Genomic DNA, 288,358 nt, shown 5'->3' with positions numbered 1-288,358 from the left:
CTTCCTTTAGTCCTGGTGGCATTAAGGGCAACCCCGAATACCGTCACAAAAATGTCACCCTTCGAATTTATGACCGGAAGGCAGATGGTCCTGCCCCAACATCTCCTGTACCGCACCACTGATCATAACTTAATCAATGACATCACAACTCACCAATACATTGAAGATTTATGGAAGCATTTACAATATGCGTTCTCATTTGCCCAAAGGAATATTGAAAGAGCCACAACTAGCGCCAAAACATATTATGACCTTAAAACCACAAAGAAGGGGTATGAGATTGGAGACAAGGTATATCGCTACAATTTCATGAGAAACCAGGTAAAGCAATGGAAATTCCTGCCATCCTGGAGAGGTCCATTCAATATAGTGGACAAAATCTCCCCCGTAGCATATAAACTGCATATTCCACGGAATGGTGAAATCAGTGGGAGATGGGTGCACATCAATCAATTACAAGCTTGCCAGCCAAAGTCCCAATTACAGTTGCTGGAGGACTGACCCTCGGAAACATATGCTTTTAAGGTCAATTAAAAGGGTTAATTCACCTGGACATATTTTTTTTTTTGTATATCGACATGATACTCAAACTGTCTATTTTTCTTTAACAGCATATACGTAAAAGCAACATGATATCCCTGTCGCCATCGAAACTCACGATCAGAGGTAAAAGTGACCGGATGATCAAAGGAAGACCCATCAAGTTTCCAGGGTTCCAAAACAGAGACCCGATACCGAGACCTCCCCAGGAAACGACCGAGACCTTCCTCGGGAATACTAATCCCGGAAGCCCCAGACCCATTTTGACAGTCCTGAGGCTCATCAGCGGTAGTTACCAACAACCTTAAATCTTCAATACACTGTACACCAAGTTATCACCCATCAGGAAAAACTACAAACCAACATGTGACTCTCGCCATGTTATGAAGTGAATCCCCGACACGTTTCCATGACATACCCAGAATTCAAAAGGGGGAATTTGTCATGACGGATACACCTCAAAATATCATATTTTAATTTAAACTGCTAAGATCTGAGTCAGCACTCCCAAAGTGCTCCCCTCCCAACAGAATTAGTTGACTAAACTATACGAACCATTGTAAACCTAAGAGGCAAGAAACAGAACTCGTGTCGATGTAGAATAAACAGAAACCTGAAAGAAATCAGTTAACACATAGTCAGAATGGGTGGTCTGACCGAAGTTACAAAACTTTTAAGTCAAGGAAGGCTTGGGTAAATATGCCCTATTGTTTCAGAGGATGATATTGCCTTCCTAGTCAAACCCTGATGTTGACTCAGGATTTCTCCCCAGACAATGGCTGAGAGGCAACGTTAATATTACACCAAATGACACGCACAGACTTAAATCTCTGAACCGTATGTGACTAAATTGTCTAACAGGAGAGATGGTTTGAACATTTAAAACATATGTGATATAATATATACATATATATGATCATAAGTGACGCAAATGCTATATCGCAAATGTTTTAAGAAAACACTGATAACCTGTATACATGTTGCATTATAAATACATGTGATATTAAAAGTAAGAATCTGATATTTTAATATAGAATGAAGGTGGAACTGTTTTTAGATAACAGCATGGTTGTAAAGGCATAGAAACCGTAATTGCATCCATATAAAATTACATATACGTTTTCATAGGATTGTCAGGAGTCATGCCTCTGTCCGTATAAGTATCCATTGTGTGTATATTAATCAAATTCTTACTACATGATTATATTTTATACCAATTGCTGGGGTTCATAAACAATTTATGCATATATTCATAACCCAAATATATAGATAATACCCTTTATGAAAGAAAAAATATTTTTCTTTCAACAAATAAGTAGAACACATTTTTGTCCTCAGACACACCCGGTGGCTGAAGATAATATCACCTAATTGTACCTGGCAAATCATTAGAATTCCCCAATCAATGGAGAGTAAGCCAAACCTTCTGGGCTGAGCTTATGATAATTTTATGAACTTACTGTCCCAAAATGGTATAAAGGTTGTGAGGGCAATAAGGAGGAGTGCACAGACTCAGACACCAGATGCACCCCTAGATATCAAGAAATCTGCTGATATTTGACCACTCCCCATCTTGCTGGACCTCGTGACTGGAACCACTCGATGTGCTTAGATATTGGCAGACATCTTCCTCTTTTAAGCTAAATGGGAAGATACAGATCATACAGCTTCTATTTCATCTTCTCTCTCAAAATTGTAAGGATTATATTTTATAGGTTATGTATTGACATTGATTGACTGTCTAGGCTGTGCATTATTGTAACCGTGTTTAAGGGAATTCAGACAAACATATTTACAACAATTTATAATTCTGTGGTCCCAGGGAGAGTTTTATTGCTCCATTTAATTTTAGTAACTCTGTTGGTTTAACATTTATTTCAAATTGGCAATATTGTTCTGTTGACTTTGTGAGACATACTTTGGATTCCTTCCGGCCGGAGAAATTCAGACAACTGTTTCCCTGAGCGACAAGGGATATTGTGTTCTTGAATATAAAGTGTAAATTACCACACATATTTTCCAACAGGCCAATTTGGACTCCCCTGAGCAAATATATATTCAGATATCGCTTCATTGCTGTGTTGATGATATATGTGTGAAATATCAATCACCAGAAAATCTAGTTCTGTATGGCATTGTATAATTATACTCATTAATTATTAAAGTCAAATTATTTACTTATTAATTTTGGTATTCTGAACAAAGTTCACAAAATTACCATAAGTTTGGAGGCACTGCATAACAAAACACTGAGATCTTAATTAAGATTCCATACCACACTCCCAGCAACTTATAGGGCCAGGAATTGTTGGCCACAGATGCAAATTAGTGGGGATTGTAGGGTTAAATCTTTGCCTAAATATGGCCATAAAAGTACCCAAATATGTCCATGAAACATCAGGATTAGTTGTGTGCACCAGGATGAGGCGAGTCATCAGAATTTTTTTGGCAAGTCATTAGGTGTCAGATATGTTTGACAATGGATTTACATCAAGTGACTTTTTAAGGATTTTTATTTTTTAATAACAGACTTGTCAAATATTTGGGTGTCTTTATAACTAGGCTACAATTTTTTTCTGAATGGGTAGGGCTGCTATATACCATTTTCAACAGGACCCCCAGTATACTTAAGAAAATCTAGAAATCAACATTTGCCACCCAAAAAAAGTTGTATTTTTAGAGCAGTAATAAATTATTTGTACCAGGCCCCAAATTGAACAGGACCCCCAACAGTCATTTTGAAATCTAGAAATCAACATTAGATTAATTAGTCACTTAATCACAGGACCCCCCCCCCCCCAAATTATTGTACTTATGTGCCTAGTATTAAAATATTTGCACTAGGCCCAAACTTGTGCTGTAACCCCAACGTTCATGTTAAGTACTAGAAGTGACTGGATTCGGCACCCTATGGGATAGACACGTTTTCCAGAACTCCATCCCACCACCACTCCGAGGACAGCTTGCTACTTCACTGGACCCGCCATCAGGAGGAAAAGACACCCGCACCTCTACAACACAAGGGCACCCAGCTGCAGTTGGTGAGATGAGCATTACACCCCTTCAAGAACCCCACCAAGATGGCGGAAACTGAGGAATCACAGCTTGCTGCATTATTATCATTATCATCTCCTTTTCCACTGCAAAAAGGGACATGCCAGGGGGTGCCTTAATCTGTAAATTAAAATTGCTTATCAAGTTATATATTGGGGTGGTTGATATTTTTGTATAAATTGCTTTAAAAGTAAGGTCCACCTGGAAGGGCTTTGCACAGCACAAACAAGCATACATTTTACCAGCACACTAACAAGCTAGCCTGCAAAAAAATGTACACTGTCTAGTAATTTACATTGAAAACAGAGGTTTCAGTTGCACAATATTTGCAGATTTTTACAAATATACAGTGCCTTGCAAAAGTATTCACTCCCCTTAACTTTTTACCTATTTTGTTACATTACAGCCGTTAGTTCAATGTTTTTTTAATCTGAATTATATGTGATGTATCAGAACACAATAGTCTAAGTTGGTGAAGTAAAATTAGAAAAATATATACATGAAACTATATTTCAGGAATAAAAAACTGATAATTGGCATGTGCGTATGTATTCACCCCCTTTGTTATGAAGCCCATAAAAAGCTCTGGTGCAACAATTACTTTCAGAAGTCACGTAATTAGTGAAATGATGTCCACCTGTGTGCAATCTAAGTGTCACATGATCCGTCATTACATATACACACCTTTTTGAAAGGCCCCAGAGGCTGCAACACCTAAGAAAGAGGCACCACTAACCAAACACTGTCATGAGGACCAAGGAACTCTCCAAACAAGTAAGGGACAATGTTGTTGAGAAGCACAAGTCAGGGTTAGGTTATAAAAAATTATCCAAATCTTTGATGATTCCTAGGAGCACCATCAAATCTATCATAACCAAATGGAAAGAACATGGCACAACAGCAAACCTGCCAAGAGACGGCCACACACCAAAACTCACGGACCGGGCAAGGAGGGCATTAATCAGAGAGGCAGCACAGAGATCTAAGGTAACCCTGGAGGAGCTGCAGAGTTCCACAGCAGAGACTGGAGTATCTGTACATAGGACAACAAAAGGCTGTACGCTCCATAGAGTTGGGCTTTATGGCAGAGTGGCCAGAAGAAAGCCATTTCTTTCAGCAAAAAACAAAATGGCACGTTTTGAGTTTACAAAAAGGCATGTGGGAGACTCCCAAAATGTATGGAGGAAGGTGCTCTGGTCTGATGAGACTAAAATTTAACTTTTTGGCCATCAAAGAAAACGCTATGTCTGGCGCAAACCCAACACATCACATCTCCCAAAGAACACCATCCCCACTGTGAAACATGGTGGTGGCAGCATCATGCTGTGGGGATGTTTTTCAGCAGTCGGGACTGGGAAACTGGCCAGAGTTCAGGGAAAGATGGATGGTGCTAAATACAGGGATATTCTTGAGCAAAACCTGTACCACTCTGTGTATGATTTGAGGCTAGGACGGAGGTTCACCTTCCAGCAGGACAATGACTCCAAACACACTGCTAAAGCAACACTTGAGTGGTTTAAGGGGAAACATGTAAATGTGTTTGAATAGCCTAGTCAAAGCCCAGACGTCAATCCAATAGAAAATCTGTGGTCAGACTTAAAGATTGTTGTTCACAAGCACAAACCATCCAACTCGAAGGAGCTGGAGCAGTTTTGCAAGGAGGAATGGGCAAAAATCCCAGTGGTAAGATGTGGTAAGCTCATAGAGACTTATCCAAAGCGACTTGGAGCTGTGATAGTCGCAAAAGGTGGCTCTACAAAGTATTGACTTTAGGGGGGTGAATAGTTATGCACATTGACTTTTTCTGTTATTTTGTCATATTTGTTGTTTTCTTCGCAATAAAAAAAAATCTTCAAAGTGTTCTGTAAATTAAATTATGCAAATCCTTAAACAATCCATGTTAATTCCAGGTTGTGAGGCAACAAAACAGGAAAAATGCCAAGGGGGGTGAATACTTTTGCAAGGCACTGTATGTGGAAGCTGCACTACCTCATCAAGGCCCCTCTGCAAAGTGCAGTCCTTACTCTGATATTTGAGAGTCTCCCTATTGGAGCATATATAGCAATACATAAAGTAAAATTTTAAACTGACCATCTCTCCTACCTAGGTGTTCCTATATCTAGACAGATACAGAACATACAAAGACTGAATTACAAGTTGATAACTAAAATAGTTACAGAATGGCCATCATGGAAAGATTTTCCTATACTGTCCCTGGGAAAATGTCATCTCATTAAGATGGTCAGCTTTGCTAGGCTCTTGTATCCGATGCAAACTATTCCACTCCTAATCTTACACAAAGACATAGAAAGATTAAAACCCACCTCATGTTTGGCTGTAGAACTTTGCTAGTTTATTGTGTCATGCTCAAGATTGGGTGAACAACACCTACTATACTAACACCCTTAGTGAACATATGTAAAGCCGTGGACACTGCTTAGAGTATTTACATACCCCCTGAAGACAGCTACTTACCCATACTGAACACAACACTTTCCTACAAGACACACTCATTACATGATGAGAAATGGTAAGGATTCTGCAGTTCCCAGGCCCTATATCTCCGTTATGCCCCTCACATGTTCCCTTGCTTTTCCCCAGTATTTAGGCAGTGCCAACTGAAAGGAATCAAATGTATTCAACAAATTCTAGACATCCAAGGCCACTTCATAACGTTATCATCTATGCAACAGGAATGTAGGGTGACCCCTACATAATTCCCACAATATGCCCAGATCTAATGTTTTCTTTCTATTAAGATTTTACATCAACAGGGTCTCACTGTCCCCCAAGGACTTTCCCAGGTCTTAAAGGAACCCTTGGAAAAAAGGAACATATCATGGTTCTACATGACCTTCAGAACTGCCCAGTGCCTAATCCCCCATTACCATGGGAACTCCTAACCAAGTGGACTACATTTTTAAATCTCTCTGAGGAGGTCTGGTTAACCCTTCAGCAGAGCTTGCTGCACACAAAACAATCCACTATAATTGCATTTCCCTCCATGATCGAAAAACATACTCAGGACATACCAAGCCTTTAATATACCTTTAAAGATCCCACTGATGGCCTTGACTGTTGTCCCAAATGCAAACTAGACCACCCCAACTTTACCAATCTGATGTGGCAATGTCCAACCATTGCAGGTTACTGGGGACTGGTCATCTCATCTATATAGGTCCTCGGACAGACAGCTCCCTTCTACATATATCCGCTGTAAGCACATGGATAGAGGATGTAGACATAACCACTTGAAGACAAGGCCTTTTCTGGTACTTTTTGTTTACAAGTTTAATTTAGAAAATGACTTATATTCCAAGAACATTATACATACATTTTTTAACAGAGACCCTGGGGAATAAAATGGTGATTTTTGCAAATTTCTGTTACATGGTACTTGCACAGCAGGTTTTCTAACTCAATTCTTTTGGAAAAAATACACTTTAATAGATTTAAAAAAAAAACACAATATATGCCCCAATTACTGTAGATACCTAACATATCATGCTTTAAAATTGTGCATGCTCGTGGAATGACGACAAACTATGGTACTTAGAAATCTCCATAGGGGACCCTTTCAATGCCTTTTACGGGTTACCTGTTCAGAGTTACAGAGGAGGTCTTGCACTAGAATTATTGCTCTCACTCTAACATTCGCGACGATGCCTCACATGTGTGGTGCGAACACCATTTACATATGCATGTGCGACTTATGTATGCATTTGCTTCTGCGCGCGAGCACGGAGGGATAAGGGTGCATTAAAAAAAATATTATTTATTATTTTTACACGACCGCTTCAATTTTTTTTATCACTTTGATTCCTATTACAATGAATGTAAGAATCCCTTGTGGTAGAAATAAGGATTGCAGGTACTCTATATGGAGAGATCTGGGGTTCTGGGATCTCTCTTTTACCTTTAAGCAAAAGTGCAAAAGAAAAATGTTTTTTAATCTTTTGCTTAAAAAAAAAATGTGTTTACTTCTGCTATAGACCGGAAGTAATGTCATGACGTCGCTCCGGTCCTCCAAGACCATAGGGGCAATCAGAGAAGATCTAGTCTATCACCACCTCTGTGACCAGCCAGCCGCAAAGTCAGATCGTTTCTAAGGCGCGAGCCTGTGATTCTTAGGTAAGCCTGAGAAGCACAGGCAAGCGGCGGCAGGGGGTGGGGACGTCCCCTCCTGCCGCTTCGGAAAGCGGTCAAGTGGCTAATGATCACTTTCTTGAGAAAGCCAGCCACCGACTGAGAAAAAAATAGCTTCAGCCACAACCCCAGTAAACCAATTGCAAACTGCAACGTATAAATACTGTACGTATTGCAGTTGGCAAGTGGATATCTGAAGCATTTTGTACTGCTAATGCATGTATACTTGTACTATTCACTAGCCAATTAATGATAAACACTCATATACTGTAATTGTTGCCTTTTTATGACAGCAGTGTTTGATAGTTCTGTGCCCTATTCGCCCTCATCCTATAGTCTATATACACAACATCAAAAACAATGTGTAGCCATTAGACTTTTTAGGGGCATATAGAAAAAGACACTACATCAATTATTACTACTAATAAAAAATGGAATTTATTATACACTAAGATTCTTTAAAATACATGTCCATTATGGAGTTCACAAATTTGCATCCAGCAATCTACATGCCGGCTCAATGCATTTCAGATGATTTTCTTCAGGAGAATATATGAATAATATCAATATAATGGAACCCAATGTCTTAAAATCAAGGATATACATGGTCTGCTGGGATCAACTTAGTGTGAAGCATCTTTTCCACAGAGGGGCCAACATGGGGTGAAGAACAGTCAAAGAACATCAGATCCCTGCCCAGGGATGTCAACATTTATACACAGCCCTGTATTATTTAGATCCCCAAAAAGTTGCCTCTCTTATTTTCTGTGGTAGACTAGTAATGCAACAATACCCATACAATGTCCATTTGGTGATTTGGGTGAATAATCAATTAAGAAGTATCATGGATAATCCAGCATACCCCAGTAAAATCCCATAATTGTATTACCTTGATTTTAAGACATTGGGTTCCTTTATACTGATATTATTCACATGTGATCCTGAAGAAGATCATTTGAAATGCGTTGAGTCCACATGTGGATTGTTGGATGAAAATGTGTGAAATGTGTGAATCCCGCAATTGGCATGTATTTTAAAGAATCTTTGTGTATAATACATGTTGTGCTTTTATATAATTATTGATGTGGTGTATTAATCTATATGCCTCTAAAAAAGTCTAATGGCTACACATTGTTTTTTAGGTTGAGCAGTTGCGTGTACAGGATTTTTAATGACATGTCATTTTACAATTTTGCTGCACAGAAAGGTGATCACATTCTTTTATTTCTTTATTTTTAATTGAATTCATCTTAAGTAAAATGCTGATCTGCTTTATGTACTGCACTTTATAGGGAAAAAAGCATAACAGCAGCAATAGTTGGATGTTCAACACCAATAGCAAACTAAGGTTACACATGCACACATTGAAAATCACTTTACAATTCAAATATTTGCATTATACTAGTTATAAAATACTAATAATAATAATAATAATAATAATAACAATATTACAGTAATAATATTGATATTTGTATTATTATAATTTTATTAATGTATTTATTTGTATGTATCTTATTGCTATTCACCTAAACTGGATTGTTCAAGGAATAGTTAAAGTGAAGAGACATAATAAGACTTGTATGATGAGAGTTTGTATTGGAAAGCAGATGGTGATCAGTAAATTCAGCGTATGTTTCCTGGGGGAATCTGGCAGAAACTTTTATCTAATAAAATCTCAGGTTTGTTCTTTGGTGACTTAGTTGTTCTATTCTGAATGGAGCGGTCCCACCACTGTAATTATGTGTCGTCTTGTGGACGTCTCTAGTGATCGCTCAGCTCAGGTGTCAGTAGTCCCGGGAGAACCGCACACAGAAGGTTTAGAATCCTCTAAAAATGAAGAATGATGTCACCGGCTTTACTATTCTCTACAATCTGATGCAATGTGTGAGATATTGTTTTCTCTCAGTCCGCATATGGTGATCAGCCTCCAGAATAGGACCTATCAGGGGAATCCAACACAACAGTCATAGTAAAAGATTTTACTGTATAAGACACAAGAAATACAAAATTCTAAATGTGTCTCTAAACTTTCATCCAATAGAATAAACTCCGGCTGTTCTCTGAAGTAGATGTTTAATAATGTTTTACTAAAGAACTATTTTCCTGTATGAGCAATGCTGAGAGAAATAAAAGTTATACAATTTAGTAAATTCTTTTACTAAATATTCAGAATATATATTACATTTAAAATTCAGATGCAAGAATACAAATTAATGTAATTCTTATTAGCATGTAAATTATTAAGGAAATGTATATGATAATTAAAGATAAAATGTACTGTTCACAAAATATCAATAATAATAACAATACAAACTACAATAAAGGCTTTAAATAATGGACTTATGATTTGTGAAGAAAGGTGTGTAATACATTTAGATTTTTTTTTTCCATGAAATACACCTACAGGGCCAAATTCAATGCTTTTATCTTTGTCACCACTTCAGCTCGTACACCTGTACACCACCTATGAACCATTTACATTTCACTATGAGCCTAGTGATTCAGCAATTACTTTTGTAATAGCAAAGTAATACATATATCCTTTTTCTTAGGACAAAAAAAAATATATAATTGCTGATACTGCCTTCTTTTTATTTTTTATGTAATCCATACACAAAAAACAACAACAGCAAACTTAAAGCCCAACTCCAGGATAAACCAGGTGGTAGAAATACCACTTCTATATATGATGCTCGGCTCCCAACAAAGAGGTGGCTAAATTAATAAAAGTTTGGACATTTAGATGAACACCTGAACAGCCAAATTTTGGTCTGAATTTCAGTTTGGACCAAAACATTGGCTCATTCGTATTCTTCACCCATAAGCCCATCCCTGTCTTCCACCATCATGTGGAAGGTAAGACGTTTCACCATGCATTAAACAGGAAGGTCAACCTGACCCAAGACACATGGTACAACAATTAATGGCAGGGATATTATATATTGTTCATTGCGACTTTTCCTGGTACAAGATGGAGTGGCAACTCTTGGCTCGCCCCTGCAGAGCTTACAGAATTCCTGCCCCAGTTTGGCTCCTGTTCCCTGGACAGCTGTGACACTGCATGGCATCATTTTACCTAAAGCCGTTGCATAGTCTCCTTATTACACCTTATAACACTTGTCCTCTGAAACACCATCCCCCTACAACGCACAGGATGCAATCTGCTTGTTCCATGGCCAACATATAGTAGCTTGTCCAAACAGGCTTAAAATCTGTGGTGAAAATCTACCACAACCTTAATTCATTCTTGCAAACAAAATGAATAAAAATTTCATAGCTATAGTCTACTTGCTCTCTCTCAGAAAAAATGGCCAAAAAAGGATTGCAAGCTTAGCAGCAGATCTGTCAAATGTATCTTTTTTTTAAATGTGTGAAAAAGGAAGCCAATTTTTTTTAGGTGCAGATGCCATCAGTATACTTTTTGCCTCATAATTTGTGGCCTATCCAATGAAGGCTTGAAAAGTGTGGTGCAATTGTCTGTTAAATGTTTATGTTTAACCACTTTAAGACCGGGCTTCTTTTTTAGATGTGGTGTTTACAAGTTAAAAACTGTTTTTTTTGCTGGAAAATTACTTAGAACCCCCATTATACATTTTTTTCTAACATCCTAGAGAATAAAATGGCGTTTGTTGCAATACTTTCTGTCACACCGTATTTGCGCAACGGTCTTACAAGCGCACTTTTTTTTAAAAAGATACATTTTTTAAAGGAAAAAATAAGACAAAAGTAAAGGTAGCCCAAATTTTTTTTTTATATTGTGAAAGATAATGTTACTCCGAGTAAATTGATACCCAACATGTCACGCTTCAAAATTGCGCCCGCTCGTGGAATGGCGACAAACTTTTATCCTAAAAAATCTCCATAGGCGACATTTTAAAAAATTCTAAGGGTTGCATGTTTTGCGCTACAGAGGAGGTCTAGGGCTAGAATTATTGCTCTTGCTCTACTGATCACGGCGATACCTCACATGTGTGGTTTGAACACCGTTTTTATATGCAGGCGGTACTCACATATGCATTCGCTTCTGCAAGCGAGCTCAGCGGGACGGGGCACGTTTAAAAAATGTTTTTCTTATTTATTTTACATTTTACTTTTTATTTTTACACTGTTTTTTAAAAAAAAAAATCTGTCACTTTTATTCCTATTGCAAGGAATGTAAACATCCCTTGTAATAGAAAAAAAAAGCATGACAGGACCTCTTAAATATGAGATCTGGGGTCAAAAAGACCTCAGATCTCATATTTACACTAAAATGCAATAAAAAAAAAAATTGTCATTTAAAAAAATAAAATGCCCCTTTAAGAGCTATGGGTGGAAGCGACGTTATGACGTCACTTCCGCCCTGCAGTGTCATGGAGACAGGTGGGGGCCATCTTCCCCTCACTCGTCTCCATGTCAGCCCAAGGGACAGACGCGATCGCTTCCGCTGCTGCTGATGGCTCTGGTAAGCATCGGAGGGCACCGGATCGCGGCAGGAGGGGGGCCCCTCTCCCGCCATAAATAAAAGTGATCTTGCGGCGAATCTGCCCCAGAGACCACTTTTATCTTGTACTGGACCGCCGGCTGAACACGGGGATACCAGGGTTATGGCAGCTAGCTGCTGCCATAACAACAATATCCATCCCCAAATTAGGGATTTACATCGGCGTGCAGAGGTCCGGAAGTGGTTAAAAAAAAACATAGTTCCAGGTGGAAAATGCCCACGCAATCATTCTGAAATTGAATCCTCCCCATACACGCTTAATGTCAGTGGAGCAAATCTTTAACCTTTTCCCATCTTCAGTATCCAAAGAAAGACACTCATTTTTTTAATTCTACATATAAATTGCTTGTCCTCTCCCTCAGAAATTGTGGCCTATCCAATTAAAAGCTTCAGTTTGTGCAAACTGACATCGGGCTCATCAGGCGGGATCTTGATTACTTCTGGAAACGCATTGCTTCAGTGGAGCTCCAGGTCTTGGGTGTAGAGCAGTGGTCATCAACCCTGTCCTCTGGGCCCACTAACAGGCCAGGTTTGCAAGATAACTGAAATACATCACAGGTGATATAATTTGCTGCTCAGTGATTGCAGTATTCTAGTCTGCATCTCCCCAAGGTAATACATAAAACCTGGCCTATTAGTGGGCCCTGAGGACAGGGTTGATGACCACTGGTGTAGAGGACCGCCAGAGGGACCACACTGCTGATCTCCATATCCTTAATATCAAGGTGCACCACTTCAAAGCCTGTGCTGAAGACATGGAAAATTGGAACTGACAGAACAATCTTTGTATCCTGGGCCTCCCTGAGGGAGCAGAAGGTACTGAGCTCACCAAGTTTACTGAGCAGCTGCTCACTAAGCTCTTGCCTAATGCCCAGTTCTTTTATCTTAATTTTATTGAAAAATTATTATACAAATAGACAATGCATACATTAATGGCATAATCATACCATCAGTCAAATTACAAATATTATACAAGCTTACATAACAAAAAAAAAATAAACACAACAACAAAACAAAACAAAACATGGGGGAAAATAATGGCAACACATAAAGATCATATTTTGAAAGATGATTATGTCTTATTTAGATTCTGCTTAAATTCCCATAAATCATTCTAATTTTCTGATGACTCCCTATAAGTCCTCCAGGGGGCCCATACCTGACGGCATTTTTAATATGTATCCAATTTGTGTGCCAGGAGGGTCTCCATCCTCTCAATGTAATCCATTTCCATTATCCATTGCTTCACTGATGGCAAGTGTATTGATCGCCAATGTCGCGGGATAACCAATCTTGCCACTGTTAACCAGTGTCTAAGTAGACCCTTTGTAATATTTTTATAGTAGCCTGGGAGAATTAATAGCAGAGTAATTTGTGGTGTATTGGGGACTAGCTCTCCTGTAACTGTAGTGTGCAGCTGCATGATCGTGTCCCAAAAATTATGAATTTGGGGGCATTCCCATCAAATGTGTTTCAACAAACCCTTAGCAGAATGTAGAAAGCTGTTTTCTTCCTTTTTCTCAGTGGCATGGGCCCACTGCATAACACCTGCCCAGGGCCCCTCTGGGGCTCCTCTGCACATATTTATCTTCAAGCTGTTGCACTTTAAACATCATGACCTGGTTCTGCGGGCGGCCCAAGTCTAAGGTGACCTTCTCTACGGCAATACTAAGCTCGTGATCTTCCCTGACTATTCAGTTGAAAATGCAACACCTCCACAAGTCCTTTTGGTGCTGGAGGAATCCTCTCTCCCAGGCCTATACTTGTCACTCTGCTACATACAAGTCCTTCTCCCAGATTGATTTGATCCTGGCAGAAGCTGATGCTCTTGCTTGGATTCATGATGTTTCTATTCTTCCCCGAGGCATATCGGACCATGCTCTCCTTTTACTCTAACTGACTACTGACCCCTTCAGAAGGCCTTTGGAGGCTCTCACAATTTTGGGTCTTGCAGTAGATGCAGCCTACTGCCCCCATTTGGTGGAGTATTGGCTTCACAATGCTGGCTCTGCACATCTGGGCTGCACCTGGGATGCTTTTAAGGCTGTTACTAGGGGTACCTATCAAACTATCGTTAGGCAGGTCTGTCGAGCTTCCCAGGATGCCCTTGACCAAGCAGAATGTAGAGCTGCGCTCCTGGAATGGGCTTATACCCACTCCTAGGATACTTTGGCCTACCTCCCTTGGCAGAAAACCCTTAGTGAAGTTTTACTCTTACGCACCTCCATCACCAAGAAAGCAATGCTACGTCAATATCAATATATCTTTTAGCACAGATAAAATAATTGTAAATTGCTTGCCTGGCTGGCCAGAGAACAGTCCACTCCCACTACTATTTCTAGGATTCTGTCCCCAACAGGTTTTCTTGTCACAGATCCGGTTATGAGTGTTTGGTGTCCTATCATTCCCTTTACAGTTCTAAGGTGAAGTATATGGACGCTGACCTAGCTGCTTATCTAGCTGCAGTAAATTCCTCCTGCCTCACCTCTACCTACTATAGTGCAAGGTTGGATAGTCCAATTATGGTTGAGGCAGTACAAAAGGTTCTTGTGTCCCTTCTGGCTAACAAAACACTTGGACCTAACCCCCCCTCCTCTGCATAGGTTTACAAGACCTATGCAGAGGAGCTGGTACAACATATCCATGTCTTCTATGTCTGAAGCAGTAGTGGTGGTGCTTCCCAAGCCAGGGAGGAACCCGGACCTATGTTCCTCATACTGTCCGTTTTCCTTATTGAATGTTGATGTCAAGTCTTAGCTAAAATCTTTGCGACTCCTTTGAACATGGTTATCTGGGCTTTAGTTAAAGGGATCAGTCTGGCTTCATTCCCGGCAAGAGAACTTACATAAATATTCACAGGTTGCATACTCACATTTCCCTGGCCACTCCAGACAGCCAGGGAGTAGTGGCTTACCTTGATGCTGAGAAAGTGTTTGATTCCAAGGAATGGGCCTACCTCTGGTCTGTACTTGAAAGATTTGGGTTTGAGCCTCACGTCATCTCCTGGATACATAGGTGAGATCGAAAAAAGACACAAGTCCATCAAGTCCAACCTATGTGTGTGATTATATGTCAGTATTACATTTTATATCCTTGTATATTGCGGTCGTTCAGGTGCTTATCTAATAGTTTCTTGAAACTATCGATGCCCCCCGCTGAGACCACTGACTGTGGAAGGGGATTCCACATCCTTGCTGCTCTTACAGTAAAGAACCCTCTACGTAGTTTGAGGTTAAGACTCTTTTCTTATAATTTTATTGAGTGGCCACGAGTCTTGTTAATCTCCCTTCCACGAAAAAGTTTTATCCCTATTGTGGGGTCACCAGTATGGTATTTGTATATTGAAATCATATCCCCTCTCAAGCATCTCTTCTCCAAAGAGAATAAGTTCAGTACTCGAAACCTTTCCTCATAACCAATATCCTCCCTTCCCTTTATTAGCTTTGTTGCCCTTCTTTGTAGTCACTCCATTTCCAGTACATCATTCCTGAGGACTGGTGCCCAGAATTGGACAGCATACTCCAGGTGTGGCCAGACCAGAGTTTTGTAGAGTGGGAGAATTATCGTTTTATCTCTGGAATGAATCCCCTTTTTAATGCATTCCAATATTCTGTTTGCTTTATTAGCAGCAGCTTGACATTGCATGCCATTGCTGAACTTATCATCTGCTAGGACCCCCAGGTCCTTTTCCATCCTAGAGGTGCTTCCCCAGTGTATAGATTGCGTTCATATTTTTGCCACCCAAATGCATTATTTTACATTTTTCTACATTGAACCTCATTTGCCATGTAGTTGCCCACCCCATTAATTTGGTCAGATCTTTTTGCAAGGTTTCCACATGCTGCGGAGAAGTTATTGCCCTGCTTAGCTTAGTATCATCCGCAAATACAGAGATCAAACTCTTTACCCCATCCTCCAGGTTGTTTATGAACAAATTAAACAGGATTGGTCCCAGCACTGAACCCTGTGGGACCCCACTACCCATCCCTGACCATTCTGAGTACTCCCCATTTATCACCACCCTCTGAACTTTCCCTTGTAGCCAGTTTTCAATCCATGTACTCACCCTATGGTCCATGCCAACGGACCCTATTTTGTACAGTAATCGTTTATGAGGAACTGTGTCAAATGCTTTTGCAAAATCCAGATACACCACATCTATGGGCATTCCTTTATCTAGATGGCAACCCACCTCCTCATAGAAGGTTATTAGATTGGTTTGGCAAGAATGATTTTTCATGAATCCATGCTGATTACTGCTAATGATACCATTTTAATTATTAAAATCTTGTATCTAGTCCCTTATCATGGTATGATGTGATCCCTCGCGCTAAATTGAGTGGATAGGTTGTGTAGATATTTCTATACTAGACTAAACATATATATGTGCAAGATAATGCAAATAAGCGGTGATGATGTCTCTATGGATTGCAGCAAAATCTAAAGTGTTCACTTTCACTCAGTATAAATATAGTAAAAAATGATTTCGCGCTATAAATATCTATCACCTCAAAGTGAAGTGCATACAATGATTCAAAATTCCTAAACGTGCAGTGTCTAAAAGTGCTCCATAGTGCAATAATTCATCAAAGTGCTATGTGCATCAAAATGAAAAATCAATGAAAGTTAATAAAAAGTTCATATTGTGCATCAATGTTCAAAGTCTATGTTGTGCTGTTCCACTGGGGTCATTTGATAAAGGTGAAAAGTGAAAATAATCTTGAGTTTTATGATCCGGTGGCACCGGGCTCTCTAGACTCTCACCTTGGATAAAGTTATTAAGGGCATCAAAACCAGGTTCTTTGTTCTTTGCAATATAATGGTGTAGAGGTGGAACTTCTCTGGTGCTGTAGCGATCCCTCTGCTTAACAGTACCTGCGAGATGTAGGAACAAAGGGGGTTGCCCACCTGGGCTCCACCAGTCCGGTGGTATGAACAGGAAGGGGAGAGAGAAAAGATGCCTCCAATGGTGTAGTAAGTTTAAAACGAATGGCTATTTATTAAAAAATCAAGTGGTCTCTTACATGTAAACAAGTTAAAAACAGCATTTAAGGTAAAAGAGTTGAGGAGCGGCGTTTGAGACGCCTCCTTACTAGTTTCCGGTTTCGTCTATGCTCGGCCACGCCCTACGCGTTACGTCACCGCCCGTGGCTTCAACTGGGTCATTTTTTACTATAGTCCCTTATCATCCCCTCCAAGAGTTTACATACCATTGATGTTAGGCTAACTGGTCTGTAATTCCCGGGGATGTATGTTGGGCCCTTTTTAAATATTGGTGCCTCATTGGCTTTTCTCCAATTAGCTGGTACCATTCCAGTCAGTAGACTGTCAGTAAAAATTAGGAACAATAGTCTGGCAATTACTTGACTGAGTTCCCTATGTACCCTCGGGTGCAAGCCATCTGGTCCCGGTGATTTATTAATGTTGAGTTTCCCAAGTCGAATTTTAATTCTGTCCTCTGTTAACATTGGGGGTGCTTCCTGTGATGTGTCATGAGGATAAACACTGCAGTTTTGGTTACAGAAGCCCCTCGATTCCCTCGTGAAGACTGAGGAGAAGAATAAATTCAATACCTTTGCCATTTCCCCATCCTTTGTAACCAGATGTCCTTCCTCATTCTTTATGGGGCCAATATGGTCTGTCCTCCTTTTTTTACTGTTTACATACCTAAAGAATTTCTTGGGATTTTTTTTTACTCTCCTCCGCTATGTGTCTTTCATGTTCTATCTTAGCCGTCCTTATTGCACCCTTATATTTTTTGTTGCATTCTTTATAAACGTAAAAAGTGAAAATGCTGCGCTAAACCCAAAATGTGAAAAACAAAAAACAAAAGCTGCTGACACATAAACAAACCAGGTCTGCTGAGAAAAAAAAATATATAAAATGCAGCGCTAGAAATATCTAACATGTACTAATAAACATGTAAATAAAAAATAAACGCACATTTAAATGCGAAAAAGTAACAAATTACGATCAAATGTCTTTGTGTGAAATATGGACCAGCAAATCCTGAAAGTCCATGTAAGAAGAAATAGTGAAGGGATGTCTCCTCAGTTTAGAAGGCAACAGTAAACACCAGAAGGCGTGTAGATATTCAATGAAATTAAATGGGTACAATAAATAAATGGTGTCCCCGCCCCCTTATGACGTCACAGTCCCAGCATGCGCAGGGACTGTGGCGTCATAAGGGGATGGGGTCACCGGGCCCCATGCCTATATAAATGGTTGCGCAGCTCGCACACAGCATTACAGTGGGAGAGAGCGTCATGTCAACATTGGAAGAAGAGGAGAGGGGAGAAGATGGCACAGAAGACCGGGCCACCGCTAGCAAAAGAGCGGCAGAAGATAGCGAAGGAGCCCGGCAGAAGAACCGGACACCGGGAGAAGAGGCCGAACACCCGCAGAAGAACCGGGCATCGGGAGAAGAGGCCAAACACCGGGAGAAGAACCGGACGCCGGGAGAAGAGGTCGGAGAGAGCGGAGAAGTCGGAAGAAGACCCCCAAAGTCAGAAGAAGACCCCCGAAGTCGGAAGAAGACCCCCAGAGCTGCTTAATAAATTACTTTAAAAACCTGTGTAGTGTGTTTTTATTTATTGACAGTTTTGTCCCTAGGTGAATGGGTAGGGGTACGATGTACCCCATACTCATTCACATAGGGTGGGGGGCCAGGATCTGGGGGCCCCCTTATTAAAGGGGGCTCCTGAATTCCGATAAGCTCCGCGCCCCCAGACCCTGGCAATTGGTTGTCGGGAAGAGGCCCTTGTCCTCATCAACATGGGGACAAGGTGCTTTGGGGTGGGAGGGGCTGCAGGGCGCCCCCCTCCCCCAAAGCACCTATCCCCCATGTTGAGGGCATGCGGCCTGGTATGGTTCAGGAGGGGGGGGGGGGGCGCTCGCTCCTCCCCACCCCCTTTCCTGACCGGCCGGGCTGCGTGCTCGGATAAGGGTCTGGTATGGATTTTGGGGGGACCCCTCATGATTCATATCAGACAGCTGTCAGCACTGCCTGTCGCTCATCGGGAAATGAAAAAACACATTTTTCCTTTCCTGATGAGCGAGCCAGCTCGGCGCTGGCTCCCGCGACGGGGCTCGCAGGTGTCAAATCTCGCCGATAACAATGGCACGATTGACACAATATCGCGGTCACCTACTGTACATTCTAGAGAAATTGGATGATTTGGAAAATAGGTCCAGAAGGAGTAATCTGTGATTCGTGGGCATCCCAGAATCATTACAGCCTTCAGCCCTCATGGACCTTTGCGTGAGGTGCATTCCCAAAGCGCTAGGTCTCCCAGGCCCTTGCACCATAGAGCGTGCCCACCGCATGGGAACCTTTAACTACTATCACAAATCGCCTCGACCTATAATCGCCAAATACCTCAATTACTCAGACAAAGCTTTCATTCTACAGAAATTCAGGCAATCCAGATCTCTCCACATCGACGGAATAAAGATCCTGATTTTCACAGACTACTCCATAGAAGTAACCAAGAAAAGGAAAGCATTCCAACAAATCTGCTCGGAGCTACACCGGCAACAAATCAAAGTTACCTTAGCCTTCCCAGCTACCCTCTGGCTCAAAGCCCCTAATGGCGACTAAGCTCGCCCTTCATGATTCATCCAAGGCGATGACCTTACTAAGATCATTTTGCACCTCAGCCCCTCTTCCAGAACAGCTCCTATCAACCGTGCTCTAGACCAAAGGAGCCCACTCAAAGGCTCTCCAAAATGGTTCAGAGCCTCTGGCCCAGACCAACGTCGTTCCACACCTCATTGAGAGTGCTCTTATAGCACCATTTTGGTCTCAGTCACAATTGCTCTTCAACGGGCCATGCTGGCTCAACCCCAGCCAGGGCTGGACTGGGACAAAAATGTGGCCCTGGACTTCATCCAGACCGGCCCAGGGCACAACACATCAGGGTACAGTGCACATCAGGGCACGGTACAGAGCCCAGCACATCAGGGCACAACACATCAGGGTATAGGGCACAGCACATCAGGGTATAGCACATCAGGACAGAGCACATCAGGGTATAGCACATCAGGACACAGCACATCAGGGTACAGCACATCAGGGTACAGGGAGGGCACAGCACATCAGGGTATAGCACATCAGGACATAGCACATCAGGGTACAGGACATCAGGGCACAGGTCACAGTACATCAGGGCACAGCACATCAGGGCACAGCACACCGGGGCACAGGACATGGGGGCACAGGACATCGGGGCACAGCACATCAGGGCACGGGGCACATCAGGGCACAGGGCACAGGACATCGGGGCACAAGGCACATCGGGGCACGGGACACATCAGGGCATAGGACATCGGGGCACAACACATCAGGGCACATCGGGGCACATCAGGGCACATAGCACATCAGGGCATATAGCACATTAGGGCACGGGGCACATGAGGGCACATAGCACATCAGGGCACATCGGGGCACATCAGGGCACATAGCACATTAGGGCTCATTGGGGCACATCAGGGCACATAGCACATCAGGGCACGGGGCACATCAGGACACGGGGCACATCGGGGCACATGGCACATCAGGGCAAATAGCACATCAGGGCACATAGAACATCGGGGCACATCAGGGCACGGGGCACATCAGGGCACATAGCACATCAAGGCACATAGCACATCAGGGAACGGGACACATCAGGGAACGGGACACATCAGGGCAAATAGCACTTCAGGGAACGGGGCACATGAGGGCACAGGGCACATCAGGGCACATAGCACATCAGGGCACATAGCACATCAGCGCATGGGGCACATCAGGGCACAGGGCACATCAAGGCACATAGCACATCAGGGAACGGACACATCAGGGCACATAGCACATCAGCGCACGGGGCACATCAGGACACGGGGCACATCAGGGCACATGGCACATCAGGGCACATAGCACATCAAAGGAAAATAGAACATCAGGGCACATCAGGGCACGGGGCACATCAGGGCACAGGGCACATAGCACATCAGGGCACGGGGCACATCAGGGAATGGGGCACATAGCACATCAGGGCACATAGCACATCAGGGCACATCAGGGCACATCGGGGCACATCAGGGCACATAGCACATCAGGGCACATCAGGGCACATAAAAAAAGCTGGGAAACACATATGCGGGAGTACCCGGAGCTGCACAACCCAAAAGTAGGATACACAAAAAAATCGAAAATTTCCGCAGGGGGTTTTTAAAGCAGCAAAACATTAATTAATAATTGAAAATAAAGCAGATTAAATATTCAAAATAAATTCAAATTTGCGATAAGTTTATTGTAAAATACAAACTCTGGTTCATGTTCAACAAACAACAGCATAAAACATCACTCATGGCCAAAGGGCCCCCAGGTGAACATATTGTAGCGTAGAACAATAGCATAACAAAATTGATATCCACATGAATACCCCAATGCATTTCGACCCATTCTGGTCTTCTTCAGGGGGATTTAGATTCTAGGAAGATATATCAAAATTAAAATTGGACGTTAGGACTTTGAGCAATATGCAAAACATTTGTACAACATTTGAATTATTCAGAACAATGTCTCATCGTATTTGTAAAGGCATATTTACCATTGGGTGGATGATAAAATGAAGGTGCATCGCACAAACCAGGTTGTTTAAAAACATGAAAGTTCAAGGATCCCAAGGACCACACATACCCCATCCGTGCCCTCCAGGCGCATCCACAGTCCATCTGACTTACAAGGGGCCACACACTTGGACCTGGAGGAGAGGACATCAGGACATCAGGGCACATAGCACATCAGGGCATGGGGCACATAGCACATCAGCGCACGGGGCACATCAGGGCACCGGGCACAAAGCACATCAGGGCATGGGGCACATCAGGGCACATAGCACATCAGGGCATGGGGCACATCAGGGCACGGGGCACATGGCACATCAGGGCACATAGCACATCAGGACACATAGCACATCAGGGCACATCGGGGCACATCAGGGCACATCGGGGCACATCAGGGCACATAGCACATCAGGGCACATCGCGGCACATCAGGGCACATAGGGGCACATCAGGGCACATAGCACATCAGGGCATGGGGCACATAGCACATGGGACATCAGGGCACATCAGGGGGCACATTATGGGGCACATTATGTGATCGTTTACTAGCCTGGTCAGCATGCAGGAAGCATCTGTCTGTAGTAAGTTCTCTCTCTCATGTCATGCAGCGCTGCTCGCTCCCCAGCGGCCCCTCCTTTCTTCTCGTCTATCCCCATTGGCTTGTGACATCATATGGGATAGACGAGAAGAGAGGAGGGGCCGCCGGGGAGCCAGCAGCGCTGCATGACATGAGAGAGAGAACTTACTACAGACAGACGCTTCCTGTGCTACTCTGCATTCTGGCTCTTGATCTACCCGTCAGGCGCCAGCTGTCGGCGATTGACGGTAGATCGCCCTGGACCTCCAAAGAAATAGGAGGCCGCTGAAACTGGCCCACTGAGCCATCGGCCCACCAGGAAACTCCGGGTAGTCCCGATGGCCAGTCCATTCCTGACCCCAGCCGAGATGACTCTCACCAATTTTTTCATCTTTCGCTCAGTTTTGTTCTCTCCTCCTCACCAGGTACTCCACTTACTGGTAGGCCGAACTTTTATACTGTTTTACATATTACTAAAATGTTATAACTTGTTTATTGAGTTATCTTATGACACAATTTTCTCCCCTGGCATCCCGGTGTAGATCGGACCACTCTCCCCATGCACAATCCAAGCTGCCAGTATACACCACCCTCTAAAATGTGGGTTTAAATACTGCAGTCAATGGGTCTTGTAATGGGAGCTTACCTACTCAGTGACTCCATGTGGAAAAAAGTGAAGTTTCTCAAATATGTTTTATTGTTTCTACATTTTACCTCCCTTCTTCTGAACCCCCCCTCCCTCATGCACTCTCATCCTGTGGTACACCAGCACCAAATGACCTTAAATCCATACTCTCAGACAGCCTAGGCTCCTTCATATACCCAAACGCACTTGCAGCTCACCACCAAATGCTATTTCACACAACTCATGTAACACCAGCCAGTGACTTCAACTGGGTCCCCAGTTGAAGTCACGGGCGGTGACATAACGCGTAGGGCGTGGCCGAGCACAGACGAAACCGGAAACTAGTAAGGAGGCGTCTCAAACGCCGCTCCTCAACTCTTTTACCTTAAATGCTGTTTTTAACTTGTTTACATGTAAGAGACCACTTGATTTTTTAATAAATAGCCATTCGTTTTAAACTTACTACACCATTGGAGGCATCTTTTCTCTCTCCCCTTCCTGTTCATACCACCGGACTGGTGGAGCCCAGGTGGGCAACCCCCTTTGTTCCTACATCTCGCAGGTAATGTTAAGCAGAGGGATCGCTACAGCACCAGAGAAGTTCCACCTCTACACCATTATATTACAAAGAACAAAGAACCTGGTTTTGATGCCCTTAATAACTTTATCCAAGGTGAGAGTCTAGAGAGCCCGGTGCCACCGGATCATAAAACTCAAGATTATTTTCACTTTTCACCTTTATCAAATGACCCCAGTGGAACAGCACAACATAGACTTTGAACATTGATGCACAATATGAACTTTTTATTAACTTTCATTGATTTTTCATTTTGATGCACATAGCACTTTGATGAATTATTGCACTATGGAGCACTTTTAGACACTGCACGTTTAGGAATTTTGAATCATTGTATGCATTGCACTTTGAGGTGATAGATATTTATAGCGCGAAATCATTTTTTACTATAGTCCCTTATCATCCCCTCCAAGAGTTTACATACCATTGATGTTAGGCTAACTGGTCTGTAATTCCCGGGGATGTATGTTGGGCCCTTTTTAAATATTGGTGCCTCATTGGCTTTTCTCCAATCAGCTGGTACCATTCCAGTCAGTAGACTGTCAGTAAAAATTAGGAACAATAGTCTGGCAATTACTTGACTGAGTTCCCTATGTACCCTCGGGTGCAAGCCATCTGGTCCCGGTGATTTATTAATGTTGAGTTTCCCAAGTCGAATTTTAATTCTGTCCTCTGTTAACATTGGGGGTGCTTCCTGTGATGTGTCATGAGGATAAACACTGCAGTTTTGGTTACAGAAGCCCCTCGATTCCCTCGTGAAGACTGAGGAGAAGAATAAATTCAATACCTTTGCCATTTCCCCATCCTTTGTAACCAGATGTCCTTCCTCATTCTTTATGGGGCCAATATGGTCTGTCCTCCTTTTTTTACTGTTTACATACCTAAAGAATTTCTTGGGATTTTTTTTTACTCTCCTCCGCTATGTGTCTTTCATGTTCTATCTTAGCCGTCCTTATTGCACCCTTACATTTTTTGTTGCATTCTTTATAAACGTAAAAAGTGAAAATGCTGCGCTAAACCCAAAATGTGAAAAACAAAAAACAAAAGCTGCTGACACATAAACAAACCAGGTCTGCTGAGAAAAAAAAATATATAAAATGCAGCGCTAGAAATATCTAACATGTACTAATAAACATGTAAATAAAAAATAAACGCACATTTAAATGCGAAAAAGTAACAAATTACGATCAAATGTCTTTGTGTGAAATATGGACCAGCAAATCCTGAAAGTCCATGTAAGAAGAAATAGTGAAGGGATGTCTCCTCAGTTTAGAAGGCAACAGTAAACACCAGAAGGCGTGTAGATATTCAATGAAATTAAATGGGTACAATAAATAAATGGTGTCCCCGCCCCCTTATGACGTCACAGTCCCAGCATGCGCAGGGACTGTGGCGTCATAAGGGGATGGGGTCACCGGGCCCCATGCCTATATAAATGGTTGCGAAGCTCGCACACAGCATTACAGTGGGAGAGAGCGTCATGTCAACATTGGAAGAAGAGGAGAGGGGAGAAGATGGCACAGAAGACCGGGCCACCGCTAGCAAAAGAGCGGCAGAAGATAGCGTAGGAGCCCGGCAGAAGAACCGGACACCGGGAGAAGAGGCCGAACACCCGCAGAAGAACCGGGCATCGGGAGAAGAGGCCGAACACCGGGAGAAGAACCGGACGCCGGGAGAAGAGGTCGGAGAGAGCGGAGAAGTCGGAAGAAGACCCCCAAAGTCAGAAGAAGACCCCCGAAGTCGGAAGAAGACCCCCAGAGCTGCTTAATAAATTACTTTAAAAACCTGTGTAGTGTGTTTTTATTTATTGACAGTTTTGTCCCTAGGTGAATGGGTAGGGGTACGATGTACCCCATACTCATTCACATAGGGTGGGGGGCCAGGATCTGGGGGCCCCCTTATTAAAGGGGGCTCCTGAATTCCGATAAGCTCCGCGCCCCCAGACCCTGGCAATTGGTTGTCGGGAAGAGGCCCTTGTCCTCATCAACATGGGGACAAGGTGCTTTGGGGTGGGAGGGGCCGCAGGGCGCCCCCCTCCCCCAAAGCACCTACCCCCCATGTTGAGGGCATGCGGCCTGGTATGGTTCAGGAGGGGGGGGGGGCGCTCGCTCCTCCCCACCCCCTTTCCTGACCGGCCGGGCTGCGTGCTCGGATAAGGGTCTGGTATGGATTTTGGGGGGACCCCTCATGATTCATATCAGACAGCTGTCAGCACTGCCTGTCGCTCATCGGGAAATGAAAAAACACATTTTTCCTTTCCTGATGAGCGAGCCAGCTCGGCGCTGGCTCCCGCGACGGGGCTCGCAGGTGTCAAATCTCGCCGATAACAATGGCACGATTGACACAATATCGCGGTCACCTACTGTACATTCTAGAGAAATTGGATGATTTGGAAAATAGGTCCAGAAGGAGTAATCTGTGATTCGTGGGCATCCCAGAATCATTACAGCCTTCAGCCCTCATGGACCTTTGCGTGAGGTGCATTCCCAAAGCGCTAGGTCTCCCAGGCCCTTGCACCATAGAGCGTGCCCACCGCATGGGAACCTTTAACTACTATCACAAATCGCCTCGACCTATAATCGCCAAATACCTCAATTACTCAGACAAAGCTTTCATTCTACAGAAATTCAGGCAATCCAGATCTCTCCACATCGACGGAATAAAGATCCTGATTTTCACAGACTACTCCATAGAAGTAACCAAGAAAAGGAAAGCATTCCAACAAATCTGCTCGGAGCTACACCGGCAACAAATCAAAGTTACCTCAGCCTTCCCAGCTACCCTCTGGCTCAAAGCCCCTAATGGCGACTAAGCTCGCCCTTCATGATTCATCCAAGGCGATGACCTTACTAAGATCATTTTGCACCTCAGCCCCTCTTCCAGAACAGCTCCTATCAACCGTGCTCTAGACCAAAGGAGCCCACTCAAAGGCTCTCCAAAATGGTTCAGAGCCTCTGGCCCAGACCAACGTCGTTCCACACCTCATTGAGAGTGCTCTTATAGCACCATTTTGGTCTCAGTCACAATTGCTCTTCAACGGGCCATGCTGGCTCAACCCCAGCCAGGGCTGGACTGGGACAAAAATGTGGCCCTGGACTTCATCCAGACCGGCCCAGGGCACAACACATCAGGGTACAGTGCACATCAGGGCACGGTACAGAGCCCAGCACATCAGGGCACAACACATCAGGGTATAGGGCACAGCACATCAGGGTATAGCACATCAGGACAGAGCACATCAGGGTATAGCACATCAGGACACAGCACATCAGGGTACAGCACATCAGGGTACAGGGAGGGCACAGCACATCAGGGTATAGCACATCAGGACATAGCACATCAGGGTACAGGACATCAGGGCACAGGTCACAGTACATCAGGGCACAGCACATCAGGGCACAGCACACCGGGGCACAGGACATGGGGGCACAGGACATCGGGGCACAGCACATCAGGGCACGGGGCACATCAGGGCACAGGGCACAGGACATCGGGGCACAAGGCACATCGGGGCACGGGACACATCAGGGCATAGGACATCGGGGCACAACACTTCAGGGCACGGGGCACATCGGGGCACATCAGGGCACATAGCACATCAGGGCATATAGCACATTAGGGCACGGGGCACATGAGGGCACATAGCACATCAGGGCACATAGCACATCAGGGCACATCGGGGCACATCAGGGCACATAGCACATTAGGGCTCATTGGGGCACATCAGGGCACATAGCACATCAGGGCACGGGGCACATCAGGACACGGGGCACATCGGGGCACATGGCACATCAGGGCAAATAGCACATCAGGGCACATAGAACATCGGGGCACATCAGGGCACGGGGCACATCAGGGCACATAGCACATCAAGGCACATAGCACATCAGGGAACGGGACACATCAGGGAACGGGACACATCAGGGCAAATAGCACTTCAGGGAACGGGGCACATGAGGGCACAGGGCACATCAGGGCACATAGCACATCAGGGCACATAGCACATCAGCGCATGGGGCACATCAGGGCACAGGGCACATCAAGGCACATAGCACATCAGGGAACGGACACATCAGGGCACATAGCACATCAGCGCACGGGGCACATCAGGACACGGGGCACATCAGGGCACATGGCACATCAGGGCACATAGCACATCAAAGGAAAATAGAACATCAGGGCACATCAGGGCACGGGGCACATCAGGGCACAGGGCACATAGCACATCAGGGCACGGGGCACATCAGGGAATGGGGCACATAGCACATCAGGGCACATAGCACATCAGGGCACATCGGGGCACATCAGGGCACATAGCACATCAGGGCACATCAGGGCACATAAAAAAAGCTGGGAAACACATATGTGGGAGTACCCGGAGCTGCACAACCCAAAAGTAGGATACACAAAAAAATCGAAAATTTCCGCAGGGGGTTTTTAAAGCAGCAAAACATTAATTAATAATTGAAAATAAAGCAGATTAAATATTCAAAATAAATTCAAATTTGCGATAAGTTTATTGTAAAATACAAACTCTGGTTCATGTTCAACAAACAACAGCATAAAACATCACTCATGGCCAAAGGGCCCCCAGGTGAACATATTGTAGCGTAGAACAATAGCATAACAAAATTGATATCCACATGAATACCCCAATGCATTTCGACCCATTCTGGTCTTCTTCAGGGGGATTTAGATTCTAGGAAGATATATCAAAATTAAAATTGGACGTTAGGACTTTGAGCAATATGCAAAACATTTGTACAACATTTGAATTATTCAGAACAATGTCTCATCGTATTTGTAAAGGCATATTTACCATTGGGTGGATGATAAAATGAAGGTGCATCGCACAAACCAGGTTGTTTAAAAACATGAAAGTTCAAGGATCCCAAGGACCACACATACCCCATCCGTGCCCTCCAGGCGCATCCACAGTCCATCTGACTTACAAGGGGCCACACACTTGGACCTGGAGGAGAGGACATCAGGACATCAGGGCACATAGCACATCAGGGCATGGGGCACATAGCACATCAGCGCACGGGGCACATCAGGGCACCGGGCACAAAGCACATCAGGGCATGGGGCACATCAGGGCACATAGCACATCAGGGCACGGGGCACATCAGGGCACGGGGCACATGGCACATCAGGGCACATAGCACATCAGGACACATAGCACATCAGGGCACATCGGGGCACATCAGGGCACATCGGGGCACATCAGGGCACATAGCACATCAGGGCACATCGCGGCACATCAGGGCACATAGGGGCACATCAGGGCACATAGCACATCAGGGCATGGGGCACATAGCACATGGGACATCAGGGCACATCAGGGGGCACATTATGGGGCACATTATGTGATCGTTTACTAGCCTGGTCAGCATGCAGGAAGCATCTGTCTGTAGTAAGTTCTCTCTCTCATGTCATGCAGCGCTGCTCGCTCCCCAGCGGCCCCTCCTTTCTTCTCGTCTATCCCCATTGGCTTGTGACATCATATGGGATAGACGAGAAGAGAGGAGGGGCCGCCGGGGAGCCAGCAGCGCTGCATGACATGAGAGAGAGAACTTACTACAGACAGACGCTTCCTGTGCTACTCTGCATTCTGGCTCTTGATCTACCCGTCAGGCGCCAGCTGTCGGCGATTGACGGTAGATCGCCCTGGACCTCCAAAGAAATAGGAGGCCGCTGAAACTGGCCCACTGAGCCATCGGCCCACCAGGAAACTCCGGGTAGTCCCGATGGCCAGTCCATTCCTGACCCCAGCCGAGATGACTCTCACCAATTTTTTCATCTTTCGCTCAGTTTTGTTCTCTCCTCCTCACCAGGTACTCCACTTACTGGTAGGCCGAACTTTTATACTGTTTTACATATTACTAAAATGTTATAACTTGTTTATTGAGTTATCTTATGCCACAATTTTCTCCCCTGGCATCCCGGTGTAGATCGGACCACTCTCCCCATGCACAATCCAAGCTGCCAGCATACACCACCCTCTAAAATGTGGGTTTAAATACTGCAGTCAATGGGTCTTGTAATGGGAGCTTACCTACTCAGTGACTCCATGTGGAAAAAAGTGAAGTTTCTCAAATATGTTTTATTGTTTCTACATTTTACCTCCCTCCTTCTGAACCCCCCCTCCCTCATGCACTCTCATCCTGTGGTACACCTGCACCAAATGACCTTAAATCCATACTCTCAGACAGCCTAGGCTCCTTCATATCCCCAAACGCACTTGCAGCTCACCACCAAATGCTATTTCACACAACTCATGTAACACCAGCCCATATCCCCCTTATGGCCCCCCCCAATATGAAAATAGTCTCCTGGAATGTGAAAGGGCTTCATTCCCCCAATAAGAGAATGAAAATTCTTTGTCATTTTAAAAGACTAAAGACCGACATTATTCTACTCCAGGAAACCTCCACCTTTTCACCCCTGACTTCCAACGTATGAAAAAACTATGGGTAGGCACGGTCCTAGGATCTGACTCAAATGGACGCAAAGCAGGAGTTCTATAACTCATACATAAAAACCTGCCCTGCACAGTCCTATCTGTTGACTCAGATTCCCAAGGATGCCTTTTATCAGCTCATGTTAAAATAGGCACCAGATATTTGATAATCTCCCACACATAATCAGCGGGGACTTCAATTCCACGATACACCTAATTGATGATAGATCTTCTCCCAAGCAGTTATGTTCCCTCCCGGACCCCAATACTTAGACACTTCTGGCCTCTATGATGGACTCCCTCCATCTCCACGACATCTGGCTCCTCTGGCACCCAACTGACAGAGAATTCACATTCTACTCTAACCCCCATAATGTTTTCACCAGAATTGACTACCTCTTCTGCTCAGACGACCTTGTCCCACTGATATCTGATGCTATCTGATGCATCCATGCCATTGTTTTATCAGACCATGCACCTATCTCGACAACGCTTGACAATCCTGATCTACACCCAAGTCCCAAATTATGGTGCTTCCCATCCTACCTTCAAAATAACTCTGACTTCTGACAGTACATGGAAAATGCATGGTCTAAATACAGACCATTCTGCATTCTGACAACCCTAATCTATTCTGGGAAGCAGGCAAAGCCTTCCTCAGAGGATGTATAATTTCTTATGCAGCCTCTTTCAAAAGAAACACTCTCAAAAATTACAAAATGGCCAGCTTCTGACTGCACCAAGCTCAACGATCCCTGCACATGGACGACTCTCCTGATAATAGGAAGACATGGCTGTCAGCTAAGCAATCCTTTGACACTTGGGCTAAAACTCTTGAACTAACCAAAAAAGCGCACATGGTTGCCACCCTTCACAAATTCGGCAATTACGCAGGCAAATTACTTTCAAGACTCTGTAAGGGCCAAAACCGCCCGACCTATATTACTTTCCTCCGCGACGCATCGGGTACCATTAACACCACTCAAAAAGGCATAAACGAAGCCATGATACACTACTATTACTCCCTATATGCGGCTGACCCCCTAGATACCCGACAGCACTTTCCTTTCTTGAGAAAACAACCCTCACCCAAATCTCTCCCTCTCAATTAGATGCTCTAAATGCACCCATCTCCCTTCCTGAAATTTCCAATGGCATTCGGAACCTAGCCCCATCTAAAGCCCCAGGCCCAGACGGCTTCATGGGTGAATTCTACAAATCCCTACAAGCACTCCTGTAACCCACCCTCCACGAAGTCTACCATCACATATGGTCAGCCGGCTCCTATCTACCCACGGGCAACCAAGCCATCATTAAATTATTAGCAAAAAAAGGTAAAGACTCACAAGAACTAGGCTCATATAGACCTATTTCACTCTTAAACCTTGATGTCAAGATCCTGTCCTAAATTGTTGCCACCACATTATCCGCCATCATACCCTCTCTGATACACCCTGCCCAATCAGGGTTTGTGAAGGGCAGGACAGCCACCATGAACATCAAAAAGGTGATAATGGCCCTGGAACATGCCAAATGTAACCCAGAGGGAGATCAAGCCATCATCACCCTAAATGCAGAGAAAGCTTTCGATGACGTAAGTTTTGAATGGCTTTCCATGATCATGACTAAAATGGGATTCTGCGGCCCTTTCGTCCACCTTATAAATACCATGTATACCGCCTCGGCAGCTAGGCTGGTAGCGGCAGGCCTCCTATCAGACTAATCCCGTCTCCACAAAGGCACAAGACAGGGCTGTCCCTTATCCCCTTTTGCATTGAAACCCCTGTCTAGGTATCTGTCTCACTTAGCCCCATTGCATGGCATCAATATTGGTAAACACGATCGGGTACGTCCTTATATTCTCAGCAAAACCCTCCACTGACATGCTTACGATCAAATCAATCTTTGACCAATTTAGACTATGCTCAGGCCTTCGCATTAATTACAACAAAAGTGAAATCCTCCCAATAGGTACCCTGTCCAACCCTCCCTGGACTCAAAAATCCATCTTCTCAGTCGCGAAATCCCACAATACTTAATAAAAATAGGGAAACTACCCTCCTCTCTCTATCACCTCAACTATCCCCCCTGCTCACAAAAATTTCTCAGGAACTAGATAACTGGATGGATCTGCCCCTTTCACTCCTGGGAAGATGCCAACTAGTGAAAACAGTCAGTTTCGCCTGCCTACTCTACCCACTTCAAACCATTCCCTTGCTTCTACACTATAAAGGCACAACATTTCTCAACGCTACCATCTCTAAATTCCTTTGGCTAAACAAATGACCACGTATAGCCTTCGCAAATTTATATCTTCCCAGACACGAAGGGGTTATTAGTCTCCCAAACGTCAGAATCTACAACTTGGCCTGCCTTTATCCCTTTCCTCTCAAACAAACAAGCTCAAACTGACACTATCTGCCCTCTCTGTCAACACCCCAGGCCTTCACTGACACATGCTTCTGGTTGTCCACCTACATCTCCACCTTCTGGGACCAAGTCCTATCATACATCTTTGAAGTGACCCTGCTGAAACTGCCCAAAGACCCCCTACTTCTCATCTTTGGGCACTGGGACCCCCAGCTACTACCCTGGTCACTCAGCTCTACCCCCTCTGGCAAAGACTGGACCCTGATATGCCTCCTACTCTCCAGAAGATCCATCCTGAAAAACTGGATCTCCAACATTCACCCAAACACCTCACAAGTTACAACTACTCTACAAGGACAAGCTCAACACGGATTTAACACATGAAAAGACCAAAACACGTTTCTACCACAAATGGCAAGCTTTTATGGTCTCAACACTCACTCCTATGGATATGGCGAATTTCAAGAAACTTTCATTCTCATATCATGGGTCTCCCCCTACACCATAGGCGAAGCTGCTCTCCAAACTGAAAGAACCTCAACATAAGAAACCCAACTCCTGTAAAGTCATAATTCATCGTGCAAGACCACCTCTCGCCCACCAACCCCTTCTATTCCTTCAAACATAACGACGGAGAACACTACCCTTGGAACTGTAGCCACAAGCTCACTGTGTACCCCCATTCCACATCCATAGCATGAACTTGGTGCTCTCTCTCCCCCCCCTCCTCACCTCTCCCTGCCTCATACCTCTTCATGGAATCAACCAACAGTATCCTCTCAGTAACTTTAGGGACCCTCCTCCTCCTTAGATCCATCCAGTTACCTTTTTTCAATCAGAAGGTTAATACCCTTGAACTGTTATTACATGCATGTTGTTACCCCCACATTTGGGGCCCAATTTCGCCACCCCTAGGTTACAAGTCTCTTCGTTTTTGTTTTGTACTTTGCTACTTTCGTCATAATTGCCGCTTTGTACAAAAAAATTATAATACTATGGATGTTATATTCTGTATGATGCATCTTTCAATAAAATCTATTGATTGGCTATGATACGCACTAATAATAATCTCTCTTCTGCTTTCTCTCTCCACTGTGGGCTGCCCCCTTTCCCCGGGGCTTTTTGCCATTTGCCTTGGAACCACTGGTGGTTGTCCTACATGCTGATCCCAGGGTTCTGAGTATATGGGTGCGCTTGATCATTGAGAAAGTGGTACTATATGCGGATGATGCCCTTTTATTTCTAAATTATCCTTATTCTTCCTTACAGGCTGCACTTCAGCTGATAAATGCATTTGGTGCTTTCTCTAGGATACAGATCAATTGGGACAAGTCTATCTTGCTTCCTCTTGGTTGTTGGCCTTCTATGCCTGTCACTAATACTCCACTGCAGAGGGTTAGAGAGTTTAAATATTTGGGGATTCGTGTTAGCAGTCCTCTTAAACATTATGTGGATCTTAATTTTTTTACCCCTGCTTCAGATAGTTTGTATGCAAACATTTTGAAAGAGATCTCTGTGGGAAGTGGGGTGTACTCTGGATTTGGATAGGCCTCTGGTGACACTGCATAGAAGTCCAGCACTGCCTTTTTATATCCTCATAGTTCCTCTTCTTTTCTTAATCCAGCATTAGATATGCCTCCGCGAGCCCCCTGTCTAGCAGCCCTACCACTTGGTGGGATTACTCTGTGGCTGAGACTTCCAGGGGCTCACACTGGTGTTCAAAGTCATAAAATAACTATTCCACATTTCCTGTATGCTACATGGAAGGTTTAAAGGCCTTCCTAGAGACTGTAGGGATCTCCCTTACTACCGGGCTGGCACTGGAGCAGCCATGTGTTTTTTTGCAGCCTCCCACTTTGCCTCTTTTGTGCCTTTTTTTAATGGCTGCACGTTTCTTTTCTGTTGTAGCCTCCTCTACCAGAACTGCCATCTCTTCCTCATACCAGAGAACCCATGGCTCTTACTGACTTGACCTGGGGGCTCTGGTATATCCTCCCTGGGTACTGCATGACCCAAGTCAGTGCCTAACTCTTGCTGCTGGCTGGCTTCCACCAGCATCCTGACCAGCTGTTCTATATTAAGTTCCCTGTAATTGAGGCCCAACCCTCTGGCCTTTCTTGTTGGCTGGTTGCCATACAATGTCATTATTCTGGCAACTCTGTGTCATGGTAGGCTCTCATCACTCATAGGGCAATAGGCAATAGGGCACAACCCAGAGAAATTGTCCACAGGGCTGCAGTGGAGCACAGCGGGGGTACCCTGTCCATGGAGTAGTGATATGACACAGCAAGGGAAAATGATTCTCAGGGCAATAATATGACATAGCAAGTGTTAATAGTCCATGGAGTGGCAATATGGCACAGGAAGGAGGAATAGTCCACAGAGCAGCTATATTGCACAGCAGGGTGAGATGCTCCTCCAGGTGGTAATATGGTATAGCAAGGGGAAATGATCCTCAGGGAAGTAATATGACATGGCAAGGGTTAACTTGGAGTGGTGATATGGCACAGCAAAGGGAGATAGGCCATATAGGGCAATTTGGCACAGCCAAAGGGGAAAATTATCATAAGGGCAGTGATATGACAAAGTAAGGGTTAACAGTCCATGGAGTGGCAATATGGCACAACAAAGGACTAATGCGGAGTAAGCCAGATATTCCAAGGCAACTGGTGATGTGGTCTGGGCAATGGAAAACTGGTCCAGGTTGGTCCATGGAGGCAGGCCCTGGGCAGGTATACGTTGGAACCAGAGAGAGAGAGAGAAGAGCAGAAGAGGCGGTTTTTCAAGGAGAGGCACAGGGAGGCTCCTGGAGGCCCAACCTTAGTCTTGGGTCCTCACAGACACAGGGGGGCTTAGCATCAGATTACCCAGGCAACAGATTCCACCTCTTTCCCATTGCAGCTGCATCAGAAGCATTGCTAGAGGTGAGCTCTTTGTCTCTTGCAGGGCACAGCGCACTCTTCTTCCTGTGCTGTGCCCCACCGGAGACAAATAGCTCGTCCCAGCTATGTTCCTGATGTGACTGCATGGGAGGGGGGTAGAATCTGTTGCCTGGGCATTCCATTGCTAATCCTTGGGTTGCCGGGGCCATGGAGTCACGCCCTAACTCAGGTATATTTATCTGAGCTGGGGGCGCTAGTAATCAGACGCTTATTGTCAGTCCCCATGAAGGCTACCTGTGCCTGTAAGTATCTCAAGAAGCCACCCTGTGCCTCTCCTTGTACAGCTGCCTCTCTGCCTGCATATTTCGCTGCTCTCTTTCTCTGGACCCAGTGTATGCCTGCCAGGGGACCATCTTGGACCAGTCTAATGTCACCCAGATCACCTCACCAGCTGCATGGGACTGTCGGGCTTCCTCAGCATGAGTGCGTGAACTTTCCTGTATTACCAGACCCTGGTGCCTAGGGGAAGATAATCTATGGCTGTATGAGGGAATCCACACCCCGGCTAACACACACAGCACACACAGGAGGGGTAGAGAGGCAGGAACTGTGTGCGAGGTGCCAGCTGTTGGCTGCATGTCTCCTCCCATGTATGTGGTGCAGGTGGTGGGGGACTTGTGGGGAGTGGAGGGCAAGCTGAACAAATATAAATGCTTAATTTGCAAACTCTTTTAACACCATAGTAACTCATTTTATTGATTTGCCGATTTTTTGTTGAGCATTTTCCCTAGCAGAGTGAGTTTGGGGGTCAAAACAAACCCACAATGAAGAGTGAATGTTGAATGACTCATTCACTCCTATTTGACATTCACTTTCCATCCTGTGATGTATAAATATAATTGTACCACGAAAAAACATAACTATATATTTTGGGAATAATATCCTGAAAATTAATTCATAAAATTCTGAAATACTGAAAGTGTACTGAATATGAAATAAAATAATAAACCAACTTTATTCGATCAGTTGCACTGTCTGATATAGAATTCATATTTTTAAATAGAAGTTACTATTATTCCGTTCTTTGTTCTGTAGTGTAAGTCGGTCTCAGTCGATGTGTATAAAGTTGCGGTGATTGTGTCTACTTCTGAGCAGAGCTGCCGGTGACTGAGAGGATCTCCTGTGTGACATGAAATGTTCTCCGGTCTTCTGTGTCTGTTTACTGCCGATACTCCTCATTCCCATCACATCCTATGGAGAAGTATTGACCCGGAGCTCAGCATCTGCTTGTAGACTTGATAGGATAAAGCCAAAGTTTGAGAGTGAATATTACCAGGAGGGAGATTTCATCATTGGAGGATTAATCTCTGCTCATGCGCGCAGCCATTTTGATACAAAATTAAATGATTTTGGAACTAGTGTGGATGGTTCTATAAGCTTTTCCACGTGTTTCGAGTAAGTTTCTATTTCTAATCTTTGCTCTCTCTGTATAACTCAGCAAAGAGAAAATATAATGGTTTGTCTTCATTTTCACTGTATCGGTTCATGAAAATATACAAATTTTACAATTTACAAATGTATCTCCTTATTAGAATCCAGTCTGTGTTTTTCCAATATACATTTAAAACATGGGGCTTCCATAATATTGTATCTTCAGGCCATGCTGGGATTTCTGATAAATATTCATGTCATGTCCTTATAGACGGATCCTGCAGATGGTTCCATCTCTTTCAGGAGGGAGGGAGGGAGGTGTGCTGACTTTCTATAACTTGTTTGTATGATCTCTTACCACTCAGGGATGTTCACAATAAAGGCTACGCACGGCATAGCAGTAAGTCAGCCTGATGAAAATGTAGGGGTATATGTAGAAATCAGTGAATAGAGTATGATATTCAACAAATATTCACTGTAGGCGATGCTCCCAGTATGGCTCTTGGAACGCTGGTGGCCTAGAGGGAGTTGACAAGGTACCAAGGCTTCTCTTCCTACTCTTACTGCTGGTGTTGCATCTAAATGGTTTACTTCACATAACTATATAGTCTGTTAAACATTGCTAATCGATAGTTACTGTGGTACTAGTGTTTCTGCTTTCATGCTTTAATTGGAGTTATGCATACTAATCCCAGTATTTCTTTAGTCTACCCTTTTAAGCAAATGCTAATACAGAGGTGTTACTAAAGAGTTGTGTCTTTTGCATTATTACCCTCTATGGCTGATATATATCTGAACCCAGAGTGTAAGAGGAGTTGGGAGGCTTGCAAGGTCAAGGCAACCACTGGGGACAAGCATTATCAAGCATCCCCTACGGGGGTAGCACCACATATATATATATATAAATTAATATACAATATACTGTAGAGAAAGTGATGATAGATGATGGAATCCAGAAGTGTTTCATGAACCAAAAGACACAGAAGAATAATCTATAAGGAATAATAATTAGAGGAATAATCTATAAGAATGAAAATATATTGTTATATCAACCACCTAACCATTTTTAGATTTTGATATAACCCTTACATATTGTGGCAGGGCGAGCCCCTGCCACTGTTGAAAATGGCGGTCTGGGCCAGGTTTTCTAGGAAGCAGGAAAAAACAAATTCGGAGCTGCACTCTATGAATTAAATGCAAAACGTACATATGGAAAACATTAGTTAATTGCAGGAACTTGTTTATTGCACTGTGGGCCAAACAAACAAAGACTATGGAATTCTTTAAAGGTTTGATAAAACTGCAATGATTGGTATCGCAGGTATATATAGAATAGAGTATATTAAAAAGCAAACTGTGGTGACATCCGTGTGGAGAAAGGCTAAAACCATCCCATTGGCATGCTGGTCAAACATGGAAAAGGGGCGCCATGGACCATGTTGGGACTGATGGAAGCCCGGTAGAAAGGGTTTCAGCCCATTGCCTGTGGATGGATGGTCAGGCTGGTCCTATATCCATTGATGGTAAGATCACAGAGTGCAGGAGGACACTGTACCAATCCAGAGCTGGTGACAGGAAGAAGCCGGACTATGCTGCGGGCGGTGAAAGATGTAACAGCCGCCGTTAGATGTTGTAGAATGCTGCAAAATCCAGAGCTGGTGACAGGAGGGAGCCCAACTATGCTGCGGGCGGTGAGAGATATGACAACCGCCATGTGGTGTAGTAGAAGCCGGGAGAGCCGAGCAAAGCCAAAAGGACCAGGCGTGCCGAGTGATGTCAGCACCGCACCAGAGACGAGGGGAACAGGAAACCCGTGGTGCACTGTGGACCGCAAGCTGCTGAGTTGCCGTGACTACATGTTTCTAACTTTCCTGCGCTTTGTCAAAAGGTGGAGCAACCTGAACATCCATCCACAGGCAATGGGCTGCAACCCTTTCTACCGGGCTTCCATAAGTCCCAACATGGTCCATGGCGCCCCTTTTCCATGTTTGACCAGCAAGCCAATGGGATGGTTTTAACCCTTCTCCACCCAGATGTCACCAGTGGTACTGTTTGCTTTTTAATATCATCTTTTCTATATATACTTTCAATAACAATTATTGCAGTTTTATCAAACCTTTAAAGCATTCCGTAGTCTTTGTTTATTTGGCCCGCAGTGCAATAAAAAAATTCCTTCAATTAACTAATGTTTTCCATATGTACTTTTTGGATTTAACTCATAGAGTGCTGCTTCGAATTTGTTTTTTCTTTTATACCCATTGTTCCAGTGGTTGGCGGCTGCACTGGGTTTCAGTCCATCAAACCTTGTAGGTTTATGACACCTCTCTACATGACTCACCGCTTTTAGCACTTAAGGACTTGGCTGTTGTTTCTGTATTTTCTAGGAAGCAGGCATATTAAAGCGGGGGTCCACCTATCTATCGTTTTTTTTTTTTTGAGTTCATTCACAAACTTTTCTTCTCAGCATTACATACTCACATATTGTGTGTAATATGTCCGCCTGTGTCAGATTTCGTCGGAAAGAATAACTTATATTATTCACTGCAGGCGGTTTCCATCTTCATTGTGGGCATTTGAAGCCCACAAGCATTTATTTCCTGGATGTGGTGAATGCTGTGCTCCCAGCATTCACCGCTCATTCCCGCACATGCTCAGTGGCATCCTGGGAAGCCTGAGACTAGCTCCCAGGAGTCTGGGAGAGGCTAGAAACACGCCTACTCCCATGGGAGGAGAACCAGGAAGTGCAAAGAAGAATAGAAAAAAAAAAGGTAATTACGGCGATTTAAATTTTTTTAAACGGCATGTCAGCATCTAGGCAAGGAAGAGAATACATACAGATATTGTTCAAAATTTGGGTGGAACCCCGCTTTAATGATGCAGGTGTGTGCTGCGTTCATCTTAGAGCTAGGGTTAGCATTCAGGGCCCTCCGAGGGGGTCAGTGTGTGAAGGGAGCCATGAGAGGTGCTGAAATGCACCATATTATCCAGGACAGGACAGATTGAGGCATGAGGCTGAGAGAGAGACAGTCTGGGACAGATGCAGCAGCTGGGACACTGCACAAAAGACACAGAGCTGAGGTACAGCGGGTGTGCACTGGATGTGTTTGATGGTCAGGAAGATCAAAACTAATGAGTTGAGCAGTAATGCTGCATAAAGAGTCGTTAGGCTGAATGTTGTTTTTCCTTATAATATTGATGGTGAGAACCCTCTGCATGGCAAGACATCTTTGTGAACTTTGGTGTTACTTTTAAATAAAAGTGTTCAGAAAAGGCCCTAAAACCCCATTTATGTTGGACCACGCAGCCTGCACTCTTCTCCCCTTGACAGACACTGTCAGCAGCTCTGGCCCACACACCCCTGGCACTGCTCTGAACTGTTGTAAGTGCACAGGTCTGGTGAGATTTCCCATCAGGCTTGGAGTTCTGCAATACATCGTTTTTGAAATTAACCCTTGTGTGCTTTATGCCACTGCCTGCACCTTCCCAAACAAACACAGGAGCTTAGTGGTGGGCAGCACAGTGGCTTAGCGTTAGCACTCCTGTCTTGCATCATTAAAATTCTTGGTTTGATTTTTAAAAAATGGGAAAATCCTGCGCTTATCCTCCCACCTGGGTGGGGCAAACTGAATATAAATTGTGACTTTTAAATAAATTATTATAAATAAATATAAATTGTGACTATCAAATGAGACCTAGCTGTGTCACTCTTTTTTCTTTTCACTGCTAACCACTAGCGCCCCCTACCTACCAACATATCAAATAAATGAATAAAAAATTGTGTGTGAACAAAAAAAAATTATATATATATATATATATATATATATATATATATATATATATATATATATATATATATATATATATATATATATATATATATATATATATATATATATATATATATATATTATATTATATATATATATATGTGTGAAGAAATATTGTGAAAAAATAATAATAAAGTTCAATCCAAATATTGACTGAATGTCCAACTAGAAGACCCTTCTAAGAAAGGGATTGAAGTGAACCTGGTGAATAATTCAGTGTCCTTCAGATTTCAAATAACATTAATCGTGAATATCCCATTACCATATATATGCGGCTCTTACCGAAGTGAGTGGATCTCAGATTATAGAGATCTCAAACGCTGGATAACAATCCCTTCAGGCTCAGGTAGGCTGGGCTGTAACAGCAGATCCAATTTTCCAGCAATCACAGGAACCTCCATATCGATGGATATACCGACATCCAAAGGAAGGGCTCAAAGATAGGCTCAAAACATGTATGGAAAGAAGAGGGAAGCTTCGTGGTGCAGTAAGTTTCAACAAGCTGAAGCCTATTACGGGGAAACGCATTGGATGGAGCCCATTGTGAGACGTCTATCTGTTGGAGCAGGCTGGTGTAAACTGCCGCTCTGTTTGTTGCTGTTTTTTAGCTGGTTTTTAGTTGCCTTGATGGAAATGTGTAGTGTGCTGTTTTAAATAAATCTCTTGTTGAAACTTACTGCACTACAAGGCTTCCCTCTTCTTCCCATACATGTTTTGAGCCTATCTTTGAGCCCTTCCTTTGGATGTCAGTATATCCATCGATACGGAGGTTCTTGTGATTGCTAGAAAATTGGATCTGCTGTTACAGCCCAGCTTGCCGGAGCTTAAAAGGATTGTTATCCAGCGTTTGAGATCTCTATAATCTGAGATCCACTCACTTCGGTAAGAGGCACATATACAGTATATGGTAATGGGATATTCACGATTTATGTTTTTTGAAGTCTTAAGGACACTGAATTATCAATTCACCAGGTTCACTTCAATCCCTTTCTTATAAGGGTCTTCTAGTTGGACATTCACTCAATATTTGGATTGGACTTTATTATTATTTTTTCACAATATTTTTTCATATATATATATTTTTTTTGTTCACACACAGTTTTTTATTTATATGATTTTTTTTCACTAGTATTTACACCTTCATTCAGGTTTGAGGACTGTACTATATATATTATTTGCACTGTTCCAAATATTATTGATTAGCACACCTATTTTAACATTATTTATGCTTGGTTTTATTACCACCAAGGGCACTACCGGCATTGGGTTTGCAAGTTCTCTTAGTGCAAATAAAAGAAATTTAAAGGGAACAGATGAAAACCTGTCCCTTTATAATAATTGGGACTTTTAAAGATGCATATGTCTGTCATGAGGTAAGCACAACCATAAAGGATATTTGAAAAATTAATTTACTTATTATGAGAAGATTGAACAGATGCTTGGGTGTACTGAGTAGCCGACGCGTTTCACAGTTAGAATTACTGCTTCTTCAGGGTTGTTTCCCATGCATCTGTATAGTTCAAGTTACAAAAACATTTGACATTAGTATCAACAAACAATTATTATAAAAAGAATATAGCAATATATATATATATATATATATATATATATATATATATATATATATATATATATATATAGAGCTCACCCAAATAGTCTGACATTGATCGTGTCACAACATCGAGGAGAGCGAACAGCATTTCGTGACAAAAAGGCGATGTCAGAGTTGCCTAGATGGTCTTGTGGATGTTGAACCATGTGTGCGAGTAAGAAAGAGCTAAAATATAGTATTATTATTATTATTATTAGGTATTATGATGCACTAGCATTCCAAATTAGAACATATAAATAATTGAGTGTATATCTCCTAAGTGTAGCCATGTATATAGTATGTTATTTGGGCATCCTATAAAGAGGTTTACACAATGATATGCTTCACATATATGAAGTAAAGACTAAAAGTGGGCTCGGGGTGAAAGAGATATGGCATAATCATAAAGGGAGAGGTGAAACTCACTCTTATGGAAGGTAGTGATAATTATTGTATAAACCTAATGGCCAGAACCCACCTATACTTTAATTTTAAATGTAAAAAGAATACTGCGCTAACACTCAAAAATATAATAAAATAAAAATAGCTGCAACTAAAAAAGTGTTATATGACACCAATCAAGGTAATAAAAATAAATGAAGTCGCGCTGATAAAAGTGTAGTGAAAACTGCAGAATTGAGTGCCTCAAATGATGATGACATAAAATATCTCAATATTGAATACAAAAATTTAAATCAAAAACGTGCAAACATAAATTAGTTGAAAATATATCCATACAATGAACACACAAAGAAGTGAAGTGGTGATGATTTTAAATAAAAAAAGTCCATAAAGTGAAAAAATGAATTCCAGAGTGATGAGTGATATAATTCTTAGAAAACACTGCCGCTTACCAGAGAACGATGGTCCCTTGTTACAGGGGACCACGCTGAGCAGATGGCTGTAACCCCAGCCCGAGATCTCACAGGCAGGCACTAGATAACGCAGCGTCCGTGGGGATCCTCACCATCAATCACAGCAAGATGATGTAGTTACCAAGAAATAAAACACATAGAGTGCTCCACATAACGTAAATCCTTTTTAAATTTACTAAAATTGATAAAAGTCAAATGGACACTTACATGTTGAAGAAATAAAAACAGCAAAACAGAATAGAAAACCTGGCCAGCTCCGAATCAGCCCGTAGCTTCCGGGACTGGACGTGCAGTGGTGATGTCAGGACGTGGCTCCTCCTCCCTATGCCGTTTCATCACTAGCGGACGTGGTCACGGGGTCCTGGCTGATTCTGAGCCGGCCAGCTTTTCTATTCTGTTTTGCTGTTTTTATTTCTTCAACATGTAAGTGTCCATTTGACTTTTATCAATGTAATAAATTTAAAAAGGATTTACGCTATGTAGAGCACTCTATGCATTTTATTTCTTAGACTGGTCCCAAAAGATAACCAAATACTACTGGGCTCGGAGTTACAAGCAATTATAAGAATATGTATTAAGAGGAAGAAAAGGCAGCTGACGGAATGATTATAAGTGTATCTACTTACCTCAGATTTTTTAGCTTCAAAAGAGCAGGTGGCCAGTACAACAAAGCTACTGGCAATGGGAAAAATAGAATTGTCCGATGCCTGGATCGATTGATGTCCTTCCAGGATGTCCCAGCTCAGAAGTGGAGGTAAAGCCTCCATTGATCTGTCTTGTGCATCTTCCCCAGCTGCTGCGATGAAGTTAGTGCTCTCGTCAACACAGCATATACACATATAACAATGGCAGAGTATTTTTAGAAAAAATCTTGTACGGCAATATCCATCAATAATAATTATAAAACAAACATTATTAAATATTAAAAAAGCAATGAGAAAATAATAATAATAATAATGATAGACAGTGGTGTGAGAAATGTTAGTGGAAATAATTAGGTAACCAGCTATATGGTATGTCTATAAATCATGGTATATTTACCTAGAAATACAATCCACAGTGATCAAGCGAACAAATATATAATAATCTATGAATAGACATTATAAAAAAGATTTGAAGGATAATGCGGTATTCATACCGGGTGGACTGGTGGCTCTCTGATTGAAAATCCATCTAGTTCCTTGTTGGAGGATTTTCTTATTAAAATCACCCCCTCTTTCCTGTTGTGGTATAACCTCAAGTGCAAAAAATGAGGTAAGGGACGGGTCATAGCCATGGTTGAGGCCTACATGTTTACATATAGGTGTATAGAGAAGCCCTGCGCCGAGGTAGTATAAGTGGTCATGTATACGTCTAGCAAAGGTGCATTTTGTTTTTCCGATATAAAATGCACCATATAGGCAGGTGGCCAATAATACTACTCTAATCGTACCACAGTCAGCATAAGACCTAGATTTCATAAAGCCCCCCCTAGGCAAAGGGCAGCCGTCCCCCCTCCCTTATCCAGGGGCACTGGTCACATTTGCCACATTTGAAAGTGCCATTACCTCTCACAGCTCCCTCCATCATGGATGGAGATGAAAGGTGGCTATTTACGAGGTTATCTCTAACAGATCGTGATCTTTTATAAACAATTTCTGGATGGTCTGAAACATATTTAGAGATAATTGGGTCTTCAGAAAGGAAGTGCCAGTTTTGGGCTACTAGTGCACAAAAAAGATCCTGGTGTGCACTGAATGTAGTAATAAGTTTTGTGGTGACATTTGTGTTCTGAGGTTTCGATCTGAAAATGAATTGCTCTCGTTTGATAGATCTCGCTCTATTAAAGGCCCCTTTCAATACCTTTTTTGCTGTATCCTTTATTTTTTTTTAGTCTTTCAAAGAGGGCTTTTGCTTCCTTTTCGAAGTCTTCCTCTTTGGCTTTATCTCATTTTTTGCACTAAAGGTTATACAGTGGGGCAAAAAAATATTTAGTCAACAATGGAACCAGGAACCATGCATAAATAGGAAGCCAGGACCACTCAGCTGCCGTAACTCGCATCGTGGCAGATGGGGAGGATGCACCAGACAGATCAGTGGAGGCTATACTTCCTATTCTGAGCCGGGACATCCGGGAAGGACATCAATTGATCCAGGCATCGGACAATTCTATTTTTCCCATTGCCAGTACTTTTGTTGTACTGGCCACCTGCTCTTTTGAAGCTAAAAAATCTGAGGTAAATAGATACACTTATCATTCCTTTGGCTGCCTTTTCTTCCTCTTAATACATATTCTATATAATGCTTGTAACTTATCTTTTGAGACCAGTCTAAGGATTTAACATTCGCTATATTATATATGGCCTTTTTCTAATCAATGCGTATTGTTGCCTATATGTGCCTTATGTCTTCACTAATATATGGACCTAACCAGTCTTTAAAATTAAAGTATAGGTGGGCTCTGGTCATTAGGTTTATACAATGATTTTCACTACCTTCCGTAAGAGTGAGTTTCACCTCTCCCTTTATGATTATGCCTATCTCTTTCATCCTGAGCCCACTTTTATGCCGTGTACACACCGTCTGACTTTCCGACGGCAAATGTGCAATCAGAGCATGTTGTCAGAAATTCTGCCCGTGTGTAGGCTCCATCGGACAGTTTCCATCGGAATTTCTGTCGCACAAAATTTTAGATCTGGTTCTCAAATTTTCCGACAACAAAATCCGTTCACGTAAATTCCGATCGTGTGTACACAATTCCGATGCACAAAGTTCCACGCATGCTCGGATTCAAGCAGAAGAGCCACACCGGCTATTGAACTTCATTTTTCTCGGCTCGTCGTACGTGTTGTTTGTCACCGCGTTCTTGACGTTCGGAAATTCCGACAACTTTGTGCGACCGTGTGTATGCAAGACAAGTTTCAGCCAACATCCGTCGGAAAAAATCCCATGGATTTTGTTGTCGGAATGTATGATCGTGTGTATGCGGCATACGTCTTTACGTTATTTATGTGAAGCTTATCATTGTGTAAACCTCCTTATAAGATGCCCAAATAACCTACTATATACATAGCTGCACTTAGGAGATATACACTCAATTATTTATGTTCTAATTTGGGATGATAGTGCATGTTAATACACATGCATTACTATATTTTAGATCTTTCTTACTCGCACACATGGTTCAACATCCACAAGACTATCTAGGCGACTCTGACATCGCTTTTTTGTCACGAAATGCTGTACGCTCTCCTCAATGCTGTGATGCGATCAATGTCAGACTATTTGGGTGAGCTGTATATATATTGCTATATTGTTTGTATAATAATTGTTTGTTGATACTATTGTCAAATGTTTTTGTAACTTGAACTATACAGGCACGTGGGAAACAGCCCTGAAGAAGCAGTAATTCTAACTGTGAAACGCGTTGGCTGCTCAATACACCCAAGCATCTGTTCAATCTTCTCATAATGATTATCAATCTCGGTTATTTGTTCCATGACTAATATTGTTTTAACTTGTATAATTTTTGTAATAAATTAATTTTTCAAATATCCTTTATGGTTGTGCTTACCTCATGACAGACATATGTATCTTTAAAAGTCCCAATTATTATTAAGGGACAGGTTTTCATCTGTTCCCTTAAAATTTATTTTATTTGCTACTGACTAGGGATGTGGATGCAATACTCTGTCTCTAGATTCTGTCCATAATTTTTTCTTTATTTATTCTCTTAGTGCGTCAATTTCCCCTGGATACTCCACTTCAAAACATGCTAGTAGGTTAATTGGCTCCTGCCTAAATTGATCCTAGTATGTATGTATTATAGGGCCCTTAGATTTAATGAGATCTGATACCAAGAGGAGCTTTTTATGTTCTAACTGGAACACGCTCTAGCGTGTGCTAAAAGTAGAGTAGGTACTGTAAATTATAATTTAACTCAAGGCTAAACCTGAGCTATGGTATTTGGGTCAGGGTTCAGTGAAGTTTAGGCCTGGATGACACATTCTGGCAGCTCTCTGGTGCCTCCCCCATATCTAGAAAGTTGGATAATCTTCTAGATTTAGGGAGTGGAGGTTAGGAGGCCCTGCCTAGAATATTTATGGAGCCTCAGCCAATCCCCAGAGGAAGGCTGGCAGGGGGCTGAGACCACTCCATAAATAGACATGGACTAAGCCAGCAGGGCAGTTGGGTGGAAGATGGAGATGCAGTTTTGAGGAGGCAGTGGTCAGTGGCCCTCAGATGTTGCCTCTAGTCTGAGAGGGTGTCCTGCATTGGACCAGGGCTCGAGTGCTGGAAGGATCCTGCTAAAAAATACAGGAGGAGGCTTTCCTGGAAGCACGGGAGCAAGAGAAACAGTGAGTAGGGAGCAACACTGTTGGGGATTAACAAGGAGGGGACTGCCACATGTAGCCAGTCTCCCTGAAGTCAGGGGTGTGCCTAAGTCTTCATCCTTCCCTGAGAGATCTCCTGAGAGTCAGCCAGGTGGGCTGGTGAAGACTCGGATGTACTGGTGTGGGGAGTTAGCAAGGAGGGCTAGTGAAAGGCTGCAGCTGCAGCCAGGTGGGTTGGCAGTGCCCAAAGAGGTGGTGCTGGTATCAGTAGCCACAGGGGAGAAATTAGAAACTGTTTCACTACATTTTTTGCGCAACAACAAGGGGCTATGAGTTCCTGCCTGTAAAGGGATATTCCTAAATCTGACTAGGAGCCTGTCAGATTATCTACATTGATTCAGTTGGAACATGCAAGTGTGTGCAGAAGGAAAGTAAAGGAGACTATATATAGACTGTAAATAGGAAAAATGTCCCTCATGCACATGGGGCCCCTGGGCAATGCTCAGGGGTGCCTGTGCATTAAGATGGCCCTGGAAAACACTGCTCACCCCTGCACCCTCAGAGACTTTATTCCAACACGTCTCCCATCTGCACATATTGCAATGCTTTTCCAGCACTGTTCAACCCTGCACCCTCTTCCAAAACTGTTCATCCCCATGTAGCACAGTCGGGGACTGCTTGGATTTACCTGCTCATCTGCATCGTCATGATCCTGCAAACATTCCAACCCACCTGACACTCTGGATTCAGACATCATTGCAACACCTTTAAGTAATAAGACAACATTCAGCATTTATATTCTATTAACGTTTACTGGAATACTTCAGTTACGAGATTGTTGGAAGAGAGGCAACAGTTCTACTGAGCTTTGAGTAACAGCACAAGCTCAGAAAAATTGCCTCCAAAAGAAAGGCCAGATAAAACAATTGGCAAACAAAGAATGCTATATATACATACTGTATGTACAATGGAGCACCACTTAGACATAACCTGAAAAGGATATATATAATGTTAAGGATTAATTCTGACAATACTTTTAGAAAGAGAAACCCAGGCCGGCCTGTTTAACTGTGTTCCTAACCAGACATTAAGCTAAGCAACGATGGTAAGAGATTCCCTTAAGCAACAATGACAGAATGTCCCCGTTGCAGATCTGATGGTCTTCACCGGCAGTCGGAGCTCATTAACTATATCCAATAAAGTCTAGTAGCAGAGTGGTGGCGTATCTTGTAATGACTGTGGCTACAGATGCCCATGCACAGTGTTCAGATAGGAGTACAGTGAAGTGTTCCCAAAGTAAAGCTGTCTGTATACAGTGTCCCAGTAAACAACCAAGGAAAGGCTTGCAAAGGCGGGCAATTGCCCTCTCACCATGACCAGGCCAATTCAGATAACGATTCCCGGATAAATGTCCTGGCTGCAGACCCGCTAGTGATGATTACCCAATATGGAGCCCATAGCGTGGGTTACTACACTGTCAAGAAGGTGCTGTTCAGATGTCTGACAAACTGCAGGCAGCACTGGACTCCTTCTCAATCAGGCAAGAATTCTGGATACCTCGTGGTAGGCCACGACATCATTCTCCCTACACAGAGAGGTCTATCCACACACAAGGCCCACAAGGAAGAGACCATGGGGAGGGCCTCTGGTTTCTTTTATAGGTCTTAATAGCAATCTCCTTGATGGTAGAAAAGATCCCTGGGATATGTGGTCCAAGTGTATAGTCATGCAAGGGAACAGCCATCTCACAAATATGATGTCAGTTTAGTAACGCTGGGCACTAGAGGAATAAACGATATACAGATAGGATACAGAATAAATGTTTGTTGCAATTGTGGTCCACATTGCTCCACATGCAACTTCTGAAACCCTCTTCCAGCACTTTTAATCCAGCACTGCACCCCTCTTCCAGCACTGCTCACCTCTGCACCTCCTGTACCCCTCTTCCAGCACTGCTCATCTCTGCACCTCCTGCATTCTCTTCCAGAACTGCTAATCTCTTTACTTCCAGCACCCCTCTTTCAGCACTGCTCCCCACTGCACCTCCAGCACCCCTCTTCCAGCACTGATCACCTCTGCACCTCCTGCACCCCTCTTCCAGCACTGAAAACCTCTGTACCTCCTGCACCCCACTTCCAGCATGTCAGAAACCATGAAATCAGGCCGATCGGGGCGGCCACAGTGGGAGATTCTAGGTGTGCTGTGCGACTCAGGAGCATTTGCAACTCCATGGAGTTTGCAACACACAGAACAGGCAGCTACGAAGGTGGTTACATCAGCACGTAGACTAGGCCACCAGAATTGTTGGGAAATGGCCCAAAAGAGTTGATTCTTCCCAGGGTGGCCAGCAGCCTTGGGAAAATGGTAAGTCTGGAGCATGGCAGTACGGAGACTCTCTGGGACAAAGCAGCAATAACAAGGTTTCTCAGGAGGAGCATGGACCTGAGCAGCAAAAATGTTGTCACCCAAAGAAGAAGTGAGACTGGTACGAACCGTAGCCAGAATACGATCAGGAGGAATCACAGGAACCAGAACCGACTCCATCTTTGAAGTGCAGGAAAATTGTCCTGACAAGGCATCAGCCCTTACATTCTTAGTACCAGGTAAGAAGGAGACAATGTAATTGAAACTTGACAAGAATAGAGCCCATCGCACCCTTCTGGTAGAGAGGCGTTTAGCCTCAGACAAGAATGTAAGATTCTTATGGTCAGTAAGAATGAGAACCGGCACAGTGGTACCTTCAAGGAGATGTCTCCATTCTTTCAGTGCTAAAATGATCTCCAACAGCTCTCTGTCATCAATCTCGTAATTGCACTCTGCCGGTGACAAATTCTTGGAAAAGTAGCCACACAGATGCATAGCGCACTCAGAGTTAGGACGTTGAGACAGAAGGGCGCCAACTCCAGTCTCAGAAGCATCAACTTCTAGGGTAAAAGGCAACGTAGGATCAGGGTGTGCCAACACAGGAGCAGAAACAAAGAGCAGCCTTGAGACTCTCAAAGGCCTTAATGGACTCCGGAGACCAACTCTGTGGGTTGCCGTCTTTCCTGGTCATATCAGTCAGGGGCTTGTGGTACTTTCGAAGAGATGTCTCCATTCTTTCAGGGCTAAAATGATCGCCAACAGCTCTTTGTCACATAGCTAATGGATATAGGAACAGGGGATTATAACGGTGCTAAGGTCAAAGAATACAAAGAGGAAAGAGAAGGTTTTAAAAAGCAAAAAGTTACAAAATTTATTAGTAATAATACATACATAGGAAAACACACTTAGATCAATTTACACTTAAAATGAATATGTATACTGCATGTGACCCAGGGTATGGTAGAGTAGGCCAGATGGAGAAGGCCGTCGAGATGGGGGCTCGATTTCCTACATGTTTCGCCAAGACATTGGCTTCCTCAGGGAACAAGAGCTCAAAAATGAATATGTAAAAAGGTCTGTATGTGGGGATACAGAAAACATCATATGAGCAAAATTATTTAACAATGCAGTATTTAGTACAAACTCAGGAAAATCAATATTGTGGCTGGACAATCATGCAACTAGGTGGCCCCACTGGTTCCAGTAACGCAAACGTACCTGAAACGCCGACACCCAAGGGGGGGCGCGGAAGGCGTCACCACAGGGGAATATTGGGCAGGCCGCACCGTGTAATGTGCCTGCAGGGGGCACACAGTAAACCTGGCAAAGGAATGTATTGAAAATATGTGAATAGATGTCAAACTTTTGCATGTAAGGGACTAGAAATGATGCAGTTATGCATCGGTTACGTAAAGCGAAAATATATATATCTGTATCTATTTAAAAAAAGTATAAAAAACTCACACTTTCCTTTAAAAACAGTAGTTTGCAATGGGCACAGGGTGCCTGTGGATGGATGCACACACACACAGCAGAGCAATTAACGGAATCAGCACTCAATTGGAAAAAGGCCTAAATGGGAGAATGAGTTGCTTTAAGGGTAGAACTGATGATCGTTATACACTTAGCAAAGGAAAGAGTCATCAAAGGGGAACTTACTTAGTAAGGTACACTGCCAGATAGAAGTCTCATATTGGTGCAATCAAATGCATGAGATGGAGTATTTTTAGAATTTTATTGGAAAGGCAGCAATTGCAATAAGTCCTAGGGAAAGATGGGTATAAGGGGAAAAGTTAGGACAGCACAGATTATATTAAGAGGAATAATGGGACTACTAAGGAGACAGGGAGCGCATTACCTGATCAACCATATAGCAGAGAATGTGACTCATAGGAAATCAATGTTGAGGATTACCGAGGGAATGGAAGGTAAGTCCAAAGTAACTCCTATAAGGAATGGTTAGGGGCTGAGTAAGTAATGAAATGGGAACGAAATAGTGCTAAATGTCGTAAGGAAAAAAGAATTACCTTGTTGCTGTGTGTGGAGCATGTACAGGTACGTCCCTCATCCAGCATAAGGGCTGAGGGACTGGCCAGTTACTAATGTACCCCCCACACCTGATCAAATGATGATCTGGTGTGTGGTCGCCGGTGAGGGGCGCCCGCGCCTGCGCACAATGCGGTGCCACGGAACTGCAAGTTCCGACATGCACCGCGTGCGCATGCTCAGAACAGGCGGGCCGCGTGGCGAATGAGAGGGTGAGACGCCATGGAATGGGAGGTACCAGGGCGTCATCACCTCCCATCAGCCGATGGAAAAAAGGGGACCAGAGAGTCTGAGTACGACGCGGACACCCAGGGCAGACATGGAATGATCTGCCCCGGGCGTCCGTACAGGCACGAACAGCGCTGGCAATGCACCTCCCGAGGGGGGAGCCAACACCACGCCTCCCCGCCGAGGCGCCGGGGGGTCAGGAAAACGATGCGATCCTGGTGGTGGGACACACAAAGTGCAAGATTGGAAGTGGGCGGAGACACAGGGTGGGGGGGCTAGCCTCCACTAACCCGGCAGTCCACAAGGGTCCGTGGGGACAGCGGGAAGTACCTGTGTGTCGGCACACAATGTCCAGCCACAAAGTGTATGCCGTACATAGAGAACCACAGGGTCCTAGTTGCACAAAAAAACATATAATAAAAGCAATTCTTGTATGGCACGGACTGAAATCAAGAAAACATAAGGGTCAAAAGAGTATGTTGATACAAATATCAAAAACTTCGCATATCTAAGAGTACAAATAGAAATTAGAAATTAAACAAAAATACAGGCATCAAATAGGAGTTATTAATATGGAGGGAAATACAATAGTGACAAATAACAAAGGTCATGGTGGTATAAAATACCATGAGGGAACTGTAAAAAGAACCGCAAGTGGAGCCATGGCAGGGGAGTGAAAAGCCAGAAAAGCTGAAGAACAAGAGACAATGGAAGAAAGAGAGAGTGGAGCAGTAGGAAAGAGAAAGGGGTACAGGAAAATTGGGAACGGGGAGAAGGAAAGAAAAGAGAAAGCAGATGAAAACTATAAGCGACGCAGACTGAAGGGTAGGCATAAAAGGTAAAGATGCGCAATCTATTTGCAGGTATGGCTCGTAAGAGTATAAATATTAGAGAAAAGGTTTGAAACTAATATGTTCGTTAAGTCCCGGAAAATTGGTGGCATTTAATGTGTGAATCCATTTAGTTTCAAGTCGTAGTAGTTTGTTATCTATGCTTCCGCCTCTGACATGTGAAGGAACATGTTCAAGTGCGGAAAACAAAATGACATGGGGATCAAAATTGTGCTGAGCTCTTTGTCACCAATCTCATAATTGCACTCCGCAGGTGACAATTTCTTGGAAAAGTAGCCACAAGAATGCTGTCACAGAACGTCCCACACTCCGCATGAGTGTTTCCGTCAGTATATCACTTCCTCCCAGTCTGGACTCAGATATCCGATATTCCAACCACTCATAAGCACAAAACAAGGCGACACTTGTTTCACTGCTAACATGGACTATATATTTTTATTAGAACCAGAATACAGTCTTATATACAGTAGAAGATGAGGTTCCCCCCTCCTGCTCATATTACTCTAACAATACACCTGTAACCTAATTAACTTAAATAACATGAGCTAGTTTACTAAATCATTTACCCAGACCAGATGACTCAGAGACATGACCTGTAGGACACAGACTTGTGGGCACCGAGCATCACACAGTAGTATAAACACAATAGCAGGAGCTAATTACAATTAACAATACAAACAACAATCTCCCCCCTCCTCAGCCTAGTCATCAACAAACTATAGTAGGAGTAGACTGTTCATCTCCTAGCCAGTCCTGGAGGCCAATGTGATCAGCTCACACAATTAACATGTTGAGTTCAGAATCAAACAAACAAAATAGTCTCTACATACATCCTGGGAGATATTGTGGACAAATATTACTGTCCCATTTTAAGTAGTCCAAGATATATTTTCTCACTCATCCTGTGCCAGGATAGCACAGGGTGACTTAGACATAAGAGGTGTATGGGGAGCTGAAACAAGGGCATCCCCTACTTTCCAAGGGATTCTGAGTTCCACGGGCCCTCCCGTCACAAATGCATAGTGCTTTCAGAGATAGGACGTTGAGACAGAAGGGCGCAAACACCAGTCTCAGAAACATCAACCTCAAGGATAAAAGATAACGTAGGATCAGGATGTGCCAACACAGGAGCAGAAACAAAGGCAGCCTTGAGACTCTTAAAGGCCTTAATGGACCCTGGAGACCAACTCTGTGGGTTACCGTCCTTTCTGGTCATATCAGTCAGGGGCTTGACCAGAGATGAGAAGTTACGAATAAACTTCCGATAATAGTTGGCAAAGCCCAGGAAACGCTGCAGAGGACATAAACCCATGAGTTGGGGCCACTGTAGAACTGCCAAAAGTTTCTCTGGGTCCATCAAAAAACCAGTAGTGGAAATGACAACCCAGGAATTTAACCTGTTCTCGATGGAACTCACACTTCTCCAGTTTACAATAGAGATTGTTCTCTCTTAGTTTCTGAAGCACACGACAGACATCTGTGTGGTGGCTCTCCAGAGACTTGGAAAATATGAGGATATCATTGAGATAAACCACCACGATTGATTGAGACCCCTACAATCAACACAAGGTCTCACTTCTTCACAAAATAGAAACCACCATCAGCAGGAGATGAGGATTCGCGGATGAAACCTCAAGAAAGTGCGTCTGCAACATACTCCTCCATGGCATTATCCTCCAAGACCGACAAAGGGTAAACCCGGCCATGAGGGGGTATGGCACCAAGTTGAAGGTCCATTGCACAATCATACGGCTGGTGTGGAGGCAAACTACCGGTTTGACCTTTGTCAAAGACATCGCTAAAATTGCTGTACTCCTCCAGCAGGGAGGAGAGTGAAGAGATGCACAGGACCTTGGCTACCTTCTGGAAGCATGTCTCACTGCATTTTGGTGACCAGGAGAGAACCTCAGCACGGAGCCAATCAAAAGAAGGGTTGTGCCTCTGTAACTAAGGATAACCAATAACCAGCAGAAACTTAGGTGAGGAAATAACTTGGAATTGGATTATCTTGTGGTGGAGAGCCCCTATGGCCATTGACAATGGAACCGTCTCATGAGTCACATGGGCAGGCTGTAGAGGTCTCCTGTCAAGAACCTCAATGGCAAATAGAGTGTCACACAGCTACAGCGGAATCGAGTGCTTCGATACAAAGGCAGCATCAATGAATAGGCCTGCAGCCCCAGAGTCGATTAGAGCCTGTATCTCGATGGATGACTCAGCCCAAGAAAGGTAACTGAAACCAGGGGCTTATCCTTATGGATAACTGGGGATGAAACAATGCCACCTAAGGTATCTCTGTGACAGGACCTCAAGGTTCAGGCGTTCCCTGGACGGGTAGGACAAGACTTCAAAAAGTGACCTGCCTGGCCACAATGAAGGCACAATCTCTTCCTCCTCCTAAAGGTTCTCTCATCCGCAGAGAGACGCATGAAACCCAGATGCATGGGTTCACCTTCACTGACCGACTCGGTACCAGGTGGCATAGGAGGTGAGGGAGGCACAGGTGGGACTGCAAAGCTCGGAGACAAACGTACAGGAGGCTTCTGCACGCGTTCCTTAAAAGAGAGTCTTTCTCTGGAGTCAATGAGGATGGCAAACGTGATCAACTTCTCCAGTTCAGTGGGTATATCTCAGGCTGCTATCTCATCCTTGATGATATCTGAGAGACCATGAGAAAAAGCAGCCACGAGGGCCTCATTGTTCCACACAACCTCTGCTGCCAGAGTACGGAATTCAATAGCGTAGTCAGCAACAGTTCTCATACTTTGATGGACATGAGGCACTTGGCAGCAGAAGCGGAGCATGCGGGAACGTCAAATACCCTTTTAAACAAAGCCACAAACTCAGGGTAGCTCAAGACAACAGGTTTTTGCGTCTCCCATAGAAGGTTTGCCCAGACCAAAACTCTCTCAGAAAGATATCACAAAACCTACTTTGCTTCTGTCAGTGGGAAATGCCTGGGGTAGCATCTGAAAGTATATCTCAACCTGGTTGAGAAATCCTCTGCATTGGACTGGATCGCCCCCAAATCGCTGGGGAAGCGGAGCGGAACCAGACATACCTCTTATAGAGGTAAAACTCGAGGCAGGTGCCTGCACAGAGACTGGAACAGCAGAAGGGTCGGCCTGCAACACAGGTTGTACCGGGGCGGCCACAGTGGGAGATTCCAGGTGAGCCGTGCAACTCAGGAGCATTTGTAACGCCATGGCAAACTGATCCATGCGGTGATCCAGTTCATCCAATCTGGAAAAAATATTACCAACAAGTGGGTTGACTGCATCTTCTGAAATTAGTGCCTTCGCCTACTGTCAAAAACTATGAAATCAGGCCGAGACAGAAGTACAGTTAAATCACACTTGTTTAATAATAAAAGTAAAAAGAACAAACGTAGTCAAAACATAGCCAAAGTTCAGTAACCGGAACGGATAGTCAGCCTAGCCAGAAGTCAGGGATCAATGTAGTGGAACAGCAAGCAGGCTCTGGAGCCAGAAGAGATGTAAGCAAAGCAAGTCTTTGAACAGGATCACAGGAGATAGTTTCTGTGATGTTGATCAAGGCGAAGGCAGAGATCCACTGCGCTGAACGGCTTAAGTAGGCAGGACTGACAAGCAGGATATCATCATCAGCTGAGTAACTGTGGAGAGATAGGAGCTGGCAATTAGCCGACAGCTGAGCGGCCAGCTCTAAGAAGGAAAGGCAGAGCGAGCCCTGACACAGCACTACTCACCTCTGCAACTCCTGCACTCCTCTTCCAGCACTGTTCACCACTGCACCGCCTGCACCCCTCTTCCAGCACTGCTTACCACTGCACCTCCTGCACCCCTCTTCCAGCACTGCTCACCTCTGCACCGCAGGGCACTGACCAATGGAGTTTTCCAAATATAGAAACGTTATCATGTTTACCAGATATCATTAGCAGTTTACTGTTTGTAATTTATGTTGTCTGCAATGGCCTTTTAACTTTTAGTCATTATTGATTTCAATGAATTTGTTAGTTTTGTGGGATGTGGCTAAATTGTGATTTTAGATGTAACTATTATGTGTAGTTTGAAAACCTCTCAATATCCTGCAGTCCTGACATTGAAGAGTACAGAAGTGTCTTGGCGATGATCATTTCTGTCAATGAGTTAAACAAGCACCCGATTTATCTGCCCAATGTTACCCTGGGCTATCATATATTTAGTACATGTAATGATCCAAAGAAAACTTTGGGATATGCCATAAAGATATTGTCTGGAAAAAAGGAAGCTCCTAACTATTACTGCAGAGGACGTGGAGAAGTGGCTGGTTTTATTGGTGACAGCACTTTCAATTCAAATCAGGCATTGGCCCAGTTACTTAGTCTGTATCGGTATACACAGGTAAGTAATCACTTCAGTTTATTATGTATGTAACATGGAGGGTCCAATAGATGGCTTAGTACATTCTAGGTGGATATTTTGTTGCTTTCCTTTTCCATAATGAGTGCAGGTCAGAATTAACAGAAATCTGAATATTTCAGGTCAGAATATTAAAACTTGGGGAATTATTCAGTGACATTATCCACAAATCCCCTGTGTCCCAGAACTTTAATTAATCATTTTATTTGCTTGAATGAGAAAGCAATCCTGACGGCTTGAACTCACCATGTCTCTTTGGTAGGTTCTTAGAAATATCTTCTGGTGTTTTGGATATAGTGCTCAGAATATTAGCCCAACAATCAGGAGCTGTAAGAAAACATGCTGTGCCATTTGTTTAAGTCTCCTTTAACCCCCTCATTTGCCCCCTTCCTGACCAAACCACTTTTTACAATTTGGCACTGCACTGCTTTAACTGGTAATTGCGCGGTCTTGCAATGCTGTACCAAAACAAAATTTGCGTCCTTTTTTTTCCCACATATAGAGCTTTCTTTTGGTCATATTTGATTACCTCTGCGGTTTTTATAAAGTTAAAAGGACCGAAAATTTAGAAAAAAAATTACATTTTCCACTTTTTGTTATAAAAAAAATACAATAAACTGAATTGTAGTCATACATTTAGGCCAAAATGCATTCAGCCACATGTCTCAGTTAAAAAAATTCAATAAGCGTATATTTATTGGTTTGTGCAAAAGATATAGCGTCTACAAACTAGGGTACATTTTCTGGAATTTACGCAACTCTCATTTCTTGAGGTGCTATAATGGCGGGGCAGTACAGACCCCCCCCCAAAAAAAACATTTTGGAAAGTAGACACCCAAGCAATTTGCTGAGAGGCTTGTTGAGGCCATTGAATATTTTAGTTTTTTTGGCACAACTGATTGAAAAATGACAAAAAAAAAAAAAAATTAAGCATAGTTGTCACTGAAATGATATATTGCTCAAACATGCCATGGGTAAATGTGAAATTACACCCCAAAATACATTCTGCTGCTTCTCCTGAGTAGGGGGATACCACATGTGTGGGACTTTTTGGCAGCCTAGCCGCGTACGGGACCCCGAAAACCAATCACTGCCTTCAGGATTTCTAAGGGCGTAAAATGGTGATTTTGAATTCCGTTCTTGCTTGTTCTCCCTTTTTCAATGTAAAACATTTTTTGATGTTCAGTTTTCTGATGAATTTTTGCAAATCTATATAAACCTTGAATTTATGCAGTGTCTTACTTGGTGCATATTTTAATCCTAGGTCCACTTAAATTAAAGATTCCCTTTCCTATTGTTCTCGTCTTCTTTTTCTTTGCCCTCCCCCATATCCTCTTGCGTGTTTCCCCTTTCCCATCTTTGGGGTCTCAGGTGTTTTCTTCTGCCCTCTTCCCATTGGTTCCTTCTCTGTTCCCAATTGACCTCTCTGTAATTTTGGTAAGCGGGTCTTGGAGGTTGCCACGTATTGTGCCACCCTCTGTTCCTTTGGGGGCCCCAACTCTGGTTTCTTGGGGGACCCCAGCCTCCTAGTGGTCTTGGTGGTCCTCGGGGCTGTGTCTCTTTTCTCATACTTTGGTCCTGAGTGTTTATCATGGTTCATGATTACACATATATGTGAATATTGAGGAAATTGTTCAGCTTGTTGTAGGGGCTGTTTACGGATGTATACAGAGTTTGCTGTTTCATATTTTTGTTACACATGTCTTAAACGATATAAGACATTTTTATGTATTTAATACAATTTTTTTATTTTTATACATCACTGTGTCAGATATTATTCCAATAGGAGGTTTCAGCATCTAAAGGTCCCATTACTCTATTTCTCTTTGTTCTATTTAATCCAGGATGTGGTGCTGTATTTTGGCTGATATACACTATTATAACCTATATGCAAAGAAAGATGACATTCTGTAGTACAATAATGTTTTAACTCATTTATTCCTGTAAAAACGCACATGAATGCACTTACATTTGTTTAAAAATCAGTAGACAATAAAAACCAGGAAGTCCAGGACTCTCGTGTGTTCCACGACCTAACAGGAAGTGACGCAATGACGCTGAAGCTCTTACCTACGTGTTTCATAAGAATGACATAATCAGGAGTGGTGCCATCTTGCTACACTTCCTGGAATATATATTGTGTGGTAAAGGCGCATGCGCGGCGTGTAGGATGGCGGACATGTGAGAGAAGAGCGCCGGTCCCCGTCTCTCTGTTCGCAGCTTCTGCTCAGCTTACACTGCACCACTAGCCCCAGGAGTGACACCGCCGACTGACAGTAGTCCCCGGGCACCATATGGGAAAGATCGACTTTCAAAAAGCAACCTATAGAGGTTTTATCTTACCGCCACCATCGTGGCCTATTCACAATATGGAGCGCTTCCTGTATAGGCCGAAATCCCCGGCCTCAAGTGACCCGCCCCGCCTGCTGGACACCGCCGAACTCTGCCTGACTTCTGGAAATGCAATTTCGGGGGATCACATGCCCCAGTAATCCCAATCATCCGATACTACTACAGCTGCTGTGACCGTGGCTGTACTGGATCTAAAACTTCAATCATTACTTCAGGACTTGACCCACAATATTGCTAAGGAGGTGGGTAAAATAGCACATGAGCTGCGGGGAGAGATAGATCAACTGGGAGAACTCACTGACACTTTGGAGAATATATTTGATGAATTAACCCAATATGTGCATGCTCTTGAGGAAGACAATGCCACCATGAAGCATATAGTCTCCCAGCTACAGCAAGAAGACTTGGAGAACTGGGAAAGATGCCAGAATTTGAGAATCTGAGGAATCCCAAAAACCGTCAGTGACAAGGAGCTGCGCCCTTATCTTTTAGGCCTGCTTATCACCTTAGCTACCCATATCCCGACATAGATTGGTGCCTTGATAGGGCCCACAGATCCCTGGCTCCAAAACCCCCTCCTAACCCCAGAGATGTTATCATATGTTTCCACTCCAACGAGAGTAAAGAAGCCCTTAGAGTTGCAACCCTCAACAAGTCATGCATTGACGTTAAACAAACCAAGATTCAGATCTTCAGTAATCTTTGCCCGATTACTTTGGCCAAAAGGCGCAGCTTTTTCCCTGTTACCACCCATCTACAAAACCATCAGATGCCTTACCGCTGGGGGTTCCCATTCCGCCTGTCCGCTTCCAAAGATGGAGTCCAATACTCACTGAGAGATCTCTACGAAAGTGAAGTCTTTGTCCGTAACCTAGGTCTCCCACCCATCCCTAAGGAAGAACTTCAACTCCAGGCTCCGAATCCTAAGCCTCTCACGACCCCGGCCAAGATCTGGACCCCAGTTCAACGAAGATTGCAGAAAGCCTTTTCCACTCCTCAACGAGCTAATCCTCACAGATTTCGACTTGAAGAGACCCTTCCTCCATCACTCTTTAATTTTTCATACTATGACCAGACAATGTTTAGTCAGGCTATGCCAGTGACCCTTTCGTGACCCTGGAAGACGTTTCCTCCCCCTTCTTTGATTAACCAGTTTCTTACCACTGATCAATTTTGTCTGCTACTTTAGAAGAGACGGGGACCCTCCGTCAGTTCCTGCAGGCTGCTATGCCCCTCACCACTACCCCTGGCTTCTGTTTGGGTATCCTGAATTTTTTTTTACTTTCAGGTTTTAAAAAAAAAAAATTGTGTTTTTTTTTTTTTCAAATTTTTGCTTTTTTTATTATTTTTTACTGTTTCAATTTACAGGTCTTTTTTTTTACCTTTATACGGTTGCAAATGCTAATTCTATAACACCGTTTCAACTTTGGTATCTATGTGCCCTTATGTGTTTTACTTCATGGATGTTCATATACTTGTTTACAGTCTATAATATGCTACCAAATATACACCTGCTTAGATATGGCTCTTAAGATATATTCATGTAATGTCAAGGGCCTGAACTCCATCGGGAAGTGATGACAAGTTCTGAAGGAGTTTAGGTCCTCCAATGCAGAGGTTATTATGATTCAGGAGACCCACTTTAAATCCGGTGGCTCATTCAAATTTGCTTCCAAACATTTTCCCATAGCCTACATGGCCTCAGACCCATCTGGAAAGGCAGGAGTAGCAATTCTCATTAAACGATCCTGCCCGATCCGGGTTCTCTCATCTTATCTAGACCCTAACAGTCGGTTCATACTCCTGAATAGGGATGGGCGAACGGTTTGGCCCGAGCATAAGTTCGGGCCGAACTTTGCTTGTTCGGGTGTTCTGCAGAACTCTGAACAATATGCAGTGTTCGGGGCAGATTCAAAAGCCGCCGGAACACCGTTAAATTCTATGGGACATTAACATGAAAAATCAAAAGTGTTCATTTTAAAGGCTTATATGCAAGTTATTGTCATAAAAAGTGTTTGGGGACCTGGGTCCTGCCCCAGGGGACATGGATCAATGCAAAAAAAAGTTTTAAAAACGGCCGTTTTTTCGGGGAGCAGTGATTTTAATCATTCTTAAAGTGAAACAATAAAATTGAAATATTCCTTTAAATTTCATACCTTGGGGGTGTCTATAGTATGCCTGTAAAGTGGCACATGTTTCCCATGTTTAGAACAGTCCCTGCATAAAATGACATTTCTAAAGGAAAAAACTACTCGCGGCTATAATGAATTGTCGGTCCCGGCAATACAGATAAAAGTCATTGAAAAAAAGCAGCATGGGATTCCCCCAGTCCATTACCAGGCCCTTTGGGTCTGGTATGAATATTAGGAAGAACCCCGAACCAAAAAATAAAAAAAATTGTGTGGGGGGTCCCCCCAAATTCCATACCAGGCCCTTCAGGTCTGGTATGGATTTTAAGGGGATCCCTGCGCCAAAATTTTTTTAAAAATGGCGTAGGGTCCCCTCAAAAATCCATACCAAACCCTATCCAAGCACGCAGCCTGAGAGCGCCCCCCCTCCTTAACCGTACCAGGCCACATGCCCTCAACATGGGGAGGGTGCTTTGGGGTGGCCACCCAAAGCACCTTAGTCCCATGTTGATGGGAACAAGGGTCTCATTCCTACAACCCTTGCCCGGTGGTTGTGGGGTCTGTGGGCGGGGGGCTTATTGAAATCTGGAAGCCCCCTTTAACAAGAGGACCCCCAGATCCCGGCCTCCCCCCTGTGTTAAATGGTAACGGGGTACATACCCCTACCATTTCACAAAAAAAGTGTCAAAATGGTAGAAATGACAAGACACAACTTGGGACAAGTCCTTTATTAAAAAAATAAAAAAATAAAAATGTCTCACGAAGTCCATTCATCTTCTTCTCTTTCTCCGCTGACGGACCAAAAAAAAAAAAACCCACACGCCGCCACCGATCTGCCTCCATGGGAGTTTACCGCCGTAATGACCATCCTCTCAGGTGACAGTTCTTTTATAACTGAGGGCAGGGCCACAGGGTGATGTTCCCGGGTGACCCCACCCCCCTCTGATGCACGGGGACTTTCCCATGGCTTTCCCAGGGTGTCATAGGGGGTGGGGCCACCCGGTTACGTAAATGGGTGGCCCCGCCCCCCTCTGATGCCACGTGGAAGCCATTGGGAAGTTTTATTTTTATTTTTTTACTTTTTAATAAAGGACTTGTCCCAAGTTGTGTCTTGTTGTTTGTACCATTTTGACACTTTTTTTGTGAAATGGTAGGGGTACATTTGTACCCCGTTACCATTTCACACAGGGGGGGAGGCCGGGATCTGGGGGTCCCCTTGTTAAAAGGGGCTTCCAGATTCTGATAAGCCCCCCCGCCCGCAGACCCACACAACCACCGACTAAGGGTTGTGGGAATGAGGCCCTTGTCCCCATCAACATGGGGACAAGGTGCTTTGGGGGTCTACGTGTGGCCTGGTATGGTTCAGGAGGGGGGCGCTCTCTCTCCCCCCCTTTTCCTGCGGCCTGCCAGGTTGCGTGCTCGGATAAGGGTCTGGTATGGTTTTTTTGGGGGATCCCTACGCCATTTTTTAAAAATTTTCCCATGGGGTTCTCCTTAATATCCATACCAGACTTGAAGGCCCTGGTATGGAATTTGGGGGGACCCCACTCAATTTTTTTTATTTTGGTTCGGGGTTCCCCTTAATATTCATACCGGACCCAAAGGGCCTGGTAATGAACTGGGGGAATCCCATGGCGTTTTTTTCAATGACTTCTATCTCCATTGCCAGGACCGACAATTCATTATTCCGTGAGTAGTTTTAAATGACTTTTTTTCCTTTACAAATGTAATTTTGTGCAGGGACTGTTCTAAACACGGGAAACATGTGCCACTTTACAGGCATACCTATAGACACCCCCCAGGTATGAAATTTAAAGGAATATTTCACTTTTATTGTTTCACTTTAAGCATTATTAAAATGACTGCTCCTGAAAAAACGGCTGTTTTTAAAACTTTTTTTCATTGATACATGTCTCCTGGGGCAGGACCCAGGTCTCCAAACACTTTTTATGACAATAACTTGCATATAAGCCTTTAAAATCAGCACTTTTGATTATTTATGTTCGTGTCCCATAGACTTTAACGGTGTTCGTGTGTTCTGCCAAATTTTTTGCCTGTTCGGTATGTTCTGGTGAGAACCGAACCGGGGGGGTGTTCGGCCCATCCCTACTCCTGAATTGTAGTCACTTGAACACTCATTTCACTTTGGCTAACATATATGCTCCAAATGTAGGACAAATCAGTTTCCTCACAACAGTTTTTGAGAAGTTACAATCCTTTTCTCAGCCTTTTATGATTATGGGACATGATTTCAATGTGTGCATGTCCCCGGCCAAGGATAGACGAGACCTATTCCAAGATACCCCACGGATCGCTACCCTGAAACTATCTGCCACTTTTCGTAAATTAACTAGATCACATAACCTTTTTGACACCTGAAGAGTAAAGCACCCCACTCAAGAAGAGTTACTCCCCCCATGAGCTATATTCTAGATTAGACCATTTTTTCGTTACGGCCCCTCTCCTTCCATATGTAGTCTCCTCGGAGATAAACCCTATCACTTGGTCGGACCATGCACCCATTGAACTCAACATTGTTTTGACGGCTTCAAATCCCAAGGCGTGCCACTGGCGTCTTAACGAGTCCCTGATCAAAAATCCAGTATCCCAAATTCACCTGCAACAGAAGCTGACCAAATTCTTTTAATTAAATGATGCGTCGGTTGCGGAAATTTCCACCCTGTGGGAAGCCCACAAGGCCTTTTTCAGAGGTGAGTGCATATCTACTGGTTCTCGCCTGAAACAAGACTCTGCCAAATTAAAAGTTGACCTCCTTGCTTAACTACAAATTGCAGAGATGCACTTACTGGAATCCCCCATGGTGGAAAGATTGAGAGCTGTTACCTCAATCCGGAATTTAATCAAATCATTTGATATGAATAACATTTCCAAATCTTTTTAATGGACCAGACAAAAATTCTATGAATTTGCAAATAAACCACATAGGATGCTAGTTAACAGGCTAAAACCACGGCCCTTGCTATCAATACCTGACTACCTGATGCAGCCAGATGGCACCCCTACATATTGTCCTAAAGCTATGTCTAAGGTTTTTGGTGACTTTTATAATCGGTTATATAACTGTTTAAGCTCTGACTCGAATTCCCAATTCTCACAGTCGAAGTTTGATGAATTCATATCCTCCCTAACATTACCCAAACTGTTCACTGAACAAATTTCCACACTTAACGCACCAATCACCACAGAGGAAATAGCAGAAGTGATCAAAAATGTGCCGGCTCACAAGTCCACAGGTCCGGATGGCCTCCCCCACATTTATTACAAAACCTTCTCACAAACTCTAAACCCCTACTTACAGTCCCTATATTCCTTTCTCCTTAAGGGTTTCATCCCACACTCACAATTTCCACATACATATATAACAGTCATTCCTAAGCCGGGTAAAGATCCCGCACTACCGGACAACTACCGCCCCATTGCTTTATTAAATTCGGACTATAAGATCTTTACTTAAATATTAGCTAATAGACTTTCCCCCCTACTGACGACTGTGATTCAAAAAGATCAAATGGGATTCGTCCCAACAAGACATGCAGGGGACAACACGAGAAGATCCATAGACCTGATTAATTTACTAATTAAAACTAAACAACCCACTATCGTTTTAAGCTTAGATGCACAAAAAGCTTTCGATCGTTTAAGCTGGCCATTTATGTTCGCAGTCCTGGCTAGATATGGATTCTTGGGATCCTTCGTACAGGCCCTACAAGCCATGTACTGTCAACCCACCTCTCATGTTCAGATGTCCTCCTATATGTCGCAGCAGTTCACCCTTAGTAATGGCACCAGACAGGGGTGTCCTTTATCACTCCTGTTGTTTATATTGAGTCTTGAACCTCTTGCAACGGCCATTAGATTTTACCCTGATTTTCGGGGGGTCCTGCTGCAACAACAGGACTATAAGCTGTCACCTTTTGCAGACGACATCTTACTGACTCTCACTCATCCCGACGTCTCCTTACCTTCCTTACACGACACTCTATCCACCTTTGGATCTCTGTCAGGTTTTAAGATTAACCAGTTCAAAACAGAAGCCCTACCCATTAACATACCCCCAGACACTCCTTACAAGGCAGATTTAAATACCGATGGTGCTCGACTACGCTTAAGTACCTAGGCATTCATCTCACCCCCACATAGTCCTCCCTCTATATAGCCAACTTCCCCCCTATGTTTGCAGAAATAACCAGACTTCTGCACCTCCCCTATCCCTATCTCTCTCCTTGGCAGAATCAACATTCTCAAAATGTGGACCCTGCCTAAATTACTGTACTTATTTGAAACACTGCCAAGGTCCCAATGTTGCAGCTGAAAAACCTCCAGAGAAAATGCCTCAATTTTATATGGAATAACGCCTCTCATAGAATAGCTCAATCAGTAGTTTTTGCTCTCAGAACTAAAGGAGGGCTGGCTGCACCAGATACCATTAAATATTATATGCCTCTCACCTCAGGGCATTGACTTCCTTGACTTCTAGGAAAGCTCCAAATAGATGGGCTGAGATCAAAATGGGGATCACTGTTCCAGTACATCCTTGTTATATGTTATGGCCTTCCTAAAATAAATTCATGCCCCAACTGCGATGCCTTTGTTTGGCCCCGATGCTTTTCACCCTATCCATTTGGAGAAAATGTGCAGACCGGTTCTCTCTCTCCTCCTCTTGTTCTCCACTCCTGAATGTTCTTTTTTACCCGGATATTCCAGATGGAAAGTCCTATATACGAACACTCCCATGGACCCAGGCGGGCATTTTTCAGTTGCGACATCTGGTACACCCGGTTACACGTAAACTCCTGTCCTTCCCAGATCTACAAAAGAAACAGGAACTCCCTGCCTCCTCGTCGTACTCGTACATGCAATTTAAACATTTTTTCCTTGCTAACACGCCTTCGCTATCCTTGGAGAAACCCACAGACTTTGAAATACTATGTGCCTATGGCCCTTATGAAACAAAACTGATTTCATTCATACATAAAATGCTACACGAGATGCCGCTTCTAACAGACTCCTCACACAATTACATGAAAAAATGGTCCCGAATATTGCACCAGCCAATCTCAAAAATCTCACGATGTGTAGCACAAAAAGAAACTGCTTTTAACCACTTGTCGACCGCCTCACGCCTATATACGTGAGCAGAGCGGCACGGGCAGGCAAAATCACGTACCTGAAACGTGATTGCCTTCCCGCGGGTGGGGGGTCCGATCGGACCCCCCCCGGTGCCAACTGCGGTCGGCATTTGGCTGGGAGAGTTGAGAGACGAGGGGGAGGCCATCCGATCGTGGCCCCCCCCTCGCGATCGCTCCCAGCCAATGAGAAACATCCCCTGCCTCTGTATAGTACACAGAGGCAAAGGATGTGATGTCATCTCTCCTCGGCTCGGGAGTTTCCGTTCCAGCGCCGAGGGGAGATGACATGTAAGTAAGTGCACAACATAAACACAACACAGTAGAACATGCCAGGCACACTAAACACCCCGATCCCCCCCCCCGATCGCCCCCCGATCCCCCCCGATCACCCCCCCCTGTCACAAACTGACACCAAGCAGGTTTTTTTTTTTTTTTCTGATTACTGCATAGTGTCAGTTTGTGACAGTTAGCAGTGGTAGGACAGTGAATATTAGCCCCCTGTAGGTCTAGGGTACCCCCTAACCCCCCCTAATAAAGTTTTAACCCCTTGATCACCCCCCCCCTCACCAGTGTCACTAAGCGATCATTTTTCTGATCGCTGTATTAGTGTCGCTGGTGACGCTAGTTAGTGAGGTAAATATTTAGGTTCGCCGTCAGCGTTTTATAGCTTCAGGGACCCCCATATACTACCTAATAAATGTTTTAACCCCTTGATTGCCCCCTAGTTAACCCTTTCACCACTGATCACCGTATAACTGTTACGGGTGACGCTGGTTAGTTCGTTTATTTTTTATAGTGTCAGGGCACCCGCCGTTTATTACCGAATAAAGGTTTAGCCCCCTGATCGCCCGGCGGTGATATGCGTCGCCCCAGGCAGCGTCAGATTAGCGCCAGTACTGCTAACACCCACGCACGCAGCATACGCCTCCCTTAGTGGTATAGTATCTGATCGCATCAATATCTGATCCGATCAGATCTATACTAGCGTCCCCAGCAGTTTAGGGTTCCCAAAAACGCAGTGTTAGTGGGATCAGCCCAGATACCTGCTAGCACCTGCGTTTTGCCCCTCCGCCCAGCCTAGCCCAGCCCACCCAAGTGCAGTATCGATCGATCACTGACACTTACAAAACACTAAACGCATAACTGCAGCGTTCGCAGAGTCAGGCCTGATCCCTGCGATCGCTAACAGTTTTTTTGGTAGCGTTTTGGTGAACTGGTAAGCACCAGCCCCAGGCAGCGTCAGGTTAGCGCCAGTACCGCTAACCCCCACGCACGCACCGTACACCTCCCTTAGTGGTATAGTATCTGAACGGATCAATATCTGATCCAATCAGATCTATACTAGCGTCCCCAGCAGTTTAGGGTTCCCAAAAACGCAGTGTTAGCGGGATCAGCCCAGATACCTGCTAGCGCCTGCGTTTTGCCCAGCCCACCCAAGTGCAGTATCGATCGATCACTGTCACTTACAAAACACTAACCGCATAACTGCAGCGTTCGCAGAGTCAGGCCTGATCCCTGTGATCGCTAACAGTTTTTTTGGTAGCGTTTTGGTGAACTGGCAAGCACCAGCGGCCTAGTACACCCCGGTCGTAGTCAAACCAGCACTGCAGTAACACTTGGTGACGTGGCGAGTCCCATAAGTGCAGTTCAAGCTGGTGAGGTGGCAAGCCCAAGTAGTGTCCCGCTGCCACCAAAAAGACAAACACAGGCCCGTCGTGCCCATAATGCCCTTCCTGCTGCATTCGCCAATCCTAATTGGGAACCCACCGCTTCTGCAGCGCCCGTACTTCCCCCATTCACATCCCCAACCAAATGCAGTCGGCTGCATGAGAGGCATTTTTATGTCCTCCCGAGTACCCCTACCCAACTAACCCCCCCAAAATAGATGTCGTGTCTGCAGCAAGCGCGGATATAGGCGTGACACCCGCTATTATTGTCCCTCCTGTCCTGACAATCCTGGTCTTTGCATTGGTGAATGTTTTGAACGCTACCATTCACTAGCTGAGTATTAGCATAGGGTACAGCATTCCACAGACTAGGCACACTTTCACAGGGTCTCCCAAGATGCCATCGCATTTTGAGAGACCCGAAACTGGAACCGGTTACCGTTATAAAAGTTATAAGTTTGCAAAAAAAACACAAACAAAAATAAAAAAAAATAGTTGTTGTTTTATTGTTTTCTCTCTCTCTCTATTCTCTCTCTATTGTTCTGCTCTTTTTTACTGTATTCTATTCTGCAATGTTTTATTGTTATTATGTTTTATCATGTTTGCTTTTCAGATATGCAATTTTTTATACTTTACCGTTTACTGTGCTTTATTGTTAACCATTTTTTTGTCTTCAGGTACGCCATTCACGACTTTGAGTGGTTATACCAGAATGATGCCTGCAGGTTTAGGTATCATCTTGGTATCATTCTTTTCAGCCAGTGGTCGGCTTTCATGTAAAAGCAATCCTAGCGGCTAATTAGCCTCTAGACTGCTTTTACAAGCAGTGGGAGGGAATGCCCCCCCCCCCCACCGTCTTCCGTGTTTTTCTCTGGCTCTCCTGTCTCAACAGGGAACCTGAGAAAGCAGCCGGTGATTCAGCCAGCTGACCATAGAGCTGATCAGAGACCAGAGTGGCTCCAATCATCTCTATGGCCCAAGAAACCGGAAGCTACAAGCATTTTATGACTTAGATTTCGCCGGATGTAAACAGCGCCATCGGGAAATTGGGAAAGCATTTTATCACACCGATCTTGGTGTGGTCAGATGCTTTGAGGGCAGAGGAGAGATCTAGGGTCTAATAGACCCCAATTTTTTCAAAAAAGAGTACCTGTCACTACCTATTGCTATCATAGGGGATATTTACATTCCCTGAGATAACAATAAAAATGATTTAAAAAAAAAATGAAAGGAACAGTTTAAAAATAAGATAAAAAAGCAAAAAAATAATAAAGAAAAAAAAAAAAAAAAAAAAGCACCCCTGTCCCCCCTGCTCTCGCGCTAAGGCGAACGCAAGCGGCGGTCTGTCGTCAAATGTAAACAGCAATTGCACCATGCATGTGAGGTATCACCGCAAAGGTCAGATCGAGGGCAGTATTTTTAGCAGTAGACCTCCTCTGTAAATCTAAAGTGGTAACCTGTAAAGGCTTTTAAAGGCTTTTAAAAATGTATTAATTTTGTTGCCACTGCACGTTTGTGCGCAATTTTAAAGCATGTCATGTTTGGTATCCATGTACTCGGCTTAAGATCATCTTTTTTATTCCATCAAACATTTGGGCAATATAGTGTGTTTTAGTGCATTAAAATTTAAAAAAGTGTGTTTTTACCACAAAAAATGCGTTTGAAAAATTGCTGCGCAAATACTGTGTGAAAAAAAAAAATGAAACACTCACTATTTTAATCTGTAGGGCATTTGCTTTAAAAAAATATATAATGTTTGGGGGTTCAAAGTAATTTTCTTGCAAAAAAAAATAATTTTTTCACGTAATCAAAAAGTGTCAGAAAGGGCTTTGTCTTCAAGTGGTTAGAAGAGTGGGTGATGTGTGACATAAGCTTCTAGATGTTGTGCATAAAATGCCAGGACAGTTCAACCCCCCCAAATGACCCCATTTTGGAAAGTAGACACCCCAAGCTATTTGCTGAGAGTCATGTCGAGTCCATGGAATATTTTATATTGTGACACAAGTTGCGGGAAAGAGACAAATTTTTTTTTTTTTTTTTGCACAAAGTTGTCACTAAATGATATATTGCTTAAACATGCCATGGGAATATGTGCAATTACACCCCAAAATACATTCTGTTGCTTCTCCTGAGTATGGGGATACCACATGTGTGAGACTTTTTGGGAGCCTAGCCACGTACGGGACCCCGAAAACCAAGCACCGCCTTCAGGCTTTCTAAGGGCGTAAATTTTTGATTTCACTCTTCACTGCCTATCACAGTTTCGGAGGCCATGGAATGCCCAGGGGGCACAACCCCCCCCCCAAATGACCCCATTTTGGAAAGTAGACACCCCAAGCTATTTGCTGAGAGGTATAGTGAGTATTTTGCAGACCTCACTTTTTGTCACAAAGTTTTGAAAATTGAAAAAAGAAAAAAAAATATTTTTTTTCTGGTCTTTCTTCATTTTCAAAAACAAATGAGAGCTGCAAAATACTCACCATGCCTCTCAGCAAATATCTTGGGGTGTCTACTTTCCAAAATGGGGTCATTTGGGGGGGTTTTGTGCCATCTTGGCATTTTATGGCCTTCAAAACTGTGATAGGCAGTGAAGAGTGAAATCAAAAATTTATGCCCTTAGAAATCCTGAAGGCGGTGCTTGGTTTTCGGGGCCCCGTACGCGGCTAGGCTCCCAAAAAGTCCCACACATGTGGTATCCTCATACTCAGGAGAAGCAGCTAAATGTATTTTGGGGTGCAATTCCACATATGCCCATGGCCTGTGTGAGCAATATATCATTTAGTGACAACTTTTTGTAAATTTTTTTTTTTTTTTGTCATTATTCAATCACTTGGGACAAAAAAAATAAATATTCAATGGGTTCAACATGCCTCTCAGCAATTTCCTTGGGGTGTCTACTTTCCAAAATGGGTTAATTTGTGGGGGTTTTGTACTGCCCTGCCATTTTAGCACCTCAAGAAATGACATAGGCAGTCATAAACTAAAAGCTGTGTAAATTACAGAAAATGTACCCTAGTTTGTAGACGCTATAACTTTTGCGCAAACCAATAAATATACGCTTATTGACATTTTTTTTACCAAAGACATGTGGCCGAATACATTTTGGCCTAAATGTATGACTAAAATTTAGTTTATTGGATTTTTTTTATAACAAAAAGTAGAAAATATCATTTTTTTTCAAAATTTTCGGTCTTTTTCAGTTTATAGCGCAAAAAATAAAACCGGCAGAGGTGATCAAATACCATCAAAAGAAAGCTCTATTTGTGAGAAGAAAAGGACGCAAATTTTGTTTGGGTACAGCATTGCATGACCGCGCAATTGGCAGTTAAAGCGACGCAGTGCCGAATTGTAAAAAGTGCTCTGGTCAGGAAGGGGGTAAATCCTTCCGGGGCTGAAGTGGTTAAGATATTGTTCTTTTGGCATAGAACCCCTGATTTGTTACATGCCCGTAATCCCTCCATCTCTAACCTATGCTGGAGATGTGGTGAGTCTGTAGGCTCTCATTTTCATATCTTTTGGGAATGCCCTGTCGTTGGCCCATATTGGACCGAGGTTCAAAAACTTTTACAAATATTACTTTTCACAACCATTCAATTGAATCCTATACATTTACTCCTGGACCTCCCGATCCCGGGTATCTCCAAAGCATTACAGAAACTTGGGTTCTTTATACTTTTGACAGCAAAAAGAGCCATTCCTAGGCACTGGCTCTCTACTTCTCCTCCCACCTTCCACCACTTTCTTTCTATAGTAGCAGATATACGTAGGATGGAACATTTGACTGCAAAGATTGATGGTAACTTACCCTTATTTGATAAGATATGGAAAGCCTGGGATGATTTAGTATATCCTCTTGAATTTGATAATCACACAACTTTATGAGCCCCACTAGAAATACCCTTTGAATATCCTCTATCTTTATATTATAATATAACACTTACTTATCCAACAAGTTTTGAAGTGAGATACTGTATGGAATTTTTGCCTAGCTGATCCATTGCTTTTATTCGCCCATACGTGTATCCCTGTTAAGCTCTACTTGCTCGTTTTCTATATTGTTTTATACTTTCCGAAGTTGAAATGTCTTACTTTCTGTATCTTATTATGTGATTTTTATAATTGTTATAAATAAACAGTTTTAAAAAAAATATTGTGTGGTAACCTAGCAACCCTATGTTGTGTGGTTTCTAATCAAACAGTTATTTCTAAGCTTAACATAGACCATTAAAATATGGGCGATGAATGACTTTGGTCTATACCAAAATGGCCACTAATTACATAACATGTAACATGTAATATATGTGGCTCAAACCTTTTAAATCAAGAAAATAAATGTTATTTAACCACATGGCGACCGGGCCATAGCCGAAAAATGGCTGCAGCGTGGTCGGCTTATTCTGGGTGGGCATCCATGGACGTCCTCCCAGAATCCTACTCTCACGCCCCCTGGGGCGCGGACTCGAGAACATCTGTGACCGCCGGGTCCAGAGGCATCACGTAAAACGGCCGCTGATTGCGGCTGTTTGCCATGTGATCACTCCGTCAAATGACGAAGCGATCACATGTAAACAAACCGGCATCATTCATGACGCCAGTTCCTCCCTCCCCTCTGTCTACCGATCGGTACAGTGTGGGAGGAGAGGGGGAGAGATCGGATGGCAGCAGCGCTGTGGGCTGCATGTGTAGTGCCCACAGCGCTGCTCAGTGACAATTGCAGTCACATCCATGGATCCATCCATCCATGCTCAGCCATCCCTCCATACTCTAATACCATGCAATGCCCTGCAATACTCTGCAATACCCTGCAATACCCTGCACTACTCTGCAATACCCTGCAATACTCTGCAATACCCTGCAATACCCTGCACTACTCTGCAATAGCCTGCAATACCCTGCACTACTCTGCAATACCCTGCAATACTCTGAAATACCCTGCAATACCCTGCACTACTCTGCAATACCCAGCAATACTCTGCAATACCCTGCAATACCATGCACTACTCTGCAATACCCTGCACTACTCTGCAATAGCCTGCAATACCCTGCACTGCTCTGCAATACCCTGCAATACTCTGCAATACCCTGCAATACCCTGCACTACTCTGCAATACCCTGCAATACCCTGCAATACCACGCACTACTCTGCAATACCCTGCAATACTCTGCAATACCCTGCAATACCCTGCACTACTCTGCAATACCCTGCAATACTCTGCAATACCCTGCAATACCCTGCAATACTCTGCAATACCCTGCAATACCCTGCACTACTCTGCAATAGCCTGCAATACCCTGCACTACTCTGCAATACCCTGCAATACTCTGAAATACCCTGCAATACCCTGCACTACTCTGCAATACCCTGCAATACTCTGCAATACCCTGCAATACCACGCACTACTCTGCAATACCCTGCAATACCCTGCACTACTCTGCAATAGCCTGCAATACCCTGCACTGCTCTGCAATACCCTGCAATACTCTGCAATACCCTGCAATACCCTGCACTACTCTGCAATACCCTGCAATACCCTGCAATACCACGCACTACTCTGCAATACCCTGCAATACTCTGCAATACCCTGCAATACCCTGCACTACTCTGCAATACCCTGCAATACCCTGCAATACTCTGCAATACCCTGCAATACCACGCACTACTCTGCAATACCCTGCAATACTCTACACTACTCTGCAATACCCTGCAATACCCTGCACTACTCTGCAATACCCTGCAATATTCTGCAATACCCTGCAATACCACGCACTACTCTGCAATACCCTGCAATACTCTGCACTACTCTGCAATACTCTGCACTATTTTGCAATACCCTGCAATACTCTGCAATACCCTGCAATACCCTGCACTACTCTGCAATACCCTGCACTACTCTGCAATACCCTGCAATACTCTGCAATACCCTGCAATACCACGCACTACTCTGCAATACCCTGCAATACTCTGCACTACACTGCAATAAATCAAATGTAAATATCTGCGCTATTCAATACAAAAGCAGCCAGCAGAGTTTGTTGATCACCAAACATAAAGTCCAAAAAAATCTATAAGAGCGGCGCTTAAAATTGATGATGTTAAAATAGTGAGTCCGAGGTAAAGGGAGGAAGGTTCCAGTCACCGGTAGAAGTGCATGGATGTGGAAGCACACAACACCACATGGTAAAGTGGTCTGATCCCAGATTGCGCACCCCCTCCCTTCCATTCGGACACCCCCTGACCACTAGGAGCTTCCGCGTTCTGAAGTTATATCGGGTGTGAATGTCATCTGGACATTGCTGTTCCAATCCTAGAGGTTGTATTGTGGAGGCCGACATGCTGGATGAGCCGTGGATTAAATTATTCGCCTAGCTTGTTTTGCTTTCTGGTAAGCAGATCACTTTACCACGTGGTGTTGTGTGCTTCCACATCCATGCACTTCTACCGGTGACTGGAACCTTCCTCCCTTTACCTCGGACTCACTATTTTAACATCATCAATTTTAAGCGCCGCTCTTATAGATTTTTTTACTACTCTGCTATACCCTGCAATACTCTGCAATACCCTGCAATACCACGCACTACTCTGCAATACCCTGCAATACCACGCACTACTCTGCAATACCCTGCAATACTCTGCAATACCCTGCAATACTCTGCAATACACAGCCTAGAGGTGAGATGTGGTTATCTTATTGACCCCATATCTCACTGTAAAGAGGTCCTGTCATGCCATATTCCTATTACAAGGGATGTTTACATTCCTTGTAATAGGAATAAAAGTGATCAAAAATTTATTTTTTGGGGAAAAAAGTGTCAAACTAAAATAAATAGCCTGCAATACCCTGCACTACTCTGCAATACCCTGCAATACCCTGCAATAATCTGCAATACCTATATCTCACTTTCTTTTTTTGGGAAAAAAGTGTCAAACTAAAATAAATAAAGTAAAATGAACAATAAAAAAAAAATTTGAAAGCGCGCCTGTCCGTGTGCTCGCATGCAGAAGCGTACGCATACGTAAGTCCCGCCCACATATGAAAACGGTGTTCAAACCACACATGTGAGGTATCGCTGCGAACGATAGAATGAGAGCAATAATTTTGGCCCTAGACCTGCTCTGTAACTCAAAACATGTAACCAGTAAAAAATTTTAAAGCGTCGCCTATGGAGATTTTTAAGTAGCGAAGTTTGGCACCATTCCACGAGGGTGTGCAATTTTGAAGGGTGACATGTTAGGTATCTATTTACTTGGCGCAACTTTATCTTTCACATTATGCAAAAACATTGGGCTAACTTTACTGTTTTGATTTTTTTTTTAAGCACAAAACTGTTTTTTTCCCAAAAAAATGCGTTCAAAAAACCGCCATTGTATTCTTCAGGGTCTTTGCTAAAAAAACATATATAATGTTTTGGGGTTCTATGTAATTTTCTAGAAAATAAATGATGATTTTTACATGTAGGAGAGAAATGTCAGAATTGGCCTGGGTGCTCCAGAACGCCTGAAGGTGCTCCCTGCATGTTGGGCCTCTGTATGTGGCCACGCTGTGTAAAAGTCTCTCACATGTGGTATCGTCGTACTCGGGAGTAATAGCAGAAAGTGTTTTGGGGTGTAATTTGTGGTATGCATATGCTGCGTGTGAGAAAAAACTTGCTAATATGACAATTTTGTGAAAAAAAAAATGTAAAAAAATCTTGATTTTCCAAAGAATTGTGGGAAAAAATTACAACTTCAAAAAAACTCGCCATCTTTCTAAATACCTTGGAATGTCTTCTTTCCAAAAAGGGGTCATTTGGGGGGTATTTGTACTTTTATGGCATGTTAGGGTCTCAAGAAATAAGATAAGCCGTCAGTACTTCAGGTGTGATCAATTTTCAGATATTGGCACCATAGCTTTTGGACTCTATAAGATTCACAAAGACCAAATAATATACACCAAGTTGTACTTATTTTTACCAAAGATATGTAGCAGTATAAATTTTGGCCAAAATTTACAAAGAAAAATTACTAATTTGCTAAATTTTACAACAGAAACAAAGAAAAATTCATTTTTTTACCGAATTTTCATTCTTTTTTCTTTTATAGCGCAAAAAATAAAAAAGCAACGGTGATTAAATACCAGAGATACAAAATGATACCCCAGCTCCACTGCCAATATGATGATCTATGAACTGTGATCCGGTGCTCTAGCCAGGACGTTCAGGCCCCAAAATGCAGTACTTGAATCAGAAAAGGGCTGGCGACTCGGATGCTCTTGAATAAAAGTCCTTTATTGGGTTACATGGGTACACGGGTACAGGCCATCTGACGCGTTTCAGCTAAGAAGCCTTCATCAAAGCATTGATGAAGGCTTCTTAGCCAAAACAAGTCAGCGTAGCCTGTACCCGTGTACCCATGTAACCCAATAAAGGACTTTTATTCAAGAGCATCCGAGTCGCCAGCCCTTTTCTGATTCAAGTACTGATTAAATACCACCAAAAGAAAGCTCTATTTGTGTGAAAAAAAGGACAGAAATTTCATATGGGTACAGTGGTGTATGACTGAGTAATTGTCACTCAAAATGTGAGAGCACCAAAAGCTGAAAATTGGTCTGGTTAGGAAGGGGGTTTAAGTGCCCAGTGGTCAAGTGGTTAAATCTTATTTTTTGGTTAGAAGTTGCCTTCAAAGTCCTATAAAGAGCAGTTATGGTTTTTCATGTTTTTATTTATTTTTTTGAATAATGTCAAAAACTGTGTTTGTGTTTTTATTTACTTTTGACACTTTTTTAGTGAATGAGTAGGGGTACTCTCTACCATTACTCATTCATATGGGGAGGCAGGATCAGGGGCAACCCTATTAAAGGGGGTTTCCAGATTCTGATAAGTTACCTCTGCATTCCCACAACCACAGGGCCAGGGTTGTGGGGACGAGGTCATTATCCTTATTAACATGGGGACATGGTGCTTTGGGAGGGAGACCCCTCCAAGGTGCTTTTGGTTGGAGCCCCCCTCCCCCAAAGCACCCCCCATGTTGAGGGTATGAGGCCTGGTATGGTTCAGGAGGGGGGGCACTCGCTCATCCTAGCCTACCAGGCTGCACGCTCGGATAAGGGTCTGGTATAGATTTGAGGGGGGGCCCATGCAATTTTTTTTAAGTGCTGCGAGGTTGCCCCTAAAGTCTTGAAGGGCCAGGTATGGATTTGGGGGGAGCCACTCGTTTTTTTGTTTTTTGGGGGGTTTTTTTAAGTGCAGGCACTTGTTTGGTTACATTCTGCTGTCAGTGAGAAATCCTGGTGATAGCAGATGAGTCATGGCTGTTAAGGACAAGGTGGCTGCCCACTATTTAACAGCCAGTTATTCTGAATGAAATGAAACAAAATGAATGCTGAAGATTTGAAACAAATTCTGAAAACAAATTGGGTCCATTGGTTAACCTCTTAAGGTCCACCCTATAACAGTTTTACTGCTACAGGGTGGCACCTCTGAGCCAGATCATGTGTGTGTGTATATATATATATAAACCGGCTCTTCTGGGTGGGGGGTGCACACACACAGCAGGACTCCAGCGGTGAGTATTGCAGACTCAATGTTATCCATCACAGAGGTAGAACAGTGGTCTGCCTATGTAACCAAAGCAGACAGGAGGGAAGGAATGAATCCTGTGTCTCTGCAAAGCAGGAACTAGGATCCATGTCTTTCCCTAGCAAAAGCACCTCACACACTGTACTAAAACACTGGCTAGGCACACAGTTAACCCTTTGATCAGCCCAGATGTTAACCCCTTCCCAGCCAGTGTCATTAGTGCAGTGGCAGTGCATATTTGTTAGCACTGATCACTGTATTAGTGTCACTGGTCCCCAAAAAGTGTCCATAGCGTCAGTTATGCCCCGTACACACGGTCGGATTTTCCGACGGAAAATGTGTGATAGGACGTTGTTGTCGGAAATTCCGACCATGTGTGGGCTCCATCACACATTTTTCATCGGATTTTCCGACACACAAAGTTTGAGAGCAGGCTATAAAATTTTCCGACAACAAAATCCGTTGTCGGAATTTCCGATCGTGTGTACACAAATCCGACGCACAAAGTGCCACGCATGCTCAGAATAAATAAAGAGATGAAAGCTATTGGCTACTGCCCCGTTTATAGTCCCAACATACGTGTTTTACGTCACCGCGTTCAGAATGATCGGATTTTCCGACAACTTTGTGTGACCATGTGTATTCAAGGCAAGTTTGAGCCAACATCCGTTTGAAAAAAATCCATGGATTTTGTTGTCGGAATGTTCGATCAATGTCCGATCGCGTGTACGTGGCATTAGTGTCAGAATGGCCCCCGCTATAAGTCACTGATCTCCGCCATTACTAGTAATAAATAAATAAAAATCAATTAAAATATCCCATAGTTTGTAGACAATATAATGTTTGTGCAAACCAATCAAAACACGCTTATCTGGATTTTTTTTTTATCCAAAAAATATGTAACAGTATGCATATTGACCTCATTTTACATTTTTTTATTGAATGTGTTTTATAGCATTAAGTAAGAAAGTTTTTTTTTTCCAAATTGTCAGTCTTTTTTTTTTGTTTATAGCACAAAAAAAAGAATGCAGAGTGGATCAAATACCACTAGAGATGAGCTCGATGTTTGGGTCGAACATAAGCGAACACATCGGGTGTTCGCATGTTCGCAGAACAGCGAACATTATGGTGCGTTCATGGAAAATGCCCCATAACATAGCTGTATGATGATTGGCCAAAGCATGCACCTGACCTGCATGCTTTGGCCAATCAAAGAGCGCTCTGCTGAGAGAGCCATAATTGGCCAAAGGTAGGGTGCCTTTGGCCAATAATGGCTCAGGGGGACTAAGTCCATGGCCCACACTATATAAGGCTGCTTACATAGAGGCCGCATGTAGTGTCATTGGCGTGGACAGAGAGATAGCTTGAGTTAGATTAAGCAGGCAGGTTATTCAGTTAGTGGCAGTGTATTTGATACATATATGTATATATATATAATATATATATACACACATTGGGAAAGGAAAGTATTCAGACCCCCTTAAATTTTTCACTCTGTTATATTGCAGCCATTTGCTAAGATCATTTAAGTTCATTTTTTTCCCTCATTAATGTACACACAGCACCCCATATTGACAGAAAAACACAGAATTGTTGACATTTTTGCAGATTTATTAAAAAAGAAAAACTGAAATATCACATGGTCCTAAGTATAAGAAAACTCATTTATTCAGGGAAGCCTATCCCACACCCACATAACAACTGTCCCCGAGCCACCCCCATCAAATCATTCTCTGCAGCTATTACCTTTTGTACCACCACCCCCTCCCTTTAGAATGTAAGCTCTACAAGCAGGGCCCTCCTATACCTTTTGTATTTAACTGTACTGTAATTGTGTTGTCCCCCCTATACAGTAGTTGACCGTGATATTGTGTCAATCTCCCTGCATTTGTCGGCGAAATTTGACACCTGCAAGCCCCGTCGTGGCAGCCAGCGCTGAGCTGGCTCGCTGATCGGGAAAGGAAAACAGCTGTCTGATATGAATCATGAAGGGGAATGCCAAATTTTAAATGAAAAAAACGGCGTGGGTTCCCCCCCAGGAGCATACCAGGCCCTTAGGTCTGGTACGGATTGTAAGGGGACCCCCTACACCAAAAAATGGGCGTGGGGTCCCCCCAATCCATACCAGACCCTGCGGGCCCCCCCACCCCAAAGCACCTTGTCCCCATGTTGATAAGGACAAGGGCCTCTTCCCGACAACCCTGGCCGTTGGTTGTCGGGGTCTGCCGGCGGAGGGCTTATCGGAATCCAGGAGCCCCTTTTAATAAGGGGGCCCCCAGATCCCGGCCCACCACCCTATGTGAATGAGTATGGGGTACATGGTACCCCTACCCATTCACCTAGGGAAAAAAAGTGTCAATAAAAAAAAACACACTACACAGGTTTTAAAAGTAATTTATTAGGCAGCTCTGGGGGTCTTCTTCCGACTTCGGGGGTCTTCTTCTGACTTCGGGGGTCTTCTGCCAACTTTGGGGGTCTCTCAGGCCTCTTCTCCCTCTCTCCGGTGTCGTCTCCGCGCTCTCTGGCTCTTCTCCGGTGCCTTCTTCCTTCTTCTGCCGGGCTCCTCCGCTATCTTCTGCTCTTCTGCCGCTCTTTTGCTAGCGGAGGAGCCCGGTCTTCTGCGCTGTCTTGTCCCCTCTTCTCTTCCAGAGATGTTGACACAATGCTCTCTCCTGCTGGAATGCTGTGTGCGAGTTGCGCAGCCATTTATATACACGATGACCCCGCCCCTTGTGACGTCACAGTCCCAGCATGCGCAGGGACTCTGGGGGCGCATGCTGGGACTGTGACATCACAAGGGGGCGGGGTCATTGCCTATATAAATGGCTGCGCAACTTGCACACAGCATTCCAGCAGGAGAGAGCGTCGTGTTAACATCTCTGGAAGAGAAGAGGGGACAAGACAGCGCAGAAGACTGGGCTCCTCCACTAGCAAAAGAGCGGCAAAAGAGCAGAAGTGTCATGGTTATGCAATAGAGTTTGTCGATCAGCATACCTGTCTCCATGTGTTCATCTCTAGAGACCAGCTGACCCTCACCTGACTGCTTTTGTAACCTCTCCTCTAAGGATGGCCCCACCCCAGGCCCTATTAGGGAACCCTATATTAACCTGTGCACTGCAAGCCAGCAGTGCTGATCAACCATTGTGTGTTAGCCTCTGTGTGTACTTGCTGTGTTTCCTATATCTGATTTCTGTTGCCGACTTTGACCTGTTCTTGACTATTCCTGTCTGCTCGTGACCCTGACCTTTGGCGTGTTCCCAACCATCCCTGTTTGCCTGTGACCCTGAACCTTGGCGTGTACTCTGTTGTCCTTGTCTGCTAGTCGCCCCGACATTTGGCTACCTCCTTACTATTTTTTGCTGTCCTGGGCTGCTGTTTCCTCTCCATCCTCCTGTAGCCTACCGTGAGCGTGAGCTGGGAGACCCTGGGGGCCGCGACCTGGAGCGAGTTGCAGCCCAGTCCATCCTCACCACTAGAGGCTCTGGTGAACACCAACTGGCTCTTAGACTCCGCGCCCTGGGGAATCTATGCTCTAACTCACTGAGGGATCCGTGTTGGTGCTCCAGGGGACCTGCCTTCCTGAACCACCCTGAGTTCCATCTGCAGCAGTCAGCCTTAGGGTCCACTATCATAGTGGTGCACTCCTGACCCCAACGGGGTGCATCTGTCACCTGGATACAGGTGACCTGACAGTTTGATTAGCCATGGACCAGACTGATGTGCCGCTACCCGCAGATGATCTGTTGCAGGGCTTAGTTCGCAGACTTGAGACCCAGGAATCGCATCAGACCCAGGTGATGCGATTCCTTCAGAATTTGGCATCCCGTTTTGAACAGGTTCAGGCCTCATTAGGATCCCCGGTTCAACAACCTCAAACGGTATCTGCTGCTGCACCTATCGCACCAGTCGCAGCCACACATTCATTACATCTGCTAGCTCTGGCCCGTTTCTCTGGGGACTCCAAGGCCTGCAGGGGGTTCCTTAGTCAGTGCACAATTCATTTTGAGCTTCAGCCCCAAAACTTCCTGTCCGATTGGGCAAAAGTAGCCTATATTATATCCCTCCTGTCCGGCGAGGCATTAGCCTGGGCTGGGCTGCCCTCTGTGGGATCTAAATGATCCAGTGGTTTCTAGCCTGTCTGATTTCTTGAAACTTTTTCGGAATATCTTCGAGGATCCGGGTCGTGTCTCCTCAGTGACCACGTCTCCGTCAAGAGTCCGCTTCTGTGGGACAGTATGCTCTTCATTTTCGTACTTTGACTGCTGAGCTGAGTTGGAATAATGAGGCCCTAGTTGCAACCTTTTTACATGGCCTCTCTGATAGAGTGAAGGATGAATTGGCAGGAAGATCTCTCCCTGCTGATCTGGATGGTGTCATCACCTTGTATAACCAGATCGATATTTGCTTTCAGGAGAGGGCCCTGGAAAAAAGACGCCAGCACTCCCCGTTATTTAGGCAGCCTGAGCTCCATGTCCCTTCTCTTCATTCTGAGGAGCACCTCCTGCCTGCTGAGGAACCTATGCAGCTGGGCCGGACCAAGTTATCTCCCAAAGAACGCACTAGGCGCAGAACTCTGGGCCTGTGCCTCTACTGTGGCGTCAAAGGTCATTTTCGTGATACTTGTTCTCTTCGTCCAGAAAAACGATCGGGGCTAATATATCTGGAAGGTGGAGTATTAGACCCTGAAGTATCATCTTCACCTTCTCGTCTTCTTCTTTCTGTGTTCCTTCATGTCGGCGCTTCCTCTCGTTCGGTCTCGGCACATCTGGATTCCGGAGATGCTGGCAATTTCATGGACTGGGAAAGCGCGTCTTCCATGAGACTTACCCTTTTGCCTCTTACAACGCCATTGGAGGTCTTGGCGATTGATGGCACTGTTCTCCCAGGGGGCCCTATCCGCTTCCAGACCCTCCCTGTTAGGATGTCGGTAAGGACACTCCACCAGGAGTGGATATCCTTCCTTGTTTTACCTAAGGCTTCGTCTCCTATCATATTAGGTCTTCCTTGGTTACGGCTCCATTCTCTACATGTTGACTGGACTGTTGGACAGATCTTGACTTAGGGTTCCTCCTGTTCCTCCTCCTGCCTACTCAAGGTTACCCCAAAAGAGAATCCTCCTGTTGCCACCATCCCAGTATCTTCTGCTCTTCCCACTGCGTATAGCAATTTCTGGAATGTCTCCTGCAATAGTCGGCCTGAGGCACTCTCTGGGTCGTGTGGCACTCTGGATGAGGAGCCTACCTGTGAACCTGAGCCGATCAGTCGCTCCAGTTTGCATGGCTATTTCCCTTTGCCTGTCCCTGGACCCCCTTGGACACACACCCAGGCTGACTCGTCCACCAGTTCCACAGTCGCTACACCCTGCGATGCAATTCTGGTGGTCGCTGCACCTGGCAATGCTGTTCAGTCGGCCTCTGCACCAGTCCAGCCTATGCCCAGTGAGCTTCCTGCTTCTTGTTCTGGACCTTCTGTAACCTGGCCTCACCCTACTGCTACTATGTCCATTCAAACCTGTTTAAGAGGCTCAATCCATCCTTTGGATAGACTGCCTCATTCGGCCAGCTGGGGTTTTCAATCTTTTGTTCAGGGCTCTCTGCATTCTGTTTGTGTTCCAGCTATCCAGCTTAACTCTTGTGACACGTCACCTTTTAACCAACCTGACCTCAGGGATCCACTGACCTCTACCCAGTCTGATGGTCCTGTGTTGGATGTCCAGCACATCTTTAAGGTTCTGGGGAACCCTGCTCAGACTTCTGATGGTCTTCTCGTGTCCTTACCCATTTCTAAAAAGCCTTTAGTCCTCATTAAGTCCTTTCATCCTCTCCTTACCTCAGTTCCGGCCTCTGAGGATAATCTAAAGTATGAGGTTAGTCAAGTTTTGGATTCCCGGCTCCGTAAAGGCATTCTTCAGTACCTCGTACATTGGAAAGGGTTTGGTCCTGAGGAGAGGTCTTGGATCACTGCATCTGAGGTCTTTGCTCCTCGTCTATTGAGGAGGTTCCATCTGGAGTTTCCCTTTAAGCCTGGGCACAGGCGGGGGAGGGGGAGGTCTTAAGAGGGGGGTCATGGTTATGCAATAGAGTTTGTCGATCAGCATACCTGTCTCCATGTGTTCATCTCTAGAGACCAGCTGACCCTCACCTGACTGCTTTTGTAACCTCTCCTCTAAGCATGGCCCCACCCCAGGCCCTATCAGGGAACCCTATATTAACCTGTGCACTGCAAGCCATTGTGCTGATCAAGCATTGTGTATTAGCCTCTGTGTGTACTTGCTGTGTTTCCTATATCTGATTCCTGTTGCCGACTTTGGCCTGTTCTTGACTATTCCTGTCTGCTCGTGACCCTGACCTTTGGCGTGTTCCCAATCATCCCTGTTTGCCTGTGACCCTGGGGGCCGCGACCTGGAGCCAGTTGCAGCCCAGTCCATCCTCACCACTAGAGGCTCTGGTGAACATCAACTGGCTCTTAGACTCCGCGCCCTGGGGAATCTATGCTCTAACTCACTGAAAGATCCGTGTTGGTGCTCCAGGGGACCTGCCTTCCTGAACCACCCCGAGTTCCATCTGCAGCAGTCAGCCATAGGGTCCACTATCATAGCGGTGCACTCCTGATCCCAATGGGGTGCATCTGTCACCTGGATACAGGTGACCTGACAAGAAGATAGCAGAGGAGCCCGGCAGAAGAAGGAAGAAGGCACAGGAGAAGAACCAGAGAGCGCGGAGACGACACCGGAGAGAGGGAGAAGAGGCCTGAGAGACCCCCGAAGTTGGCAGAAGACCCCCGAAGTCGAAAGAAGACCCCTGGAGCTGCCTAATAAATTACTTTTAAATCCCGTGTAGTGTTTTTTTTTATTGACAATTTTTTCCCTAGGTGAATGGGTAGGGGTACCATGTACCCCATACTCATTCACATAGGGTGGGGGGCTGGGATCTGGGGGCCTCCGATAAGCCCTCCGCCCGCAGACCCCGACAACCAATGGCCAGGGTTGTCAGGAAGAGGCCCTTGTCCTCATCAACATGGGGACAAGGTGCTTTGGTGTGGGGGGCCCCTATCCCAAAGTGCCCACCCCCCATGTTGAGGGCATGCGGCCTGGTACGGCTCAGGAGGGGGGGTGCTCGCTCGTCCCCACCCCCTTTCCTGACCGGCCAGGCTGCGTGCTCGGATAAGGGTCTGGTATGGATTTGGGGGCACCCCACGCCGATTTTTCAGCGTAGGGGGGTCCCCTTACAATCCTTACCAGACCTAAGGGCCTGGTATGCTCCTGAAGGGGGAACCCACGCCGTTTTTTTCATTTAAAATTTGGCACGGCGTTCCCCCTCATGATTCATACCAGACAGCCGTCAGCACTGCCTGTCGCTCATCACGAAAAGAAAAGAAAGTTTTCCTTTCCCGATCAGCGATCCAGCGCGAAATGCACAGTACCCTGTCGGTGAGAACCAGCGCGCTAGGATTGTGCTGGAAGCACAATCTCGCGGTCAGGTACTGTACATTGCAAAGCACTGCGTAAACTGTTGGCGCTATATGAATCGCGTATAATAATAATAATACAGTATCTCACAACAGTGAGTACACCCCTCACATTTTTGTAAATATTTTCTTCTATCTTTTCATGTGACAACACTGAAGAAATGACACTTTGCTACAATGTAAAGTAGTGAGTGTACAGCTTGTATAACAGTGTACATTTGCTATCCCCTCAAAATAACTCAACACACAGCCATTGATGTCTAAACCACTGGCAACAAAAAGGAGTACACCCCTACGTGAAAATGTCCAAATTGGGCCCAAAGTGTCAATATTTTGTGTGGCCACCATTATTTTCCAGCACTGCCTTAACCCTCTTGGGCATGGAGTTCACCAGAGCTTCACAGGTTGCCACTGGAGTCCTCTTCCACTCCTCCATGATGACACTGCGGAGCTGGTGGATGTTAGAGACCTTGCGCTCCTCCATCTTTCATTTGAGGATGCCCCACAGATGCTCAATAGGGTTTAGGTCTGGAGACATGCTTGGCCAGTCCATCATCTTTACCCTCAGCTTCTTTAGCAAGGCAGTGGTCATCTTGGAGGTGTGATTGGGGTCATTATCATGATGGAATACTGCCCTGCGTCCCAGTCTCCGATGAGAGGGGATCATGCTCTGCTTCAGTATGTCACAGTACACGTTGGCATTCATGGTTCCCTCAATGAACTGTAGCTCCCCAGTGCCGGCAGCACTCATGCAGCCCCAGACCATGACACTCCCACCACCATGCTTGACTGTAGGCAATACACACTTGTCTTTGTACTCCTCACCTGGTTGCCGCCACACACGCTTGATACGATCTGAACCGAATAAGTTTATCTTGGTCTCATCAGACCACAGGACATGGTTTCAGTAATGCATGTTCTTAGTCTGCTTGTCTTCAGCAAACTGCTTGCGGGCTTTCTTGCGCATCATCTTTAGAAGTAGCTTCCTTCTGGGACGACAGCCATGCAGTTCAATTTGATGCAGTGTGCGGTGTATGGTCTGAGCATGGATAGGCTGACCCCACACCCCTTTCAACCTCTGCAGCAATGCTGGCACCATTCATACGTCTATTTCCGAAAGACAACCTCTGGATATGATGCTGAGCACGTGCACTCAACTTCTTTGGTCGACCATGGCGAGGCCTGTTCTGAGTGGAACCTGTCCTGTCAAACTGCTGTATGGTCTTGGCCACCATGCTGCAGCTCAGTTTCAGGGTCTTGACAATCTCATAGCCTAGGCCATCTTTATGTAAAGCAAAAATTCTTTTTTTTAGATCCTTAGAGAGTTCTTTGCCATGAGGTTCCATGTTGAACTTCCAGTGACCAGTATGAGAGAGTGAGAGCGAAAACACCAAATTTAAACACACCTGCTTCCCATTCACACCTGAGACCTTGTAACACTAACAAATCACATGACACCGGGGAGGAAAAATGGCTAATTGGGCCTATTTTGGACATTTTCACTTAGTTGTGTACTCACTTTTGTTGCCAGCAGTTTAGACATTAATGGCTGTGTGTTGAGTTATTTTGAGGGGACAGCAAATTTACACTGCTATACAAGCTGTACACTCACTGCTTTACATTGTAGCAAAGTGTCATTTCTTCAGTGTTGTCACATAAAAAGATATAATAAAATATTTACAAAAATGTGAGGGGTGTACTTACTTTTGTGAGATACTGTATAAACAGTCTAGTATATATATATATATAAATACTCTGCATTCAGTGTAGCCTATATCTACAGTGCATTCGGTGGTGTACTGTTTCTAGTACACTTCCGGCGGAGTATTATATATATATATATATATATATATATATATATATATATATATATATACAGTCTAGTATATATATTTATATATAATATATATACTAGACTGTATATCTATAATAATGGATGGATATGAACCACATGAAAGTGGCATAAGGCTTACATCATGAAATGGACCTGAAGTGTGCCCTGGTTTGCTGGTCGGTATACCAAAACAGGGGGCATACCCAAGATAAGTAATAGATGTTTGAGGACAGAAATGAATTTGAGAAATGCCCTGAAAAGGGGAATGGGGGGGGGGGAAGGTATCACGCACCCAAACTGACAAAGACCACAGGTGAGTGGGCTGCTTAAATACCCCCTCGATTTCTCCCATATATTCAGGCCACCATACCGGCCTTCTTTTTTATGGTCAAAGCCCTTCAACCGGGATGGATGTGAACCACATGAACATGCCATAAGACTTACATCATGAAATGGACCTGAAGTGTGCCCTGGTCTGCTGGTCGGTATACCAAAAAAGGGGGCAACAACATTCAGGTAGGGTTGAAAGCTCTTTATTGGTTTAGTGTTATTTACTGTTATTTGCTTTGAAAAGATAGATGTTAACCCCCAGGGTCAGATTGCTGGGTTTTGGATACTGCAAAGTGGAGAATGAAATCTTGGAGGCGAGGCGAGGTGACGTCTACACAGTACCTAGCCGGCTAAGTATAGTCTGATGGTGTTGTGTAATAGAGCCAATTGAATGTGGCAATATGAAATGAAAGCTAGTATGTGCTTAGTGTCTGTTATCGTTGCTGCGGGCAGGATGCCAGAAACTTGCAGAAGGCATTCCAAGCTGTGTGGTAGGCCTTGAGGGTGTTGCAGGATAAGGATTGATTGGTGAGCTGGGTTGCGCTGTGAGGGTACTGCTTTAACCCAATGTCCGCTGAGACCAAGGTGGGATAAGAGATGATGTTGGGTCAGCTCTGGGTTTCTGCTGAAAGATGAAATGAAGTTAAAACGGGACAGTGCGTCTGTTGCGACGTTGCACTTGCCTGGAATGTATGTGCAGTGCACATTGAACTGATGCTGCAGGGATAATTTTATCAGCCTGCTTAGAAAGGACATAACAGGGAGCGACTTGGACCTGCCCTTGACAACGATATCGGCCGTGGCCTGGTTGTTAGTGGTGAAGGCCACCATTTGTCCGGTCCAGGTGTGGCCCCAGACCTGAGCGACTGCCACGATCAAGTATAGCTCGAAATGAGGAAGACTGGATGAACCCAGGAATAAGGAGTATCTCTGGAGGCCACGGTCCTGCAAACCAATGATGGCCAAAAATTGCAGCAAAGCCTGTGGAGGCTGCGGAATACGTTACTACCTGCGGTGATAAAGGCGATACTGACGGTATGAACATGGATATGCCATTCCAACTAATAAGGAACTCATCCCACATAGACAAATCCGCTACTGCTGCTGTGTCTAGTCTAAGGATTTTTTTTATCGGGGTCCTGTGTCTGAGAGAGTAAGACCAAGAGGTGCAAAATAAAAGATCGTCCCTGGGTAATAATTCTCATTGTGAAGCTGAGCATCCCTAAGAGGGATTGGAGCTATTTCTTAGTACACCCCTGTGCACAGGTAAAGTCATGAATACGGGTTGGTTTGTTGGGTGGCAGGCTGGCCTGTATGGGGCGAGTGTCAAGGTTGACCCCGAGGAAGGTGATAGAGTGAGCTGGGCCTTCCATTTTGTGTTCTGCTATGGGCATATTGAGATACCCAAACATCACTCTTAACCTATCTAGGTCTACTGGGGGCACTCGGGCTGTTTAATTAGCAGGAAGTCATCCAGACAATGAATGACCATCTGGCACTGGGCTTGGTGTGACAGGATCCAAGTGAGGGACTGTGCGAAGGTGTCAAAGAGCCACGAGCTGTTTTTTAAGAGGTCAGTTTAGTGGCGAAGAAATATGACTCTTTCCATTTAATGCCGTGCCAGTACCAGAGGTACGGTTGGATGGGTAGAAGCTTAAATGCATCTGATATGTCTGCTTTAGAGAGCCAGGCGCTTGTGCCTATTTGATAATTGCCTGGATTGCCACGTCGACTGAAGGAATTCAAACTCAGGATGCGGTAAGAATGAGGTGCAGGCAGGTCGTACACCAAACAAAATTTTATGTGAAGCTGAGAAATGGCCGAGGACATGGAGTGAATAGACGCCTGCTTGGAAGAGGAGCCTGAAGCGCTCTGCTTACCTGACTGTAGCGGGAAAGGGCATGCCCCTGTGCCTTAGTTCCGCTGTTAACTTGGGGATGGTCCATCCCCTGAGGGACTGCATGCTGCCGCTCTCTGAAACTAGAGAGGTGACAAAGGGGCAAATGTGAAATCTTCGCTGCCGGCCTGTGACATGACTGCCCTAGTTGTGAAGTCCTGGTTTTTGAGGTCGAAAGCTCAGTCGTCCGGAACCTGGGGGAATAACGTGCAGGATGGAACTACCTGAACTCGAATGACCTAGGAGAAATGACGGACAACAGGGAGTGGCTTCATGCCATTAGAAGGTGAATAAGTGGCTGAGTCATGCGACTTTGAGATGTGTTTATAGCGACTGCAAGGGAAACCTTATCGGGAGGTAAATGATGGTTAAACAAACTAATTTGAAACCATGAATGGAATTTGAAGAGAAACAGCTTTGAGAACAGTTGATCTGAAGCTATGAGGGGCCGATGTGCCTTGTTGCGACTGGATTCGAACTGGACCGTAGGGTGAGCCGTACTGAGGGGTGTCTGTCAATGATGTGACAAATCATACAGTGATCTGAGGTGACCGACATCAAACAACAGTAGAGCGTATGACGTGATAAAAGAAACAAAAATGCATGAATGACCGACACAAAGCGACTGCCGGACCTAAGGAAAACATGACAGACAATATACGAAATAAGACCACTGAATGATTGAAGTGATGGTGACACCAATCGGGGTAATGTAACTGTGACTTGACAGCGAACCGAACTGTGGAATATGGGATGAAATGAGGGCAAAATGAAATGAGCGAAATGTTTGGGTTTTTTTTAGAAAAAACCTGTCTGTGGACCAGGAAATAACAATGGCTAACACGAGTCGACGTGAATTAGTGAGTCACAGATGTGACTGAATTTGAAACGTAGTGAAGAGTATACGAAATGAACGAATGAAATGTTTGCCATGACAGTGGCATGAATCGGTGTGCCGCAATTGCAACTGACAACCAACCGGACTGTGGAGCATGGAATGAAATGAGATGAAATGACTAGAACGAGCCGGTACGAATCGGTGCGTCACAGATGCGACTGGATTCGATTTGTAGTGAAGGGTATGTGAAATGTAACAAATTAAATGATTTGCCATGACAGAGGCCCGAATCAGTGCACAGCAATTTGCGACTGATAACGAACTGGACTGCAGAGCGTGGAATGCATGAGACGAAATGACTAGAACGAGTAGGCAGGAATCGGTGTGTCGCAGATGCGACTGGATTTGAATCAGAGGGACGGGTATATGAGATGAATGGAATGATTGCCACGACAGAAGCACAAATGAAATGATTTGCCATGACAGAGGAACGAAATCGGTGTGTCACGATAGCAACTGATAGTGAACCTGTATATGGAAAAGGAAATAATGGCTAACACGAGTCGAGGTGAACTAGTGCGTCGCAGATGCGACTGAATTTGAATCATTGTAAAGGGTATGTGAAATGAACAAATGAAATGTTTACCATGACGGTGGCACGAATCGGTGTGCTGCATTTGAGAATGATGGCACTGGTGAGGCTGCATTGATCTCTTGTATCATGTCCACAGTCTCTGACCATCTCCTGTATCACGTCTGCAGTCTCTGACCATCTCCTGTATCATGTCTGCAGTCTCTGACCATCTCCTGTATCATGTCCACAGCCTCTGACCATCTCTTGTCTTTTATCATGTCTGCAGTCTCTGAGGGGGGAGTCTGGAGAGAAGTCAAGAGTGGGAGTGCCGCCAGGATGGGGGTCATGGGAGAAGTCAGATATGTGTGGACTGTAGAGAAGGGACTATATGATAAAACCAGAGGCACCCAGCTGGAGCTGACTGCTGATCCCTGCACGGTGCACCTGAGAGGAGGTCGGTGACAGCACTGGGGACCCCAGAAGAGCAGGTTCGGGACCACTCTGTGCAAAACAAGCTGCACAGTGGAGGTAAGTATGATATGTTTTGTATTTTTTTTTTTTTTTTACCTTTACAATCACTTCAAGGGCTGGATATGAGGTTGGAGAAGGTAAGTAGGGGTTGTGTGCTGTCATATACTTAGATCTCTATGATATAAATTCTGACAAGTACTTCTTTTCATTAGAACAGAAAGAAATAAATGACAAGATATCATTGTGTGACATTTATATTTTACATTTCTCATATTTTTGTTATGTTAATAATAACATCTTATCCAGATCTGTTATCAAATCATTCACACTCCCCTGAGTGATGGAAAAATGCATCCAACTTTCTTCCGTATGACACCAGACAATCGGGCCCGTTATGCAACTATTTTTAAATTATTGCATCATTTAGGGTGGAATTGGGTTGGAATATTATCATCAGATGATGGCAGCGGTGATGAGGAGTCCCAAGAACTGAGTAATATGATGAACCAACATGGGATCTGCACAGAATATATCATTCCACTCATTGGGAATATTAAAAAAGATATTCAGAAAATTAAGATTATTAGTGAATCAACATCTAAAGTTGTCATAGTGTGTGGATCTTACACATACTTCTTTTTTGAGCTTGTTTCTCGTATACCCTCTGTTGTAGAAAATATCACATTTATTCTTCCACCATCATGGAGTAGACTATTTTTACTGTATAAGATTGACTATTCACAAATCAACTGCAGCTTCATATTTTTATGGTCAGCAGTAGAGAACGTAAACTATAATGATTATGGCCATGGCAACATCTCTAGCTGTTTATATGACCCAATACTGGAAGATATTTGGATTTTACTGTTTTGGTGCCGCTCCCCAAACCAATACAAAAATGTCTTTTTTGAACGAGTGCTTGGGACGTCCTTTTATCCTTGTCCAGATTTAACAGATTGGTCTAACATATTTACAATTTTTACACCTATACCTTCCTATGCGTACATGGCTGTACGATTTATGGGCAGTGCTGTAGATTACATGATGAATAATAAATCTGAACAAAACAGATTCCAGCACATAGTAAGTAGTATAATAAGAGTTTATATTACTATGATCATAAGAATTATGTGAATGAGGTGGGATTCCTCTAAGGGTCGGTTCACACAGGGGCGGCACGACTTGCAGGTCGCCTCACCGAGGCGACCTGCACACGACATGCACGGCGACTTGCAAAACGACTTCTGTATAGAAGTCTATGCAAGTCGCCTCAAGTCGCCCCAAAAGAAGTACAGGAACCGTTTTCTAAGTCGGAGCGACTTGCGTCGCTCCTATTAGAACGGTTCCATTGTACAGAACGGGAGGCGACTTGTCAGGCGACTAGGCCGCCTGACAAGTCGCCCCTGTGTGAACCGGCACTTACTGTCTGGGAGATCAGGAAAACGGCAATCACCCTTTCTGGGCATTTACTGATTTTTTCTTTTACTAATTGCTTTGTATACACCATGTTAGAAGACACTTTTAAAAACACAAATATAGAAAGATTTATATTGACATCATCACTATTATTTATAGTAATTATTATCTACTCAAATCCCCCCCCTGCTATTGGCAGGTTTATATAAGATATGATTACTTATTTTATAAATGTCTATTTTTTTTGTTTGTTGTCTATTTCTATGTTTCTATATAAAATATGGAATGTAGATATTGTTTGTAATAAATGAAAATGTTTACATAAAGATCAATTAATATATAAAAAAAAAAAAAAAAAGAAGACACTTTCAAATAGTCTGGATTCACATGTACTTTATACGCATTAAATATATTTATATGAATTTATATTATATATATTTAATCTACAGTATATTCTTCATGACAGTGTTTATAAGTTTGTAGATGCTCTATGGTAAACTCAATTTCTATTCACTGAATAAAGTGTCCTGTTTCCTGTTAGCAGAAAAGCAGTAGTTAAAAACATGTGGACTGTGCACTGTTCGTTCTACATACAGAATCTCTACCGCCTCTCCGTAACTCTCCTTCACAGTATTCCTACTGGTATTTCTCCAGTGAGATCCCACCTCCAGTACACACATTAGATCTGACCACCAGCACACAGATTGATCTTCCCCAGTGAGATCCCACCTCCAGGACACATATTAGATCTGACCACTAGAACACAGATTTATCTTCCCCGGTGAGATCCCACCTCTAGTACACACATTACATCTGACCACCAGAACACAGATTTATCTTCCCCGGAGAGATCCCACCTCCAGTACACACATTAGATCTGATCACAAGCACACAGATTGATCTTCCCCGGTAAGATCCCTCTGCCAGTACACACATTAGATCTGACCACCAGAACACAGATTTTTCTTCCCCGGTGAGATTCCACCTCCAGTACACACATTAGATCTGACCACCAGAACACAGATTTATCTTCCCCGGTGAGATCCCACCTCCAGTACACACATTACATCTGACCACCAGAACACAGATTTATCTTCCCCGGTGAGATCCCACCTCCAGTACACACATTAGATCTTATCACCAGAACACAGATTTATCTTCCCCGGTGAGATTCCACCTCCAGTACACACATTAGATCTGACCACCAGAACACAGATTTATCTTCCCCAGTGAGATCCCACCTCCAGTACACACATTACATCTGACCACCAGAACACAGATTTATATTCCCCGGTGAGATCCCACCTCCAGTACACACATTAGATCTTATCACCAGAACACAGATTTATCTTCCCCGGTGAGATCCCACCTCCAGTACACACATTAGATCTGACCACCAGAACACAGATTTATCTTCCCCGGTGAGATCCCACCTCCAGTACACACATTACATCTGACCACCAGAACACAGATTTATCTTCCCGGTGAGATCCCACCTCTAGTACACACATTACATCTGACCACCAGAACACAGATTTATCTTCCCCGGAGAGATCCCACCTCCAGTACACACATTAGATCTGATCACAAGCACACAGATTGATCTTCCCCGGTAAGATCCCTCTGCCAGTACACACATTAGATCTGACCACCAGAACACAGATTTTTCTTCCCCGGTGAGATTCCACCTCCAGTACACACATTACATCTGACCACCAGAACACAGATTTATCTTCCCCAGTGAGATCCCACCTCCAGTACACACATTACATCTGACCACCAGAACACAGATTTATCTTCCCCGGTGAGATCCCACCTCCAGTACACACATTAGATCTTATCACCAGAACACAGATTTATCTTCCCCGGTGAGATCCCACCTCCAGTACACACATTAGATCTGACCACCAGAACACAGATTTATCTTCCCCGGTGAGATCCCACCTCCAGTACACACATTACATCTGACCACCAGAACACAGATTTATCTTCCCGGTGAGATCCCACCTCCAGTACACACATTAATTCTGATCACCAGCACACAGATTTATCTTCCCCGGTGAGATCCCACCTCCAGTACACACATTAGATCTGATCACCAGCACGCAGATTTATCTTCCCCGGGAAGATCCCACCTCCAGTACACACAATAGATCAGACCACCAGCACACAGATTGATCTTCCCCGGTGAGATCCCACCTCCAGTACACAAATTAGATATGATCACCAGCACACAGCTTGATCTTCCCCGGTGAGATCCCACCTCCAGTACACACATTAGATCTGATCACCAGCACACAGAATTATCTTCCCCGGTCAGATCCCACCTCCAGTACACACATTATTTCTGATCACCAGCACACAGATTTATCTTCCCTGGTGAGATCCCACCTCCAATACACACATTAGATCTGACCACCAGCACACAGATTGATCTTTCCCGGTGAGATCCCACCTCCAGTACACACATTAGATCTGACCACCAGCACACAGATTGATCTTTCCCGGTGAGATCCCACCTCCAGTACACACATTAGATCTGACCACCAGAACACAGATTTATCTTCCCCGGTGAGATCCCACCTCCAGTACACACATTAGATCTGACCACCAGGACACAGATTTATCTTCCCCGGTGAGATCCCACCTCCAGTACACACAATAGATCAGACCACCAGCACACAGATTGATCTTCCCCGGTGAGATCCCACCTCCAGTACACAAATTAGATATGATCACCAGCACATAGCTTGATCTTCCCCGGTGAGATCCTACCTCCAGTACACACATTAGATCTGACCACCAGAACACAGATTTTTCTTCCCCGTGAGATCCCACCTCTAGTACACACATTACTTCTGACCACCAGAACACAGATTGATCTTCCCCGGTGAGATCCCACCTGCAGTACACACATTAGATCTGATCACCAGCACACAGATTTATCTTCCCTGGTCAGATCCCACCTCCAGTACACACATTATTTCTGATCACCAGCACACAGATTTATCTTCCCTGGTGAGATCAAACCTCCAATACACACATTAGATCTGACCACCAGCACACAGATTGATCTTTCCCGGTGAGATCCCACCTCCAGTACACACATTAGATCTGATCACCAGCACACAGATTTATCTTCCCCGGTGAGATCCCACCTCCAGTACACACATTAGATCTGACCACCAGGACACAGATTTATCTTCCATGGTGAGATCCCACCTCCAGTACACACATTAGATCTGACCACCAGCACACAAATTTATCTTCCCCAGTGAGATCCCACCTCTAATACACACACATTAGATCTGATCACCAGCACACAGATTTATCTTCCCCGGTCAGATCCCACCTCCAGTACACACATTATTTCTGATCACCAGCACACAGATTTATCTTCCCTGGTGAGATCCCACCTTTAATACACACATTAGAACTGACCACCAGCACACAGATTGATCTTTCCCGGTGAGATCCCACCTCCAGTACACATATTAGATCTGATCACCAGCACACAGATTTATCTTCCCCAGTGAGATCCCACCTCCAGTACACACAATAGATCTGACCACCAGCACACAGACTGATCTTCCCCGGTGAGATCCCACCTCCAGTACACAAATTAGATACGATAACCAGCCATAGGCGTGCACAGGGGGTGTGCCAGGTGTGCCTGGGCACACCCTAATCACTACAGTTGCTCCACATCTCTGCTGCCTCCTTAGCCAATGGTAATGACACTGCTTAGCCCCTTTCCCCAGCGTGCCTTATTTGACTTTACAACAGAAGGTGCTGGCAGCTGGAGCAGGCAGGAGAGGGAGGACTAAGCACAGCCTGTAGTGTGGGGCAGGATTCAGCCTACCAGGAGAAAGTAAGCACAATGTAGTCAGCACACATACATACATACGCATGCATGTGTGTTTGAGCTTTGGGGTGCACACCCTAATGCAATAGGCTGCGCACACATGTAGTTGCGTGACCAAGTACATCACATCCAGTCCCTCTGGTTGTTCTTCGTCATGAGTGGAACGCATGCAAGCCATCAGTGTTCACTGCGGGACGCACATCCAATTTCTGCTATGCTTTACAGCCTCAATGCCGGGCGATGGCGCCAACCATGTAAGCAGCCATTTGGTGTTTTGTTTGTTCATATTTTTTTATAATAAATGGGACTACACTATTTTTGGCTTCCTCTACATTTCATTCCATATCCCATCTGTGACTCCCAACGGTGTGAGGGGTTTTTCCAGTCCACAGTTTCCCCTGTTGCAGCAAGCATTATCTTGCTAAAGCCTGCTTGACCTATTTTTAATTAATTAGGTCAACACCATCTGGTAAGCTAACACCCATTTATTGAGCACTTCTTGGGTGATACTCTAGTCGGTGAAGGTGTTGTAATGGAATGTGATTATGAGTGTTATTGTGAAATGCCTATTTCTAATATAATCGCATAGATATAAGTGCTTATTTTCTTATAACCAGCTATTAGCCTTAATCATGCTCAAATTAGATGTCTGCCAGCTTCTCCCTTCATGTGAAACAGAACTGCAAGAGTTAAAGAACAAAGAACAAAGCTAAGAAGAAGATTGCACCTATTTTCAGGCCTATGAGGCTACACTCAAGAGAAACGGGAACTGAAAATAAGACACCATAATTAGTTATGATAGTCTGCTATCTCCTTATACAGATATAACCCAGCAAAGCTTACATTTTGTCACAATAATGAATATGTATAATTTGTGCTTTGTACACGCTTGTTTTATTTGATATTTGATTTGATAACGGCAACGGTATATCATCCCGAGCCCAGGAAGTAAACGTCAGAAGTACCAAACTTACTGAACGTGTCCGTGTCAGTGATTTGTGGTTGAATGTGCACATTTTTACATTGAAGGTTAATTTTGCCAGGGGGACAGAAACAAGAGTATCGAGCGGTTCTGTTCGGTCCAAAACATTTTGGTGCCCAACGTGGGGCTCGAGCTTGGCCCAAAAGGAAGCCGTACTTAGAGGACACTGAAAGACCAAATACGGGCGGAGCATAGCCTGATCAACTCTGGAGAAAACGGTAAGACATTTTCCTTAATGATTTGTCTGATGTTTGATCCGCATCCGTATTTGGTTAATTTCTGTCTCCGCATCGGCTTCCCGCGGTCCACAAAGACAGGTATATATCTTGTCTCGAGCCTATTTATATAGTACGAACCTGCAATTGTTTCTGACCCGCCTGTATTTGGAGTATATTGTGTTTTGTTTTGTCGATCGATCGTGTAGTGTGACGGCTATTGTGAATGAGGGATTGATTATATGTTCACGGATGGAATTGACGTGGTTAAACCTCTCTTGAGGATTGATATCAAGAGAGGGCGTCGGGACGCGCTAAACTCCTCCTGGGGCAAATAATTGTGCGGTAAAGCACGGGTGTGGTAAAGCACGGGTTACCAGGAAAGGGGGCGTCAAATTACGCCCCGCGGTGGCGTAGGGATCCCGTGAGGATCTGATTAAGTCCGGAATTCACTCCAGTCATCACATCAATTGTTGTTGGTCTTTTCAACTGAAAGACATGTTCAATAACCCAGAGTGGACAGTTCCCCAATCTACATCCAATTCGAACCCCCTAAAGCCTCACATGCAAACATTAGGAGACATGGTAGCCATAGCAGACCCTACCTTTGAGGACATCATGGCTGCTGAGACCGGTTTTTCAGATGTCAACTTATGGCTCGAATGGATGAGGTACAATGCAGGGAAACATAACAAGACTAATTGCTACGTGTGTGGGGGGCTAAACCACATCTAGGAACAGTCCCCCTTAAAATACCCCCAGAACATGAGACTTGTGTCCTTAGTTTGCTTACAAACACAGCTACAAACCACTCCCTATGCGAGTATTGGAAAAAGGAATACCCCATAGTTACTAAAGGACCTAAACCAGCAGAAGGTATTACCATATATCCTGGCAATTATACATGTTATAGGAAGTACCATGGGGTGGGAAAACCCCTTGGGAACTTCACTGAGGGTTACTGCGAGTCTTATAGTAAGGTGTCTGCAGACCTAGTGCAGAATCAAGTCCAGTCTCTAGGAGATGTTTACTGGATTTGTGGGGACATGAAAGTTAGAAGTAGAATGACAGGACAGTGGACAGGAGAATGTGCACTAGCTAAAGCTATAATGCCCCTGCATATTCTCACACAGACCCCAGAGCCAGAAGCCAGTGATGCACACAAATCAAACAGGAAATGTAGGAGTGCTCCAGCAGGCAGCTTTGACCCCCATGTATACATAGACGCCATAGGGGTCCCAAGGGGGGTCCCAGACGAATTCAAAGCAAGAGACCAAGTAGCAGCAGGTTTCGAGTCACTGATTCCCATTATCACTGTAAACAAGAATGTAGACTGGATAAATTACATCTACTACAACCAGCAAAGATTTGTCAATTACACCAGGGACGCACTCCAAGGTCTGGCCGAACAGTTAGAGGCAGCATCACACATGACTTTCCAAAATCATATGGTCTTAGACATGCTCCTAGCTGAGAAGGGGGGTGTATGCAAGATGATTCCTGAGACAAGTACATGCTGCACTTACATCCCAGACAACACCGGCCCAAATGGTAAAGTGACTTTAGCCATCCAGAAACTAGAGAATCTGTCCAAAGAATTAAAACAGAATTCAGGGCTCACCAACCCATGGGACCAGTATTTTACCTGGATAAAGGGAGGGTGGCAAGGACTACTGACCCAGATAGGGATAGCCATCCTTACAATAGCTGCCACAATTTGCTGTGTCTTCCCCTGTATTAAGAAGTGTGTAGAAAAAGCTGTTGACCAAAATACCCCCACATTTGTGAACCAAGAGATCCCAGATGACGACGATGTCTATGTAAGGCTTGATGAAACCCATGATAATAGTTATGCAGTACACTCCATTACAATCACCCTTCCCTGAGATGCAACACCGTAGGGCTATAGGGACAGATAGCACCTGGCGGCATTTCACCAGCTGTATCGAGGGGGGTGGTGAGCTAGTCACAGCCCTTTCTCTACATACAGCTTAAAAGAGTTGCAGTCAGTGAAATGAGCCGGGTGGTAATGACAGGTTGTTCTCCAGTGTGAGGGACAGTTTTAAGAAAATACGCATTTCAAGGGGGGACTGTAATGGAATGTGAGTGTTATTGTGAAATGCCTATTTCTAATATAATCGCATAATTATAAGTGCTTATTTTCTTATAACCAGCTATTAGCCTTAATCATGCTCAAATTAGATGTCTGCCAGCTTCTCTCTTCATGTGAAACAGAACTGCAAGAGTTAAAGAACAAAGAACAAAGCTAAGAAGAAGATTGCACCTATTTTCAGGCCTATGAGGCTACACTCAAGAGAAACAGGAACTGAAAATAAGACACCATAATTAGCTATGATAGTCTGCTATCTCCTTATACAGATATAACCCAGCAAAGCTTACATTTCATCACAATAATGAATAGGTATAATTTGTGGTTTGTACACACTTGTTTTATTTGATATTTGATTTGATAACGAAATATCCGGCTCTCGGTATATCGTGTCCGTGTCAGTGATTTGTGATTGAATGTGTACATTTTTACATCGAAGGTTAATTTTGCCAGGGGGACAGAAACAAGAGTACCGAGCGGTTCTGTTCGGTCCAAAACATTTTTGGACCGAACAGAACCGATTCATTATTTCCAGCACTGGAAGATTTGTCCACAAGATTTATTTCAGATTGGATGTTTCGTTCACTTGTTTATGTGATATATTTTTTGGATTTGATCAGGCAACTTTGTATCAACAACATCACAGCTATGTGGATTGTTTGTTCATTCAAATAAGGTCTTTTGTGTCACTATATAGATCTATCACTGTTATCACGTCAATGTATATTGTTATTGTGTATTTTTATTTGTACACTATTCATGTCATCATCACAGAGGTTTATTTGCCGTTGTTATGGCTTACCTATATTAGCCATTATTTTTTGTCACATTTTAATTAGGTAGGCTGGTGCTTCACATATTATTATATTTATTTTTCTTAATAAGATACCACTTTTTAGTTTATTACTTTTCTACCCAGCGCTCCCTATCAAATTTGTTTCAATCCTTGTTTCAATCCAGCATCTAGTATTGTATAGAGAAGCATTTCAAGCTGATAAGATGTTCCATCGTTTCTTGTAATACGTGTGGCTTGTGTAAATTCTTAATGAGTAATTTGTAAAATGTTGAGTTTTAGGGAGGTCTAATTTCTTTGAAAGCTTGTGCTTCTGTAAGGATGAGAGGTCCTTATACACTGTCTATGCCAGACCTTCACGGCCAGGCTAATCTCTTTCCTAGTATTTTTTTTTTTGTATGTAAACTGTTATTTGATATCATGAGCATCATGTTCATCCTGAGCAGAGATTGTTTTTCTTATACTAACTTATTCTTCTTCTACAGAAGCCACTATTTCCATATGTAGCCAAGTCCCGGGGCCCCTGAAGCCAAATGGTGACCTTCAGAGTTAGGGACAGCTGACATACTTCTGTGTAGAGTGGGTTACAAGACATGGCGGGTGTAATGCAAGGTAGATTGATGGGCACCAGACACTTCTTGAATGCAAGAGAGATTTATTGTCTCTTAAACAGAACTGGGGGAGAGAGGGTTAGGGCCAGGACACCCTTTAGTAGATGCAATGGTAATTGGCAAACACCGAAACTACTATAGGCAGACAGCCATGCAGGGAAAGGCATCCAGCTAGACACCACGTCTGCATGTGTAGGGTTGCTGTCTCCTATGGCAAGAATCTTGTAACAGTTTCTAACAAAGGTTGCAATGAACTCCTTCACTTCATCTACAATCTCCTATTGTAGAACTTCACTCCGCTGAGCTCCCAGTCTTTCACTAGACTAACAGATCCAATCGCCACTGGATCTCCTGAGCTCTTCAAATCTTCTCACTCAGTATCTTCCTTAAGCATCACCCCCATGTCCATGCTAGGTCCCTAGATTGGCACTCACAGATACTCCTCAGGCATCACCCCGCTGGCCTGCTTGGCCCCTGGCTTGGCACACAATAATGCTCTGCAAGCATCACCTCCACTGGCTGGGTCCCTGGCTTGGCACCTGCTGAAATTTTCCCCCAACTCTTCACCATCCTCGGATGGTGAGAATGCTGCTCAGGTACTTGTTTCAGCTACTCACAGTGGTCTCCGGTAGTAGGCTGGATGGTCCCATAGTGGCGACAGTTTCCCCTCTATCTCCGACCACAGCTCATTTTCTTCTGGTTAGACTGCAAGCCGCAGTCCCAACCCTATGCTGCTTTCTTGCTTCTGGATAGGCCCTCAGACAGCCTAGCAGTCAGATGTCGCCAGGATAGGCCCAATGCTTATGGTCTAGCAGCCCAGGGCAGTACAAAACATGTCCACCCAGACAGCCGTCCAGGTGGCACAGAACCCTGATCACCTGACTCCACCTAAATAAATAGGCTCTCCCAGCAGGCCAAGGGACCCAAGAAAATCTCTACCCATTGGCTGAGACACCCCATTTATTCCTAATCTGTCCTTGCAATGCCTTTGTCTTATTTAAAGCCACCAGATACCCGGCCATCTAGTGACAGAAGAGAGAAGTGCAGCAATTACAGAATTAGGGTGAAATCAATTGACCTCCTATCAATTGGCCAAGGCAACTATCACTTGGCAAATAAATTTGATAGCAACCCTGCCTAAACATCAGGGTGCTCCACATACACAACATTAATGATGAGCAATAAACCTTAGACAGCTGTATGGAGTTTGGAATGTATGGCCTTATAATAGGCAGTATTCATGCTTTAAAATAATAATTCTGGATGTGGCAATTGGTCAAAGCAGCATTAAAGGTAGTGGTGGCGTTACGGGGGGTGGGGGTGCAGAGGGGTGACACCATCCCAAGCTCGGTGGAGGATCCTGGGTCCTGCAGGCAGCCGGAACGTGCTACTGCCATGCTAGCACTGAGTGAAACTCCTCACTCTCACTCCTGCTGCGGCTGTCTCCTTTCACTAAACACAAGCCCGCCACCCGGAGAGTGAGTCTGAGCAAGCAACTCTCTGGGTGGCTGCACACTGAATCCTCCTCCTCCCGCTGCCCAGGTGCATGATGAGGGTCTGTACTGATGGGGGGGTGGAGGAAGGAATTTATCCTGAGGAGGGATTGTACTGATGGAGGGGAGTGGTTCATCCTGAGGGGGGATTGCGCTGATGAAGGAGGGAGGTGGTTTGTCCTGAGGGGGGATTGTACTGATGGAGGAGGTGGTTTGTCCTGAGGGGGGATTGTACTGATGGAGGGGGTGGTTTGTCCTGAGGGGGGATTGTACTGATGGAGGAGGGGGGTGGTTTGTCCTGAGGGGGGAATCGTACTGATGGAGGAGGGGGTGGTTTATCCTGAGGGGGGTCTGTACTGATGGAAGAGGGGGGTGGTTTGTCCTGAGGGGGGGAATCCTACTGATGGAGGAGGGGGTGGTTTGTCCTGAGGGGGGATTGTACTGATGGAGGGGGTGGTTTGTCCTGAGGGGGGATTGTACTGATGGAGGAGGGGGGTGGTTTGTCCTGAGGGGGGAATCGTACTGATGGAGGAGGGGGTGGTTTGTCCTGAGGGGGGATTGTACTGATGGAAGAGGGGGGTGGTTTGTCCTGAGGGGGGGAATCCTACTGATGGAGGAGGGGGTGGTTTATCCTGAGGGGGGTCTGTACTGATGGAAGAGGGGGGTGGTTTGTCCTGAGGGGGGGAATCGTACTGATGGAGGAGGGGGTTGTTTGTCCTGGGGGGGTCTGTACTGATGGAGGGGGTATCTATATTTAGTGGAGGGGGGTCTGTACTGAAGGGCGACTATAGTTGGTGGAGGGGAGTGACACCATATTTTACCACACCGGGTGACACCAACCCTAGTGACGCCACTGGTTAAAGGGGATTTGCACGTCTCTGCCAACTCTCCTAAAACAAGAACTGGGTTTCCTCTAGGATTGCACCAATGCCATTTTTTTAACACCAAGTACGAGTACCGATACTTTAAGTACTAGCCGATACCTATTACCGATACCTAACACCAATATACACTTATTGGAATTTTTTGTTTCAAGGACATGTATCAGAATACATTTTGGCCTAAAAACTCAGAAGTGATCAAATACCACCAAAAGAAAGCTCTATCTGTGTAAAAAAAAAATGATATCAATTTATGTAAAAAAATAAAAAAACAAGTGATAAAAAAAGGAGAACTGGCAATGGGTGTGTGCAGACTTCTGCAGGGCACTGCATAGCCCAAATTGAAAGGAAAGCCTTCAGTAAAGATCTGCAGGTGACAGCCCCTATCTGTCAGGGAAAATCAAAAGGCTGGCATCAGATCTGATTAGAGTTGCCACCTGTCCTGTTTTGACCCGGACAGTACGGTTTTAGAATGCTGTGCCCGGGTCTCCCTCTGCCTGACACCCGGATACCAGTGCCACTGACGGGGGTACCATGGGGCCTTCTGTAGGGGCCCCAGCACACAGGGGGACCCGGACAGCAGGGGGATCAGAGCAGCGGGCGGAGGGGCAATTACAGAGGAGTCAAAACATAAGGGAGAGAGAGGCGACAGGCAGCTGTTGCTGCAAAAGTTTTTAATAAATTAAATTGTTTAAAAACAATCCACTCACTCTCCATGTCAAAGCTGTAGGCATGTCAGTCTGTGACGTCCGCTGCCCCATTCTCCTGATCCATGCTGCTGTTTCACTGACTTGCTGGAGAAAGCTTACAGAGGAAGGATACAGAGCCGCGGGGAAACTGCAGTGAGCTGTCAGATAACCTGTGACCAGAGCATTCCGGAGGCTTAACCACGCCTCCATCATCAGAGACTGACAGTTCACATGAGTTTCCTGTGGCTCTCTGTTTTCTCCAGCAATTCAGTGATAACAGCAGCATGGATCGGGAGAAAGGGACAGTGGACTTCACAGACTGACATGCCTACCGCTCTGACATTGAGGGTGAGGTTTGACTCCCATATGTTTGACTCCCCTGCAATTCCCCCCCTCCTCTGTAATTGCCCCCTCCTCTGAAATTGCTCCCCCGCCTTCCACTCTGAACCCCCTGCTGTCCGGGGCCCCCTGTGTGCTGGGGCCCCATGGTACTCCCTGTTGGCTGCCATGGGGGTATTGGAGGGAGGAGGATTTATGCTGGATGGGGAAGATGATTTGTAACAGGAGGGGATGTGGATAACGGCACCCCCAATCGCAAAGTGAAACTTCTTTTGGGTTACAGGCATCCCACAATTCTGTTTACGTGATTTTGCCGCGATTTGTGGGGTGACAATCGCAGCAAAATCGTGCCACGGTTGGGGTGCCATGTCGTGTGCCGCAAAAGTGTTCAGGTTTGGCTTGAAGAAAAGTTGGCAACCCTAGATCTGATCTGCTGCTCCAGAAAGCCCCTAGAAGAAGTGTACAATGTGTACAGTGTACAGAATTGCACAACCTGTGATTGTTCCATGCCTCTTAACCCTGTGAACCCAGCCCAGCACTTGCCTATGGGAAAGTATGTGTGTGCAGAGCCTGCAGGACTCACACAGCTGCAATGACAGGCAGCAATGGAAGTTTCTCCTAAAGAGTGCAGGGCAGAGAGGAGTGCATGGTCCTGTCCTAATCCCCGGTAATACAGTGCTGGCTCAGAACACATAGGCTGCACATGGCTGCAGGCAGTTGGGTAAGAAGGACATGCTCGGAGAGCAATGACCCCCACCGGTAGGCACTCGACCCACACATGCAGCCAACTCCCTCTGCAGCAGGGCTGGGCACCGCCCACATATACTTCCCACTCGCCACACCGAACTGGAGCCCACAGGACACAGGTTCTGATCTCTCTCAGGGCACCTCCCACAGGGTCTTATTCAGTTCCTGCTAGTAGAATCCTGAGGGTGTGTTGAAGCACAAAAGCTGTTCCAACCCACTCGGACAGCTGAAATATCATTGGTTGTTAAGAACACGGTGGCCCCGCTCCCTAACAACCAATAATTGCCAGCATTCTTTTCTTTACATTTCAGCTGTTAGTGGGGAAACTCGGCTGACAGCTGAAAGAACCGAGAGAGAAGGTATTGGTTCTGGGTATCGTAGCATTTGCAAGAGTACCGATACTCAAATACTTAGTGTCCGTGCAACACATGGATGGAAGTCCAGTACCGGCTGTTTGGTTGCCCCTCTACTCTACATTTGATCTCACCCAGAGCTAGAGCTGACTAGACTTAGTGATTTGAATAGCTTCCCTAGGTATAGTTCCTGGGTCTGCTGCTTACTGTTTTTTGGACGCTTTACTCAGGTTCTCTAAACTAAGTGTTCTATAGCAGAGTAACGGACTGTGAAGTCCAGTTCAAAGGTTTTTCTTGGTACCTCTGCCCTCTGACCCCTTTTTTCCTTATTAGCTCTGTTGCTAATTTATTTTGTTAATATTATATATGGAGTACCCCCCAAATAAATACTAAGGGACTTTAGGGGCAACTGATCAGCACATTTTTAGAAAATAGAAATGTATTAATATAAAATATGTGGTGCATACATCACCAAATTGTATAAAAAGACAAGAACAGAATCATATATCATATATAAATGCAAATCCTTCAGTGTTAATCCCGACGTGTTTCTGGACCTTTTTAGAGTCCTTTCTTCAGGGGCATTTCATGTGAAGTAGTGCTGCTATATTGATATTCTATAATGAGACAAAGTCACACATCAGAATCAGTATCGGGTTCAGAGAAATGAGCATCGTTGAAGTCAAGTAAAAACAAACATACCAGTCAAGTAAAAGATATGCAAAAAGCACTACCACCTAGTATGTAGTCGAAGATGGAAGCGCGCTAAATTGCTGCAGAGTGAGTAAGAGACCTGAAGAGATATTTGTACTCATTGGAAAGATTTCTTTCTTTCTCTTTCTCTTTTTGCATATCTTTTACTTGACTGATATGTTTGTTTTTACTTGACTTTGTCCGGGAAATTTGGCTGTACGCTATGCGCACACCATATACCCTGTGCTCCTAAGCACACATTTCATATAATGATATAATGCATCTCACCTTAAATAACCCATATCTCCCCTGTTCCCCAGTAAACAGCCATAATCACCATCTCAGCTCTATCGTTCCTTCATCTGCCCTGCCGAGCAGTTGACTGGTTCTTTTATTCAAAGACAACAAAAGAAATTACAAAGAGGAGGTCCTGGCTCCAACAGCCTCCTACACAGATTGTGACCTCACAGAATATGACCAAATAAGGATGTAACGACACAGGATGTAAATGTCAACACAGGAAATGACCAAATAAGGATGTAATGACACAGGATGTAAATGTCAACACAGGAAATGACCAAATAAGGATGTAACAACACAGGATTTAAATGTCAACACAGGATAAATTAATTTATACAATAACCAATGAACGATGACTACAATTCCTGCTGATGGGAGCTTATCTGCAGGTGTACGTCATGGCACCCCAAATACGTTGATCAGGCATTCAGGGGTGAGAGAAGCGCATATCTGCTAAACCGACAATGTGTTTGCAGAGTGAACACATCCCCCCCCAGACGATTGTTCGGTGCATTGCACAGGGGCCCTTCGCTGGCGGACATATCTTCACTCAGCAAACACCTCTCTCCAAACAACAGTTTTCCACTACCTAAAGGATCTCAACCAGCGTCAGTCTGTCCCAGTCAGCTCTTTAGAGCTGGCTGAGGGAGAACTAACACTGGGAGACTCTTATGACAATACATATTAAAATACATCGTCATAAAATTTCCACAACAACTTCAACGATGCTCATTTCTCTGACCCCGATGCTGATTCTGATGTGTGACAATATAGCAGCACTACTTCGCATGAAATGCCCCTGAAGAAAGGACTCTACATAGTTCCAGACACGCGTCAGACTTAACACTGAAGGATTTGCATCTATATATGATATATGATTCTGTTCTTGTCTTTTTATGCAATTTGGTGATGTATGCGCCACATATTTTTATATTAATACATTTCTATTTTCAAAAAATGTGCTGATCAGTTGCCCCTAAAGTCCCTTAGTATTTCCTTGGGGGGTACGCCATATAAAATATTGTCTAAATTGGGATGTTGGCAACCCGTGGATCTTCTCGGTTGGATTTCTAGAAACTGATTTATTTTGTTGGTTTTCTATGTGCATTTTTTCCTTTTTTAATCTTAGCCTCCTGAAATGGCTCCATCAGAGGTCAATTACTGGGATTCTATCCCAATCCTTCAGATTGTGTTTATATTTATGTCTATGGTTATTGTGTTACTCGGGCGCCCTCCCTGACTTTGACTTGGGGTATTTTCTTAGCATTTATTTCCGCTTATTATGACTCTAAAAATAATAACTCATAATGTCAAGGGTTTTATTTCCCCCAAGAAGCTCAAAAAAGCTAGGCATAGGCGTACTCTTATTGCAAAAGATTTGAGTATGTGGTAACATATCACACAACATTTAAAAAAAAAAAAATGGTGCAATTCACAAAGAATCTCTCAATATAAACTCGCATGCATTAGCTACCCAAAAATACCACATGATAACGTGTGGTAAGTTATCCCAAGCATCTCACATGCAAAAGCATTACATGCTCCCCAATTTGCCCTATGCTGGTCCTGCTGACCATATTTTTTTTTTTAAAGTTGAATTACACATTACTTGTCCTATGCTGGTTGATGTGTAAATGGTGACATCACTATTAGAAAGAAAGAAGAAATTATAATTTTTTTCTTTTTAAAGCATGATGTCAGAAAAAAAGCTCTAAATGCTGCACAATGGTATTCCCAGAATCTCACCAGCAACCATCTGGTATCATGCCTTTTTAAAAAAAAATAGTCTTTGGGAAACCTCACATTACCACGGTCCTCAGAATTGATTTTTGGAAGTGCTAGAATCTGGTCCTGATCTGTTTGCTGAAGGTCAGAATTTGATAGCAGACCCACCTGACAGGCCATATTATGCAGCACACAGCAGGCCACAAAACATGTCCCCTATGTTTTCTGGAGTGTAGCGTAGAAATCCGCCAGACATGGATACGCACCGGAATCTGCTTTTCACAACGCCAAATGTCCGCTCAATCACTATTCTAGTCTTGGAGAAAGCAGTATTATGACTTTTAGCCATTGAGGATGGTCTCAAAACTGGCGTGAGAAGCCATGGTAAACATGGGTTCCCTGAATTTCCTAGATAGACAAACGTTTGTTTCTTTAAAGGGTAAGAGCACAAGCAGGCAACCTCTGGATATACAGTATCTCACAAAAGTGAGTACACCCCTCACATTTTGTAAATATTTTATTATATCTTTTTATGTGACAAAAAAAAACTGAAAAAATGACACTTTGCTACAATGTAAAGTAGTGAGTGTACAGCTTGTATAACAGTGTAAATTTGCCGTCCCCTCAAAATAACTCAACACACAGCCAATAATGTCTAAACCGCTGGCAACAAAAGTGAGTACACCCCTACGTGAAAATGTCCAAATTGGGCCCAAAGTGTCAATATTTTGTGTGGCCACCATTATTTTCCAGCACTGCCTTAACCCTCTTGGGCATGGAGTTCACCAGAGCTTCACAGGTTGCCACTGGAGTCCTCTTCCACTCCTCCATGACAACATCACTGAGCTGGTGGATGTTAGAGACCTTGCGCTCCCCCACCTTCCATTTGAGGATGTCCCACAGATGCTCAATAGGGTTTAGGTCTGGAGACATGCTTGGCCAGTCCATCACCTTTACCCTCAGCTTCTTTAGCAAGGCAGTGGTCATCTTGGAGGCGTGTTTGGGGTTGTTATCATGTTGGAATACTGCCCTGTTGCCCAGTCTCTGAAGGGAGAGGCTCATGCTCTGCTTCAGTATGTCACAGTACATGTTGGCATTCATGATTCCCTCAATGAACTGTAGCTCCCCAGTGCCGGTAGCACTCATGCAGCCCCAGACCATGACAATCCCACCACTATGCTTGAATGTAGGCAAGACACACTTGTCTTTGTACTCCTCACCTGGTTGCCCCCACACACGCTTGACACCATCTGAACCAAATAAGTTTATCTTGGTCTCATCAGACCACAGGACATGGTTCCAGTAATTCATGTCCTTAGTCTGCTTGTCTTCAGCAAACGGTTTGCGGGCTTTCTTGTGCATCATCTTTAGAAGAAGCTTTCTTCTGGGCAACAGCCATGTAGACCAATTTGATGTAATGTGCGATGTATGGTCTGAGCACTGACAGGCTGACCCCCCACCCCTTCAACCTCTGCAGCAATGCTGGCAGCACTCATACATCTATTTCCCAAAGACAACCTCTGGATATGACGCTGAGCACATGCACTCAACTTCTTTGATCGACCATGGCGAGGCTTGTTCTGAGTGGAACCTGTCCTGTTAAACCGCTGTATGGTCATGGCCACCATGCTGCAGCTCAGTTTTCGGGGTCTTGGCAATCTTCTTATAGCCTAGGCCATCTTTATGTAGAGCAACAATTCTTTTTTTTAGATCCTCAGAGAGTTCTTTGCCATGAGGTGCCATGCTGATCTTCCAGTGACCAGTATGAGAGAGTGAGAGCGATAACACCAAATTTAACACTCCCCATTCACACCTGAGACCTTGTAACACTAACGAGTCACATTACACAGGGGAGGGAAAATAGCTAATTGGGCCCAATTTGGACATTTTCACGTAGGGGTGTACTCACTTTTGTTGCCAGCGGTTTAGACATTAATGGCTGTGAGTTGAGTTATTTTGAGGGGACAGCAAATTTACACTGTTATACAAGCTGTACATTCACTACTTTAAATTGTAGCAAAGTGTAATTTCTTCAGTGTTGTCACACGAAAAGATATAATAAAATGTTTTCCAAAATGTGAGGAGTGTACTCACTTTGTGAGATACTGGGGGTTATTTACTAAAGGCAAATCCACTTTGCACTACAAGTGCACTGCAAGTGCACTTTCAGGTGCAGTCGCTGTAGATCTGAGGGGGACATGCAAGCAGAATAAAAAACAGCATTTTAGCTTGTACATGATTGGATGATAAAATCAGCAGAGCTTCCCCTCATTTCAGATCTTCCCCTCAGATCTACAGCGACTGCACTCCCAAGTGCAATTGCAGTGCACTTGTAGTGCAAAGTGGATTTGCCTTTCGTAAATAACCCCCACTGTATTTTGAGCTTTGAAATTCTCATAGATTATGGATTGGCTGTATGCATCATGCAAACATCCCTGAAATCCTATGACCATGATCAGATTGGCATCACATGCCACCCAGATGTTTAAGGAGTGGTAACCTTTCCTGTTCCTGTATATGTGCTCCTTAAATGATGCTACAAAAAAGGCAACATGGTTACAATCAATTGCACCGAGCACACTGGGTATTCTGGCAATACTGTAGAAATCTTTTTTTATTTCGTCCCACTCCTAGTGAGAATCAGGGAAAAAGATGTATTTTGGTGCTATTGTCAGGGCTGGGCTCAGCCCTTCCTTCTCTGAGCTGGCCGCTCAGCTGTCGGCTAATTGCCAGATCCCATCTCTCTCCACAGTTACCCAGCTGTTGTTGATTCTGTTCGTCAGTCCTGCCTACTTAAAGGCGTCAAGCTCACTTGATTTCTGCATTCACCTTTGTCAACATCACAGAGACTTTCTCCTGTGTTCCTGTTGAAGACTTGCTCGGCTGACGTTCCTTCTGGCTCCTGATCCTGCTTGCTGTACTACTACGTTTATCTCTGCCTCTCTGACATTTGCTTGGCTGACTATCTGATTCGGTTACTGAACTCTGGCTTGCTTTGACTACGCTTACTCTGTTTACCTTATTATTATTATTATTATTATTAAACAAGTTTGATTTAACTATACTTCTGACTCGGTATGATTCATGGTTCTTAAATTGTAGGCGAAGGCCATGAATTGAGAAGATACAGTCAATCCACTTGTTGGTAATATTTTTTTCCAGATTGGATGCGCAAGATCACCGTATGGATCAGTTTGCCATAGCATTACAAACACTCCTGAGTCGCACGGCTCACCTGGAGACTCCCACTGTGGCTGCTCCAGTACAACCTGAGTTGCAGGCTGTCCCTGCTGCTGCTCCGTGCAGGCACCCACCTCGAGTATAACCTCTATAAGAGGTATGTCTGGTTCCGCTCCGCTTCCCCAGTGATTTGGGGGCTATCCAGTTCAATGCAGAGGGTTTCTCAACCAGATTGGGATTTACTTTGAGATGCTGCCTCAAGCGTTTCCCACGGACAGAAGCAAAGTAGGTTTTGTGATATCTTTGCTTTCTGAGAGAGCCTTGGCCTGGGCAAACCCTCTATGGGAGACGCAAAAACCTGTTGTCTTGAGTTACCCTGACTTTGTGGCCTCCATTAAAAGGGTATTTGAAGTTCCCGCATGCTCCGCTTCTGCTGCCAAGTGCCTCATGTCCATCAAACAGAGTACGAGAACTGTTGCCGACTACGCCATTGAATTGTGTAATCTGGCAGCAGAGGTTGCTTGGAACAATGAGGCCCTTGTGACTGCTTTTTCTCATGATCTCCACTTGCCATTGAGGCTCTTGACGGGAGACCTCTACAGCCTGCCCATGTGACTCATGAGACGATTCCGTTGTCCATGGCCGTAGGGGCTCTTCACCATGAGAGAATCCAATTCCAAGTTATTTCCTCACCTAGGTTTCCGCTGGTTATTGGTTATCCTTGGTTACAGAGGCACAACCCCTCTTTTGATTGGCTCTGTGCTGAGGTTCTCTCCTGGTCACCACAATGCAGTGAGACATGCTTCCCGAAGGTAACAGCCAAGGTCCTGTGCACCTCTTCACTCTCCTCCCTGCCGGAGGAGTGCCATGATTTTAGCGATGTCTTTGACAAAGGTCAAGCCGGTAGTTTGCCTCCACACCGGCCTTATGATTGTGTAATTTAACTTCAACCTGGTCTTCGTTCCACTTGGGCACAAGTTCAGGAGGCTTTGCAACATGCTAACGATAGGTACAGACTCCATGCTGACCGCAGACGCCTGCCTGCACCTTCCTACCAGGTTGGGGACAGAGTCTAACTGTCGTCTCGCAACCTCCGACTTCGTGTTCCTTCTTTTGAAGTTTGCACCTTGGTTCATTGGGCCTTTCCATATCCTTCGCAGGATTAACCCAGTGGCTTACGCCTTGGACCTTCCTCCTAGTATGCGCATCTCAAATGTGTTTCATGTCTCCTTATTGAAACCTTTGGTCTGCAATTACTTTACCACCTCGGTGCCACATCCTCACCCTATACAGGTTGAGAACCATGAGAAGTATGAAGTACAATCCATTGTTGACTCCCGTAGGTTCCATGGGGGCATACAGTACCTGGTGCATTGGAAGGGGTACGGTCCAGAGGAATGCTCTTGGGTCTCATCCTCGAACGTACATGCCCCTGTCCTCCTCTGTGATTTCTATAGACGTTTTCCCCTCAAGCCGGGTGGTCCTCTGAGGGGGAGGGGTCGTTGAGGAGGGGGTACTGTCAGGGCTGGGCTCAGCCCTTCCTTCTCTGAGCTGGCCGCTCAGCTGTCGGCTAATTGCCAGCTCCCATCTCTCTCCACAGTTACCCAGCTGTTGTTGATTTTGCTCGTCAGTCCTGTCTACTTAAAGTCGTCCAGCTCACTTGATCTCTGCCTTCATCTTTGTCAATATCACAGAGACTTTCTCCTGTGTTCCTGTTGAAGACTTTCCTGATGTTTCTTCTAGCTCCTGATCCTGCTTGCTGTACTACTACGTTTATCTCTGGCTCTCTGACATTTGCTTGTCTGACTATTAGATCCGGTTACTGAACTCTGGCTTGTTTTGACAACGCTTACTCTGTTTACCTTATTATTATTATTAAACAAGTGTGATTTAACTATACTTCTGTCTCGGTCTGATTCATGGTTCCCGATAGCTATTGCAGAGAATCAAATTAGAATGGGGAAAAAGAGGACTGGAAAATTCCCACAATTCTCACCTGCGACCATCTACAGTAGTGTGATGCCTTTCTAAAAAAATTTAAGGCAGCCAGCAACTTAGTCAAGGCTGATATGGCATGACTTCTCTGTGTAGAGGGCCCAAGATACCTAATCAGTTGCATATAGAGCTACATTATCATTTGCAAGGATAACCTGAACTTCTGCAGGGTCTCAGCTTCAGAGAATTAGTCCAGAAGTGTGCGCTTCTGTCAGAAACCATGAAATCAGACCGAGACAGAAGTACAGTTAAACAACACTTGTTTAATAATAAAAGTAAAAAGAACAAACAAAGTAAAAACATAGCCAGAGTTCAGTAACCAGAACAGGTAGTCAGCCAAGCCAGAAGTCAGGGATCAAAGTAGTGGAACAGCAAGCAGGATCTGGAGCCAGAAGTGATGTCAGCAAAGTAGTCTTTAAACAGAAACGCAGGCGATGTTTCTTGTGATGTTGACCAAGGCGAAGGCAAAGACCCTCTGGACTGGACGGCTTAAGCAGGCAGGACTGATGAGCAGGATATCATCAACAGCTGAGTAACTGTGGAGAGATAGGAGCTGGCAATTAGCCGACAGCTGAGCGGCCAGATTAGAGAAGAAAGGGCTGAGCCCAGCCCTGACAGTACCCCCTCCTCAATGACCCCTCCCCCTCGGAGGATCACCAGGCTTGAGGGAAAAACGTCTATAGAAATCAGAGGAGGACAGGGGCATGTACGTCCGAGTATGAGACCCAAGAGCACTCCTCCGGATCGTACCCCTTCCAATGCACCAGGTATTGTATGCACCCACGGAACCTACGGGAGTCAACAATGGACTGTACTTCATACTCATCATGGTTCTCAACCTGTACAGGGTGAGGACGTGGCACCAAGGTGGTAAAGCAGTTGCAGACCAAAGGTTTTAATAAGTAGACATGAAATGCATTCAAAATACGCATATTAGAAGGAAGGTCTAATGCGTAAGCCACAGGGTTAATCCTGCGAAGAATACAGAAAGGCCCAATAAACCAAGGTGTGAACTTCAGTGAAGGAACACGAAGTCGGAAGTTGCGAGATGACAGCCAGACCCTGTCCCCAACCTGGTAGGGAGGTGCAGGCAGGAGTCTGCGGTCAGCATGGAGTCTGTACCTATCATTAGCATGACGCAAAGCCTCCTGGACTTGTGCCCAAGTGGAACGAAGACCACGGAGATGCTCCTCTAATGCAGGAATACTCTGCCGAAAAAACAAGTCAGGCAACATGGAAGGTTGGAAACCATAATTCGCCATAAACAGGGACAATCAGGAAGCAGAATTCAAGGCACTGTTGTGAGCACACTCTGCCCACGGTAATAGGTCTGACCAGTTGTTATGATGGTCAGAAATATAACAATGTAGGAATTGCTCCAAGGACTGATTGGCTCTTTCTGACTGCGGGTGATACGCCGAGGAGAAAGCAAGCTGAATTCCCAACTGTGCACAAAAGGCTTGCCAGAACCGGGAGACAAACTGACTACCCCTGTCTGAGACAATCACCTTGGGTAGCCCATGTAGGCGAAAGATCTCCCAAGCAAAAATGGAAGCCAGTTCCTTAGAAGTGGACAACTTCTTAAGTCATATACAATGACACATCTTTGAGAACCGCTCAACCACTATAAGGATAACTGTGTTGCCCTGGGAGTTGGGTAACTCCACAATGAAATCCATAGACAGGTGGGTCCAGGGCCTCTCTCCATTGGGTATGAGTTTTAGGAGGCCCACTGGAAGGTGTCGTGGAATCTTACTCTGAGCACACATGGAAAAGGCAGCTATGAAGGCGGTTACATCAGCACGTAGACTAGGCCACCAGAATTGTTGGGAAATGGCAGAAACTAGTTGATTCCTCCCAGGGTGTCCAGTAACCTTGGGAGAATGGTAAGTCTGGAGCACGGCAATACAGAGACTCTCTGGGACAAAGCAGGGGTCACAAGGTTTCTCAGGAGGAGCATGGACCTGAGCAGCAAGAATTTTGTCACCCAAAGGAGAAGTGAGACTGGTGCAAACTGTAGCCAAAATACGATCAGGAGGAATTACAGGGACTGGAACCGACTCCAACTTGGAAGTGGAGGAAAATTGTCGTGACAAGGCGTCATAGTTCTTAGTACCGGGTAAGAATGAGACAATGTAATTGAAACTTGACAAGAAAAGAGCCCATGGCGCCCTTCTGGGAGAGAGGCGTTTAGCCTTGGACAAGAATGTGAGATTCATATGGTCAGTAAGAATGAGAACCAGTACAGTGGTACCTTCGTGGAGATGTCTCCATTCTTTCAGGGCTAAAATGATCGCCAACAGCTCTTTGTCACTAATCTCGTAAATGCACTCCGCAGGTGACAATTTCTTGGAAAAGTAGCCACAAGGATGCATAGCGCTCTCAGAGGTAGGACGTTGAGACAGAAGGGTGCCAACACTAGTCTCAGAAGCATCAACCTCAAGGATAAAAGGTAATGTAGGATCAGGATGTGCCAACACAGGAGCAAAAACGGCAGCCTTGAGACTCTCAAAGGCCTTAATGGACTCCGGAGACCAACTCTGTGGGTTACCATCCTTTCTAGTCATATCAGTCAGGGGCTTGATGAGAGACGAAAAGTTATGAATAAACGTCCGATAATAGTTGGCAAAGCCCAGGAAACGCTGCAGAGGACGTAAACTCATGGGTCGAGGCCACTGTAGGACTGCCGAAAGTTTCTCTGGGTCCATTGAAAAACCAGCAGTGGAAATGAGCCCAGGAATTTAACCTGTTCACGATGGAACTCGCACTTCTCCAGTTTACAATAGAGATTGTTTTCTCTTAGTTTCTGAAGCACACGACAGACATCTGTGTGGTGGCTCTCCAGGGACTTGGAAAATATGAGGATATCATCGAGATAAACCACCACACATAAGTGCAACAAATCTCGGAGGACATTGTTAATAAATTCCTGGAAAACTGCCGGGGCGTTAAAAAGGCCAAAAGGCATTACGAGGTACTCATAATGGCTTGTTCTGGTATTAAACACAGTTTTCCACTCTTCGCCCTCCTTGATTCTTATGGGATTGTATGCCCCTCTCAAATCAAGCTTCATGAAAACCGTAGCTCCCTTGAGGCTGTCAAATAACTCAGTAATCAATGGAATCGGATAGGCATTCTTAATCATGAAACGATTGAGACCCCTATAATCAATACAAGGTCTCAGTTCACCACTCTTCTTCACAAAGAAGAAACCAGCACCAGCAGGAGACGAGGATTTGCAGATGAAACTTCGAGAAAGTGCGTCTGCAACATACTCCTCCATGGCTTTATCCTCCAAGACCGACAAATTGTAAACCTGGCCATGAGGGCGTATGGCCCCTAGGTTGAAGGTCAATTGCGCAATCATATGGCCGGTGTGGAGGCAAACTACCGGCTTGACCTTTGCTACAGACATAACTAAAATTGCGGTACTCCTTTGGCAGGGAGGAGAGTGAAGAGGTGCACAGAACCTTGGCTACCTTCTGGAAGCATGTCTCACTGCATTGTGGTGACCAGGAGAGAACCTCAGCACGGAGCCAATCAAAAGAGTTGTTCTGTCTCTGTAACCAAGGATAACCAATAACCAGCGGAAACTTGGGTGAGGAAATAACTTGGAATTGGATTATCTCATGGTGAAGAGCCCCTACGGTCATGGACAACAGAACCATCTCATGAGTCACATGGGCAGGCTGTAGAGGTCTCCCGTCAAGAGCCTCAATGGCAAGTGGAGAGTCACACAGCTGCAGCGGATTCGAGTGCTTCGATACAAAGGTAGCATCAGTGAGCAGGCCTGCAGCACCAGAGTCGATTAGAGCCTGTATCTCGATGGACGACTCAGCCCAAGAAAGGGTAACCAAAACCAGGGGCTTATCCTTCTGGATAAATGGGGATGAAACAACGCCACCTAAGGTCTGTCTGTGACAAGACCTCAAGGTTCGGGTGCTCACTGGACGGGTAGGACAAGACTTCATATAGTGACCTGCCTGGCCACAATAAAGGCACAATTTCTTCCTCCTCCTAAAGGTTCTCTTATCCGCAGAGAGACGCATGAAACCCAAGTGCATGGGTTCACCTTCACTGACCGACTCGGTACCAGGAGGCATGGGAGGTGAGGGAGGCTTCTGCATGCGCTCCTTAAAAGAGAGTCTTCCTCTGAGTCTGGAGTCAATGAGGATGGCAAACGTGATCAACTTCTCCAGCTCAGTGGGTATATCTCGGGCTGCTATCTCATCCTTGATTTTATACGAGAGACCATGAGAAAAAGCAGCCACAAGGGCCTCATTGTTCCAAGCAACCTCTGCTGCCAGTGTATGGTATTCAATGGCGTAGTCAGCAACAGTTCTCATACTCTTGTTCAGAATCCTAAAACTATACCTCTCACATGTGTACAGATAGAGATAGTGGCGCTAATATATATTGGGTAAAAACATGAGTCAAAGCAACATAATACCTGTGACCCTCTAATCCTACATGAAAAACAGTACTAGAGATATAAATATAACACCCAGTGAAAAAGTGTCAATATAAATATGAGAGAATTATAAAAATCATAAACTGTGAAAAATACATGAATAGATCAAGCACAACAGTTGTTTTTCAATCTTCTTGTGTGATAATTATTCTACTCTTCCACCACACCACCGTGATAGTGACACCACTCCCTCTGAAGAGCGCACTCACCAGATTGTATAGCGTCCCACTCTCGTGTTCAGCAAAAACAGCAATTGAACCACACCTGGATTGCATGTGATGAACCGTGACTCCAATCAAGCCAGCTCCATATGTGAAAAACAAATGAATAAAGTGCTCCACATAGCGTGATACCGTTTTGACAGATTTATTAAAATCACTCCAAACGCACTTCAATGGTTACACTCACTTTTAAACTGAAACAAATAAGCCTTTGAACAAATCCACAGCAAACAACAGGATCAATGATCCAAAGGTGTACCGCGGTCACAGCTGACCTGAAATGTGAACTGGTGTATCTCTCACCCAACCTTCTAAGGCCCAGTAGTCCGATCGGTGTAGTCCTCCTCAGACAGCGGTGTCTAATGTCAGTGCGATGGAATGCCATGTAACCCCGCCCCAGACATGTTTCGTCGAAAAGACTTCTTCAAATGGGAATCCCATCATTGATCCTGTTGTTTGCTGTGGATTTGTTCAAAGGCTTATTTGTTTCAGTTTAAAAGTGAGTGTAACCATTGAAGTGTGTTTGGAGTGATTTTAATAAATCTGTCAAAACGGTATCACTCTATGTGGAACACTTTATTCATTTGTTTTTCACATATGGAGCTGGCTTGATTGGAGTCACGGTTCATCACATGCAACCCAGGTGTGGTTCAATTGCTGTTTTTGCCGAACACAAGAGTGGGAAGCTATACAATCTGGTGAGTGCACTCTTCAGAGGGAGTGGTGTCACTATCATGGTGGTGTGGTTGAAGAGTAGAAGAATTATCACACAAGAAGATTGAAAAACAACTGTTGTGCTTGATCTATTCATGTATTTTTCACAGTTTATGATTTTTATAATTTTCTCGTATTTAGATTGACACTTCTTCACTGGGTGTTATATTTATATCTCTAGTACTGTTTTTCATGTAGGATTAGAGGGTCACAGGTATTATGCTGCTTTGACTCATGTTTTTACCCAATATATATTAGCGCCACTATCTCTATCTGTACACATGTGAGAGGTATAGTTTTGGGATTCTGAACAATTGACATATTTATTAAGTGGCAGCTTTTCACTGTACACTGTGCATGTACACATTTTGTATTCACTTACACATCAGCAATATAGATCTTTAACTTTTTCTTTGGCGTAGTGGAGTAAGAAAGTATCAGGGGCAATTTATTTTTATATCTCTTGCTACAAACTACAGTTCTTGTACTCTGTTCGATGGACATGAGGCACTTGGCAGCAGAAGCGGAGCATGCGGGAACATCAAATACCCTTTTAAACAAAGCCACAAACTCAGGGTAGCTCAAGACAACAGGTTTTTGCGTCTCCCATAGAGGGTTTGCCCAGGCCAAGGCTCTCTCAGAAAGCAAAGATATCACGAAACCTACTTTGCTTCTGTCCATGGGAAACGCCTGGGGCAGCATCTCAAAGTATATCTCAACCTGGTTGAGAAACCCTCTGCATTGGACTGGATAGCCCCCAAATTGCTGGGGAACCAGAATGGAACCAGACATACCTCTTATAAAGGTAACACTCAAGGCGGGTGCCTGCACAGAGACTGGTGCAGCAGCAGGGTCGGCCTGCAACATAGGTTGTACCGCGTTTGTAATGCCATGGCGAACTGATCCATGCGGTGATCCAGTTCATTCAATCTGGAAAAAATAAAACCAACAAGTAGATTGACTGCATTTTCTGAATTCATGGCCTTCGCCTACTGTCCGAAACCATGAAATCAGACCGAGACAGAAATACAGTTATCACACTTGTTTAATAATAAAAGTAAAAAGAACAAACATAGTCAAAACATATCCAGAGTTCAGTAACCGGAATGGGTAGTCAGCCGAGCCAGAATTCAGGGATCAAAGTAGTGGAACAGCAAGCAGGATCTGGAGCCAGAAGGGATGTCAGCAAAGCCAGTCTTTAAACAGGAACGCAGGTGATGTTTCTTGTGGTGTTGACCAAGGCGAAGGCAGAGACCCTCTTGACTGGACGGCTTAAGTAGGCAGGACTGACAAGCAGGATATCATCAACAGCTGAGTAACTGTGGAGAGAGATGGGAGCTGGCAATTAGCCGACAGCTGAGAAGGAGGAGGAAGGAAGGGCTGAGCCCAGCTCTGACAGCTTCTTGAAGGTTCTTTCCTTCAAAAGAACCACTTGACATCTCCTCCTCTTTTGTATTGCCTTAATTTCCAGGGGACTGGATGCAAAGGGCTCCATTTCAATAAGATAACCTCTGACAGCCTCTAGATAGCACTCCTCACTCCTCTTACACTACACACACCTCTGGCTTGCACTTTCCCACCTAGGTTTCAACCAATCACTGGGGGGGGGTATGACATTGCCGTGGTTACCACATAGTTATCGCAAGTTCGGAGCAGTACTTAATTACCGCATGCATTTATTTCCTTTAGTGAACTGACTTTATTGCCTTTTTATGTATTATTTACCAAATGTTTTTTGTGTTTCTGTTAAATACCGCATACCAGCGATAGTGAATTGACATTTTCGTTATCGCATACGTTAAGTGATCACGTGACCGACATAACGCATGCGATAAGCTTTAGTGTATTGTGCCCACAGACAGTTTTTATTTTACAACCTATGAGATCAAGTCGCAGGGGTGGCCAGCTTTATTCAAAATTCTGTACAGGACCCAGCCAGTAGAATTCTGTTTCTTAAGGGCAACATGTGAGGTAAAGCTATTACACTCACGGTAGTTTATGCCCCAAATGAATCTCAAGCTTCTTTTTCAAAGCCTTTTTTGCTATTCTTGAACAATATAGCTCCCCACATTTGAAGGGGATTTTAATTTGGAGGCACACGCTAAAGTCTACTCTTTGGAGGGTGTGCGTCCTGTTACATCTGGCATAAAACAAATACAGCATTTCATAACAAGAACATCATACCAACAGTCAGACATGGTGGTGGTAGCGTGATGGTTTGGGGCTGTTTTGCAGTTGGACCTGGACGACTTACCATAATTGATGGAACCATGAATTCTGAGCTCTACCAGAAAATCCTAAAAGAGAATGTCCTGCCATCAGTTTGTGACCTCAAGTTCCAGTGCACTTGGGTTATGCAGCAGGACAATGATACGCAACACAACAGGAAGTCCACTTCCAAATGGTTCAAACAAAGCAAATTTAGGTGTTGGAGTGGCCTAGTCAAAGCCCGGACTTAAATCCATTTGAGATGCTGTATCATGAACTTACACAGGCCGTTCGTGCTGGAAAACCCCCCAATGTGACTGAATTAAAACAATTCTGCAAAAAAGAGTTGGCTAAAATTGCTCCACAGAAATGTGAAAGACTCATTGCCAGTTATTGCAAATGCTTGGTTGCAGTTGTTGCCGCCAAGGGTGGCTCAACCAGTTATTAGGTTTAGGGGGCAATTACTTTTTCACATAAAGCCAGGTAGGTTCGGACAGCTTTTTTGCCTTAATAAATGAAACCATAATTTAAAAACTGCATTTTGTATTTACTCAGGTTGTCTTTGTGTAATAATAAAATTTGTTTGATGATCTGAGATTTGTATTACAATTATGCAAAAAAAAATTAAAAATCAGAAAGGGGGCAGATACTTTTTCACAGCATTGTATGAGGGGAGAATTGAAAGTTATAAACCTCACCCCAAATTCACTGACAACTGTTGTTGTCTCACTTATTCCCTTCTAGTAGAATTGACAAGTCCGAACTTGTTTGGTAGAAAGTTACATTTCAGTCGTACATTTTTTTCATAAAAGTATTGCAAAAATCACCCTTATTGGGAGCTCTATCAGACTGGAAAGGCTTTTCTACCATAAATACTACAAACTACTGACATTAAACCCGGTTTCAAAATTACAACAGGAATATAAAAACAAATCCAATAAGTTTCCAACTCAGAACCAACCCAAGTGTAGAGTTATTTGTCAGATGAATGGTGGAGGAGATGGAGAATATGGCCTTAGGATCAATTTGACTGTCAAAAGGAATGGAGATTAATCATAAATATCTGCTGTAAAGGCCAGCCAACATCCCAAACTAGTGAATATGTGTGGTTTCCCCTAACGGGCGGGACTTTAAAGGCATGGACTCATAAAGCAAACAATATTATAAAAAATGATACATTTTTTTAGATACTATACAGAAAAACATATAAAATTCATACATACATATAGAAAAATCTGTACAAAGCAGCTCTCAAATGCAGAGTATTCCAGAAAAATCGTGGAAGACTCTTCATATAGGGTATAAAAATGTAGCCATAAATGTTTCCTACGCATTACGGAGACACATCTCCTTCTTCAGGGATATTCAGATATGAATTTGGTTTTAAATGTAGTAATCTAAAATAGAAAAAACATTATTTCAACAGCAGAACACACCACAACAGTGTCCCTCCATCCAACCACCCAATGAGAACAAATTAATCAAGGCAAAAAGTAAAGCCGTGTATGTGATATTCTATACTCACATGCCCTGAAATAGCAGCTGAGATCGATGGATCAGAAGAAAATGGCCAGAGTGGCAGAGGAAAGCAGATGATAAAAACAAGAAAAATTGGGAAAAAAAGAGCTTCCTGGTTGCTGGGGGGGGGGGAGTGCAGACACAGCGATCCCCTACATACAGCCCGGGACCGTGGCAGCAGGAGGCTGGGGAGTAAAATGGATAGAGTAAAAAAAGCTGACCATAATAATCAACATTTATATTGAATTCATTAAATCACTCTAACTGAACCCACTATAGCCAAAATTCCTCATATGTAGAGGTGGGCTGGGGGTTTTTGAAAACACATATAAATGGGTAAGAGTGAAAAAAATAACATATATAGAGTTTCATAATGTAATATATATACATGTACATATATATGTGTATAAAGATATATACCTCAGCAGGGTGCTGTGGGTGTATGGACGAAGGCAGATAGAAATCAGTGAACTCCCAAGTTGAAAAGAGAAACGTTCAAGTTGTGAGCCCCAAATATTAAATGATGGCAAGAAATGGGTGCTTCCAGGTGAAAATATAATAATGGCTGATTGAACACATCAAAATTAGCTCATATCCTAGGGGAAACAGGATCTGCAAATGACAGATAAAGAGTGAAGTGAACAGCCAATATCAAACAAGGTAGGCATGAAAAAAGGGGATGTCAAATAGACAAATCCCATCATAGTTTTACATAGTAGGTGAGGTTGAAAAAAGACACAAGTCCATCAAGTCCAACCTATGTGTGTGATTATGTGTCAGTATTACATTACATATCCCTGTATGTTGTGGTCATTCAGGTGATTATCTAATAGTTTCTTGAAGCTATCAATGCTCCCCGCTGAGACCACCGCCTGTGGAAGGGAATTCCACATCCTTGCCGCTCTTATGCCCCGTACACACGGTCGGATTTTCTGATGGACAATGTCCGATCGGAGCGTGTTGTCGGAAATTCCGACCGTGTGTGGGCGCCATCGGACATTTTCCATCGGATTTTCCGACACACAAAGTTGGAGAGCAGCAGATAAAATCTTCCGACAACAAAATCCGATCGCGTTAATTCCGACCGTGTGTGGCCTGTTCCGACGCACAAAGTGCCACGCATGCTCAGAAGAAATTCCGAGACGGGACAGCTCGTTCTGGTAAACTTAGCGCTCGCAATGGATACAGCACTTTCGTCACGCTGCAATGTTAAAAATGGTTTAATACAGCGCACTCTCTTCTTCTTTATAATGTGACAAGAATCAGGTAGTTTTGCTGCTCATATTCACACACACTTCTCACAAAGTTTTATTTGTGTTTTTTTAGTGGGATTCCCTGAATATATTGTTATTAGTTGTCACATCTGACAGTTTTATATTTTTTATTTTTTTTTTTTTTGGATTTTAAGCCTTTTTTTTTCTTTAATGTTTGGATTTTTTTCCAAGGCTGATCTTTGTTCAATGTTATTTTTATTTTTCCTCCAGAATATTTTTGGGTGTGTTTTGTGTGTCAAGTTACCCCAACACCATTGATATCTTTTATTATTTAATCTCCAGGAGATTGTTTGTTGTTGGTGTCCCTTGTTCATTTCACATTGTATATTTGAAATGTACCTGAATCCTCACAAACCAACTGTCCTTTTTGAAGTAAAACACATAGGAGAGTATAATTCAAAACAAAAATCCTTTATTAAGGGCTCAGAACCAAACAAAGAGGAAGGCAACACTGGATCAACATGAGAAATTAGCAAAGCCTGGGACCCCCACGGCAGACATCAATTCTTGAACATCAAAATTGGTGGCCTGAGGAGTCCATATCTAAGGGAGGGCAGTCTGGTCCGGGATTCGCAGAGATCTGGATAGCAGCAGATGACATCTATGTCCCCAGGCTGTGGTACCACAAGAGGCTGCATTTTTTGGCCGACCAGACTGAACCCAGGGCAATCACTGTCTGGTCTTCCTTCCACGCTTCCTTCCGGGCTGTGGCTGTGCAGTTGGAGATGTGGCAGGAGGAGGAGTAGGACCTGGAGGAGGAGGAGGACTGGGGGGACCTGGAGGAGGACTGGGGGGACCTGGAGGAGGACTGGGAGGACCTGGAGGAGAGGGAGGAGGAGGAGGAGGACCTGCAGGAAGAGGAGGAGGACCAACGCGAAGGTGTGTCTGAGGTGTAATTTGGCCCCTTATACCTTTCTCCAGAGCCTCCGATATGAGGGCCTCACACAAGACTTTTTGGCCCTCCTCCATCCTCTGCATTTTATAGGCTATGAAGGCAGCAATGTTCTCCTCCATGGTGTGGGGTGCTCCCAGGACCTCTGTAGCCCTCCAAAAGAATGCTATAGCAGCCTCCTCTAGGGTACTCCTCCTACTGCCACTTTCTCTTTTCAGGGGGGGTGGAGGGACCTGCAGATCAGCCAGCCGGCTCGGCCCGGCCACCTCCTGGCTGAGGCTTCCCTATGTATGAAAAAGGGACATGGTTTTAGTTTTTGCTTCATCAATCACAATCCTAAATTACTACTCCCAACTAACATCTACTTAACATCATTGATTGGACAAGCAGAAATATTTAGAGTAATGCTATACCTGGCTCAAGCTGGGCTCCTCCACATATCGCCTGGAAGGCCCAGGTTGGGTGTCAGAAGCCTCAGCCGGGGGGGAAGGAAGCGTGGAAGGAAGACTGGAGAGGGAAGTCCTGGGTTCAGTCTGGCCTGCCAGAAAGTGCAGCCTGTCGTAGTACAACATCCTGGGGACATAGATGTCATCTGCTGCTCCGGATCTCTGTGAATCCAGGACTTTCTTGCGCTCCCTCAGATATGTGCTTCTCATGCCACCAATGAACATCTTTAAATAGGTGATGTCTGCCGTGGGGATCACCTGCTTCACAATTTCACACAATTGCTCCAGTGCTGCCTTCCTCTTTGCTTGGTTCTTGAAATGGGGGTGGGTAATCTCCCACAGACAGGGCAGCTCACTTAGCATCTCTACGAATACTGATATGAAGTCATTGTCTTTCATTAAGATATCCATGTTCACTGCAAGACACAACACAAGACAAAGCCTAATGTCAGACAAAACTCTCCTAATCTTGTTACAATATAGGCCTCAATCTAGAAGCAGTATAGGCACAAGTTTGTCTCTTACCTTCGTTCTTACGATCGGCGCGTCCAATGCTCCTTCCTCCGCTCACAGATCGTACGTAATACGCACGCATGTTACGCTTTATACACACTGCGCATGCTTGTAACTCCGCCCGCCCCTGACGTTCTTTCTAGTCTATTCCCCGCCCCTTTTCATTCGGCGCAGTGGGTGAAGAGCACATGGCGGAGTTACAGCAGGTGCATGCTAATTCTAGCAACGAGGTGGAGGAGGAGGAAAGCCCGGATCCAGGCACGTCCCGATCCAGAAGGAGACGTTTTAAGGCCACAAATATGTCCTTTGATGAGATGTTGGAGATGGTCGACATCATGAGGAAGTCCGACTATGACGGAAAATATGGGCCTTACCCACACCCCAACATCCGAAAGTCAAAAATCATTGCTAAAGTGATCAAAAGCCTTCACAGGAATTTCGGGGTACGAAGATCTAAAGATCAGCTCAGGAAACGGTGGTCGGACCTGAAGTTGAGAGAGCCAGAGCAGTACCGAAAGATCCGGAGAGTGCTGCAAAAAAGTAAGTAGTTGTGCTGTGTTCCTATTCTTTCTGTCTTTATTGCGTTCGTTCTGCTCCATATGCTTTTATTAATTGTAACGTTTAAAAGGGCAACTTTAATGTTCATGGGCCCATTATTCGTTCGTATCAAACATTTTTCTTTCGGCCTCTAGAACACCATTGTTTAGGCCATATGCATTTTCACACATTTTTTGGGGCCTACTTGGATGCCAAATATTTGTTTGTGTAGATGGGTTTGTTACTAGAATGAAATGCCAACTAGATTGTGTGTAAGGAGAGGACACTGAGCAGCTGTTTTCACATCTGGACACTGGAGAACTAGTGTGGGAAACAAGAACACAATTTTTATTAGGGGGGGCACACAGGTGCTCCAGTGTATACTATAGGGGGGGCTACATCTGTGAAGCTTGTACCAAACAGATAAAGTATTGCAGCTTGACAAAGGCCACTAAAAAATATACATCTTGGAACTCGGCTAAAATAGACAATTGTACCCCACTTCCAAGCAATGTTTCCTATTTCTAGTTCTGCCATCAGATATCTGTGTGCTAAGTATACCATTTTTGTTTTACATAGGGGAGAAAAGACTCGGAGGACACCCCTCATCCCAGGAGAACACAGACCCCCCACCTATGGAAGAAGGTGAAATACCACCAACACAAGAAGAAGAGCAGGAGGAAGAAGAAGATGTGGTGGAGATTGGCACCACAACAGGTGAGTGTCTGCGACCACAGGCTCAGGTAAAAGAGATGGATGGTGGCAGATTTTTGAGACCTTTTTTTTTGTTCTTTATCTCTTTTTAGGTGATCGTGATGTGAGGGATAGAGAACGCTTTACTTCTGAAAGTGCCCAGATCCTGATCGGGGAGATCATGGGGTGTAATCTCGAATTGCACAACATACAGCAACAAATCAGTGATGTTATTAAAAAAAATAATAACATAATTGATGTTTTGGGGCGAATTTAAACCCCACAAAATCACCTGTTTTATTGTGGTCCAATCTTCTAAAATTGTTTTCAATGTTTAGAAAAGCCAAATTTGGAGGATGCACACAGTGTGTCAACATGTGCTATCTGCCATCACGGGAGATCAATGGACGCGTTTTGGGGGTGCAACCCCTTCCTCAATTATAAAGTCGCGTTGAGGAATTTGGCTTTTCCGGGGGTGATTTCCCCCCATCTGAACGCTATATCAAACCCAGTTCCTAAATACTGATGTCTGATATAGCCTTCAGGTTTTCCCACATGTGAACTTTGTAAGTTCAAGTTTTTTGGCTTTCTTGTTGGTTTTACACAGGCCTGTTTTATCTGAAATGGATATTTCGATTTTTGATAATGCTACTGCAAAAATTGTTATACAACAAACATGTTGGTTTGTTTTAAAAACCTTTGGTAAATGCACATGTGATTGTGCAGGTATAAAAAAGTGGCTTACTCAAGAATGTGTGGATTATTGTCTCAACACTACAACACTTTTGGGGTGATGTAATTGCTGTTTTATGCAAAAATGGGGGTTATTTCCTAAGGACAAATACACTTTGCACTACAAGTGCAGGTTCAGTGCAGTTGTAAGTGCACTTGTAGTGAAATGTGTTTTTGCATTTAGGAAGTACCAGCCAACACTGTTTTTTATAAGGCTACCCAATCATGACATTTTCTGCACTCAACACATTTCTGTCAGGGTCAGCTAAAACAAAAACAAGCAGTAAATGTCCACAAAGAATTTCTTTTGGTTGTTTTTTATTTGAAAAAGGTTCACAGATTGTCTGGCATATTGATATCCCCCCTACACGCAAAGAACTCCAGGTATCGTAACCGGACATCACGGGAACTCAGGGAGGGCAAGCCAGGACGGCCACTTTCAAGCGCCGTCCGTGTTGATGGATTTGGGATTCCGGCCTCAGGCCCAACTGAGCCAGCATAGTTGGCTGAATGTTTTCTTAAAAAATTATGGAGAACACAGCACGCCAGTGTAATATGGTTCAGTTTATACTCCGCCATATGGATGGGTGTCAGAAATAGCCGGAACCGGCTGGCCAGGATTCCAAATGTGTTCTCCACCACTCTTCGGGCTCTGGCCAGCCGGTAATTAAAAACCCTCTGTTCCGGGGTGAGGGTCCTCATTGGGAATGGCCGCATCAGGTGGTCCCCCAGCGCAAACGCTTCATAAGCAACGGACACAAATAGGAGTCCTTCCACATTGTCCTCTGGAGCTGGCAAGTCCAAGCTGCCATTCTGGAGATGCCCGTAGAACTCCGTCTGGGCGATGACTCCACCATCGGACATCCGGCCATTCTTCCCCACGTCCACATACAGGAACTCGTAATTAGCCGACACCACCGCCAACATCACTATACTATTAAACCCCTTGTAATTATAATAGTACGACCCCGAGTTGGGTGGTGGGACGATGTGGACGTGTTTCCCATCAATTGCCCCTCCGCAGTTAGGAAAGTCCCACCGCTGGGCAAAGTGGGAGGCCACAGTCTGCCATTCCTGTGGCGTTGAAGGAAACTGTTGAGGAAAAAACAATAAACATTACTATTTTTTCACAGAAACATGGCAAGCAGATTAGACACAAACATTATGGGGCAACCTCCAGATAGCATTTATTAAGGGGAATTTAACAACAACAAAGTATAAGGTACACCTATCATATTCCCCCTCCCCCTCTCATGGGCCATTTTTAACATTATAGGGGGGGAACTCTTGGATAGGGATGAGCTTCGTGTTCGAGTCGAACCCATGTTCGACTCGAACATCGGCTGTTCGATCGTTCGTCGAATTGCGAACGATATGGGCCGTTCGCGCCAAATTCGTGTGGCGTGTCACGGCCCATAATTCACTGCGGCATCGCAGTGCATTGCTTGCTGATGATTGGCCAAGCATGCACTATGACCCGCATGCTTGGCCAATCACAGTGCCGCCTTAACAGAGAGCCGTAATTGGCCAAAGCCAAGGAGGCTTTGGCCAATTATTGCTCAGGGGATTTAGTACACGCCCCACACTATATAAGGCCGCCTGCACGGCAGCCCTGTGCAGTGTGTTCCGGTGTGCTGAGAAATAGAGAGAGAGAGAGAGACAGTGTCATTTCATTTGAGTTAGCTAGATTAGGCAGGACAGTCAGTCAGTTAGCTGCACTTAAAGTGTATTGTGTATATATATGCATCCCAGGTGTTGCATATATATATATATATATATATATATATATATATACACTGTATTCAGTTTAGCTAGATCCGTTCCTGTTATCTTCTAGACTATTTACATTTAGTGCAGTGCGTCCTTCTCACAGTGTTCAGCTAGATCCGTTCCTGTTATATTCCTACTGACAGGCAGGCTTGTCTTGTTACAGTATTTTGAAGAAAATTACTGGTGTTCTTTTGATCCTATTAGTACAACAGTCAGGCAGCTAGACTATTTACATTTAGTGCAGTGCGTCCTGCTCACAGTGTTCAGCTAGATCCGTTCCTGTTATCTTCTTACTGACAGGCAGGCTTGTCTTGTTACAGTATTTTGAAGAAAATTACTGGTGTTCTTTTGATCCTATTAGTACCACAGTCAGGCAGCTAGACTATTTACATTTAGTGCAGAGCGTCCTGCTCACAGTGTTCTGCTAAACCTACAAGTTAGTGGGGTGCGTCCTGCTCACAGTGTTCAGCTAAACCTACAAGTTAGTGGGGTGCGTCCACCTCACAGTGTTCAGCTAAACCTACAAGCTAGTGGGGTGTGTCCTGCTCACAGTGTTCAGCTAGATCCGTTTCTGTTATCTTCTTACTGACAGGCAGGCTTGTCTTGTTACAGTAAATACAGCTACCTGAAGAAAATTGCTGGTGTTCTTTTGATCCTATTAGTACCACAGTCAGGCAGCTAGACTATTTACATTTAGTGCAGAGCGTCCTGCTCACAGTGTTCTGCTAAACCTACAAGTTAGTGGGGTGCGTCCTGCTCACAGTGTTCAGCTAGATCCGTTTCTGTTATCTTCTTACTGACAGGCAGGCTTGTCTTGTTACAGTAAATACAGCTACCTGAAGAAAATTGCTTGTGTTCTTTTGATCCTATTAGTACCACAGTCAGGCAGCTAGACTATTTACAGTTAGTGCAGTGCGTCCTGCTCACAGTGTTCTGCTAAACCTACAAGTTAGTGGGGTGCGTCCTGCTCACAGTGTTCAGCTAAACCTACAAGTTAGTGGGGTGCGTCCACCTCACAGTGTTCAGCTAAACCTACAAGCTAGTGGGGTGTGTCCTGCTCACAGTGTTCAGCTAGATCCGTTTCTGTTATCTTCTTACTGACAGGCAGGCTTGTCTTGTTACAGTAAATACAGCTACCTGAAGAAAATTGCTGGTGTTCTTTTGATCCTATTAGTACCACAGTCAGGCAGCTAGACTATTTACAGTTAGTGCAGTGCATCCTGCTCACAGTGTTCTGCTAAACCTACAAGTTAGTGGGGTGCGTCCTGCTCACAGTGTTCAGCTAAACCTACAAGTTAGTGGGGTGCGTCCACCTCACAGTGTTCAGCTAAACCTACAAGCTAGTGGGGTGCGTCCTGCTCACAGTGTTCAGCTAGATCCGTTTCTGTTATCTTCTTACTGACAGGCAGGCTTGTCTTGTTACAGTAAATACAGCTACCTGAAGAAAATTGCTTGTGTTCTTTTGATCCTATTAGTACCACAGTCAGGCAGCTAGACTATTTACAGTTAGTGCAGTGCGTCCTGCTCACAGTGTTCTGCTAAACCTACAAGTTAGTGGGGTGCGTCCACCTCACAGTGTTCAGCTAAAGCTACCTGTAGAAGGTTGGTGGTGTTCTCATACTACAGGCAGGCAGTTGATTTTGCTAGCTGCAGTATCAGTACATATATATATATACATATATATATATATCCCAGCTTAGTGCAGCTACAGGCCATTAGTATGTCTGGAAGGCCAAGAAGGAGAGGCAGACAGTCACAAGCCAATAAGAGAGGGCAAGCAGGCTCTGTGTCTAGTGCTGGTCGTGGAGACGGTGCATCCTCATCAGCACGTGGCCATGGGACACGTTTGGCCTTTTTTTCGGCAACTGGCCATGTTGAGCCGCAACATGCGGAAGACTTGGTCGAGTGGATGACCAAGCCGTCCTCATCCTCCTCATCCTCTCTCACCCATGCCCAGGGTACTTTGTCTGGCAAAGCAGCGGCCTCTTCCCTCGGCTCAATGTCATCAGTGACTCCTTCCCTAGCCCCACCATGTCCTCCTGAGGAGTCCCTCGAACTGTTTGACCACAGTGTTGGGTACATGCTCCAGGAGGATGCCCAGCGTTTGGAAGGCTCTGATGATGATACTGAGCTCGATGAAGGCAGTAACACGAGCATGGACAGAGGGGGTGCCCAAGAAGGACAGCAATCTGGCAGTCATGCTCCCCCTGCTGCAGCATACTGCCAGGTTTGCTCCAGTGATGAGGAAGGAGGGGATGATGAGGTCACTGACTCAACGTGGGTGCCTGATAGGAGAGAGGAGGAGGAGGAGGCGGCACATCACCAACGAGGCAGGATGCCCTCCAGGGGCCAGCCTAAGGGCAGCACATTGACTGCATCACACCCCAAAGCTCCACATGTGCAGGGCGCTGCAGTCTCTGCGCGTTATTCAAAAAGTTCTTTGGTGTGGGCCTTTTTTGAGACGAGTGCATCAGATCGCACCGCTGCTATTTGCAACATATGTCTCAAGCGTATCTCGCGTGGCCAAAACATCTCCCGCTTGGGTACCACATGCTTGACCAGACATATGTTGACCTGCCATGCAGTTCGTTGGCAAGCGTATCTAAAAGACCCACACCAAAGAACAAAGAGGACCTCTCCTTGCTCCTCATCAGCTGAGATTTCCAACCCCACTAGACCTTCAGTCCTCTCTGAGACCTGCACTGAGAGGAATGAAGGTGTAGAATTAGGTGTGTCACAGCCAAGTACTTGTGGGCAATCTGATTTTGGTACACCGACGTCAGATTGTACCAGGCAAATTTCCCTGCCCCAGCTGCTGCACCGCCGAAAGAAGTTTGCTCCCAGCCATCCACATGCCCAGCGGTTGAATGCTAGCTTGGCAAAATTGCTAGCACTTCAACTGCTGCCTTTTCAGTTGGTAGACTCTGCCCCCTTCCGTGAGTTTGTGGAATGTGCGGTTCCTCAGTGGCAGGTACCCAAACGCCACTTTTTCTCACGGAAGGCGATTCCGGCTCTCTACCAGCATGTGGAAGGCAATGTCCATGCCTCGCTGGACAGGGCGGTCAGCGGTAAGGTGCATATTACCTCTGACTCATGGTCCAGCAGGCATGGACAGGGACGTTACCTAAGTTTCACGGCGCATTGGGTGACTCTGCTGGCAGCTGGGAAGGATGCAGGACAAGGTGCAGTAGTGTTGGAGGTTGTTCCGCCACCACGCCTCCAAAATGCTAATGATTGTGACACACCTCTCTCCTCCACCCCCTCCTCTTCTTCTTCCTCCATGGCCTCTTCCTCGGAACCAGCGGTGCTCCGTAGTCGTTCAAGGGGCTACGCAAGTACGCAGGCCAAAAGATGCCATGCGGTGCTTGAGCTGGTGTGCTTGGGGGACAGGAGCCACACTGGGGCAGAGGTTCTGTCAGCTCTGCAGGGGCAGGTTCAGAGGTGGTTGACGCCACGCCAACTTAAGGCAGGAATGGTGGTTTGCGACAATGGCACCAACCTCCTCTCTGCCCTCCGACAGGGACAAATGACCCATGTGCCCTGTTTGGCTCACATCCTTAACTTGGTGGTGCAGCGGTTCTTGGGCAGGTACCCGGGCTTACAGGATGTCCTGAGGCAGGCCAGGAAAGTCTGTGTGCATTTCCGCCGGTCATATAATGCCAGTGCTCGGCTGACGGACCTCCAAAAGGAGTTTAACCTGCCCAAGAACCGCCTAATCTGTGACATGCCCACCAGGTGGAACTCAACGTTGGCCATGCTGCAGCGGCTGCACACGCAGCAGAGGGCCATCAATGAGTACCTGTGCGACTATGGCACCAGGACAGGGTCAGGGGAGCTTGGTTTTTTTTCCCCACGCCAGTGGGCCATGATCAGGGATGCATGCACTGTCCTGTCACCATTTGAGGAGGCCACGAGGATGGTGAGCAGTGACAGTGCATGCATCAGTGACACTGTCCCCCTTGTCCACCTGTTGGAGCACACGCTGCGTGGAATAATGGACAGGGCACTTGAGGCAGAACAGAGGCAGGAAGAGGAGGACTTCCTTAGCTCTCAAGGCCCCCTTTATCCAGACAGTGTTCCTGCGTGCCCGCCGATCACACAGGAAGAGGACGAGGAGGAGGAGGAGGAGGAGGAAGATTGTGTCAGTATGGAGGTGGAGCCTGGCACTCAGCATCAGCAGCAGTCTTTAAGGGATCAGTCCCAAGAAACACATGGACTTGTACGTGGCTGGGAGGAGGTGGCTGCGGACCATGTCGTCCTTAGTGACCCAGAGGACTCCGGACCGAATGCCTCAGCAAACCTACGCTGCATGGCCTCCCTGATCCTGCAAAGCCTGCGTAAGGATCCTCGTATTCGTGGTATCAAGGAGAAGGACCAATACTGGCTGTCAACCCTCCTTGATCCACATTACAAGGGTAAGGTTGCGGACCTTATCTTGCCATCGCAGAGGGAGCAGAGGATGAAACATCTTCGGGAGGCCTTGCAGAAAGGTCTGTGCAACGCGTTCCCAGAGACTGGGAGGTTACAAACTCCTGTTTCTGGACAACGTGTTGCTGAGGCTTCGGTCAGTCAAAGAAGGAGCGGTGGAGAAGGTGGCCGTCTGACCGATGCGTTCAGACAATTTTTTGGTCCGCAGCCCCAAGGTATGATCGGTTCCAGCAACCATCGCCAGCGTCTGTTTTACATGGTGCAGGAATACCTAGGGGCAAGATCAGACTTGGACACCTTTCCCACCGAAAATCCTCTGGGTTACTGGGTCTTGAGGATGGATCACTGGCCAGAGCTTGCACAGTATGCAATTGAGCTACTGGCCTGTCCTGCATCCAGCGTTCTTTCGGAACGCACATTCAGTGCTGCTGGAGGCGTGGTAACCGATCACAGGGTGCGTCTGTCCACTGACTCGGTCGATCGACTGACCTTCATAAAAATGAATCAGTCTTGGATCGCTACCAAGCACCTGATGCTGATGTAACCGAATCATTTTTTTTGAAATCTCAGATCCCTTCAAAGACTGCCTATGCTGATGCTGAGTGACTATCCCTGAGTAATTATCCTCTTCCTCCTCAATCATCACGCTGATAGCTTGTAAGAACATTTTTGGTTCTGGGCGCCACCACCAGTGCCTAAGGCACAATTTTTCAGCCCCTGTTTAACAGGGGCATGTAATTACAATTTTTGATGCAATACTTTGCAGCAGGGCTCGTTCCTGCATTCCAACTAGAGTGTCTGTGAGGGGTTGCAGTGTTGTGGCACCAGCACCAGTGCCTAAGGCCCATTTTTTCTGCCCCTGTTTAACAGGGGCGTGTAATTACAATTTTTGATGCAATACTTTGCAGCAGGGCTCGTTCCTGCGTTCCAACTAGAGTGTCTGTGAGGGGTTGCAGTGTTGTGGCACCAGCACCAGTGCCTAAGGCCTAATTTTTCAGCTCCTGTTCAACAGGGGCATGTAATTACAATTCTTGATCTAATATTTCACAGCAGGGCCCTGTGAGGGCTTACAGTGTTGTGGCCACAGCAACACCTAAGGCCCAAATTTCTGCTGAGTATATAGGGCAGGACCCTACTTTCAAACAACTAACTTACAAATGACTCCTACTTGCAAACGGAAGGAGACAACAGGAAGTGAGAATAAATCTACCCCTAGGAAGGGAAATTCTCTCCTGTAAGAGTTAATATGGGAAAAACATTTCTCCTTTCCAGTGATGCTTTCCAATCCATTGGGACAAAAAGTGAGGTGAAATCTTCTGAAGAGGAGGAAAGACAGCAAAACAAATGTCACAGGGGTGATAACCCTTCCCTATGTTTTCCAAAAAGCTTAAAAAAGATTTTTTGGCTGGAGCTGAACACGTTAAAAATGTACCCGTTCAAAATTACAAAGAGATTCTACTTAACAACAAACCTACAGTCCCTGTCTTGTTTGCACCGCCTGTATACTGCTGTTCAGAGTATATAGGGCCTGGTAGCCCCACACCTTTCCTTATTTTAATTTGGGTGTGGGGTTCCCCTTAATATCCATACAAGACCCAAAGGGCCTGCTAATGGACTGGGGGGTACCCATGCCGTTTGTCTCACTGATTTTCATCCATATTGCCAGGACCCGACATTACATTAAACCTGCAAGCAGTTTTAAATGAGATTTTTTCCTTTAAAAATGACATTTGGTGCAGGGACTGTTCTAAACACGGGAAACACACGTCACTTTACAGGCATACTATAGACACCCCTCAGGTACGATATTTAAAGGAATATTTCACCTTTTTTTTTTTTTTTACTTTAAGCATCATTAAAATCACTGCTCCCGAAAAAACGGCCGTTTTTAAAAGTTTTTTTTGCATTGATACATGTCCCCTATGGTAGGACCCGGGTCCCCAAACCCTTTTTAGGACAATACCATGCAAATTAGTTTTTAAAATGAGCACTTTTGATTTTGAACATTCGAGTCCCATAGACGTCAATGGGGTTCTAACGTTCGTGCCAACTTTCGGTCCATTCGCAGGTTCTGGTGCGAACCGAACCGGGGGGGTGTTCGGCTCATCCCTACTCTTGGACAGGTAACCCTCTTCACTTCATTGAGAGATGAATGCCTAAATACAGGGTATTACTTGGAACAGTCCCTCCTTAGTTACACTATTGGCAGACCACTGGACAGGTAAGAAGTGTCATAATGCAAAGATATAAATACACACTGTACACATTTGTGCACATTTGAACATTCTGATATTACCTATCAAGATAACAATAGGATACAAAAACTTTAAACAGTACCATTGGAAAGTATACAGGCAGGCCCTTGCACTACATGCTTTGGGGAATTCATCCATACATCTGAGCACTAAAGAGGTGGGTATAGTGTGTATGGGTTTGGCAAAGTCAGCAGATAGATGATTGAGGATAGAGAATTGGGATCAGCTGACTTAGCAGTTGGGGGGAGGGAGGGTTACAAAAAATTTGGGGACACCACAAAAAAAAGCCTCTGGCACTCTGCCTGAATTTAAATCAAAAATAACATTTCCAAACATTTTAGGGGGTGTTTGGGGTAAAGTACTACTATAGAGCTGATAAAATACATTGTTAAGTGACTACATGAGGTGAATATAGGGGCAGGAGACACCATGCTGGAGAGGTTATTGAAGGGCAAATATGTATGAAGGACCTAAAATAATAATTACATAAAAATCCAGCATGCATGAGGACAAAGGGGACAGTCACAGCATATTACAATCATGGTAATTAGGGAATGAGGAAAGAAATACAATATATTAGCAAACATTCAATACAATAAAATGTGATATAAAAGGAAAAAAATCTTACCTTCATATACTCCTTCTGCAGGACCTGGATGATGGCAGAACAGGTCTCTGGGATAATGATCCCCAGAGCCTGGGGGGAGATGCCTGTCGAGAACTTCAAGTCCTGCAGACTTCTCCCTGTGGCCAAATACCGCAAGGTAGCGACCAACCTCTGCTCCGGAGTGATGGCTTGCCTAATGCAGGTATCCTGCCTGCTGATATAGGGGGTCAGCGAAGCCAACAGACGGTGAAACACAGGGTCCGTCATCCTGAGAAAGTTCCTGAAATCATCAGGATTATTCTCACGGATCTCACGGAGCAAAGGCATATGACAGAACTGGTCACGCTGAAGCAACCAATTCTTGGTCCATGAACTCCTCCCCACCCTGTTCATGGACTAGACTTGTGTCAAGGTCAGGACCCCAACACCAAGCCCCCGCACAGCACGAACTCTACGAGGAGTACGCATACGAAACATGGCTAGAAAACGGTCGGCTGCTCAGAACGAAGTAACAGAACGCACTGAAGAACAGCAAGGCCTGTGAAGAGCGACCTGAAAACCAGTAACGAACAAACAAGAATACAATGACTAAAGTCACGCGGAACTTGCTTGCACGCACTGAAGAGCAGATACAAACCCACAAGCACAAACTGAACAGCAGAAAACGATCTGAAAGCCACGAGTCTGAAAAAGCGTGAAACGTCTCTCACCAAACTTTTACTAACACGAGATTAGCAAAAGGAGCCCAAAGGGTGCCGCGCTTGGTTCTGAACCGGCCTTTTCTAGTCTCGTCGTACGTGGTGTACGTGACCGCGTGGTTGTCGATCGGAAATTCCGACAACTTTGTGCGACCGTGTGTAGGCAAAGTTTGAGCCAACATCCGTCGGAAAACATCCTAGGATTTTGTTGTCGGAATGTCCGAACAAAGTCCGACCGTGTGTACGCCCTATTACAGTAAAGAACCCTCTACGTAGTTTAAGGTTAAACCTCTTTTCTTCTAATTGTAATGAGTGGCCACGAGTCTTATTAAACTCTCTTCTGCGAAAAAGTTTTATCCCTATTGTGGGGTCACCAGTACAGTATTTGTAAATTGAAATCATATCCCCTCTCATGCGTCTCTTCTCCAGAGAGAATAAGTTCAGTGCTCGCAACCTTTCCTCATAACTAAGATCCTCCAGACCCTTTATTAGCTTTGTTGCCCTTCTTTGTACTCGCTCCATTTCCAGTACATCATACATGAGGACTGGTGCCCAGAACTGGACAGCATACTCCAGGTGCGGCCGGACCAGAGTCTTGTAGAGCGGGAGAATTATCATTTTATCTCTGGAGTTGATCCCCCTTTTAATGCATTCCAATATTCTGTTTGCTTTATTAGCAGCTGCTTGGCATTTCATGCCATTGCTGAGCCTATCATCTACTAGGACCCCCAGGTCCTTTTCCATCCTAGATTCCCCCAGAAGTTCTCCCCCCAGTGTATAGATTGCATTCATATTTTTGCCACCCAAATGCATTATTTTGCATTTTTCTACATTGAACCTCATTTGCCATGTAGTCGCACACCTCATTAATTTGTTCAGGTCTTTTTGCAAGATTTCCACATCCTGTGGAGAAGTTTTTGCCCTGCTTAGCTTAGTATCGTCTGCAAATACAGAGATTGAACTGTTTATCCCATCCTCCAGGTCGTTTATGAACAAATTAAATAGGATTGGTCCCAGCACAGAACCCTGGGGAACCCCACTACCCACCCCTGACCATTCTGAGTACTCCCCATTTATCACCACCCTCTGAACACGCCCTTGTAGCCAGTTTTCAATCAATGTACTCACCCTATGGTCCATGCCAACGCACCTTATTTTGTACAGTAAACGTTTATGGGGAACTGTGTCAAATGCTTTTGCAAAATCCAGATACACCATGTCTACGGGCCTTCCTTTATCTAGATGGCAACTCACCTCCTCATAGAAGGTTAATAGATTGGTTTGGCAAGAACGATTCTGCATGAATCCATGCTGATTACTGCTAATGATATCATTCTTATTACTAAAATCTTGTATATAGTCCCTTATCATCCCCTCCAAGAGTTTACATACTATTGATGTTAGGCTAACTGGTTTGTAATTCCCAGGGATGTTTTTTGGGCCCTTTTTAAATATTGGTGCTACATTGGCTTTTCTCCAATCAGCTGGTACCATTCCAGTCAATAGACTGTCTGTAAAAATTAGGAACAACGGTCTGGCAATCACCTGACTGAGTTCTCTAAGTACCCTCGGATGCAAGCCATTTGGTCCCGGTGATTTATTAATGTTAAGTTTCTCAAGTCTAATTTTAATAACGTCCTCTGTTAACCATGGAGGTGCTTCCTGTGTTGTGTCATGAGGATAAACATTGCAGTTTTGGTTACTGAAGCCCCCTGATTCACTCGTGAAGACTGAGGAGAAGAATAAATTCAATACCTTTGCCATCTCCCCATCCTTTGTAACCAGATGTCCTTCCTCATTCTTTATGGGGCCAATATGGTCTGTCCTCCCTTTTTTACTGTTTACATACTTAAAGAATTTCTTGGGATTTTTTTTGCTCTCCTCCGCTATGTGTCTTTCATGTTCTATCTTAGCCGTCCTAATTGCACCCTTACATTTCTTATTGCATTCTTTATAAAGTCTGAATGCTGAGGATGATCCCTCAACCTTGTATTTTTTGATGGCCTTCTCCTTTGCTTTTATATGCATTTTTACATTGGAGTTAAGCCATCCAGGATTTTTTTCTTTTAAATTTATTACCCAATGGGATACATTGGCTAATGCCCTTATTTAATATGCTCTTAAAGCAAACCCATCTCTCCTCCATATTCTTTGTTCCTAATATTTTATCCCAATTTATGCCTTTTAGCAAGGTTTGTAGTTTAGGGAAGTTGGCTCTTTTGAAATTCAGTGTCTTTGTGTTCCCTTCATGTTTCTTATTTGTGTGATTTATACTGAAACTAATTGACCTGTGATCGCTGTTACCTAAATTGCCCCGTATTTCCACATCTGTGATCAGGTCTGTATTGTTGGTAATCAGTAGATCCAGTAATGTTTTATTTCTAGTTGGTTCGTCTACCATCTGACCAATAAAATTGTCCTGCAAGACATTAAGGAACTGGCGAGCCTTAAATGAATGCGCGGTTCCCTCCGCCCAGTCTATGTCTGGATAATTAAAATCCCCCATTATGATAACACTTCCCATCCTTGCTGCTAATCCAATTTGTGATAGGAGATCCGTCTCCACTTCCTCCCTCAGGTTAGGGGGCCTATAGCATACTCCCAGTATTATTTTCCCCTTAGCTTCATCCCTTTGGAGCTCTACCCATAAAGATTCCACCTCCTCCCTAGCTCCCTCAGTGATGTCATCTCTCACATTCACTTGTACATTATTCTTGATATATAGGCATACCCCTCCCCCTTTTTTACCCTCTCTATCCTTGCGGTATAGGGTATACCCTTGAATGTTTGCCAGCCAATCATGAGAGCTGTTGAACCAGGTCTCTGAAATTCCCACAAAATCCAAATCCTCCTTGTACAACAGTATCTCTAGTTCACCCATCTTGTCCACCATGCTCCTGGCATTAGTGAACATGCCACATAGTTTAGACCGGTCGCATATTGTCCTCGTATTGGGTGTTTCAAGATTGCAACTAGGACTTGCTACTATACTCACCTTGTGTTTTTGTGCTTTGGTTAACCTACCACTAATGCCCCCAATACTACCCTGTGGAATATCTTCCGCGCTGGCTATCACTGTCTCTGGACCCTCCCCCCCATCATCATCCGCATCCATAGATAGAGCAGGGGTTATCAAAAAATAAAGTTTACCTGGAATGCTTAACAACACTGGTGCATAACCTCGTCTAAGCTCACAGCACTAATGACCCATTGCTTCAGCCTGCTATAAATAGCAGCCGAATGCCAAAAGGTTCTGCCTCCCAGACAGGTGTGGGCAATAACAGTCACCCACACCTGTCATACACACTACGGATGCGGTCTCCTGGGTACGCGGTGCACGGTGCCAACCCTTACCCACATCAAAGATGGCGATGCGGGAGGAGTGACGTCATGCGTCACGTTCCCACCGGCACGCAGGCGTGGCCGCCCAAGGAACAGCGGGTCTGAATCTGATGGAGGCGCATAGCATCCCCTAGCGCAATGCTGGCAGCTGCAGAGATGATGGACTGACCCACAGAGATGGAAACAGAGGGGGTCAGGGGAGAACACAGCCATCGCCTCAGATGGTGCATAAAGAGGAAAGATGAAGACCCAAAAAAGGAACCCGAGAGGCCACATAAGATGGCCGAATGGACATTAAACCAAACGGTTGTCCAAAACGGCCCCCGCGTGCCAGGGCTGCACGCAGAGGACCGCGGGACGCACCAAACCCCCCACCAGGAAAAAAAAAAAAAAAGGTTGTAAGTGTGATGGAAATAAAAGTGATCCATAGTAGACGACTAAAGTCTCGATGATATAGCGAGGCATGGAGACAGAAGAAAAGTTGATGTAAAACTTATGATATAAAAATCAACATACATCTAAATAAAGATAACCCAATGATATATATACACATAATCTTAATCATGTATGAACAGTAACGATATGAAAAGCAGTATGACAAAGAATAGCTGCATAGTTGATGATGCAGTAAGGATGAAACCAACTAAAATCGCAAGGCCCATATATGAGTCGAATCATTTCTCCACTCCTCCAGAAACAAAGCCCTCAAGAAAGGGCTTATAATTCATAGCCTCATTGAGGCCTGGGAAGATTGTGGCTTGGAGCATAAAAATCCACTTAAGCTCTTTCTGTAGTAGGATCTTATTCCAGTCCCTCCCCCCCTTGGATTGGGATGCACTCTATCCAAAACCAAGAAACAAATCTTGGGAAAAATGCCATTATGTAAGGATAGAACGTGCAGCCCAAGGGGGAGATCTGGAATACATTTTCGCATGCTCCAGATATGTTTGGATATCCTAGAGCGTAGTTCCAACTTGGTTTTACCCACGTAGAAGGAGCCGCAGTCACAGAGTAATAAGTACACCACCCCCTTGGTCTTGCAATTGGCAAAATGTATTGCCTAGAAGGGCTTGCCATTAGGTAGGGTGCATACAGAACCCACCTGTATGAATTGGCAAAAAGTGCAGCCCCCACAGGTATATGTACCCTTGTTTTTACAGGGATCCCCTCGATTCTCGCCTCTAAACTCACTTTGAACCAAACGATCCCTGATGAATGTAGCGCGCTTGAAAGTAATGAGTGGTTTGGTTGGCACAAATCTACCCAGGTTGGGGTCCATGGATAGAAGGTGCCATTTTTGAACAATATTGCGGATCTCATTATGTTGATTGGAATAAGGTATTATTAATCGAGTCGTATTTTCATGTTGGCCCTTATTTCTGGATTTTTGAGAATATAGAAGTTCATATCTGGTTTTTGCCAAGGATTTTTTAAAAGCCCTTTTAAGGCATGTTTTCGAATACCCTCTTTCCAGTAATCTATTCTGTAATTTTTTAGCTTCAATTTGAAAAATGTTGTCATCAGAGCAATTTCTTCTGGTATTGACTGAATGGTATGGACGTTATAAGTGGGCGTGGATGGAAATTAGAGGTATGAAGTATGGAATTTCCTGCCGTCTGTTTCCTGAAGAGACGAGTCTGGATGGCAGCCCCCTCCCCTCGGAGGACGGTGACATCCAGAAAGGTCACCTCATCAAAGTGGTATGACATGGTGAAGGTTAGATTGAATGAATTTTTATTGAGCCTGGCCAGAAAGGCTGACAACGCCTCTGTTGAACCATCCCAAATTAAAAATATATCATCGATATATCTTAACCACATTGTACATCTATAGTTGTTCATCTGCCATCAAGGATTGCTCCCACTCCCCCAGGTACAGATTGGCGTATGATGGGGCACAGCATGTCCCCATTGCAACACCCTGTACCTGGAGGTAGTGGGAGCCATTGAAGGAAAAAACGTTGTGGTTGAGGATGAAGTCCAAAGACTGAATAACAAACTTGCTATAGGGGCAATCATCCTCAATTTGCTGGGATAGAATGTGACGAATGGCAGCCAGGCCTAACGTATGCAGAATGGAGCTGTAGAGCGCCTCAACATCAATAGTCACTAACGTCAAGTGCTCTGAGATGGATAAACCATCGAGAATCTTAAGAAAGTGAATCGTATCCTTCACATAGTGTAATGGATGTGATCATGGTGAACTGTCTATTCCAATGCCTGCTTTATATACCTAACATATATAAACTCAGCTTCTATGCTTATTAAGCCTTAAGACATTTACAGATATTCTGCAAAGCTCAAAGCTTGCTTAGGAACTGGACTGACTGCAAAGAGTTAATAAAAAAGTTTGCGCCTGCTTCCCAGAATACAATTAGAATATAACAGTGTAGCACTAACTCTCAGTGGAGCTGCTGGTTTAAGTGGGCTTGTTACCTTCACTCTCCTTCCCTCTGTTTTACCGGCACCAGGTCTAGGGGTTCCGTTGAGTTTGCCTCTGGATGATACACGCACCAACACTTAAATAAGTTTTCAATGCTTTATTGAACAATCTACTAAGGAAATAGCAGGAAAGAGGCAGAAGGGAAACTGCAGAAGAAACTCAAATATCTTCTTGTAAGGTTCTTGACAAATGTCCTGGTAGAATATGGATATTATAATAGAATGCGCTCCCCTCGTGGGACACACTCTTTGCTCGCCTGGATAGGCCTCTCTCACTTGCCTAGCAGCCAGCACGTAGCACGAACAAAAGTCTCTGCCACAGACTTGTTTGGGATAAACCGGTACGATCCTCTGCCACAGGATGTATTGTTTTTTTCTGCAATGAACGTCAGTCACAGTGCTTGAACCTTTAAGCCAACCCGGCAACACTATGCTGTATAGTTACTTTTAGGATACGTCCTCCAACCGAGTTACCAGACCCCTCTCCAGACCAGCACGCTGCGTGATCCTTCCCTGACGGGTCCTCCTCTGGGATCTCCTCGGTTGTCCAGCTTCCTCCCTTTGGATAGATAGCTCAGGACCATTCCTCGGCTGCTGTGGTAGGCCCCAGACAAGCTTCTGGGCCCACCCCTGCGCCGCAGCGACGTGGGCCTCCGTAACAGAGGACCACGAGATTGCTTCTCTAACGCATACCTGTCAGCCAGGAGGGCTAGCAGGTGGCTGTAAAACGAACCCCACAATATGGCGTCTGTCCCATAAATACCCTAGACCAGAATGCATCTCGGAGGGCCACCTCCACCGAGTTGTCTCCGGGACAGAAGAGCATCCATACGCTTCGACACGTTGCATTTCCAACACTGACCAGTGACAACAGCGACATCCACCGGTCAGCACGGAAACACACACAATGTCAGCCAAGCTGGAACAGAGGCAAACCTAACCTATTTAACGAACAAGTTACTAAATTTACCTAACATATGGTAGATCGCAAATCTACCAGCGCTACAACAGCATAACACAATGGAGCAAGAGCAAGAGAATGCAGCAAAAACAATTATTCACTTCTGCAAATGTGAATCGCCTGAAAGCCAAAATTTTGTCACATATTTGTATTTTTATATCTGTGGTTTGTATGCGCCAATCTTTTTGACGTATCTTAATCTTCAATGGAATTGTATAAAAGTCTTGAGAAGCGGAAATATTTAACAGAAAGTAATTTGACTCTGAACTAAGCTGTCTCAGTGTGAGCTTACTTGAAGCATGCATGCTCTTGTATTCAACAATTTGATCGGGGGTAGATATAATAATATCGGAACTTTTGTTCTGAATCCAAAACATTTTGGCACCCAACGTGGGGCTCGAGGCTAGGATCCCAAGGGATAGCCGATCCAGAAGGGCCCGGGACAAGCCAACACGGAGAGACAGGATATGGAGACTGATCACCTCTAAAAACGGTAAGACACTTTTGATATCTTGTATATCTAGTCTACTGTTTATCCTGTACCCGTGGCTGGTCAACCTCTGTGCCCATATCGGCTTCCTACGGCCCTCAAAGACAGGTATTTATCTTGCCTCGAGTCTGTTGATAAATTAAGGAAACTGCAATTATATCCACCGCCTGTTTTGTTCTGTTCTGTTTTGTTGATCGATCTTGTGTTTTGTCTACCAACCTCTGTTCTAAGTGACACCTCCCCCTGTGACAACACGCCCTATGCCACCGCCCCCTGAACCCCCCACACCAAAACCCACCCACATGTTTCCAGTGATGGAACATAGTAGCAATCAATGTAGCATTTTAATTAAATACATAATTTATGTATAGGATGTCTTGAATATTTCTGAATATTTCAGTCAGAGTCTGAATTTAGTTGTAATTGCTTACCCTTGCATTATTGAAGCTAAAAGGTGTTTTTTTTCTAATAATAGTAAATGTAGCAAATGTGCTATATTTATGCAAATGGTTTAATTGTGTTTAAGCTGTATAAGCAACAATTGGGGAGTTTAAAATGTTCAATTTCAATATTTAACAGTATTATAAATAAAGAGGAAATTTATGTATTCTGGGCGTTATGCCAGAAGAACAAAAGAGGAAGTGCTTTCCTTGCTTAAAGCGGAGTTCCACCCTAAAGTGGAACTTCCGCTCATCGGATTCCTCCCCCCCTCTGGTGCCACAATTGGCACCTTTCAGGTAGGAAGGGGGTGCAGATACCTGTCTAATACAGGTATCTGCAGCAACTTCCGGGCTTAGACAGCCGCAGAATATCCGCAGATGACCGCCCCCCCTGTTGTCTTCTGGGAAACACACAGTTCCCAGCACACAACGGGGACCAGTGCAGAGGCGCAGCGCGACTCGGGCATGCACAGTAGGGAACCTGGCAGTGAAGCCGCAGCGCTTCACTTCCCGATTCCCTGACCGAGGATGGCGGCGGGGGCAGCCGAGAGCCGAGCAATTGATCGGCTTCGGCTGCCGACATCGCTGGACCCTGGGACAGGTAAGTGTCCATTTATTAAAAGTCAGCAGATGCAGTATTTATAGCTGCTGGCTTTTAATAATTTTTTTTAAGGTGCAGCTCCTCTTTAAATCTATGTGCTTGATTTAGGCCCTATTCACATCTGAGCGTTTTGTATTCTGAAAAAAAAAAAATAACAATTATTCTGTATGGAGATGGTTCACATCTCCACTCTAAAACGCCTGAAGCCAATATGTGTACAAGAGGTCACACAAGAAAAGGCGAATCTGTTGAGAAATAGCACAAGAAGTTTACTGATTTGGGTTTTAGTGTGCTGAACAGAGCGCATAGACACATGTTAGCTGCCGCATTTATTTCAGGTCTTAAAGAGTCAATCCAAAAGGGTCTGAGTATAGAGTAATGGAACTTGAGACATTGTTATTAGTAGTTATTAGGTCCAGAATCCTCACAGAGTAGTAGAGAGTAGCTCCTCCTTTGATGGCCTCTGACACACCCTATCTGCGCCCACCAGTACCAGCTCCACGTGTCTGCTACAACTGCGGAAGACCCGGCCACTCCAGAAGGGAATACCGAAGCCCCTGGAAATTCACCCACAGTCAACCAAGCCCCAACCATGATCCATATGAAAACGCCCAGTACCAGGGACATAACACCCCACCTCGCCTACCACCTCGCCTACCCACCTCTTCGGATCACATGGACCTTCTCCACAAGGATTCAGGCAAGCCTGTGTCACCTGCCAGCTACACCTGGACTGTTATGCCACAAGGTGCCCAGAACTCCCCCTCCAAATTCACCAAGGCAATGGCCCTCATTCTGGACACCTGGATGGAGTTACACCCAGACATTGTACTCCTTCAGTATGTAGATGACTTCCTGCTTGTGCAGATACCCTTGGTGATGCCTCAATCTTCTCTGAAAGCCTCCTCCACTACCTGGCTGAGCAAGGATGCAAGGCCTTAAAGCAAAAAGTCCAGAGAGAAGGTGATTTTCCTAGGCCACTGCATCTCCCAAGGCACCTGACATCTCACTAAAGAAAGAGTTGCTACAATCAAGGGCATCCCTCAAGGTCAAAAGCCCCTTCACGCCTTTCTAGGATTAATCTCCTACTGCCGTTCTTGGATTCCAGAAGCCTCCCTCTTGATGCAACCCCTTTATGATGCCCTTTCTCGCTTTCTACAGAAGCTGTGGACAATTTTGAAACTCTGAAGGAGATCCTCTCAACAGCCCCTGCTTTGGGACTAAAAGACTTTCAAACTGTTTGTCTCAGAGAGGCAAGGACATGCCACAGGAGTTTTGGCTCAGACCCATGGTAACAGAATCAGACCCATTGAGTATTACTCCTGTCAACTGGACTCAGTGGCCAGGGGGGACCCTTCTGCTTTAGAGCCCTCTTTGCAGCCCAATGCCCCTCATGACATAACTGCCATACTGAACCAAGTACAGCCCAAACACCTGTCCTCAGCAAGACATCTCAGACTCCAGTGTGCCTTGCTTCTCCCCGATAACATCACCATCCTCCGATGTGATACCCTTAACTCATCCACTCTGCTTCCTCTTCTCGAGGGGGGAACCTCTTTGGAGAATGATCCTCATCTCACCGCTCATGACTGCTTCGAAGTGATAAAGATGGAAACAACACACTTATCGACAGTCAGTGAAAGAGCCCTTGAGAATCCTGACTTGACAATTTTTGTGGATGGTTCCAGGTATGCAGGCATTACCCTCCTCCATGTCTTCCCAGGAAGCAGAACTCCAGGCCCTAACTATGGCATGCAAATTGGCAGAAGGAAATTTTGGGATCATCCGGAAAACCAGAGGGTTCCTGACAGCAGCAGGAACACCTGTAAAACACAGTGCAGCTATCAAGGACTTAATGGATGCCCTACTCCTCCCAGCAAAAGTGGCTATACTTAAGGTAAAGACGCACAGAAAGCTGGTTTCCCAAGAAGCACAAGGCAATCACCTGGCAGATACCGCTGCGAAAAAAGCTGCAGATTGAACGCGAGAAGTGGTCAGCAGAGTGAATGCACCTATCCTGGATGACCCAATAGACACCCCTGAAGAGACTGTACAAACCACTATGATTCTACAAAACCCTCCTGTAAACAGGACCCACCTCAAGGAGCAACAGAAGACAGCTGACAAAGAAGAAAAAGAAGTGTGAATCAAAAAAGGAGCCACAGAAGTTGAAGGAATCATGGAATTAAACAAGAGACCGTGTCTGCCATGTGGGCCGGAAGCCTATCCCGTTACCAACATGACGATAGAGAGTGATCAGGGGCCGGCTTTCACGGCCTCAGTAACCAAAGAGATATGGGCAGCTTTAGGAGTCACACTAGCTTTCCACACCCCATACCATCCTCAAAGCAGTGGGAAGGTGGAAAGATTGAATGGCACAATAAAATCTAGAATGCTAAAAATGTCTCAGGAAATGGGAATGAGTTGGCCAGACAGCCTACCCATTGCCTTATTCAGTGTTAGGTACACTCCAAGGGGAAACCTTGGTCTCTCACCCTATGGGATATTGTTTGGTTCAGCCCCCAGACTAGGTTGTTATTTCCCACAACAGTTGCAGCACCAATCTGATATACTAACTGATTATGTGACTGCTTTATCTCGAGAATTAACCCATGTCCATTCGGAAGTGTTTTCTTCCGTTCCAGATCCTGAGCTAGATACAGCCACACACAAGCTGGTTCCCAGTGATTGGGTCCTGATAAAGAAGTTTGTGAGAAAACATACTCTTGAACCCAGATATGATGGTCCTTTCTAGGTTCTCCTAACAACTGCCACATCAGTCAAAGTGGCCGGGAAGAACTCGTGGACACACGCCTCCCACTGCAAGAAAGTTCCTATACCTGAGGAAGAGGACAAGGGGACCAAACAATCAATCTGTATATCCTTTTTATAGTAATCATTGCCCAGGTGCAAGAGGTAGCCATCAGACAAAAAGATGGTAAAACCTAATTCTGGTATAACTCATCCAATACACATGTTGCCACTTTTATATCCTCTTATGAACAGATAATTCCAGGTACTATGTACAAGATCTGGTCCTGGGATGAAGCAGTAAGACCCATGACTGTGTATGTATGCATCACTGATACCTATTGGGGTAACAACTGTGATTCCTGGGGAGCAGTGGGTTGGAACACTGGGGGACAAACTGGGGGTACAAACCTGAAAATGCCCAAAATAGAAAAGACAAAAATGGGAAGTCACTCTTAGATAGAATGACAATCAACAAGCACACACCATTGAGAATCCTAGCCCAGAAGACGGTGGGACCTATGTTCTGGACCTATGGTGGGGAAGTGGGTATTCCGGATTTAGAAAGCCTTTCCAACTGAAAGATACGTTCTATAACCCAGAGTGGGGAGTTCCCCAATCCACATCTAGCTCAAACCCCCTGATGCCCCATATACAGACATTAAAGGACATGGTGGCCATAGCAGACCCTACCTTTGAGGATACCATGGCTGCAGAAACCGGGTTCTCAGATGTCAACTTGTGGCTCAAGTGGATGAGGTATAGTGCAGGGAAACACAATAAGACCAATTGTTATGTGTGTGGGGGGCTAGACCACACTTGGGAATGGTACCCCTGAACATACCCCCTGAACATGAAACATGTTTCCTCAGCCTATTTACCAACACAACCACTGATCACTCCCTATGTGAACATTGCAAGAAGGAATATCCCATAGTTACCAAGACCCCCAAAGCACGGAGAAGGTATCACCATCTATCCTGGCAATTACACATGCTATGGACGGTATCAGGGAGTGGGGAAACCTCTTGGGAATTTCACTAAGGGTTACTGTGGATCTTATAGTGAGGTGTCTGCAGATCTAGTGCAAAATCAAGTCCAGTCTTTGGGAGATGTGTACTGAATCTGCGGAGACATGAAAATTAGAAGCAGATTGACAGGACAGTGGACACGAGAATGTGCACTGGCCAAGGCCATAATGCCTCTACATATTCTCTCAGAAAACCCAAAGCCAAATACAAACAACACACCAAGGCCTAACAGGAGGCGTAGGAGTGTCCCAGCAGGAAGCTTCGACCCACATGTATACATAGACGCCATACGGGTCCCTAGAGCAAGAGACCAAGTAGCAGCAGGGTTTGAGTCCCTGATCCCCATCATCAATGTAAACTGGATAAATTAAATCTACTACAACCAACAAAGGTTTGTTAATTACACCTGAGATGCACTCGGAGGTTTAGTCGAACAACTAGAAGCCGCTTCACATATGACCTTCCAAAACCGTATGACCTTAGATATGGTCCTAGCTGAAAAGGGGGGTGTGTGTAAAATGTTACCTAAAACGAGTACATGCTGTACTTATATCCCAGATAACACAGGCCCAAATAGTAAAGTGACTTTAGCCATCCAAAAGCTTGAGGATTTGTCCAAAGAATTAAGGAAGAATTCAGTTTTCCAACCCCCAGGATCGGTACTTCACCTGGATCAAGGTGGATGGCAGGGAATTTTAACACAGATCGGAATAGCCATTCTGATAATTCTAGTGACCCTAGCTATCATGGTCTGCTGTGTTCTTCCCTGTTTTAAGAAGTGTGTAGAAAAAGCTATTGCCCAATCTACTCCCATGTTTGTGAACCAGGAAATACCAGATGATGATGATAATGATGATGATTATGTGTTACGCTCCGTTACAGTCACCTCCTCCCGAGATGCATAGGATTAAAGGGACAGACAGCACCTGATTGCCCCTCCAAGCTGTACCGAGGGGGGTAGTGAGTTAGTGAGTTAGTCACTGCTCTTCTCTATATACAGCTGAAAAGAGTTGCAGAGGAGAGGGCCAGGGTAGTGAGTAGGACTTTTAGTATGAGGGACAGTTTGAAATTGACAGCTTCAAGGGGGGACTGTAATGGATGTGATCATGGTGAACTGTCTATTCCAATACCTACTTTATATACCTAACATATATAAACTCAGCTTCTATGCTTATTAAGCCTTAAGACATTTACAGATATTTTGCAAAGCTCAAAGCTTGCTTAGGAACTGGACTGACTGCAAAGAGTTAATCAAAAAGTTTGCGCCTGCTTCCCAGAATACATTCAGAATATAACAGCATAACACAATGGAGCAAGAGCAAGAGAAAGCAGCAAAAACAATTATTCACTTCTGCAAATGTGCATCAGCTGAAAGCCAAAATTTTGTCACATATTGGTATTTTTATATCTGTGGTTTGTATGCACCAGTCTTGTTGACGTATCTCAATCTTCAATGGAATTGTATAAAAGTCTTGAGAAGCGGAAATATTAAACAGAAAGTAATTTGACTCTGAACTAAGCTGTCTCAGTGTGAGCTTACTTGAAGCATGCATGCTCTTGTATTAAACAATCTGATCGGGGGCAGATATAATAATATCGGAACTTTTGTTCTTTTTTTTTTTCTTTTCTTTTTTTTTTCTTTTTTTGCCACGTCAGTGTCTATTTTCGGAGGCGAAAGTTTCACCTTTGAGGTTCAATACTTCCCCGACTCATTACTCACATCATAGTGGCTTTGATACCTCTTGTCTCTTATTATTTTTCTTTCCATATTACAAATCTCTTTTATATCTATCTACTTATTTGTAGCATCAAACTATCCTACCTGAGGTTTAATCATAAAGTCATAACTTAAGCCCCGCTTAAACCACACTAGTCAGACCCCCTACCCTTCCCCACCCGCCCACCCCCCAATCTACTCCTTCTCAAAGTCCTATATTCCTTCCTCCATGCACCTTCATATTAACTGAATCCCCCCCACCCAATGGACACCACTCCTGTTGCCTGTTCCCCATCTAACCTTCTCATAGGTGCACCTTAGCAAGATCTATTGAATTCTCAATACCTCTACCGCCCTTAGTGAGCTTTTAAATTTTTGTCACTTCTTCCATTTTTCCTCAAACTCATCCAATTCCGCTTCCTCCGCACATCTCAAATATTCTAAGTTCTGGGTTTCATTTATTTTGTCGTACCATTCTTGTATTGTTGGACCGTTTTTCTCCTGCCAGTGACTTACAAACAAACTTTTAGCTGCATTCAACATTTGTGGAACTAGTGTTCTCAGATATAATTCGGTTGGCATTCTAAAACCATGAAACAGACATGCCCATGGATCGTCCGGCACTGCTATTTGGGTTATCTCACCAATGATTTTCCTAATATCATACCAAAATTCCCTTATTTTTGTACAGTGCCACCAAATGTGTGACATTGTACCCAATTCCATACATCCCCTCCAGCAAAATTGTGAAGTTTCGTTCTGGAACTTAGAAGCTCTATCTGGGGTATTATACCATCTTGATAAGCATTTGTAATTTAGCTCAGACATTTTATAATTTACCGAAGTATTGTGAACTCGCTTCAATAAAGTTGTAACCTCATCTTCTTTAAGCTTTGTTTTTAATTCTGACTTAATGTATGCTGGGGTGTCTGTTCCCTTCAGATCCACCAGTATCCTATAGGTTTTTGAAATCCCCTTCTTCCCATCCTGGCCAACACAAAGTTTCTCAAACGGTTTGAGGTTGTCCATCATTCTAATTGGTTGGGGGAGTGATTCAATGAAATTTTTAAATTGACTATATCGCCACCTGTTGAGGATCATAAGGTCACTTTTATTTTTCAGGTCCTGAAATGAGCATAGTTTACCTTTCTGCATAACATCCTTTAACTGAACTCCTCCTTGCAGTATCCATCTCCCACACAAATTCTCCATTCCTGGTGCGAAAAACTCAGTGTCCCTCAGAGGGATCAAAGGGAGTTATACTGCCATTTCTCCCTCTTATGCAAATTATCCCATATTTTCAAAGTATGTCTGGTGATACTGTGTGCCTCAGAACAAAGTTTCCTAAAATGTGAAGGTATCCAAATGACTTTACTTAACTCTACTTTACTAATTGTGTTTTCCATTTTTACCCACCTCTTCTCTTTATTCCCTTTTACCCAATCTATAATTCTTGATAAAGTGATTGCTTCGTGATATAATCTAATGTCTGGTGCTCCCCACCCCCCTTTCTCTTTATCCCTTGCCAAAGTGTCATACCTTATACGTGGCTTTTTCCCCCTCCAAATAAATTTAATAATAAGTGAGTGCAATTTTTTAAGATATGCTTGTGGAAGCGGAATTGGTAACATCTGCATTTTAAATAGAATCTTTGGCAGGATTGCCATTTTAATAATATTAATTCTACCCCCCCATGACAGGTGTCCTCTTGTGATTCTATTCAACTCCCTCTTAACCTCATTAAGGAGAGGGACGAAGTTAGCTTGAAACAGTAACTCTCTATTCCCTGTTATTTTTACCCCAAGATAGTTTATCTCTTTTTTTTCCCATATAAATGGGAATTCTTTGTGGACCATATGATCTTTTTTATCAGTCTTAATTTCTAATATTTCTAATATTTCAGATTTAATTGGATTAATCTTGAAATTAGATATTTCCCCGTATTCTTTCAAGGTTTTGAGCAGGTTAGGAAGAGTTATTCTAGGTCTAGTAATATACAACAGAATATCATCTGCAAAAGCAGCCAGTTTATGTTCTTCCTCAACATCTGAAACCCCCGAGATATCCGAGTTTTGCCTTATCTGTTCAAGCAAGGGCTCAAGCGTCAGCACGAACAAAAGGGGGGACAATGGACAACCTTGTCTTGTTCCGTTAGTCATTTTAAACGGCTCAGATAGCGTTCCATTAACCTTGACCCTTGCTAAAGGACATGTATACAGTGCCTTTATCCTTCTGATCATAATTGGCCCAAATCCTATTTCCTTCAGTGCACTAAACATAAAGCCCCAGTCTACCCTGTCAAAAGCTTTCTCAGCGTCTATTGACAGGAGTAGCCCTGGGGCTCCACTGTCCCTCATTTTTTGAATTACCATAAGGGTTCTGATCCCATTATCCCGGAGTAAATCCCGCCTGATCTGGGTGTATCATATTATTTAGGATGTTCTTCACTCTCCCTGCCAGTATTTTCGCGAACAGTTTCGTGTCTGCATTTAGGAGCGCTATTGGTCTGTAGCTAGAACAGAGTGTACTGTCCTTGCCCTCCTTCAAAATGATGGCAATAATCGCTTCTGACGCTTCTTTTCCCATCTCCCCTTCATGCCGATTGCGTTCATATATGTACAGAGTTTAGGAATTAGGAGGTCTTGGAACGTTTTGTAATATAATACGGAGAAACCATCCGGCCCCGGGCTTTTCCCTACTGACGTCTCCCTCAATGTTTTTTTAATTTCCTCTTCTGTAATGGGACCCTCAAGTAAGTTATATTTATCTTCTTCTATTTTCTTTAGACCGAGTTCCTGAAAAAAACTTTGGTTCTCTCCTTTTTTTTCTGCCTCCCTTTTTGGGGTAGTATTATTGATCGAATACAGTCCCTCAAAATATTTTTGGAAGATTTTGGCGATTTCTCTTGTTCTATACTTTACCTCCCCATCTATAGTCTTGATTTTCTCAATATAGTTATGAGACTTCCTTTTTTTTAGGATCTTTGCTAGGAGCTTCCCCGGTTTATTACCTCCCACATATCTCTCTTTCTTTATTAAATTGTACGTTTCTCGCGTATCTTGTTCAATTAAGGTTCTCCTGGCCTCTCTTTTGTTGTGAAGTCTAAGGAGCACCTCCTTTTTTATGCGTCTGTTCAAGTTCCGCTATTTCATTCATGATTACAAGTTTATCTTCCCTTCTCTTTCTCTTTTTTTCCGCACCTGCCTTAATCAGGATCCCCCTAATATAGGCTTTGTGTGCCTCCCATATTATTGACTCTGAGACTTCAGCTGTTCTATTAGTTTTAAAATAGAACTCTAGTTCCCTCGACACCAGGTCCCGTATCTCTTTGTCATTTATTAATTTTTCATTTAATTTCCAGCTAAAGCTCTTGTTATGGGTCTGTCTCATATTCACTATTAAGCTTATAGGCGCATGGTCAGAGAAAGTCACTACCCCAATATCTGAGCTGATGATCTCATCCAACCAGCAGTGCTCGATCAGAAAAAAATCCAGTCTGGAATATGTCCCATGTACGAGGGAGTAGAACGTATAGTCCCTACTGTCAGCATGCTGCGTCCTCCATACGTCCACCATTTGGCACTGGTACAATTTCTTTTTCACTCTATTGCTCCAAGCCAAACTCTCCCCCCGCACATGGGACGATTTATCCTTCCCTGGCTCTAAACACAAATTGAAGTCACCAGCCATTATAGCTAGGCCTTCCTTAAATTCAGCCAACCTCTTAATCATAAAGCTATGTGGGTTTTTGTTTGGGCCATAAATGTTTGCCAGTGAACATTCCATACCATTGAGTTTCCCTTTTAAAAACAAAAACCGTCCCTCCGGGTCAGTCCTTCTCTCGTGTAGATCGAACCTTACTCCATTAGCAAACCCAATGGCTACTCCTTTTGCGCGCAGTGTGGGTGAGTCACCGTACAACCAAACTGGGAAGTCCTTGGAGAAGATTTTTTGATTCCTCTCCAGGAGAAAATGAGTCTCCTGAAGAAATACCACATCAGCTCCCCGGAATTTCAGTTCCTGCAAAATATTAGCACACTTTGTACGTGCGTTCAAACCTCGTACATTGTATGAAATTATTTTAATATTGCTCATCTATTCTACAGAAATTCTTTCCTGTGCCCTGCAACAGTGGTGTCCATGGGATTCACTGTTCACTGTTCAAGATTATTCGTTGTACTTTTTTACTGGACTTCAGCTCCTGCCTATTCCCACAACCTATATCCTTCCCCTCCCTCCAACCCCTCCCATTACCCACCCCGCTCCCCCTCCCCTCCCCTTCCCCCATGGGGGTATTAGGCCATCTCATGACCTGAAAAAAAACCGTGGCTCCTCCAACTCCACCCGCCCCTTCGGTTCTCCCCCTTGAGGTTGAGATCGGATCGAGCCGCCCCTTTCCCAATGCTCCCCCTGATATTGAGGGGTGCCTAAGCCTGGTTGATCCCCCCCTCCCCCCGCCCCTCCGGCCCCTCCCCCATCCCCGCCCCCCACACCCCCCCAAATCCCACCTCAACCATGTTTGGCTATATCGTATAACTGTTCCATTATGATTTTTTCATTTTAAATATTGGCCTCCAAGCTTGCTGCACCCCAGAAGCTTCTGCATCCCCCGTCTTAACCCACCAACCCGGGATTTCCACCAGAGGCACCTCTAATCGATCACAGAATTTAGCTGTTTCTTCTGGGAATCTTAAGGTGGCCGATCGGCCATCTTTACGACCAGTAAGGCAGGTTGGGAACCCCCATGAATAATGGACATCATGAACTTTTAACTGTTCAAGGAGTGGTTTCAGTATTCTTCTCCTGGCTAGTGTCTCTGCTGCCAAATCCGGAAATATTTGCAGATTTGTCTCGCCATACTTCACTGGATAATTCTTTTTCAGATTCTCCTTGATTTTCTCTTTATCACTGTACTTATAAAATCTTGCGATGACATCTCTAGGGACCTCACCCCTTATTTCTGCCGGTTTTCTGATCCTATGTATTCTCTCAAACTTTATTTTTTTTGCATTCTCCGAAGTATACACCATTCTTCCAAATATTTCGTCCATTACTCCCTGTAGATCTTCAATTCCCCCTTGTGGTTCTGGCAGACCCCTGATCCGTAAGTTTTTCCTTCTACTCCGATTTTCCTGGTCTTCCGCTCTGTAACGTAAATTCCTCTGCTCTCTTTGTAGCTCTTCCAACTGGGATTTAAGTCCTTTTATCTCTTCTTCTTGTTTACCCATCTTTGTTTCTGCTTCTTCCACTCTTTGCAGCATATGGTTCATCTCTTCTTGGAGAGAGCCTATTTCCCCCTTTATAGTTACTTCCAATTTGGCAAACATTTCTGCCATTTCGCTTTTAGTAGGAAGTAGTTTTTTTTTTGTTGGGGTTCCGTTGTTGCCTCTTCAGCTGCTTCGTTGCTTCCTACGTGGATATCGTCCTCGACTGTCTGTCTTCTTGTACCTATCCTTGGGGTGCACTCAGGTGTTTTAATTTTGGTCTCTTTTTGTTTGCCTGGGCTATTCTTGCCAGTGTCCTGCACCATATACTTTCTAATGGTTCCCGGGCTTGCACTTGTCCTGGGTGGGTTAGCAGTGTTGGCAGTCGCTCCTTTCGTGGTTTTACCTTTCATTTCTTTCTTGATTACTGCTCTTGAATCAGGCTTTTAGCCCCGGCCGCCTACCGTTTTCCAAGGGCCACTTCTGAGTTCCCGGCAGCACCTACTTCGTTTAAAAGGCCTGGCCCAGGCTTAGGATATCTGCCAAAAGAGGGCTCCTGAGTCTTAGACAAGCATCTCTGCCAGGCCCTGTTCTGAAAACAATTAAAGAGACCAGCCCTAGGGGTCCCTTTTGCTGGAAGCCCTTATTCAGTTCTGGTCGCTGCGTGTCAGTTCAGCCTACTCCCGGCTGCATTGGCCACCATGATAGTCTGTTGCTTTAGCGACCAAACAGCTTACTGCCTTTCCTCTATTAAATAGGACTGCTTTATCCAAGGAGTTCAGCGCCCTGGAGAATAGTTTTTTATAACCGCCCCCTTTTTCACTATAGCACTACCTCAAGCTGAGCTGGTTGATATGGTCTGTCCCCTCACCAGGGTATCTCCTCCCAAACAAATAGTCCCCTGGTCTCACAAGAGCAATGTCCTCTTCCCCTGGCCTATATATTAGCAGTGGGAGATGAGTTTAAATATGTTAGTTACTACAGGCAGCCTTTTTACTAGAGTGAATGTTGCACCACCGAATCCACAGTTAAGCTCTATGCGTAAATATGTGTCGCAGGTGTTCCTTGATGTAAGGACAGATTTTTCCTTTTAGACAGCTTAATTATTAACAATCGCTATTTCTACTTTTATACTGGTAGAACTAGTCCCTTTTCCTCCTGGTCCAGTGATGTTTTTTGTTATGTTTTTCTTATGTGTGATCGTAAGGTGTAGGCTTAGGTGTATTTATTACACAAGCGTCCCTCTTAGTTGTAATAAAGTTAGTCAACTAAATCCTCAGTACTCCTTAATAGACTGCTTTTAAATATGCCGCTTAATTTACTGGTACAAGACAGACAGATGTCACAAAAAAAGAAAAAAGTACCTAGCTTCCTGGGGCCAGACCCTCTTTCCTGGGGCCAGACTCTCTTAAACGCAGCCTTTAAACAATATATAGACAATATTCAGCTGCCTTATAAAATTCATCATCCTCTTCAGGCCTTATGCTATCTATGAAATAAGACAGGATAGCCAAACAAAAATAAAGTATAGACTTGTATTACTTGCCCATCTTCCTTTTCTCCGTTCCGTTCTGGAGACTTTTATTTTTCTTTGTTGCCATCAATTTTCTCCCTGGCTGGGTTAGAACTGGGGTTAACAACACTTACCCCTTCCTGCGATTCCAGGCTCTCTCTTCTAGTTTTTTTTTTTTTTCCAGGCTATCTTTCCACACTACCTTGTTCCGTCTTTTCGAAATCCGTTCATATTTTGCTGTATCCTGAAACCTGTAACCCCCCACGCTGGAAGCAGCGGATATCTCAGGCGGGTATGTCACATTCAGTCCCGCTTCAGCTCCTCCATTGAGCCGCGCGGCGTCCCTGCGGCAACGGCGTTCCCATAGTTGAAAGAGAGAGAGCGGAGAGGCAGCGTAGGCAGTGTAGGCTGGAGTAAGACTACGGAGACTACGGAGGCACTATGAGTCTCGAAGACGGCCGAGAAGTCTGCTCCGCCAGAGGGGGACACGGAGGGGCGAGGGGGGAGAGACGGGGGAGACGAGCAGCAGAACAGATGAGGGGACGGACACACCGGCCCTAGCTATACATGAGCCAGCGTCTCAGGGAGGGGATCCCAGAGCCTCCCGGGCTTAGCATCGCGTCAGGTGAACTGCCCACATCCGGCTCCTCCCTCGGAACTTTTGTTCTGAATCCTAAACAATAGGAGGGGAGACTGATCACAAAAGGCCTAAGATGTTCATCAATTAATCGACTGAGTCTTTCTGAAATGGAGCCATTTCCCGAGATAATTGGGCGGCCCGGAGGATTTTTTCTATCTTTGTGAATCTTGGGGAGTGCGTAAAAAGTCGGGATTTTAGGATGTTCAGTGCGTATGTATTTCTAAGTGGTGGCTGTTATAATACCCCTTCTACCTGCAGCATCAACCAAGTCATAAAGTTGTATGGTAATAGTGTTTGCGCTGTGAAGGGAAGGGGAAAAGGAGGAGAGTGGACCAAAAAAAATTATAAAGGAAATATTGACACTCAATAACATATAAAGTATATATACATCCAATAGGAAAAAGTGGTTAGTGCAGTAAAATAAGTAAACCAGACCAAAGTGAAAAAATATACACATAAAAATGGTGAAAGTCCATAGGCAGGTGAAGAAATATATAAAGGTATATAAAAGTCTAAACAAAATCAATCAAAAAAAAAAAGTCTAGGGCAAACAATATATAAGAAAAGGGACACTTCCACCACCAAAGGAATGTGTGTAATGGATACAGTCTTCAGTGATATCACCTCCGTGTCTGCAAGCAGCTCACCTCACAGCTGTAAGGTGTACAGCATGATCACTGATCACAAATGAAGATGGTGGGTTGAAAGGGCCAATATGACGATGTCCCATATGTTGTATTGAAGACTCTCATTAACATAATCAGTGATTACGCTGTTCACCTCTTTTTTTCCCAATTTTTCTTGTTTTTATCATCTGCTTTCCTCGGCCACTGTGGCCATTTTCTTCTGATCATTCGGTCTTGGCTGCCATTTCAGGGCATGTGAGTAATGAATATCACATACACGGCTTTACTTTTTGCTTTGAATTATTTGTTCCCATTAGGTGGTTGGATGGAGGGACACTGTTGGGGTGTGTTCTGTTGTTGAAAATGTTTTTTCTATTTTAGATTACTACATTTAAAACTAAATGCATATCTGAATATCCCTGAAGAAGGAGATGTGTCTCCGTAACGCGTAGGAAACATTTATGCATTGTTATGGCTACATGTTTATACCCTATATGAAGAGTCTTCCACGATTTTTCTGGAATACTCTGCATTTGAGAGCTGCTTTGTACAGATTTTTCTATATGTATGTATGTATGAATTTTATATGTTTTTCTGTATAGTATCTAATAAAATTTATAATTTTTTATAATATTGTTTGCTTTACGAGTCCGTGCATTTAAAGTCCCGCCCGTTAGGAAAAACCACACATATAGTGAAATTTGACTGTTGAACCATATTAAGATCTTAGAAGTCTAAAAGAGAGGGATGATCTAGCTATAAAACCCTCAGACAAAGGAGGTAACATTGTGGTAATGATTAATGAACAATACATAATGATGGGTTTGAAAATTCTTAACAACAATCAGTGCCAATCACTCCATATGAAGCCTTCTCTGTCCTCTGCTTATCTCCCTTAGGCCCCTTTCACACTGGGGCGGTAGGGGGCGTCGGCGGTAAAACAGCGCTATTTTTAGCACTGTTTTACCGCGGTATTCGGCCGCTAGCGGTGCAGTTTTAACCCCCCGCTGGCGGCCGAAAAAGGGTTAAAAACACTCGTACAGCGCAGCTATAGCCGCGGTATTGCCGCGGTATAGCCGCGCTGTCCCATTGCCATAGCCGCGCTGTCCCGCTGTCGGGCTTTCACACTGAACAAACAGCGGAGGCTGTTTAGGTGCGGTTTGCAGGCGGTATTTTTAGCGAAATACCGCCTGCAAACCGCCCCAGTGTGAAAGGGGCCTTAGAGTAATAGCCTGAGAGAAATACACAGAAAAGTGGCAATTTTTTGATTCTCCTAAATATATATATATATATATATATATATATATATATATATATATTAAGGAGTGTTCTCATCTGAAAAAGGGCGCTAACAGCCCGAAACTGTAATGATGGAATACTATACGATGGAATTTCTATAATGGATGTTTTTTGAATATTAAACGTGAAGTACTGATGCGCTGCTAAAAGTGTAAATGGTATATATAGTAAAGTGCTAAAGTGCAAAAAGATAAATATAAAGCAGCTGACTTCTGAAGTGTTGCCAGCACCAAAAATATGAGTGATAAGTGATGAAGCAGCGCTAAATATCTCTTCAGAAATAACAAATAGGGATAACTAATAAAAAAGTGCTAATAACGTTCCCAGGTAACTCTGAACCAATCTTACAGTATAAAAAGTGCTAATAGTATTAGGATGTAAAGTGCTAATAATAAAGTGCTTGTAACAATACAAATTCTCAATGTGCAAAATGATGTAATAATGATGCAAATGACATCAAAGAATAATTCACAGTAATGACTGATGTAACTTCAGATGCTAAGCAAATAGTCTCTATAAGGGTAAATGTAAATAAATACAGATAATGTAGTGACTAGTAGGATTCCTTCTCCAATCCATACCCTGTGTGTGCTAGCCTCTCACCTCAAGAGAAGACCCCACATGGGTCTAGTCGTGCATCAACAGATCAACGGATGTCCTTTTCCTCCTCCTTGGGTGTGAAAAATAAAAAATAATAAATTATAAAATATAAAAAAAAATTTAAAAAAAAATAAAATATATAAAATATATTTTTTATTTTTTTATTTTTTTTGTATATTTTATAATTTATTATTTTTTATTTTTCACATTCCTTGTGTTATTATTTTAGAGTGTTTTTACTCATATTGTTAGCTCTCTGATCCCCTTTTTATATGCTATTGCTCCGTTTAGGGGAGCAGATTAGTAAGAGACAAGCTTATGGATTTGGCCTTTATTTCTCCTATTTGTTCAACTCATTTGCATATGATAAGCCTTTACTCATTAGTATGCTGCTTCCATGATCATTACCAGTATTTAAACTCCACCTGTTTCACCTAGTATTCATACCCTTGACAAAGTCACGTGTGGTGTGACGTAACGCGTAGGGAGGAGCCTGGTGACGACACTTCCGGTTACAGCCGTTACCAGAAATCTCTGTGTTTGGCACATGTTTTTTTGCTGATGGCGTTTTGGCCACTTTTAAACTGTTATGCCATATTTTTTTTTTATAAAATGCAAGTTTTTTACTACTACACTATGGAGGCTCTTCTCTTCTACCGTTTATCCCTGGAGACAATTTTTTAAAAGGATCTGGTCGTGGAACTTGGTGTTTGTTGGAGAAATAGCCTGGAGACTGCAGTGACCATTCGTTTGGGATACACCCAAGGAGGAGGAAAAGGACATCTGTTGATCTGTTGATGCACGACTAGACCCATGTGGGGTCTTCCCTTGAGATGAGAGGCTAGCACACACAGGGTGTAGATTGGAGAAGGATTCCTACTAGGCACTACATTATCTGCATTAGAACTTTTTCCTTTCTTTGATACATTTACCCTTATAGAGACTATTTGCTTAGCATCACATCACTGTGAAGTTACATCAGTCATCACTGTGAATTATTTTTTTATGTCATTTTTTTGCATCATTTTGCACATTTAGAATTTGTTTTTTTTAATGATATTTCAATAAATGTTTGTGCAGCAATCATTTGACTTTTTTCTATATATGACCAGTAGGATGATCTGATTGTACTGCACATAGAGACTTGCTGAGTGCTGTTCACCTCACCCGTTTTTGATCTATATATATATATATATATATATATATATATATATATATATATATATATATATATACACACACATACATACACACGTACACATACTGTGTGTAAAAATTTGTCCAATCTGAAAATAAAATGAATGATTGATGATTCTCTGTATTATTGGGTCGGGGGTTTCTTTTCATAGCAGAGAGCTGTACATGGAAACATTGTAGGAGAATCAAAAAATAAAGAATGAGTGGTTCTCCTGATCCATTCATTCCTATTCATATTTCTAGAAATGCCATCTAGTACATTAAATCTGACCACTTTGTATTTTTTCAGCAGACTTTTATTTAAGAACTTTTGTAACTGTATATAATAATGTGTGTATTTCTACCTTCCATGAAAAGCTGCACAAATTTGTGAGAGATATTAAATACAAGCACCCCGAGGATAAAGTGATCTACTTTAATGAAAAGTCAGAAATGCAAATTAATCTTTATTTACAAAGCTGGCTTTTTCAGGACAATACATGTATTTCACCTACACCAATTTCCGTTATGCGAAGCCCAGACTATGTGCCTGAAACATTTCCTAATATGAGTAATCCCGACTTCTGGAAAACTGGCAAAGTAAGAAATCACTTGATGTTTTCTGTTTATATTGTTTGCTGAGGAGGTTCATAATTTGGATCTACAGGGATTTTTAGCCTTGTTTTAAGATATACTAGCAAATGTGGATGTTCATGAAAGGGGTCATTTTTGGAGTCGGTGAAGGTTGTTGATTGCGGTAATTTTATGCATGTGAAGCATTTCTTACAAGATATGTATTTTCTATTTTGTGTATTTATGTGTTATGGAATAAAGTTGGCATAGAAGGTAATGGGGGTCATAAATATTTAATAATTATATCCCATGTTACATATGTAAAAGAAACAGAGCAGCACTGAAATCAAGAGATTATCAGTAATATAGCCAATGGGGCCCTCACGATGTTCAGAACATGTGATATCTTCACAACATGTCTTCAGCCCTTTTTGAAATAAAAAAAAGGAAATAAAAATGGAAATAAAAGAAATTTAACTGTGTTGCCCATGCTGCTGGTCATCCTAAATCTTGTAGGAACCTGCAGAACTCCTAGAGGAGTCTCCTGAGTAAATGGTGCCTGGTCTAATGTGACCATACAGAAATACTTTTGCGACTTAGTGATAGATCACATAAGTGACATTAGGAGGTGTGATTTACTAAAACTGGAGAGTGCAAAATTTGGTGCAGCTGTACATGGAAGCCTGTCATGTTCCTGGGTGATTTTGAACCTAGATCTGGTTTTGGTCCTGCAGCTCTGCTCACGCTGCCATGGTAAGATCTGAGTCTTTGCAGCATATACTGGGCTAAGTTCTTCTACCCCTTGGACTCGTTAGCTCTTTAGCTGACCCAGACTGCTTGACTACACTAAAGCCTCAACCCTCAGACCCTGTTCACACAGGGACGACTTGTCAGGCGACCTAGTCGCCTGACAAGTCGCCTCCCATTCTGTGCTATGGAACCGTTCTAAGGGGAGCGACGCAAGTCGCTCCGACTTAGAAAAAGGTTCCTGTACGACTTCGGTAGCGACTTGGGGCGACTTGCATAGACTTCTTGCAGGTCACCTCGGTGAGGCGACCTGCAAGTCGTGTTGCCCCTGTGTGAATGGGGTCTTAGACTAAGCTCCACTTCAGACTCTACCCTTCTACAGGTACCTTAAAGTAGCCAATCAGCTTTTAACTTCAGCTTATTTAATTAAGCTTTGACTAAAAACCTGGAAGCAGATTGGTTTCTATGCAGAACTGCACAAGATTTTGTACTCTCCATTTTAGTAAATTAACCCCATTGTATTCAGTGACATCAGTTATTATGACAGTTGATGTGAGATTCTGAGCAGTGACTGATGTCATTATGGGATAGACTTAGATACAGTGACCCAGACATTTGTGAGAGCCAACCTGTCATGAACCTAGTGCCACCAACACTAATTTCTCCTCTAATTGCGGACTTAAGGCAAGCCACGACATTGCACCACAGTTTCACTCTTTGCTTGATTTCCTCCAACATTCACAACTAACTGCACATCTCTGGTCCCTTCTGGCCAATCACCACATATTATGCAAGCCCACCTCTTTTGAACAGATCTGCCTAGATCTAGGACAACTGCTGTTGCACTCCTTATCTTATTTTTATGTTCTTTTTTGACTCAAGCGGTACACCGGAACTCTCTTTCTTACATCAATGGGAATGGCATCTCAACATCTCCTTTTCGCAGGATCAGAAGGAGAAAATCATTTGCTTCTCCAATAAAGCTTTCCTGGCCAGTAGATACCAGGAGGTGGTATACAACTCCAGCAAAACTGAACCATGTGTTTCCCTGAGGGGACTCTGCTTCATATCTTCTGGGAGTGCCCAAAATTAAAAGACTTCTGGGATGAGGTAGAAAAGTGATTCAGACCCTAACGGGAGTCACTCAACAAGAAGCCGGCTGCCTACCTACCTCCTGAATGTCTCCGCTCTATCCAATAAGAAATTCAAAAATTCCTTACTTAACATTTGCTCATGGCAGCGAAGGCTTGTATTTCAGCATTATGGAAAAGTACAAGCCCCCTGACCATAGCTCATTGGAAGGCAAAGATTGAGGAGATTCAAGAAATGGAAAATCTTACCATGATATGAAGGCAGGGTTCACATCATATTGCCAATTGGATGCTGTTTTCTCCGCATCCAATTCGCATGTCAGGAGACTGTGACCGGTTCTCAATGTAGCCGCTTCACACAGCTCTGGGACGGCTGTGGAGCGAATTGCACAGGAGTCCTTTGCATCCTCTGGTCCATTTCAGGTCCGAATGCAGCCAAAAATTCGGACCAAAATCAGACTTGCAACGGTAAAATGGGACGCACCGTACCCCCGCTGTGAGCCGCTCCGCACAGCAGTGTGAACCCAGCCTAAAAGAAAGAGAGGCGCATTAGATGGAATTCTGATAACTATTTCCAGGAGGGTGAATACATTCTTATTTTTACGCTAATTTTTATTCCAACTCTTTCTTTTTTGTATATATGTTGTTGTTTTTAATTTTCATAATTTTTTATGAGTATGTGGTAATGTCAATCAATTTTTCATATGGTTGGTAATTAAGGCGAAAGTTTATCAACTAACCAACAGGGTGTTAAAACCTTGATTACATGAGGTTAATTTATATTTATTGTTCATATATTTCTACATTTTTTATTTTTTGATTTTCATTATAAATAGCATACAGCTTATAATTCACTGTTGGAATCATTTATTTTGTAACATTCGAGTTATATTTAAGATGGATGTATTGGGTCTGTATCAAGGTTTCTTTTTTGTATGCATAAAGTTTTCAATTATTTTTATTAAGATATTTTTCACATAAAGTACCTTTAATAAGGGGGCACCCAGATCCCGGCCCCCCACCCTGTGTGAATGAGTAGGGAGTACATGGTACCCCTATCCATTCATTCACCTAGGGAAAAGTGTCAATAAAAAAAAAAACACAGTACACAGGTTTTAAGAGTAATTTATTAGGCAGCTCCGGGGTCTTCTTCCGACTTCGGGGGGTCTCCTTCTGACTTCTCCCGGTGTTCCGCCTCTTCTCCCGGTGTTCGGCCTCTTCTCCTGGGCCCCGCCACTATCTTCTTCCAGCTCTATTGAAAGCGAGGGGCCCGGTCTGCTGCCGCTGTCTTGTCGCCGATGTCTCGCCGCCGCTGTCTCGTCGCTTCTTCTCTTCTTCCGATGTTGACACGACGCTCTCTCCGTCTGGAATGCTTTGTGCGAGCTGCGGAACCATTTATATAGGCGGTGACCCCCGCCCCCTTGTGACGTCATGGTCCCAGCATGCGCCCCCTTATGACCCCAGAGTCCCTGCGCATGCTGCGACCATGACGTCACAAGGGGGCGGGTGATATATTCACCTACTGTAAAAACATTCCATAACATTTCATCACAAAACCTGCTTAATATACATATAAATAAAACAAGATACATAATCACCACAATCGACATAGTTCTTGGATCAATCTCATAGTACCAAAAATATAAAATGTTAAGTATTTTCCATGGTCTCTCCCCTCTCCCATCTCCCATAGGGAAAAAAAACAACATTTTTTTAAATACTCCAAACTTATTAGTGAAGTGTAATCCTTTACTTTACTTTTGTATGCATAAAATTAGTTTTTTATGTCATCTCCTGCTTTAGAGTAGTTGGTTTCCATCCAACCACTTAACAGCTTGATTAAAACTAAGCTTGGAACATGTTTTGCGGACCTATTATGGCATGATTGGTTGCAGCTGATCGGCACACTTTCGGTTGAACTGCGAATGCGTGCCCATTCGTGCTATCGCTGGATCGCCAATTCGGGCTACGCAATTGTGGCCAAACCGAGACATAAACCGCATATCAGGTGCCAGGTTACTAATGCATTCCATAACATTTCATCACAAAACCTGCTTAATATACATATAAATAAAACAAGACACATAATCACCACAATCGACATAATTCTTGGCTCAATCTCATAGTACCAAAAATATAAAATGTTAAGTATTTTACATGGTCTCTCCCCTCTCCCATCCTCTAGGGAAAAAAACAACTTCTTTTTAAATACTCCAAACTTATTAGTGAAGTGTAATCCTTTACTTTACTTTTGTATGCCTAAAATTAGGTTTTTATGTCATCTCCTGCTTTAGAGTAGTTGGTTTCCATCCGACCACTTAACAGCTTGATTAAAACTAGGCTTGGAACATGTTTTGCGGACCTATTCTGGCATGATTGGTTGCAGCCGATTGGCACACTTTCGGTTGAACTGCGAATGCGTGCCCATTCGTGCTATCGCTGGATCGCCGATTCGGGCTACGCAATTGTGGCCAAACCGAGACATAAACCGCATATCAGGTGCCAGGTTACTAATGCATCCATACACTCTGCTCCCCTCATGAAATCAAGGGGTAAAACACACGCCAGACGCCATCTTGGTGTTCACTTCCGGGTTGGCGCCGTGTCAGGCTGCACTGTATACCGGCTGGATAATTTAGCCTTACTACTTTTATTATATTTATATTGCGCAGTGACTGGACCTAGACTTATACCCCAGATGACGTCTATGAGGACGAAAAACACGTTGAGTTGGACTGAGCCTGTTTCATGTCATTGCACCTGTTTGATGTGCTATGTGATCACATTTATGGAGATGTTCTATTGATATGCTTGATACTTCAGAATTTAGTTTTCTACTTTTTTAAATAAACAATGCAAGAGATGATTGAAAACAGTCAGGGCCCTCCCGTCCCTTCTGTATTGAACTGTACTGTAATTCTACTGTCCCCCCTCTACATTGTAAAGCGCTGCGTAAACTGTTGGCGCTATATAAATTGTGTATAATAATATAAATATAATAATAATAATATAATAATAAAAACAAAGAATTTACTGTGCTTTGGCTCTAAAAGCAGCTAGCATAAATTGCTGGTAGCAATATAAAACATGGAAGAAAATGTATGCAACGCTAGAAATCATAAATAAACACAGAAATCATAGATGTTCACAAACATCTGTAAAAAACAGCACAAGAGTCCACAAAAGTGAGAGTTCATATTTCCTAGGGGCCACCCAGGGTGTATGGTCAAGTAGACTACAGGTGAATAAAGTCTCCTCCACCGAAACAGCAACACATCAGGCCATTCCCCCGAGGTATGGACCACTAAATTATAGGTGATCATACGAGCATTTCAGTAATCCTCTGGCTTGTCTCCACTAATCTAAGGTGACTCACAAATGGATCCTGTCAGCCCCTCCAAGATAGTAGCTCCACAGGTTACATATAGCAAAATGAGAACAGATAACTCCCCATGGTGCAGCATATCAAAACAAGATTTTATTGCAAATGAGTCCAGAATACTCACAACAAAATCATGAAAAACAAGCGTTGTCATGAAGCACAGAAATGGACGGTTTCCAACCTACAAGATGGCCATGGTCCACGCGTGTTGCGACATGACGTGAGATAACCAGGCTCCACCCTGCAATGGATAGTTTTAAACTATGTGGAGACTTCTTTTCTTTTATGAATGCTGCAGTCCAAGTTCCAATAAGAGGATTAATCGTCTTGGAGAAGCATAGCAATCGATTTCTAGAGATTGCCCTTTTGATTATCTCCTTGGTGCTTCCTTTCTTAAGCGCGGTTGCCTCATTGCCGCTGGCACTTGAGTCCATACATTCTGGTAAGCCTGTTTATTCTCGCTCTCGGATGGTGGATGCACATGTCATGGTGACTCCTTAAGTGGATGTTGGTTACCTCCTACCACTGCTACTAGAATGGATTTAACTTCCAACTCCCTATATTTGGACTGTTTTGATACACAGTGGCTATTTTCATATTTTTTCTACACTTTTTTGCGCATTGCACTTTAATATCCAATATAAGACATTACTGTTTAGATATGTTTTGTGCATCATTGTGTTTTACAGAGCGCTGCACTTTATTATCCTTTCAATTGGAAGCTAATGCCCGTTGATCACTCCATGCTCCTAATGCTGGCATACTCTTTCTTTTGATGTAACTGCGGATGGAGACATCTCCCCCTGCAGCGCTGCATGGCACTGACGTATGTATTCTGACAGCAGCACCCTGCTGCTGTCAGAATACACAGAGCAATGCTGCAGCTGATTGGCATTCCTGCAAAGCAAACAACAACAGTTAACAATAACACACAATAATAATATAACATCAACTCAATAAAACAAAATCTTTTTTTTTGTTTTTTTACTTTTTTTGTAACACCTTTATTGCTTTTATTTTATTTATTGTGTTATTATTTATGGCGAGTAGGGATGGGCTTTATATTCAGGTCGAACATGAGTTCCACTCGAACATTGACTGTTCGCCCGTTCCCCGAATAGCGAACAATTTGGGATGTTCGCGGCAACTTCGAAAGCCGCGGAACACCCTTTAAAAGTCTATGGGAGAAATCAAAAGTGCTAATTTTAAAGGTTAATATGCAAGTTATTATCATAAAAAGTGTTTGGGGGCCTGGGTCCTCCCCCAGGGGACATGTATCAATGCAAAAAAAAGTTTTTCAGGAGCAGTGATTTTAATAATGCTTATTGTGAAACAATAAAAGTGCAATATTCCTTTAAATTTCGTACCTGGGGGGTGTCTAGAGTATGCCTGTAAAGTGGCGCATGTTTCCCGTGTTTACAACAGTCCGAGAGCAAAATGACATTTCTCAAGGAAAAAAAGTCATTTAAAAGTACTTGCGGCTATAAATGAATTGTCGGGTCCCTGCAATACACATAAAAGTGACCAAATTTTTTTTTTTTAAATGCGTGGGGGTCCCCCCAAATTCCATATCAGGCCCTTCAGGTCCGGTATGGATATTAAGGAGAACCCCACACCAAAATTTAAAAAGAAATGGCGTGGGGGTCCCCCTTAAAATCCATACCAGACCCTTCAGGTCTGGTATGGATTTTAAGGGAAACTCCACACCAAAATTTTAAAAAAAGGCATGTGAGGTCCCCCTAAAAATCCATATCAGACCCTTATCCAAGCACGCAACCTGGCAGGCCGCAGGAAAAGAGGGGGGATGAGAGAGCACCCCCCTCCTGAACCGTACCAGGCCACATGCCCTCAACATGGGGAGGGTGCTTTGGGGTAGCCCCCCAAAGCACCTTGTCCCCATGTTGATAGGGACAAGTGCCTCTTCCTCACAACCCTTGCCCGGTGGTTGTGGGGGTCTGCGGGCGGGGGGCTTATCGGAATCTGGAAGCCCCCTTTAACAAGGGGACCCCCAGATCCCGCCCCCCATGTGAATTGGTAATGGGGTACAAATGTACCCCTACTATTTCACAAACAAAGTGTCAAAAATGTTAAAAAAGACAATAGTTTTGACAATTCCTTTATTAATGTTTTCTTCTTTCCCCGCTTCTTCTTCCATCTTCTTCTGGTCTTCCTTTGGTTTTCTTCTTCTTCCTCCATCGTGTTCTTCCCCCGCTTCTTCCTCTAGCTTCCTCTGCTTCTTCCTCCGGTCTTCTCCTCCAGCATTTGGGGGGACACCACGCCATTTTTTTTAAATTTTGGCACGGGGTGAGGGGGACCCCCACACCATTTTTTTTTTTTAATTTTGGCGTGGGGTTCCCCTTAATATCCAAACCAGACCTGAAGGGCCTGGTATGGAAGTTGGGGGGACCCCACACATTTTTTTTTTATTTTGGTTTGGGGTTCCCCTGTGGGGGAATCCCATGCCATTTTTTCAATGATTTTTATGTGTATTGCCGGGACCGACAATTCATTATAGCCGCGAGCACTTTTAAATGACTTTTTTTCCTTTAGAAATGTCATTTTGCTCTCGCCGTTTTTAAAACTTTTTTTTGCATTGGTCCATGTCCCCTGGGGCTGGACCCAGGTCCCCAAACACTTTTTATGACAATAACTTGCATATAAGCCTTTAAAATTAGCACTTTTGATTATTCATGTTCGTGTCCCATAGACTTTAACAGTGTTCGCGTGTTCGAACAAATTTTTTGCCTGTTCGCATGTTCTGGATGCGAACCAAACTGGACCGGGGGGGCTTATCCCTAAATTCATTTTGACCAAGGAGAGTACATCTGTGGAGTTAGGGGATAATTGTGATTTCCAATTTCTTACAATAGTGGTTTTGGCTGCCAATAGGATATGTAGAATAGTGGTGCGATATTCCCTTGGCCATTGGTCCACTCCTAAATTAAGTAGTGCTAGGGCTAGTCTTAGAGGTAGTAGGATTCCAGTGATGTTTGATATTTTGCACCAAAAACTAGATAAACATATGCATTCCCAAGGTATATGGTACAGAGATTCTACCTGTCCGCACTCCCGCCAGCACATAGGTGAACCCCCAGAGGAAAATTTGGATATACATACTGGGGTAGTACCATCTGTGTGCTATTTTGTGTGCTGGCTCCCAGTGCTTAACATTATGTGTTGCAGTGTATAGGGAGACAAAGGCCTTCAACCATTGTGCCTCTGTGAACTGCTAGTTGAGATCTCATTCCCACTGTGTTATAGCAGAATATTTAACAAAGGTCAATTTGTCTTGTAGCAGAGTATAAAAAAGTGATATACCTCCACATACAGAGTTCGGATTAGTAAAGTGTGACCATACTTTGGAGTGTAATTTTATTTCAGGATGGGGATAGCGAAAAAATTAAAAATTAAAAATTATGAGATACGCAGAAGCGTAAAACAGATGGCTTGGAAGCTTGAATTCTTTTAGCAGTGCCCCAGCAGGTTTGAGAATGCAGTTACATAGTAGATCATGTCCTGTCTTAATACCAATCTGTCGAGATAATGAAACATCAAGGATTAGTGATTCTACAACTTGCACATGCAGTATAATTCCTGGGCTCGGACAGAGTTCATGGGGATTTCCGATAGAACCTTCCAGGCTAGTAAAGATGCATTTGTAGGTAATAGTAAGCCTGATAGTATATGTGGTCTCCACCTATTGCCTTGCAGTAGAGTAAGCAGATTAGGAGCTGGTGCTAAAGCTTGTTCTACGTCTAGCCAAAGGATATCTGGAGAGGGTTGTGTGGCCCAATAATAATCCTTGATATCCAGGAATCCCATGCCTCCAGCTTTTCTGTGTTTAAGTACCCAGATGCGTGGGCATCTAGGCCACTTTCCTTGCCAAATAGAATGGTGGAGCATAGGCGTTAAGGACTTTAAGTATGTTAAGGGGGGGGATGGGGAGTGATCAAAACACATATAATATTTGTGGAAGCACCATCATTTTGTAAGAGGCTAGACGACCAGACCATGACAGGTTGACTTTAGAAAATTGTTGCCATTCCTTAGTCAATTTACAGATAAGGGGTTTATAGTTAGCGTGTGCTAGAGAGGATACTTTTGGGTAGAGAGACCCAGGGATTTGTGAGGAGCAATATCATGTCAACCACAAAAAGATTTATCTTAGGTTGTCTGGAGTGTAACTGAAATCCTAGAATGGATGGGTGGGATCGTATTTTCTCGGCCAAGGGCTCAATCATAATATTGAAAATGGTCGGTGACAGAGGGCATCCTTGGTGCGTTCCATTTGTAATACAGTAGTGAAGGGTTTGGATAGCATACTGGAGGTGTACACTTGAGCAGAGGGCTGGAAGTACAGTGCTGTCAGAAACCATGAACCAGACCAAGACAGAAGTACAGCAAAATCACACTTGTTTATTAATAAAAATAAAAAGGTAAATAGAGTAAGCGTAGTCAAAGCATAGCCAGAGTCCAGTAACTGGATCAGGTAGTCAGCCAAGCCAGAGTTCAGTAAACAGATCGGGTAAGCAGCCAAGCCAGAGTTCAGTAACCAAATTGGGTAATCAGCCAGGCCAGAAGTCAGGGATCCAAGTAGAGGAACAGCAAGCAGGATAAGGAGCCAGAAGGGATGTCAGCAAAGCCAGTCTTTAAACAGGAATGCAGGAGATGGTTTCTTGTGATGTGACCAAGGCAAAGGCAGGAATAAAGTGAGTTGGAGATCTTTAAGTAGGCGGGACTGACGAGCAGATCCACATCAGCTGGTTAACTGTGAAGAGAGATGAGAGCTGGCAATTAGCCGACAGCTGAGCGGCCAGATCAGAGAAGGAAGGGCTGAGCCAGCCCTGACAGTACCCCCCTCCTCAACGTCCCCTCCCCCTCGGAGGACCACCAAGCTTGAGGGGAAAACGTCTATGGAAATCACGGAGGAGGGCAGGAGCATGTACGTCCGAGGATAAGACCCAAGAGCGTTCCTCTGGACCATACCCCTTCGTATGCACCAGGTACTGTATGTGCCCACAGAACCTACGGGAGCCAACAATGGATTGTACCTCATACTCCTCATGGTTCTCAACATAGGGTGAGGACGTGGCACCGAGGTGGTAAAGCGGTTGCAGACCAATGGTTTCAATAAGGAGACACGAAACACATTTGAGATGCGCACTCTAGGAGGAAGGTCCAATGCGTAAGCCACTGGGTTAATCCTGCAAAGGATATGGAAAGGCCCAATAAACGGAGGTGCAATCTTCAGTGAGGGAACACGAAGTCGGAGGTTGCGAGATGACAGCCAGCATGGGGTCTGTACCTATCATTAGCATGACGCAAAGCCTCCTGGACTTGTGCCCAAGTGGAACGAAGACCATGGAGATGCTCCTCTAGCGCAGGAATACCCTGCTGAACAAACGAGTCAGGCAACATGGAAGGTTGGAAACCATAATTCGCCATAAACGGAGACAATCGGGAAGAAGAATTCAAGGCACTGTTGTGAGCAAACTCTGCCCATGGTAATAGGTCTGACCAGTTGTTGTGATGATCAGAAATATAGCAATGTAGGAATTGCTCCAAGGACTGATTAGCTCATTCTGCAAGCTGAAAGAGAAAGCAAGCTGAATTCCAGCTGTTCACAAAAGGCTCGCCAGAACGGTGACACAAACTGACTACCCCGGTCTGAGACAATCACCTTGGGTAGCCCATGTATGCGAAAGTGGAAGCCAGTTCCTTACAAGTGGGCAACTTCTTAAGTGGAATACAATGACACATCTTTGAGAACCGGTCAGCCACCATAAGGATAACTGTGTTGCCTTGGGATTTTAGCAACTCCACAATGAAATCCATAGACAGGTGGGTCCAGGGCCTCTCTCCATTGGGTATGGGTTGTAGGAGGCCCACTGGAAGGTGTCGTGAAGTCTTACTCTGAGCACACACGGAACAGGCAGCTACGAAGGCAGTTACATCAGCACATAGACTAGGCCACCAGAATTGTTGGGAAATGGCCCAAACGAGTTGATTCTTCCCAGGGTGGCCAGCTGCCTTGGGAGAATGGTAAGTCTGGAGCACGGCAGTATGGAGACACTCTGGGACAAAGCAGCGGTCACAAGGTTTCTCAGGAGGAGCATCGACCTGAGCAGCAAGAATTTTGTCACCCAAAGGAGAAGTAAGACTGGTGCGAACCGTAGCCAGAATACGATCAGGAGGAATCATAGGAACCGAAACCAACTCCGACTTGGAAGTGGAGGCGGTCAAATAACTCTGTAATCAACGGGATCGGGTAGGCATTCTTAATCGTGAAACGATTGAGACCCCTATAATCAATACAAGGTCTCAGTTCACCTCTCCTCTTCTTCACAAAGTAGAAACCAGCACCAGCAGGAGACGAGGATTTGCAAATGAAACCCCGAGAAAGTGCTTCTGCAACATACTCCTCCATGGCTTTATCCTCCAAGACTGACAAAGGGTAAACCCGGCCACGAGGGGAAGTGGCACCAGGTTGAAGGTCAATTGCCCAATCATACGGCCGGTGTGGAGGCAAACTACCGGCTTGACCATTGTCAAAGACATCGCTAAAATCACGGTACTCCTCTGGCAGGGAGGAGCATGAAGAGGTACACAGGACCTTGGCTACCTTCTGAAACCATATTTCACTGCATTGTGGTGACCAGGAGAGAATCTCAGCACAGAGCCAATCAAAAGAGGGGCTGTGCCTCTGTAACCAAGAATAACCAATAACCAGTGGAAACTTAGGAGAGGAAATCAATTGGAATTGGATTATCTCATGGTTAAGAGCCCCCATGGCCATGGACAACGGAACCGTCTCATGAGTCACATGGGCAGGCTGTAGAGGTCTCCGGTCAAGAGCCTCAATGGCAAGTGGAGTGTCATGCAGCTGCAGTGGAATTGAGTGCTTTGATACAAAGGCAGTATCAATGAACAGGCCTGCAGCCTCAGAGTCGATTAGAGGCTGTATCTCGATAGAAGACTTAGCCCAAGAAAGGGTGACCGAAACCAGGGGAGAGTCAGAACCCGTCCCTGGATTCAATCTATCCACGGACGGGTTCGGAGCCATATTGAAATCCCCAGCTATAACAAGGTTGTCCGTGGAATATGAAGCGAGTATAGGAGTCAGGAATTTAAGGAGAGACATAGTAGCCGGAGGGGGCACATACAAACCCACAATTAGCATCTCAACAGTATCTATCACAGCATGTAATAAAACAAATCTGCCCTCCGGATCAGTCCTGACAGCAAGTAGGGTAAAGGACAGGGATTTGTGTATTAACACGCTAACTCCCCTGGCGTAACCCGAGTATAACGAGTGATAGGAGTGCCCTATCCATGGTTTTTTAAGACCAAGGACTTTTCTGCCCACCAGGTGGGTCTCCTGAAGTATACATATGTGCGGGCTATATTTTTTTAAGTACATAATGACCAGGGTTCTCTTTATTATGTCATTTAATCCCCTAACATTCCACGATATAATTCTCAGAGGCGCCATAGCCTTAGAAATAACAATATTTTAGGATGGGAGTATTGACAGGACTGACCCGGAGAGGAGCACACACCCTCCAATATACAGGAGTTCATTCGTATCATCTTGGTCAGCAGGCCCCAGGCAAAGCCAGGGGCCAGAAAAGATAACCCAAGTAGACCACCGCTTATAGTCGTATCAACCTGAATAAAACCAGAACAAAAAGGGAAACAAAGGAAAAAAACAACAAAAAAAGGGAGCAACCGCAACCCAAAAACCCAACCCCCCCCTCCCCGCACATCCGTTGGGGAACTCGGAGTGCTTGTATCCCAAACTGATTCCATTATGTTGTAGGAAAGTCTCCTGTGAAAGCAATGGAGAGGCAGGCGGCCTTCCCTCACACAAGCGTTACTACTTCCCACAAGATTGGAGATCTCCGCTCCCACGCCTACAGCATAGCAGCATATAAATGGAAGAAAAAAAGATTAACTAGTAAATAAAGGAAAAACAAACTCTTGCAAAATATTATAGCGGCATTTGGACTCTTCTAATGCATAATTTGCAAGGCAAGGTTGGGCTTGAAAATAAAAAAAACACCTAATATGAATTAGGGGCACACACTTCATTATTTAACCAGTTTACCACCCGCAGATATAGGGAGAGAGTCCATCCCCCTAATAGTGTCACTGGCATGTAAATCCCTTAAAGGAAAGAAACTTTTACAGAACCATCTGGCATCCTTTAAACTTTTCTAGTGCATAATTTGTGAGACAAAGTTGGGCTCGAAAATAAAAAAAACACCTAGTATAGACTAGGGGCACAGGCTTGATTATTTAACCAGGTTAACCTTTGCAGATATAAGGAGAGTAGTTCATCCCTTTAGCAGTGTCATGGACATGCAATTCCCTCAGAGAGAACACACTCTTGCAAAGTAAATAACAGTGTTAAAACTTGTCTAATGCATAATTTGCAAGGCAAAGTTGGACTTGAAAATAAAAAAACACCTAGTCTGAGCTAGGGGCACATACTTCATCATTTTACCCGTTTACCATCCGCAGATATAAGGAAAACAGTTTATCCCCCTAGTAGTGCCACTAACATGCAACTCCCTCAAAGGAAGGAAACTTCTGCAAATTAATTATAGCAGCATTTAAACTTGTCAGATGTATAGTATGTAAGGCAAAGTTGGACTGGAAAATAAAAAAACACCTAGTAAGAACTAGGGGCACACACTTCATCTCTGGGCCAGCTTAACCTTCACAGATATAGGGAGAACAGTCTATCCCTCTAGCAGTGGCGTAAGCATGCAAGTCCCTTAAAGCTGCCTCGTGGTGATCCAGCAGATTCCGGCCCCGTTCATGGATTTCCCCTCCCCCCCACATGTTGGAAGGACCAGCCGCAAGGAAAGAGCACTGTTTCCTCCCAGCACTACCGAGTGTATGAGTTGAGCACATAACAGCCTTGCAGTAATGTAATATGTAGGAGATTAACTGCGTCAGCGCTGCAAGATGTTGTCCTGTCCCAGCCGTTCAGGTAGAGATTGGAAAGGGAAATTGTATAGCAAAAGAAGAGAACATGAAAACGAGCGTCTAGTGTGCTCCCAAGTCACTCACTTCGGTACTAGCCAGCGTAGCTGTTCCAGATAGGAGAGAAGCACAGTGTTTCCTCACTGCACTACCCCAGGGGAGAATTTTCCACATAGCTGCCTCAGACAGGATAATATGGGGTGGGTTAAGTACATCATCTCAGCGGTACATCCTTCTGCATGTGAGTGTCTCCGTCTGGGCACAATAGCAGGGAGTATGATGCAGGTTACAGTCACATCCTTCCATCGCGTAGATTCGGGTGGTTACCATCCGACTCGTCTGGAGGGGGAAGGTCAGTCAGCAGGCAAAGACTGTGGTCAAAGTAATCCTTCTCCCTCCGATGCAAAAAAGCAAGGGGAGATGAAGGGTGGGGAGGGAGAACAGGAAAAGCCAGTCTATACCGGATCAATAGTGAAGCTTATACGTTACCGGGCACGGGGAAGGCCGTCCAGCCACTGAGAGGCATCCTCTGGGGAGGTGAAGTAGCGGGTAGATTCAATAACCCGAAGGCGAGCCGGAAAGAGCATGCTATACTTGAGCCCTTTTGTGCGAAGCTGTGCTTTAACATGATCAAAAGTCCTTCTGAGCCGTTGCGTATCAATAGAATAGTCCGGGAATAGCATTAGCTTCGTATTGTCAAAGCGCAATTCGGGGACTTTGCGGGCTTCAGGTAGTGCCAGGTCCCGGAAATTCAAGAGTCTAAATATAAATGTACGCGGAGGGGATCCCGGGGGGCCTCGCACAGGAGGCATTCGATGGGCTCTCTCTATAACAAAGTGCGGAGAGAACTTGGCCTGCAGAAGCAGGGTACGGAGCAGTTGTTCAGTGAAGGCCGCGGGGTCCTGACCCTCTGCTCCCTCTGGTAGCCCCACGAGCCGCAAGTTGTTCCGTCGGCTCCTGTTCTCGCCATATTCCGCCCTAGACTCCAGGGCCTTCACCTTGACCAGCAGGGTGTGAATAGAGGCCCTCTGGTCCCGAATGGAATCCTCCATCTCACCAACCCTACGCTCAGCCTCTCCCATTCGTCCTCTCATCTTCTCCATGTCCCTCCGCAGCAACCCAAACTCTGTCTGGAGGGTATCGATTTTTGCTGTTAGGGTCGTCTGGCATCCAGTGATCGCCTGCATTAAGGCCTGAAAGCGGTCTTCCTCTGCCGTCGCTGGGTCCGCCATGTTGTCTTGAGATGCCACGTGTGCGCAATCTATGGAGGGCCGTTGTTGCTGCTGCTGGGCTGGTTTAGGGGCTTGTTTAGCCTTCCTACCCGGACCCGATTTGCTTCTTCTCATGCCCTAGCAGCCTCCAGTGTCTGTTAGTCAGATGTAGGATTAATTTTCGGATATTTTAGGCAGGTGGGAGCGGAGCTCCTCTCACACACGTCCTTTCAGGCCGCCAGCTCAGCCACGCCCCCTGCTATCTCATCCTTGATGGAATCCGAGAGACCATGAGAAAAAGCAGCCACGAGGGCCTCATTGTTCCAAGCAACCTCTGCTGCCAGAGTACGGAACTCAATGGACATGAGGCACTTGGCAGCAGAAGCGGAGCGTGCGGGAAACGTCAAATACCCTTTTAAAGGAGGCCACAAACTCTGGCTAACTCAAGACAACAGGTTTTTGTGTCTCCCATAGAGTGTTAGCCCAGGCCAAGGCTCTCTCAGAAAACAAATATATCACAAACCCTACTTTGCTTCTGTCCGTGGGAAACGCCTGGGGCAGCATCTCAAAAGATATCTCAACTTGGTTGAGAAACCCTCTGCATTGAACTGGATCGCCGCCAAATCGCTGGTGAAGCAGAGCGGAATCAGACATACCTCTTATAGAGGTAATACTTAAGGCGGGTGCCTGCACAGAGACTGGCACAGCAGCAGGGACGGCCTGCAATTCAGGTTGAACCGGAGCAGCCACAGTGGGGGATTCCAGGTGAGCCGTGTGACTCAGGAGCGTTTGTAACGCCATGGCAAACTGATCCATGCGGTGATCTTGCTCATCCAATCTGGAAAAAATATTACCAACAAGTGGATTGACTGTATCTTCTGAATTCATGGCCTTCGCCTACTGTCAGAAACCATGAACCAGACCGAGACAGAAGTACAGTAAAATCACACTTGTTTATTAATAAAAATAAAAAGATAAATAGAGTAAGCGTAGTCAAAGCATAGCCAGAGTCCAGTAACCGGATCGGGTAGTCAGCCAAGCCAGAGTTCAGTAACCATATCGGGTAATCAGCCAAGCCAGAGTTCAGAAACCAGATCGGGTAATCAGTCAGGCCAGAAGTCAGGGATCCAAGTAGAGGAACAGCAAGCAGGATAAGGAGCCAGAAGGGATGTCAGCAAAGCCAGTCTTTCATTCAACCGGCTTTTATTGGTACAGTCAATAAAGTATACAATAAGAACATTATCACAGTAAATGTCAATAAGAGTGACAATAATTACATCCAGAGGCAAAAGGGGAAAAAGACATCCCATGTAGAAAGGAAATTACAGTTAGAGGTGATAGGGGGTTCAGCATTTCAGGATATATGGCAGAAAATATAGAAACATAGTTTGCATGGTACAGCAGATTTTCAACCTTCTCATGGTTCCCATTCCACTGAGAGTGATATTAGGAACACGGCAATTTGTATATAAGAACAAGTATAAGTATAAGGGGGGGGCTTCACTATATACTGTAGTCTCCGGGGCTTGTAGCCACTTATCCCAAATTGTATCATATTTGGAAGGACAACCTCTATGTTGAGACATGATATATGAGCTTTTTGTACTTTAAACCATGATTTACTTCCCTTAGCCACATTGTAAGCAAAGCCAGTCTTTAAACAGGAATGCAGGAGATGGTTTCTTGTGATGTGACCAAGGCGAAGGCAGGAATGAAGTGAGCTTTAGATCTTTAAGTAGGCGGGACTGACGGGCAGATCCACAACAGCTGGTTAACTGTGGAGAGAGATGAGAGCTGGCAATTAGCCAACAGCTGAGCGACCAGCTCAGAGAAGGAAGGGCTGAGCCAGCCTTGACAAGTGCTAAAATAGCAGAAAGGCTATTACCACAAAATCCAAACTTGAGGAGCACGTGGGTCATGTAGGTCCAGTCTACTCTGCTGAATGCGTTCTCCACATCTATAGATAGAAGCAGAGAGGGCACACAACAAAGCTCTGCATAATGGATGATGTTAACCCCTTAGCGCCAACCGTACGCACATATGCGGCCTCGGCTTTAAGGGGTTATACCGGGCGGTCGGCTCTTTAGGGATATCCTAAAGGAGCGGGAGGGAACGCCCCCCCTCCCGCCGCCTTCCGACGCTCATTCCGGGCCTTCTGTCCCACCGGGAGACCCAATCTACAATCTGGGACTTCCAGCGGTTCTCAACCTGGGGGTCGCGACCCCCTGGGGGGTCGATTGCCCATTCTCCAGGGGGTCGCGAATGCTGGCCGAGATGCTGGCCGAGACGGACCCGAAGTTACTGCCTGAGTCCGTCCATCTCGGCCAGCGAGATGTCACTTCCTGGAGAGGAGGGACTGCACGGAAGTGACGTTCCGTCGCCGCCATCTTGGTACTCTCGTCCGCAGTAAGGCTTAGACTTAGAAGTCGGCAAGCGGACATCTTTGTACACCCACCGAAATCCGCTTGCTGCGGACGAGTGTACCAAGAGGGAGGCAACGAAACATGACTTGCTGAAGAAGAAGAACACCTGTGACTTCTGGTAAGTCAGACACACAGGAAAAGCTGACAAGACAAAATTTTTTTTATTATGGTCCTATATATATATATATATATATATATATATATATATATATATATATATATATATATATATATATATAAACGTCCCAGTTGGTTCCTCAAAAGTAGTTATTCCGTGCCAGTGCTAGATACATGTTTGGAAGCTATACACTTTGTGTATCTAGCACTGGCACGGAATAACCACTTTTGAGGAATCAACCGCAACGTTTATATATAAATCAGTGGTGGGGGCGCAAAACAAACTGAAACAATCAGAAAAAAAACCCCATTAAAACGCTGCAACTGTGCCATCAAATGCAGCCACTGTGCCCATCAATTGTCACCACTGTGCCAGCAAACACTACCACTGTGCCATCAAACGCAGGAACTGTGCCCTTTAATTGTTGCCACTGTACCAAACGCAGCCACTGTGCCCATCAATTGTCGCCACTGTGCCAGCAAACGTCGCCACTGTGCCATCAAACGCAGCCACTGTGCCATCAGATGCAGCCACTGTGCCCTTTAATTGTTGCCACTGTACCAAACGCAGCCACTGTGCCCATCAATTGTCGCCACTGTGCCAGCAAACGTCGCCACTGTGCCATCAAACGCAGCCACTGTGCCATCAGACGCAGCCACTGTGCCCTTTAATTGTTGCCACTGTACCAAACGCAGCCACTGTGCCCATCAATTGTCGCCATTGTGCCAGCAAACGTCGCCACTGTGCAGCCACTGTGCCCATCAATTGTCGCCGCTGTGCCATCAAATGCAGCCACTGTGCCCATCAATTGTCGCCACTGTGCCAGCAAACGCCGCCACTGTGCCATCAAATGCAGCCACTGTGCCCATCAATTGTCGCCACTGTGCCAGCAAACGCCGCCACTGTGCCATCAAATGCAGCCACTGTGCCCATCAATTGTCGCCACTGTGCCAGCAAACGCTGCCACTGTGCCATCAAACGCAGGAACTGTGCCCTTTAATTGTTGCCACTGTGCCAAACGCAGCCACTGTGCCCATTAATTGTCGCCACTGTGCCAGCAAACGTCGCCACTGTGCCCATCAATTGTCGCCACTGTGCCATCAAACACAGCCACTGTGCCCAACAATTGTCGCCACTGTGCCAGCAAATGCCGCCACTGTGCCATCAAACGCAGCCACTGTGCCCTTTAATTGTTGCCACTGTGCCAAGGGCAGCCACTGTGCCCATCAATTGTCGCCACTGTGCCAGCAAACGTCGCCACTGTGCCAGCAAACGTTGCCACTGTGCCATCAAACGCAGCCACTGTGCCATCAAATACAGCCACTGTTCCCTTTAATTGTTGCCACTGTGCCAAACGCAGCCACTGTGCCCATAAATTGTCGCCACTGTGCCAGCAAACGTCGCCACCTGTGCCATCAAACGCAGCCACTGTGCCCTTTAATTGTTACCACTGTGCCAAACGCAGCCACTGTGCCAGCAAACGTCCCACTGTGCAGCCACTGTGCCCATCAATTGTTGCCACTGTGCCAGCAAACGCCGCCACTGTGCCAGCAAACGCGACCAGCAAAAATAATTTTACTGTTAGGGGTCCCCACAACTTGGGAAATTTTATCAAGGGGTCACGGCACTAGGAAGGTTGAGAACCACTGGGCTAGAGTGAGACTGGAACAAAGCTGGAAACGGATTTGTTCCAGTCTCCTATGTAAAAACACGGAAGCGACATTACAACGTCACTTTCGATTTACTCGGCTGCCAAAGTCGCAGATTTATTAAAAAATTACATTATTCAGAATCGCCGTTTTTGGCGATCTGAATACTTTGAAGTGCAAAGGAGGGATTTGGGGTCTTTTAGACCCCCGATCCCTCCATGAAGAGTGCCCGTCACTACCTATTACTGTCACAAGGGATGTTTACATTCCTTGTGACAGCGACAAACGTGATCAGGATTTTTTAAATTTTTATGTAAATAAATAAAATAAAATAAATAAGAAAATAATTTTTTTTAAAGCACCCCCCGTCCCCGCAAGCTCACGCAGCAAAGAAAATGCATACGAAAGTAATGCCCGCATATGTAAACGGTGTTCAAATCACACCTGTGCAGTGATAGCAATAATTCTAGAAAACAACCTCCTCTGTAACTCTAACCTGGTAACCATTACATTTTTTAAAGTGTTGCCTATGGAGATTTTTAGGTACCGTCATTTGTCGCCATTATACGAGTGTCCACAATTTCTAAGCGTGACATGTTAGGTATCTACTTACTCGGCATAACATCATCTTTCATATTATACAAAAAAATTGAGCTAACTTTACTGTTTAGTTTTAATTTAATTCACGAAAGAGTCTTTTTTTTCCCTCAAAAATTGCATGTGAAAGACCGCTCCGCAAATACTATGTGACAAATTACAACAATCGCCATTTTATTCTCTAGGGTCTCTGCTAAAAAAATATTTATAATATTTGGGGGTTCTAAGTAATTTTATAGCAAAAAATACAGATTTTAACTTGCAAGCAATAAATGTCAGAAATAGGCTTAGCCATGAAAGGGTTTTAATAATATGCCTAGTTGTATATGAAGATTGCCTACCAGACAGTGAAACTGAAAAATTCAGAAAAAAAACCTATCAATTCCAGCCTCACTGTGCTCATCAAATGCAGCCACTGTGCCATCAAACGCAGCCACTGTGCCATCAAACGCAGCCACTGTGCCATCAAACGCAACCACTGTCCTATCAAACGCCGCCACTGTGCCCATCAAATGCTGCCACTGTGCCATCAAATGCAGCCACTGTGCCCATCAAACGCTGCCACTGTGCCATCAATTGCTGCCACTGTGCCCATCAAAAGCTCCCACTGTGCCATCAAATGCTCCCACTGTGCCCATCAAATGCTGCCAATGTGCCATCAAATGCTGCCACTGTGCCCCCCCGCCGTCTGCCCGGCACTTACCCCGTCTCTGTGGGGCAGCGGGTGGCGGCGGCGAGCGGTGTTCTCCATGCTCCTCCATGTCCTCGATGTCTTCTTCTCACGTCCTTTCCTCCTGTCCTCTCCTATGATTGGACACCTGATAGTTTCAGCCAATCAGGTGACGGGCACCAGATCAGAGCACCTGATTGGCTGAGAGGCGGTTCAGTGTTAGGAAAACGAATATTCATATACACAATTGGACTCGACCACTCGCTCTGCAACTCTTCAATGACTTCAAGCTCGAGCATTCTTTTCACCTCTTCAGACACTGCCTGGGATACGATAAGGCTTTAACCGGATTTTTACATTGGGCTCGGTTACAATGTCATACTCGATAACGTTGGTGAGACTAAGGAAATCCTGAAAACATGTCCCTATTTCTTTTCAAAAACTCTTTTGCTTGTTGGGTTTGGGGCCTAGACAGAGTAGCAGCAACCTGCACCAGGTCAACTCCTGCAGAGTCCCCTGACTGAACAACTACCACTGTGGATACCTGTTCTCTGTCTCTCCAGGGTTTTAACAAATTTACGTGATAGATCTGGTATGGCTTTCTTTTCCCTGGCTGGTGTAGTTCACCTCACTCACCTTTTCTATCACCTCAAACGGAGCTTGCCACTTGGCCAAGAACTTGCTCTCCACCGTGGGTATTAGAACAGCCACCCGGTCTCCTACTTGAAACTGTCAGACTTTAGCCGGCCGGTTGTACAACCTTCTTTGGGCATCCTGAGCCTTCTGCAGATGCTCCCTCACTAACAGCATCACCTTAACCACCCTCTCTCGCATTTGGGAAATATATTCTATCACAGTTTTGTGCGGTGAGGACTCACTTTCCCAGGTTTCCTTCACAAGATCCAGCAGTCCACCGGGTCTTATACCAGTTCAAATGGTGAGAAGCCAGTGGATGCCTGTGGAACCTCTCGGATGGCAAACAGGGCTGGAAGCAACATGTGCCAGTCCTTCCCGTCCTTCTGGACCACTCTTTTTAACATTGACTTTAGGGTCTTATTAAACCTCTCAACAAGGCTATCTGTCTGCAGGTGATAGATGGATGTCCGCAACTGCTTGATCTGAAACAGTCTGCACAAGTCTGCCATCACCTTCGACATGAAACGGGTGCCCTGGTCCGTCATTATCTCCTTGGGGAACCCAGTTCCTGAAAACACTTTAAACAACTCCCGGGAAATGGCCTTAGAGGAAGTTTTTCTTAAAGGGACTGCTTCTGGATACCTAGTTGCATAGTCTAGGATAACTAATATATATTGGTGCCCCCTTGCTGACTTTACCAGGAGTCCTATTAGATCCATAACAATCCGCTCAAATGGAACCTCAATAATTGGCAAGGGTACCAGGGGGTTTCTGTAGTGGGACACTGGGGCAGTTAACTGGAAAGTGGGACAAGATGCATAATATCTTTTAACCGCTGGCCAGTAAAACTGGACGGTTATCCTGGCCTCTGTTTTTCCACCGCTAGGTGTCATCCCACTGCGTCATTGTGGGCTAGATCGAGGAGCATCCGCCTATATGGCTGGAGAACCAGCAACTGCTTTGCAGTTTCCCCTCGGCTTTCAGTCACTCGATAAACCAAGTCCCCCTTCAATGCAAAATGAGGAAACCTCTGATCTGCACCTGGTATTTGTGGGACCCCATCAATAACAGAAACCTGCTCTTGAGCATTCACCAAGGTAGGATCCTGTAACTGGGTGGTACCAAACAAACCCCTGGATACATCCAGGTCTGGGTGCACTGGCCTTAAGGATGTTTCCCCTTCACCCTCCTCAACTGGGAACTGCAATGGGGAGCGTTCCTCGTTATCCTCCCCCAGCATAACCTGTAACGGGGAGACTCCCCCCCCCCCCAGAGGTCAACTCAGATTTGAGACCCGAAACAGGAACTTTATCACCCAAATTAACATTCTCTGCAACGTCATTATCAACAACAGGTGTCTCCACATTAGGGGGGTGTGTTGTGGGGGGTTCAGGCCAGGACCCCTCACACTCTGTCCCTTCCAGGTCCAGTGTCCCCAGTCCCCTTGGCAGTCCTGTTGGTCCACTCTGTACCTGGTTCCATACTTTAAGAAACAGTGGACAATTCTGCCCCATTATGATGTCATGTAGTAGACTTCTTACCAACCCAACCTCTTGTGTCACTGAGGTACCGCCATAGGAAAAAGTTACCAGAACCAGAGAGTACTCCCTGGTGTCCCAATGGATACACACTACCCATAGAGTCCTACTTACTGGGCCAAGTCTCCCGATCACCCTGGCATGTACCAGTGTCACCATGCTACTGGTCCAGTAGAGCCTTGGCAGGAAGGTGGTTAACCCACACTTCACACTCAAACCGACCTGCAGCCAGGTCAAGATGGGTGGCACATGCCCTTTAAACATAGAAAAAGTCTCTCTGATCAGCCCCGCAATCCATAGGCTCCTCCTGAAGTGGGCATTTTGCTGGGGTTTGCCCCCAGAACTGACATTGCAAACACTGTATGTCCCCCATCCTTGGGACAGGGACCAACCTTAGTGGTTCTGCGGAAGATGATGCAGGTCTGCGGGTTACAACGTCTGGCAGGGCTTCTCTCCTAGGTGCTGTGACTGGCCTGGTTGCCCTTGGTGTGGGTTCCCAACGCTTGGCAGGCCCGAGCAGGTCCTCCACAATGGTGTATCTTTCAACTAACTCTACCAGCTGGTCAGCGGTTACAGGGTCTCGATTTTTGGGCCTGTCAACTTTTCTGGTTGCAGCCATTTTTTAACCAGCTGTACTAGTTCATGCATTTGGGAGCTGGGTGGTCAGTCTGGTTTACAACTCCAGCGGTGCACCCTCTGAGCCTGGATGGCTGTGTTCACTCCCAAGCGGGCCAGGATTTCTGCCTTCAGACACTCATAGTCGCTGATGTGCTCGGTTGGCAGGTCAATGTAGGCCTTTTGTGGGTCACCAGTAAGAAAAGGGGAGATGCCAGCCCATTTGTCACTGGGCCACCCCTCTCTCTCCGCTATCCTCTCAAAGGTAGTGAGAAAGGCCTCTACATCATTGCTGGGTGTCGGTTTTTGCAAGAAATGGCTGGCCCTCACGTATACTTGGTTGCCAGCAACAATGACCGCTTGCTCTCGTCCCTGAGCTGGACGCTGTACTGCCTCCTGCAAGGCACTCACCTGTGCTTGAGTGGACTCCTGGGCAGTTAACTGGGCGGCTAGCAACCGTGTGCTTTTCTGTTGTATTACAGCCTGTGTCAGGGCCTGCTGCTGCTAAGCCATTGCTTCCTCATGGCAACGGTTTTCCTCTGTTGAGGCTTGCTGCTGGGTTACCGTGGCTTGTGCCAACGCCTTGATGACCTCCTCCATGCCTTTTAATGCTGTTTGCAGTGTCTGAGCTGATTTCACCCAAGACATGCCATAGGTACACTGTCTCTTTTAATTCGTTTTCAGTTTTAAATGGCTTTTGCGGCTGCAAATTTACTCTGCCCGCATTCTCCACCATTTGTAAAGTTTGGGGAGATTGTAGCTCCACAGGCCCGAGTGCAAAGCTATAAACTTTAAACAAAAAGGTTTTTATTTTTAAAAAAGAAATCAAAATAAAGCTTCCAGCAGCGCACAAGCACAAAAATACAAAATAAAGTCCGCTTCTCTTCAACACAACATAAAAGTAAAAAAGGCACATACAGTTTGTGGATGGATCTTCACCCCAAGGTTTTAACAGTACTTGTTAAATATTTTAGCAGCCTCCAGCAGACTCACAGCTCTCCAAGACAGGTGTATTCACCCACTCCTCCTCCCACCAACACACTTCACTACTTCCTGTCCTTAAGAGCTGCTTCCTGTAGGCTCTTAACCCAGTGTGTGCTGGAATCCCTGTAGTCAGGGATGGAGGCTCTTTCCTACCCGAATATCACTTCAGAGCCTCCCTGTCCCAAATACCTCTCTATTAACACAGAGAGAACTGTGAGTCAGTCCTCTCCTGATTAAGGCTATTCCCAGAACTACTCACCCATCCTGGGTAACCCCCTCAATGCTCTCACACTTCCCTTAAAGGAACCATAACCCAAATATCGGTGCTACATAGCACCAGTCCAGGACCCAATCTTTGGGGTCCTGTATAATAGGTATGGAAGAGGACGCATGCATGGAGTCTGTGCTTTTTGCATGGTGGGACCCCGTACCGTTACTGGGAGTGGGGCAGCAGTGATATGCTGGACAGGTGCAGAGATCAAGGGCTCTACGTGTCCCTCCTAATTACACAAGTAATCATGGTGATGTACAGCAACATCCAAAGAGTTTATTAGAGATCAGTCAGCTGTTCCAGGAAAGGTATCCCCCCTGTGTAAGGCAGGGACCCTATTCAAAGTGTCTAGCGTAGGCCAGAAGAACCCCCACCGGGGTAAGCCTCTCATGTGACCCTTGCTTTGTGTCAAACGAGGAGATGAATGGGCTGCCACGCCTGTACAAATTTGTGAACCTAGCCTTAAATGGAATAGATTACCCTATTCTATAATATTAAATTGCTACCGGTTCCCAGATATATGGGTAGTGTGTTCAGAGAGACACAGATATGGGGAGAATATTTTTTATTTAGTTTCATTTAACTGGTTCCCACTTGTCCACAGAACATTTACTGCAGGTAGGCCGTACACGCACGCCCCCTGCTGATCTGCACTGTCACTGGCAAATGATTTATGGCTGAGACCTGCTGATCAGCTGTATCCAATCACAGTACAGAGTCCCGTGTTTACAAACACACAGGTCTCTTCACACAGATCAGCAATCTGGCTGTTCCTTTTCCCTGAAAAGCAGGGAGTAAATACAGCCAGTTCTGTTAGTAAAAGCAGCACAGATTACACAAATTACATTTGGGGGTTCTCAACTCCTGTCCCCAGGACCCACTAGTAGGCCAGATTTTAAGTATTACCTTGGGCAGATGCAGACTAGAACACTGCAATTACTGAGCAGCAAATGATATCACCTGTGATGTATTTCAGTTATCTTGTAAACCTGGCCTGTTAGTGGGTCCTGAGGACAGGAGCTGAGAACCACTGCCATAGGAACTAATTGAGAGGGTTCCTAAACCACTTTATACTACTCTTGTTGCAAGTGCATTTGCTGTTCAAGCCAGCTCAAGTTAAGGACACTGTATAGTACATGCCTCTGCAATCAATACGGGTTTTATAACCCATCTACTGCTACAGCCTGCCATTCTAATGCAATATTCCTAACTGCTTCTACAAATACTGCCTGCAGGTCATCTGACTGAATTAATCCTGCCATTCTCTGCTAGGCAGAACTCTGTATTTACTTTAACACAAGTTCAAGCCATCTAAGGAAAGAATTAGCCGCTCGAGTTCAACTTCTCTATTTAAATGGATATACATCTTACAACCCTCCTTTTTCTCTTGTTACAAATTAATATTCTTAAAATGACCTTTCTCACCTATTTTTCTCAAAGGGAATATTATGATTTCTTCACATCTTAAAAGGGACTTCATCCTTCACTGCGCGCCAATGCATGGGCCCCAATTAAGTCGGCAGAAGAACCCAATACATAGTTTAGTTGTGGGTGTAAACTCTGACAAACTTTCTGAAGCTTAAACTAATGCTGGCCATACACTATACGAAAAATCGGCTGAACCCATTTTCGAAAAACGAACGTTCGACTGTGACCGCAAACGATCGTGCCATCATGTAATGACCGATAAATCGTACAGTGGACATAAATAATTTTTTTGTTCGTTTTTTTACATATACCTAGTGCAGACAGTTCGGATGGGAAACACAATAACCTTGCAATTTATCGTACGTTCAGCAGAAATTTTCCAAACTTGACGTTCGTTTTTTTTCCACAAAAACGTCACAAACTATTATCGATTTGTGCCCATTAACTTCCCGAAAAACGAACAAAGTGTTTATATGAACAATTTTTCGGCCAATTTTTCGTATAGTGTATGGCCAGCATTAGTCTCTTCTGACTGAGGATTTACAAGTGAGCTAGCCTTGTGTTTTGTCAGTCCTCTTTGCTCACTTGGGGGAAATCCCTTGATCTGAGGGCTATCATTTATACTTTCAGTCCTGAAGGATGGGTGGGTGTATCCTAAAAATGTACTGTACTGTGTCGCATTGTTCCTTTGCTGTACTACCTAGTTTATTGATAGTTTTGGTTAACTGTGTTCTTTGCCTGCCATACTATTCTTTGATCTTAATACAACCTAATCCTTTATTTCTCAAGTGTGTGCATATTTTTCTTTGTGTGACAGCCAGGAAACTACCTAGCCGAGTTACTTTAATGGTGTCATCATGGGAAGTGAACCCAAATATTGTGGCGGCTCATGCGGTGTAGTGCTACACAAAAATAAGAAAAGAATTTCTGAAAACACCAAGGCACTACCCCTGAAACCAAAACCTTCTATTTTTTCAAGGGAAGGCTGGCACTGAAAAAGTGTAACCTTAAATAGAGGCCATATCAACATATAATGGAAATCAATAAACACCCCAAATGAATGAAAACCTCAAAATACTGCCCTCTGAATGGATCTGCAGAATTCACCTTGAACACATGGGAGCGGAAAACCCGAACCTCATTCCTTTTTGTAATACTTAGATTGTATAGTCTTGTATGTGGACATTGAAATAATAATAATAATAATATCCGATTTCAGGTTCCGGTATCTCGGTGCTCAGATCCCTGTCTACCTGGCAGTAGAAAAAAGTTTGGATCTTCAATTCATAAATGCTGCTATGAGTGCGTCCCTTGTCCAGAAGGAGAGATCTCCAACATTTCTGGTAGAGTTTGTATTTGTTAGTAAATTATTGTTGGACTGGTCAGAAGTTACCACTGCAGTAAAGTGTGTTTTTAAGAAAAAAATATATGAAGTGCCTCTCCGTAATGTGTGCACATTTCCCCATGTTTTATCACTTTAAAGACCCTGAAAGTTCAGAAAGATACCTGCTGATCCTGCCAGAAATGTATTTAGCTTCTAAGTCCTGTTGATGGCTGGAGTTTGTGGTCTGAAATCAAAAGAAACGATATTAGCCCTGCCCAGTTGTATTTTGCTTTTGCTACTACTACTACTACAACTGCTGCTACTTCAATTACTACTATAAGACTACTGAATTCCTCCTTTATCCTCATTTTTTCTGACAGCATCAATATGTATTTTTGCACGGTATAATTAAAAGATAAGTTTACCTTTACAAAAAAATAAATAAATGCAAATTTTTTGCATGTAAAAAAATATGCATTTATATTTTTTTGTAATTGACCTGTAAAGCATTGCACCCAAGATCAGTAGATCTTGGGTGTAATGCCACGGTCCTGCAGACTGTCTGTGTATCTGTCTGGCTGTACCTCCGATGTGGCTAGGAAGTTACACTGTGACAGGAAGCATTTAACTTTAATACAAGTTTTGTTTCCTGCAACAAGGCAGTGTTTACTAACACTGCACCTCCCCACAGACACCCATGGGCCTCCGCTAGGGATAAGCTTTCTGTTCGGGTCGAACATGAGTTCGACACGAACATTGGCTGTTCGCCCGTTTGTCGAAGACTGAACATTATGGGCCGTTTCACGCCAAATTCGAGAGGCGCGTAACGGCCCATAATGCACTACGGGAGCTCTGGCCAATCATCTGTATTGGAGCTCTGGCCAATCATCTTTATGATGATTGGCCAGAGCATGAACCAAGACCTGCATGCTTTGTCCAATCACACCGCCCTCAGCTAAGAGAGCCATAATTGGCCAAAGGCAGGGTGCCTTTTCCCAATCATAAAAAAAGAACAAAATTTCTTTCTCGAACATCACGGGACACAGAGCCACAGTAATTACTGATGGGTTATATAGGTATCACTGGTGATTGGACACTGGCACACCCTATCAGGAAGTTCAACCCCATATATAATCCCTCCCCCTTGCAGGGATACCTCAGTTTTTACGCCAGTGTCTTAGGTGATGGACATGTAAAGATGTCCTGTGCTGAGCTCCAAAGGGAATATCCTAAGATCCTATACTGGGGCAAGCCAGGCGAACCGGATCCATTCAAAGTGTCTTTTCATGGCCGAATTGAATGGTACCCGGGCCTCGTGTCCGAAGAAACGAGGTTTTACCCGTAATGCTTCTCTTTTTAGAGAGCTGGACCCCGCAGATCAGAAAATGGCTTTAAACTTCCTAATTTCTGGCGAGGTGCTTTACGGTCCCAGAACTGTTGGATCCCCCTACTGATGGGGGCCCCAGTCTCTGACGGTTTTTTCAAACGGAGCCCACCGTGAGAGGTGAAGATTGGGTCTGTGTAAACGGCACCCTGCGGCTGGATAAGGTAAGAGGAGATTCCACAGAATTTTTGAGTTCTAGTGGTTTTTCTCCTTTAGGGTAAATGCATGCTATGCCTATTGTGACCACCGGGGGCTGCCAAGAGCACAAACCTACACATGCTGACTGTCTGTCTCAGGTGTTCAGTGCTGATTATTCCCAGCATCTCAAAGCAGGCTGCAAGCAGGTAAGGTGGAAAGGGGGATTTCTCATGTTTGAATGTTCCCCCCAGGCTAGAGAGGGGCCACAGGGGTCTAGAAAGTGGTTATACCACCCGGGAATTGCGGCCTAATGGCCACCATCTCTGAAGATAGCCGTTCAGGCAAATCTTGTTACCAGTCTCCCTCCTTCTCCCCCCCCATCCCCAGCCTTTTCTCCAGAAGCATGACAGGAGAGTCGGCAGTGCGGGAAGCGCTCGTTTTTTTCAAAACTCGAGGGGGGGGGCGGTAGAGGGGGGGGCGGGACGTCAGCACAGAGTGCTTAGACTCCCACTCAGGCCAGCTGCAGGCTATTAAAGGCACTCTGTACAGGTGCACGCAGCCTTCTGAGAGACACAGAGCTGACGGTCGCATGTAAGGTGGGACACAGGCATTCTCCTAGGCAGCATTTACTGAAGTAACACCAGACTGAGCATTGGGTAGCAAGGCTTTTAGCCAGACTACATCGCTCAGCGGGCAGTGTTCATTTGTATACCTCACACCTTGTTGCTTTGCACTATGGGTAGAAGAGGTTCAAGCACCCCAGGAACCAGAGACACTAGGGGATCTCGTTCAGGTTCTGAGGGCCCCCTGTCGGCAGCATCCTCCCCCCCTAAAGATGGGCCAGGGACGGCTAGCCAGGGAGAGCCATCGGGGTCAGGGGCTACACCTGCTTCTGGCACTTCAGCCCCTGTATATATTACACAAGAGGTTTTTTCCTCAACCATTAATGGTCTAGAGGAAAGATTAATGGCCGTGATTACGTCTTCACTCAGTGGAAGAAAACGCACTAGGCTTTCCTCTGTTCCCCAAGACCCTCAGACAGAGGAGCTCTGGGATAAAGGAGATGAATCCCTTTCAGAGGATCGGGATGGGATGGATGATTCCTCTTCGGGTGAATCAGGTGGAGAGGGACCCTCTGCGACTTCCCAAGAGGAGAAAGTCTTAGTGCAGATCCTCACTGGATTGGTCCGATCCACATTTAAGTTGCCCATACCTGAAACTGCTAAAGAATCCTCTTCTGCTTTGGGGTCACTGAAACCTTTCCAAGCAGCACATGCTTTTCCTGTTCATACTTTACTTGAAAAGCTCATTTATTCTGAGTGGGATCACCCAGACAAACGTTTTTTTCCGCCGAGAAAGTTTTCAACACTTTATCCGATGGAAGAAAAGTTTATTAAAATGTGGGGAATACCGGCTATTGATGCCGCCATTTCCTCCATAAATAATAGCCTGACTTGTCCTGTAGACAATGCTCAGATGCTCAGGGATCCTGTAGATAAAAGGATGGAATCCCTATTGAAGGATGTTTTCTCCTTAGCAGGATCAGTGGCCCAACCTGCAGTAGCAGCGATTGGAGTCTGTCAATACTTAATAGACCATGTTAAGCAGGTCATCAAAGTATTACCTGAACAGCAGGCCCAGGGGTTTGCTAACCTTCCAGCGGCCTTATGCTTTGTGGTTGACGACATTAGAGATTCTATCGTGCAAACCTCCCGTCTTTCACTGGGGTTGGTGCATATACGTAGAATCCTATGGTTGAAAAATTGGTCAGCCGAAGCACCATGTAAGAAGCTACTGGCTGGGTTTCCATATCGTGGTGCAAGGTTGTTTGGAGAGGACTTGGATAACTATATCAAGAGAATCTCTTGTGGGAAAGGCACTCTCTTACCTGTCAAGAAGAAGAGTAAGCGTCCCTCTTTCAAACGGACTCTTTCCCCAGCACCGGGGGCTTCAGCCACCAGGCAGTCTCGACGGCCGCCTCCATTGGGGTCCAGAGACAAGAGTCAACCCCAGGGACAAAAGAAGTCCTGGGGAAAGAAGCCTACTAGGCAAAACACTAAGACCTCTGCATGAGGGGGCGCCCCCGCTCACTCGAGTGGGGGGAAGACTGCGACAGTTCTCAGAGCTCTGGCACTTCCAGGACAGATGGGTAATCTCCACAGTAACCTTAGGGTACAAGCTGGAGTTTCAGGAATTCCCTTCTCCTCGGTTCCTCAGATCAAATGTTCCCAGAGACCCAGAGAAGAAGCAGTCACTCCTTCTAGCGTTAGAGCGATTTTTGTCGCAGGAGGTCATTATGATAGTTCCCGCAAAGGACCAGGGATTGGGCTTCTATTCCAACCTTTTTACGGTCCAAAAGCCAAATGGGGATGTCAGGCCCATTTTGGACTTAAGGGATCTGAACCGATTCCTAAGGATTCAATCCTTCCGCATGGAATCAATTCGAACAGTAGTTCCCACCCTGCAGGGAGGAGAATTTCTGGCATCAATAGACATCAGAGATGCATATCTGCATGTGCCCATTTTTCCTGCTCATCAGAAGTTTCTGCGCTTCGAGGTAGGAGGGCGCTATTTCAAGTTTGTGGCTCTGCCTTTCGGGATAGCCACTGCACCTTGAGTGTTCACAAAGATCTTGGCTCCTCCTCTGGCCAGATTAAGGGCTCAGGGTATAGCTGTCATAGCATACCTAGACGACCTGCTCTTGATAGACCGGTCGGTAGCCTCTTTGAATGGAAACTTGAGGACCACGGTCAGGTATCTAGAACACCTAGGTTGGATCCTCAACTTAGAAAAGTCTTTCCTAAAACCAGTAAGAAGACTGGAGTATTTAGGTCTGATTATAGATACAAGCCAGGAGAAAATATTTCTACCTCAGGCAAAGATCACTGCTTTGAGAGAGCTGATTCTGACAGTAAGGACCAAGAAGGGTCCCTCAGTCCGCCTTTGTATGAGGCTAATAGGGAAGATGGTGTCTTCATTCTAAGCAGTTCCCTATGCTCAGTTTCACTCAAGAATGCTGCAACACAGTATTCTGTCGACCTGGAACAAGAAGGTTCAGGCATTAGACTTTCCGATGCACCTGTCGCATGCGGTGCGTCAGAGCCTCAATTGGTGGCTCATACCCGAAAACCTGCAGAAGGGGAAATCCTTTCTACCGGTTACCTGGACGGTGGTAACAACAGATGCCAGTCTGTCAGGTTGGGGAGCAGTTCTGGAACAGGCTGCGGTCCAAGGGGTATGGTCCAAGACAGAGAGGACCTTACCCATCAACATTCTGGAGATCCGGGCAATACATCTAGCTCTAAAGGCCTGGACTATCAGGCTACAGGGTTGTCCGGTCAGGATCCAGTCCGACAATGCCACAGCAGTGGCTTATGTCAATCATCAGGGAGGCACCCGGAGCCGAGCTGCTCAAAAAGAGGTGAACCAGATCTTAGTCTGGGCAGAGATGCATGTGCCATGCATATCGGCAGTTTTCATCCCGGGAATAGAGAATTGGCAGGCGGACTATCTAAGTCGCCAGCAGTTACTTCCAGGGGAATGGTCTCTGCATCCCGACGTCTTTTGGGCCATATGCCAAAGATGGGGGGTTCCAGATGTAGATCTCTTTGCATCCCGATTCAACAAAAAGATAGACAGATTTGTGGCAAGGACAAAAGATCCTCTTGCATGCGGGACGGATGCGTTGGTGATTCCGTGGCATCGGTTCTCACTGATTTACGCATTCCCGCCTATTCTGCTACTACCAGTACTCCTTCGCAGGATCAGGCAGGAAAGGAAGTCGGTACTTCTGGTGGCCCCCGCTTGGCCCAGAAGCACTTGGTATGCAGAAATAGTAAGGATGACGGTGGGTTCCTCGTGGACCCTACCGGTACGCCCAGACCTGTTATCTCAAGGTCCAGTGTTCCATCCTGCCTTACAAACGCTAAATTTGACGGTTTGGCTATTGAGACCCACGTTCTTAAGAGTCGTGGGCTCTCAGGTCCTGTCATATCTACCTTGATTAATGCAAGGAAGCCAGCTTCCAGGATGATTTATCATAGAGTCTGGAAGGCTTATATAACCTGGTGTGAATCCAGAGGTTGGCGTCCCAGGAAATATGTCATAGGTAGAATCCTTGATTTTCTACAGATGGGATTAGAGATGAAGCTGGCCTTGAGTACCATCAAGGGCCAGGTCTCTGCTTTATCAGTATTATTTCAGCGGCCACTTGCTTCGCATTCTTTGGTCTGAAACTTTATGCAGAGGGTGATGCGTCTTAATCCTCCGGTTAAAGCGCCCCTAAACCCCTGGGACTTGAATTTGGTCCTGGCTGTGTTACAGAAACAGCCTTTTGAACCAATAAGTCAGATTCCTTTGGTCTTGTTGACAAGGAAATTAATTTTTCTGGTGGCCATCTCTTCTGCTAGAAGAGTATCAGAATTAGCAGCTCTTTCCTGTAAGGAGCCTTATTTGATTATACACAAGGATAGAGTGGTACTACGCCCTCATCCTAGTTTTTTACCGAAGGTGGTTTCTGATTTTCATTTAAACCAAGACATTGTTCTACCTTCCTTTTTTCCAGATCCCTTTTCTCCGGAAGAGAGATCTCTACATTCGTTGGATGTAGTAAGAGCAGTTAAGGCCTATCTAGGGGCAACTACTCAGATCCGCAAGACGGATGTTTTGTTTGTGCTGCCAGAGGGTCCCAATAGAGGACAGGCAGCGTCAAAAGCTACCATTTCTAAATGGATTCGACAGTTGATCATTCAAGCTTACGGTTTGAAACAGAAGATTCCTCCGTTTCAGATCAGGGCACATTCCACAAGGGCTATTGGTGCTTCTTGGGCAGAGCATCACCGGGCCTCTATGGCTCAAGTCTGCAAGGCCGCAACCTGGTCTTCAGTTCATACATTCACCAGATTCTATCAGGTGGATGTGAGAAGGCATGAGGATATCGCCTTTGGGCGTAGTGTGCTGCAGGCAGCGGTACAGGGTCCTCAGGTCTGATTGCACCCTACTTGGTCGTGGTTCCCCCCCCTCAGGTAGCATTGCTCTGGGACATCCCATCAGTAATTACTGTGGCTCTGTGTCCCGTGATGTTCGAGAAAGAAAATGGGATTTTTTAAAACAGCTTACCTGTAAAATCCTTTTCTTTCGAAGGACATCACGGGACACAGAGGTCCCGCCCCTCTTCTAATACACTATATTGCTTGGCTACAAAACTGAGGTATCCCTGCAAGGGGGAGGGATTATATAGGGGGTTGAACTTCCTGATAGGGTGTGCCAGTGTCCAATCACCAGTGATACCTATATAACCTATCAGTAATTACTGTGGCTCTGTGGCTCTGTGTCCCGTGATGTCCTTCGAAAGAAAAGGATTTTACAGGTAAGCTGTTTTAAAAATCCCATTATTACAGCGCACACATGCAAAAAAGACATTTACCTCCAGCAAGGCTTAATAAAAGCACCTGAACACTTTCAAAAACATTATCAAAAAATATGTGGATTTGGTCACACCATATTGCTATATGGTGCTTAAGCCCACTTACTGCGACAAAGTACCCCATGATTAGTGGGTCCTACACTATCCATAGATTGTGAGATCCTGCTTCTCTGAACCATGAGAGCAATACACTCTTCTATATGGGAGAACTTTGAGGTCTCCACCCATGACACAAGTGGACACTAATGAGAGGTACTTATGAGGGAGTGGGGTGCTCCGCACCCAAAAGGATTTGGTCAGAATCCATACAATAGACAAGCAAGATATTTGGGGGGCACACCCTAAAAGATGCATTAAAGCTGGTGCAGCCATATGTGGTGTGACCAAATCCCCATATAATTTGATAATGTTTTTAAAAGTGTTTAGGTGGTTTTAATAAGCCTCGCTGGAGGTAAATGTCTTTTTTGCATGTGTGCGCTGTAATATTTTGTTCTGTTGTATGGTCTTATGGCTGCACCATCTTTAATGCATCTTTTAGGGTGTGCCCCTCAAATATCTTGCTTGCTTTTTGCCAATTATGGCTCAGGGGGACTAAGTCCTTGCCCCACACTATATAAGGCTGCCTGCATGTCAGCCTTGTGTAGTGTGTTGTTGGCGTGGACGGAAAGAGAGTGTCATTTAGAATGAGCAGGCAGGCAGGTTCAGTTAGCTGCAGTGTATTTAATATATATATATACAGACAGTCTTATATATATATATATATATATCTATCCACTGCATACAGTTTAGCTATATCTCACTGAAGGCCTGTTTCTAATATACTTCTGGCAGGCAGGTGATTCAGTTAGCTGCAGTGTATTTAATATATATATATATATATATATATATATATATATATATATATATATATATATCCACTGCATACAGTTTAGCTATATCTCACTGCAGGCCATTCCTGGTGTACTGTTTCCAATATACCTACACAGTACCTTGCTCCCCTAGTGCAGTTGCTACTACTTTTCTGGTGGTGTACACAGTACACAATACATACAGTGCACCCATAGTTACTATTAGACGTCTGGTGGTGTACACAATACCATGCACTCATAATGCAGTTGCTTCTACTTTTCTGGTGGTATACACAATACAGTACACCCATAGTTGTTATTATACTTCTGTTGGTGTACACAGTACCGTGCACCCACAGTGCAGTTGCTACTACTTTTCTGGTGGTGTACACAATACACAATACAGTGTAGTGTGGTGTTGCAAAACAAAATCCCCATCATGTCCGGAAGGCCACCAAGGAGAGGCAGACGCTCACAGGTCACTAAAAGAGGGCAAGCAGGCTCTGTGTCTACAGTCCACAGTGCTGGTCATGGACATGGTGCATCTTCTGCAGGTGGCCGTGGGGCATGCTTGTCCTTTTTTTGCTGCTGGGACAGGGGCAGAAAAATTGGACCTTTGGTGGTGGTGGTGCCACAACACTGTAACCCCTCACAGATACTCTTGTTGGGCGCAGAAATGGGCCCTGCTGTGAAATATTAGATCAGAAATGGTATATACATGCCCCTGTTATACAGGGACAGAAAAACTGGGCCTTAGGCAGTGGTGGTGGTGCCCTAAACCAAAAATATTATTTGGAAGCTAGCATCATCGAGGTTGAGGAGGAATAGGATAGTCACTCAGCATGGGCAGTCTTCAAGGGATCCCACATCCATAGAAAAATCAATCAGTTACATCAGCATCAGATGCTTGATAGCTGCTGCTGATCCAAGACTGATTCATTTTTATAAATATGAGCCTATCAAGGGAGTCTGTGGACAGGGGCACTCTATGATCTGTTACAAACCCTCCAGCAGCACTGAATGTGCATTCAGAAAAAACGCTGGATGCAGGACAGGCCAGTATATCAATTGCATATTGAGCTAGTTCTGGCCAGTGGTCCATCCTCAAGACCCAGTAACCCAGTGGATGCTCTGTTGGAAAGGTCTCCAAGTCTGCTCTTGCCCCTAGATATTCCTGCACCATGTAATGCAGATGCTGGTGATGGTTGCTTGAACCGATCAGACCCTGGCGCTGAGGACTGAAAAATTGTCTAAACACGTTGGTCAGCCGCCCACCTTCTCCACTGCTCTTCCTCTGACTGAACGAAACTGTCATGGTTATGCAGTAATCTTTGTCTGTCAGCTTACCTCTCCTCCATGTGTTCACCTTTAGAGGCCAGCCACTCTCACCTGGCTACTTTAATAATCTCTCCTCAAAGCATGGCTTCATCTCAGCCCCTATCAGGGAATTCTATATTAACCTGTGTACTGCAAGCCTGCTTTGCTTCCGTGTGCATCTTGCTGTGTCTTCTATGTCTGATTCCAGTTACCGATCTTGGCTTGTTCTTGACTATTCCTGCCTGCTTGTGACCCTGACCCTTGGCATGTTCCATGTTTATCCTTGTCTGCTAGTCGCCCCAACCTTTGGCTTATTCCCTTACTATCTCTGTCCTCCTGTAGCCTACTGTGGGCGTGAGCTGGGAGACCCTGGGGGTCGCGACCTGGAGCCAGTTGCAGCCCAGTCTATCCTCACCACTAGAGGCTCTGGTGAACACCTGCTGGCTCTTAGACTCCGTGCCCTGGGGAATCTTTTGCTCTAGCCCCTGTGGGACCTGTGTTGGTGTTTCAGTGGACTTGCCTTCCTTAACCACCTAGACTCTCATCCGCAGCAGTCAGCCATAGGGTCCACTACCTTTGCGGTGCACTCCTGACCCCAACTGACCTGACAGAAGCCTCAGCAATATGTTGTCCAGCACCAGGAAATTGTAATCTCACAGGGTCTGGAAATGCATTGCACAAACCTTTCTTCAAGGCCTCCTGAAGATGTTTCATCCTCAGCTCCCTCTGCAAAGGCAGGATGAGTTCTGCAACCTTAACCTTGTAATGTGGATCAAAAGGGTTGCCAGCCAGTAATGATTCCTTCTCTTTGCTACCATGAATCCTAGGGTCCTTACGCTGCATGGTCTCCCTGATTCTGCAAAGCCTAAGAAAGTTTGCAGAGGCATTCGAGTCTAAATCCACTGGGTCACTAAGGATCACATGATCCGTAACAACCTCCTCCCAGCCACATACAACTCTTTGGGTTTCTGGGGACTGAAAACCATCCCTTGAAGACTCCTGCTGAGTGTTATCCTCCACGTCCATGCTGACACAATCCTCCTCCTCCTCTTCTTCCTGTGTGTTTGGCAGGCCTGCAGGAATAATATCTGGATAAAGGGGGCCTTGAGAGGTAAGGAAGCCCTCCTCTTCCTCACACTGTTCTGCCTCAAGTGCCTTGTCCATTATTCTAATCAAGCGTGTGCTCCAACAGGAAGACAAGAGGGACAGTATCACTGATGCATGCATTGTCCCTACTCACCATCTTCGTGGCCTCATCAAATGGTGACAGGCCAGTGCATGCATCCTTGATCAGTAGCCACTGGCCAAGCTCCCCTGACCTGGTGCCATACTCATACAGGTACTCATTGATGGCCCTCTGCTGCATATACAGCTGCTGCAGCATTGCCAATGTTGACTTCCACTTGGTGGACATGTCACAAAATGACCACAGACTTTTCTGGCCTGCCTCAGGAGATCTTGTAAGCCTGGGTACCTGCTCAGGAACCGCTGCACCACCAAATTCAGGATGTGTGCCAAACATGGAACATGGTCACGTGTCCCTGTTGGAGGGCAGAGAGAAGGTTGGTGCCATTGTCGCATACAACCATTCCTGGCAGAAGCTGGCGTGGCATCAAGCACCTCTGAGCCTGCCCCTGCAGAGCTGACAGAATCTCTGTCAAAGTGTGACTCCTGTCCCCTAAGCAGTGGTTTAACCTTAAACTACATAGAGGGTTCTTTACTGTAAGAGTGGCAAGGATGTGGAATTCTCTTCCACAGCCAATGGTCTCAGCGGGGAGCATCGATAGTTTCAAGAAACTATTAGATAAGCACCTGAATGACCGCAACATATATACAATTTAATACTGACATATAATCACACACATAGGTTGGACTTGTGTCTTTTTTCAACCTCACCTACTATGCAACTATGTAACTCATGCACCGCATGGCATCTTTTTGCCTGAGTGCTTGCGTAGCCCCTTGAATGCTTACGGAGCACCGCTGGTTCGTAGAAACAAATCTGCAGAAGAGGCCATAGAGGAAGAAGAAGAGGAGGGGGTGGAGGAGAGAGCTGTGGCAGAATCACCACTAGCATTTTGGAGGCGTGGTGGCGGAACAAGCTCCAACAATACTGAACCCTGTCCTGCAATCTTCCCAGCTGCCAGCAGAGTTACCCAGTGCGCTGTGAAGGAAAGGTAACATCCCTGCCCATGCCTGCTAGACCATGAGTCTGTGGTAATATACACCTTACTGCTGACCGCCCTGTCCAACAAGACAAAAACATTGCCTTCCACATGCCGGTAGAGACCTGGAATAGCCTTCCATGAAAAGAAATGGTGTTTTGGAACCTGCAACTGAGGTACAGCACATTCCACAAATTCACGAAAGGGGGCAGAGTCTACCAGCTGAAAATTCAGTAGTTGCAGTGCTAGCAATTTGGCCAAGCTGGCATTCAAACTAGCATTCAGAAGGTGAGCATGTGGATGGCTGGGACCGAATTTCTTTTTACGGTTTAGCAACTGGAGTAGGGAATTTTGCCTGCTAAAATCAGATGGTGGTGTACTGCTAGCAGATTGGCTGCAAGTACTTGGGACACCTATTGCTATACCTTCATTCCTCTCAGTGCAGACTTTTGAGAGGACTGGACTAGGGTTGGAGATCCCAGATGAGGAGCAAAGAGAAGACCGCCTTTTTCTTTGATGTGGGTCTTTCAAGTGCTGTTGCCAATGGATATTGTAATTATGAATAAATTTAATTTATATTTAATTTATGTTTATTTATATTTAATGAATATATTTAATTTAGCTTTTATCTATGTAGGGCGGAACATATTATCTTCACAGAAATCTCTGGTAGACCAGACAAGTCGGTGCCTAGGCTTGTGTATACAAACAATGGGATCCAAACCTCATTGTTTTACACATACTCACTTCAAAGGATCCCATGCTGGGATATGCAATGAAGGGAGGCCAACCTGTAATCAATACTTAACTTCCCGGGAAAATTCAAGTTAAGCTCCTGCTCAGAATAGTCACAAGGATGTGCATTAAAGGGGGCTGACTTATGCAAAGTATAGGGATTGGAGATGTAGCCAGTCCTTAACCAGGAATAGGGAAGCTCACCAATCAAAGCCATGCTATGCCAACCATTGAGGCATCAGCATGTAATGATATACACAGACTAGATGTCAGGGTGATAACCGTAGGACGGGTAATTCTGCCAGTATTCCTCATGGTGGCGCCCTTCTGCCTATTTAAGCTTGCTGCTGGTTCATGCTGGTTGCTGGATTATCATCAGCTTCCTGTTTTCCTTGTTCCTGTGTTCCTTGTTCCTGTTGTGATATCTGCTTCCTGTTACTACTCGGCTTGCCTGACTGCTCCAGTATTCCGCCTGCATTGACCCCGGCTTGTACCTGACTATTCTTCGGCTCCGCATTTGTACCTTGATCGTCCTCCTGTGTTTGACCCCCGGCTCGGCTACCTTCTCTGTTCCTGATTATCCTGCTGTACCTCACCTTGGACTGATTCCTGTGCTGAATGACCATTGGCCTGGCTCTGACTCCGCTCCTGGTTGCTCCACGGCTCCATACCTGGAATCCCTCCTTGCACGGTTGCCCTTCAACCTTACCAGCGCACCCAAGCAGCTCCCTGCTATCTGCTACTCAGCAACACCGATCTGGCAAGCCGTGCACCTTTGGGCACCGTACTCCCTGTCTCACTCCCAGGGTTACGCTGCACTTAGCCGCAAGGGGCGCTCCCTCTGCAATTCGGCCTCACATCCAGGACTCTGACAGTATAATCCAGCCATGACTGAGGCCGGCAGAGGTGCGTCCCCAATAGAGACTTTATGCCAACAGGGCGCTACCCTTACACGAGTGGTCCAAGTTCTTCAGGAAAGATACCTTCAATTAGAAGGAAAACTCCAACATTTTATGCTACCATCTGCCTTTTTGGATCCTGGTTCCTCCTCCACCAATCTCCCTGCTACGGCCTCTTCGGTACTGACTTTGCCCCCAGAACCGCGGGTACCTACCCCTGAACGTTTCTCTGGAGACCGGCAGAAATTCAGATCCTTCAAGAATGCCTGCCTGTTATATCTGGCTCTGCAACCCTGTACCTTTTCCACTGAGACTGTCAAAGTTGCCTTTCTTATCTCCCTGCTGACCAATGAACCCCAGGCATGGGCCCACAGGTTATGGGAACAGAAGGACCCAGCTACTAGTTCAATGGAAACGTTCTTTACGGCCCTGTCGCAATTGTATGATGACCCCCAGCGTACAGCCACCGCTGAGGCCGCTCTGCATTCTCTTCAACAGAAACGGCGCCCAGTGGAAGACTATGCTGTGGACTTCCGCCGGTGGTCTGCTGATACAGACTGGAATGAGGCTGCATTGAAATACCAGTTTCGCCTGGGGCTTTCTGAATCCCTCAAGGACGAGTTGGCCAGGGTCGGCATCCCTGCTACCCTCGAGGGGCTCATTCAACTATCCATCCAGTTGGATAGACGCCTTCGGGAGCGCCAGGCTGAACGTTCTCAGACTCCCAAGGTGCAGGTACCAGAGATCGGCGCTATGCCTGTTGGTTTGGTGCGATCCGCACTGACTCCTGAGGAAAAGCAGCGTCGGCGTCAAGCCAATCTCTGTCTCTATTGTGGCCGAAACGGACATTTCCTGAGCAACTGCCCCATAAGGCCCAGCAAGATACCCAAGAACTCTCCAGTGTACTTCCAGATGTCCGGAACTTCCACTTCTCACCTTTATTCTTTCCATCACGCTACAGTTGGCCGACAAGGGGGTTCAGCTTCAGGCCATAGTCGACTCCGGGGCATGCAGTTGTTTCTTGGACTTGGACTTAGCACTAAAGCTCGGTCTGGCCCTACTTCCCAAGAACCATAGATTGGAAGTTCTCCTGGCTGATGGCACCCTGCCTAGTTCCGGTCCTGTGACACAAGAGACCACTCCTCTTTTGGTTATTACTCCTGATGGTCATCAGGAATTCATACGTTTCGACATTCTAAGCTCATCTATGTTCCCCGTCATCTTGGGTACCCCATGGCTCCAAGCCCACAACCCCCAGATCAACTGGATCAGGAAAGAAATTTCATTCACTTCACCTTATTGCCTACAGCACTGTCTTGCCCCTGAAACCAGTAATGTAGCCAGTTGCCTGTCAGTTCAACCTGTACCTGTCAACAACCAGAGTATTCCACCGGCCTACCAGGAGTTTGCAGATGTCTTTGACAAGAAAAAGGCTGATGTCCTGCCACCACACCGGTCATACGATTGTCCAATTGAATTACTCCCAGGAGCCGAAATCCCATTCGGTCGCATATTCCCCCTCTCGGAGGTGGAACTAGGAACATTGCGACAATACATTGATGAAAACCTGGAGAAAGGCTTCATCCGTTCCTCCTCTTCTCCTACTGGAGCCGGAATCTTTTTTGTCGAAAAAAGGGACAAATCCCTAAGACCATGTGTGGATTACAGGGAGCTCAATAAAATCACTATAAAAAACCGTTACCCTCTTCCTCTAGTTCCAGAACTTTTCCAGAGACTCCGTACTGCCTGAATATTTACTAAGCTTGACCTTCGAGGAGCCTACAATCTCGTTCGCATCCGAGAGGGTGACGAATGGAAGACAGCATTTAGAACTCGCTTTGGACATTTCGAGTACTTAGTGATGCCATTTGGATTGTGCAACGCCCCGGCCACATTCCAACATTTTGTAAACGATATCTTTCGAGAATTTCTGGATTACTTCGTCATCATCTACCTGGATGATATCCTGATATTTTCAACCACCCTGGAGCTCCATCGTACACATGTAAGGACAGTTCTGCACACTCTACGTAAGCACAAACTCTATGTAAAAGCAGAGAAGTGTGATTTCAAAAAAGAGTCAATACAATTCCTGGGGCTAATTATCTCAACTGGTGGTGTTGCCATGGACCCGCAAAAGGTACAGGCAATCTTGGACTGGCCAACTCCATCGGATAAAAAGGGAGTACAAAGATTTGTGGGGTTTGCAAACTTTTATAGGAGGTTTATAAAGAACTTTTCCTCCATCATCTCACCAATCACCCAAGTTACCCGTTTACATACTTGGTTCCTGTGGTCTTCAGAAGCCCAATCAGCTTTTGATGAGCTCAAATTCCTCTTTACCTCCGCACCTATCCTGCAACATCCTGATCCGGCCCTCCCTTACATCTTAGAGGTTGACGCCTCTGAAGTTGCCACAGGAGCAGTCTTATCCCAACGTCAGGGTTCTAAGTCGTTACTCCATCCTGTGGCCTTCTCCTCGCGGAAGATGAGTCCGTCTGAAAGGAATTATGATGTGGGAGATCGAGAGCTCTTGGCTATTAAAACTGCCCTGGAGGAATGGCAGTACCTCCTTGAAGGTGCTCAGCATCCCATCATGATATTCACGGATCACAGAAACCTGGAGTATCTTCGCACGGCTAAACGATTGAGACCCCGACAAGCTCGATGGGCCTTGTTTTTTGCCAGATTCAATTTTCATATATCCTTCCGCCCGGGGTCTAAGAACGGGAAGGCCGATGCCTTGTCCCGGATGTTTCCTGACACTCCCGAAGAAATTACTCCTAGCACTATATTGTCTCCACAGAATTTTCTCATGATTCAGAGCGACCTGAGTTCCTCACTGAAACAAGCTTCCTCCCAATGCTCTGAACCAGAAGCACTGTCTTTAAGAAACCAGGAAGGTTTTCTTTGGTATCAGAACAAAATTTTTGTTCCGCAGCAAGCCAGAGCCCAGGTCCTAAAAACTTTACATGACCACCAACTTGCTGGTCACTTCGTGGTACGAAAGACTTTGGAGCTTGTTCAACGATCTTTTTGGTGGCCCACTCTAAAGCCTGACTGCAGGGAATATGTCAGTTCCTGCACCATTTTGTCAACGTAACAAGGGGTCTAATGTCAGATCTTGGGGTCTACTACGCCCATTGCCTGTGCCGGAGCAACCATGGAAAGAAATATCTATGGATTTCATAGTAGAGTTACCACCCTCGGAGAAATTTACAACCATCTTGGTAGTCGTTGACCGCCTGTCCAAGATGGCGCATTTCTTGCCAATGATGGGTACACCATCTGCTGCTGACACGGCGAAGATCTTCATAAAGGAGATAGTCAGTCAGACTTCACGGCCTACCGAGCAACATTGTGTCCGACAGAGGGGTGCAATTCACCTCTAAGTTCTGGAAGGAGCTCTGCAAAACGCTTTCCATTAGAGTGTGCCTATCTTCAGCTTACCATCCTCAGAGCAATGGCCAAACCGAAAGAACTAATCAAACTTTAGAACAGTACTTATGTTGCTTCTGCTCCTTCTCCCAGGACGACTGGTCCTTGCTACTCCCGTGTGCGGAGTTTGCATACAACAACTCAATCCATGCTTCCACCAATCAGTCACCTTTCTGGGCCAACTACGGTTTCCATCCCTCATTCTTGCCTAATGTTATACCAGAGACCTCAGTCCCCGCAGTCCAGGACAGGATAAACGCCATTCAGGCTAATTACCTAACTCTCCAGGCAACTATGCAGAAGGCCCAAGAGAATTATAAGAAACATTATGACAAGGGGAGGAGAGATCCCGTCTTTAAGGTTGGAGATAGAGTGTGGCTTTCCTCAACAAATCTTAAGCTTCCTTGCCCCTCCCGGAAGTTAGGACCAAGGTTTATCGGTCCATTCACAATTAAGAAGGAAATTAACCCAGTGGCATTTGAATTGTCTTTACCAAGTTCCTATAAAATCCACCCAGTGTTCCATGTTTCTTTATTAAAATCTGTTGTCTCCAGTCCTTTTCCAGGGAGAGAAGAAGCTCCGCCCCCTCCAATCTTGGTGGACAATGAAACAGAATATGAAGTAGAAGCCATTCTGGACTGCCGTCGGAGAGGTAGGACGGGTAATTCTGCCAGTATTCCTCATGGTGGCGCCCTTCTGCCTATTTAAGCATGCTGCTGGTTCATGCTGGTTGCTGGATTATCATCAGCTTCCTGTTTTCCTTGTTCCTGTGTTCCTTGTTCCTGTTGTGATATCTGCTTCCTGTTACTACTCGGCTTGCCTGACTGCTCCAGTATTCCGCCTGCATTGACCCCGGCTTGTACCTGACTATTCTTCAGCTCCGCATTTGTACCTTGATCGTCCTCCTGTGTTTGACCCCCAGCTCGGCTACCTTCTCTGTTCCTGATTATCCTGCTGTACCTCATCTTGGACTGATTCCTGTGCTGAATGACCATTGGCCTGGCTCTGACTCCGCTCCTGGTTGCTCCACGGCTCCATACCTGGAATCCCTCCTTGCACGGTTGCCCTTCAACCTTACCAGCGCACCCAAGCAGCTCCCTGCTATCTGCTACTCAGCAACACCGATCTGGCAACCCGTGCACCTTTGGGCACCGTACTCCCTGTCTCACTCCCAGGGTTACGCTGCACTTAGCCGCAAGGGGCGCCCCCTCTGCAATTCGGCCTCACATCCAGGACTCTGACACTAGATGGGAGGGAAACACACACTTTGATGGGAGAGCAACCATCAGAATGGAAACTTGGTGCAAAGGGTAATTATGGGAAAGGTCTGCATTTTACTTGTAACTAAATGTTTGTAGATTAATGTTTTCAGGAATATACTCTGTATTCCTTCATGTAATTCTCTTATTTTCACCTAATATTTTCTTCCTTGGTGTAGACTATAGATAGATGGTTGTGTATTAGACTTTCAACTACTCACCAATAAATGTTGGTGGCTGCCCTTAAGCTGTCCCCTAGAGGACATCCTGCCTCGTTGGAGTTGTGCCTCCTTCCCCTCTATTCTATCAGGCAAACGAGTAAAGTCAGTGACCTCATCATCCCCTCCCTCCTCGTTACTGGAGCAAACTTGACACTATGCTGCAGCTGAGGGAACATGATTGCTAGTTTCTTGTCCTTCTTGGGCACCCCCTCTCTCTAGGCTCACGTTACTCCCTTCCTCAACCTGGAAACCAACACCGGAGCCTTAAAATCGCTGCACATCCTCCAGCAGCATGTACCCGACACTGTGGTCGAATAGTTCAGGGGACTCCTACATGCATGATGGTTGGGCTACAGAAGGAGTAACTGTGGACAAGGAGCCGGTGGAATAGGCCACTTTGGCAGCTGCATAGGAAGGAAAACTACTCTGAGTCTGGGTGACAGAGGATGAGGAGGATGAGGACGACTTTGTTATCCACTCCACCAACTCTTCTGCATGTTCTGGCTCTATAACATGGCCAGCAGCAGAAAAAAAAGGACAAGTGTGCCCCACGGCCACCGGCAGAGGATGCACCGTGTCCATGACCAGCACTGTTGACTGTAGACACAGAGCCTGCTTGGCCTCTTTTAGTGGCCTGTGAGTGTCTGCCTCTCCTTGGTGGCCTTCTGGACATGATGTATATTTTGTTTTGCAACACCGCACTACACTGTATTGTGTACTGTATACACCACCAGAAAAGTAGTAGCAACTGCACTACGCTTGCACTGTATTGTAATTACAATTTTTGATCTAATATTTCACAGCAGGGCCCGTTACTGCGCTCAACAAGAGTATCTGGGATGCTTTACAGGCACGATATGTAAAGGAATATTACACTTTTATTGTTTCACTTCAAGCATTATTAAAATCACTGCTCCTGAAAAAACGATTGTTTTTAAAACTTTTTTTTGCATTGATACATGTCCCCTGGGGCAGGACCCGGGTCCCCAAACACTTTTTATGACAATAACTTGCATATTAGCCTTTAAAATTAGCACTTTTATTTTGAATTACTCGTCACACTGATTCACTCTTCCGGCATTGGATCAGTGTTCCATCTATCACAGGAGCCGGGTCTAGGAGGCGGGACTTTGTGAACACTCAGTGACACAGTGGGAGATTGCTGCTGTGTCTGTGTGTGACACTGACTGACGTGCACAAGAAGGAGGGAGGGGAGGACTCTGACACTTTAGCTTCGTTGCCCTCCCTCTGCCTCAGCTTGTGGCACCGGGATTGGCCCTGGATCTGATCCCTGATTTTGGGTGGGCACTTGACCCCCCTTGCCCCCCTAGCGGACACTAGGGATGAGCCAAACGGTTCGGTTTGCGGCAGAACATGCAAACAGACCAAAAATTTGTGCGAACACGCAAACCCCGTTAAAGTCTATGGGACTCTAAAGTGAAAAATCAAAAGTGCGAATTTTAAAGGCTAATATGCAAGTTATTGTCCTAAAAAGTGTTTGGGGACCCGAGTCCTGCCCCAGGGGACATGTATCAATGCAAAAAAAGTTTTTAAAATGGCTGTTTTTTCGGGAGCAGTGATTTTAATAATGCTTAAAGTGAAACAATAAAAGTGAAATATTCCTTTAAATATCGCACCTGGGGGGTGACTATAGTATGCCTGTAAATTGGCGCATGTTTCCCGTGTTTAGAACAGTCCCTGCACAAAATGACATTTCTAAAGGAATAAAAGTCATTCAAAACTGCTTGCAGGTGTAATGTAATGTCGGGTCCTGGCAATATGGATGAAAATTATTGAGAAAAACGGCATGGGTACCCCCCCAGCCCATTATCAGGCCCTTTGGGTCTTGTATGGATATTAAAGGGATCCCCACACCCAAATTAAAAAAGAAAAGGCATGGGGTATACTCTGAACAGCAGTATACAGGCAGTCCAAACAAAGACAGGGACTTTAGATTTGTTCTTGTAAGTGTAGGTCCAGCCAAAAAAATACATTTTTAAGCTTTTTCGATAACATAACATAGGGAAGGGTTATCATCACCCCTGTAACATTTGTTTTGCTGTCTGTGCCCCTGTTCAGAAGATTTCACCTCACTTTCTGTCCCAATGACAATTGGATTTTGTAAATTTGGGGTTATTAGGGAAACAATTGGTGATAAAGAGACACCTTTTTTCCCATATTAACTCTTACAGGAGAGAATTTCCCATCCTAGGGGTAGATTTCCTCTCAATTCCTGTTGTCTCCTTCCGTTTGTAAGTAGGAGTCGTTTGTAAGTCAGATGTTTGAAAGTAGGGGACCGCCTATATATACTATACTATACGGCCTGCCCTATATACTCTGCAGAAAATTGGGCCTTAGGTGTTGGTGGTACCAGAACACTGTAAGCCCTCACAGTTACTCTTGGTGGGCGCTGGAACAGGCCCTGCTGTGAAATATTATATCAAGAATTGTAATTACATGCCCCTGTTGAACAGGGGCAGAAAAATTGGGCCTTTTGGTGGTGGTGTGGTGGTGGTGCCACAACACTGTAAGCCATCACAGTTATGCCGCGTACACACGACCGGACTTTACGGCAGACTTTGTCCGGCGGACTTTTCGACAGACTTTCCGAATGAACGGACTTGCCTACACACGATCAACCAAAGTCTGACGGATTTGTACATGATGACTTACGACCGGACTAAAACAAAGAAGTTCATAGCCAGTAGCCAATAGCCGCCCTAGCGTCGTTTTTTGTCCGTCGGACTAGCATACAGACGAGCGGACTTTTCGACCGGACTCGAGTCCGTCGGACAGATTTGAAACATGTTTCAAATCTAAGTCTGTCAAACTTTTGAGAAAAAAAAGTCAGCTGGAGCCCACACACGATTGAATTGTCCGACGGACTCCGGTATGCCGGACCAAGTATTACGGAAAGTGCGCTCGTGTGTACGCGGCATTACTCTTGGTGGGCGTTGAAACGGGCCCTGCTGTGAAATATTATATCAAGAATTGTAATTACGTGCCCCTGTTGAACAGGGGAAGACAAATTGGGCCTTTGGTGGTGTGTGGCGGTGGTGCCACAACACTCTAAGCCCTCACAGTTACTCTTGGTGGACGCAGGAACAGGCCCTGCTGTGAAATATTAGATCAAAAATTGTAATTACACGCCCCTGTTAAAAAGGGGCAGAAAAATTGGGTCTTAGGCAGTGGTGGTGGTGCCACAACACTGTAACCCCTCACAGATTCTGTTGTTGAGCGCAGGAACCAGCCCTGCTGTGAAATATTAGAGAAAATATTGTCATTACATGCCCCTGTTAAATAGGGGCAGACAAATTGGGCATTAGGCAGTGGTGGTTGTGGTGGCACAACACTGTAAAGCCTCACAGATACTCTTGTTGAGTGCAGGAATGGGCCCTGCTGTGAAATATTAGAGCAAATATTGTAATTACATGCCCCTGTTAAACAGGGGCAGAAAAAATGGGCTTTAAGGGCCTTAGGGGTTGCACAACACTGCTCTAATTGAGAGCAGTGTCAGGGCTGGCTCAGCCCTTCCTTCTCTGAGCTGGCCGCTCAGCTGTCGGCTAATTGCCAGCTCTCATCTCTCTCCACAGTTACCCAGCTGTTCCTGATCCTGCTCGTCTGACCTGCCTACTTAAAGCTGTCCAGTTCACTTCATCTCTGTCTTTGCGTTGGTCACATCACAAGAAACCTTTCCCTGCATCCCCGATCTGGTTACTAAACTCTGGCTTGGCTGATTACCCGATCTGGTTACTGAACCCTGGCTATGCTTTGACTACGCTTACTCTATTTACCTTTTTATTTTTATTAATAAACAAGTGTGATTTAATTGTACTTCTGTCTTGGTCTGATTCATGGTTTCTGACACGCAGGAAAGAGCCCTGCTGTTAAATATTTAATCAAAAATTGTAATTACACGCCCCTGTTAAACAGGGACAGAAAAATTGGGCTTTAGACACTGGTGGTGATGCCACAACACTGCAACCCTTCACAGATGCTCTAGTTGAACTCAAGAATGAGCCCTGCTGCAAAATATTACAGCAAAAATTGTAATTACACGCCCCTGTTAAACAGGGGCAGAAAAATTGGGCCTTAGGCACTAGTGGTGTTGCCACAACACGGCAACCCCTCACAGATACTCTAGTTGAGTGCAAGAAAGAGCCCTGCTGCGAAATATTACAGCAAAAATTATAATTATATGCCCCTGTTAAACAGGGGCAGAAAAATTGGGCATTAGGCACTGGTGGTGGTGCCCTGAAACAAAAATGTTCTTAGAAGCTATCAACATGAACATTGAGGAGGAATAGGATAGTCACTCAGCATAACAGGATAGTAACTCAGCATAGGCATTCTTCAAGGGATCTCACATTCATAGAAAAATTAATCTGTTACATTAGCATCAAGTGCTTGGTAGCTGGTGATCCAAGACTGATTCATTTTTATGAAGGTGAGCCTGAGTCTGTGGACAGGCACACTCTGTGATTGGTTACAAAGCCTCCAGCAGCACTGAATGTACATTCAGAAAGAACGCTGGATGCAGGACTGGCCAGTAGCTCAATTGCATATTGTGCAAGCTTCAGCCAGTGATCCATCCTCAAGACCCAGTAACCAAGTGGATTTTCGGTTGGAAAGGTCTCCAAGTCTGATCTTGCCCCTAGGTATTCCTACACCAAATCAGATGCTGGCAATGGTTGCTGGAACCAGAATCAGACCTTGGGGCTACGGACTAAAGAATTGTCTGAATGCATCGGTCAGACGGCCACCTTCTCCACCGCTCCTTCTGTGACTGACCGAAGCCTCAGCAACACGTTGTCCAGGAGGACCAGGAAATTGTAACCTCCCAGGCTCTGGAAACGCATTGCACAAACCTTTCTGCAAGGCCTCCCAAAGATGTTTCATCCTCTGCTCCCTCTGCAAAGGCTGGATAAATTTTGCAACCTTACCTATGTAACGTGAATCAAGAAGGGTTGCCAGCCAGTAATGATCCCTCTCCTTGATACCACGAATCTAAGGCTCTTTTCAAAGGCTTTGCAGGATCAGGGAGGCCATGCAGTGAAGGTTTGCTGAGGCATTCGATCCGGAGTCCTCTGGGTCACTAAGGATGACATGATCCACAGCCACCTTCTCCCAGCCATGTACAAGTCCATGGGTTTCTGGGGACTGAAAACGATCCCTTGAATACTGCTGCTGATGCTGAGTGCTAGGCTCCACCTCCATGCTGACACAATCCTCATCCTCCTCCTCCTCCTATTCCTGTGTGATCGGCAGGCCCGCAGGTATACTGTCTGGATAAAGGGGGCCTTGAGAGGTAAGGAAGTCATCCTCTTCCACCTCTGTTCAGCCTCAAGTGCCCTGTCCATTATTCCACAAAGCGTGTGCTCCAACAGGAAGACAAGAGGGACAGTATCACTGATGCATGCACTGTCACTGCTCACCATCCTCATGGGTTCCTCAAACGGAGAAAGGACAGCATCCTTGATCAGTAGCCACTGGCGTGGCAAAAAAAGCCAAGCTCCCATGACCCTGTCCTGGTGCCATACTCACACAGGTACTCATTGATGGCCCTCTTCTGCATGTGCAGCCACTGCAGCATTGCCAACGTTGAGTTTCACCTGGTGGGCATGTCACAAATGAGGCGGTTCTTGGGCAGGTTGCACTCCTTTTGAAGGTCAGCCAGCCGAGCACTGGCATTATATGACCGGTGGAAATGCCCACAGACTTTCCTGGCCTGTCTCAGGAGATCCTGTAAGCCCGGGTACCTGCACAAGAACCACTGCACCACCAAATTAAGGATGTGAGCCAAACAGGGAACATGGATCAAGTGTCCCTGTTGGAGGGCGGAGAGGAGCTTGGTGCCAAACAACCATTCCTGGCTGAACCTGGCGTGGCGTAAACCACCTCTGGGTCTTCCCCTGCAGAGCTGACAGAATCTCTGCCCCAGTGTGGCTCCTGTCCCCTAAGAAGACCAACTCAAGCACCGCATGGCATCTTTTTGCCTGAGTGCTTGCGTAGCCCCTTGAACACCTACGGAGCACCGCTGGTTCTGAGGAGAAATCTGCAGAGGAAGAGGCCATAGAGGAAGAAGTGGAGTGGGTGGAGGAGAGAGGTGTGGCAGAATCACCACTACTAGCATTTTGGAGACGTGGTGGCGGAACAAGCTCCAACAATACTGCACCCTGTCCTGCAACCTTCCCAGCTGCCAGCAGAGTTACTCAGTGAGCTATGAAAGAAAGGTAACGTCCCTGTCTATGCCTGCTCTACCATGAGTCAGCGGTAATATGGACCTTACTGCTGACCACCCTGTCCAATGAGGCCAAGACATTGCCTTCCACATGCCGGTAGAGAGCCAGAATGGCCTTCCGTGAAAAGAAATTGTGTTTGGGAACCTGCCACTGAGGTACCGCACATTCCACAAACTCACGAAAGGGGGCAGAGTCTACCAGCTGAAAAGGCAGCAGTTGGAGTGCTAGCAATTTAGCCGAGCTAGCATTCAACCGCTGAGCATGTGGATGGCTGGGACCAGATTTCTTTCGACGGTTTAGCAACTGGGGTAGGGAAATTTGTCTGCTACAATCGGATGTTGGTGTAGCGATAGCAGATTTCCTGCAAGTACTTGGCACACCTAATTCTACACCTTTATTACTCTCAGTGCAGGTTTCTGAGAGGACTGAAAGTATAGAGGGGTTGGAGATCCCAGCTGATGAGGAGCAAGGAGAGGTCAGCCTTGTTCTTTGGTGTGGGTCTTTTAAGTACTGTTGCCAACCGACTGCATGGGAGATCGACATATGTCTGGTCATGCATGTGGTGCCCAAGCGGCTGCTGTTTTGGCCACGCTTGATACGTTTCAGACATATGTTGCAAACAGCAATGGTGCGAACTGCTGCACACGTATCAAAAAAGGCCCACACCAAAGAGCTTTTCAAAATACGCGGGGAGTCAGCAGCGCCCTGCACATGCGGAGCTCTGCGGTCAGATGGCTGCCCTTAAGCTGGCTCCTGGAGGGAATCCTGCCTCATTGGAGATGTGCCTCCTCCTCCTCTCTTCTATCAGACACCAATGTAGAGTCAGTGACCTCATCATCCCCTCCCTCCTCGTCACTGGTGCAGCTGGGGGAACATGACTGCCAGTTTCCTGTCCTTCTTGGGCACCCCCTCTCTCTGGGCTCACGTTACTGCCTTCCTCAACCTGGGTACCATCATCGGAGCCTTCAAAACGCTGCACATCCTCCTGCATCATGTACCCGACACTGTGGTCGAACAGTTCAGGGGACTCCTCCGCGCATGATGGTGGGGCTAGGGAAGGAGAGACTGATGACATTGAGCCAATGAAATAGGCCGCTTTGGTAGCTGCATTGGCAGGCAAACTACTCTGAGCCTGGGTGAAAGAGGATGAGGAGGATGAAGACGGCTTAGTTATCCACTAAACCAACTCTTCTGCATGTTGTGGATGAACACGGCCAGCTGCCGAAAAAAAGGACAAGCGTGCCCCACGGCCACGTGCTGAGGATGCACAATGTCCACGACCAGCACTGTTGGCTGTAGACACAGAGCCTGCTTGCCCTCTTTTAGTGGCCTGTGAGCGTCTGCCTCTCCTTGGTGGCCTTCCAGACATGCTGTAAAATTTTATTAGCAAAACACCGCCTGAAGTTTACTAGAAAAAGCACAGCAGGAATGGCCTGCAGTCAGATATAGGCTTGGCTAGACTAAAATGCAGTGGATATATATATGTAGGAGACTGTATATATATATTTAATGCACTGCAGATCACTGAATCACCTGCCTGTCTGCCTGCCTGAAAGTGTATTTGAAAACGTACAAAAGGAATGTCCTGCAGTCAGATATAGACTTGGCTAGACTGGAATGCAGTGGATACATATATGTAGTACACTGTATATTTTTTTAATGCACTGCAGACCACTGAATCACCTGCCTGTCTGAAAGTGTATTTGAAAACATACAACAGGAATGGCCTGCAGTCAGATATAGGCTTGGCTAGACTAAAATGCAGTGGATATATATATGTAGGAGACTGTATATATATATTTAATGCACTGCAGATCACTGAATCACCTGCCTGTCTGCCTGCCTGAAAGTGTATTTGAAAACGTACAAAAGGAATGTCCTGCAGTCAGATATAGACTTGGCTAGACTGGAATGCAGTGGATATATATATGTAGTACACTGTATATTTTTTTAATGCACTGCAGACCACTGAATCACCTGCCTGTCTGAAAGTGTATTTGAAAACATACAACAGGAATGGCCTGCAGTCAGATATAGGCTTGGCTAGACTGCAATGCAGTGGATATATATATGTAGGAGACTGTATATATATTTAATGCACTGCAGATCACTGAATCACCTGCCTGCCTGCCTGCCTGAAAGTGTATTTGAAAACGTACACCAGGAATGGCCTGTAGTCAGTTATAGGCTTGGCTAGACTAGAATGCAGTGGATATATATATGCAGGAGACTGTATGTATATTTAATGCACTGCAGATCACTGAATCACCTGCCTTTCTGCCTAAAAGTGTATTTGAAAACGTACACCAGGAATAGCCTGCAGTCAGATATAGGCTTGGCTAGACTAGAATGCAGTGGATATATATATATATATCTATATATATAGCTATCTATATATATATATAGATAGCTATATATATAGCTATCTATATATATATATATGTAGGAGACTGTATATATATTTAATGCACTGCAGATCACTGAATCACCTGCCTGAAAGTGTATCTGAAAACATACAACGGGAATGGCCTGCAGTCAGATATAGGCTTGGCTAGACTGGAATGCAGTGGATATATATGGAAAAAGAAAAAGTTCTCCTGGGGGGTGAGGTTTAGGCGACAAAGTGTGTAAGTCAAGGCAATGACAATGTTATACAATTAATTCTTGTTTTTAATTATACAATAAATATATAATCGGATCGAATTCTAAAATCATCAAGTTTGTAGTCTCTGGTTAATAATCACATAAGAAATATACTTCAATGAAGGAATTGTAAAAATTATGTACATTCTGGTTACAGACAGTAATGACAAATACCATAAAAATGGTCAATGATAAGATACATTGTATTACAAAAGGTAGGTTGTCATCCATATGAGACTGTATATATATTTAATGCACTGCAGATCACTGAATCTCCTGCCTGTCTGCCTGCCTGAAAGTGTATTTGAAAACATACAAAAGGAATGGCCTGCTGTCAGATATAGACTTGGCTAGATTGGAATGCAGTTGATATATATATGTAGGAGACTGTATATATATTTAATGCACTGCAGCTCACTGAATCACCTGCCTGCCTGCCTGAAAGTGTATTTGAAAATGTACAACAGGAATGGCCTGCAGCCAGATATAGGCTTGTCTAGACTAGAATGCAGTGTATATATATATGTAGGAGACTGTATATATATTTTTTATGCACTGCAGATCACTGAATCACCTGCCTGCCTGACAGTATATTAGAAAAAGTACACCAGGAACAGCCTGCAGTCAGATCTAGCTACACTGGATACAGTGGATGTATATATATATATATATATATATACAAGACTGTATATATATATATATACAAGACTGTATATATATATATATATATATATTAAATACACTGCAGCTAACTGAATCACCTGCCTGCCTGAAGTATATTAGAAAGAGTACACCAGGAATGGACTGCAGTGAGATCTAGCTAAACTGGATACAGTGGATATATATATATATATATATATATATATATATATATATATATATATATACACAATATATATACACAAGACTGACTGTATGTATGTGTATATATATATATATATATATATATATATATATATATATATATATATATATATATATATATATATACATACAGTCAGTATTTAATATAAATATATATATTAAATACACTGAAGCTAACTGAATCGCCTGCCTGCTCAATCTAAATGAAATGACACCCTGTCTCAGTCAACGCCAGCAACACACTACACAGGGCCGATGTTCGACCCGAACATAAAGCTCATCCCTAATGCATGCATATTTCAATCCCTCCATTGGCTTCTGATTGCCCAGCAAATAAAATTTATACCAACAAAAAAATGCCAACAACATATAAAGCCATCCACAACTCTGCACCGAGCTACATCACCAATCTTGTCTCACCAAAATGGTCATCTCCTCTGCTCCCAAGACCTCCTGCTCCAATGCTCGACTCCAGGACTTCTCCAGAACCTCTCCCAAACTCACCTCTTCAGGGAAGCCTATCCCACCTCTACCTAACAACTGAACTTTTAATTCTTCCATCAGTTCCTCCCTCACAGTTATTACATTTTATTCCACTTGTCCCAAATTATTAGATTTTAAGCTCTTATGAGTAGGTCCCTCATAACCCTCTTGTATTTTATGGTATTGAAACTGTACTGTCTCCTTTTATACTGTAATGCGCTGCACTAGACACAACACAAACAATTTATTTCCTCAGAAGCTCTGATCCAGATGCTCATTGTGTTTGTTTGTATTCTTCTTCCTGCAGACAGTGAAAACTGCATGAAATGTCCTGATGATGAATGGCCAAATGAGAAGAAGGATCAGTGTTTTCCAAAATTGGTGGAATTTCTCTCCTACGCTGATGATACAATTGTTGCAGCATTTTCAGCTGTCTCCATCCTCTGTTGTCTTCTGGCTAGTTTAATATTGAGGTTATTTGTACATTACGGGGACACCCCCATTGTTAAAGCTAATAACCGGAACCTGAGCTATCTTCTCCTGGTCTCCATCATGTTGAGCTTCCTCTGTGTCTTCTTGTTCTTCGGACGTCCAGTAGACATAACCTGCATGCTGCGTGTAACCTCTTTTGGAGTCCTCTTCTCAGTTGCTGTCTCTGCTTTACTTGCCAAAAGTATCATGGTCTGTATTGCTTTTAAAGCCACCAAACCTGGGAGTCCCTGGAGGAAATGGATGGGAGCCAAACTGCCCAATTGTATCATTTGTGTGTTCTCACTGGTTCAAGTAATAATCTGTGTCTCTTGGTTGTCTATTTCTCCCCCCTTCCAGGATCAGGACACTCACTCTTATCAGGGAAAGATCATCATTCAGTGTAATGAGGGTTCAGTTATCGGCTTCTACTCTGTCTTAGGATATATGGGGCTTCTGGCAGCTGTGAGTTTCATTATAGCTTTTTTAGCCAGGACATTACCGGACAGTTTTAATGAGGCCAAATACATCACCTTCAGCATGCTGGTGTTCTGCAGTGTCTGGATTTCCATGATTCCGGCCTATCTGAGCACCAGAGGGAAATATATGGTGGCTGTGGAGGTTTTTGCTATAATGGCATCAAGTACTGGACTTCTTGGCTGTATATTTTTCTACAAATGTTACATAATTCTGTTAAGACCTGACCTGAATACAAAAATAGTTATCCACTAATATTTATGGAGGAACACTGGGTTACCAGAAGTTATAGCTTTAACTCTATTATTGTTAATTTTAGTATTTTGTTAGCTTATTCAGAATGAACATTGTTACAATTAAACTTTTAATAATTACCTCTCCAGTAGATGGTGAGTCTAATTTTTGCTCTCTTGAAGAAATAAGGACTCTGCCAGTATTTGACACTTTGGGTTTCTTGGAAACCTTGTCCCCTGCTGGGTGTAGTGGTTCCTTCCACCGGCTGTTACATCACTACAGAACAAAGTAGTCACTTATTCAGGAGGAACCACAGAGTCCAGAGGGGAACCATCACAAAGTGTCAGATACCAGCACCACCCATCGCTCTTAAGATGGTAAAAATGTCATTAACCTTCCAGAAAGGTAAATATGTTCTTTTATAAGCTGCTTGTAATGTATTTTTTTTAGTGTCAGTGTCATTTGAATTTATTGATATAGCTGGATACATATGCATACAATAATAAATATCATTTATTTGGCTTGGTATATTTCATAATAATTTGTAATATTAGTTGAAGTTGATGAGATCATGTTCTCAGTAAGTTCACATTTTAAATTTTTCTTTCCAAAAGTTTTTATTGACTTTATAAACAGTAGAGGGGTACAGAAGCATTAAGCCATACAAAGAGCAGTATTATGAAGAAAAAACATAATTTAATCAGCATGTGAGGTCAGATAGAATTAGAAGACTGAAAATAGGCTTACAGCCAGTAGTATTGGTGTAGAACCAATGTCTTCATCCTGGGGATGTAGGAGGAAAGGGGGAAGCGGTATAGGGAGGGAGGATTAAGGATTGAGGTTAAGGCTGGGTAGAAGGGGGTATAGGGAGGGAGGATTAGGGATTGGGGTTTAAAGCTGGGTAGAAGGAGGGTACGGCGGGGCGGAGGATAATCAAACAAGGGAGTGAACTAATGAAACAAGGAAAAAGATCCAGTCAGCAACAGAAGGCAATGTAAGTACATGTCATCAATCTTATACAGTACAGTTTGGGTTATTTAACCATATGGACCAAGGTAGAGCATATTTTTTGTACTAGTAATTTTGTTGATGCTAGTATTTTATTTTCTATTTCAACAGTTTAAGTTTCTAAGTCAACTATACTGGGTTGTGAAAGGGAATTCCAAACAATACTTAGCTTTAAAATGTAGGTACAGAACCCTGATTTTAGCATTAGGGCTTATTTGGGGTATCTAAATGCAGTAATGCAAAGGTAGGGTCAGGTAAGGTCTGAGTGCCTATAATATTAGGGGTTAATAAGAAGATGGAGGTCCAGTAAGTGTGCCATAATATATGGAAAAGGGATCCTGTTTCTCCACATAGTCTTCGACATAAAGGGGATCATGTAGGTTAGAATTGAGTTCATTTGAAGGGGGTGGGGTACCAATGATGGAATGTTTTATGGTAATGTATTTGAGCTGACCTCGGTGAAGTGTCCACCTATTTTGATTTCCAATTTTGCATAGTATTGGTTTGGAAAAAGTGGTATTTTAGTTTAATAGACTGTAAAAGAGCGTTATTCCTTTTTTTTGTGGTGCTTATGATCATAGAACAATTAAAGTGGTTGTAAACCCTTTTGTGTGACATTTACCTATTGGTAAACCTAGAATAAGGCTTACCTATAGGTAGTGGAAATATCTCCTAAACGTGCGCCGTTTAGGAGATATTTCACTTATAGTGCACCAATGTTGTCATCGGTGCATGTGCTGTGAAGAAACGGACCACCATGCCGTTTCTTCCCCCAGCGTGTGCCGTGACTGACGGCTCCCGCGTGCATGCGCGGGAGTGAGGTCATGCGGCTCCGGCCAGTCACAAAGCCGGAGTCCACGGCCCCGGAAGGAAGAGGGGTGAAGATGGACACAGCCTGCACAGGGGATAGCGCGGGCTTTGTTTGCAGGTAAGTGTCATATAATGCTTTTAATTTGCAGGCCATGCGGGGAGCAAAAGAGGAAGTAAAACCCATCTTTGGGAAATAGACATATGAGTGCTGCCAGCATTGCTGCAGAGGTTGAAGGGGTGGGGGGGTCAGCCTGTCAGTGCTCAGACCATACGCTGCACACTGCATCAAATTAGTCTGCATGGCTGTCATCCCAGAACGAAGTCTTTTCTAAAGATGTTGCACAAGAAAGCCTGCAAACCATTTGCTGAAGACAAGCAGACTAAGGACATGGATTACTGGAACCATGTCCTGTGGTCTGATGAAGCCATGATAAACATACTTGGTTCAGATCGTATCAAGCGTGTGTGGCGGCAACCAGGTGGGGAGTACAAAGACAAGTGTGTCTTGCCTACAGTCAAGCATGGTGGTGGGAGTGTTATGGTCTGGGGCTGCATGAGTGCTGCCGGCACTGGGGAGCTACAGTTCATTGAGGGAACCATGAATGCCAACATGCACCGTGACATACTGAAGTCAAGCATGATCCCCTCCCTACGGAAACTGGGCCGCAGGGCAGTATTCCAACATGATAACGACCCCAAACACACCTCCAAGACAACCACTGCCTTGCTGCAGAAGCTGAGGGTAAAGGTGATGGACTAGCCAAGCATGTCTCCAGACCTAAACCCTATTGAGCATCTGTGGGGCATCCTCAAACGGAAGGTGGAGGAGTGCAAAGTCTCTAACATTCACCAGCTCTGTGATGTCATCATGGAGGAGTGGAAGAGGACTCCAGTGACAACCTGTGAAGCTCTGGTGAACTCCATGCCCAAGAGGGTTAAGGCAGTGCTGGAAAATAATTGTGACCACACAAAATATTTTTTTTTTACATGTACCTCCTGGTGGTGCCCAGCTCCCCATGACCTTTTTTGACAATAACTTGTCTATTAGCCTTGAAAATAGCAAGAATTTAGTATCACCATTCACCTCACATAGACTTCACTAAGGTTAGAGTCTGCAAGCCTCCCACAAACTGAACCCGGGCAGATTCACTTCTCCCTAAAATGTATTATAATATAATAATAATTATATATATATATTTAACCCTTTCATGACTAAGCCTATTTTTGAAATTTGGTGTTTACAAGTTAAAATCCATATTTTTTGCTAGAAAATTACTTAGAACCCCCAAACATTATATATATATTTTTAGCAAAGAATCTAGAGAATAAAATGACGATTGTTGCAATGTTTTTTATCACACGGTATTTGTGCAGCGGTGTTTTAAACGCAAATTTTTGGAAAAGTGACACTTTCATGAATTTTAAAAAATCCAAACAGTAAAGTTACCCCAATTTTTTTGTATAATGTGAAAGATGATGTTACGCCGAGTAAATAGATACCAAACATGTCACCCTTTATAATTGCACGCACTCGTGGAATGGCGACGAACTACGGTACCTTTGAATTTCCATAGGCGACGCTTTAAAAAAATTTTACGGTTACCAGGTTTGAGCTACAGAGGAGGTCTAGGGCTAGAATTATTGCTCTCGCTCTGACGATCGCGGCGATACCTCACATGTGTGGTTTGAACACCGTTTACATATGCGGGCGCGACTTCCGTATGCGTTTTCTTCGCTGCGCGAGCTCGCGGGGACAGGGGCACTTTAAAAAATTTTTTTTTTTTTTTTTATTTAATTTATTTATTTTTGTACTTTATAAATTGTGTTTAAATTTTTTTTTTTTTTTTTTTTTACTTTTATTGCTGTCACAAGCAATGTAAACATCCCTTGTGACAGTAATATGTGGTGACAGGTACTCTTTATGGAGGGATGGGGGGTCTAAAAGACCCCCCATCCCTCCTTTACACTTCAAAGTATTCAGATCGCCGAAAACGGCGATTCTGAATACTGTGTACTTTTTTAAATGCGGCGCCATTGGCAGCCGAGTAAACGGGAAGTGACGTCATGACGTCGCTTCGCATTTACAAGAAGAAGGCTGGAACGAAGCCGCTCACAGCTTCGTTCCAGTCCGCCCCCAGCCGCCGAAGGCAGCGGACCGGACACCGGGCCTCCCGATCGCACGGGAGGCCCGGTAACAGCGGCGGGAGGCGGCGGGAGGGGGGGTTGTCCCCTCCCGCTCCTCCGGTATAACAACCGAGCGGCTTTTAGCCGCATCGGTTGTTATATTCGGGTAGCCGATCGCCCGCTGAAAACAACGGTACCGGGATGATGCCTGCAGCTGCGGGCATCATCCCGGTATAACCCCGGAAAGCCGAGGACGCATATATGCGTTCGGTCGGCGGGAAGGGGATATATATATATATATATATATATATATATATATATATATATATATATATATATATATATATATATATATATATACATTTTTTTTTTTTTTTATTTATTTTATTTTTTTATGAGAGCATAGTGTGCTGGATTTTCTCTGACATGTTATTTAGCTTAGTATATTCACAGTTTATTACACAGAAAGCCAGTCACATTATTTTATTTATTTATTGAATGATTGAAATCTGCTTTATGTACTGCACCTTATAGGGACAAAAATGTCCAAAAGCATCAATAGCTGGACACCAATATAAAACTAGGGCTGCATTGTGTACAAAGAACATCACCGTGCAATTGTATCAATTATTTTCATATTGCTAGTTTTAGGAAATATAATAATATTGATGTTATTATTATTATTTAATTTATTTGTATCTTATTGCTATTCACCTAAACTGGATTGTTCAAGGAATAGTTAAAGTGAAGAGACATAATAAGACTTGTATGATGAGAGTTTGTATTGGAAAGCAGATGGTGATCAGTAAATTCAGCGTCTGTTTCCTGTGGGAACCCGGGAGAAACTTTTATCCAATAAAATCTCAGGTTTGTTCTTTGGTGACTTAGTTGTTGTATTGTGAATGGAGCGGTCCCACCACTGTAATCATGTGTCGGTCTTGTGGACGTCTTGTTAGGGAAATAATTCACCGTCTCAGACCGTCCTCGGGCATCAAGGTAATATTTATTGCATATGCAAGAGAAATGAATTGCATTACATGTTCATGCTGTCATCGTCATTTCTAAGGAAAATACTGTGGTACATGTCTTTTTTATAAGCCCTGGACACCCCCCTTTCCTGTCTTAAAACATGCCCAGTCTCATGTATTTTCAACTTTATTCTGGACACAACAGGAAAGGTGGAAGTGTCTGTTACAGACTGATATCTTCACCAACAATGGTTACAGGATACTGACTTGAAAACTCCCCAAGCCAACACAAAAATATAGGATATATTCTAAAAACTGCACATCCAAGCTTCTTATATTGCTGACTCCATTTTATTACTAGTCTTTAGCTTAATCCTAGATTCATAGCTTATTTCTAGGCCATGATAAACAAAATGGCGTTTTTCATAACTGACATTTAAAGTATAATTTCTCTAACATCTCCCTCCTTTTATACTAATAATGTCAATACTTCAAATATCCAGGTTCTTTTATTTTTTTACCAGGTATTATCATTTAGACAGATAAGTCCTTAGCGAGAGTTGTAAATTCATCATCAGATTCCGAGTATAGTTCCGTGTCACTCTGGAGGAGCATAGTTTTTGTTAAAGATGTGTCAATCAGTCTTTGAAGAATTCCCCTAATACAGGGAATGCAGCAACATCCACACAATGTAAGAACTGCGGCTGCCATGACAATAGAGATAAGCAAACTTTTTGCAAGATCACCCCATTTACCAAACCATTTTTTGAAAAGTCCTGTCAGGGGGTTCTTTACACCAGAGTTCTCAGCTAATTCTTCAGATAGCATTTGTAGGCCTTGTAAGGCCTTGGTGATACTTCCATCAGGTGCCGTATTGTTTGGAATAAAAGTGCAGCAGAAGGTGCCGAACATTTTGCATACCCCGCCCCTTTTTGCCAGCAACATATCCAACGCTATACGGTTCTGCCACGCTGTCAAAGAGGTGGCGTCCAATTGTGCTGCTATGCCTTTGATAGCATCTCTGGTGTAAGTCACAAACCTCTGCTGGTTGTAGTAGATGTAGTTTATCCAGTCGACGTTTTTTTTGAGTTGGACCCATATGAAGAGTAAGGTGAGTCCCGCTGTTATTTGATTCTGTGCTTTAATTTCATCTGGAACTCCTCGTGGAACACCTATTTCGTCTATATACACTCGGTTGTCAAATGATCCTTGTGGTGTTTCTCGCTTAATTTGTTTAAAAAAAGTATTTACCTGGTAGTTTCATTGATTTATCACTCATAGGAACTATATAAAAGGGAAGCAGCAATCGGGTAAAGGCACAACTACCCTCCCATCTAGGTGGCAGTCTGGACCTTAGTCTCTTATCTCCACACAAACACCAAACATCAGCCAATTGCTGTTTTTGTTCCTGAAACCATTTTATTTGGTACTTAATGTCCGTAGTACAGGTTGTAATTGCACAGTATTCAGGGGATAGGGTGCCAACATTTGTACCATTACTGTCATTGTTAGAGAAACAAGTAAAATTTCCTGGTAATGCTTGTACTGATGGGGGTATACTTTGCATTTTAGTCTTAGGGTAGCTCTTTTTCTCATTTACACATTCTGACCCAGTTATATTTTATGAAAACATTCTTATTATACAAGTCAAGTCTATTTCCTCTTCAGGGAGAGGAACGGTGGCTAGTTGTGGAATATAATAATTTTTACCATACAGCATTTCATACGGTGTTAGTCCTTTAGCAGTAGGGGTCATTCTTATACTCAACAATGCCATTGGCAAACACTAAACCCATTTAATTTTCCCTGTTTCCTCCAACAATTTTCTTAGTTTACTCTTTAAGGTACCATTGTGTCTCTCCCCTGTGCCCACAGATTGTGGGTGGTAGACACAGTGGGTTTTTTAGGTCAATATTGTACCATTTACCAATTTGTTGTATTGTTCAGTTTACAAAAATGGGAGCCGTTGTCACTGTAAATCACAGAGGGGATCCCATGAAATGGAATCACCTCTTTAATAAGTACTTTGGCTACTGACTGCCCATTTGGGTGTGTCAGGAAAAGGTTCTACCCACTTTATAAACAACAATAATCATAAAATCCATGCATATCGTGTGAAAGGGATAAGAGGGTTGTGGGAAATGACCTCTTAAGCGTCTTAGAGCACCTTGAGCATGGTATCTGGTACAAAGCGGATATGTGAGGCAAAAGTTTCTAGAGTCGTTCGTAAACCCATATGTTGTGAACACCTTATTGATCACCTGTACCATCCCTCCTTTTGAGATATGGGCTTGCCCATGGCTCAATAACGCAGCATATCTAAACAGTGATGTAGGTAAGATGGGTTTACCTTCTGTACTTGTGTATATACCATTGACCAGCGTTGCCCCTTTAGATAACCACTTTTGTTTTTCACCTGCCGGTGATGTTTTCTGCATTTCTGATAACCATGTTTTATCAATAGCTTTCCGTACCTCACCATTTTCTTGGGGACCTGTATAGTATATGTGTGGGGTTTTTTTGCGGTCCTGTAGCAGCTTCCCTTGCGGTCTTTGTCTGTTAGTGCATTCCCTAGAGTAATTGGATCTGTTCCCTTTCTGTGTACTGTACATTTACAAATAGCCACTTGCGTTGGTTTCTGTACATTTTCTAGAAGGGCCAGGATAAGATCTTTATGTGAGATGGGTTTACCTGTGGACGTAATCATACCCCTATTTTTCCATTACTGGGCAAATATGTGTATAGTAGAAAAAGCGTATTGGCTGTCTGTATAAATATTTATTTTCTTCCCTTCCCCTAGACTACAGGCCTTGGATAGGACAATCATTTCAGCTTGTTGTGTAGAGTAGGAACTGGGAAGGGGTCTGGCTTCAATGACCTGGTCTTGTGTTACTATAGCGTATGCCGTTTGATTTACCCCTTTATCGTCCTTTTTACAAGACCCATCAACACAAAAGGTAATGTCAGCATCTAGAAAGGGAACATCAGTGAGATCCTTCCTTACAATCTACAGTCTGATAAAAGGTTTTACTGTAATTGGGAAGGCTAAGCATAACCCACAATGAGGTGCTTTACCTTCGTAAATGCATCCTCTGCTTGCACATTCCACTGAATGGAATCTTTTGAACCATAGATGAGATCAGAAAGAGGCGCCACCTCCGTAGCATAATTTGCTATCCATGCTTTACAGAAATTTGCCTTCCCAAGAAATGACATCATTTCTTTTTTGGTATGTGATTTGGGGACTTGAAGGATGGCCTCTTTTCGGATCTCATGCAAAAGTCTACCTTCTTGAGATAAAATGTAACCCAGGTATTTCACATTTTCTTTCCACAGTTGTAATTTTGTCTTTGCTGACCTTTTGACCTTGGTCTGCGAGGAAATGCATCAGAACCATGGTAATTTTACATACATTACTACCAGAATGTCATCCACATACAAGAGAATTTAACTCCCACTGGGAGGTACAAACTGAGACAAATTATTGGACATTTTTTGTGAGAAGGTAGTTGGACTTTCACAATATGTCTTGTGACCTTATACCTTTTCCTCACAGACTCTTTGTCAATTATTTCTGCCAGGGTTTTGGGTATATTTAATCCCTCAGTTTGCAAATTCCAGGCTGTACCAGTATCAGGGCTCATTATCCACGGCTGTGATTTGTTTTTCACACAGCCGATGGGCTTTGAGACCTCCCTCCACTGGTACGACAGAAATATCAAGAGCGTGCAAGATGTCTCTACCCAACAAATTAACAGGACATTTAGTCAAAATGACAATTTTACACTGATCCTATTTACCTGTCTGTGGATCTTCCACAGTAAGGCCTTCAGACATGACCTCCTGGTGCATCAACCCATATTGCAGATTTTACATATACTACACCTTTTTCTTTACCTTTTTCATACCCAGCGGCTGTATTAGGGTCCTACAAGCCCCAGTATAACAGAGAAATGTTAGCCATCTACCCTTCACAACCAAGGTTATTTCTGACTTGACTTTAGCATGCAAACAAGTTTCAACAGCGCACACATCCAAAATTTCAGATTCTTTCTCATCATTTTCTTCTGTATCTCTCTCTCTGCAGACATACCAACATCTTCTAGTCATGCTTCTTACTCTCTGTTTGACCTACATTCTTTTGCCAAGTGACCTCTTTTACATCACAGGAAACACTCCCCTCTCTTCTTTTTCCCCTCATAATCTTGAATGCGGGGCCTTGTTCAGGTGTTTCCTATCCTTCTGTTCTCCTTCTCAATTACATACACATCATTACTTTCACCTGCCATAAGCACTTTCCCTTTCTTTACTCTCTTTTTTGATTGGAAGTGCCGTTCAGCATGCCTCGCATACTCAATCAGCTCCTGAAGTCTGCAGATCCTATGGTTGATCATGTGTTTGGTAACAAACTTGATATAGGGGCAAGCAGCCCCTTCAAGATTGCATTCTTTAGCTGTTGCTCATATGGGCTATCGTTTACTTGATTTACTGGGACTTCTATTCCTGAGTGATTATTGAAACTCTCCCTCATCCTAACAATGAAATTGTCCACTGTTTCCTCTTCTCCCTGCACACACTGATTTATAATGGACCAGTCGGCTCGACATATCCATCTATTCTCTATCCTTGCTATAAGAGCATTTCTCCTGTTTTCTAGTGCTGCATCATCATGAGGCAACACAACTCCCTGATTGTTTAAACCACTCCAATCTCCCACTACATGATGCCAGTCGGGACCCAGGATCTGTCTGATGACCTGCTCTATTTCCCTCCCATTAAGATGATAGTTAGCAATCATTCCCATGATACCATCCCTGATTTGAGCTATGTTGACCTTGGGATGTGGTACCCCTTCAGTAGTTTTTTTTTTTAACATCCTCGGGGGTCCAGGGGCGATATACCATCATAGTGTTGGGGACTACTATACTTCCTACATTTTGTCCTGCCCTAGGGTTGGGAACTTCAATTAGTGGAAATTCTTCCTCTCCACATTCTATTTGTTCCCCAACTGAGGGGGATATCAATTGGTTCACCAGGTCCCTGAAAAATTTTGTAACAGTTGCTGTAAAGGGGGTCCCTTGTGGACTCCTCTGGACAGCAAGAGTCATCTTGATAGGGGGTTTAGCTGCAGCCATAGGAGAATCAGTTGCATCTGCGGGTGACCCAGGTGACCACGGGGAAACAACAAACAGTGGAGAGTCAGGTTGCATTTGGTTTGTTACGTTTTGTTCAGTCAATACTTGCTGAACTAAACTTCAGAGGACGGTCATATTATTGTCCTCCTCTTTGTTCAAAAACATAGTCTTTTTATGGTTTTTGGAATTTAACCTATGGTTAGCCTCCTCAAGCCATTTCTTTGCCTGGGGAAGGCCTATTTTCTTCTGTTTTCTTATTTTCATGCCGGCATCATTTTTAAACTTTCTACACAGTATTACACAATAATCCTTATTAAAAAAAACGCATCAAAATCATACTTTGTTTTCCACATTTTAAGAAGTGTCACATTCTCTTTGTCTAGACTACACATATACTTAACATCTTCATTCATACTAACAGATTTTCCATGGATCATACCTACTTTGTTTATCGTGCACACGGAGCTCTTTTTTTGTTAATGTCTTCTCACAATGACACAACACACGCACACAGTATCTTATCACTTGCAATCACTCACAGACTTTCTAGTCATGATATATCACTTCTAGATTACTGATCTTGTGTATTGCTAAAACACTGGTGTCTTAGAGAATTACAGAATTACAAGGAGACTGAGTTCTCCTGACTGTTCTTTCATCGTTACTTAAAACTTCACTGATTTGTAGAGAGCATTTACAGAATTACAAGGAGACTGAATTCTCCCGACTGTTCTTTCATTGTTACTTAAAACTTCAGTAATTTGTAGAGAGCATTTACAGAATTACAAGGAGACTAAATTCTCCTGACTGTTCTTTCATCCTATCAAAACATTGAATATTTCAGTCATTGATCCAAGGGTATTTATGTGCCTGCTCAGGATTAAAACAACATATGAGGCTGGCATGAACACTGCGGCCTGCCAAATGTCCTCTGTTTGTTACCTGGAAATCTATCAGGCCACACCCTTGTATCGGGGGGGGGGTTCTTTATCTGGAAGTAATTTTGATCCAAGGGTATTTATATGCCTGGAAAGCTATCAGGCCACACCCTTGTATCAACGGGGGCTTCTTTAGGTTTTGATCTAGGAGTATTTATGTGTCCCCAAGGGATTTTCTGCAGTTTACAAGGCTGTCTGGATCTAAGATCCAATCGCCAAATTTCCTTTATCTGCACCCGGATATTAGTATGGGACCATACCCCTATATCAAATGACAATTAACCAGAAAAAACAAACAAGAACACACAAGAGAGAACACCCTCAGTGCTCGACGGCCGCCAGGTCGCCCTGAGCGCGTCTTCCCAAAACGCAGGCTAGTCACTAGGTCTGCCCATCCAGGATGGCCACAGACGGATCTATATGGGGAATACGTGACCACTTATTTCCCCTCAACAAGAGTAAAGCAGATAGGACAGAAACAGATAAACATCCGATCAATCTCTATATTGTATGTATATATTCAAGTCCCTTATTCATCAAATTCCTAATCAAGTCTAACACAAAAGGTTAATAATAAAATAAAAATAAAAATCTTACCTTGTCCCGAGAGCGGTCTCTTGTGCTGATCCGGTAAGTCGCTGCCCGGGAGGCACTAGTTCAGCGGACCGGCCTCTTTTTAAAGTCTAATTTAAGACGGAGGACTTACAGTTTTGCCGTACGGTCATCGGTCACTGAGTTGGCCAGTGCGTCTCGGGGAAATTGTACTCCCGGCTTTTCGAAGGACCAAATTGTTAGGGAAATAATTCACCGTCTCAGACTGTCCTCAGGCATCAAGGTAATATTTATTGCATATGCAAGAGAAATGAATTGCATTACATGTTCATGCTGTCATCGTCATTTCTAAGGAAAATACTGTGGTACATGTCTTTTTTATATGCCCTGGACACCCCCCTTTCCTGTCTTAAAACATGCCCAGTCTCATGTATTTTCAACTTTATTCTGGACACAACAGGAAAGGTGGAAGTGTCTGTTACAGACTGATATCTTCACCAACAATGGTTACAGGATACTGACTTGAAAATTCCCCAAGCCAACACAAACATACAGGATATATTCTAAAAACTGCACATCAAAGCTTCTTATATTGCTGACTCCATTTTATTACTAGTCTTTAGCTTAATCCTAGATTCATAGCTTATTTCTAGGCCATGATAAACAAAATGGCGTTTTTCATAACTGACATTTAAAGTATAATTTCTCTAACACGTCTCTAGTGATCGCTCAGCTCAGGTGTCAGTAGTCCCGGGAGAACTGCACACAGAAGGTTTAGAATCCTCTAAAAATGAAGAATGATGTCACCGAATGATTTACTATTCTCTACAATCTGATGCAATGTGTGAGGTATTGTTTTCTCTCAGTCCGCATATGGTGATCAGCCTCCAGAATAGGACCTATCAGGGGAATCCAACACAACAGTGATAGTAAAAGATTTTACTGTATAAGACACAAGAAATACAAAATTCTAAATGTGTCTCTAAACTTTCATCCAATAGAATAATCTCTGGCTGTTCTCTGAAGTCGATGTTTAATCATATTTTACTAAAGAACTACTTTCCTATATGAGCAATGCTGAGAGAAATAAAAGTTATACAATTTAGTAATTTATTTTGTTAAATATTCAGAATATATATTACATTTAAAATTCAGATGCAAGAATACAAATTAATTATAATATACAATTCCCTAATATTTTACATAACAATTACATTAAAGATAAAAAATGATAATAAAACAATAATAATAATAACAACAATTATAATAATTACCGTATTTATCGGCGTATAACACGCACCCCAAGTTTAGGAGGGAATTTTAAGGAAAAAAAACTTTTAGGAGGAAAGTTTAAGGAAAAAAAACTTACATTAAAATGCCCATCAATGCAGCCTTATCTGTCCATCTGCAGCATTTTCAGTGTCATTGCAGCCTTGCCCCAGTGCAGTCTTGTCAGTGCAGCCTTGTCAGTGCAGCCTTGTCGGTGCAGCTTTGCCCCAGTGCAGCTTTGCCCCAGTGCAGCCTTGCCCCAGTGCAGCTTTGTTAGTGCAGCTTTGTCAGTGCAGGTTTGCCCATGCAGCTTTGCCCCAGTCCAGCCATGTCAGTGCAGCTTTGTGCACTCGCCACCAACATACGCAGCCGTGGGTAGAGTCAAATATGGCGCAGAGACTGCAGGGCTTCGTCGGAGCTGAGATACACATACCCGAGTGTTCTCAGCTTTTTTCGGCACCTCCGTCACGCCCAGTCCCGCCCTTGGACCTGTGTTATGTCCATCATAGGGCGGGACTGGGCGTGACTGTGAGTGGCGCCGAAAAAAGCCGAGAACACTCGGTATGTGTATCTCGGCTCTGAGATACACATACCCGAGTTTTCTCTGCTTTTTTCGGCGCTGATCACAGTCACGCCCAGTCCCGCCCTATGATGGACATAACACAGGTCCAAGGGCAGGACTGGGCATGACGGCAGCGCCGAAAAAAGCCGAGAACACTCGGGTATGTGTATCTCAGCTCCGACGAAGCCCTGCAGTCTCGGCACCATATTTGAATCTACCCACGGCTGTGTATGTCAGCGGCGACCGCGGCAATTGCCGCGATCGCTCCGATGACACAAAATCGGCGGGGATCGCCCTATAACACGCACCCACGATTTTCCCCTGATTTTCAGGGGAAAAAAGTGCGTGTTATATGCCGATAAATACGGTACTTTAAATAATGGACTTATATTTGTGAAGAAAGGATATGTAATACATACGGATATTTTGTTAATGAAAGGAACCTACAGGGCCGAATATCATGGTTTTATCTTTGTCACCACTTCAGCTCATATACCCGTACATCACCGATGAACCATTTACATTTCACTATGAGCTTAGTGATTCGGCAATAACTTTTATAATAGCAAAGTAATACGTGTCTCCTATTTCTTAGGACAAAAACATACTTTTATTGCAGATACTGCCTTCTTTTTATTTTTTTATGCAATCCATAGACAAAAAATAGCCAAACATAAAGCCCAACTCCAGGAAAAATAGAAGCTGTAGAAATAGGGATGAGCTGAACACCCCAAAGTTCAGTTCACAACTAGAACATGCGAACAGGCAAAAAATTTGTGCGAACATTGTTAACGTCTATGGGACGCGAACATAAAAAATCAAAAGTGCTCATTTTAAAGGCTTATATGCAAGTTATTGCCGTACAAAGTGTATGGGGACCGGGTCCTGCCCCAGGGGGCCATGTATCAATGCAAAAAAAAAAAAAAGTTTTAGAAACAGCCATTTTTTTCAGAGCAATGATTTTAATAATGCTTAAAGTGAAACAAAAATGAAATATTCCTTTAAATAGCGTGCTTGGGGGTCCCCTTAGTCTGCCTGTAAAGTAGCGCATTTTTCCAGTGTTTGGAACAATACCACAGAAAAATGAAATTTCTAAAGGAAAAAAATGATTTAAAATTGCTCACGGCTGTAATGTAATGTCGGATCCCGACAATATAGATAAAAATCATTGAAAAAAACAGCGTGGGTCCCCCCCAGTCCATAACAGGCCCTTTGGGTTGGGTATGGATATTAAGGGGAGCCCCATGCCAAAATGAAAAAAAATGGTGTGGGGTCCCCCCCAAAATCTATACCAGACCCTTATCTGAGCATGCAACCTGGCAAGCCACAGGAAAAGGGGGGGAGATGAGAGAGCGCCCCCTCCTGAACCGTACTAGGCCACATGCCCTCAACATGGGGAGGGTGCTTTGGGGTCCCACCAAAGCACCTTGTCCCCATGTTGATAGGGACAAGGGCCTCATCCCAACAACCCTTGCCTGGTGGTTGTGGGGGTCTGTGGGCAGGGGGCTTATGTGATTATGAAAGCTCCCTTTAAAAAGGGGGCCCCCAGATCCCACCCCCCTATGTGAATGGGTATCGGTACATTGTACCCGTACTCATTCACCAAAAAAGGTGTCAAAAAAGTAAAAATGACAAGAGACAGTTTTTGACAATTCCTTTATTAAAAAATAAGTGTCCCGCAAATCCATCGGCAATCACGCTGCCCGACTGAGCGAAAAAAAAATCTCCGCCTTGATATGGGAGACGTTCAACCGACTGCAGGCTTTTCACGATGACAGCTGTTATATAGCTAAGGGCGGGACCACCCGGTGACGTAAACGGGTGACCCCCCTGACACCACGTGATGTCACATGACGTCAGCAGGGGGCAAGGTCTCAGTTCACCACGAGGACCTATGGATGAATCCTCAAGAAAGTGCGTCATCAACATACTCCTCCATGGCTTTGTCCTCAGAGACAGACAAAGGGTAAACCTGGCCACGAGGGGGTATGGCACCAGGTTCAAGGTCAATTGCGCAATCATACGACTGGTGTAGAGACAAACTACCAGCTTGACCTTTGTCAAAGACATCGCTAAATTTGCGGTACTCCTCTGGCAGGGAGGAGAGTGAAGGGGTGCACAAGACCTTAGCCACTTTCTGAAAACATGTCTTCCTGCATTGTGGCGACCAGGAAAGGACCTCAGCACAAAGCGAAATTGATGATCTCCTTAAAGAACGATTCCGCAAAGCTTGTAGGATGCAATCACTCTGATCCCACACGCACATTATTGCGGCGAAGCATGTTTTCTGCATCCTCCGACCGGGCCATCAGGATTTAACAGTACGTTGTAGTACTTCTGTACTGTGATGGGTGGTGAGAGCGGTGTCCTCTTTGTCCGATATGCGGGACTTCGTAGTTAAGAAGCAGTAGTTAAACAGCCTCTGAATTTGTCCAGATACTCCCAGATGAGGCCAAACTCAATCACCAGGGTATCGATCTGGCTTATAAGTGTGGTCTTGCTGGCCTCTACAGCAGGTAGGATGGCTGAGGTGGAAGAATCCTCGAGCAGTCGGGCTGCAACTTCAGGCTGTGATGCCTCCTCTCTTTCAGGATCCATTGTAAATAGCAGCCGCGGGTCCTACTGGACAGCTGGTGTCAGCCTGGCACTGAGGGAGGAAGGTGAAATGGCCACTGCACGTGTCCCCGCCAGAGAGCTCCAGGACTTAGGAGGTGGCTGCTCCTTGCTTGATCTGCCTTTGGCTGGCATAACTCTTTTGTGTGAACCTATTAGCTAGTGTTTCAGCGAGTAGTTGCAGCCCCGGGCATTTCCGGGGCATGATCAGTGAGGCTGGTTGCTTAGTACAGTCACACATGTATAAGCAGTGGGGATATAGTGTGGCTCGACATAAAATTGACAGGGGCTTTAACCCTCCCTTACGCTATCCAAAATGAAAACGTTTTGTCTATACAGTACTTCTACTTTAACAGGTTCCTGCCCAGCCTATGGTCAGATGATGCTGGCACTGGCCTCTCATCACTCCGGGCGGATATCATATGATGTCCTCCCAGATCAGGGCCATGCATTGGCAGGATAAGTCACCGCCAATGTTCACGGGAAACGGCCAATGACTGATTCGTGTACCGTCTCGTTGCTGGTACCATGTGACCATTGTGACGAATCACAGCAGGTCACATGGCAGTTGTACACAATGGATGGCTTCCTTTCATGCCATCCAATGTGGACTGTGGACTGTGTTGCTAACTGTGATTGGTCAGCTTTGACCAATCACAGCTAATCACAAAAAAAGTATTGCAATGTAATGCACTGCTATAAGCAAACATACTGTATATATATCTATATCTATATCTATATCTATATCTATATCTATCTATCTATCTATATCTATATCTCTATCTATCTATCTATCTATATATAGATATAGATAGATATATATATATATATATATATATATATATATATATATCTATCTATATCTATATATATATATAGATATATATACACTGTATATATATAGATAGATAGATATATCTATATATATCTATATATAGTCCTGATCACTTCCCTAGAATAGTACAATGTTGCTATGGTAGCTTTTTTTTGCTCTGGTCACAGTGTGTTAAAAAATTATAACTTTATTTATACTGTCACCAGTCAGTGTCCCTGATCACCGACGCACCAGTTATATGATGACGCTGTACTGCACTGGTGACAGTATGTAAAAAAAAAAAAAATAAGTGTGACATTTTTATTTTATTTGTTTATTTCTTAATTTTCCCAAAATATAATGACAAAAAAATTACAACTTCAAAAAACCTGCTGTGCCTCTTACTAAATACCTTGGACTGTCTACTTTCCAAACAGGGGTCATTTGGGGGTTATCTGTGCTGTCTTGACATGTTAAGGCCTCATGAAATTAGATTGTCCGTCAGTACATCAGGATTGATCGATTTTCAGATATACATACCATAGATTGTAGACTCTATAACTTTAGTACAGACTAAATAATATACACTGATTTGGGTTATTTTCACCAAAGAAAGAATACAGAATACATGTTGCGCTAAATTTATGAAGACTATTATTTACAAAATTTTATAACAGAAAGGAAGAAAAACTATTTTTTTTCCGTTTATTTGGCATAAAATAAAAAACCCAGTGGTGATTAACCACTTGCCGACCGGCCGCCGTGATTATACTGCGGCAGGTCAGCTTGTTCCCGCAAATCACCGTAGGTGTACGTTGGCTCCTTTAACCAGTTCCCGACCGGCGCACGCCGATGTACGTCGGCAGAATGGCACGACTGGGCAAATGGACTTACAGGTACGTCAATTTGAATTCCCCACCGTGCCATTGCGTGAGCGCCGCCGGCGGCGCTCGCACGCACCGGCCGGGAGCTCCGTGAGTCGGGTCGCGGGTCTCGCGGCCTCGATCGCCGTGGGGATACCCGCGATCGCCTCACGGAAAGGACGAACGGGGAGATGCTGATGTAAACAGCATCTCCCCGTTCTGCCTAGTGACAAGTGTCACTGATCTCTGCTCCCTGTCATCGGAGCAGAGATCAGTGACATCACACACACAGCCCATCCCCCTACAGTTAGTAATCACTCCCCTAGGACATACTTAACCCCTCCCCGCCCCCTACTGGTTAACCCCTTCACTGACAGTGTCATTTACACAGTAATCAGTTTATTTTTAATCGCTGTATAAATGACAATGGTCCCAAAAATGTGTCAAAAATGTCCGACATGTCTGCCATAATGTCGCAGTCACAATAAAAATCGCTGATCGCCGCCATTACTAGTAAAAAAAAAAATATTAATAAAAATGTCATAAAACTATCCCCTATTTAGTAAACGCTATAACTTTTGCGCAAACCAACCAATAAACGCTTATCGCGATTTATGTAGAAGAATACGATCGGCCTAAACTGAGGAAAAAAATGTTTTTTATATATTTTTGGGGGATATTTATTATAGCAAAATGTAAAAAATTTTCATAAATTGTCGCTCTTATTTTGTTTATAGCGCAAAAAAATAAAAATCGCAGAGCTGATCAAATACCACCAAAAGAAAGCTCTATTGGTGGGAAAAAAAGGACGTCAATTTTGTTTGGGAGCCACGTCGCACGACAGCGCAATTGTCAGTTAAAGCGAAGCAGTGCCGAATCGCAAAAAGCACTCTGGTCAGGAAGGGGGTAAAATCTTCCAGGGCTGAAGCGGTTAAGTGCCATAGCAGGCGAGCGCCCGCTGCACTGTAGGGGACCCCATGCATGTGGCTGGCTGAAAAAAAGGACATCAATTTTGTTTGGGTACAGTGTCGCACGACCGCGCAATTGTCAGTTAAAGCGATGCAGTGCCTTATCACAAAAAATGGCCTGGTCATTAACTACTTCCCAGCCGGCCAATGTACATAAATGGCCGGGTGGGCGCTCTCTCCTTTTGAGTGGACGTTCAGGAACGTCCCTCAGAAAGAGCGGGATCGCGCACGCGCATGCCCGCACAGCGGCGCGATCCCGATGCGCTCGTGCCACCCGGACACGGCGCATCACCGATCTGCAGGAGGGCTCTTTGATTGGCCCTCCTGATCACATGATGCCCGTGTCCAATCACGGCCGTCATGTGATGTTAACACAGCCGGTTGCTAGGCGATCAGCTCTCTTCTCCTCACACGGAAGTTGTCGCTGAGGAGAGGAGAGCGGATTGCTGCAGTCGGCTGATGATCAGTGAGTATGAGCTGTTTTTTACAGCTTTTTACTCACTGATCACCAACCTAGTGTCACCACACATGTCCCCACAAAATGTAAAACACACATGTCCCCACACAATGTCCCCAAAACACATGTCCTCAAATAATAAAAAAAGCTGTCCCCCACATATGTCCCACTAAAATCACATGTCCCAATGATTATCTGCACACATATGTCCGTGATCACCTGCGCACATCTGTACATGATCATTTGCGTACATATGTCCGTGATCACACAAACCAATTATTATACACTTAACAGGATTTTTTTTTATCAAAAGCATGTAGCAGAATACATTTTGGCTTAAATTTATGACAAAATTAGATTTTATTGGATTTCTTTTAAAACAGAAAGAAGAAAATATTGTTTTTTTTCCAAATTTCCGCTCTTTTTGCGCTTATATCGCAAAAAAAAAAAAAAAAAAATGGAGTCGTGAATAAATTCCACCAAAAGAAAGCTTTATTTGTGCGAACAAAATGATAAAAAATTCATTTAGGTACAGCATAGCATGACTGAGTAATTGTCATTAAAAGTGTGAGAGCGCTGAAAGCAGAAAATAGGTCTGGGAAGGAAGGGGGCGAAAGTGCCCAGTATTGAGGTGGTTAAGGGGATAAATCCTTCCAGGGCCAAAGTGGTTAAATACCACCATTTTGTGTGAACAAAATGATAACCAATTTAATTGGGGTACAGTGTTGCTTGACCACAAAATTCTCACTCAAATTCCCCGTACACACGGTCGGACATTGATCGGACATTCCAACAACAAAATCCATGGATTTTTTCCGATGGATGTTGGCTCAAACTTGTCTTGCATACACACGGTCACACAAAGTTGTCGGAAAATCCGATCATTCTGAACGCGGTGACATAAAACACGTACGTCGGGACTATAAACGGGGCAGTGGCCAATAGCTTTCATCTCCTTATTTATTCTGAGCATGCGTGGCACTTTGTGCGTCGGATTTGTGTACACACGATCGGAATTTCCGACAACGGATTTTGTTGTCGGAAAATTTTATATCCTGCTCTCAAACTTTGTGTGTCGGAAATTCCGATGGAAAATGTGTGATGGAGCCTACACGCAGTCGGAATTACCGACAACAAGGTCCTATCACACATTTTCCGTCGGAAAATCCGACCGTGTGTACGGGGCAAAAGTGTGACAGAGCTGAAAGCTGAAATTTGGCCTGGGCAGGGAAGGGGGTAAAAGTGCCTGATATTGAAGTGGTTAAAGTAAAACATTAAAAATGCAAAACTCCATTAAATAAGATGCCTGGTGGTTGCTGTGATCCTGCCTGTGAGGTGGTGTATTTGTACAATGTATACAACCTACTACAGGAACACTGACATGATGTAGATGGAAATGGGGACCCCCAAACAAAAAAAGACCTTCTGGTCTGGTCTGGATTTAAAGGAAGAACCCCACACAGAAATCAAAAGAAAAGTGTCTGCAGGAACAGGCTGGGGGGGTTTATTGGAATCTGGAAGCCCTCTTTAACAATAATGGACCAGCCAACTACCAGTCCCTCCCATGTGAATGAGTAAGGGGTGCAGAGTGCTCATACCCATTCCCCAAAACAAGTACAGCGTAAATGAAAACAAAGAGACAGATTTTGACAAGTTCTTTATTAGGAAAGCCCACGATTTCTATCCATTGCCAATCATATGATCCAATGATGTACTGTAGGTCTATGTCATTCATGACGATCAATGTTTTCTGAGGTGACCTGCCCCATTCACTTATTTGGCCGGGAATCTTTGGCCGCATAAGCAAATAGGTGGGGATTGTAGGGTTACATCATTGCCTTCATATGGCCATTAGAGTTTCCATTATATGGCCATGGACATATTCGGACAATGAGGCCTTTTTCCTTATATAGCAGAAGACAGCTTATGGAGCTTTCATTTGGCTGATGGTACCATCAAGATTGGTCCTGAGCGCTGGGTCCTCAGTTTTTTTTGGCGTGTTGGTGGTCTGTTAGATATCATGTTTGACATTGGATTTACAACAAGGAACTTTTTAGGGATTTCTATTTTTAATAAAGGACTTGTCAAATATGTGGGTTTCTTTATAGTTACTTTATAGTTACATCTTTTTTTCTGAATGAGTAGGAGTACTATGTTCCCCTTACTCATTTGTGTAGCAGGGCTCAGTTTCTGGGGGGCCCTTTTATTAAAGGGGCTTTCCAGAATCTCATATGCCTGCCCCCTTGCCCCAGACCCCCACAACTATCAGCCAGGGTTGTGGGGAAGGGACCCTTGTTCTTATCAACATGAGGACAATGTTCTTTGCCAGGGGTCCCCCCTAGCAAGTTATCCCTACATGTTGGCGGCATGTGGTGCCAGACAGACTGCATGCTCAAAGTAATGCCGCGTACACACGAGCGGACTTTACGGCAGACTTTGCCCGGCGGACGGGATTTCGTCGGACAATTCGATCGTGTGTGGGCTCCAGCGGACTTTTTTCTCAAAAGTTGGACGGACTTAGATTTGGAACATGTTTTAAATCTATCCAACGGACTCGAGTCCGGTCGAGAAGTCTGCTCGTCTGTATGCTAGTTCGACGGACAAAAATCCACGCTAGGGCAGCTATTGGCTACTGGCTATGAACTTCCTTGTTTTAGTCCGGTCGTACGTCATCACGTACAAATTCGACGGACTTTGGTTGATTGTGTGTAGGCAAGTCCGTTCATTCAGAAAGTATGCCGTAAAGTCCGCCCGTGTGTACGCGGCATAAGAGTTGGATATGTATTCTTAACCACTTCAATACCGGGCACTTATACCCCCTTCCTGCCCAGGCCAATTTTCAGCTTTCAGTACTCTCACATTTTGAATGACAATTACTCAGTAAGGCAATACTGTACCCAAACAAAATTTTTATTATTTTTTTTTTTCTCACAAATAGAGCTTTCTTTTGGTGGTGTTTAATCACCACTGTGTTTTTTTTTATTTTTTGCGATATAAGTGAAAAAAAAAACTTGATATCATTTTGCAAATAAGTTATTTTGTCCATCAATTTGGGCCAAAATGTATACTGCTACATATCTTTGGTAAAAAATAACCCTAATTAGTGGATACTATTTAGTCTGTGTCAAAGTTAGAGTCTACAAGCTATGGTACCAATCATTGAAAACTGACGACCTAATTTTGTGAGGCCCTAAAATGTCAGGACATTACAAAAACCCTTTTTGAAAAGTAGGCAGTCCAAGGTATTTAGTAAGGGGCATGGAGAGTTTTTTGAAGTTGTAATTTTTTCCCACAATTCTTAGGAAAATTACGATTTTTTTTTTAACAGGTTATTTCTCACACACAACCCCAATCTATGAGGCATAATGAGTCTTTTGAATGGTTTATTTTTTCCAGAAGTTTTTTTAAAATGTGGAAAAAAATGAAAACGCATTTTTTTTTACACAAAGTTGTCCGTTTATAAGATATTTCCAACACATAGCATTTAGATAACAAAAATGACACCCCAAAATACATTCTGCTACTCCTCCCGAGTATGGCGATACCACATGTGTGAGACTTTTTCACAGCCTGGCCACATAGAGAGGCCCAACACACAGGGAGCACCTCCAGGCGTTCTTGGAGTATATATTACACATCTAATTTCTTGACTACCTATCACACTTTTGAAGGCCCTGGAGCACCAGGACAATGGAATTCTCCACAAAATTACCCTATCTTGGAAAGCAAATAGACCAACGTTTACTCTATGAGGCATATTGAGCCTTTCGAGCATGTCATTTTTTTCCACAAGTTTTTGAAAAATGTGGAAAAAAAATGAAAACATATTTTCTTAACACAAAGTTGTCAATTTATAAGATATTTCTAACACATAACATGTACATAGCAAAAATTACACCCCAAAACACATTCTGCTACTCCTCCTGAGTATGGCGATACCACATGTGTGAGACTTCCACAGCCTGGCCACATACAGAGGCCCAATACACAGGTAGCACCGTCAGGCGTTCTAGGAACATAAATTACACATATAATTTCCTGACTACCTATCACATCTATGAAGGCCCTGGAGAACCAGGACAATGTAAAATGCCCACAAAATGACCCCACGAGACAGATACTTGGGTACTCTGCAGATTGGTACTCTGATGGGCTGGAGACAGGTACTCGGGTACTCTAATGGGCTGGAGACAGGTACTTGGGTACTCTGGGCTGCAGATAGATACTCGGGTACTCTGGGCTGGAGCCAGGTACTCTTTATTTTGGGGGCAATCTGGGAACTGTGTTTTGCTCTGTAATTGGTAACTCACTGTTACCAGATCTCCTCCTCACACTGGATCAGTGTGTGAGGAAGAGAATCCAGTAACGACCAGTTACAGCCGTTTGCTGACATTTGTGACTGGCTGTAATTGGACACAGCTGGTCACGTGGTAAAGAACCAATTTCATTGGCTCTTTACCCTGATCGGGGATTGGTTGTGTCCGAGGGACATACTTCATCTCTGATCGCCGCACTGTGCAACCCCGAGCAGCAAGAACAAGGACAACAAATGTGATTGGACATAGCCGGTCACATGGTAAAGAGCCATTTTCATTGGCTCTTTACCCTGATCGAGGATGGGCGGATGTCATTAACCACTTCCGGACCAGCCGCCACAGTTTTACTGCCGCAGGTTGGCTCGGCTGGGCAAATTAACGTTGCCTTATGTCGCTTCTCCTTTTGGCCACTAGGGGTGCACATGCACGCCTGAAGCATGTGCCCAGACCCGATGCGAGTGCCCGGCGAGCACAATGACTGCCGGGCACCCGCGATCGCTCGTGACAGAGTGAGAACCCGGATATGTGTGTGTAAACACACAAATCCCGGCTCTTTAAGGGGAGTAGAGACAGACTAAGACTAAGTATGAACACCAATCTCTCTCTCTCCTCCTAGACAGTCCCACCCCCCCCTACAGTTAGAACACAGTTAACCCCTTGATCACCCCCTAGTGTTAACCCCTTCCCTACCCGTGACATTTATTCAGTAATCAGTGCATTTTTATAGCGCTGATCGTTGTATAATTGTCAAAAGTGTCCAATTTGTCCACCGCAATGTCGCAGTCCCGATAAAAATCGCAGATTGCCGCCATTACTAGTAAAAAAAAAAAATAATAAAAATGCCATAAATCAATCCCCTATTTTGTAGACGCTATAACTTTTGCGCAAACCAATCAATATACGCTTATTGCGATTTTTATTACCAAAAATATGTCGAAAAATACATATCGGCCTAAACTGAGGAAAAAAATGGGATATTTATTATAGCAAAAAGTAAAAAATATTGTGTTTTTTTTCAAAATTGTCAGTCTTCTTTTGTTTATAGCGCAAAAAATAAAAACAGTTCATACTGCCAGCAATCATTTTTTTAAATGACAATTTTTTTAATTTACTTTTTTATTGCATTTTAGTGTAAATATGAAATCTGAGGTCTTTTTGACCCCAGATCTCATATTTAAGAGGTCCTGTCATGCTTTTTTTCTATTACAAGGGATGTTTACATTCCTTGTGATAGGAATAAAAGTGACACAATTTTCTTTTTTAAAACATTGTAAAAATAAAAAATAAAAGGTAAAATAAATAAGAAAAAAAAATTGAAATGCGCCCCGTCCTGCCGAGCTCGCGCGCAGAAGGGAACGCATACGTGAGTAACGCCCGCATATGAAAACGGTGTTCAAACCACACATGTGAGGTATCGTCGCGATTGGTCGAGCGAGAGCAATAATTCTAGCCCTAGACCTCCTCTGTAACTCCACACATGCAACCTGTAGAATTTTTTACATTACATTTTATTGCTGGATTCTTTGATAAAAAAAAAATCCTACTGCTAAGGTCCCACAAAACATATATATATATTTTTTTGGCATGTCAAACCCCCCCCTCCCCCCTCACACTCATATTAAAACCACTTCCGGACCGCCGAACGCCGATATACATCCTTACTTTGAGGACGGATATCGTTGTTATGGGAGCAGCGAGCTACCATAACCCCCGGTATCCTCGTGTTCAGCCAGCGGTCCGCTACAAGATAAAAGTGGTCTCTGCGGCGGATTCGTTGCGAGATCACTTTTATCGGCGGCGGGACAGGGCCAAGCCTCCCGCCGTGCTCCGGTGCCCTCTGCTGCTTACCGGAGCCGTCGGCGGAGGCGATTGGATCCTCTCTGTGGCTGGGCATGGAGATGAGTGAGAGGAAGATGGCCCCCACCCGTCTCCATGACATTGCAGGGCGGAAGCGATGTCAAAACATCACTTCCACCCATAGCTCTTAAAGGGCTATTTTTTTTTAATCGTTTTTTTAAATGACAATTTTTTTTATTTATTTTTTTATTGCATTTTAGTATAAATGTGAGATGTGAGGTCTTTTTGACCCCAGATCTCATATTTAAGAGGTCCTGTCATGCTTTTTTCTATTACAAGGGATATTTACATTCCTTGTAATAGGAATAAAAGTGACACATTTTTTTTTTAAAACAGTGTCAAAATAAAAGGTTAAATAAATAAGGAAAAAAAAGATTGAAATGCGCCCCGTCCTGCCGAGCTCACGCGCAGAAGCTAACACATACGTGAGTAGCGCCCGCATATGAAAACGGTGTTCAAACCACACACGTGAGGTATCGCCGCGATCGTTCGAGCGAGAGCAATAATTCTAGCCCTAGACCTGCTCTGTAACTCCACACATGCAACCTGTAGTTTTTTTTTTTAAACATCGCCTATGAAGATTTTTTAAGGGTAAAAGTTTGTCGCCATTCCACGAGCGAGTACAAATTTGAAGCGTGACATGTTGGATATCAATTTACTCAGCATAACATTATCTCTCACAATATAAACAGAAATTGGGCTAACTTTACCGTTGTTTTATTTTTTAATTCAAAAAAGTGTATTTTTTTTTCCAAAAAAAGTGCGCTTGTAAGACCGCTGCGCAAATACGGCGTGACAGAAAGTATTGCAATGACCGCCATTTTATTCTATAAGGTGTTAGAAAAAAAATGTATAATGTTTGGGGGTTCTAAGTAATTTTTTGGCAAAAAAAATTGTTTTTAACTTGTAAACAACAAATCTCAGAAAGAGGCTCGGTCCTTAAGGCTCCATTCACACTAGCGCGTTTTTTGATGCATTTTGCATTTTGCAGAAATGCACGGGAATTTTTTAACATGGGTTCCTATGGAACATGTTCACATCAATGCCTTTTTGTTTCTCTGCATTTTTGGAAAGGGTCGGGGACTTTTTTTCATGCAAAAAGCAGCGTTTTACATGTAATGGATTTCAATGGACAAGCATCAAAAACGCAAGTGCACCGTTTTTGCAGCGTTTTTGCAGCGTTTTTGATGCGTTTTTTTTGTTTTTTGTTTGTTTTTTGTTTTTTTTAATTTTTTTTTAGACTGTAAAAAAAAACTGTAAAAAAAAAAAAAAAACGCAAAACGCAAATCGCGGCAAAATCGCGGCAAAAAGGCCGCAAAAACGCTGCTCAAAAACGTGGCAAGCATGAAAAAAAAAACCTCCAAAAACGCCCAAAAGCAACATGCATAGGTGTGAATCGAGCCTAAGTGGATAATGGCGGCGGGCAGTCCAAGGCCATAAGACAAGACCCCACCAGGTGTCACACCTGACCTCATTAGCAGACTTTTCATTGAAGTCGGATCCTCCAGCCTGTTCCTAATCAGCAGGTTGTGTCCATTGTATCCGCATCACTAGGGAACGATAACGCTGGGTACACAATATACAACTTTCCATTTGTATGCAATCAGGCCGGCCCTTACACTACATGATTTTGGTAAATCTAAAGACAACAAAAGTTGTATAGTGTGTATGGGGTCTAAAGGCTTCTCTCCACTCACCACAGAAATGTTAAAATATCATTTTTATTTCTAGTCACAAATGTCAAATAAATCCACAAATATATCAAGTGCCGAGCACAGCCAATCTGCTTTATATTTCAGATATTAACCACTTCAGCCTCAGAAGGTTTACCCCCCGTTCATGACCAGGCCATTTTTTGTGATTTGATACTGCATTACTTTTTTAGCACTAAGATGCCTGAAAAGCGCCTCAGTGTTAAAGGGGTCAAATAAAAAACAAAAAACAAAAGAAACAGTAAAGTTAGCCCAATATTTTTATGTATTGTGAAAGATGATATTACGCCGAGTAAATAGATACCGAACATGTCATGCATTAAAACTGCGCACACTCGTGGAATGGCGACAAACTACAGTACCCTAAAGTCTTCGTAGTCAATATTTTTAACATTTTTAACGGTTACCAGTTTAGAGTTACAGAGGAGGTCTAGCGCTAGAATTATTGCTCTCACTCTAACGGTCGCGGCGATTTCTCACTTGTGTAGTTGGAACTCTGTCTACATTTGCGGGTGCAACTTATGTATGCGTTCGCTTTTGCGTGCGATCTCAGAGGAATGGGACTCTTTTCATTTTTTATTTTTTTACACCGTCCCTTCAAATTTTTTATTTTTTATTTTTTTTATCACTTTTGTTGCTGTCACTATATGTAAACATCCCTTTGTGACAGCAATAGTCACGTGACCCCAAATCCCTCCTTTGCAATTATTATTATTATACGAGATTTATATAGCGCCAACAGTTTACGCAGTGCTTTACAATGTATAGGGGGGACAACACAATTACAGTTCAATACAAAAGGTACAGGAGGGCCCGGGTCGCAGAGCTTACATTTTAAAGGGAGGCGGTGGTGGTACAAAAGGTAATAGCTGCAAAGAATGATTAAAATGATTAAATGATTAAAAACATTCAAAAAGTTCTGCTGTTTTGTATACTGACATTTTTTAAAATTATTATTATTATTATTATACAGGATTTATAGAGCGCCAACAGTTTGCGCAGCACTTCACAAAATGAAGGCAGACATTACAGTTACATTACAGTTTGGTAGAAGAGGAACCAGAGGGCCCGGCCCATTAGAGCTTACAATCTAAAACTAAATCTGGCGCCTTTAATGCCCCGTACACAAGATCAGAGAATCATATAGAAAATACCGCTTTCTAAGCGATCGTACGATAATAGGATCATTAGTACAGAGCTTTCGAGAGCCGATCACCACAGTTCATCCGATATTATTCTATCGGACATGCACACATTTTTTTTTTCGTATGATGCCAGATCGCACGATTTTCATTTAATCAGTATCGTTCGAAAATGCATTACAACACATGACAACACTTCCGAATTTTGTTTCCCTCTTACAGGAATTTTCATGACTTTAGTAAACTCATCAGATTAGATCTGAGATTAGCATGCAAAAAAAAAAAAAAAAAACGGACGCTCATTCATCCGATAATCTCATGGTGTGTACCGGGCATAAGGCTCCGGGGGGAACCAGAAGTGACGTTGTGCCGTCACTTCCGGTTTACTAGATCCGAGACCAGATCACAGCCGATTACAGTTTTGTTGGGGTCTCCGGGCCAGCCGGGCGGACGTGACGGCTGGTTGCTCGATTCTCCCGGTGGAACGGGAGAGCCGCGTGGAGCGGTCGAGGGGGGGGGAGACGTCCCCTCCCGCTGCTTGTGATAATGATCAAGTGGCTGCTTAGTCGCGTTAGTTGTTATCACAAGAAAGCTGACCGTCGGCTGTAAAAAAAATGGTACCGGGGTGATGCCGGCAGCTGCATATCATCCCGGTGTTATCATCCCTGTATAATCATTCCGGTATAATCATCCCGGTATAACCATTTGAAGCCAATGATGTACAGGTAGGTGATTTTGCAGCAGGGGTTTAACTGCTTGCCGACCAGCCGTCGTCATTATACGGCGGCAGGTTGGCACGTTCCCGCGAGTCGTCGTAGCTGTACGTCGGCTCCTTTAAGCGGGATAGCAGGCGCGTGCACGGCGCTCGCTGCACTGCGGGGGTGCCGGCCACGAGCGATCGCGAGCACGAGAGGCAGAACAGGGACGTGTGTGTGTGAGTGTAAACACACGAATCCCTGTTCTGTGAGGAGTGACAGATCGTGACTTCATAATAGCTAGGAACAACGATCTGTCATCTCTCCTAGTCACTCCCCTCCCCCTACAGTTAGAAACACACACTAGGGAACACAGTTAACCCCTTGATCGCCCCCTAGTGTTAACCCCTTCCCTGCCAGTGACATTTATACAGCAAACAGTGCATTATTATAGCACTGATTGCTGTGTAATTGTCAATCGTCCCAAAAATGTGTCAAAAGTGTCCGATGTGTCCGCCATAATGTCCCATTCACAATAAAAATTGTAGATCACTGCCATTACTAATAAAAAGTAAAAAATAAAAAAATAAAAATGCTATAAATCTATCCCCTATTTTGTAGACGCTATAACTTCTGCGCAAACCAATCAATATCCACTTATTGCGATTTTTATTACCAAAAATATGTAGAAGAATACATATTGGCCTAAACTGAGGAAAAATTTGTTTTTTAAAAAAAAAAATTGGGGGATATTTATTATAGCAAAGAGTATAAAATATTGTGTTTTTTTCAAAATTGTCGCTCTTTTTTTGTTTATAGCGCAAAAAATAAAAACAGCAGAGATGATCAAATACCACCAAAAGAAATCTCTATTTGTGAGAAAAAAAGGACGTCAATTTTGTTCGGGTGCAGCTTCGCACGACCGCGCAATTGTCAGTTAAAGCGACGCAGTGCCGTATCGCAAAAAATGACCTGGTCATTGAGCAGCCAAATCTTCTGGTGCTGAAGTGGTTAAATATAATACTGTATATTGAAAACTGTACAGTATAGAGGCCTGCCCTCTCATCGCCCCCGGATGGTGAAACATGTTAGGGACACGCATAATAAGCCCCTTTACATCACATTACCGCCCCCCAGTCCTTACGTCTTTTGTATCTCCAGTGTCCAGGCTGTAGAAATGGTCATTTGCTATCAGACCTCTTTCACAATGGGCGGTGCTTCTGAAGTGCCTGAAAAGCGTTTAGGAAGCGCCTTAGCACGGGCGCTTTTAACCCCTTCTTCGGCTGATAGCGGGGGTTAAATGCGCCCCGCTAGTGGCCGAAAAGCTGAGCTTAAACAGTGCTAAACACCACTAAAACGAGCAGCACTTTAGCACTAACGCGGCCGCAGCCCTAATGTGAAAGCAGCCTTATGGCCCGTACACGCGATCCGAAAATCGGAGGAAAAAAACACTGCTTTCAAGTCGATTGTATGATAATCTGATCGTTAGTACACCGCTTTCGATAGCCGACCATGACAGTTCATCCGATATTATCCGATCAGACAAGTGTGAAAATTTTCCCCGTATGATACCAGATTGTGTGATTTTCATTTATTCAGTACAGATGTCCGAAAATACAATACAAATACACTACGACACATGACGTCACTTCCCAATGTTTTTTTGTCGTACGAGAATTTTTGTGACTTTAGTAACCTATTCAATTCCTACTTGCGAATAGTAAGCAGAAAAAGTCGGACGATCTGTTGTCTGATTTTCGGATGGTGTGTATGGGTAACAGAAGACATGGGATGATAGAGCGGAGATTGGAGGTTTAGGCCTCATTCATGTGGGGAGTACTCAGTGTACATCAGTGTGGGGGGCCGTGTTTACCCACATGGGGGGTGTACAGGGGGTCCATGCAGATAGTAGTCAGATGATGGTAATTGGAACGCAGACAACGCTCCCCATGTGACAGCCGTGTTGGTGACGGTGTGCACCCCTGAATGCTTCCTATCTGTGCTCAGGACACATATCCGCACTGACATGGCTGTCATATTGGGGGGCGGTGTCCATGCAGCTCCTGTGTCCCAATACACATTGACACGGTAATACGCCCCGCGTGAACGAGGCCTCACTGTCTGTAATACTTACCGCCCTCTAAAAAGTGATCAGTGGTGGATTGTTTTTCAGGAGGTGGTATAGCAGTGGCTGGCAGTCTATTAGGAGGCCCTGTAGCCCCCCTCCTGATGCCAGCTCTATTGTTTATATTGGAATTGCTGAACGGCCATTTTACATTGCAGGACTAACTGCGAGCTTGTGGCTGTGGTGTGGCCTCATTGATATCAATGCTGTGGGCACATGTACAGCGCTGCCAGGCTGTAATGTCAGAATTTCCGGTGGGCAGTCAGGTGGAGGGGTGGTAAAACTGTGGCTTAGCTGCCCGTTTCTTCTGCCTCCTCCTGGCCACCAGTGTATGGTTGCCACCTCATCCCTTTAAAACCGAACACATATGAATTACACAGGTTGTGCGGCTGATTAAGGCGTTAATTAAACTCACTTGGTGTCTTATCTGAATGAAATTAGCCTCAGAACCCGTGTAATTAATACGTGTTCAGGTTTAAAGGGATGAGGCGTAACCCTGCGCCGGTGTGACAGAGTCCTGAAGGAGGCAGATGCTGGTTTTATTGCGCTTTTTTTAGCAGAGGGTTTCCTGAATATGGAGGACGGGGAGCACAACGGGACCCCGGAGAGGGGAATTATCACTGGGGGGTCATTCACACCGGGGCTGTGTCTGTTCTGTACAGGAAGTGGGGGGGGACATTGCATCTTTACAATGTGAGGCATTGTTTACATATTTGTTTTTACTTTATTGAGATGTGACGTAATACCGCCATATTGTGGTGTGACTGCGGCACATAGAACACCGCTGTCTCCTGGTGATGATTCCATACAGAATAATGGAGGGAAACGGACACGGTGTGAATGAGCCCCGATGTGGAGATATCCGGGGGACGCTTATTAATGGTGGTGACATCACAGCGTCCGTACCTCATACACACACTTTATTATACCCACAATGCCATCTGTTTTATATGGACACTTTTATATCTGGTTCATATTTATACATTGCAGAGAATTTTGATCTGTTTCTTGTTTATTTATTTTTGGTCTTTTTTACTTTATTTCACGGCAGTTTTTATCTCATATAGATATATATTTCATATCTATATATAACAAAGTTCCAGGGGTGAGGTGCACGTCGGTCATAAGAACATGTGCAATGAAGTCAGGTCTTCCCAAGGACCATAATATAGAAAAAGGAGATGGGGTTGATGCACAAATATTACTTTAATGAAGAGATTAAAAATACATCAAAAATACATGTTATCCATGGATATTATTATTATACAGGATTTATATAGCGCCAACAGTTTGCACAGCGCTTCACAACATGAGGGCAGACAGTACAGTTACAATACAAATCAATACAGGAGGGATCAGAGGGCCCTGTTCATTAGAGCTTACAATCTAAATAAATATCTATATAGATAGATGTATATAAATATATATATATATATATATATATATATATATATATAATAAAAATATATATATATATATATATATATGTATGTATGTGTATATATATATATATATATATGTATGTGTATATATATATATATGTGTATATATATATATATATATATGTATGTGTATATATATATATATATATATATATATATGTATGTGTATATATATATATATATATATATATGTGTATATATATATATATTGTTTTGCTGTGAGGATTAAAGGGATATATATTACAGTAGAGGAGAAATATGTGAGCTGTAGTATATATATATATATATATATATATATATATATATATATATATATATATATATATATATATATATATATATATATATATATATATATATATATATATATATATTCCTGTACTGTGAGGGTTATTTTTTTTTTGTCCCAGAACATGGCTGCACCCTAGTTGGAGACTTAGCACAAAAAAAATGTTTGACCTCTAGCGTTTGGAGAATCTCCCATTACAATCAATGTAGTTTTGTCCACCGCAAAATGGCCACCGCGGCCGGAGCCCAATTACAGGTCAGATCGTCCTTCAGTTTTGTAGGAGGCGTGAAAGGAAAGGCAGGGAATGCTGGGAGGGGAAGTAGTGTTTGCTGAGACGTGGAGGGGAATGGAGGGGAATGGAGGGGAATGGAGGGGTGGGAAGGGCGCTGTGGTTTATAAGGAGGATTACAGGAATATTCAGTACAGTAGAGGAGAAATCTGTGATCTGTAGTATAGAGGAGGATGATGGAGGAGAGATGATCCCTGTGATAGGATTCTATTATACAGGATGGAGGAGATATAGAGCGGATGGAGGATTAGTATATATAGAGGGGGAGGAGCAGTGATGACAATCTTCCTATGTGTGATGAGATGGAGATGATATCAGAGGGGGGGATGTATTGGTGTCGTCTCTCTGATCTCTCCGGTGTCGGTGTGACTCTCAGGGATCCGTGTCGTCCGTCTATCAGATCATCTCTCGTCTTACTTTTCATTTAACCTTTGAAGTTCTGTATTTCCCGGTCCCTGCACAGCGGAGGTGATGTGTGGGTCCTCCCAGTGCGCTGCAGGAAAATGTCACACTCTGCGTCTTCATACATGTACCGCAACTTCATACGTGTACCACGTGTTTTCACTGCATTCTTAGGAATTAGAAGTTTTATTTTTTTTTTTATTTTTTAACCTTAAACTTTTTTTATTAGGTTTTGAGTTGACAAAATCCAACAATTCTAAGAAAGGTTGTTTTGGTAGAACTGATCACATTGCACAGAGCCGAGTTCACATTTTTCATTTATTTCAATTTACTTTTTCTTACCAAGTTGCGTTTTACAGGTGATTTGCACGCATGCAATGCGCCTTTTGCAGTGATTTTGGAGGCTTCTTATACGAGGTTAAAGGGTTTTTTTTCAATTTAATCCATTTTTTTTTTTTTTTCATATTGGATAGAGCAAGGGAGGATTATAACCCTCCATTTGTGTTCCATTGTGGAGATTTCCCTTCACTTCCTGTCCCACAGCCAAACAGGAAGTGTGAGGGAAATCTCTGTAAATCAAGGCAATTCCTCGGGGACGCCCCCAGATCACCAGAACAAGTGTCCCCCATTGGAAGATTTCCCCCTCTATTACTTTTCTGGGGACATCCTAAAATTTGGGTCATTTCTTTCAGCCCAGGTTCACAGTGAGCTGCGGGAAGGCCGTGCGAGTTCAGCTGATTTCACTCCTGCGTGTCGGTCCCGATTTCGGTGACGATTTCACAGACAATCTGTGCAGAGTTTCTACACATGTCAATGGAAATCGCACCCCCCCCAAATCGCAAAAAGTAATACAGAAACTACTATTTGAAATTGGTGTGGTGGAGCCGCAAATGCAGTGTCGCACCGATGTTAGGACGTTGCCATTGACGCTGAGGTTGCATCCACACCTGAGCGTCCACACCCATTCATTTCATTGGCCCCTGTTCACACCTGAGCGTTCTTCAGCTCCTCGCAAAACGTCAAACGCCCCAACAAGCAAAAATCCCGTTCATTTCAATGGCCCCTGTTCACATCTGAGCCTTCTGTCTCCTGAAGCAAAACGCCCAGAAGAGCAAAAAAAAAATAAAAAGTACATGAGTTTCTTTTTTGGGAAGATTACAGGCGGTTTACATTGGTGACCTTTTGACCTGCGCAAAAAAAAAAAGTGCAACTTTCTCGCCTGAAAACGATCCGCTCAGATGTGACAATGCAGCCTCACTTTCAATGCTGATAGTACACAGACAACACAGAAGTTCTCAACAGATCACTTATCCGGTGCTTTAGGAAAAATATACTAATAAAGCAGCTACTATAATATAAACCAACATTTCTAAAAGGAAGAAATCAAAAATAAAATTCAAAATAGTCCTTCAAACTTCAGCAGCACTGAGAGTACACAGGACCAATAGGGAGAGGTGAATCTGAAACACAGACCGCAATCTGACAAGGGTTCTAATCCCTCTCCCCTCTATCCAAAACTAAGAAGAAAAGTTTTTTGCCTTTTAGTTCTACTTTAAAGTGCATGAATGTATCGCTGATGTGTATGAGCGAGCGCAAGATTTGTGTAAATTCCTTGGTTAAAAAATAAAAAAATAAAATAAATCACCATATCCAGGTGTAAGTGCGCTGAAAATACTCACAAATGTCCGTGCAGAAAACGCACATCAATCTTGCATTGTGGTGTAAATGAGCCCTAAAGATACGAGACACGACACCGACACATCATCAAAAAGATACGTCTTAGGCCGCGTACACACGATCGGATTTTCCGACAACAAATGTTGGATGTGAGCTTGTTGGCGGAAAGTCCGACCTTGTGTGTCTACGCTCCATCGGACATTTGTTGTTGGACTTTCTGCCAACAAATGTTGGATGGCAGGTTCTCAAATTTTCCGCCAACAAATGTGTGTTGTCGGACTTTCCGAGCGTGTTTACACAAGTCTGTCAGACAAAAGTCCAAAGTACAAACACGCATGCTCGGAATGAATGCTCACCAAACACAACATTAGCAGAAGGAGCCCAAAGGGTGGAGCGTGACTACTGAACTTATCGGCTCGCCGTATGTCTTGTACATCACTACGTTCGTAATTGTTGGCCAACATTTGTGTGACCCCCCCGTGTGTATGCAAGACAAGTTGGAACCAACAACCTTCGGACAAAATTCCACGGTTTTGTTGTTGGAAAGTCCGATCGCGTGTACGGGGCATTAGGGTCTGTTTCCACTACTGCGAGTTGTTGTGCGACTTGACACGTGTGCAGTCGCATGTCAAGTCAAAATCCATGTATTTCAATGGTCCCCGTTCTACTTGGTGCGACTCCAAAAAAAAAAAGGTGTCTGTACTACTTTTGTTCCGACTTGGGTGCAACTTGTTCTCACCAGCCGCATGACAATCGCATCAAAAATCGCATTGCAAAGCCGCACTGTAAATCACGCAACTTTGGGGTCGCAATAGTGGAAAACAATGCCTTATGGTGAAGTCGCACTCTTGTGCGGTGACAGACGTTTCCCTGCATGGTAACCTATCCGTCACCGCAGGGATACAATTGTTTCCTATGTGTCCCATTTACACCGCAACACAGCCTAGAGCAGACATGCTGCATTTTATCACAGCTGAATTACAGGGCAGCTGCCTGACATGACGGTGAATGAAGTGTACGTTTTGTACACTTCACATAAAGCTTGTACAAAAAAAAAAGATGCAGTGTGCTGATTGGCAGAGGCGGCTCTAATTAGGCGGTCGCCTAAGGCCTCGCACTCGCAGGGGCCTCGCGGCCTCCTAATTTGCCTGTTCTCAATCACTGAAGTTGACGCCGGCGGCTCCACCTACCCCCACTGGGACTCTGTGGCTTAGGAGCTAATGGACAAATCAGATACTGCCCGCAGCCTGAGGAATAGCGGCCTTATCACGGAGCGTCCCAGTCCATGGGGCCTCATGTGTAAGTTTTGCCTAAGGCCTCACAAAGCCTAGAGCCACCTCTGCTGGTTGGTGTATGGCTCTGCCCCCTAGGAGCCAGGAACACAGAGCTGCTGGAGAGCCGACTCGCTGCGGGGCTGCTCAGCGATTTCACGCAGTTTAAGTATGAATTTTCCTGAAGACTTGGGAGGGTGTTGTAGGGAGAAGTCCTCCTCGGGGGATGGGGAGGGTAGTGACACTTCTTTGTGTCCTCTTTGTGGAGGACAGAAGAGCCGCTATCACTTATCTGGATGATGAGGTAAAAGTGTTATGATCCGGCTTATAACGGCTTCTCTAGAAGTTCCGGTTTCCTGTATAAAAATGGGTTCAGCTGGTTCCAGTCTTAGGCGGGTCATACATGGGTCTAATGATCACAAAACGCACACAATTTCTGATTTTCAAAGGAAAGTTCTTTCGAAGTTCGACCCATGTATGGCCAGACTTATTCTAGACTTGGGCGGGGTTTTTTTTTTTTTTTATTCAAAATTTTGATTAAATCATTTTGTGTCAATTCCTTTAGGCCGAGGATTGAAGTCTTTTGGCTTCCTGACCACATGTAGCAGGATCCCCAGAAGATTGAACATCTGGATGATATTTCATTCTTTTGGAAGAGCTTTTTTTTATAATATCCTGGAAATAAAGATGAGGAATAACAATGAATTCAGAGATATCCGTTCAGATGTTTTCTGGGGATCGGTTTTGGGGGGGTCTCTGTACAGAATACACCGGAAACAAACCCGTATAGAGCTCAGAAAGAGGTTTCACCAAAAGTGGACTGGGGCGTTGCCACCATCCCATACATAAGTATGTAAAAAGAGGTCCCCCAACGAGGGCTGGGACTTTGAAGGCAACTGGATATAGGTACAAAAACCAAATAAGTGGTAACGTAATTTATTAAATCTTACGATAAGAAGTCAATGTAGATTGGACATTACAATTGACTGGTTAAGAACAATATCAAAACAAAACATAAATTCCAGTGTGAAAATATTTCTTCACCAATCTTATCCTCAGTATTCACCATTTCCACCCTCTTCCTAGACCACTTCCTGCTTTTTTGACATGGGGGAAGGTTTTATATTGATAGAGGGAGGGGGTTGATTAGCAAACACAGGTCACTGGATCACTTCCTGTGTTTGGGATTGATGAGAATAGAGGGAGGTCCATTCTTTCCATTCTTCTTTGCAAAATATCTCAAGCTCTGTCAAATTGGATGGAGAGCGTCTGTGAACAGCAATTTTCAAGTCTTGCCACAGATTCTCAATTGGATTTAGGTCTGGACCATTCTAACCCATGAATATGCTTTGACCTAAACCATTCCATTGTAGCTCTGGCTGTATGTTTAGGGTCGTTGTCCTGCTGGAAGGTGAACCTCCACCCCAGTCTCAAGTCTTTTGCAGACTCTAACAGGTTTTCTTCTAAGATTGCCCTGTATTTGTCTCCATCCATCTTCCCATCAACTCTGACCAGCTTCCCTGTCCCTGCTGAAGAAAAGCATCCCCACAACATGATGCTACCCCCATGTTTCACGGTGGGGATGGGTGTTTTCAGGTTGGTGTGCAGTGTTAGTTTTGCTTTTAGGCCAAAACATTCAGTTTTGGTCTCATCTGACCAGAGCACCTTCTTCCACATGTTTGCTGAGTCCTCCACATGGCTTCTCACAAACGGCAAATGTCTTTCTTCTTGCCACTCTTCCATAAAGGGCAGATTTGTGGAGTGCACGACTAATAGTTGTCCTGTGGACAGATTCTCCCACCTGAGCTGTGGATCTCTGCAGCTCCTCCAGAGTTACCATGGGCCTCTTGGCTTCTTCTCTGATGAATGTTCTCCTTGCCCGGCCTGTCAGTTTAGGTGGACGGCCATGTCTTGGTAGGTTTGCAGTCTTTCCATTTTCTGATAATGGCTTGAACAGAGCTCCGTGAGATGTTCAAAGCTTGGGAGATTTTTTTATAACCTAACCCTACTTTAAACTTCTCCACAACTTTATCCTGACCTGTCTGGTGTGTTCCTTGGCCTTCATGATGCTGTTTGTGCACTAAGCTTCTCTAACAAACCTCTGAGGGCTTCACAGAACAGCCGTATTTATGCTGAGATTAAATTACACACAGGTGGACTCTATTTACTAATTAGGTGACTTCTGACGGCAATTGGTTCCATTATATTTTAGTTAGGGGCATCAGAGTAAAGGGGGCTGGGGCGTGACCGGATGGTGGAGTGAGAGTGTGCGATTGTCTCCTCCGGCCCTCAGCTATCTCCTAAATGGATGCCTGATGAACCCTGATGATGCTTGGTTATAGGTGAGCGATACATCGGCACAGTGAGCAGCGTGTCACCATTTGGTATAATTTTTTGCCATTTATTACCTGACTGCTGGAGCTCTGGGACAGAGTGAAGCGGAGCAGAGTGGATGGAGGGTGGAGAGCTCTCGCGAGATTGCGGGGGAATCTATGGGATCGGCAGCTGCAGTCTAGCCATATCTTAACTGACATTATGATCCCGGACCTCAGTGACTATAGGTGTGTTTGAGCATTCGAACCCGGATGCTGGAAGCTCCCCAAGCTCCCCTGAGTTGTTAAAAGCGGATTGAGTCAGAGCTTTGTATCCTGGAGCCTTGCAGCGTAGACTGGAGGAAACCCCTTTCGAGTCTGAGTCTGAAAGAGCTCGAGCCTGAAAGCAGTGTGAAGGTTGTGTGAGTAAAGGAATAACATCTCTTGTAAACTGTGTAAAGTATGGTATGAAACATAGTGAACAAAGGGAGAGAGAGGCAAACTGAAACAGAGACTGTGTTTAGATACAGATTTTGCCTGAATTATTGCCTGAACTGTTGAACCTTTTTTGTTTTTTTTTTTCTTTGCTTAGCAGTACCGTATTTATCGGCGTATAACACGCACTTTTTTCCCCTTTAAAATCAGGGAAAAATCGCGGGTGCGTGTTATACGCCGATCCCCTGCGATCCCCCGCTGATTTAGCGGAGCGATCGCCGACTGCGATTTGAAAATGGCGCCGCCGGCGCCGAAATACACTGAGCCGGTCCTCGGCTCTTCTCGGCCACTTTCGGTTTCACTCGAGCGCCGCCCAGCTCCGCTCACAGTCACGCCCATCCCGGGCGGGACTACGAGCGGAGCCGAAAGTGGCAGAAAGTGAACGAAAGACGCCGAGAAGAGCCGAGGACCGGCTCTGTGTATTTCGGCGCCGGCGGCGCCATTTTCAAACTGCAGTGACACTGACATGTCACTGCAGTTTAACTGCGGCCTGGACAAGGCTACAAAAGGACACAGACAAAGCTGCAGATCGGCACTGGCAAAGCTGCAAGGCTGCAAATGGAAACTGATAAGGCTGCAAATGACACCAAGGCTGCTGACTGCAAATGACTGCAAGGCTGCAAATGACACCAAGGCTGCTGACTGCAAATGACTGCAAGGCTGCAAATGACACCAAGGCTGCTGACTGCAAGGCTGCAAATGACACTAAGGCTTGCTGACTGCAAGGCTGCAAATGACACGGGACAAGCATGCAGATGGACACTGTGCAAGGCTGCATTGATGTGCATTTAAATGTAAGTTTTTTTCACTTAAAATTCCCTCCTAAACTTGGGGTGCGTGTTTTACGCCGGAGCGTGTTATACGCCGATAAATACGGTATATATGATCCGTTAACTTTTTTAACATAGTCCCCATTTACATTATACTCTGATTGCTTTACCTGTTGCCTTGGATAGGTGTCTGTGGTTGAGACCACTTCGATACCTGTGCTGCCCCAAACACAAAAAAACCCCCAAAAAACTGGTGCTGGATAAGTTAAAGAGCCGAAATGTCAGTAAGGCGAAAAAGGGGATGAGCAGACCACCCAGGAAAATGTGGGATTACAATCATTGCGGTCTGCAAAGGAAAAGGATAAAGAGAAAGGGACTCAGGCGGCAATAACGGCATCAAAATTGGAGAAGTATGCTCATACCCCGGATCACACTCCAACTAAAGGGGGGCAGCAGTCCCAGGTAAAAACAACATCAGATAGGAAAAGTAAAGGACAAGCAGTAGTTACAGCAGTTAAAAATATTGGCAATAAAACTACGGGAACAGCATTGAAAGGACCTGAGGCAATTTTAGTACTTGCCCCCCCCCCTCTGTAGAGGGAGCACCGACATTAAGTGATGTACTGTTGGCGGTTAATGCATGTAAGCAGTCACTGGGAGAACTATGTGATCAAACGAAGGGAATTAAAGAGGAAATAACCCTGGTACGACAGGATCTCCAAAAAACAGTCAAAAGAACAACGGCTGCCCGAAGAGAGAATAAGCCAAATAGAGGATGATCTATACCCCAGTAAAACAGGAGTTTAAAAACATGAAAGACCAAATGTGCAAGTTTGCTGAAAAAAAGAGATGAAATAGAAAATCGACTCCGTAGGGATAATGTAAGGCTGGTGGGACTCCCGGAGAAGAGTGAGGGATCCAACCCAATTGAATTTTTGGAAAAAGTGGTTTGTTGAACTGTTTGGTATAGAGACCTTTTCACAACAATTTTCGATAGAAAGAACACATAGAATCCCTTTTTAGGCCTCCACCCCCAGGGGGGGATATCCTAGATCGATGCTGTTGAAGTTTTTAGATTATAAAGATAAGGTACCCTTGCTACGCAAGGCAAGAGAGTCAGGAAATATTTTTTTACAATGGTGTCAAGCTCTCAATGTACCCCGATTTTTCACCTGACCTGCAGAAGCGCAGGGCTGAATGTTACATACGCACTATTATACCCAGTCCGGCTACGTGTGGTAGCACTAGGAGGAACTCAGTTCTTTGACTCCCCTGCGGGAGGGTCAGCATGGTTGGAGGACAAAAAGGATCAGCTGCTGATAAAATGAGGGGAAGACTGAAGATGGGGAATGTGGGGGGTCATTGGGAAAAATAATAGCACATTAATAAGAGGGAAGAGGGAGACACATATTAAAATAGAGGACTGATGAATGTGTGGGTTATTCACAAAATTAATTTTTTTTTGATGATTATAAGGGGCGAGGGGAGGGAGGGGGGAGGCTGGGAATAGTGATGTAAGGGTGGGTGTGGGGAGTGGGGGGGATGTAAGTACCGGTTACTAAAAAGGCCCTCAGGGTCAACCTAGTGAGGTGTAGGGAGGGAGGGGAGGGTATTTGAGTTGGGGGGGGGGGGCACAGAAGAGGCAGAATAAAGGTATTATTCACTTATCAGTTGAAGGAAAAAAGAAAAGGAAAAGGATAAAATTAATGTTAAATCAAATATTTAAATACAAGTAGGAGAAAAATTTAGATTTATAACACAGAATGGTAAACAAGAATTTTGGAGCACTGTGTCACATAGAAGAATGATTATGTACGGGAGGATATGTGTTTATAGAATTTATTATCTCTTTTCTCCCCGCTTTGTTTTTTTTTTTTTTTTACGGAGTCCAGAGTATGGAATATAGGTTCTTGGAACGTTCAAGGAATGGGTAATTCAGTTAAGAGAGCACCTGTGTTTAGTTGGAAGCATACAAGGTAGGGCTGGTCTGCTTGCAGGAGACACACTTAACAAAAACCACTAAGGTACAACTTCAAACCAAGAGGTTTCTATATCAATAAAACATGGTATACTCATCTTATTCGAGGGGAGTGAGCGTGTTGGTAGGAAGTGGAGTGGTGTTCTCCTGTTGGCAGATAAGCATTGATGAGGCAGGACGGTATATTTTTCTTAATTGTGTAATAGAAAATAGGGAGTATGTCCTGGCAAATATCTATATTCCGCCACCGTTCAAATTAGAAGTAATGTATAGACTAATGGAGTTTATGATAGGTAAAGTGGGAATGCCGGTGATGGTAGTGGGTAGGGATGAGCTTCGAGTTCGAGTCGAACTCATGTTCGACTCGAACATTGGCTGTTCGCAAGTTCACCGAACAGCGAACAATTTGGGGTGTTCGCGGCAAATTCGAATGCCGCGGAACACCCTTTAAAAGTCTATGGGAGAAATCAAAAGTGCTAATTTTAAAGGCTAATATGCAAGTTATTGTCATAAAAAGTGTTTGGGGACCTGGGTCCTGCCTCAGGGGACATGGATCAATGCAAAAAAAAGTTTTAAAAACGGCCGTTTTTTCAGGAGCAGTGATTTTAATAATACTTAAAATTAAAATTAAATTTCGTACCTGGGGGTGTCTATAGTGTGCCTGTAAAGGGGCGCATGTTTCCTGTGTATAGAACAGTCTGACAGCAAAATGACATTTTGAAGGAAAAAACTCATTTAAAACTACCCGCGGCTATTGCATTGCCGACAATACACATAGAAGTTCATTGATAAAAACGGCATGGGAATTCCCCAAAGGGGAACCCCGAACCAAAATTAAAAAAAAAAAATGACGTGGGGGTCCCCCTAAATTCCATACCAGGCCCTTCAGGTCTGGTATGGATATTAAGGGGAACCCCGGCCAAAATTTAAAAAAAAAAATGACGTGGGGTTCCCCCTAAATTCCATACCAGACCCTTCAGGTCTGGTATGGATTTTAAGGGGAACCCCGCGCCAAAAAAAAAAAAAAAAACGGCGTGGGGTCCCCCCAAAAATCCATACCAGACCCTTATCCGAGCACGCAACCTGGCAGGCCGCAGGAAAAGAGGGGGGGACAAGAGTGCGCCCCCCCTCCCTCCTGAACCGTACCAGGCCACATGCCCTCAACATTGGGAGGGTGCTTTGGGGTAGCCCCCCAAAACACCTTGTCCCCATGTTGATGAGGACAAGGGCCTCATCCCCACAACCCTGGCCGGTGGTTGTGGGGGTCTGCGGGCGGGGGGCTTATCGGAATCTGGAAGCCCCCTTTAACAAGGTGACCCCCAGATCCCGGCCCCCCCCCTGTGTGAAATGGTAAGGGGGGTACATAAGTACCCCTACCATTTCACGAAAAAAGTGTCAAAAATGTTAAAAATGACAAGAGACAGTTTTTGACAATTCCTTTATTTAAATGCTTCTTCTTTCTTCTATCTTCCTTCATCTTCTGGTTCTTCTGGCTCTTCTGGTTCTTCTGGTTCTTCCTCCGGCGTTCTCGTCCAGCATCTCCTCCGCGGCGTCTTCTGTCTTCTTCTCCTCGGGCCGCTCCGCACCCATGGCATGGGGGGGAGGCTCCCGCTCTTCTCTTCTTCTTTTCTTCTTTTCTTCTTTTCTTCTCTTCTTCTCTTCTTCTTCATTTTCTTCTCCGGGCCGCTCCGCAATCCATGCTGGCATGGAGGGAGGCTCCCGCTGTGTGACGGCGCTCCTCGTCTGACAGTTCTTAAATAACGGGGGGCGGGGCCACCCGGTGACCCCGCCCCCCTCTGACGCACGGTGACTTGACGGGACTTCCCTGTGGCATTCCCCGTGACGTCACAGGGAAGTCCCATCAAGTCACCGTGCGTCAGAGGGGGGCGGGGTCACCGGGTGGCCCCGCCCCCCCGTTATTTAAGAACTGTCAGACGAGGAGCGCCGTCACACAGCGGGAGCCTCCCTCCATGCCAGCATGGATTGCGGAGCGGCCCGGAGAAGAAAATGAAGAAGAAGAGAAGAAGAGAAGAAAAGAAGAAAAGAAGAAAAGCAGAAGAGAAGAGCGGGAGCCTCCCCCCCATGCCATGGGTGCGGAGCGGCCCGAGGAGAAGAAGACAGAAGACGCCGCGGAGGAGATGCTGGACGAGAACGCCGGAGGAAGAACCAGAAGAACCAGAAGAGCCAGAAGAACCAGAAGATGAAGGAAGATAGAAGAAAGAAGAAGCATTTAAATAAAGGAATTGTCAAAAACTGTCTCTTGTCATTTTTAACATTTTTGACACTTTTTTCGTGAAATGGTAGGGGTACTCCCTTACCATTTCACACAGGGGGGGGCCGGGATCTGGGGGTCACCTTGTTAAAGGGGGCTTCCAGATTCCGATAAGCCCCCCGCCCGCAGACCCCCACAACCACCGGCCAGGGTTGTGGGGATGAGGCCCTTGTCCTCATCAACATGGGGACAAGGTGTTTTGGGGGGCTACCCCAAAGCACCCTCCCAATGTTGAGGGCATGTGGCCTGGTACGGTTCAGGAGGGAGGGGGGGCCGCACTCTCGTCCCCCCCTCTTTTCCTGCAGCCTGCCAGGTTGCGTGCTCGGATAAGGGTCTGGTATGGATTTTTGGGGGGACCCCACGCCGTTTTTTTTTTTAAATTTTGGCCGGGGTTCCCCTTAATATCCATACCAGACCTGAAGGGCCTGGTATGGAATTTAGGGGGACCCCCACGTCATTTTTTTTTTTTAATTTTGGTTCGGGGTTCCCCTTTGGGGAATTCCCATGCCGTTTTTATCAATGAACTTCTATGTGTATTGTCGGCAATGCAATAGCCGCGGGTAGTTTTAAATGAGTTTTTTCCTTCAAAATGTCATTTTGCTGTCAGACTGTTCTAAACACAGGAAACATGCGCCCCTTTACAGGCACACTATAGACACCCCCCAGGTACGAAATTTAAAGGGATATTACACTTTTATTGTTTGACTTTAAGCATTATTAAAATCACTGCTCCTGAAAAAACGGCCGTTTTTAAAACTTTTTTTTGCATTGATCCATGTCCCCTGGGGCAGGACCCAGGTCCCCAAACACTTTTTATGACAATAACTTGCATATAAGCCTTGAAAATTAGCACTTTTGATTATTCATGTTCGTGTCCCATAGACTTTAACGGTGTTCGCATGTTCGAACGAACTTTTTTCCTGTTCGCATGTTCTGGTGCGAACCGAACAGGGGGGTGTTCGGCTCATCCCTAGTAGTGGGAGACTTCAACGAGGTTATGAGTAGAAAACTGGATAGATCCCCACCAGGAAGACAAGTACATAGTATGTCCGAGAGTCGGTTGTACCGATTTTCACAAGAAGCGGGGATATTTGATATGTGGAGAGTGCGGAATCCAGATGCTCGGCAATATTCCTGCTTTACGAGCTCCTATTCCTCACTCTCCAGGATAGATCTGGCCCTGGGTAATGTGGAAGCATCAAAGATAAAAAGGGATATAGTATATCAACCAAGGGGGGGGGGGGGGGGGGTGTCAGACCATTCATTGATGCTGGTCTCAGTAAATCTAAAGGGCAAAAGATCTTTGAGGGTATGGAAGATGAGCCTGTTCTGGTTTGAACTAATGGGGAACCCAGATGAGGTACATTGTAAGTTAAAAGAGTTTGTGGAATTCAATGAAGGTTCAGTGACAAGGGGAGTGATGTGGGATGCGCTGAAGGCATTTCTCAGGGGCATATTAATCCAACAAGTGGCAAAAATTAAAAAGGCATCAAGAGAGTGGGAGGATGGGATTAGGAAAGAATTGGTGAAAGCAGAAAGGAAATATGTGGAAGATCCATCCCCAGAGAAACAAAGAGTATGGTTAAATAAACAACAGGAATATAAAGTATATGAAAAAAGCAGTACAGCGCATAAATAATCCTAAATAAAACAGTCAATAAATGTCCATTTAAAGTAGAGCCAGTTCAAGTCCAGCAATTCCTTCAGTGATAATCGTGACATGCAATATTTGATTATGTGACTGTAGTGACATGGACCTCCACCTTCGGTAGCACAAGCCGCTCACCTCTACAGATGGACCCCTGAGTAAAATCAGTCAGGTCAAATCAGCAGTTCCCTCACAGGGATAAGAGCAGGGGGCGATAAAAGCAGATCCCGGTCAAGCCTCAGCAATAAGATAATCTTGCAGTCATGACATGTAAAATATAAAGGAAATCTAGTGCTCTCTGTTGATGGCTAAAAGGTGGTTTATTTATAAACAGATTAAAACACTCACAAGCATCGCACTGTACCCCAGTGCAAAGGAAAGCAGCATAAGTGAAAAGATGATCCACATCGGATGGACGAGCGGAGCGCGGGTGACGTCACGAACCAGACAACGTGGGCGGTGCCGTACGCGTAACGTCCCTAAAGGTGGGCGGGAATTCCTCAGCGGCGGCGGCTGGCCATGACTCACCCGCTTTTATGCATATCAAACAAATGACACAGCCAATCACCATAAAGGCGTACCTATCACCATGGAGACATGGGGAGGAATACTGAACAGCGCAATGTGAGTGGACAGGGAACATTGCAGAGAAAAACCGCTGCAGTTGCCCGCTGAACATTGCTAGTCATGGAGCTGGCATTTTTTTATATAAAAGGTAAAAAACGAACATGACAGAAAAAATGTATATAAAAAAGATTCATAATAAAAGTAACTAAAAATTGTCATCCCGCGCTCTGGACGGTCATCCTCGGAATCATCCATAATACATCATAAATAAAATATGTGAATAACATCAATCCCTAAAAAGGTATATTTTCAACTAGAATACCGCCAACAAAAACGAGGAGGAAGAGGGCCAATAGATGATAAGGAATTTGACATTTAACTGCTAACGATCTGAGATAAAGCCATTAACGTCAAATTCAACGTTCAGGCCCTCAGGGGTGAGTACCTTAGTCTCATGAATCCAATGCGATTCCCTGCGACTTAATTGACGTAAAAAATTGCCCCCTCTCCAATATTTTTTAACTCTCTCGATGCCCCAAAAACTAAGTCCTCTGGGGTTTTGACCGTGCACTAATTTGAAGTGTTTGGAGACATTATGTGTCTTTAGTCCCTTCTTGATGTTGTTAACATGTTCTCCTAAACGCACATGTAGGGGGCGAGAGGTCCTTCCAATGTATTGAAGGCCACACTCACATTGGAGCATATAAACGACCCCTACCGTTGTGCAAGTGATCAGTTGGTCAATTTTATATTCTTTACCAGTGGATGTGGCCCTAAAATTCTTGCGTTTTTTATTATTGCATTTGGAATGCCTGCAGGCTGTGCATCACCCACAGGCATAAAAACCTGACAAGAAGGAAAACAATCGGTTTTCAGATTGTATAGGGAGATCAACCACTCCTGGAGCTAGTCTATCACGCAAAGATGGAGCTTTTTTATAAATAAACATCGGACGTGGTGGCAACAGGGGACCCAGCACACGATCCTGTTTCAAGATAGACCAATTTTTTGAGACTAATCTTTCAAACTGTTTATGTTGAACGTTATAATTGAGCACCATTTTGAAGTTAGAGACGTCAGGCTTAATTTCTTTGGCTTTGTCAGCAATCAGTGAGGTCCTATCCATAGCCAAAACCTTCTCAACTTCACTGTTCAGATTGTGTATATTGTAACCTTTTTCCACGAATCTAGACGTGAGCAACGCAGATTGATCAACAAAGTCACCAACATTCGTGCAATTACGTCTGAGTCTCACAAATTGCCCCCTGGGAATGTTACAAAGCCAAGATTTATGATGGCAACTTCCCAGGGGGATGTAAGAATTACGATCCGTAGGTTTCAGGTAATTACACAATCTGAATCCTTCGCTCTCCTTCAGGATTTCAAGATCAAGGAAGACAATCTTTTCTTTACTCTGAACCCAGTAGCAATATAAAGTAGCAGTGACCAGGAAATCTGAGAATAAGAGATTGTTTCAGAAACAAGCTGCATTTGGAGCGGGGGAAAAGTGTAGGACGGATGCTAGCCCACCTGGTGAGAACCAATTCCTCCCCGTCTGCTGTCCCCGCGATTAGGACAGTAAAGGGAGGAATTTCATCCCACGTGCCGGTGATTACAGACACATTTAAAGAATATTATGAAAGCTGTATATGTCGCGGTGGGGGGCAGATGGGGAGGAATTGGATGCATTTTTTGAAAATATTAAGATACCAGTCCTTACAGAAGTAGACAGGGAGGGATTGGAGGCCCCGATAACGCTGGAGGAAATACAGCAAGCGGTGACGGAGATGGCTAATCAGAAATCTCCGGGGCCCCATGGTCTACCAGCGGAAACGTATTAAACACTATGGAAAGGTGTTGCTTCCGGAGCTTCTTAAAGTGTTGAACTGGGCGGAAGTGAAGGGGAAACTACCCACCTCGACGACAGAGGCAATAATAATGTACTACATAAAGAGGGGAAAGACCCATTTAGATACTACGTCATATAGACCAATTTCCCTACTCTGTTCAGATGCCAAAATATTGGCCAAAGTAATGGCAGCCAGGCTAAATCAAATCAGTTTAAAACTTGTACATCCAGATCAAACAGGATTTATTCCGAGCAGATCAACTAGCATGGATATCAGGAGGGTATTCCTTAATCTGCAGACACCAACAGAAAATATGGGAACAAGAGCAGTCATGTCTTTGGATGTGGTTAAGGCCTTTGACAGCCTGGAGTGGGGGTACATCTGGTGGGTATTGGGGGAATTTGTTTTTGGGCCCCGGGTTCATTAGATGGCTAAAAATAATGTTTAACGGACCAATAAATTGGGAGAAATCGGCACTTATGCCGATAGATCCCATCGGGAACCAAATATTCTCAGAGATGCCCCAATTGGTAGTTGTTGAGAAAATGAAATATCTAGGAATATATTTAACAAAAAGACCCTAATAAGTTTATAAGTAACAACTTGATACCCCTCTTGGCCAAATTTAAAAGTAAAATTGAAATTTGGCATCGACTCCCTTTATCAGTGGCAGGGAGATGCAATCTTGTCAAAATGCTGTGGATGCCACAATTATTATTTTTTATTGCATAACTCTCCGATTTGGATACATAAGAAATGGTTCAAAAAAATTGATACCTTGTTTAGAGAACTGATCTGGAAAGGAGGCCAGGTTAGGATAAGATGGCAAACCCTACAATTACCAACAAGGGAGGGGGGTTTGGCGGTATGGAGTAGCAAAGACCCAGAAGAGGGAATGGACAGGGGGATTAATGATTTTAGGGGCTCCCCATAAGACACCAATAGAGGTACTGGAGGCAAATTATTTCGCTAATAGAAACCCTACAGTAAAGTTGGCCATAAAGGTATAGAAAGCTATAAAGTTGTTGAGTGGCCATGGAAGTGTGACGGAATATACCCTGCTCTGGAACAACACGAACCCCCAGGAGTTGGTATCGATGGGAAAGATCAAGGAATGGGAAATAAAGGGGATTGGTAGATTGGTCCAATTATATGAGGGAAGTATCTTAAAGACATTTACAGCGCTGGGAGAAGAATATGGTATACCCAAACAATCATTTTATAAATACTTACAAATCAGACATGCCTTGGATGCCCAGTTTGAGAAACAAGATCCGGACTGGAATAAAACCCCTATTTTCCAAAAAATAAAGGGTTTGAGTAAGAGAAGGGGATTTATATCGGAAATATACCCATATATATGCAGTGGAAGTATTGAAAGCCCGGAACTCCTTAAAAGTAGGGGGAAATGGGAAGAAGACTTAATTACAGAAGGGCAATGGAAGAGGATATTAGAGAGGGGGCACCTGGTATCAGTCTCACCCGCACAGAGGGTTTCATCTCTGATGTTGATACATAGGGCATATTATACACCCAATAGACTCTTTCAGATCGGATGGAGAATAGATGCTAGCTGCCCCAGATGTCATGGTACAGGGGATTTGCTGCATATGGTATGGAGATGCCCGAAATTATTTCGATATTGGACTGAGTTTCTCGATACCATAAATATGATATATGAAACCGAGTTGAAAATGGACCCCAGACTGTGCATCCTTGGCCTGGGAGAGGAAATAGGCGGAATAGTAAGCACAATTAAAGTAGTGATGAGATACCTCTTCCAGGCAAGAAAATTAATAGCACAGAGATGGCAAGCAGAGAAGCCTCCATTAGCAAAAGACTGGATTAATGTAGTAACAGTAACGGTATGGAAGGAAAAGGTAGTCTATACAAAAGAGAAGGAATTTGTAAGAATTTGAAAAAATGTGGAAACCATGGATGGAGAGGATGGGATACCCTATATAAGATATCGAGTAGGAGTAATGAAGGAATGCTCTATAGGAATAAATAATAAGAAGAACAGGGTAATATTAAAAATAGGTACCAGGATAAGGAATGGAGGGAAAGGGGGAGGGAGAGATGAGAAAGAAAAGGGAATGGAAGATAAATGAGATGACATAAAGATATAAAAAAAAAAAACCTGACTTTTGGTTTTGGATATATATTTATATGTATGTATGTTTGTAAATTATGCAGAAAACACATAATGAATATATAATTTAAAAAAAAAAGAGTAAAGGGGGCTGATTACAAATGCCCCCCCCCCACTTTTCACATATTTATTTGTAAAAATAATGAAAACCATTTATCATTTTCCTTCCACTTCACAATTATGTGTGCCACTTGCCACTGTGTTGGTCTATCACATAAAAACCCAATAAAATACATTTACATTTTTGATTGTTACATGACAAAATGTGGAAAAATGTCAAGGGGTATGAATACCTTTTCAAGGCATTGTACATCCATAGGAGACCATGTTAAATGGACTGTAGTGCGTTTGAGCAAACTGCAAAACGCACTAAAAAAAATGCATAGATGTGAACCTAGGGTAAATGTCTTGACAGATGCTGCCAATCATTAAAGCCTTGTTTTGAGGCCAAAGCCATATTGTCACCGTTGAATATCCTGCAAGCAAAGCACTGGACTGAATTATTAGATGCCGGATAGATCAACCAATTTCTTGGTATCTTCTCTCCATTATCCAGTGCTCTTTTATGGTAAGAGATTAAAAAGCTCCTGCTGGTATCATCTTTTGGAAAAGTAGAAGCCTTTTCTTGAACAGAACCAATTTTTTAATCAAAAGGTATTCTGTGTTAGTCATCTATTTTTTCAAGCCAGAAAGCAGGATCACTTGAGATTCCACTTGATGTTGACGGCTCTTCAAGTTTAATTTCTGTTTCTTCATCCATAAGTACAACAGACTCAGAGGAGACATCTAATATATCTTCCTGTTCAATGACAGAATTCTCTGCTGCAGAACCAATGTAACCTGCAGTTACATCTCCACTTGATATTGGCTCAGTGCTACACTCGGGATCCACTGGGACCAGATCGTCCTCACGTTCTGATTCTTCCAATTCTGTATTTGTTTTTCCTTCTCCACCATGTGACACGGCTGCGAGACTGGACATTAACTCTTGGCTTGATGTATCTGTGCCAAGGGAACTTTGACCACTACTTAACGAAGAATGTGGCTGTAAGAAACGTGATGGGAGAAGTAATTTTTTTCAAGGCTTCTTCCTTTTTTTTCCGGCGTTGCAAGTTTTGATATCCTGATAACTTTGTTTTTTTTGGCTAGCCATCTAAGGGGAAAAGCAAATATACACTGATCAACCACAAAATTAAAACCACTGACAGGTGAAGTGAATAATATTGATTATATCATTACAATGGCACCTGTCAAGGGGTGGGATATATTAGGCAGCACATGTACTGTCAGTTCTTGAATTTCATGTGTTGGAAGCAGAATCAATGGACAAGCAAAATGATCTGAGTGACTTTGACAGGGCCAAATAGCGATGGCTTGACAAACTGGGTCAGAGCATCTCCAAAAACGGCAAGTCTTGTGGGGTTTTCCCTGTATGCGGTGGTTAGTATGTAGTAGTGCAAGGAAGGTCAACTAGTGAACTGGTGTCTGGGTCATAGGCATCCAACCGATGATGGGCTCATTGATGCACGTGGGGAGCGAAGGCTAGTCCGTCTGGTCCGATAACACAGAAGAGCTACTGTACCTCAAACTGTTAAAAAAACTAAATTCTGACCATGATAGAAAAGTGTCAGAAAACACACTGCATCTCGTTTTGCCATGTTTGGGGCTCCAGGGGTTGTGTAGCCAAAGACTGGTCAGAGTTTCCAAGATGACCCCTGTCCACCAGCAAAAGTGGACAGGGGTAATTTATTTTATTTTTTATTTATTTATTTATTTATTTTTTTATGGTTGAACTAGATGAACTTGTGTCTTTTTTCAACCTGACTAACTATGTAACTATGTGAAAGTGCCTTCAATGGGAACATGAGCCTCAGAACTGGACAAAGGAGCAATGGAAGAAGGTTGCCTGGTTTTAAGATGAATCATGTTTTCTTTTAGATCAGGTGGGGGAGGCTGGCCAGAATCTTGTGTGGGAGCATGTGGTTTGTACCTCGGTGTAAACCACAGTAATCGCTCCCGTACAGTACTGCTTTTAGCACTGTCACACTTTGAATGACAATTACTCAATCTTGTAACACTGTACCCAAATTAGATTTTTATGATTTTTTTATAGATTTTTTGAGACAGATAGAGCTGTCTTTTGGTGGTATTTAATCACCACGGGGTCTTTTATTTTTTGCTATATAAATAAAAAAAGGCCAAAAAAAAATTGAAAAAAAAAATGTAGTTTTTTCTTAGTTTCTGTTATAAAATTTTGCAACTAAATACTTTTTCTTCATAAATTTTAGCCAGAATTTATACATCTACATTTCTTTGGTTTAAAAAAAAAAATCAGTGTGTATTTGGTCTGTGTGAAAGTTATAGAATCTACAAGCTATGATGCCAATCATTGAAAATTGATCAGTTTTGATGTACTGACGGCCATTTCTTATGGCCTTAAAATGCCAGGACATTCCCCCCCAAATGACACCTTTTTGGAAAGTAGACGGTCCAACATATTTAGTAAGAGGAATGGTGAGTTTTTGAGAGTTGTCAGTTTTTTAGAAAAGAAGAAATTAAATAAAATATGTGTTTTTTTTTTTCCCCCACAAAATTGTCATATTAAGTTATTTCTCACACACAGCATATGCATACTTGCAATTACACCGCAAAACACATAGTATCGCAGGCCACATAAACCCCCCCCCAAACCCAAACGTACCCCAGCGAATAAACATCAATACAACAGTATGGCTTTAATAATGGCCGCAACACTTTATTGATATGAATGTAAAATAACCATTTTAATATTTTATTTTATTCAATTTAAACACACAAAATACTGAAAAGGAACTCTTAATAAAGAAAAATTCCCTGCTCAGTCTTAGGACTTTACAACTTGAAAACTGTAAATTTCCTCCAAACAGGATTGGCCTACCCAACAGCCGCGGTCATTTCCACACAGGATTGAAGACCTGGGTTGAACAGGTCATTTCCCACCTCGGATACATGGATGCAATCTGGCCTATAGAAAGCAGGGATACCACCATCTAAGTCAATGTGACGATATGAAAAACTGCCAATAGACGGCATAAATTTCTCCAGAGACCTGTTAATCTGCCTTCTCACCTTCTCCAGGGGTCTTAACTGGGGGGAGGAGAACCAGAGAAGGCGGGGAACTATCTCAGAAAAAACAAATGTGCAAGATGGAAAAGAAAGCTTAAATCTTAGAAAATCCCGCTTCATTGTGAACATTAAACCAAGCGATTTTAGATAACCAATATCATTACTTCCTGCGTGAATTATAATTTTTGAAGGTGGAGGCCAGTGTACACTAAGCTGAGACAGCTGAAAAGATACCTGACAGCAGCGCAACACTCTAATGCCCCGTACACACGGTCGGATTTTCCGATGGAAAATGTCCGATCGGATCGTGTTGTCGGAAATTCCGACCGTGTGTAGGCTCCATCGGACATTTTCCATCGGATTTTCCGATACACAAAGTTGGAGAGCAGGAGATAAAATTTTCCGACAACAAAATCCGTTGTTGGAAATTCCGATCGTGTGTACACAAATCCGACGGACAAAGTGCCAAGCATGCTCAGAATAAATAAAGAGATGAAAGCTATTGGCCACTGCCCCGTTTATAGTCCCGACGTACGTGTTTTACGTCACCGCGTTCAGAATGATCAGATTTTCCAACAACTTTGTGTGACCGTGTGTATGCAAGACAAGTTTGAGCCAACATCCATCGGAAAAAATCCTAGGATTTTGTTGTCGGAATGTCCGAACAAAGTCCGACCGTGTGTACGCCCTATAATACCTTTCCAGTAAAGCGAAAAAGAGTCTGTGGGAAGAGAGAGGTTTTCCGTGTAGCAACGCTGAGATGCTCTCCTACGTGCCCAGAAAACAAAGGAGTGACCTAGGATCCATATGGTTCTGTGTAAACCTGAGAAAATCAAATAGAAAAGTTAGGCCGAACGTATACCTGAAACAAAACATGGAATACAATGACTTTTTTTTTCTTTTTTTCTTTATTATTAAAACGAAATATTCCTAGGGGAAGGAGAGGGGTGGGGGGTGGCCGGGAACCCACATGCATGGGTACAAATGAATTGCGCCCTTTTATGCCATTCTACTACTCCTCCTGAGTATGGCGATACCACATGTGTGAGACTTTTTCACAGCCAAGCCGCAATGAAAGGCCCATCCAAGGAGCACCTTCAGGCATTCTAGAGGCATAAACTACACATCTAATTTCCTGACTACTCATCACATTTTTTAAGGCACTGGAGCACCAGAACAATGGAAACACTCACAAAAATTACCACATTTTGGGAAGCAAACACCCACCTGTGGTTTTAATAGTGCAGTTTTAGGCAGAGGATGAGTGGGACTGGTGTCCCACATGGTCAGTACAAAGGATTGGTCAAGGCAGCAAGCAAGAACATGGTCCATAAACACTCCAGGGTCAGTACAAGCAGCAGGCTGACATCCAGGCAGCAGACAGGAACATGGTCTATAAACAGGCCGGGGTCAGTGCAGGCGGCAGGCAGAGGCATGATCGATTTAACAGGTCAGGGTCAGATGGCAGCAGGAAGAAACATCAGGCTTAGGGCCTAAGTCAGGTAAGACCTGGACATAGGGGTAGAGGCTTCTTCCCTCTCAAGTCTCTTCAAAGCCTCTGGTATCCAGACACTGATCTGAGAATTACAAAATCCTGAGAAAACCAAAAACTTAGTTTTCTCTGCTCAGGAAATAACTCTGGAGCCCCTCACATACGTGGGACACCCATGTTATCTTAAATCCCACTACAACAGTAGCAGGGCAAAAGATCAGTTCAAGTGACAGGCAAAAAACATGGTCAATTAACAGGCCGGGGTTAGTTCAGGCAGAAGGCAGAGGCATGGTCAATTAATAGGCCAGAGGCATGGTCATACAGGGAAATATCAGTTAGTGGGCACTGGAGAAATATCAGCCCTTCACTTATACTTCAGTAATAATGTAATGATGTATGATAGATCCGAAAGCACTCCCCTATACAGAGGCCTGGCTAGGAGGGACATTGGGGACAATAGTATATGGTATCACAATGAATTTTTTTTGGGTAGGAAGGATGATATCAGGGAAATATCTTTTATCAAGTCTGCTAATTGACTCAGAGTGAATTTTTAAGGGGCATGGCCATCTGGATAGAGAAGGGCTGTAACAATATACTCTTGGTACTCTTTTCAGGTAGGATAGGGGTCTTTATGTGCCCTTACAAAAGATGACATAGGAATTGTAGATGGATACTTTTTTTATACCAATAGATTGATCCCCTGGTGGCTAAGTAGGGCTGTAACTTTTTTTTTCATTTAAATCCACCCCCCCAATGAACTAGTTCTAGTCGTATATGATCTTATGTTTTTGGACGGGACCTTGTCTTCCTTGCAGTTCCACCAAGGTGTCGTGGATTAGGGGAAGGACATAGACATACAGTATCTTCTATCTCTCCACTTTCGGGCTAGTATCTCTTCATTCCATAAACTGGATGACTACCCCCTTTTGAGTTTTGTGGCAACCAATCCTTGCGGTTGACCCTTGCTGTCCTACAGGCCACAGTTTTCTTGAGCTAGAGATAGGGGAATAGTGGGAGGTTTGTGTATTTATTTAATTTATTTCTTATGCATTGAACCTCCAGATTTGTCCCTGACCTCAAGGAGCTTACAATCTAAGATCCCCAATCTAAGATATGAAGTCATATTCATACATACTAGGGCCAGCTAACTTAACTTAACAGCATGTCTTTCAAGTGTGGAAGGAAACCGGAGTACCCAGAGCTATGGAATTAACTTTGTAATGAACGCATTAAATGTATCTGCTTTTTTGTCAATGAATTCGTTGGTCTTCTGTTTTACTCTCTGAAACTCTTCATCTTTCTGAAGGACTTTCTTTTCCTCATAGTTATCATCTGGGTAGTAATAGAATGTATTTGTTTTAATGCCATCTTGTAGAAGCTTTTCTAGACTGTTGGCAAATTGATAAAACACTTTATCCTTAGAGGCGTACAAATGTCCATCATCTCCCACAAGTACTATCCACTGTGGGAATGGAGCCATGCCTTCTGGGCTCTCTAGGATGCCAAGGACTTACATTTTGGTTGGTTCAAGAAGGTAAAGTTCCCAGTTCTCAATTCTATACTGCTGACCTGAGTACACTGTGCCATCCAGTCCATAGATGCGTATGTACATATCATTAATGGCTTTGTTGTCTGGTGGACGTATTATGGCATCTCGGTTTTTCTTCACAAAGTCGGTTGCCAGGGTTAGTTTTCAGATGGTGGCTGAGGTCAAGGACTTGGTTGTTTCGGTCCTGATCCATGGGGGTATTCTTCAGGGGAGAGTCTTGAAGCCTCATTTCCATTTCAATCTGCTTGGTATACTTTTTCTTCCTTCCCTCGCTGGAGACCGGCCTGCTGGAGGTTTCCTGGGACTTTGAACTCTGATCTCAACATGGCGACATAGAAATGATCCAAGTACAGATGGTATCTCTTCTCAGCGTTTATAATTCTGATATAAAAACTATACATGCAGGCATACTCATTTATGAAGTGGATAACATTTATAGGACATTAATAAAATCTTGTACAGCTGCAGTCAGTACTATAATTGCCACAACAATTTGTAAAGCAATAGAAAAATTCAGTAGTGCTTGTGCTATTCAGGAAAGGCGGGGGGGGGGGGGGGTGAGCATACTACCAACAGCTCAGTGTAAAAAAGGTCCAGACTGGGATAAGTCTACAAATGCACAGAAATCTCAAAGTAGATACTGGGTGCTGAGAGTCAACCTGACAACCCATATAGCGTGCACACAGACCCACCCACCAGCCCTGGGGATTCCTCCTGCTTTCTGATCGAGCTCTCCTTACAGATCCGGGAAGTGGGGAAGTGTTTGACGATCTACACCGCTTGTATGCGGTATTCTTCAATTCATTAACACTACCCCTGATCGCTACTGCATATATTCCATCAACAGATGAATAATACGGAACCTGCCTAGCTGTATGGAGATGGTTTGAGGAGGACCCAACTGTCCTGCATGCCTGCTACATACCGGTGTCCACGGAGTGGTGAGATTGAATCCGTTTACTCCATATACGGGACGGTTATGTCTACATGACAGTGTGTCTCTCTCCCTGACTTAGCACCGATGTTGTGACGGATCAAAAGTATCCATTCAGGCACACTCCCATCTCTACCCATTCACAGCTCCCTGTTTAGGACATTATCTCCACCTCCTTGGCTACTTAGTTTATCGCATTCAATTCACTTACTGTAGTCATTCATTATTGTAGCCTTGATAGCAGGTCTTTTATCAACCTTGGTGCCATTACTTTGCTGGAGGATCCCTATTACTTACGGCTGCACACACCTACCATCCTGCTACATACAGTAATCAATTGCACATATTGAGAAGAATTGCTTCCCCCTTTTTTGATTATCAGTGTGTATGTGTGTGTTTAGTGGTGGCCATCTGTGTCTTGTCTCTAGACAACGTTGTCTATTTTTAATGGTAACAGTTTTTGGTTTATTGTTTATCACATTGTTTGATTTTCTTGATTGGAGTATATGTGTATTTTTTTCAATTAAATTTATTTATATTTTTGCTATATTGCTTGTTCCTCATTGATGAATTCTTTCTGGGTGGAATTGGTACCCTATTCCGTTCTTTTCCCTTTGTTTTTTTGGTAGTCTGAATTTAGTAAGGAGATAGGCCTCCAATTTCGAATATCCTTCCTATCCCCCTTCTTATAAATGAATACCACTACCCGTTCTCTCATAGATTCGGATATAATGCCTTCCCTCATCATGTACCTAAATAACTCAATCACTTCCCCCTTAATAATATCCCAAAACGTTTTAAAAAACTCACTTGGTAAGCCATCCCCTCCCGGGGTTTTATTCGCCACCATGCTTGTCACAGCTTCCCACACCTCCTCCTCGTTCACTGCTTTCTGCAAAAAAACCTTATCATCCTCATCTAAATTATCCTCTACCATATCAATCATTCTAGTATCTGTTTTATCAACACTCACTCCCTCATACAATTGTTCATAAAATTTAGTCACGCATTTCAGCGCATTCTCTCCCTTACATTCCCTCCCTTCTTCATCATACACACCCTCAAACACTCCTTTTTCCTTACAAACCTTGAAAAAAATCTAGAACATTTTTCATCCTGCTCCAGATGTTTAAATCTCGCTTGAAGAATAATTTGTTTTCCTCTTTCAGTTAATACCTCTTTAATCCTCTTCCTAACATGGTCTATTTCATCGGCTATGTCAAAGCCCATATTCCTAAATTAATATAATGTAGCCAACCTGACTTGTAAGCGAGAATATCTCCTTTTCTCACTGCTACTTTTATCCCTACTCTTTTTTTGAAAAAAATAATTTAATTTAATTTTCCTTTTGACCCAATCCCACCACCCCGAAATATTACTGAAATCTTTTATCCTATTATCCCATCTACTATATACATTACTAAAATGGGCTTTGACATGCTCGTCCTGCAACAATAAACTATTTAACCTCCATACCCCTAAACCAAACTTAATACTATCTCCCATACTCAAATCAACATACACTGCCACATGGCCTGAAAAAAATACCGGCCTGTGCTTAACATTAGCACATTTGAATGCATCAGAAAACAAATATAAATCAATTCTGGATTTGGTGCGCCCACTCTCCGAAAAAAAAGTGAAATATGGATCCACCAAACCCAGAACAGTACGAGCATCATTGAGATGCAAGTCCTGAATTACCCCATTCAGCACGGTGCTATCTACATCTAACTTAGTCTCCGCTACTCCTATCAGATCTTTCACAAATCGGATCGTATTAAAGCACCCATGATCACACCAGGTCTCCTTCCCACTGCATGTAACTTCAAAACTTCAAAAAACTCAAGACGTTCCTGTCTATTCACAGGAGCATATAGATTAAAAAGTCTAAACTTCTAGTTAAATAAAACTAAATCTGCTATAATTAATCTTCCTGGCACTAACACAACATGTGACATAATGCAAATATTTATGTATGTAATGATAATGCCTACCCCAGCATTCCTATTGTCCCCAACCGCCGACCATATGTAATCTACTACCCACGCCGGAGGCTTGGGCGGTCGATTAAAAAAACACTCCTGTAGACAGGTGATGTCTCCTCCATTGACCTTCAAGTCCCCAAAAACGGCACTCTGTCTAGCAGGAGACCCAAAACCCCTCACATTGAGGGACACCAGCTTGATGCTCATTCACATGAAGATGTGCATCTTTCACCCCCAGTCATATCACTTAAGCCAGAAAACTGACATACATTCCTCAGGGCCACAACGCTTTCATCATCCAGAAACTCCTGACTAGGCGACAATGTGGCCGGCTGAAAAATTCCTGGAGTCCTCCCGGACTTAGTGCTGGTGATTCTACCTCCACTCCAACATCCCACAGGACCTCAAAGGGGTTACTTGTTTCAATTTCAGCTGCCTCTACTTTCAGTTTCTTAGCCCTTCTCTTCTTAGGGCTCTCCAAAGCGTCCACCTTGGTCTTGGCACCCAGTGTCTCCATCTTTTCCACCTCCTCTTCTTGGGCTTCCTGCACCTCCGGCTCCCACTGTAAGGCTGCTGCCAACTTCTCCATAGCCTCCTCCACTGCCCTAACCACCTCTGCTCCACTGTCCGCTGTTAATGGCTCCACACTGGTGGGTGGCACTTCTACTTTCTTCCTCTTCCACCTCCACCTCCCCCTCCTCTCCCTGTCTTTCAGGAGAGTCAGACAGCACCTGTGTGGACACTGGTCGGCCACTCTCAGCAGTACGCCTGACATCTTCAGCATAAGAGACATAGGCCCTTCTTACTTTTGGACAATTCTTCACTGTGTGATCACGCTGTCCACATACAGGGGGTCCCCTAGTTACAAACATCCGACTTACAAACGACTCCTACTTACAAACGGAGGGAGACAACAGGAAGTGAGAGGAAATCTACCCCTAGGAAGCGAATTTCTCTCCTGTAAGAGTTATCATGGGAAAAATGTGTCTCTACTGGAGTTTTATCACCAATGCTTGTTTCCTCAACAACCCAAAATTTTCAAAATCCAATTGTCATTGGGACAGAAAGTGAGGTAAAATCTTCTGAACAGGGGCACAGACAGCAAAACAAATGTTACATGGGTGTTAACCCTTCCCTATGCTATCCAAAAAAACTAAACATTATTGTTTGAGCTGAAGCTACACTTTAATTTACCTGTTGTGCTTTTTTGTTACACAACGGATGTATTGTATCATCCATGTTAGGATCTCCCAATCGAAACATCGTCGCTGAAATTCCTCAACTTCCACTATACATTTTATCCCACTTTGAAAATGATGTTCCAACTCAAATATTTACCTGCAACATACAGATTCTTCAAGTCTTAACATTATTCCGCAAACTCCACAGGAACACCAGTCAGGATTCCCTAATCGCCCCTCTGTATTCGGAGTAGGCTGTGGCATGTCATAAAGGTTTTGCCATTTTGGATCATACTGAAAACAAGGTGAATTTGCACTGCTATCTGATTGCAATAGAGATGAAAGGTTCTTGACAAGGATGTCCATTCTCGGCTCAGGGACAGTATTCAGTTGTTTCTTCTTCTGGGAAACCTTTTTTTGAGTAGAAGTTGAAGGAGCTGAGCTCATCAATGGTGTTTGAGAAAAAGTACATTCTTCCACAGTGCTTGATGATGACCCAGAAGATGATAAACTTTGGTCTGATGTGAACTCCTCTGTCTCATATGCTGATGAAGAAGATAGTGTTCTTGAATGTATTCCTGCTGTGGTTTGGTCTTCCTGAGATTTGGCAGTGGGTAGTTTCCTCCTGGAATTCTCTTTCATCTTCTCTCGTTTCTGAAACTCTTCTACATACGCGTCATAAATTATCCACTGGTTTGCAGTGGTGGAGGTGGCCCTTGCAGGTGGCTCTGTCTGAAAAGCTTGTTCCCTCGTGGGTTGAATGATCTGGGTCCCTCTCTCGATGTATATGACCTGGTTGATCAGTTTTCTCCCCTTGTTCCTGGATTGTGCTTCCTCACATTCGCTCCATTCTTCACTGGTCTGCTTGACTCCCATGGCACCTGCCTGTCGGGGCGGCTCCGGGTTGTCTTGCGGCGTGTGAGGTATTCAGTGACTTCAGTGATAGATATCTGCGTAAAGCGGCCTACAGATCATACACAGGGTTTGCATATGGATTTCTTGAGCCAAAGGCCAGGTTGCCTATTCCATCCTGTGTAGTAACAGAAATTTGTCACGCCTTTACTGATCCAAGTAGCACCTACGTTAGTTTTGCAAGAGATCCTTCTGCAGCTAATATGGCTTTGCATGTATAATACTCTGCTCCATATTCTTAAATTATTAATGCTTGTATATGCCTAAAATTGTTTTTTGATTTAAAAAAATATTCAAATTTGTTTCTGAATATTTACACATATTTACCTACATTTATAGTAATAATAATAAAAAAAAAAAAAGTAAAAAAAGAAAAAATGTACCTGTTCCGACTTACAAACAAATTCAACTTAAGAACAAACCTACAGACCCCATCTTGTTTGTAACCCGGGGACTGCCTGTATATCACAGGCCCGCTGAATCAAGCAAGCCCCAGCCTCATTTCCCTCCTCCCCACAGTTCCGGCAGTGCAACTCCACATTACATTCATCTCTGGTATGCCCAAACTTATGACATATCCTGCAGTATGTTGGTTGACCAGGATAGTAGAGAAACCCTCTATATCCTGCTATTGAAAAATTAGCTGGTGGATGCCGCACTCCACCAATCCCTTCAGAATCCACCTTCAGTTTGACAAAAAACTTCAATTTGCCATTAAAGATCCCCAGACAATTAGTCAGCCTGAAGCCTCCCTTCACTGAGGAGCAGTATCTCTTCAAAAAGGCCACTACCAAGGCAATGTCCGTGAAGGGGTTAAACAGGTGAACAAACAATGGCTTCTCCTCCATAGCATACAAAGGTTCCACTATGAAAGGCCTTATAGACTCATGGTTAGCTTTTTCCAATTCCTTACACTTCTCAATAACTCCTGTGCAGAAATTGCTATGCACAAAAGAAACATCATAGTACCTTGGTGCTGCATGGTCCTGGATACAATAGATGTGACGTGGTTCCACTCCAACTGATTTCTCCAGCAAATCCTGCACAAGGAACTCCAAACTCACTTTATGCAAATGACCAGGCATAACCTGAAACCGCAAGGTGTTCTGAACCCCCCTTCGCTCCATCGAGCTCAGCAAAGAAAACTTAGGCCATCAAGCAATCCTGCCTCTTTTCAGGGCAAGGTAAAGAATGCTATCTGCAAGCTTTATATAACGTAGGTTTGCGTGCTAATGAGGCACTTGAAAACGAATGCACAGTTCAACAAACAAAATGCATGTTCACCCAATGTAGAGACAGAACTTCAAAGTGGGTACACCTGTTAAGGATGTCCTTAAATTACTAAACCCAAAAAACTCTCTGAGCATGCCCAGAAAAATCCAAGTGCTGTTCACACACAAAAAGCACATAATAAACCCAAAGTCCCTGAGCATGCCCAGACCAACCAAAAATGCAGCTAGCACAAAATAAGCCACCACCTGTCCAAAATTAAGCACATCACCCAGCATGCTACAAAATTAGAGATGGGACAAAACACCCCCCCGGTCCGGGGAGCAAACAAAGAGCCTAAAATGGGTAAAAGTTATACAACAAATACCATTGCAGTCTATGGGGAACTGACCTGTTAATTTTGCTAGTCCCCACTTGGCTGCCTTATATTGTAGTTATTGGCCTTTAAAATGGGTATTGGGGCCCAGGTCCCACCCTGAGGGATATATATCAATATCACCAATTTTGACAACCACCAAAATGAAACAAAGGAGAAGAAGTGCCTTTAAAAAATGCCAAATTGCTTAAAAGCTAGTAACTTGGGGGGGGGGGGGGGGGCTTTCTCTGCCTGTAAAGTGGTGCATCTGTAGCATGTATCCAAAATGCTGCTTCAAAGATGTACGGTGTTGGGATGTATGTATGTTCTAAAAGCAGGTGAACCCTCGTATGACATCCTGACTAGAGTCAACCCCTTCATTAATATATGGTAACGTTACAGACATACAGGATGTTTAAATAGAATATTAATAACTGATATAGAAACTAACAACAGGAAAAGGCTAACAGGAAAGGACTTACACGTCATTTAAAAGAAGTCAGGCCATTTACAAGAATTTGAAACTAACTTTTGATCAACGTCACATATACATATTATTCTACAATGAATACGTATTTTTTATAGCTAAAATGGTGGACAGCAAGCTAAAATATCCCTACAAACGGCTTTAATTAAACCTAGAGATCTACATTGCAGCTGCAAAATCTTAAAAAATAAGTTAAACAAAAAAAAAAAAGGCCTGCCCCCCCAATACATACTAGGCCATTTGTGTCTGTTAAGGCTTTAAATGAGAACCCCACATGAAAAAAACACCCCAAAATATATTGTGCCCCTCCCACACACTAACAATCCCCTAGCCAAACACACAGCAAGCCAGCCCATGAAAGAGGGGTGTATGCTTGGGGGCAGGAGGGGCTCGGGCACCCCAAAAGTCAACCACCTTGTTCCCATATTCAGGTGGACAAGGGCCTCTTCCACACAACCCTAGGCTGGGGTTGTGGGGGGCTGCAGACAGGGGGCTTTACAGAATGTGGAAAGCCCCTTTAAACTAGTGGGTACAAGGTGCTTTGTGGTTGGTATTGGGCTGAGCCCAACATGCCCCAAAGGCAGCCAGCTATGTTGAGTGTATGTGGCCTTGTATGGTTCAGGAGGGGGTTGGGTGATCGCTCGTCTTGCCCCTTTCCTAGCTGGCCCTGTTGTATGCTCTGAAAAAGGATGTGGTTTGGATTGGTGAAGGAAGCTCACAGCCTTTGGAGAATAGAGTGGAGTGTGGAGTTCCCCTTTAAAGCAAAAGATAGCCCAAGGAAATCATATGCATTAGAAGGGGAAGGTTAAATGCCCTTTTAGGAGGAGCGAGAGTCTTTTAACATAATTTTAACAAGGTGCATGTCACATGTTGGCAACGTAACATGCTAACATGACCTGTGTGCAAATCTCCGCCAAAAAAATACATAAAGGTAAACCAGCGTAAAAAACAAAAAATTCAAGTTTAGAGGTGCGCCTGTGCAATTGCATGTACGTTGCTTAACATTTACTAAGATTTTTTTACTAAGATTTTGGCCACAGTGAACAAACTCATGTCAACGAGCGCAAGAGCCGCTTGCGCATGCTCACTGCTTACGTTGATCTCACGCAGTTCTCATCGTCCTTGCAGGCACAGCAGGCTTTCTCTGAAAAAGTTACTTTCTTATTCTATTTTGGGTATATTTGTTACTTGGGCAGTTGTTACTAAACTTCCTGACATCACCCCATAATATTGGCACCTCCATCTTCTGTCCCTTTTTTTTGGGTGGGTTAATGCATAGTTGTGCTTACCAGACAAAATGCATGGAAATCAAAATAGAGAATTTGAGGTTTTTGAATAAAACAACCATGCACAATCAATATTGTTACCACTAGGTACATTTTTGGTAAACCAAGTGGCATTGAAAGTGCGTCCTTCTTGTGATTTACATTTTCCAAAATCACTATCTTTTCCTTGATTTGAGCCCTTTTCAACCAGATAACACCTAATCTTGTTTTTTAAAGTTGGCCATGAGGGAGGATCGTTTGGAATAATCATGATATATAACCTTCAGCTTCAAGCGAAGTATCCTCTAAAGAGGACTCACTTTGTGTTGTTTGCTTTTCTGCTGCTTGGGCTTCAGAAACAAATGGCTCGCTGTCACTCTCTCCTTCACAAAACATGTTCCCCAAACTTTTATCAGCCTCACTGACAGCAATCATCTCTTGATCTAGGGTGATGACATTGATATTTGTGGTTGAAGTAGTGTCAGTTGCAGAACTTGTGCTGGCAACTTCTTCTGATGTGGTGGTATTCGGAGAAACGTTGCTTGTGCTTTGTTTCAACCATTTCTGCCACTGTTGAGATAACTTTGTGGCTTCCTCTTCTACTAATTTTCTTTGTTTTCAGAATTCTGCTCCAGATGTTTTTTCTTTTACATTCTTTAGAGAACAATAATACAAAGCAAACTCCAGTCAAAGTGGGATGTTTATGCAGCAACGGTAAATCAGAGAATGCAGACCAAAAGATCTTAATACATACATTATATGTGATCGATAAAACATCAGTGCCTCCACCAACAGCTGAATGGCTCGCTTACCAGCTCCAATTGATCCCTCATTACAAGGTATCATATGTGCTTGTGGCTTTAGCCCAGCCTAGGCCTTTTCCTTGGGTCTGGATGGTCTCCTGCACAAGATCACCCCTTGGCACCATATTAAATAACAGGATTTCTCGAAAAAAACAAAATGCTCAACATAGTGTAAAATCCTTAAAGCGTTTATTTAAATGTAAAAAAATGCACTTACAGCTACTGCTGATAACATGCGCCTTTCGTTTCTAGTGTATTGACCGGTACACAAAACAAACCCACCCTTCTAGAGCACGTGTGGGATTGGTAATGTCAGCGCGTCGCTCCGCCCTACGTGTTTCGTCATAAGATGATGTAGTGGGTGGCACGCTGAGTCACCACACTTTATACACTGCACAAGCACCCGAGCCTTGGTCTGAATCTATGCGTATCATACAACACACAGCCAAACCTCAGTCTGTCATATTATAAACCAAACCAAGCCTCATTATGGAATCCTATATCTGAAAAAGGGGAATTTGTGGTACACATTAGATGCAATCAGCGAACTCATAAGACACCTGGCAATTTGTCATATGTAATGTCTTAGTTATATCTGGTTGGAACTAAATCCAATAATAAAAATTCCTTCACCAAGGAATCCTAATTTTGAAAAAAAGCAAAGTACAGTCAAATTTCACCCTCTCACACTTATTAGGAATAAAAGGATTCAAAAAGGAAAAATTCTTATATGACCTACATAACCACGTTAAATAAGTGATCAAACAAAAATATCTAAAAGTATATTTATATACCCGGAAGAGATAAAATTCCATGGTAAGGTGTCTCCAAAATATTGGCTCCCAACAGTGACACCTAGTGAATGGATCAAAAAACACTACGTATTTCGTTCTGAGTCATCACACATATAAAACCTTTTATTTAAAAACTTTAGCTAAACTCCTACCTATTAGAAAAACAGCACAAGCATGAATTTCCAAAAAGGTCAAAAAACATCTAAAAGCAGTCCAAGGCTCTGATTCAAGTTCACAAACCTATATTTAAAAAACTGCTGTTAAAAAAGAAAGCCTATGAATTGTTAACAAATGCATTAACGTCAACATCAACGTTAAGGCCATAAGGGACATATATTCTCAATCTATATAGATAAAAGAAAGGTCTGGTGTCATCAGTAACACACCTCCATCCCTAATAATACAATAGAAACATGGATGTCGCCCTTGGGACTTTGAATGAGGTGTGCACAATTGGCCGATAAAATTGACAAATGTAAATACAGTAAAGTTATTATTGCAGAAATAGTCACACATAAAAAAAAGTAACATACAAAAGACAAAGCTAATACAATGTTGCACATAGTTAAAGATTGCATTGCATTTAAAGTAACATGAGTATACATGACATCTATAAAACCCGACGCGTTTCGTGAGATGTGGCTCGCTCTTCAGGGGTGAATGCATGTGGGATATATCTGGAAATGAATAATCAAAAAGTAATGTAACACATGAATAAATGATGGATAAATGGTAAGAGGGGCCTCACAGAAAAAAGAAAGACCCCATACTTGCCAATCGGCAAGGCCTAGGTGCCTGTGGCTATGTTCACTGAGGATGGCAGCAATATATCCTTGGGCATTTAGCTGAGGAAGCAGTGCCAACCAAAAAACCCCGACCAAGGAACAATGGGAAGGCGGACATGGCATGGGTAGAAATGAGTGACCTTGGAGATCCTAAATAATCCGTTCAGGTGTCAGCTAAAATGTAATGTGATATGTATATAATCAAACATTGCTAAATGAGCAAAATAGTAACATATATATGATAGAATCCATGTATAAACCAACCTGTTGCGATGGTAAGATGGATAAGGCCAAGAAATAATGCGTGCAATACTGTAGATATGTGAAAAGGGATGTCAGTAAAGGCAATCCCTGAAAGAAAAAGAGAAAACATGAAAAAATGTGAATGTGAGAAACATAGAAAACATGACCAAGCATAGAGAAGTGCTCAATGTGGAGGATAAAGATGTCTACCTGTGTAAGATCAATGGCCTGCAGCCATCAATCTATATACCCAAACCATTTCCTGTTTCAAAATCTCCCTCACCAAAGAACTGCCTCTCCAATGGGGTTTATACTTATCTATCCCCAAATAGAGGGTGTTAGAAGGATCGCTATTATGCATCACATCATAATGTTTGGACACAGAGTGCTTTTTGAAACCCTTTCTGATATTACTGATATGTTCCTTTATTCTCACCTGTAGGGTACGCTTGGTCCTGTCCACATATTGTAGCCTGCATGGGCACTGAATCAGATATACCACCCCCGTAGAGGTACATGTGATGAACGGCTATCTCAAACAAGCAAGAAGTGCTCGTAGAGGTAAAGCCACTCACCTTCCTGCTTTTACAGCTATTGAGACTGCACACCACACTTCTTACAAGGATAATAACCCATACAGTTTTGAAAAAAAAAAAGATTTTCTTTAGGTGGGTTTTGAACACTAGGCGCTATTCTCTCCCTCAAAGTTGC

General features: G+C 44.2%; 1 protein-coding gene across 1 annotated transcript; it reads left to right on the top strand.

Moving 5' to 3' along the window:
- Positions 1-91,843: 91,843 nt before the first annotated feature.
- On the top strand, positions 91,844-220,200 carry LOC141126643 (vomeronasal type-2 receptor 26-like). Its single transcript, XM_073612575.1, has 4 exons — positions 91,844-92,578; positions 163,070-163,291; positions 190,835-190,958; positions 219,308-220,200. The coding sequence occupies exons 1-4, from the start codon at positions 91,844-91,846 to the stop codon at positions 220,198-220,200; spliced, it is 1,974 nt and encodes a 657-aa protein (XP_073468676.1).
- Positions 220,201-288,358: the final 68,158 nt, after the last annotated feature.

This window comes from Aquarana catesbeiana, linkage group LG01 (assembly GCF_042186555.1).
Source record: "Aquarana catesbeiana isolate 2022-GZ linkage group LG01, ASM4218655v1, whole genome shotgun sequence".
Classification (NCBI taxonomy): domain Eukaryota; kingdom Metazoa; phylum Chordata; class Amphibia; order Anura; family Ranidae; genus Aquarana; species Aquarana catesbeiana.
The sequence above is the reverse complement of the archived record's forward strand: the minus strand, read 5'-3'. Positions and strand labels throughout refer to the sequence as shown.

Bases quoted from the DNA above. Each gene is read 5' to 3' on its own strand.
- LOC141126643 (XM_073612575.1), top strand. From the start codon at position 91,844: ATGCATCCAACTTTCTTCCGTATGACACCAGACAATCGGGCCCGTTAT. The intron at 92,579-163,069 runs GTAAGTAGTATA...TTCCATGAAAAG, and splicing joins AAAACAGATTCCAGCACATA to CTGCACAAATTTGTGAGAGA. The intron at 163,292-190,834 runs GTAAGAAATCAC...ATCCGATTTCAG, and splicing joins ACTTCTGGAAAACTGGCAAA to GTTCCGGTATCTCGGTGCTC.